A 224,071-nucleotide genomic window follows, 5' to 3' on the forward strand; every position below is an offset into this window, starting at 1 on the left:
ATATGCCACCATGTCTAGCTATTTTTATAAGTCTTAATACCTAATAGATAAAATACTTTCACCTTGTTTTCTTTAAGATTGTGTAAGCTATTTTTGACCTTTTACATTTCCATACAAAATTTAGGATCACCTTGTTCCATAAAAAGATATAGTTAGGATAGTGATTGAAACTTCATTGCATTGTTAGGTCTAGAATTTGAGTTATTGTCTCATTAATTCTAATAATCTGTGTGTGCATTCTTGCAACATGAATATTATTTTATAGGCACATATTTTATATTTATGTATTATATGTCTTATTCTGTTCCCTATGTATCTGGCACTTTTTTTTTTTGAGAAGATAGGGTCTTGCTCTGTCACCCAGGCTGTAGTACAGTGACGTGATTATAGCTCAGTGCAACCTCAAATGCCTAGGCTCAAGCAATCCTTCCTGCCTCAGCCTCCTGAGTAGCTAGGACTATAGGTGCACACAACCATGCCAAGCTAATTTTTAAAGTTTTTTGTAGATACACAGCCTCGCTGTGTTGCCCAGGCTGGCCTCAAGTAATCCTCATGCCTCAGCCTCCCAATGTGCTGGGATTACAGGAGTAAGCCACCATGCCCAGCCTGTTTTAACTATTTTTCAGTGTATAATTTAGTAGTGTTAAGTATATTCACAATATTTTGCAACCATCCCCACTATTCCATTCCCAGAAATTTCTCATCATCCTAAACTGAAACTCTGTACATATTAAACAATAATTCATTCCCCTACCTCTGTCCCTTAGTAACCTCTATTCTACTTTCTGTCTTTTATCTATTCTAGGTACCTTGTTTAAGTGGAATCATATAACATTTGTCCTTTTATGTCTGGCTGGTTTGACTTAGCATAATGTTTTCAAGGTTAATTTGTGTTATGCCATGTATCCTTTTTAAGATTGCATAGTGTTCCATTGCATGTATATGCTACATTTTGCTTTTCCATTCATCTGTTCATGGACACTTAGATTGTTTCCACCTTTTGCTGTTGTCAGTAATGCTGTTAAGAACATTAGTATACAAGTATCTGTTTGAGTCCCTGCTTTCAATTATTTGGGGTATATATACTCAGAAGTGTATTGCTGCATCATATGATAATTCTATATTAAACAGTTTGGAAATGCCAAACTTTTTCATTATGGCTGTATCATTTTACATTCCTACCAGCGATACACTAGTGTTCTAATTTCTCCACATCCTTGCCAACACTTCCTATTTTCTGTTTTTTTCTTTTTGTTTTTGTCTTGAATAGCCATCATAGTGGGTGTGAAGTGAGATCTCACTGTGGTTTTTTTTTTTTTTTTTTTTTTTTTTTGAGACAGAGTCTCGCTTTGTTGTCCAGGCTAGAGTGAGTGCCGTGGCGTCAGCCTAGCTCACAGCAACCTCAAACTCCTGGGCTCGAGTGATCCTTCTGCCTCAGCCTCCCGAGTAGCTGGGACTACAGGCATGCGCCACTATGCCCGGCTAATTTTATATATATATATCAGTTGGCCAATTAATTTCTTTCTATTTATAGTAGAGACGGGGTCTCGCTCTTGCTCAGGCTGGTTTTGAACTCCTGACCTTGAGCAATCCGCCCGCCTCGGCCTCCCAAGAGCTAGGATTACAGGCGTGAGCCACAGCGCCCAGCCCTCACTGTGGTTTTGATTTGCATTTTCCTGATGGCTAATGATCTTGAGCATCTTTTCATGTATTTATTGGCTATTTGTATATCTTTGGAGAAATGTTTATTCAGATCCTTTGCCCATTTGTGAAGCAATAAATAAATGGTTTATTTGTTGTTTTGTTATAGTGAAATTTTTTATATACCTTACATATTCTGGATATTAATCCCTAATCAGATATAAGACTTGCAAATATTCTCTCTCATTCTGTGGATTGTCATTTCACTTTCTGGATAGTGTCCTTTTTTTTTTTTTTTTTTGAGACAGAGTCTCACTCTGTTGCCCTGGCTAGAGTGCCGTGGAGTCAGCCTAGCTCCCAGCAACCTCAAACTCCTGGGCTCAAGCAATCCTTCTGCCTCAGCCTCCTGAGTAGCTGGGACTACAGGTATGCGCCACCATGTCCAGCTAATTTCTTCTATATATTTGTAGTCGGCCAATTAATTTCTTTCTGTTTTTAGTAGAGACAGGGTCTCACTCTTGCTCAGGCTGGTTTTGAATAGATAGTGTCTTTTGATTTATAAAAGGTTTTAATTTAGATGAAGTCCAATTTATTTTTCTTTTGTTGCCCATGCTTTTGGTGTCATATCTAAGAAGTCATTGCCAAATCCAATGTCATGAAACTTTTCTCCTGTTTTCTTCTAAAAGTTTTATAGTTTTAGCTCTTATCATTTAGTCTTTGATACTTTTGGAGTTAATTTTTATATACGGTATAAGGTAAGGATCCAGCTTCATTCATTTGCATGTGGATATCTAGTTTTCTCAGTACCATTTGTTGATAACACTATCTTTTCTTTATTGAAGGGTCTTGGCACCCTTGTTGAAAATCATTTTATCATATACGCTAAGGTTTATTTCTGGGCTCCCTATTCTATTCCATTGATCTATATGTCTGTCTTTATGGCAATACCATACCATTTTGATTACTATAGTTTTGTAATAAGTTTTGAAATCATGAAATCTGAGTTTTCCACCTTTGTTCTTCTTTTTCAAGTTTGTTTTGGCTCTTCAGAGTCCCTTGGGATTCCATATGAATTTTGAATAGATTTTTCTATTTCTGCAAAAAAGTCATTGGAATTTTGATAGGGATTGCATTGAATCTGTAGATCGCTATGGCTAGTATTGATATCTTAATAGTACTAAGTCTTCTAATCCATAAGAATAGATGCCTTCCTATTTATTTATGTCTTTTTAATTTCTTTCAGCTGTGTTTTATAGTTTTCAGTGTAGAAATTTTTTGCCTCCTTGGTTAAGTTTATTCTTAAGTATTTGAGTCTTGTTAATGCTATTGTAAATATTTTCTTAATTTCCTTTTCAGGTTATTCATTATTAATATATAGAAACACAATTGATTTTTACATGTTGGTTTTGTGTCCTGCAACTTTGCTGAATTTGCATATTAGTTCCAGTGGGGTTTTTTGTGAGTATATGCATGGAATCTTTAGGGCTTTCCTCATGTAAGATCATGTCATTTGTAAACAGATAACTTTACTTCTTTCTTTCCAATTTGGATGCTCTTATTTCTTTTTTCTTGCCTAATTTCACTGGCTCGAATTTCCAATAGTATATTGAATAGAAGTGGCAAAAGCAGGCATCCTTGTCTTGATCCTGATAGTAAAGGAAAAACAGTTCTTACATTTTATCATTGAGTCTGATGTTTGCTGTGGGTTTTTCATATATGATCTTTATTATGTTAAGGTAGTTTTTTTCTATTTCTACTTTGTTGAGTGTTTTTATCATGGAAAGGGTGTTAAATTCTGTCAAATGCTTTTTCTGCATCAATTGAGATGATCTTGTAGGTTTTTCCCCTTCATTCTGTTAATGTGGTATATTATGTTGATTGATTTTAATATGTTGAATCAACCTTGCATTCCAGGAATAAATCCCACTTGATCATGGTGTATAATCTCTTTAATACACTGCTGAATTTGGTTTGCTAGTATTTTGTTGAGGATTTTTGCATCAATATTTATGAGGGATATTGGTCCATAATTTTCTTTTCTTCTAATGTCTGGCATTGGTATCAGGGTAATAGTGGTCTCATAGAATGAGTTAGGAAATGTTCCCTTCTCTTGAATTTTTTGGAAAACTTTCAGAAGGATTGGTGTTCATTCTTATATAAATGTTTGGTAGAATTTACCAGTGAAGCCATTTGATCCAGGGCTTTTCTTTGTTGGGACATTTTGATTACTCATTCTGTCTCCCTACTCTAGTTATAGGTCTATTCATATTATCTGTTTCTTTATGATTCAGTTTTGGTAAATTGTATGTTTCTAAGAATTTATGTATCTGGCCTATATTTCTAAATTGCTGGCATATGGTTGTTTATAGCATTCTCGTATAGTCCTCTTATTTCTGCAAAATCTGTAGTAATGTTTCCACTTTATTTTCTGATTTTAGTAATTTAATTTTTCTTCTTTTTTTCTAGTCAATCTAGCTAAAATTTTATCAATTTTGTTGATCTTTTCAAGAACCAACTATTGGTATTATTGATCTCTCTATTTTTCTATTATCTTTATCTCTGCTCTAAACTTTATTATATCCTTCCTTCTGCTGCTAGCTTTGGATTGGGTTTGCTTATCTTTTTCAAGTTCCTCAGAGTGTAAAGCTAGGGCATTGATTTGCAATCTTTCTTTTTTTCAGTGTACAGCAGGTCCTTGAATAACATCCTTTTGATCAATGTTTCATTATAACACTGATGAGAAAAAAAAATCACTTCCCAGCTGGGGCCACTGTGTGTGTGGAGTTTGCATGTCTTCCCCATGTCTGCATGGGTTTTCTCTAGGTACTCCAGGTCATCCCAAAGATGTGCGCATTAGGTGAATTGGAGCGTCTAAACGGTCCCAATCTTGAGTGAGTATGGGAGTGTGTGTGAGTGCACCTTGCAAGGGAATAGCATCGTGTCCAGGATTGGTTCCTGCCTTTCTCCCTGAGCCACCAAGATAGGCTCTGGCCACCTGAAACCCTGGAATAAGCAGGTTGGAAAACGAATGAATGAATACAAATTATTGTTAAATAAAAATTTATAAAGTCAATGATGCACAACAATAAACAATGCTATCTGAAATTGCTCAGCGAGATTTGTGATTGTTTTTTAACTTTGTGGTGATAGAAGGTGCTCCTTACAACTTTTGCTTTGCAAACATTTATTCCTTGATTTAACCCACGATTACTACAACTGCCATCACTCACTGATTTACCAAAATTTGGGTAAATAATTACCTTACTTGTTTTTATTAATCTTTCTTAAATGTATATATTATATTTATTTCAGTGTTTAATATTAGAAGTGTTTTGGTCTTTATTTAGAACGTTTGGAATGTTTTAGGGACCAAAATGTGTTTTTCTTTATACCAACTGGTATAATCCAATTATACCAATGGTAAAATTTGTTTTGTTATATGTCATTTTATTTAAAGTTGCAGTTTCTAGGAACCTATCAACGACATCAAATGAGGACTTAGTGTATGTGTTTATAGCTGTAAACGTCCCGTTAGTACTGCTTTTGCTGCATCCTGTAAGTTTTGGTATGTTGTGTTCTTTTTAAAATTTGTTTCAAGATATTTTCTAATTTCCTTTGTAATTTCTTCTTTAATCTAGTAGTTAAGAGTATATGGTTTAATTTGTGAATTGTCCATTTTTCTTTCTATTGATTTGTAATTTTATTCATTTTGATCAGAAAAAATACTTTGTATGATTTCATTTTTTAAAAATGTATTAAAACTTGTTTTGGGAGGAGGGGATGGGTATATACATACATAATGAGTGCGATGTGCACCATCTGGAGGATAGACACACTTGAAGCTCTGGCTGAGGGTGGGGGCAAGGGCAGCATACATAACCTAAACATTTGTACCCCCATAATATGCAGAAATAAAAAAGAAAACTTATTTTGTCGCCTACCTTAGGGTCTGTCCTGTAGAAGGTTTCATGTGCACTGAGAAAAATATGTACTCTTGTTGGACAGAGTACTCTGCCAGCACATTTTAATTTACCTCTCACTCTCCACCGTCAAACAAAGCTGCATAGAACATCCTCATATGTGTCCCTTATGGACCTGTGTAAATACCCGTACACTGAATTGCTGGGTCATGAGATACTGCTCACAAAAATGGCTGTGCCTCTCAGATACCCATTAGCAAAGCCCGAGGCTTCCTGTGTTGCCATGTCTCTGCTAACACTTAACATTAACTAGCTTTCCCATTTTTTTGCCAGGCTATTAGGTGTAAAGCAGTGGTTCTCAAGCAGGGACAATTTTATCCCCCAGGAAATAACTGGCACTGTCTAGAGACATTTCTGATTTCACAACTGGAATGTCTACTGATGTCTAGAGACCAAGGATACTGCTAAACATCCTACTATGAACAGAAGAGCCCCACCACAAAGAATTGTCTGGCCCAAAATGTCAGTAATACCAATATTGAGAAACCATGTTGTAAAGAGATAGCTTACTGTTACTTTGATTTGCATTTCACTAATTACAGATGACTTTCAGCATTCATTTGTATGTGTGTTGGCTTTGGTTTCTGCTTGTATAAATTTCTTATGCGTAGCCTCTGTCTTTTTTTTCAGGTTGGAGTAGCTGTCCTTCTCTTGTTGATTTGCAGGAGTTCCTTGTATATGAGGGCTGTGCGGAAAGTATCCAGCCATGTAACTGTTATTGGGATGAGATTTATTTTCTTTTAATCTATTAATATAGTAAATTACATTGGGATATTTTCCAATATACCATCCTTGTATTCTTGAGATATTTTACTTTGAGTTATAACATAGCTAAAACTGTGCGTTACCAGCTATTTCTACTCCACCAGTACTTTGAAGCCATTGTTCATTGTGTTTTCATTTTTATTGATGCTAAGAAGTCTGCTGTCAATCTAATTGTAATTCATTTGTAGTTAATGCATCTTTTTGTCCTCATATCTTTTTTTTTTTTTGAGACAGAGTCTCACTTTGTTGCCCAGGCTAGAGTGAGTGCCATAGCATCAGCCTAGCTCACAGCAACCTCAATCTCCTGGGCTCAAGCAATCCTACTTGAGGGGCCTCAGCCTCCCAAGTAGCTGGGACTACAGGCATCCGCCACCATGCCCAGCTAATTATATATATATATATATATATATATATATATATATATATATATATATTAGTTGGCTAATTAATTTCTTTCTATTTATAGTAGAGATGGTGTCTCGCCCTTGCTCAGGCTGGTTTCAAACTCCTGACCTGGAGCAATCCACTCGCCTCGGCCTCCCAGAATGCTAGGATTACAGGCGTGAGCCACCACGCCCGGCCCTGTCCTTATATCTTTTAAGATTTTCTCATTTTCCTTATTCTGAATTTTAAGTCATTTTTAAGTGCTTTTTTTTTTTTTTGAGACAGAATCTCACTCTGTTGCCCCAGCTAGGCTAGCTCACAGCAACCTCAAACTCCTGGGCTCAGGCAATCCTCCTGCCTCAGCCTCTCTAGTAGCTGGGACTACAGGCATGCGCCACCATGCCCGGCTAATTTTTTCTATATATTTTTAGTTTGCCAATTAATTTCTTTCTATTTATAGTAGAGATGGGGTCTCGCTCTTGCTCAGGCTGGTTTTGAACTCCTGACCTTGAGCAATCTGCCCACCTCAGCCTCCCAGAGTGCTAGGATTACAGAGTGAGCCACCACGCCCGGCCTAAGGGCGTGTTTAGTCTTATTTATCCTGCCCAATATCTGACGACTCACACATTCAATTCTAGAAAATATCTTCAAATAATGCTTTATCATTTTCTCTATTAATTCTTCCAAAGCACCTACTTGGATACATATTGATATATCATTCTTCTATGTATGCTAACTGTTCTTATTTTTAAATATCTTTTCCCCCATTTGCTGAATTCTGAGTTAATTCCTCACCTATCTTTCAATTTGTCATTCTATAACTTGTCCCTTGCAGCATTTATAACATCGATTAATTTCTGATACATCTAAATGGTTCTTTTTTTTTTTTTTATTTTGAGACAGACTCTCACTTTGTTGTTCAGGCTAGAGTGGGTGCCATGGCATCAGCCTAGCTCACAGCAACCTCAATCTCCTGGGCTCAAGCGATCCTACTGCCTCAGGCTCCCAAGTAGCTGGGACTACAGGCATGCGCCGCCATGCCCAGCTAATTTTTTCTATATATATTAGTTGGCCAATTAATTTGTTTCTATTTATAGTAGAGACGGGGGTCTAGCTCTTGCTCAGGCTGGTTTCGAACTCCTGACCTCAAACAATCCGCCCGTCTCGGCCTCCCAGAGAGCTAGGATTACAGGCGTGAGCCACGGCACCCGGCCCTAAATGGTTCTTTCTCATGCCCATATGTTTTTAAATTTCTGCTTGTTTTTATTTAATATTTTTTCTTTTTAAATAAAGTTATTCTTTAATTTTTCTTTTTATTGATTTTATTATTGCCTATCTTAGTATCACATTTCTTTGTGTGTTTTGGAATTTTGGTTTTCTTTTGTTTTGTTGTTGGTTGTTGAGACAGTCTCCCTCCATTGCCTTGGGTAGAGTGCAGTGGCGTCACTGTAGCTCACTGCAACCTCCAACTCCTGGGCTCTGAGCCTTCTGCCTCAGCCTTCTAGGTAGCTGGAACTACAGGTGTGTGCCACACGCCAGGCCGGGGTTGTTTTGTGGATTTTTTTTTTTTTCTCCTTTTCTTTTTGGTAGAAACAGGGTCTCACTCTTGCTAAGACTGGTCTAGAATTCCTCAGCTCAAGCAATCATGCATTGGCTTCCCAGAGTGCTAGGATTACAGGTGAGAGCCACCATGCAAGGGCAGGACATTTGGTTTACAATGAGAGTTTATTTTGGTTTGCTTTTCCTTCTTCCTCTGCCTTTTCTACTCCCCAGTAGTTTTGCAGTTGCCTCCATTACACTTCTTACACCCCCTTCCTAGTTTTAAATGAGGTTTTATAATGATGAGTGGGGTTATTGTCCTGCTATCACTGAGCTATGGGATACCATATACAAATTCCTAATTATGAGGCGCCTTGGTCTTCCCACCTCACCAAGCCTAGAGTTTTTTATTCAACTCTTGCCCCAGAAGGCAGATGGATAGGATTTTTCTGGCTTTTTTTCATAAGTGGGAAAATCCCATTATAGCCACTGGCTATAAGCAATGAACCAATTCCTTCCATCTTGGCTTGAACACTTTTAGTCCCTTTCCCCAGTAGGAGTCAGACTCATCAGCTGCCATTACCTGCTACTAGACTTAGAGTCCAGTATGCCTGTTCTAAATTTTATTTATTTAAGGCTGGACTTAGTGGCTCACACCTGTAATCCCATCACTTTGGAAGGCCAAGGTGAGAGAAGTACTTGAGGCCAGGAGTCTGAAACCAGACTGGGCAATATGGTAAGATCCCATCTCTATGAAATATTTTTTTTAATTAGCTGGGCATAGTGATATGTGCATCTAGTCCCAGCTGCTTGGGAGGCTGAGGCAGGAGGATTGCTTGAGCCCAGGAGTCTAAGGTTTCAGTGAGCTATGATCAAGCCACTGCACTCTAGCCCAGGTGATGGAGCAACAGCCTATCTCAAAATAAATAAATAAATTTTATTTATTAAATATTCTATAATTCAAGTTTGTTCATATTGCCATTTATCTTTTCTGCTTAAAAAATTCTATCATTGCTATATGTTTAGAGCAGAGGGATTGTATCAAATATGAACTCACAGCTCTATCTTGTCAAGAAGTCTGTCCTTCATTTACTCTCTGGCCCACCACCTTCCTGAAAGGATATCTATGAAAGTAAAGCTTTCCACACTAATGGACACTTTGGCTCCCATAACTTTTATATTCTGTATTTGATAATCCACTTGACCACCCACCTCTTCCTTCTTGAAACTGTCTTCCCTTGCTTTCTCTAACATTGTGCTAAACATTATCTCTCCCATCTCTCTATTCACTTCTAGGTCTCTTTTATGAGCTCATCTTTCTCTGCTAATCCCTTAAGTTTGCCTTTCCAATTATTCTCTTGTTGGCTCTTTTTTCCATCTTTTTGATAACCCTAGGTGATACTATCCATTCCCATACCTTTAACTTCTACCCATAAGCTTCCAAATTCTAAATCTGTACATCTATCCCAGATGTGTCTCTAGAACACTGGCTTTAAATATCCAACTATTTAGTGAATATCTCCATTTGAATTTCCAAAGACCTCTCAAACTCAACATATCTAAACTGTATTCATAATCTTTTGTCTCAAAAATTTTTTCTCCTAGTGTATTCTGTATCTTGGTGTATTTCATAGCTCTTTTTTATGTATCTTTTTTTTTTTTTTGAGTCAGAGTCTCGCTTTGTTGCCCAGGGTAGAGTGAGTGCCATGGCGTCAGCCTAGCTCACAGCAACCTCAAACTCCTGGGCTCAAGGAATCCTGCTGCCTCAGCCTCCCGAGTAGCTGGGACTACAGGCATGCGCCACCATGCCCGGCTAATTTTTCCTATGTATTAGTTGGCCAATTAATTTGTTTCTATTTATAGTAGAGACGGGGTCTTGCTCTTGCTCAGGCTGGTTTTGAACTCCTGACCTCGAGCAATCTGCCCTCCTCGGCCTCCCAAAGTGCTAGGATTACAGGCGTGAGCCATTGTGCCCGGCCTCTTTTATGTATCTTAACCACTCTTTCTCACTCTGTTGCTGAGGCTGGAGTGAAGTGCACAGTCACAGTTCACTGCAGCCTTGAACTCCTGGGCTCAAGTGATCCTTTTGCCTCAGCCTTCCAAAGTGCTGGGATTATAGGCATGAGCCACTGCACCTGGCCTCTTTCTTATTTTTAATGTTATATGTTAGATAATAAGTTCACACACTTGTCAAAACAGAAACCAAGGAATTATTTTGGCTTCTCCTTTCTCATCCTACTCATCCAAATAGATACCAACCCCTAATGGCCAAAGCAACTCTAAGCAAAAAGAAATCCAGAGGACCATGTTACCCAACTTCAAATTATACTACAAGGTGATAGTAACCAAAACAGCATGGCACAGGTATAAAAGTTGACATATAGATCAGTGGAACAGAATAAAGAACCCATACATAAAGCTGAGTACCTACAAACAACTGATCTTGTGTGTATGTGTGTGTGTGTGTTTTATTTTTGCATATTATGGGGGTACAAATGCTTAGGTTATGTATGTTGCCCTTGCACTCCTCCCCCAACCCTCGTCAGAGCTTCGAGCATGTCCATCCCCCAGATGGTGCGCATTGCACTCATGTATGTATATACCCATCCCCTCCTCCCTCCTCCCATCTGCCCGATGCCTGATAAATGTTATTCCTATATGTGCACTTACGTGTGATCAGTGGTGAGTACATGTGGTGCTTATTTTTCCATTCTTGGGATACTTTACTTAGTAGAATGGCAAACAACTGATCTTTGATAAAGCAGGCAAAACATACACTGGGGAAAAGCACCCTATTCAATAAGTGGTGCTGGGAAAATTGGATAGCTACAAGCAGAAGAACTAAACTGGATCTCTTTCCCTTATAGTATGCAAAAATTGACTCAAGATGAATCAAAGACTTAAATGTAAGACCTTAAACAATAACAATTCTAGGAGAAAACCTAGGAAAAACTCCTCTGGACATTGGCCTAGGCAAAGAATTCTAAGACCCCAAAAGCAAGGGCAACAAAAACAAACAAAAAAATAGAACTTAATTAAACTAAAATGCTTCTGCACAGCAAAAGAAATAGTCAACAGAGTAGATAGACAACCTGAAGAGTGGGAAAAATGTTCATAAACTCTACATCTGACAAAGGATATTATTATATTATGTTATACCATATTAGTATGTTATATCCAGAATATGTAAGGAACTCAAGTCAGCAAGAAAAAAACAAATAATCCCATTAAAAAGTGAGCAAATGACATGAACATTTTTCGAAAGAAGATACACAAATGGCCTACAAATGTGAAAAAAATGCTCAACATCACTAATTATCAGAGAAATGCAAATTAAAACCACATTGAGGCCGGGCATGGTGGCTCACGCCTATAATCCTAGCACTCTGGGAGGCTAAGGTGGGCAGCTCGTTTGAGCTCAGGAGTTCAAGACCAGCCTGAGCAAGAGCCAGAACCCATCTCTACTAAAAAAAAAAAACAAAAACAAAAAAAAGAGAAAAATTAGCTGAACAACTAAATGTATATATAAAACATTAGCCAGGCACAGTGGCACATGCCTGTAGATCCAGTTACTTGGCAGGCTGAGGAAAGAGGATCACTTGAGCCCAGGAGTTTGAGGTTGCTGTGAGCTAGGCTGATGCCACACTCTAACCTGGGCAACAAAGTAAGACTGTGTCTCAAAAAAAACCAAAAAAAACAAAAACACCATGAGATACCACCTTACCCCCGTCAGAATGGCCATTTTTAAAAAGTCAAAAAACAATACATGTTGGCACGGATGTAGTAAAAGGGGAACACTTATACACTGTTGGTGGGAATGTAAATTAGTATGATCTCTATGGAAAACAGTATGGAGATTTCTCAAAGAACTAAAAATAGATCTACCATATGATCTAGCAATCCAACGACTAGGAATCTACCCAGAGGAAAATAAATCATTATATCAAAAAGACACTGGTACTCATGTTTTTCCCAGCACAACTCACAATTGTAAAGGTATGGAATCAACCTAAGTGCCCATGAACTGAGGAGTAGATAAAGAAAATGTGGTATAGGGCTGGGTGCAGTGGCTCATGTCTGTAATCCCAGTACTTTCAGAGGCTGAGGCTGGAGAATAGCTTGAGACCAGGAGTTCAAGACCAGCTGGGGCAACATAGTGAGACCCTGCCTCTGAAATAAGTAAATAAATATTTGTTTTTTTAAAAAGAAGAAAATATGGCACATATACACCATAGAATACTACTCAGCCATAGAAAAGGATGAAATAATGTCTTTTGCAGCAACTTGGATGGAACCATTATCCTAAGTGATGCAAGACTGGAAAACCAAACACTGCATATTCTCACTTATAAGTAGGAACTAAGCTACAGATACACAGGGGCATACAGAGGGTAAAATCGACATTTGAGATTCAGTAGGGGAGACAGGAGGGAATGAGAGAAGAAAAACTACTTATCGGGTGCAATGTACACTAATTAGGTGAAGGGTACCCTCAAAACCCAGGTATCACTACTCTACAATTCATCCTTGTAACCAAAAACCACTTGTACCACTAAATCTATCAAAATATAAATTTAAAAATAAATAAACAAAAAAGAGTGAAGCACTTAGCTCAGTGTCTACCACATAGTAAGTGCTCAAGAAATGTTAGCTAATATTAAAAAACAAATGCTGGTTAGAATTGCCTCAATGAAAGTCTAGTGTAATTCAGATATAGGAAATGAAGTAGAATCATGGATAAACTACCTATAAAGCTAAAAAAAAAAAAAAAAAGCCCTCAAATACACTGGACTAGAAAAGCCCTATACTAAAATCTGTAGCTGTAAACAGCCATAGCAAAGGGTATGATCTAGAAAAGAATACCACTAAGGAACTAGTCTAACTTAGGCATTTATGGTAACTTTAAACAAAAACATGACCCTGTACATTATGAACAAATTTGTTGAAAACATAAATATCATTATCGAATAGTCAAAGTTGTGGTTTATTTAAAATCAAATCATTGCTTGACAAATTTTCTGGCAATTCGGTAAGACAATTAAAGTTGATACATGACTTCTAGGGCATTCTTCAGTTTTTTACGCTATTAACTTCAGCCTCTATATCGGTTCAGATGTTTTTGCCTACCAGTAACAGAAAACCTATGTCAAAATAGATTAAACAGCCAGGCATGGTGGCATGTGCCTGAAGTCCCAGCAATATGGGAGGTTTGTTTGAGCCCAGGAGTTCAAGTCCAGCCTGGGCAACATGAGACCCTGTCTCTAAAAACTTTTTTAAAAATTAAAGTATTAATAAGATAGGCTAGGCAGGGTAGTTCACGCCTGTAAGTCCCAGCGCTTTGGGAGGCTGAGGCAGGAGGATCGCTTTAGGCCAGGTGTTCAAGACCAGCCTGAGCAACATAGCAAGATCCTTGTCTCTACAAAAAATTAAGGAAACATTAGCGAGGTGTGGTGGCACAGATATGTAGTCTCAGCTACTTGGGAGGCCGAGGCGAGAGGATTGCCTAAGCCCAGGATTTCAAGGTTGCAGTGATTTATGATCATGTCACTGCACCCTAGTCTGGGCAACAGGTGAGACTCTGTCTCAAAAAAAAAAAAAAAATTAAAATGTAATAGATTAAACAAAAACAAGTTATAATAAGACAGCCTGAAGTTGGGAAGCTCTAGAATGGCCAATTCAGCAATACATTGACCCATCAAGAGCTCAGGATCTTATTATCTTTGTGTTCATCTTCAGCATATCATGGATGCTGGATCATGTTTTCAAGATGGCTACAGTAATCACATTCTCGTGCTCCAACATTCAGAGGAAGAAAAAAAAGATTTCTTTCCCACTCTCTCTCTCGCTCTTTCTCTTGGTGAACCTTTTCAAAACCTTTTCATAGTTTAAAAACTTTTTCTAGAAGCATCTCTAGCAGGCTTCTCTCCTGTCTCATTTGCCATAATTGAGTCATAGACCTTTCAAGATCAATCACTAGAGAGGAAGGGAATTTCCCTGCTTGATTTGGACTAATCACAGTAAACCATTTGTGGCTGGAGCTTGGGTTCACTTCCCTGAAGCATATGGCTAGGAAGAAAATGGTGAATACCTAAGTCAATCTGGGGTACTACTGGCAAGACTGAGGGTGGTAAATAGTGGTTGGTTAAGTAGCCAACAGTGCTACACAGTCACAGAAATTGATTTTAAGGTTGGAAAAAAATGACTTCTGGCTAGATCACAGCATTCCAGACTATTAAGGAACTGTTTTCAAAGGGAAAGCATTTTGAACCTGTATAGATTTGCAATTTATATTGTCCTAGCTCCACACCCCTGCATCAGGAAAAATTTGGGCAACTGTTTCATGTAGAATATTTCAAAAGTTTGGTCAGTCCCCAAACTATAGGCTTTGTGAAGGCAAGAATCTCACTTTACCTTATAGTCAGATTTTACAAGAAATCAGAAATTAGCCAGAAGCCTTGAAAGAAAAATAAGAGTTGTCTCTAAACATTTATACCAGATAACCTACAACAGGGCAATTTTTCATTCCGTAAATTAGAATGAATTTGTCCAGAACCACCCCACAGAAGTGAAATGGGGGGTATTATTATTTTTTTTGGTAGACTATTAAGCTAAGCTTTGTTTAAGCTAAATAATAGAATCACTTATTGATCAGTTATTAACTATAATTCTAAAACCTAACTTTTTTGAATTGGATATTTCCAATCTTAGTTTAATAAGTGTTTGCTGAATAACTTAGATTCTATACCCCAGAGGCTTGTTTGGTGCTAGTCACCTGAGTCCTATTTATTGCCCTAGTGAATCAGCTGAAGTCACTGCTTATCAGTAGAAAAATGTCAAATATGCCAGGAATGGTAGCTCATACCTGTAATCCCAGCACTTTGGGAGGCTGAGGCAGGAGGATCACTTGAGTTTAAGACCAACCTGAGCAACAGCATGACCCTGTCTCTACAAAAAATAGAAAAATTATGCAGGCGCGGTGGCATATGCCTGTAGTACCAGCCACTTGGGAGGCTGAGGCAGAGGATCCCTTAAGCCCAGGAATTCCAGGCTGCAGTGAGCTATGGTGACACCACCTCACTCTAGCCTAGGTGACAGAGTGAGACCCTGTGTCAAACAAACAAACAAAAAGTCAAATAACATTAGAGTCACCATGTCTTCCCTGATGATGTAATTAATTTCAGAGCTGTAGTAAGACCTTTTACATGGTGTTATACAGAGTTCATTCAGATTTGTACCAGTTGTTGAAATTGAGGACTAAAATCAAAGAGGACAGAGAGGAACTGATATTCCGTGAACTCTGCCAGGCGTTTAGCCTACTTTTTCTCCTTAATTTACTTCTTTTTTTTTTTTTTTTTTGAGACAAAGTCTCACTTTGTTTCCTAGGCTAGAGTGAGTGTGGTGGCATCAGCCTAGCTCATAGCAACCTCAAACTCCTGGGCTCAAGCAATCCTACTGCCTCAGCCTCCCGAGTAGCTGGGACTACAGGCATGAGCCACCATGCCCGGCTAATTTTTTCTATATGTATTAGTTGGCCAATTAATTTCTTTCTATTTATAGTAGAGACGGGAGTCTCACTCTTGCTCAGGCTGGTTTCGAACTCCTGACCTCGAGCAATCCGCCCGCCTCGGCCTCCCAGAGTGCTAGGATTACAGGCGTGAGCCACCGCACCCGGCCCTTAATTGACTTCTTACAACAACTCTGTACTCCATGTTATAAATGAAACACCTGAAGACCAGAAACATTAAGTAACTTGCCCAAATTTATACCATTAGTAAGTGGTGGAACCAGTTATTCTAATGCTAAAATCCCTGGAGGCCCTTAAATCACAATGTGATGATTAAATGGATCTGCTGTATTTGTACATTTATTTAAGAGCATACTGAATATTCGAACACAAGACAGTTATCTGTTGCTGAATGATATTTTATTAGCTTGAAAATTTGGGCCTGCCCTTAGCATTAATAAGCTTCAGCACTAGTCACAAGATTTTCATTCACTGGTGGGGAAATGTTCTTGTTTTAAAAAATGCAATTAGAGAAAGGGCATCTACTTCTTGGGGGCTGCGGTGACAGCAGGCTTCTCTTCACGGGTGATGGGAATGGTGCGCTCAGAGCCGGGGGTCTGTTTCCTTGGTCCATTCACAGTGAGGACCCCATCAGATGACAGGGATGAAGTAATGGCCAGAGGGTCTACATCAGCTGGGACTCGGTATTTCCTGTGGAACTCCCTGGAGATGAAACCATGTTCATCCTAATCCAAGAGAATGAGGAAAGAGGCAGAGAGGTAAGGACAGGAAATAATATCACTTGCCCAGAACTCAGTATCTTCATCCCCTTTAGGGAAGACCAAATGCCAATGCAACATGAGGGAAAGGTAAATAGCTGTTCGTTTTAGGTTTGGGGTTAAGATGAAGTTGCCTAGGTGGTCATCCAACCAGTGAGAGTCTGAGAAGTGTGAAATAGCCCAAATCTTCATCGTTTTTCAAACTCAGAGGCATAGATACATTTAGGGGTATTCCCCAAAAGTTTAGATCGATGTTGGCTGGGCCTGTAGGATTTGGAATCTCATCCTGCCATTGAGGATCTGAGTCCCTTAAGGAAGCCCAGAAATTGTCCTGACTCTTCAGGACTGTCCCAGAATGTTCTAGACTAATAGGACTACTGCTTTAAAAAAAAAAGTGATTTCATCCAGGGAGATCCAAGTTTAAATCATATGAGCAAAACTCAAACAGCCTAAGGACATTTCTGAGGACACACTGTATTAGTTGTCCTACTACACAGGTTCTGAGTTATTCTAACTGGTGAGAAGCAATTGTAAAGCTCTCCCAGTCATGAGAAGCTGTTCCATTCATCAGAATTCCCCAAATAGTAGTTGACCCTTACGCCTGCTGAATCTCAAGCATTTATCCAAACAGGCTCTCAATTAACTTATTTCCACATGGGCTAAAGGGTATTAGAGCTGAATACAGGGTCTGAAACTTGGGCAAATCATGCAGCTCAGCATTAAGATGGGCTAAAGAGGGGAAGTGGATTCCTGGACATCTAAAAGAAAAGTCAGAAACTCAAGTGCCTTGAGGGTCTATGTAGTTAATGTAATTATGACACAGCAACCAGGTGTCTGACAACAGTATGCCTAAATCAGTGGTCTCCAACCTTAACTGTAGATTAGAATTACCTAGGGAACTTTAAAAAAATTCTGATGTCTGGAACTAGCCCTTAAATATTCTTATTTAATTGTTCTGGGGTATGCCTGAGCATTGGGATTTTTGAGAATTCTCCCAATGATTCTAATGTGGCCAAGTTGAAAAACACTGGCTTAAATAGAATGAATATCCCATCCATCCCATCTAAGGCAATCAAATCAAGACAAACAACAAAGGCCACTTCTCTGGCCATAACAACAATAACAACCACAACAGTTCTATTGTCTATCCCTAATATAATCTTCTAGCTATTGATTTGTAAGCCCTGATACAGACCCTTATGGCTTGGGACTGGAATGTTGCCAGTCTTGGAGGCTGATAATAGTACCTGTGTATTATAGTATGCACTGAATGAAAGATCAGAGAAAAAAGCAAGCTATGTACCTGGCGCTCTTCATGTTTGCCATGCACTTCAATCACATCTCCCAGCACCTTGACTTTGAGTTCCTCTGGGGAGAAGTGCTTCACATCCAGGTTGACAGAGAACCTGTCCTTGTCCACGCGCATCTAGAATTAACAAGGTGAAGGAGTGGGGTGGGAGGAAAAATGGTAGGAATATCTATTACTCTGGTGCAGTTTCATCATTCTGCAGACTTGCTCTCTGTCCAGGTAATTTATTCTCCTCTTTTCTGCTAAAAATCCCTTTTTGAAGAAGCATGGCTCTTTGGTTCAAGGGAGCTACCACAGTGGTACCCAAGGCCCAAACTTTATTTACAGGGAAGAGAAGAAGATAGATCACCCAGGGGGCCAATTGTAAGGATGGGTCTGGGTATGGCTTCTGCTGCCTCTCTAATCCCAATGCCTGGCTTTGTCATTTGTCTGTGAGACAAAGGCCCCTTCTTCTTGCTCAGATCGCTGCCATATTTTCCACCCACCCAATGTGGAATGTTATGCTGGTCCTGCTTGTCCTTCCAAAAGCCCTTGCCTGGTCAGCTCCTGTTTACTCATACTTGAATATTTTTAAATCAGAATGTTATCTGTGACAGCTTCTGTCAACCGTATCTGTTTACCCCATTCTCCCACCCTCTTAGGATAAGAGGGGTCCCAAGACCAGATCTATATTCTTTCCTCATAAGGCTTAGTCCCAGGCCAGTTCCTGATCACAGCCCTGAGGAACCCGGGAAATTATAGAAGAGGCAAAAGAAAGGAAGAAAATAGTGGTTGTTGTCTCCAGCTCCACCCAGTGGGGATGACAAGCTCAGTATGAGGTAGGATTCTCTTCTGGCTCTGAAACTTGAGATGATAAAATTTATCAGGAGTAGGAAATATTAGAAGAGGTGAGCAAAGGAGTCTGAATGCAGCTCCTTCCCTGCAGATTATTACGAACCAAACCAGTAAAGGGTATCCTGCTCATAAGTTAGGGGACTGAGGATGTCATAGTCATAGCACATGAAAAAATATAATAAATAGGATGCAGAGGACCATCAAATAGAAACAGGTAACTGGGGGAGGGAGGCACTAGTAACCTCATTTTTCTTCACTTATGGACACACATGTGCCTAAAATGCCTTAGGTAGAGAAGGAAATGAAAACAGATGGAGAAGTTCCCAGGAAGTTCTAGCAAGGACTCTCCTGTCTTGGCAGAGGGGAGACTCACCTCTGACAGTCCAGTGTCAATCCAGCTGGGTCCCCGCAGGAATGAGGGCAGCCGAAGGTAGAAGGGGCTCAGGGAAGTAGAAGTCGGGAAGAGATCAGACTCCAACAGGTGCTCTCCAAAGAACTGGTCAAAGAGGCGGCTGGGGGAGTGGAAAGGAAAGAAGGGGCGGCGAATCCAGGGGTGGTGGATGGCGATGTCCATGGTGGCTAGGTAAGTGTTGGGGGTCAGCTGGCTGGTCAGCTCCTTCAGCCGCAGCTACCGCCAGCCCCTTATATATGCAGTCTTGTGAAGCTTCTGGAATGGTGATGTCAGGGGTTTTATTATCCCGGCTCACCGCCGGTTCATGGAGACTTGTGATCGGGGATTTGGCAGTGTGACACATACCCAGTACTCACTGAGCTAAGAAAAGAGAAACACAAACACGTCTGAGCTGGCCAGTGACTTGTCATGGTCTTGTTTCACTTGCTTTCTGTCCACACCCAATGCACCCACCCCCACCCCCGTTCTCTGAAGCTGGAACAGAGTCAGGAATCCCAAGCAGGCGGATGGTGTGCCCTTTTTCCTCCTCTTCAGTCTTGCATGCCACGGAAATCTGGCCAGCAGCTATCTTGGGCCTGGGCAGTGACTGGAATATTCCTAGGCTGGGCCCCAGGGACATTAACTGTTTGTGGGTCCCTGGAGGAGAGCAGTGACCGTCAACATGTCAGCAGCAGCCATCTTCGTGGTGCCCTGGGTTGACCGGGGTTCAGGAGAGGACCCTGACATTAATCTGGGCAGAAAGACCCTAGTCCCCGCAAAAGGACAGAAAGGGTTTGTTTGTTCGTTTTGCATCTTTCATCCTATGTGGCTCGCAGAACATGAAATCCAGGAGTGCTTTATGAAGTAGGGGGCATCGTGCCTGCGACTTGGGAGGAGAAATGGTGGTGTGGAAATGTGCAAACTGTTAGCGAGGGTCTCAGCTAGGCTCCCTTTCGACCTCGGGCAGCAGCTCCCCTGCCCAGCTCGCTCCCCAGCCAGGACCTGCAGCTGTCCCTAAGGCCCCCTGCGACAGCTGAAGGGTGTGCAGGGAGGGGACTGGGGGTCCGGGCGGCGCTGGTCACACCCTCCCCGCTCACACTCAGCGCCCCCACTCCCCGCCCCTCCCCCCAGAGGCTCGGCACTATTTTGGGTGGTGTAGACCCCGCCCCCACCTCCGACCGAGCCCTGGCTCTCTGGGCAGCTGGAGGGGTCCCGCTGCGCCTCTTGGGGCTGCACCTCCGGCCAGGACCGCGGCCGCGTCTGCAGCCATGTCGGGCCGCTCGGTGCCACATGCCCACCCGGCCACCACCGAGTACGAATTTGCCAACCCGAGCCGCCTGGGTGAGCAGCGCTTCGGAGAAGGTACCGCACAGACGCCACCCCCTTGCCTCTCCCCCCACCTCCTGAAATTCTGGGCTGACCTCCCAACATTTCTGGCGTCCACCCCACTTCGGGCTTAACTGATATCCTGGGGCGAGCCATCCCCCACCCGAGAGTCCCCCGCAACCCCTCCAAGCGGGGCTCTTTCCCCTTCCTACTGACCTCAGGGCAGACGCGGAGCCTGCCGCGCTCTGGCACCTGCAGCTTGCCTGCCGGGGTGTGCCTTCTTGTTCCCCTCTACCAGTCCAGTCCCCGTGTGGTTTGCTTTTTTCTTGGACCATCTCACTTCCTTTCTCAGTCCCCTTCCGGGCTTCCTTCTCCTGCTCCTCCTGGCTGTGTCCCCCTCCCCGCTTCCCCATCTCCTCTCCTGTCACCCTGGGCCCACCTCATCCTCCCTCATCCTGCCTCTTGCCTTGTCTCTGCCCCTCAGGCCTCCTGCCAGAAGAGATCCTGACCCCCACGCTCTACCACGGCTACTATGTCCGGCCTCGGGCCGCCCGAGCCGGGGAGGGCAGCAGGGCAGGGGCCTCTGAGCTTAGGCTCAGCGAGGGCAAGTTCCAGGCATTTCTGGATGTGAGCCACTTTACCCCTGATGAGGTGACCGTGAGGACTGTGGACAACCTGCTGGAGGTGTCTGCCCGACACCCCCAGCGCCTGGACCGCCATGGCTTCGTATCCCGGGAGTTCTGCCGCACCTATGTCCTGCCTGCTGATGTCGACCCCTGGCGAGTCCGAGCTGCCCTCTCCCACGATGGCATCCTTAACCTGGAGGCGCCTCGGGGTGGCCGACATTTGGACACAGAGGTCAATGAGGTCTACATCTCCCTGCTCCCTCCACCTCCTGATCCAGAGGAAGAGGAGGAGGCAGCAGCCAGAGTTGAGGCTTGATGGCCACAGACCCAGCACCCAGCAAATCCCTTTCTACCTCCCATTTTGCTATGGGCAGCTGCCCACCACTCCAGAGGCAGCAGCAGCCTTGGAGGAAGGGAAGGGGGCATGGTCCACAATGTATGGTTTGGTCCCAAGGGACGTGTCATAGCCTTTGGTTTAGTTTTGGGTGGAGGTGAATAAACCCAAGTCTCAGGGCCTTGTTTGTTCTGCTCCCTATTCTGTGGCCGGGAGGATGGGATGGGCAGGGAGGGAGGAGGTCACAGCCAGCTAGACAGAAAGCTCCTCAGTTAGATGTGCACAACGTCACAGCACCCTGAGCTCGCACTTGGATGCTGAGATCACACCCGGAAGCTGATGCTGGCTCCTGATCAAATTCCTAGCCATAATTTTCTCACAATGCAACAAAAGAGAGAGTGATCCTGGGAGGGAAAAGGGATATGCCATCCAAACAGCCCAGAGGGCACTGTCTGAGCTGGTGATTAGAGACACAAAAACAAGGGTCTCCAGACTGTCTGGCCCTTTTTGGGTAGGGGTTGGGAAAATGGTTTTTGGCTGGAGAGAGTTGTCTAAAGCCCTGGAGTGAATACTTTGTTTCCTCATACTAAGGCCTGTCCACTGAAATGGTCACTGATTTTGCAGGACTGAGTATGCATACACAGGGGCACAGACATAGAAGCCACTACCATACTCACTGAACCCCATTACCTCCCATCCTCTGGGGGTGTGATACATTCAGGAAAGCCTGAGAGCCTGTCCCCTCAATTACTCTCTGCAGTCAAGACAGCATGCATATGTATGATTTGGGGAACATCCAGAAGACCTCCCTGCCCCCAAATATATTTTTTTTACCAGGCTGTGGTGGACACCTAAAATTCTTCCATTAAAGTGGTTGTTTCTTAACTTTGTTAGGGTTACAGATCCATCAGAAAATTCAACAAGAGAGATAGATGCTTACCAGAAAAATATACATGCTCCCAAATTTGGCAATACAATTTGAATAGGTTCCACAACTCTTGAGATGCATTCATATACCCCTCTTAGGGATCTGTGGACACCAGGATAATAACCCTCACTTGAGGAATTCAATCTTTGGTTAAAGGATTGCCATCTATTAAAAATGAAAGCACACCTCAGAGAAATAACTATTGATATATTCAAGTGTTCATTCACTCAATAAATATTTATCAAACCCCAAGCAATACACCATGGGGAATATACACTGTAAACACACATTATAAAAACTATGGGTTTGATTGTCTACTTTCAGGACTTTAAAAATCTAGTTGAGAAGAAAAAAATAGAACGATTCTACTCAAAATAAAATGATTCTCTACATCTCAGGAATCTTAACATCTAATCGATAAGAAAAAAATAAAACGATTCTCTACACTTCAACTGGAACAGCTTGACATTGATCTGTTTGTAACTGAGCTTCATTTAAAAGAAGGATTTCTCAGCTAGAAAAAATTTGAGAGCCTCTGATTTAGTCCAAATCCCCACCCATTAAAATGCTTTTAAAGTTGTCAGGAACCTTCTTCTGGGGCATTTTGAATGACAGAGAACTTAGAATTTTGTAAAGTAGCCCACTCCATTTTCTTTTTGGACATAACTGTTATAACTTCTTCCTTTTGTTGAATCAAAATCTTTATTTCAGTGAGTTCTTCCCATTGGTTCTGGTTATGTCCAGAAAACAAATGCAATCCTCCTTTCACTTAAAAGTCCTTCAGATATTTAAAGATAACTATCCTGTCCTCCTAAAGCTTCCCTTTCCCAGCTAAACATGCCTAGTTCTTTTAACTGTATCTTATACTTTCCACTTCTCTTATTATGCAGACAACTTTCTTTTGAACATACTGCCTTTTGGCAATGTAACTTGAAATTCAACACCTAGACCTAAAATTATTATTCCAGTCATGGACTGACTAGTACAGACTTCAATGAAATAATCAATACCTTTGTTTATCATTCTAGACATCTATTAATACTACTTAAGGGGTTCCCACAATGCACTATTGGTTTGGTTTCTTTGGAGTTGCTGGTCATCTAAGAATCTTTTAGGTGCTTTTTAAAAAAATTACAGATCATGTGGCTAAAAAGAAACCAGACTGTGAAGGGTTTTGGGTGCCAGGCTGAGAAGTTTGAACTCTATCCTACAGATAACAAGAAGAAATCACTAATAGCTTTTGAGCTGGTTTGGGGGTGGGTGGGTAACAGGACAAAAAGGAAACAGTTAATGATAGAGTACAGAATGGTTTGTAGGGGAGAGGCATGGCCCTGAAATAGCGCAATGATTGGGACATAAGATAAAACAAAATGCTTTGTGCCATCTGATAATTACCTCAGAACAGAAATAATAATAACAATAGCTAAGATGTACTGAGAGCTTTCCATGCGCCAGGCTCTGGACCAGAGCTTCACATACATATATCTCATTTAATCATCACCATAATCCTGCAAGGTTTGTCACTCTTATCCTCATTTTCCACAAGATGATGGGGAGGAGTTCAAAGTCCAGGGTACTCTGGAGTGCAGGGCTGAGCAGTGAGCCCCACACATCCATCAGGGACACACAAATAAACAAGCATCAGAGGAAGACACTAAAGATGGGATGAGAGAACTGAAGACAAGGATTATGCATTTCACAAATTTTCATAGGATCCATATTTCCTATAGTTGAATTTGCTCAGCTGCATCCTATTTACTGGTGAGTTGGAGTGAGTCTAACTTTGGGTCATTCGAAGGAGAAGCTGAATTGAGGGGTAAGTTGTGAGGTAAGTTCAGATTCTGTAATTCTGAACTGGGGATGGGGAAGTGAATGGCTAAGCGCTGAGGCCATTCCAATCAGAGTCATCTGATTTTACGCCAAAAAGGGAATTAGATGTCATGTTCAGTTTTTCGATTTCACAGTCTTAGAAACTTAAGCTGTAAAAGGTTGAGTGATCTGCCCACATTAATTTCAAAAGGCAAGGGAGAATATGCAAGGAATCCATTTCCCTAAATTTAAGGTTCTAAGAGACTCCAGTAACCAAACCCAGATTCTGGACAGGGATAATAAAAAATTGGTACCAATTACCTTGAAAGTGAAACTCAATTAAACCTGAGTGGTGCTGGGCAAACATAAGGTAAGATGCTAGTCCATTATAGAGGATATATTTCAAAGATAGTGTGATGTAGTGGAGACACATTTCCTAAAGAAACCCAGAGCCTTTTTCTATCTCAGGTTTCTTTTTATTGAAGGTTGAAACTCAAGTTCATGGCTTCATCAAAAGAAGCTTCAAATCCCGTAGGTGAGATACCTCTCACCTGGAATCCCTATGTATTGTTCTACCCTTTGGCTGGCAAAAGTCACCTGGGAATCATTCCAGCAGGTGGCTTCCAAAGTCCAACCTGCTAGGTTGAAATCTGACACTCACAGAGGCTCCCGGGAGCTGCCACAGAAAGCTAAACCGGGAACCAGGAAATGCACAACCCTGTTGCTGTAGGAAAACAGCTGGGCTCCCTCTGAGACAGAGCGCCATGGGGAACGGGTTCTGCTGTGGAGGAAGCTGGTGAGTGGGGCTTAAGGGCAGAGGGTAACATCTCTGTTGGTGAACGTGGAGGCCCTGAGAATCGGGAGCCTGGCGACAGTTGTCTGCCAGCTTCCCACTGCCACCTGCTTTTGCCTGGTTCCTCCTGGTTCCAACACCAGAGCAGCACCTCCGTCCATGCTTAACTCCTTTCAGGAGACAAGAAAACGGAGCCAAGCCAGTTGTCTGGAGAATGGCCAGGGCAGGGCTGGAATGGTGAATTGGCATTGTATCTCTGTGTCCTTCTCTTCTTTCCCTCCCCCAGATGCTAATAATTGTATCGTTCGAGAGTTTTCTATGTGCCAGACACTTCACAATCTCATTTAATTTTCCCAACGCTTCTGTGAGATAAATAGCCTTACCCCTTCTCTCATTTTACATCCAGCTGAGAAGCTGAGGATCAGAGAAGTTAACTAATTTGCCCAGGGACACAGGCTAGAAAGCAAGAAAACCAAGATTCCAACCCACGCCTGCCTGACTTCAGAGCCCACACTTTTAACCACTACATAATACTGCCTCCCAGACTGAGCAAATGAACTTGGGAGAAATGTTTATTTAAAAGGGCAGAAATAGGCTAGGCGTGGTGGCTCATGCCCGTAATCCTAGCACTCTGGGAGGCCGAGGTGGGCAGATTGCTTGAGGTCAGGAGTTAGAAACCAGCCTGAGCCAGATCCCATCTCTACTAAAAATAGAAAGAAATTAATTGGCCAACTAAAAATATATAGAAAAAAATTAGCCGAGCATGGTGGTGCATGCCTGTAGTCCCAGCTACGCGGGAGGCTGAGGCAGTAGGATCGCTTGAGCCCAGAAGATTGAGGTTGCTGTGAGCTAGGCTGATGCCACGGCACTCACTCTAGCCTAGGCAACAAAGTGAGACTGTGTCTCAAAAAGAAAAAAAAAGGGGCAGAAATAGGAAGAAGGAGAATATCTGTGAAATATCTGAATATACCTTTCACACTTATTTGCTATGTGACCTTAGGCAAGTCCCTTAATATCTCTGTATCTTTGCATGTAAAAATAAAGATAATATACCCCCATTATTTAGATGATAGGTTTGCTTTGAAGAGCAAGGGTATACTATATGTGAAAAACTCATAAGAAATTACCTATCATATTATTACTATTCTTTCTCAGAATTTTCATCACTGCCATAAACTCTTGGACCTGGCTTTATCTTGTCTACTGCCTTCTTAGCTGCATCATTCCATGCCTGAGTCAGATCTTGGGGATGTCTTATTTATATATAAATAAAGCATCGTTATATTTAGAGAGACAAATTGGGTACATTGGAAAGCACACAGGTTTTGGAGTCAGTACATTGGATTCAAGGCCTATCCCTACTACTAATTCATTTATCCATTCATTTCTTAAACAGATATTTATTGAACATATACTATGTATCAGGCATAGTGATAGACACAGAAGACAGTAATAAAAGGAAATTTGGTCCCTACCTTCTTGAGTAAGATACCAGTTCTATGGCCTTAGTTGAATTCATATGTAAAATGAGAACAAAAATATGTTTCCCAGAATGTTGTCAGGATTGAAAAAACAAATAAAGCACCCTTTAAACTTTGAGATGTTCTACAGACATAGAACATCTAGAAAAGCTTATAAAGAAGGAGATGTAACAGTTTCTTCGACTCCCTTTTGTCCCAAGTGTTTGTGTTCTTTCTTCATTACTGGTCAGTTCTCTGATAGGAATAGTCACTAGCAGTCAACTTTTACTGATGCTCATTATATGCTAGGAGCCATGCTAAATATCTTACATTTACTATTTTTTTAAAATCCTTACAGTAATCCCATGATTACTGATTAAAACCATGAGATTTGGATTCTATTATCATCCTCATCTTATTAATAAGAAAACAGAGGCCCAGAGAGGTTAAAAACTTGCTGAAGTCTTCACAGCTAGTCTGATATCATCAATCTGACTCTGGGGCCTATTCTAGAGACACTATGCCAGACATTCTAACCAAAATCTATTTTGTCTTCTTAAAAAATATGAATAAGACTAGATAAAATTGTTCTCCTCTATTTTTTGTTATCTCAGTAAATCTTCAGAGACTTAAAGATATTATGACCATTGAAGAGATTTTTATTTTAAAATATTCTTTGTTGTTTTTTCTGATTACAAAAGTAATAAACATTCACTGTAGAAAATTTGGAAAATACCAAAGGGCAAAAAATAAGAACCAAACATGTAAGCACCCAGAAGTGACAGGAAGATTTTAGTGTATTTTCATATCTTTTTCAAATATGCACAGTTTTTATCCCAAAACATATCTTATCATCTTTTTACCAAGTTGATAAAGAGTAAATTTTTCCATGCTGTTAGGTATTCTTCCAATATCCTTTATTAAGTGGCTACACAGTTTTCAATTAATTGGATATGTCATTTATTTAGTCAGTTACCAAATGTTGGACATTCGGGATATTTCCTATTTTTTGCAATAATAAATAATGCTACAATGAATATTCACATTTGGACATGTATAATTATTTCTTAGGATATGGAATTGCTACATCAGAGGATATATGCATTTATGTTTAGGGCTTTTTATACTTATTGCCAACTGCATTCTAGAAGGATTACACAAATTTTTATTTCTACTACCACTGTAGGAGAGTGCCCATTTAGTTTTCTTAATTCTGATCTAAAAATAAAATCCCGTCACCTATAAATCTAACTGAATATTCTATTTGGGTTATGTCTAGGCATTGTGCAATATCCAGCTGGGGAACAGGCTCTGTTCACTAACATTGGATGGCCCTAGTCTATGTATTTTAGAATTAATATTTTCCCTATCCCTTTAAATAGAAATAAGTAGGAAAACAGTAGAGACAAGGGGCAAGGAATTAGAAGATTCTCTAGTTCCTATAATAGGATAAGGTTTAGCAGTAGCAATGTAAAGCAAGAGCTGAAGTGGCAGGAGAGGAAGTAGAAAAACAGTAGTTTTTCTTCTGAACTACCTGTTGAGTTTGGGTGGAGACTCAACTGCTCTCAATTCAGCAAGCTGCAGCAAAACCAAAAAGCACGCCAAAACACAAACGTCTGTCAAATGTGTGTGGAAATTTTTGATTTTTTTCCCACAGTAATATAGTCAACATAATTTAGAACTGAGTTCCTGTTTTTCTTTCTTTCTTTAATAAAAGCAAAAGAAGGAAACTTCCCCAGGGAAAGGAGAAGTCAAACAGACGAATAGGGTTGGCTCTGGTAAGAGTTGGAAATATACAAGAAAAAGCATCCAGAATAAGCCCCAAACTATTCAGCTTATTTCCCCAGACAAGTGTTGTTTCTCTGGGCATCAAACAGATGACAATCACGTAGACAGACAGGCTCCAGCGGGGACCCCAAGGGCTCAGAAATGAATATATAAGGTATGTCCTGCAGTGTGGGCAGGATAGCTGAGTCACTCACCAAATTCAGCGCTCCCTGCTCTGCAGACAAAGTTCTCCAAAGGATTTTAAAGGTTAAACATCTCTCACTTTCCCTTTTAATTAAAAACAAGGACAAGGAAACAGGGAGAGAGGTCACTTGTTAGGAAAGGGCTTTGAGGGGCCCTAAACTAGTGAGCCTTGATTGTGGCAGCTTCTGTGACTCTCAGAATGAAAGTTCCAGGTTGGCAAAGACCCCAGAAAAAAAAAAAAAGCACTGAAGAAGCAGCAAGAGGGTCTCTGGATCCAGGAATATCCCCTTATTTGGCATGTTTCCCTTACCCTCTGCTGGGATTAGCATGCTAGACAATCTCAGAATAGCCCTCAAGCCAGCTATATCCCTGGCACGTAGTCCTGGTTGCCTGAGGCTGTATTTTGGGTTTGGTTATGTCAGTTGTACCACTCCACCTTCCAGAACCATCCATTTGGGAGAGGTGTGGTATCTGGGACAAATGCTTTGGGGCTAAACCTGGCTCAGGGTGAATCTTTGTTAGAGGGAGGTGGGGGAGGGTCATCCCAGGATGTTAAGAAGACCACAGAGCAGGTGACGAAAAAGGGAAGATAGAGGCCAGGGCTCTTGCACATGGATGATCTGTTTTTCCTATCTCAGGAGCTGCCCATCAACTTTCCAGAAGAAAAAGAAAACAGGTAACTTTGCGGGAGAGGGACTCTGGGAGAGGCAAATTAGAGAAGAAAAGACAATAGAACTGGCATCTTTGGAAAGGGTTTAAGAGTAGAGAAGAGGAGTGGACTTGGAAGGGATAAGTTCAGAACTGGTGTTGAACCCAGTAGCCTAAGGATTCTGTTTGATGTACTGTCTCCCTTGTAATATCATCTACTGGTTCTATAATAGATGTACACTCATGCTGTGCGAGAATGAAAGAAGACACTGATATCAAATGAATAACAGCAAGCTCACAAGTCAGCAGAGGAGGGAGGGAATGATGTTTTTAGGCAAAGGAATCAGCTCAGGAAAGAGAGAGAGAGAGAGAGAGAGAGAGAGAGAGAGAGAGAGAGAGAGAGAGAGAGAGAGAGAGAGAGAAAAGATATTTACTTGACTCAAAGTGGCCTATTGGTGTGGCTGAGCACTTCCACGTTGCATTAATAGTCTGTTTACTTATTTGTCTACCCTAGTAGGCTGCAATCTCCCCAAAGCAGAGGAAACGGCCTGCTTATCCTTCTACCCCCAGAACATGGCACAGAGGCTGGCATATAATGGCTATCAACATATGTTGATTGAACTATGTCAGGGGCAAGCGAAAAATGCAGATAGAAGATATTATGTCCAGACTGTGGAAGGGCCAGGTTGTATATCCTGCTAAGGAGTTTGGATGTAGGAATAGAAGTGAGAATGGAGGCAGGGAGATTAATTGGAAGCCTGCCATAATAGTTTAACAGTGATTTGATGAGGGTCATCTCAGTAGAGACAGGGAAGAGAGAATGGATTTAAATTGGATTTCTTCCCCTCAGAGAGCCAAGGAAAATGGACATTGAAGCCACAGCAGCAACAGCTGCAGCAGAATGGCACAAAGGTAATGACAGGCTACTGTCTCCTCTTTGGGGCTGCTCAGACATGGAATCCCCATACTCAGCTTCTTGCCCTGGAACAGATGTGGACACCTGTCACTCATCTGTAGAATTGGCTGGTTCTGCCCATCCTCCTCTTCCCCCTAAAGGAGCAAAGTGAGGGAACATCAGTCTAACTGGCCCGGCATTAGAGGTGAGGGGCAAACCCCAGCCACGAATCTCCCTTAATGTTGTCCATTCCTTACAGGGCCATGAAACAACACGACATACGTATGAGCGAGTGTTACAGCAGCACAAGTCACAAGAGAGGAGTCAAGGCCTCCCATTGGAGGAGAGCAGCTTACATTACGCAGACATTCAACTGTGCAGGGGCACCCAGCCACGGTCTGCCCACGAAGTGAAACACCTGCATTTAGAAAATGCTACAGAGTATGCGACCCTTCGATTCCCCCAGGCCAGACCTCGCTATGACAGCAAGAACGGGACCCTAGTGTGACCCTTGGGGAGGAGGGACCAGTCCATCATTTACCACTACTCCTGTGGGGAGAATCTACTGTTTTGGGGAATTGGGTGGCACCCAGGGATATTGGCCATATTTTATGTACGTTTAAAGAACTCCAGAGCCCCTGGAATTGTGGTTGTCCCCAGTCTCTCCTTTAGGCTTCTTACTTGCCACCATTAGCTTGGAGTTGTAGTTGGGTTAGCTATGGGAGGATGGAATTCCACAAAATGAGGTTAGGTCAGGTGTGCAGGGAGGTCTTTTTTTTTTTTTTCTAGTTTCTTCCTTCCTGGAATGCAGGGAGGTCTTTAAGCCCACCATTGCTCCTGCTCTTTAGGAAAGTGCAGGAAGAACTGGTGACTATAAGCACGCAGGCTGATCTTGTTGGACTTTATTTAATGGTATCCTTTTTACACACCTTAATCTCCAATGCTGAAGGGGAAGTGCTCTGGAAAAACATTGTGAGCTTTTGCACACAGCCCCCAGGGATGGCTTGGGCAATTTCCTCAGCAGCTCCGTGGGTCAAAGGTTCCAGATCTAAACAGACAAATGCCTCAGGGACTAAGGCTTGGAGGAAGCCGTTCTCCAACCGTTGGCTACAAGGACTTCCAGTCACTGGTCACTGATACAGCACCGAGAGGCCCGGAAACTTCCCTTGGGGAGACTGTTGGTTCTTGAGGGTGTGGGGCCGTTAGGATCAATAAATTGCTTGAGGAACATGCGTGGTGTGTTTTCTGGGGCAGAGGCCTGAGCTGTAGGTAACTGCAGCAAGTCCTGTCCAGCCTAAGGGCGGTTCGAAAGCCCAGCAAGTAGAGAAGCCTTCCGACCCCACCGCACAGAAGTGGTTCGGGCTAACAGGGCCCGGTTCCCACTGGCAGAAGGCGGGGCTACCTGGGCGGGGTCTGGACCAGCGTGGGGAGGCCTGGGATGCAGGGGCGGGGTCAATGCCGGCAGGGGGTGTGGCCTGGGCGGTTAGGAGGCGGGGCTGGAACGGCAGGGGCGGGGTCTGGGTTGGAAGGCGGCTGACCGCGGAAGGTAGGGGGCGAAGTCAAGGCCGGCGAGGGCCGGCTGGAGGCGGGCCGGGCCCGGGGCCGTCCTCCTCGTCACCATGGCAGCGGGAATGCAGCGGCAACGCGGGCGCCGGGGCAGGCCGAGCTCAGAAGGACTGGGGACGGAGATGCCGAACCAGACGGACCGATAGTATCAGAGGTAGGTGCTGAAAAGTGATGGGTAACTGGAAAAATATTGTTACCACCGGTTGAGTGTCCAGATCGGAACTGGGGACAAGCGGAGGGGGCGGGAATGGGGTGGGAAGAAGGGGGCTAAAGTTTCCGGGTCCAAACCCGCTCTGAGCCTCGCAGATAAGTGTGCAGTTTCCACTTCAGACTTCCAGAGCTTGGAGAGGATGGGTAACGTGCTTCCCTTTCTCAACCTGTACCCTATCCTCCCCAAATGCCACTGCCTCTCGGTTGGTCCCTAAAAGGGATGTTTCCCCGAAGATGGGTAGAGTACTGAAAATGGAATCGTAGAACAACAACAACAACAAAATAGTCGATAATAGTATCAACCTCATAGAGTGTTTGTGAGAATTTAAAGCACTTGGAACAGTACATAGTTTGTAGTCAAATGTTGGCTGCCACCCCACCATCATCACCATTTTTACAATTTTCCAGGCCTGTTCTCTGGCACAGGCCTACTACAAATAGATTTAGAAGAAGTGGGTTAGGAAGGACTGCCTCCACCTCTAATTGGCGGAGCAACTCCCTAACCTATTCTCTCTATATTACCGAGGGTAAGAAAATTAACTCTATTTCAAGGGTTATTTACTGTGAGGGTCAAATAAGATGATGTAAATGATAGCACCTTATAAAATTCAAGTGCCATATACAAATTTCTGTCTTAAAATTATAAATGCTGTCTTTCTGGGTTAAAACTGAATTCCCGCGGATAAAGGGAAGTAGGTGCCAGAAGCAGAGCTCCTGATATTTCTCCGGATTATCTTCACAATACTTCTTGTGGTTCTTGACTGATGAGATTAGGGGAGAGGGAAAATGCATCCTTGCTTGACTAAGGATAGGGAAGCATTGTTCTTTACTTTATTACTATTAAAACCTAAGTGACTGGGTCTTTCAATACCACTAGGATAACCCTGTTGTGCTTATAATATCTTAGGCTGAATTTCCTGCTAACTAGGGTCCTATTTCGGATACTACTTAAGTTGGTAGGTTTGGGAGAGGAGCCTGACCCCAGCTAGGTTGGTTTAGCTTTTAGAATTTTTTTATTTTTCTGTCCTGTACATTTTGCACATTTCTTATTCTTCCTGTTTTAAGGTGGCCCTGATTTGGCTCTTCTAGGGACTCTGAAGATGGGAACCCAAGTGGTTATGAGATTCTGTAACTCCTTGCTGCCAACAGAGCCCTCTGTAAGTTTCTGGTATATTGTTGACAGAAGTATGATGACGTTACTGGAATTTCAGTACAGTTAACATCTGAGGGATTTCTCCATGAGGACTCAGATCCTGGAACAGAATTGTAATATATTTGCTTTCTTCTTTTGCTTCTCCTTTTTGTGGAAATTCTAGCTCGCTTGGGCATTGATTCATCATCTTTTTCTGGAATTAATAAAATCAGGCAGGGGGAAAGGGCATTTATTGAAACCTTAAAATCTGTACCCCCATAATATGCCGAAATAAAAAAAATTTTTAAAAAAAGCAGAGAAAAGGGGGAATTGTAACTGGCTCCAAGAAAAAAAATAAAATAAAATCAGGCAGAGGTTGAAAAATTCTAGCAATTAATTAGAACATATGCACTGTTTATAAGAGTTAAAGTTTGTTATAGCAAAATGAATGTTAATTACAGAGCATTTGAGAAATATTGCAAATTATGGTTTAAAAAACCCATAATTCTCCTGCCCAGAAGCAACCACTGTTAATATTAATATTTTGGAATATATCCTTCTGGTCTTTTTTTATTTGTACATTTTTTATGTGAGATCATATTATGTGTGCATTTTTTTTACTTTGTTTTTTTCACTTAACATTTGTTAATATGAAATTGTTAAAATGTTTGTTTTACTGTTGGTACACGTTTGGTAAACATTATAATGGCTGTAATTTTCTTGACCTCCATTGTTAGACTTTTAGCTTCCCCCACCTCTGCCCCCACATTGTATATAATGAACTTATTTCCTCATTTAAGACTACATCAAATAATGTGAACATTTTAAGTAATAAGTTACCTTGTAAAAGAAGGATCATGGTGTCAGATTTTGTATACATCCTTCAGAAGGCAGCTAGACATCATTTGGGAGACAGAAAGGTCCCTAGTAGAAATCTGACTACCTCTTGCAATGATAACCTAGGTCCTGCAGAAAGATGATTTCCTGATAGTAACCTTAGTAATGTGGAGCCCTAACACATTATGATTGGCAGTCCAGAAGCAGGGAGGCGTTTTCATAGTGTTTTCATAGTAGAGAAATCCAAGGATCACTTCAAAAATATCCACCAGATGTCGCTAGTCTTAATCAAATTTTCACCCACACAGTAGCTGGCAGATAACTTTTGAAATGTGAATTTAAAAAATTCACGTAGAATATATTTGCATATGTGCTTTGGTACGGTTTATATTAAGCACTTGCATCTGGTGATTACTTTGGCAACATCCTACTCTAGTCTCTCACCATTCTGTCTTTTTTTCCCTTCTTCTACCCACTCAGTCTGTCACACTCACCCTATACACACTGTCCTCACGTAGTAATATTCAATTTTGTTTTACTAGTCCTCCTTTTACTCTTTTTCCTCCAGTATTATTTCTTCCCTCTGTGTTTTGTGTGTATATTTATGTATAACTGTCAGTTCTTCAAGTTTTTGCTAAAAAAATAGGACTTGGCATATAAGGACATATAATATCAATATGTTTTTTTTTGTTTTGTTTTGTTTTTGAGACAGAGTCTCACTTTGTTGCCCAGGCTAGAGTGAGTGCCGTGGCGTCAGCAACCTCAATCTCCGGGGCTCAGCGATCCTACTGCCTCAGCCTCCCGAGTAGCTGGGACTACAGGCATGCGCCACCATGCCCGGCTAATTTTTTGTATATATATTTTTAGTTGGTCAATTACTTTATTTCTATTTTTGGTAGAGATGGGGTCTTGCTCAGGCTGGTTTCGAACTCCTGACCTTGAGCAATCCGCCCGCCTCGGCCTCCCATAGTGCTAGGTCAATATGTATTTAATGAATATTTAATGAAAGAATGCATGAATGAAGAAGAGAATATAGAAGAATACTAACAGTTATTCATATTTTGCTTGAGAATACAGTAAAAGAGGCAAAGATTCATATTCCTAAATTACCTATAATTAAGTGCTAAATGATACAATATAGAATATGCTAAACCTTTAAATTTTAAAGATAGAAAGATTCATTCATGCCTTCAGCTAGTATTTATGGAGCATCTACTTTGTGCCAGGCAATATTCTTGGTTCTGTGGATAAACCAGTAACAAAACACAAAATTCCCTGCTCTCATGGAGCTTACATTCTGGGCAGGGGAAAGCTAATGATAAATAAATAAACAAGTAAATATAGAATATACAAGATGATGATGAATGCTATGAGGAAAACTAAAACTAAATTGGGCAAAGAGGTCTGGGAGTGCTGGTGTGAGGGGATGAACATCTGAGTGCTGAGAGAAGGCCATATGTATAAGGTGACATTTAAGCAGGGACCTGAAGAATTAGGAATGAGCCACGGGTTATTTGGGAGATAAGTGTTTCAGACAGATCAAAATCAACAGTGTTCAGGGGAGTTTCACAGAAGAGGTGGAATTTGAATTAGGTTTAGTAACGATTTGGGTAGCAGAAGGTTGGAGTGTGGGCATTCTAGGCAGAGGGACAGTCATAATGGCATGGAGGTGAAAATGAACATTGTAAATCTGTGAGAAGTGAGCTCCCTAACCTGAACAGAAGTGATTAGGGAGAAGGTTGTAAGAGCTGGACTCAAGATCTTTATATCTGACATGCTAGGATAAGGGAGTGTTTGAAAGTGTTTGAGCACTAGAGCAGCAAGCTGAATGTATTGCCTAAGGAAGATTAAGATGAGTAGATTGGCAGGTGGAAAAGTCTAGAAACAAAGAGAGCAGTTTAGAAGCCAGGACATTTTGGACCTTTGCTGGTAGTGGTAAGCCCTTTTGTTTATGTCTATGCTTACGTCTCTGAAGGTAATGTAATAGAAATTATAAATATATATTACCCTCAGGGAACTTGGCTAATGTGCAAAAACAGAAAAAAGATTAAGAAATTATATCACAGGGTCATTTAAAATATTTTCATTGAAAATTTTAATGATTTGACAATTTAGTTATTTGTTTATTCAAATGCCTGTTTCTTTATAGTCATAAACCATTGCCCATAATAGATGTGTTAAATTTTACATGGGTGTCGATTTCACACATCTTAGTTATACACAAGAGAAAAGTCACAGGTAATATTTTCACCAAATGACACAGTTTTGTTTAAGGTTCAAATTCTTACTTAGGGTAACGTGTTATTGTATCTATAAACAGAAGTGATAAATATTTCCTCCACTGGTTCATTCATTCATTCAAGTAAAAATGTTTACTGAGTATCTTCTATGTTGTAAACATCATATAAAAGTATTGCATAATGGGTAAGAACCTGAACTTTGGCTTCACCATTTAGTAGCTATTGGGTCTGGGACAGATTACTTCTCCAAACCTCTTTCTTTATACGTAAGAAACCTGTTTATGGTAATTGTGACAGTCAAATGAGCTAATGTAGTTAAGTGCTAAGTACAGGATTTGGTACATAGTAAAAGCTAAATTTTGCTATTATTATTGTTATATATAGATATTTGAGTAGCTTTTGGTTTGCAGAAGTGTCTGCCACTATTGCCAAAATAATGCAGGACTTAGGAGGCCAGATATAGGTTACAAAATCAGGCAGCAGGGCAGAGAAATGCAGAAAGCAGTTTGCTGGGATTCTTTGCTTCTCTTCCCTGGCAGAGTGAATGACACAGGCTTGCAGTGGTGGGAGTGGTTCCAGTTACCCAGATGGCTTGCAGTTTTCCCACATACAGACACTACAGGATGCTGATCATTGTCCCAGTTATTCCTAGTTCTTTTAGCTAACCCACTTAACTCTCCCAGCTCTTATGTTGATATTATAATAGAGTGAGATAGGGAGGATGGAAGGAATAGTATATGTTAGTGTTGTTTAGAGCTAAAGCTCAATTCTTCACGTGGGCTACTTTCTAAGGCAGACCATAATAAGTATGGTAAACACATCTGTGCCAAAAAAAAAAAAAAAAAAAAGACATGATATGGTCCAACAGGGATTTTGTGCTTTTTTCCAAATGTGAGAAGCGGACTATATGTAAAAGAGTATAATTTTTGGAACATCTCAATAGTTGTATGTGGACAATAGAGCAGAATATTTCAAAACTGTACTATTTAAACTAAAATTAAGTGCCACCAGGCGCAGTGGCTTGGGCCTATAATTCAGGAGTTCAAGACTGCAGTTAGCTATGATTGTACCACTGTACTTCAGCCTGGGTAACAGAGCAAAACCCTCTCTCTCAAAAAAAACCAAACAAAACAAAACAACAACAACAACAATTAAATGCCATTAAAATTTTAGTTTCACTGTTGCATTAGCCATAGTTCAAGTGCTCATTAGCCACATGTGGCTAGTGGCCACTGTATTGCATGGCATAGATATAGAACATTTCCATATTTACAGATAGTTCTAGTGGACACCACTGATCTAGAATATGTGGTTGGTGTAGTTACAGACTTTCAGGGAATAGTGCAGTCTTGGACCACATGCCCTATAATAAATCTTTTATCAATTCACCACAATTCTCTCTTAATTCCTCCAGTATGCTGTGAAAGGCAGTGCAAAAAGCATGGGGCCAGGCCTCAGAGGCCTTTGGTTCAGATCTTAGCTTCTATACTGACTTGCTGAGTGACCCCCTCCTAGCCTTGATCCCATCTTCTATAAAATAAGGGAGTTGGATCAAATGAGAACTTTTTTTGGAGCTTTAAAATTCAGTGATTTAAAATGTCTTTTCCCAGAAACATTAAGCTCACAGGTCGCACTTTGATCAAAGACTTGTTTGAGAAACAATGACCTCTTGGCATAGATAACTGTGAACAGGACCTCCCTCCGATGTCTCAGTGTTTTCTGCTCTGTGTCCAAAGCATGATGGGCTCTCAACCAATCAGGATCCTCTACACAAGTGTCCACCAACTTACTAGGTGTTTGTTTTTTTTTTGAGACAGAGTCTCACTTTGTTGCCCAGGCTAAAGTGAGTGCCGTGGCGTCAGCCTAGCTCACAGCAACCTCACACTCCTGGGCTCAAGTGATCCTTCTGCCTCAGCCTCCCGAGTGGCTGGGACTACAGGCATGTGCTACCATGCCCGGCTAATTTTTTCTATATATATTAGTTGGCCAATTACTTTCTTTCTATTTTTATAGTAGAGACGGGGTCTCGCTCTTGCTCAGGCTGGTTTCGAACTCCTGACCTCGAGCGATCCGCCCGTCTGGGCCTCCCAGAGTGCTAGGATTACAGGCTTGAGCCACCGCACCCGGCCTAGGTGTTTTTGTTTTGCATCATTATGCATGTAGATGTGCTGTATGCAATTCTGTGCTGTTGGAAATTTCATATTTCTCTTTCTAAAGGGCCTTGTTGCATTAACATGACTCTTCTGAGGGAGGGTGTTACACCATGAACTCTCCCTCAGGAGAGTTAGTATCTCTCCTGAGGGAGGGTGTTACACCATGAACTATGATAGTGCCAAGGGGAATTCTTGGCAGTTAAACTCCTCAGCTAGATTATGAAGCACAGTGGTCTTCTGACTTGTGGGCTGCTCAGGTCCAGTTTGATCTGGTGTCATAGCTTTTCCCCAGTCTTAGCCAGAATTGAACTCACAAGCATTCAACTGGCAGTAGCTGCTCAACACCTGTAATGGTCCTTTGCTTCCTGCCTGTTGTGGTTAGAGGGAGAGGTGTTCTTTTTCCAGAAGCATCTTTGTGTTTAGCATCTTTAGACATTCAGACAAGGTATTGCTAGCCTGGATGCTCTGGGTAAGGATTTTCTTTTTCTCTAGTGACCCAAGCAAGTCATTAAGTTGAATAAGAGCCATTACTGACATTTCTTGCTAAGGTACTAGTGGAATTTGAGGAGGGAATCTGGATCTTCTGGAAAATCATGAATGTAGAGTCCTAGCTCCTTGAGCTGCCTGTCACTGACCAGCTGTGTCCTTGGGGAAGGCCTTGACCTTCTCTGAGCCTTAATGCTCTGTAAACCCTTCCTCTCCATCTGGGATCAGGAGGAGGAATGTAATATGGGTGTTCTTTCAGGTTCTAGTTTTCCTATAGAAACAAGAGTTTGCACTGAGTGTGCAAATGACTAGTTTTCTTTAATAAATAATTGAGGCTATGATTTGAATAGCTAGAAACAGAGGGGAATAGCTTTCTGTTTCATTTGAGGAAGCTTTTATCTAGCTCTTTCAAATGCATCAGGGCATTTTCAGTTTTTATTTTAATTAAACCCATTTATTTAAAAAACCTGTTAAAAATACAGGTTTTACATTTTATCAGTTATCTTAAAAAGAATAAAAGAAGAAACACATTTTGGTAAAGCCTTAGTCATCCTTGATGTTTCTGCTGTGATCCTGTGTGATTTGTTTAGTACTATTCTATTAAATGTGTTCCAATACCAAACTTGTCTCTTTTTACCCTCTTTTCCCCCTCTCCCTCTGATCATTCTCCTCTTTCTTTTTGTTTCTTTCCCTTCTGCTTCCTCTTCTTTAGACTAACCTCACGGCCCAGGACCCATGTGGAAAAAGGTTGCTGTTTTCGGTTAGTCTTGGGGGAAAATTTTCAATGATTCATTCCCTTTCCCACCCACCTTGTGGTGGGGTGCTTTTGGCCTTAAATTAAGTGTGTGAGAGTGTGTATGTGTGTGTGTGTGTGTATGTGTGCGCGCGCGCTCCCGCGGGCACACCCGCCTGCAGGCCTGAGGGGTGTGTGTGTGTGCGCCTGTGTGTGACTACAAGCGCATGCACACGCCTCCCGCCCGCCTGTGTGTCAACGTGTGTGTGTGTGTGCGCATGTATGTGAGTACGCAGTGCGCACACAGGGGCCCGCCCGCAGTAATCCTGTTGTGTGTGTGTGAGTGTGAGAGAAAGAGTGAGAGCGTGTGTGTGTGTGTGTGTGTGTGTGTGTACGCGCGCGCGCGCACGCCAGCCCGCCCGCGGGGCTCTCCCGCACGCCAGCCGGGCCGGGGGCCGCCAGCCAGCGCGCTCCACCCTGTGCGCGCCCAGCTGTTTCTATAGGAACCGCGACCGCGCCGGGCCCCTCCTGCAGAGGCCCCCGTGCGAGCATGCCCAGTGCGAGCCGCTAGTTTGGCTCTGGTCAAGGTTTCCAGTAAGTGGCATGCGGGACTCAGGAGAGATCCTAATGAGCTGAACCGAGAGCCTTTGTGTGCAGAGGGAGGAGGAGGAGGCGGCGGCCACCTGGCTGGAGACCCTGCCCGGGGAGCCCCCCGCAGGAACAATGCTAGCCTGCCTGACCCGGGGGAACTTACTGGACGTCCTGCAGGAGGGCTTCAATGAGGTAACTGCCCTGCTCCTCCCACTACCCCCTCCCCTCCCCCAGCGCCTCCCGCCTAGTCTCCGGAAGGGGTCCTCTCCGTCCCCATCTTCTCCTAGACCCCAGAGCAAATCACCCGCAGAGCCGCAAGGGGGCTAAGGTGGTGGGTGCGGTGCAGACGAGTGAACCCGGAGAAATCCAGAGGGCCGCCTACCTCCAGCTAAGCTGGGCGACGACCTTCCCTGGTAGCTTTACCTGAGCCCAGAGGACAGGACCACAAATTCAGAAGTTGTCTCCTTCCAGAAGAGGTGGTCTCCACTCTCCCGGGGGATTCTCCCCTAGGAAATCCTCAAGGAATCCCGGATACTTGGCAAATGTGTCCTTTCTATTTCAGGAGCTAACCGGCTGAGCCAAGGGAGGGGCGGGGTGGCATTGCATTGGTAGAAAGTTTGAGAGGGCAGGAGACTGTAGGTGGTCCATATGAAGTGCCTTCTCCATGTTTGAATCTCCTTCTGAATCCGGGGCAATAGATTTCTCTGCAACCAAGGTTGTCTGAGAGGAACTACCCAGCGAGAGGGGCCCTGGGTTCTGGGCCCAATGCAGGGGAGCCAGCGTTTGCTCCCTTCTGCGTGAGAGCCGGGAACTGGGGCTTCAGTCTGACAGGCTGAATGGGCTAGGGCTGACTAGGGGTCGTTTTCTCTTAACTTGTTCTGTCTCATAATTCTGTTATTTATTCCATTTGCTTCTCTTGTGACCCAGGAAATGCTGGTTTGGGACCCTTCCCCTGGGGATTTGCTCCATCTGTCTTCCAGTGCTGCTGAGCCCCACCCCTGTGGGTTGCCTCAGCCCAACATCCAGGGAGACCTGGGCTATTAGTCGTGCCTTTCTTCATGTCTCTCTTTCTTCCCTCTACGACTCTCTTAAAGTTTTTTAAAAAATCGGTTTTTAGTCAAACAATGAACATATATGAATACGTTGTCTTCCTAAATATGAACATTGCAGGCAAGACTGACATGCCTTTGCCTTCCCCCTCTCACCCCATCCCAGCTTTTTCCCCAGAGGTAACCATTCTCATGAATTTGTGTGTAAGATTTTCTTTCTACAGCTGCACTACAGGCTCTTTCCTTAATTCCTGTTTCTAATTAAGAGGCTCTGCAGCCTGACCTGCCTGAGAACGTTCCTCAGTCCTGGCCCCTGTGCCCCAGCCTTGTTCCTGACACAGAGAGGAAAACTGTAGAAATCCTGTCCCAACCTAACCAACCGAGTCGGAATTTTCCCTTGGCTGAGGGGTGTCACAACCTTCATTGAAGGGCAGAGCTTGCATCCTGTCTGCACTGCAGGGCTCCTCATCTTTGCATCATTCCTGTCTGAACACATGTAAGGGCCTTGTTAACAAAGAGCTACAACCTGAGAGTTGAAACACAGAAGAGCCAGGAAGCCTACCTCTTTTGAGTGCTTCCAGTATTCCTGGTTCCTCTTTTCTCTCTCTCTCTGCCTTTGGGCCTCTCCTGGTCCTTAGTGAGAGAAGTATGACTCATCCACCAATTGTGGCAGAAGATCCTTTGGTCATCTTAGGGCCTTCCCTGCCCCCCACCCCGCTTTTTTTTTTTTTTTTTTTTGTAACCCAGCTCCCAGGTAGCAGGTCCCACTGTCTGTTTAGGAGGAGGACACCAGCACAGAAAAAGTTATAGTCTTCACTTTCTGCCCATTTTCATTTCCAAACCTTTCAACTGAAAAGTCATGTAAACCAAGAGTCTTTGCTATTTTTTTTTTCATGCTTTGTTGCTTCCACAAATATCCCCAGATCTCTAATTCTTGGAAAAATATAAGGGAAAAGGGGAGTGGGAGAATCATCTTTTTGTGGTGGTAATGGAATCTTCATAAAAACAACAGACACACAACTCTTTAATTGATTTCTAGAATATTGCCTCTAGAGTAATGCCTTTTTTTGCTTTCTGATATTTGATTTTTCTAGCCATCCAGTAAACTTCCCTCTACCCACTCCACAGGCTAATGTATGTACATCTGTTCCCCTCTGTTAGTAGATTTGAACTCTTGAGAGCCAATGAGAATTTTGGTTTCTCTGAAAAACTGACATCATCTAAATAATAATAATAGTAATATATTAAATTTAAATTGTACCTTACAGTTTAAATAATTATTTCATATACATAATAAATTGTATTAAAATAATTCTTTTTATATACAGTATCACATTTAGTGCTATTTTTTTTTTTTTTTTTATATATATATCAGTTGGCCAATTAATTTCTTTCTATTTATAGTAGAGACGGGGTCTCGCTCTTGCTCAGGCTGGTTTTGAACTCCTGACCTTGAGCAATCCACCCGCCTCGGCCTCCCAAGAGCTAGGATTACAGGCGTGAGCCACAGCGCCCGGCCCATTTAGTGCTATTGAATAATGGTATAATTGGTTATTTCAGAGTTGATGGGGCCCTGTTTGACTTACTCCAGCCTTTAGGGTTGCTTAATAAATCCACTAATATTTAATCTCTTTTTTTAGAGTCATACAATAAATATGTAAATAGGAACTTAAAAGCTAGTATCAGAGTACACTTTGATTCCTCTGAGAAACTCTTCCTACTGAGACTACAGATACTACACATGTATCCAGTCACCTCCTGGGAATGATCCAAGATATCTAAAGCAATTCTTCATCTCCCAGATGCTTTCTGTGTGGTTAGGACTGTGACCTCATTCTCTATGGCAGAGAAAAACTGCCACAGGAAATGGAGCTATGGCCCTAATTGGTTAATTATAAGGGAACCCTGCAGCAGAGAGAATCCCTGCCCTCTGAATCAAGGCTTCCCTCTACCCACTATAGGCCTGGGTTCTCAATCCGCATGCCACTGTGCATAACTATGCATGGCAGAATTTCCTTCTACCAGTTTCCTGCATAGAGCCCTGGCCTCCACATGCCTGGCAAATACTGACAGAATTGATCCTTGTCAGTGCTGTCAATGTAGTCCCTTTTATTGGCATGGCTAATTTGCCTTGTGATTTATTTACAGGTTTTGGCATCTGCCACATTCTGTAGCCTACCCTGGCTACATCCCCTGTTTCCTATGTTCTGGCCTTGGCCAGGCTCTCTGTAGTTCACAATTTCCCCATTCTGCATATGCCTTAAAGCTGTTTATTTGTTTACTCTGCCACTTGGTATTGGTGTTGTCATATGAGTGTTGTTTTTGGTTAATGTGCCAACATGAATTTCTGCAAGTGTTTTTCTGGGGACTGAACTTTCTTTAAAAAAGACTTTGAGGCCTGTATGAAAGCTTTTGATAAACCTGAGATTATAATATGGTTTGGCCAGTGAGCATTCATTTATTTAGTTATTCATGCCAGGCAAGGTGGCTCATGCCTGTAATCTTAGCACTATGTGGGAGGCCAAGTGGGAAGATTTCTTGAGCTCAGAAGTTCGAGACCAGCCTGAACAAGAGTGAGACCCTGTCTCTACTAAAAATAGAAAAATTAGCTGGGTATCATACGTGTGTAGTCCCAGCTACTTGGGAGGTGGAGACAGGAGGATTGCTTGAGCCCAGGAATTTGAGGTTGCTGTGAGCTAGGCTGACTCTATGGCACTTTACTAGGGCAAAGGAGTGAGACTCTGTCTCAAAAATAAAATAAAATAGAAATAGTTATTCATTAGTTATTCACAAATCAGTCATTTATTGATTAGGAGAGGGGATGGATAAAATAATTGAAAAACACCCAGTTCCTGCTTCCAAGGAATTTATAAGGAGAGACACAGCATACTGAAAAAACCTTAACAGGATGCTTAATGTGATAAATGTCATAAAAAGGTGGTGTTTATGGGAGAGCATAGCGATAACTTCTAGTTAATGATATTATAAAAAGCACCAAATATTTACCAACCCACCTGTTCATTGAGACCAGATTTTTTTTTTCTGCTAGTCTGGCATATGCATGCAAGCAGTCACTCACTAGACATTCTCTGAATTACTGTGTTTACCAGGCACTGTGCCAGGTTCTGGAAATATGTAGAAGTCAAATAACATAGAGTCTTTTCCCTACTGGAGCTCACAGACCAATGAAGATAAAGTAGGCAGGTGCAATGGCGTAAGCCGGTAGTCCCGGCTACTCCGGATACTAAGGCAGGAGGGTTGCTTAAGCCCAGGAAGTTAAGGTTGCAATACGCTATGACCATGCCTGAGTGATCACTGCACTTCAACCTGGGGAATATAGTGAGTCCCTCTCTCTTAAAAAAAAAAAAAAAAAAAAAAGATAAAGTAAATGTTCAGGCCAGGCGCGGTGGCCCACGCCTGTAATCCTAGCACTCTGGGATGCCGAGGCGGAAGGATGGCTCAAGGACGGGAGTTGGAGACCAGCCTGAGCAAGAGCAAGACCTCGTCTCTACTAAAAATAGAAAGAAATTAGTTGGCCAACTAAAAATATATAGAAAAAATTAGCTGGGCATGGTGGCACATGCCTGTAGTCCCAGCTACTCAGGAGGCTGAGACAGGAGGATTGCTTGAGCCCAGGGGTTTGAGGTTGCTGTGAGCTAGGCTGATGCTACGGCACTATGGTTCGGGCAACAGAGTGAGAATCTGTCTCAAAAAAAAAAAAAAAAAAAAAAAGGAGTGTTCAGCATATCAAACCTGGGAAAATTGTGATACAGAAATCTTACTTGTGGGGAAGAATGAGCCTATGTCTGGCTGTGGTATGAATGGCCTGAGAGGCTGAACGTTTGGGAATGATTTTTTAAAATATTGGTTGACAGGAAATCAGTTGTCTGAGTCTTAACCTTTTGAACATAAGATCTGGCAGACTTTCCCTCCCAGTTTCCCTCCAAGTAGAAAAGTAGAAATTGGAATCCCACATTAAGATCCATCTGTCTGGCAGTCCTGAGAAATACAGGAAGAGCCTTTGTCTGCTCTTATCCCCATAAGGTGGACATTGAGTGAGTGAGGAAGAGGATCGGCAGGTAGAACATCTCTCCTAAGTGTCTCTTGCCTTCTGTGGAATAGCATCAGCATCATTGGGCCAGCTAGAGGCTTTCAGACATTTCCACAATGAATTCCTCTGTGCTTTGCTGTAGAAATTAAAGGCCTGCTAAGTCCTTAATGTAACAAAGCACCAGATTTCTCAACCTTCTTTTTTCTATCCTGACTGATTTCTCTTCTCCCCACCCAGGCTCATTGGCTTTGTTCCCACAGGAGTCACTGCCAGCTAAACAGATGCTCCCTGGCAGCAAGCTATCGGGCAGCTTTATGTTCCCCGTGGTGAGTGATGGGCTGGCCAGGCGTGTGGAGCAGTGATAGGGCACTGTTTGCCAGGTGCCACTCCCCCAGGCAGCTCAGAGCATCTGCAGAGCACTAGAAATGCTTCATCTGCCATGAGTGGCCTTGCTGTCTAGGCTGTAAGGACCAAAGTCTCAATCTGACACTTTCCTGAATGCATTTGCTTGTTTTTGTTATCCCCAAACCAGGCCCCATTTAAGTGGTCGTGAACATAACCTTCAGTAGCCAGGTGTGGTAAAGGGGATATTCCAGAGGTTTTGAGGGTTGGCTCTGTGTCCTGTTTCTAGGATAGGGGACACACCTAGACTACAGAGTGATACCTCATTCATTCATTCATTCATTCATTCACATGTATTTATTGATCACTTACCTTGTAACATGTACTTGTGAAGGAACAGAGTGTTCGGGGAACTCCTAACTAGTGGAAATTTTAAAATAAGTTTAGGAGACGGTATCTTTCAGAAAATCTTTTTTTTTTTTTTTTTTTTTTTTTTTTTTTTTTTGAGACAGAGTCTCGCTTTGTTGCCCAGGCTAGAGTGAGTGCCGTGGCATCAGCCTAGCTCACAGCAACCTCAAACTCCTGGACTCAAGCAATCCTCCTGCCTCAGCCTCCCGAGTAGCTGGGACTACAGGCATGCGCCACCATGCCCGGTTAATTTTTTCTATATATATTAGTTGGCCAATTAATTTTTCTATTTATAGTAGAGACGGGGTCTCGCTCTTGCTCAGGTTGGTTTCGAACTCCTGAACTCAAACAATCCGCCCGGCTCGGCCTCCCAGAGAGCTAGGATTACAGGCGTGAGCCACCGCGCCCGGCCCTTTCAGAAAATCTTTAGCTCTACTTTCTGATATGTTATGCTATGACCACTGGGCCGAATGCTTAATACGGCAGTCCTCCCTTATCTTAGGGGGATATGTTCTAAGATCCCCAGTGGATGCCTGAAACCTCAAAAGGTACCGAACCTGATTGCTATTAGTCAGAACCTATTTCTGTTCATGTCTTCCACTCACAAATTTAATGTCTTAATGTATTTTCCACCTTAACTAAGCAATTATTATGCTCTGTGGCTGAAACTTTTACAGGTTGAGTTGTAACAGCAAAACTAACACACATTTCTTCTTCCTTCTCTACTATGTCACAGATAGAAGATTATTCGTTCTTACTGTAGATCTTAGCAACCTCATCATATGATTTTTTTTCTTTCTTTAATAAGTTGAGAACTTTCATTTTTCACTTAAAGGAAGCACTTTATGGCTTCTGTTTGGTATATCTGAATTGCCAGGATCACTATTCTAGCACTTTGGGGCCATTTATTAAGTAAAATAAGGATGACTTAAACAAAGCACTGTGACATTGTGACAGTCATTCTGATGACGAGATGGCTCTATGAAGTGAGTAACAGGCTGGTAGCCTAGGCAGTGTGGGTATACTGGACAAAGGGATGATTCATGTTCTAGGTGGGACAGAGTGGAATGGCATGCAATTTCATCATGCTACTCAGAACAGCACACTAATTTAAAACTTAGGAATTGTTTATTTCTGGAATTTTCTGTTAAATACTTTCAGACCATGGCTGACTGTGGGTAACAGAAACCATGAAAAGCAGAACCACAGATAAGGGGGACTACTGTATGAAGAAGAGCCTTGTCCATACAAGGAAGAAGAAATTTAGTAACATTTTTACTTGTCAACTTTATTTTTATCTAATTAGCCACCAAATTCAAGGAACAAATAGCTTTTCCAGATTCAGTAAAGGCCTAAAAGAATTAATAGAAAATAAACACAATATTTTGCTCTTTTACTGGCAGAATTTAGGCCAATAACTTAAGGTTTCCAAATCTCCGGCCTTGCTCTCAGTTTCTCAGTAACTTCCTCACCCCATCTCCTTACCTTCTATTGCTGGAGGGTCTTAGAGTTCTAAACAGGTATCTGGTTTCACTGTAAAATTAATTTCCTTCCCAAGCCATTCATGTCTCCTCCTGAACTGTCTCTCCAGCACACCACAAAAACTTCTGCTTTTCTTGTTTACTTTTCTTTCTTGCCAGCAGGGAGACATAGAGCAGACTTCTTTACTGTTTCTGTACTAGGAACAGTAGGTACCACAGACTTGCCTGGTGAAGCCCAGTAAGTGCTTTTGCAACTCTAAACAAGTCCCCTGTAGGAATTCTCTTTGACCTAGATGAGTCTTAGAAGACATAGAGAACAGAGGCTGGATTTAAAAACTTATATGGAAGGAAGGGCGGGTCCCAAAGAAAAACAGAAAGAAAGTTACATTTGGTGGCAAGAAAGCTTTCAAGGTCAAGATTTCCTGCACAAAGGAAGAATGTGGACAGAATTGTCCATACTAGAGGAGTTTTAACTCAAATTGTACAGTTACACGGAGTATCTTGGAGGAAGCTGATGTGGGTTATGGGATTGCTACAGCCCCTTCACACCAGCCACTACTTGGTACTACTATTGTTCTCACCACTTTAGTGGGGTCCAGTCTCATCAAGCTAAAATCCTGCTCAGATAGTTTTAACTGTTACGGTGTCTACTTTTCCTTCTCCTGAGGCCTGACTTATTTTTTAATTATAAAAACCCTCAGTTGTTTTAGACTTCTTGATTACACTGGCATCCTTCTAGCTTCTCCAGAACAAGTTAGTGATGAAACTCTAGACTAAGTTTAGTTCCACACTATTACTGATATACTATGCACCAACTGTCTTGCTTTTTCTTTTTTAATTAGTTTGGTTACAAGTGCTGAGAACCCAGCTTGAACTAGCACAGATAGGAGGTGGAATTTACTGACTCTTGGATTCCAAGGAAAGACTGAAAAGTTAAACCATGGAAAGGGCAGGGATGCAACAAAGTCTCAGAAACTATGAAAATCAGGAACTCAAACACTGGCAGGATGTCTCCCTCTGTTCTCTGCCTCTTATCTCTGCTTCTTTCTGTGGTTGCTTTATTCCCTTTCACTCTAGGTGGCTTCTCTCTCTCAGGTGAGCAACACAGCCTATGGCAACATCTAAGTTGTATATCTTACAATTTTGTCTGAAAGAGATAGGGGAGAGGGAAGAGGGACCATTTCTATTCCCAAATGCCAGTTCAGAAAATTACAGGGATTGGCTGGGCTTGACCAATCAAATCATCCAGATGAGTCAACTGTGGGCAGTGGTGGGGGTGATATAACACCACCCTGGTCATGGTCATGGGACCTCCCACTGTGTGTGCAGAGGAGGCATGTTCCTAAAGAAGGGGGAATCACTGTGAGCTGGGCAGCGACCCCAGGAGCTGTTCGCTACATCACCGCTGAGGGCCTGGTTGATCCTGGTCCTCCTGTGCCTCTCCAGCTGTTGGAAACAGACCAAGAACTAGGGGGGGGTGTATTCAAGATGTATTTGTTTTTTAGCCTATTGATCTTTTTCTTTTTTTTACTATTCAAAAAAGCTTCATTTTTTTGTTTAGCTTTCTGACTCTGTGCTTGTGCCTTCAACATTTTCTTAGTGATTTTCTGTTTCTCAATAAGAATAGTACGCTTGATCCTGTCACGGACACATTTAGCACACATGGAACCACTGTAGGCCCTGCTGACATGTTTTTTGTTTTAGACAACAATGTAAGGACTTTAGGTCTCACAGCATGAACCCCTTGAAGTCTGCCTGGGCACATGCCACATGCAGATTCTGGTGCTTTCCCAATCTTCTTGGAATAAAGGCAAACAATTCTATTACCAGGAATTTGGGCCAGTTTAGTTTTTTTTTTGAGACAGAGTCTCACTTTGTTGCCCAGGCTAGAGTGAGTGCTATGGCGTCAGCCTAGCTCACAGCAACCTCAAACTCCTGGGCTTAAGCGATCCTGCTGCCTCAGCCTTCCAAGTAGCCGGGACTACAGGCATGCACCACCATGCCCGGCTAATTTTTTTCTATATGTATTAGTTGGCCAATTAATATCTTTCTATTTATAGTAGAGACGGGGTCTCGCTCTTGCTCAGGCTGGTTTCGAACTCCTGACCTCGAGCAATCAGCCCGCCTCGGCCTCCCAGAGTGCTAGGATTATAGGCGTGAGCCACCACGCCCTGCCTAGTTTAGTTTTTTTTTTTTTTTTTTTTTTGAGACAGAGTCTCACTTTGTTGCCCGGGCTAGAGTGAGTGCCGTGGCGTCAGCCTAGCTCACAGCAACCTCAAACTCCTGGGCTTGAGCGATCCTTCTGCCTCAGCCTCCCGGGTAGCTGGGACTACAGGCATGCGCCACCATGCCCAGCTAATTTTTTTTTTATATATATATATATCAGTTGGCCAATTAATTTCTTTCTATTTTTAGTAGAGACGGGGTCTCGCTCAGGCTGGTTTTGAACTCCTGACCTTGAGCAATCCGCCCGCCTCGGCCTCCCAAGAGCTAGGATTACAGGCGTGAGCCACAGCGCCCGGCCTCCTAGTTTAGTTTTATTAGAGGCTATACTGTAGAAAATCCTACGATGTGTCAAATGCCACCCTTCTGAGTGCCTGTAGACACTGTCACCAGTAGAAGCAAGATACATTTCTTAATATCCCAGATATTTTTATTTTGCTGAACCTGTGCATCTTGTCTTCTCTGATTAATAGACTAATAAAATGATAATGCTTCTACAAAATGTAGTGGGTTTTGTTTTCATCCCTGAAGTAACTTTAGATGACTGAGGAGTTGGGGCAGAGGCTTGAGGGTGGAGAAAAACAGGGTGAGTGAGCTGGGCTCTGGATGCCCCCAACCTTGGCCCTAAGCAGAGAAGCTCTGCTCTTCCCTATTTTACATATTTGCCTTTCACACAAGTTATAATTTTAAAAAATATTATGAGGCCAAAAAAAAAAATCAGAAGAAGAAAACTACTAGTCTAACGTCAGGGATTAATATAGCCTCTTGCAAAAGGCATGTGGTATTTCACCTACTACAGAAGGAGAAGTCCTAATATATTGTTCAAACCAAGCAGCAGAGCTACCGAGGGCCGGGGTTTGCTCCATAGGCCTCTTTGAAGACAAACATCTTTGTGGGTGGTGTGGCTGGTTTTTATAAGTGTCTACTTTGTCCTCAGGTCACTTTGTTCAGAGCCAGCAGTGGACATTTATAGCAAGAACAGGGTTTCGCCTGCCCCTTGGGTGAGAAGTACAGATATCTTCAGGTCAAAGGGAGATAAACTAAGACTCGGTTTAGCTGTTAGCTCCCAAGATTAGACTCAAAGGGAGGAATCTAGGAAAGGCAGTATAGCCCTTCACCTGTGAGCAAGAATAGCCCCACTCATTTGTGAAGCTCTGATTACTCTGCTAGATGCCATTTAACAGATCCATGTCAGTATGCAGTCATATTAATGACATATCAAAGGCCTTTCTTAAATTTTTTAAATCAATAATTGACTTGAAGACATACTTACTGGTTTTTACATTTCTGTGAACCTCGACAGAAAAGGAAATAGCCTCAACACCTTAATCTCTACCACTCTCCTGGCAGGACTTCAGGATCCACAATGATGATAGTCTAGCCTCCCAGTTCCTGGGACAGTCCCCACTGCAATGATTATCCCCTTCCTTGCCACTTCAATAAAGCCACATACCAAGGCCACACCTAGAACTTACACCACAGAATTGCCCCACTCCTGAAATCTCGATCTCAAAATTTTATGTGAGTGCTCAAAACCCCAATTTTCACCCTCCTACATTCTCATTAAACTTACTTTTTCTTTCCATCAAGTTCTCCTCTTCTTCCTGGTCTCTAACCTCTCTCTCTCTCTCTCTCTCTCTCTCTCTCTCTCTCTCTCTTTTTAAGAGATGGGGTCTTACTCTGTCACCCAGGCTGGAATGCAGTGGTGTGATATTGCTCACTGCTGCCTCCAACTCCTGGGCTCAAGTGACCCTCCTGCCTCGGCCTCCCAGAGTGCTAGGATTACAGGCGTGAGCCAACGTGCCTGGCCTCCCCTCACTCCCTTTGCCCTGGTGATCACTGCCTCTCCTCTGACCATTTTCAGGCCCAGATTAGCTCATTTTTGGTTTCCTTTGCTCTTGGTCCAGGCCAGTGGAACACTTCTAGAACAAATCACATAACTTTGCTGATTGATTAAATTACAAAACGAGCATTTCCAGGCCTAGCTGAGTGCTTGGTGCTGCCAGGACATCTTTAGCAATCACTGTTCTTTCCAGCTTCCCACAGGGTCTGCTGCAAACCTCAGTCCCTTTCCTGAAGCCTCCTTCATTCTCCCTGTCCCTTTCACCCTAATAGATAAACTGGCCTACTTCATATGAATGGGTGACTTGAAGGGCAGCTGATTTTGAACTCCTTCACTTTTCCTTTTCCCACCTCCACATTCCCCCACATAGGTACTTGCTCCTGATCAAAGAAGTGACTCTGTTCTTCTCTGACACCTTGCTGCATCATTTACCCCCTTCTCTTAGATGTCTGTTTTTCCTCACTGACCCATTCATCTTAGCGTACAAGTTCTCTCATCCTAAAAAAACCCTCACTCCCTACTCCTCCTTCCTCTCCAGCTGATTCCCTTTCTCCTCCCCTCACAGCTTCTATTTCTGACTTCCTGCAGTCTTCTCAGTTCACTGCCATCTGACTTTCGCCATACCACTCTATACAGTATCTGTTCTCAAAAAATTACCAAAGCCTGTTAATTCTTTCCAGTCCTCAACCTGCATTTTCTATAGCCATCTAACTGTATCAACCACCCCTCTTAAAATTACTTTCCCTGGATTCTCACATAATACTCTCTCCTGAGTCTTCCTCTGAACCCCAAGAGCAAATTCTAAAATAATTTTTTTGTTGCTTATCTCACTTTACTTGTCATTTTATTGTTGATAAATCTTGACTCTTGTTCTGTGTCTTTTCTCTCATTTTTTGCTTTCTTTGGTATAGTAGAAATAATATATGTGTGGGTTCAAAATTCCAGTTTGACTACTTATCAGCACTATAATCTTTTTTTTTTCTTTGAGACAGAGTCTCACTTTGTTGCCCAGGCTAGAGTGAGTGCCATGGCGTCAGCCTAGCTCACAGCAACCTCAAACTCCTGGGCTTAAGCAATCCTACTGCCTCAGCCTCCCTAGTAGCTGGGACTACAGGCATGCGCCACCATGCCCAGCTAATTTTTTCTATGTATTTTTAGTTGGCCAATTAATTTCTTTATAGTAGAGATGGAGTCTTGCTCTTGCTCAGGCTGGTTTCAAACTCCTGACCTCGAGCAATCCGCCAGCCTTGGCCTCCCAGTTTGCTAGGCTTACAGGCGTGAGCCACCGTGCCCAGCCATCACTATAATCTTGAGCAAGTTTTCCCATTTGAAAAATGGAGCTAATAATATTGATTTTAAAGATTGGGTATGAGGATTAAACGAGATAATGGGGATAGATTGAATCATTTGAACTGAATTGAAGGATGCCTCCTTCAGTGCTGACAAGAATTGGCACTCAGGCCTCAGGCCGGGCGAGGTGGCTCACGCATGTAATCCTAGCACTCTGGGAGGCCGAGGCGGGCAGATTGCTCAAGGTCAGGAGTTCGAAACCAGCTTGAGTGAGACCCCATCTCTACTAAAAATATAAAAAGAAATTAATTGACCAACTAAAAATAAATATACAAAAAATTAGCCGGGCATGATGGCGCATGCATGTAGTCCCAGCTACTCGAGAGGCTGAGGCAGTAGGATCACTTGAGCTCAGGAGATTGAGGTTGCTGTGAGTGAAGCTGATGCTATGGCACTCACTCTAGCCTAGGCAACAAAGTGAGACTCTGTCTCAAAAAAAAAAAAAAAAAAGAATTGGCACTCAGTGTAGTCGGGTTGTCTTCTTTCACTTCGGTGCCCTCACTTCCCACTTCCAAGTGATTTCTGTTACAGATCACCTTACTTTTGCGGATGTGGTGGAGCTCAGGATTTGGAGTTTGCACTGAGTTCAGATGTTCTGCCATGTTCAGACCTGTGACTGTGGGCATGTTGTTACTCTCAACCTTGGTTTCCACAGCTGTAAGTGGGAATGATAGTTCCTCCCAGGATCAACGTTGAGGGAAAAAATATATTTGTAGGTAAATATGTGGTGAAGTGCTTAGTACAGTGCCTGGCATGTATTAAGTGCTTAGTAGCTATTATCTTGTTTGCAAACTTACACATAGATACTTTCATTTTGTATCTCCCAACCCAACCCCATCTCTTGTGCTCTAGTCCTGTGTTTTGCTAACTGGCTGTGGAACACATCCACCCTGATGTTTGACAGATAGCTCAGACTTTTGTTCAAAACTGAGCTGTTGTCTTTCCCTCATTACTTGCTCTTCACGTGTTCTCTATTAAAGCATCACCAGCCAGCCAGTCATTCAGGCATGACTTATTGGACCCTCTGTTTTGTCACTGCCTATGTATCCTATCGGTTCCCTCTGACTGGTTTCTGGAATTTTTCCTTTTTGTTTTTCTCTCTCCACCCCCTGCCCTGAATTTGTCCTTTTCTAACTGGTGCTGCTTCAGTTTAGGCTCTCATCTACCCTCGCCTGACTTACTCCTGGTCTCCCCATCGGCTTCTCCAGAGTTGCACGCTGCTATTTCTGTCCTACTCTCTACTGTGTCCAGAGTGACCCTTGTAAGATGCAGGAATAACAGTTTCACTCTCCTGTTTCAAGACCCCACGCTTTCCTGATGAAGATCTTTAAGCCCTAATCTAAGTGCTGGTGGTTTTGGGCTGACCTGTTTCTCCATATTCATCACATGCCACTGACAGCTCTGCCCACATGCTCCTTAACTGTCTGTTCTTCCAAGATGCCGTATGCTTCATGGCCCTTCCTCTTTCCAGCACCTCTGCCCTTGTCCCCTCTCCAACTGGCAGACATCCCTAAAGAACCAGCCAAATGTCTCCTCCCCTCTTGACCCTGCTCTGCTTCCCCCATCCTCCCCTCCTGTTGCTCTTTCTCTGCATAGATGGCATTTTTTAATGTTTCTCCATTTAGCACTACTCACTTTTTATCAGTTGTTTATGTGCCTGTAAGTGCTGGCCTTGGCACTATGCCTGGAAGATAGTAGGCACTCAAGAAACGTTGATTTGAATAAATGAATCCTTAGAATGCAGGATCTTGTAAGATGGACTCTAACAAGATGAAATTTATTAAAGGCAAACATGAATCAGGAAAACCAGTTTTATAAGCATAAAGATGGGAGGGATATGGTTTAATAGCAGAATGTATTAAAAATTACTTAGGGGTTTTGGCTGACAGCTCAGTGTGAGTTAACAGTGTGAGGCGGGGATAACAAAAAATAAGAAAAGAAGAAGAAAACAATGTGAAGTATCTTGAATGAGGAAGCTATCTGGTTTTATACCCAGAGTAATGTGTTTGGTTCTAGGTATCATGGTTTTAGAGGGACTTAGACAAGAATAGCAATAATTCTTGAAACCATTTTGTTTTGAAGGATTTTTTTTAAAAAAATTACTAAAATAGACAAACCATTAGCTAACATAAATAAGGAGAAAAAGGAGAAAGCACAAATATACAAAATAAGAAATAACAATGGAAAAGTAGCCATTGAAACAGAAAAAAATAATTACAAGATACTTTGTAGGACTTTATGCAAATACATTTAAAATTTTTGATGAAATAGATAACTTCCTAGGGGATTACCAAAATTGATAGAGATAGAAAGTTTATTTATTTTCTTTCTTTCTTTCTTTTTATTCTCTTTTTTTCTTTCTTTTTTTACATCAGCAAACAGTGAAAAAGGTAGAAAGTTTAAACAGAACAATTTCTGTAGAAGAAATACAGAACCTTATTAAGGAACTGTTCCTCAAAAAAAGTACCAGACCCAGATTATACCATAGGGGAATTCTATCAAACCTTCAAATATCAAATAGTCCCAATGTTCTATAAACTATTTCAGAGCATTGAAAATGAAGAGAAACTTCCCAAATGTTTTTATGAAGCAAGTATAATATTAATATCTATAATATTAATATTTTATACTGTATAATTAAACAGTACAAAAATTGTAGACTAATATTACTTATGCATATCCATGAAGAAGTATAAAATATAAGTCACTAATATAGCAGTAATAAATATTTTATTAATTAACAGAGTCTAACACCATGTTAAAAATATAATTCATTGTGATTAGGTGGGATTTATTCCAAGGATGCAAGGTAGGTTCATTACTAGGAAATACATTAATATCATATACCATATTAATAGGTTTCAGGGAAAATACTGATAGAATTATCTCCATAAATGCTCAAAAAACTTTTGTCAAAATTCAACATCCTCCCAGGTGATCTAGGGGTTAGGAAGAAAGAAAAAAAATAATTCAACATCCATTCCTCATAAAAATACTCAGAAAATAGTGCTTGATAGATACTTTCTTAACATGCAAAAATGTATTTATACACTAGTACTAAAATCAGTAACTTAGCAAATTGGACAACACTATTAGTATTTTCTCTAAATCTAGAAAAAAAGGAAGGATGCCCAATATCTCCACTATAATTCAACATTATATCAGTGGTATTAGGCAATGCATTTATACCAAGGAAATTGATAAGGAGCTCAAGGGTTAGTAGAGAAGTAAAACTATCTCTTTTTGTAGATGGTATAATAGTAATCCTGTAAACCATAGAGAAGCAATGATAAAACTTAATAATAAAATTTAAGATAATAGGAGTAAAATCTACATACTGAAATCAACAGGCTTCATATACACAAAACAGTAACCAGTTACAGAACATCATGGTAGAGAAGACCTCACTTATAATGCAGAAGATTAAATACTTAGAAATGTGCTTAATGGCTGAGCACAGTGGCTCACCTGTAATGCTAGCACTCTGGGAGGCCGAGGTGGGTGGATCGTTTGAGCTCAGGGTTCGAGACCAGCCTGAACAAGAGTGAGACTCCTGTCTCTACTAAAAATAGAAAGAAATTAATTGACCAACTAAAATATATAGAAAAAATTAGCTGGGCATCATGGCACATTACTGTAGTCCCAGCTACAAGGGAGGCTGAGGCAGAAGGATTGCTTGAGCCCAGGAGTTTGAGGTTACTGTGAGCTAGGCTGACGACAGGGCACTCTATCCTGGGCAACAGAGTGAGACTCTGTCTCAAAAAAAAAAAAAAAAAAAAAAAGTAATATGCTTAATAAGAAGTATATAAAACCTATAGGAGGGAACATTATAAATATTTCTGGAAGAGATACTTGAACAAATGGAAAGATATCCCCTGTTCTTGAGTAGGATGATTCAGCATGTAAAGATGTCAGTTCTCCCTAAGTTAATTTATAAGTTTAATATAATCACAGTATAAATTCTAACAAGCTTTTTTAGAAAGTTAGATGAACTGATGATAAGTTCATATGGAGAAATAAATACACAAGAAAAGTCAAGAACACACTAACAAAACAAAATTTTGGGGGGAGGGGAGAGGACCAGCTCTACCAGACATTAAAATATTCTATATAGTCTCTGTAAGTGAAACATGTTCTGGTGCATAAATAGACAAATAGGTGATATAGAATAGGATGCCCAGAAATAGACCCAAGAACTTATGGAAATTTAGTTTATGATAAAAGTGAAATTTCAAATCACTGAGGTAAAGAGAGAGACTTTTTAATAAATGGTGGTGGAACAACTGGTTAGCCATTTAGAAAAAGATAAATTGGATATTGTCCACAGGAATAAACTCCAAATGCATCAAAAATCTAAATGTAAAAAATGAAATCATACAAAAACTAGAAAAAAACAGGGATGAATTCTTCTCTGACTTGATGTCCAGAGGTAGTAAAATATCAATAAATTTGGTTATATAAAAATAAAAACCTTTTAATGGCCCAAAAAAACCCCACTGTAAACAAAGCGAAAATTGACAAACTGGGAAATATCTACAACATATTTCAAAGACAAAGGGCTAACATTTCTAATATATAAAGAATTCTTAAAAATGTAGGGACAACAGACCAAAAACTTTAATAGAAAAATGGGAAAAAGACATGAACAGACAAATCATGTAGATATAAAAAAGATAAAAGATATAAAGCAGATTCTTAAATCTCCAAAAAGAGGTTCAAACTCGTTATAATGAAAGGAAAATAAAATAACACTGAGATACCATTTCTCACATATCACATTGGCAAAAATTAATAAGTATGACTACATATTCTGTTAGAAAGACTATCCTAACATATTCTGTTAGGAAAACGTGTCTTCTAGTACATTGTTTTTGGGAACACAAAAGGGGTACAATATTTGTGGTAGGGAATTTGGCAATGTCTAATAAATCGCATACTTAATTGCCTTTTGACCCTGCTATCTCACTTCTTGGAATCTACCCTGGAGATAGACCTCTCTCACTATGAAAATATAATACATATGGAGGATACATATGTACAATGTTAACCTGTTACAGCATTGTTTGTAACTGGAAAATATTGGAGATAATCTAAATGTCCATTTATTGGAGAGTGGTTGAATAAACTATATATGTCCATTTATAGGAGAGTGGTTTTAAAAACTATATATGGTATATCTACATAACAGAGTACTATGTGGCTATAAAAATGAATAAAGAGGATCTCTGGAAACCAATATGGGGTAATTTTGGGGATATATCAAGTAAATATGAAGCAAAGAAAGGAAAGTGCAAAATAACTATCAGTGCGATCATATTTTTCACAAAAAAGAGAAATTAGAAAATATACATGTATCTGGTTTTTTTCTCCCTGTATAAACCGGAAATTTGGCTAGAAAGAATGATGTGGGAGTAATCATTTTACTGTACTTTAGTGTACAATCAAACACTTTAGTCAATACATGTTTTGTCTAGCTCTGACTTTTAGAATCATGTTAATGTTTCACCTACCCCCAAAATAAATAATTCAAATCACCCAGAATGTGGGGATAAGGGAAAATGAACTGCAGACAGTATCAAATAAATCTAACTATATTACAAATGAATAATGTAACCACATCAAAGGGGGTGGAAAAGGAAAGAACTAACCTAAGTAACTTTGGAAGCAGTATTTTGGTTATATACTATAAGGCTAAAGACAAAAAGAACTATACAGTTGGCCCTCTGTATTCATGGGTTCCATATTCATGGCTTCAGCATCCATGGATTCAACCAATTGCAAATCAAAAATATTTGGAAAAAAGTTTGCATCTGTACTGAACATGTATAGAGGGTTTTTTTTCTTGTCATTACTCCCTAAAAAATACAGCATAACCACTATTTATATAACATTACATTGTATTCGGTATTGTAAGTAATCTAGAGGTGATTTAAAGTATACAGGAGGATGTGCATGATTATATACAAATACTGCACCATTTTATATCAGGGACTTGAGCATCCTTATATTTTGGTATACAAGGGAAGTCCTGGAACCGATCCTCTATAGATACTGAGGGATGACTATATACAGATACTCTATTGTGGTTAGTAAATTTATTTTTCCCAAGGTATGGGTTAGCAATTCTGAAACTTTTATGTGTATTCTAGGATTGAACAAATAAGTAAATACATTATGGAGAGTGAGAGGTTTCTTAGGAGAAAGGAGTTACAAATAAGGACAAGGAAAAAGAAAGGATGAACCCTGTGGTGTTGGGTTGGAGGATATATCAGTATAATTTATGGCATATGTTACATAAATATATATACACATACACACCCTATGCATATGCCATATGTGTGTATGTGTATATATATATATCTATGAAGATAAGTGTAGATACAGATACGTGTGTACATGTGTAAACATACATATATTTCCTACTTTATCTGCTGAGAAGGCCTAGAATGTTACCCTACTAGCAATGAGCACAACTCTCACCCAAATTATAATTTCTGGAAACTATTCTCTAATAAAAGGAGCAAGAGTTCTTTTAAGAAATAGCTTAGTCTGCCCGAGTGCAGTGGCTCACGCCTATAATCCTAGCACTCTGGAAGGCCAAGGCGGGCGGATCACTCAAGGTCAAGAGTTGGAGATCAGCCTGAGCAAGAGCAAGACTCCATCTCTACTATAAATAAATTAATTGGCCAACTAAAAATATATAGAAAAAATTGGCCAAGCATGGTGGTGCGTGCCTGTAGTCCCAGCTACTCGGGAGGCTGAGGCAGGAGGATCGCTTGAGTCCAGGAGTTTGAGGTTGCTGTGAGCTATGCTGATGCCACGGCACTCTAGCCCAGGCAACAGAGTGAGACTCTGTCTCAAAAAGAAAGAAAGAAAGAGAGAAAGAGAGAAAGAGAGAAAGAGAGAGAAAAAGAAAGAGAGAAAGAAAGAGAGAAAGAAAGAGAAAGAAAGAAAGAAAGAAAGAAAGAAAGAAAGAAAGAAAGAAAGAAAGAAAGAAAGAAAGAAAGAAAGAAAGAAAGAAAGAAAGAAAGAAAGAAAGAGCTTATTCCTTTACTTGACAGGAGATTGTACTCTTGACTCAGCTGTTTTCATTGGTTGGACTAAATTCCAGCATCTGACACCAATTCTGTTAATCACAGATAAGCTGGAATGAGTGTAAAATAATAGAAAGACAAATATATCTGGTGAATGGTGAACATTGTGTATGTAGGCTATTCAGTAATATAGAAGTCTGAGATACTCTTTTGAATTCAAGATATATGAAACTGTCTATGAAAAGGATCAAGTCCTCCTACATGAAACACTTTAACCCAGGCAAATGGTTTATGAGCCAAGTAATATATTACTTGGCTCATACTAATACTCAATACTAATACTCTTAATGCCTCTACCCTGAAAAAATCTAGGTAAATTTCATTATGAAGCCATCTTTGTTGATTCCTTACTTGTTTGCAAGTGGTTGGCCACTTAGAATAAAAGATTTGGGGGACATTTCATGATTGTAGTATATCAATACAGTACAAAATTTGATTTCTAGAATTAAAATTCCTAATTAAAAATCACTTTCTCAATAAGTAAAATATATTTCAAAACAAAGTCTAACAATGTATAAGCCTGTTCTACATAATAAGCAGCTATAGAAAATGACTTTATATAGATATACACATACATTTGGGTTTTCATTGTGGATCACTAAAGGGACAGTTTAGATTAAAACCTGTGTGATGTTCTTTCTACTTCTAATTGAATGGTGTGTAGGGTTGCAATCACTTATTTACACACCATATGGTTTTTCAACCATTTCATTTTATTTTCAATTAGGACTTGAAAAATATACTGGGTCAAAGTTGGCTTCAACAATCAGGTTATTTTGAATCTTAGAATTAAAATGGCAATTCTAAATTTTATCAAAAAACAATATTGTGGCCGGGCGCGGTGGCTCACGCCTGTAATCCTAGCTCTCTGGGAGGCCGAGGCGGGCGGATTGCTCGAGGTCAGGAGTTCGAAACCAGCCTGAGCAAGAGCGAGACCCCGTCTCTACTATAAATAGAAAGAAATTAATTGGCCAACTAATATATACAAAAAATTAGCCGGGCATGGTGGCACATGCCTGTAGTCCCAGCTACTTGGGAGGCTGAGGCAGGAGGATCCCTTGAGCCCAGTAGTTTGAGGTTGCTGTGAGCTAGGCTGACGCCATGGCACTCACTCTAGCCTGGGCAACAAAGCGAGACTCTGTCTCAAAAAAAAAAAAAAAAAAAAAACAATATTGTGACTAAAATGTCATTTTAAATCTTAAACTTTGAAACACAATAGCATATAGAGATGGTATAACCAGAGACACTTTTATTCCATTACAATAGCTTTCATATCTTTATGCGTAAATTCAACAGAAATATGCCAAGTAACAGAACAAAACCCAATATGCATAAAACAAAATACAAGACTCCAGGCTTTAGCTGAAGGAAACAACTACTTGTATATCCTAGCACTCTGGGAGGCTGAGGTGGGCGGGTTGCTCAAGGTCAGGAGTTCGAAACCAGCCTGAGCAAGAGCAAGACTCCATCTCTACTATAAAGAAATTAATTGTCCAACTAAAAATACATAGAAAAAATTAGCTGGGCATGGTGGCACATGCCTGTAGTCTCAGCTACTCGGGAGGCTGAGGCAGAAGGATTGCTTGAGCCCAGGAGTTTGAGGTTGCTGTGAGCTAGGCTGATGCCACAGCACTTTGGGCAACAAAGCAAGACTCTGTCTCAAAAAAAAACCAAAAAAAACCTGGAGGAGCCAAAAGTGAAGGCTGCAGGAATGAGCCCTGGCCACAGGCAGAATTAAGAAATCTGGCGAACAGTAAACTGTTTTTGTACCTGAGGCGATGGTGACCCTTGATTCCATTCCATCTTTTGCCACATATAACTAAAATGAAATGTTGTCTTGGAGCCTCTTGTACATTTAAAAATAAACTTCTGTTTAAAAAAAGAAAGAGGCCGGGAGTGGTGGCTCACACCTGTAATCCTGGCACTCTAGGAGGCTGAGATGGGAGGATCACTTCAGCTCAGGAGTTCAAGACCAGCCTGAGCAAGAGTGAGACCCTGGATCTACTGAAAATAGAAAAAATTAGCCAGATGTGGTGGTACACGCTTGTAGTCCCAGCTATTCAGGAGGCTAAGGCAGTAGGATTGCTTGAACCCAAGAGTTTGAGGTTGCTGTGAGCTAGGCTGACGCCACAGTACTCTAGCCCCGGGGACAGAGCAAGACTCTGTCTCAAAAAAAAAAAAAAAAAAAAAAAAAAAGAGGGGAAGGGGGAAAAAGAAATAGTTGATTCCAGAGCTGGGGCAGGGAAAGTACAAGATGAGGAGTCTGGAAAATTTTATGCCAGAAAGTAGGGAAGTACTCAAAAAATGATCAGGCCATATGATTCAGCAGCAATCCCACTTCTGAATGTATATCCCAAAGAATTGGAATCAGGATCTTAAAGAGATATTTGCACACTCATGTAGCTGCATTATTCACAAAAACCAAGAAGTGGAAGAAACCCGTGTCCATCGATGAATGAATAGATAAAGAAAACGTGGCATATATTAATGCATACAATGTAATATTAATTTAGCCATAAAAAGGAAGGAAATCCTATCACATCATGGATGAACCTTGAGGACATTATGCTAAGCGAAATCCAGTCACAAAAGGACAAATACTGTATGATTCCACTTATATGAGGTATCTAAAGTAGTCAAATTCATGGAGACAGAAAGAATGGTGGTTGTCAGGGGTTGGGAAGAGGAGGAAATTTGAAGTTGTTTAATGGGTACAGAGTTTCAACCCTGCAAGATGAAAAGGTCTATAGATTTGTTTCACAACAATGTGAATATACTTAACACTACTGAACGTTACACTTAAAACCTAAGATGGTAAATTTTATGTTATTATTTTTTTAATCATAATTTTTAAAAATGTAGGCCGGGCATGCTGGCTCATCCCTGTAATCCTAGCACTCTTAGAGGCTGAGGCGGGAGGATCACTTGAGGTCAGGAGTTCAAGACTGGCCTGAGCAAGAGTGAGACCTCTGTTTCTACTAAAAATAGAAAAAATTAGCCAGGTGTGGGGGTGTGGAGGTGCCTGTAGTCCTAGCTACTTGGTAGGCTGAGGCAGGAGGATCGGTTTAGCTCAGGAGTTTGAGGTTGCAGTGCGCGAGGCTGACGTCATGGTACTCTAGCCAGGTGACTTAGGCATGTGATAATGATACAGGAACCAACCTGAAGGTATCCCAATGGCCAAATCGGGAACAATTTGAACAGCAGAATAAATTATGATAGTAATGGATTAATAGAAGTAATAAATAAAATATTCATGAGCCCATACTGAGATAAATAAATAAGAGGGGAAGATAGAACTCTTCTTCACAGTAAATATTCCAATTAGTAAGTGTAGAAGAAATGATAGAAAAAAATTTGGAAACCATAATAATAATAATAATAATAATAATAATAATTGTTGCAGGAAAGAAAAATCAATAGATGTTAAATGTAAAATGGATGGGAAAAGTGATGATGAGGGAAAGGATACTTTCATAGTCTCAGAGCATCTTCTCAGAAGATACTTATTAAGTTACAAAGCCCCCTGGATGTAAAATAGCAACTTTACAGTGGAGAAACCTGGCAGACACTACTTTAACCAAGTGATCAAAGTTAACTTCATTAATGAGATGTATTGGCATCATGTGCCTTTAGATATGATTCTCTGAGAAAAGCATGATACAACTGCTGTGGTATTCTTGCCATAACCTGACTTTAATTATAAGGAAAACTTCAGATAAGCCCCAATTGAAAGACACTGTACAACATAACTGGTCAGTACTCTTCAAATTTGTCTCAGTCATGAGAGACAAAGACTGAGCGACCATCCCAGATTGGAGGAGACTGAGAAGCATGGTAGCTAAATGCAGTTTGAGATCTTAGATTGGATCCTGGACCAGATAATGGACACTAGTGGAACAGTTGGTCAAATTTGAATAAGGTCTCTAGGTTAGTTCATGGTATTGTGTCAGTGTTAACTTCCTGTTTAGACCATTGTACTGTGGTTATGTAAGGTGTAAACATGTGGGTTAGCTGAGTAATGGGTGTAGGGGAACTCTTTGTACCATTTTTGCTGTCTTTGTGTAAGTCTGAAATTATTTTAAAATGAAAAGTAAATTAAAGAATAATACTTAGAGGTTTTGAATGACCCCTCCATGAGAATTAGAAGTGTGATCTGGTGGCCAATCAAGGAAGGAAGGAAAGAAAGAAAAGAAAAGAGAGAGAAATACAGTATTTCGAATGAGGAAGCTGCATGTCTATTTTACATCCAGGGGGCTTTTTTTTTTTTTTTGAGACAAGAGTCTTGCTCTGTTGCCCAGGCTAGAGTGCCGTGGCGTCAGCCTGGCTCACAGCAACCTCAAACTCCTGGGTCCAAGCTATCATCTTGCCTCAGCCTCCTGAGTAGCTGGGACTACAGGTGCGCACCACCACACCCGGCTAATTTTTTCTATTTTTAGCAGAGACTGGGGTCTCACTCTCACTCAGGCTGGTCTCAAACTTCTGAGCTCAAGTGATCCTCCTGCCTTGGCCTCCCAGAGTGGTAGGAATACAGGCGTAAGTCACCACACCCAGCCCAGTGTATTTATTGTATTAAGTTTTGGGCGTCATGGTTTCATAGAGAGTTAGACCAGAAAAGCAATAATACTTGTGACCATTTTATGTAAGGAGTGGTTAACCTTGACTCTCACCTCTGCACATACCTGGGAGCACTTGAGGAGTATTTGTTATAGTTGGGTCCCACCCTTAGAAATTCTGATTGATGTATGATAGGGTCCAGGTATTAGTATTTTTTTAAAGCTTTCCAGGTGATTTTGATGGGCAGTCAGAGCTGTGAACCCCTTGGTTGGTTAAGGGAACTGGAATATTTAGCTAGGAAAAGACTCAAGTCAGCTTTACAAGAATCCTATGAAGAAGCTTAGGAAAAATAAAGCTTTCTGAGTTTTTACCCTCTGGAGAGAATTTGCTGGATTTAGGGTGAGGTCTGCTTTTTAAAAGCTTCCGTTGTGACCTTGATGTACAGCCAGGTATGGGAACAGGGGGCTGGATCAGTGTTTCTCAAACTTTAATACGCGTATGAGTCACCAAGGGATCTTGTTAAAATACAGACTCTGATTCCACAGGTTGGGGAGGAGCCTAGGTGTCTGCATTTCTAACAGGTGATGCTGCTGCTGATATGGGAACCACACTCTGAGTAGTAGACAGCCACTTAGTGTAGATTATTACACAAGGGACTCAAGTATCAGATGTGGTTTAGACTCAAGAGCATCCTGAGAGTTTTAGTGACCTCATCTAAACCTCAGAGATGCATTTATTTAGGAAATAATGTGGTAGAGTGGAAACAGCATTGGTTTGGGAGTTATATCTGAATTCCACATTCCTAGTTTACTGTCGGGGTGACCTTGAACAAGTTATTTCACCATTTTGTGTCTCAGTTTCCAATGAGCAACATAGATATAGTAACATCTCCCTGGCAGATTAGCATTAGAGAAAATGTGTTTAAAGGACCTAGCATAGCTCTTGACACAGTGTAGGTGTCCAGAAAAGTAGTGACGATTATTATTGTTTATGCTGTGGAATCCTCTTTTTTGGAAGGCCAGAAATGTTATTAATGTGCATAAAAAGTACTGTTAGGAACCTAAGTAGTTTTGCTTCAGAGACAACTTGTTCTATTCTATAGCCAAAAAAAGCTATGGTTACTTAGGTAGAAATTATCTTGAGCTGATGAAAAATACTTGTTCTTGTTTGCTCCTGAATAATTAACTTTTGCAATTATCTTAGGTCTTGGCCTGATAAAATGTGACAAATGATTCACTGATTCAAATAAGTATTTGTTCAGCACCAATTAGAGTAATTCTGAACTATTGTGACTCTGTGCATAAAACATATCTCAGACCTTAGCTCCTTTGAGTTCACTGTCCTCTTTGCTTCCTTTTCTCTTTCAGGAGACCCCTCCCCCAGGAGCTTGGGCTTTGGGTTGGGCTAATACTCTATTAGCAGCCTGGGCATCCATATCATAGCCTTGTCTCTACTAGCCTGCAAGCTTCTCCTCTTCTCCTTTTTTCCTTCAAGCTTCTGAAGACATGGAGCTCTTTGTAGTCCCATAACTTGGTACAGTCCCTGCACCCAAATTATTGTTGAACACAGGATGTTTTTTTTTTTTTTTGAGACAGAGTCTTACTTTGTTGCCCAGGCTAGAGTGAGTGCCGTGGCATCAGCCTGGCTCACAGCAACCTCAAACTCCTGGGCTCAAGCGATCCTTCTGCCTCAGCCTCCCGAGTAGCTGGGACTACAGGCATGCGCCACCATGCCCGGCTAATTTTTTTATATATATATTAGTTGGCCAATTAATTTCTTTCTATTTATAGTAGAGACGGGTTTCGCTCTTGCTCAGGTTGGTTTCGAACTCCTGAGCTCAGCTCAAACGATCCACCCGCCTAGGCCTCCCAGAGAGCTAGGATTACAGGTGTGAGCCACCGCACCCGGTCTGAACACAGGATGTTTTAAGGAGATCAGAGTCTGAAGTGTATAATGAGTCAGGGAAGGCTTTCTAGAAAAGGTGATGCTTGGATTGAGACTTAAGAAGAAACAGCAGGTAGGAGGAGCTAGAATGACTGGAAAGCATGATGCATTTGGGGCACTGTACATGGTTTGAATGAACGAAGCATGCGGCGTATGGGGGAGTAGTGGGTGAAGCTGGAGAACAGGGAAGGGCTAGCATGTGATGGATTGAAATGGCAGCCGAAGAGATTGGATTTCATCTTGAGGATAATGGGAGACCAATGATAGGTTTTCAGCAGGAATGTGTGGAGGGTGGGTTGAGGGTGATATTAGATAAGGGGAAATTGTTAGGAGTTTTATACATAAGCCAGGTAATCAGATCCCAACTGTTATTCTTAATGCCTTTTCTGGTCTTAACTACTTTTCCTCAGACCAGAGTGGTTCATTCCAGAGGCTTCCTTTGCTTGGTCTGCCTCAGGCAGTGCTTTGACTGTGCAGTGGGAGCAGACCTTGTAACGTTACAATCTCAGCTGGTCCTGGGGATGAGCATCTGGCCCATGTTAGGCAGAAGGTGCAGCCATTTCTGTTCTATGGAGTGAGCTGGATCCTTGGTAAATGCTGGGACAACATTTACTGGGTTTCAGTACCAGGTCTGCTATGTCCTAGCTAGGGGGACATTGGAGAAGTGATATAACCTTTCTGAACCTCATCCATAAAATGGATATAAAACTGACTCTTCAGTGCTTTTTTTGAGAATCAAATTAGATGATGATGAAGAAAATAATAATGGCCATTTAGTATGCATCAGTGTGGGTCAGGCCCTATGCCAAAAGCATTCATTAACTAATTAAAACACACAGAACACCAAAAAGTGTTTAGTTAGTTCATGGTAGTACTCAATAAATAATAAATTCCTCCTCCCACCTTCTCCTGATCATTGTACTTCCTACAGTTTGTCAGCAGTTAATAGATTGTTAACCTAGTACTGTCTTCCAAAGGATTTTATTCATTCCCACAAATCAACAGAGAGGAAATAGTGAAGATTTAATTTTCTCTCAGGAAGCAGCCAATGAGTAATTTCCAACATCATTTCATTAAGGAAGTACTTGGAGCTTAGAAATCAACTGTACTTTAACCAAATTATAATTTACTATAATTAGCCCTTGAACTTAATTTTTAGGTTCAGAGTCTTGGACTGCTACAGAAACCAGACAGAGCTGCTGGCTGGACTATGACATTGTGTGCTATTTGGATATGAGTGCCCATCTTCTGACCAGATAATCAGAATAAACATCGAGTATAAGTTCTGTTTACTGGATAAAATGGAATATATAAGGTTGTCTGAGAGTTGGGATGAGTTATATGTCTTTTCCTAGATGACTGACAGATTTCTGATAATATTGGGCCCTAGCTTTGTCTAAAAGTAAATGCAAGTGCCTGTCAGTCTTCAGTAACACTGCTCACCATAGCCTTTCTTTTTCCTTCTTTGTGTAGGTTTTAGGTAACCAGATCCTCTTTGACAATATAAAGCATGGATTAAAACTAACTCTGTAGCAATCCTAGGATTATGGGCTCAGGAGAATAAATCTTGGGTTGACTGTGAGGTGATTTCACTTAAGTCTCATTTTGAAGAAAGCAGCTACGGGAGAGACAGCTCTGAGCATAGTTGATTGCTTATTTCTAGTTCCCCAAGAGCAATTGGTATGAGTATCACAGTCCATCGTGCATATGGCACATGACTGAGTGTTCAGAAAAGTGTGGTGGATTACTGGCAGCAGTGATTATACCCAAAAACTGGCTGTGGTTCTGGGCCCAGCCCTCATCTCTAGTCAACAGAGCAAAACTCAAGGAAAGCAGGAGTCAGTTCTGCTTATCTGTGTCAACGATGTCACCAAGTCTGAGGTTAGTTTATCCCTGAAGATTAGTGTAAAACTAGAGAATTTTAGAATATGCTCTGTGTCTGACCATGATACCATCTTTCTTCTTTCTTTCCTTAAAACCTCCTCCTCCCTCTGGATATAGGTTGCCCATCATACCCCAATCTCAGATGCTGCCTTAGGGAGTTCAGGGTAGGAGATAAGATTGCTATGTAACCTTTCCCTTTCACTTTTATTTTCCAGCAACAGCTGCAGGCTTATGTGGCCTGGGTGAATGCACAACTGAGGAAGAGGCCAGCAGTGAAGCCTGTGCAGGACCTGCGACAGGATCTGCGGGATGGGGTGATCCTGGCATATCTCATCGAGATTGTTGGTCAGTTGGCCCTGGACTCTGATGCTAGCATAGACCAGAACATGGCCTTCTTTATCCTCTGTGTGCTGCCCTTCAGAGCAGGTTGTTTCTTCTTTAGAACATGTGGCAATTGAAGTACAGAAGACTTAAATACTTGCCCAAGGTTAATTCATTCATTTATTAGTCAATAAACCCTGTGTGGGCTGGCCGCAGTGGCCGGGTGGCTCATGCCTGTAATCCTAGCACTCTGGGAGGCCAAGGCGGCCAGATTACTCAACGTCAGGAGTTTGAAACCAGCCTGAGCAAGAGCGAGACCCCGTCTTTACTATAAATAGAGAGAAATTAATTGGCCAACTAATATATATAGAAAAAATTATACTCTCCTCTGATGAATCCAAAATAAAAAAAAAAAATAGAAAAAATTAGCCGGGCATGGTGGCACATGCCTGTAGTCCCAGCTACTGGGGAGGCTGAGGCAGCAGGATTGCTTGAGCCCAGGAGTTTGAGGTTGTTGTGAGCTAGGCTGATGCCATGGCACTCACTCTAGCCTGGGCAACAAAGTAAGACTCTGTCTCAAAAAAAAAACAACACAAAAAAACCCCACTGTGTGCCAGGCACTATATTATGCTTTGGGAATATGATGGATGATGACCCCAGTCTATGCCCTCAAAAGTCTACCAATCCAGTTGGAAAGGCTGGAAAGTGAAGTCATTTCCATTTATGTACTCTGATGGGTAAATGCAGACTGGAGCGCATAGGAGGGACACCTAGCCCAGTCTTAGGGGCTCAGATGGCAGCACATTGGAGGGACGCTCAGCCCAGATGTGTTTCCCTTTTGAAGCCCTGGAGTTGTGGGCAGTCATTCTTACTAGATAGTGCCATAACCTTATTTCTATAGCATTTGTCCATAGCTCTGTTATTATTTTTCCCATCCAGTGGTAATTATTTGTGGTAATCATTTGTTTACCTATATCCCCTGTATAAACTGAGCTCTTTAAGAGCAGTATAACTTTTTTCTGTTTTCACAATCCCAAACCAAGCACACATAATAGGTACTCAGACATTGATTGTCAAATTAGTCAGCTGAACTTACTTAGAGTCCTTGAGGGATGTGGGGCTTGCAAGTGGTATGGAAGAAGACAGGTTTGCAGCCGGCAGTTTATTCATGAATACCTCAATGAGACAGCTCATTAGTGCATGAGACTATTCATTTGTAATGGCAATAACAGTGGTAATAGTAATAGCAACTGCCAGTATTGAACACTTTTTATCTTGTTTAATTTCATTTCATTTAAACATTACACTTTGGGCAACAGATAATATTATTCTCATTTTCAGGAAACAAGCTTAAAGAGAGGATTTATAAAAGTAAATAAATTCATTGAGCACTTAGTATGAGTCAAGCAAAGTAGCTACGCATGCTACTTTGTTTTATTTATGATATGTGGATAATACAAGTACTACTATTTTACTCATTTTATGAGATTTAGAGAGGCTGAACAACTTTACAAAGTCACTTAACTCTGAGTGCCAAAGCAGAGATAGAAACCTGGATCACTGTAATTCCAAAACCCATTTTAAACATTAAATATTTCATTTATTTGAATAGGTTATACATAGACTGGTAGGAAGCCCAGATGTTACAAAAGAATATAAAGTCAAAAGCCTTTTTTCCACTTATGTCCCTCTGCCAGCTGCACATTATTTTTTCTAGAGGCAACCAGTGTCAGCAGTTTCTTGCATTTCTTTCCAGAGAAGATATTCTATGCATATATAAGCAATATGAATATGTATTCTTATTTTTCCAAAATCTTTCTTTTTTTTTTTTTTTTTTTTTGAGACAGAGTCTCGCTTTGTTGCACAGGCTAGAGTGAGTGCGGTGGCATCAGCCTAGCTCACAGCAACCTCAAACTCCTGGGCTCAAGCAATCCTCCTGCCTTAGCCTCCTGAGTAGCTGGGACTATAGGCATGCACCACCATGCCCAGCTAATTTTTTTATATATATATTAGTTGGCCAATTAATTTCTTTCTATTTATAGTAGAGACAGGGTCTCAGTCTTGCTCAGGCTGGTTTCGAACTACTGACCTCAAGCAATCCGCCCGCCTCGGCCTCCCAGAGTGCTAGGATTACAGGTGTGAGCCACCGTGCCCAGCCGAAAAACCTTATTTCTTAAATACTACTTTCTATTGTGACTTTGCTGTATAGAAAAACTTTGCTATATAGAAAAAACTCCTCACAAGATTTTGTCTGTACTCACTGCAAATTGCCTATTCTTTCTTTTTTTTATTTGAGACAGAGTCTCGCTTTATTGCCCAGGCTAGAGTGAGTGCCATGGCGTCAGCCTAGCTCACAGCAACCTCAAACCCCTGGGCTCAAGAGATCCTCCTGTCTCAGCCTCCCGAGTAGCTGGGACTACAGGCATGAGCCACCATACCCGGCTAATTTTTTCTCTATATATTAGTTGGCCAATTAATTTCTCTCTATTTATGGTAGAGATGGGGTCTCGCTCTTGCTCAGGCTGGTTTCCATCTCCTGACCTCGAGTGATCCGCCCGCCTCGGCCTCCCAGAGTGCTAGCATTACAGGCGTGAGCCACCGCGCCTGGCTTCCTATTCTTTCTTGAACCTTCCTTTATCAGGCTTTTGATCCCACCACTCCACTGAAACTACTTTTCTAAGGTTGTAACTTCCACCTTGTTAGATCATTGGCTAGGCCCCCATCCTCAGTTTATCCAACTTAGCAGTACTTGACATAGTTAATGAATCACTTCCTCTTTCAAAAACTTTCTTTACTTGGCTTCCAGGATCCTATAGACTTCTAGGTTTCTTCCATATTCGCTGGCTGCTTCTGTTTGCTTTGCTGGCTTTTTTGTTTTTCCTTCCTAACCTCTGCATGTTGGAGTGGTCCAGGATCAGTCCTTAGCTCTTGTATACTCTCTACCCCTAAGTGATCTCTTCCCAAATTTGTATCTTTAGCCCTGAGCTTTTCCTTGAGTTCTAGACATGAATATCTAATGACACTACTTAGATGTCTAATATGCAAATCTAACTTCTTGTGTCCTAATCAGAACTTTGGATTGCCTTCCTCCCACCAATCCCTTTATCCTCCAGGTTTCTTTTTCTCAATAACTTATCACATTACCATTTTCCCACGTGTTAAAGCAAAACACTTAGGAGTCGTTCTTAATTATTATCTTTTTCTCGTCTATCTAATCCTTCACATGTACTGTCTGCTTTGTATACGTAATATAACCAAATCTGACTTCTCACCAGTCAGCGTCTTCCACTCTAGCCCAAACCATCATTATCTCTTGCCTTAACTATTTTCATTATCCTTCTGACTGATCTCTCCCTGTTTCCTCTCTGCATAGTCTATCTCCACAGTCTACTTTTAAAAACATAAACCAGATTATGTCACTCCCTGGTCTCAGACTCTCTGTTGGCTGCTCATTACATGTAAGATAAAATTCAGGCACTTTGGTCCACAAAGCCCAAAGCCCTATATGACCTGGCCTTGCCTACCTCTCAAGCCTCTGCTAGGACTCAACTCCTTGCTCACTCTACTCCAGCCACACTGGTCTTATTGCTATTCCTCAGGTAAGCTGAGCTCATTCCTATCTTGGGGTTTGTCTCTGTGATTCCTCAGTCTGGAATGCTACCGCCCTAAATCTTAACATACTTTACTTTTTTTCAAGCCTCTGCCCAAATGTATTAGGTCTTTAAATATTAAATGTCCGATTTCAAATCAAAAGTATAGTTTATTATATCTCAAACAAGAAGCAGTACAGGCCGGGCGCTGTGGCTCACGCCTGTAATCCTAGCTCTTGGGAGGCCGAGGCGGGCGGATTGCTCAAGGTCAGGAGTTCAAAACCAGCCTGAGCAAGAGCGAGACCCCGTCTCTACTATAAATAGAAAGAAATTAATTGGCCAACTGATATATATATAAAAAATTAGCCGGGCATGGTGGCTCATGCCTGTAGTCCCAGCTACTTGGGAGGCTGAGGCAGGAGGATCACTCAAGCCCAGGAGTTTGAGGTTGCTGTGAGCTAGGCTGATGCCACGGCACTCACTCTAGCCTGGGCAACAAAGCGAGACTCTGTCTCAAAAAAAAAAAAAAAAAAAAAAAAAAAAAAAAAAAACAAAAAGAAGCAGTACAATAAATCTAAGTATGTGCCCAAACTATCCACACAGTTTTGCCATCTCAATGGTCGCTTGTTTATGCCTCCAGCAAAGAAACCTGGAGAATGAGTGGTGATGAAATCGCAAAAGGCATTTTCCACAGCTTGTTGAGAATTGATTATTTTTCCTTGCAAGAAGTGGTCCAAAGCCTGGAAGAAATGATAGTCAGTTGGTGCAAGGTCTGGTGAATACGTTGAATGACAGAGTGTTTCCAAGTCCAGCTTCTATAGTTGTGTGACATGTGGTCAGGTGTTGTCTTGCAAGAGGATTGGCCTATCTCTAGTAACCGATCTCAGCTGCTTAGTTGCAGGCATCCTCATCATTTCATCCTATTGGTTGCAGTAGACATCCACTGTAATCGACTGGCCAGTTTCATGAAGCTGTAGTGGATAATACCAGCACTGCGCCACCAAACACACACCATTAGCTTTTTTCTACGAATATTAATTTTTGGACTGTGTTTCATCACTTCATCTTTATCCAACCATTGTGCCAAACGCTTGCAACTGTCAAAAAGAATCTATTTTTCATCACATGTAATAATATGGTGTAGAAATGGTTAGCCTTTATGTCGTGACAGCAAAGAAAGGCAAGCTTTGACATGATTTCTCTCCTGATGCTCATTTAATTCATGTGGAACCCATCTCTCCAGCTTCTTTACCTTGCCAATTTGTTTCAAATGGTCCAATATTGTTGGAATAGTAACGTCATACCTTGCTGCTAATTCACACGTAAGTTGAGATGGATTCACTTCTGCTGTAGCTTTCAGTTCATCATTATCTACCTTGGTCTCAGGTTGCCCATTTGGCTCATTTTCAAGATTAAAATCACCAGAATGGAACTTCTCAAACCATCAACATAGTATGTGCTCACTAGCCACATCCTTCCCATTAGCCACATCCTTCCCTTCCTTAGTTGATATCTCAAGCTGTCTACACAGCATTGGTTCCACAACGGTACTGAGTATTTGAAAATTACACGAATGTTTGACTTATCCATTGGTTTCACAAAAATAGCTCTAAAGAAAAAATTTGAAAAGTAATCACAAGCTAACACATGAGTTTGAAAGTCTGAGGATGTACCTTCACAATAAAAAGAAAACTAGAAGTATCAAAGTGAAATGTCAGAGCCATCAGCTGTCAAACTTAGTACTTAAGGAAATTGGACATTTCATACTTAATAACTTAAATAGTATTAGAGAGGCTATGATCATTATTTTTCCTCATAGCACGTATCACTACTATGAAATTTTATTAAACATTTGCATGTTAACTTACTTGTTATCTGCAACCTTTGCAGATATAAATTCTATGAAGGAAGGGACTTTGTCGTTCTTGTCTTTTGTCTCTTGTTGCCTAGAACAGTGCCTGACACAGAGTAGATGCTCAGTGAATATTTATTGGATGAATAAATGTACACACAGTAACTTCACAGACCCCTAAGTATAGATTTGAAAATTTGAAGGTCTTCCATTCATTTTCCTATTACCCATCTAAATTACAAACACCAGGACTTAACTCACTTGTATAGTTATGTGTAATTATAGTGTTCATATCAAATCTTCTTTTCTCCTGTGTCTGGCTGCTATGAAGCTTTGATAATCCTTCCAATAAATTCATACATTTTCTCTCTTCTAACAGCAGGAGAAAAGCTGAGTGGGGTACAGCTGAGTCCCAGTAACCAACAGGAGATGAAAAATAATGTGGAGAAAGTGCTACAGTTTGTGGCCTCCAAAAAGATTCGTATGCACCAGACTTCAGCTAAAGGTCAGTGTCTCCTCACATCCTGGTGGATGAACACACTCAGCGTTAACCAGTGAGTGCCAGCCTCAGGAAAGCCCTTGGTTGTATAGCCCTTGGTTGTAACTTGGGTGGAGTTAGTTCTCCATTCATTTTAATTGAATACAGATTTGCTTGAGTGTGTGTAAGAAAATTAATGGTTAGAGAAGAAATGAGAAAATGGGGATATTAATTTTAGAAGGTCTCATTTAAGTTATCAAAAATGAAGATAGATTACATTTTTTAAGTTCCCTTGGGTTTCATGACCAAGTATTATTTCAAATATTCATATCCTACATTTTTATTCATCTACTTTTCTAGAAGGAAAATACTTTGTAGCACTTTTTTTTTTTTTTTGTATATCATAGAACATTCTAGGCAGGATAAAAGGGGCTCTGTGACCTCTACATCTGCCATCTGGAATGCAGATGGCATGTGCATCTCCAGCGTGGTCCAGGTGGGTTTGCCAGTTCTTTCTGAGCCCAGGCTATAAGGAAAGAATGATACAGGTGTCCTTGGAGAGCACAGGCTCCATAGTTTTCTCACTGTTTCTCTGGAACTGACTGTAGATCTGGCTCTGTTTTAGTTCTTAGGAATGATTGCCTGTGGGTCTGATGAGAATGGGGGCAGGAGGGCTCATGTTGGATTATTGGTGTTCTCTGTGTTGGGGTCATTTAGGTGGGGCAGATACTGGCCATTGAGAGCACTGTGTAGAAGGTATCAAATAATCCTTTTTCAAGCCTTACATATTTAAAGGCTACAAAGCTAAAAAAAAAATAAAATTTTACCCATTTTCTTACATTGACTTTTTTTTTATAAGACTTATTGCATTATATTTTGCCTACATTCCTCTTTTTTTCTAGGGCAATATTTAGAATACTGTAATATCTCTCATTTGGTCCCCCTGTGGAGTGGGCTTGGGGATCTGGCCCATTAAAGTCAGCTATTTTGAGGGAATACTGCCATTCAGGACATCACTGTCTTTTACCTGGAGAAGTGTACCAGGCTCCTAATTAGTCTTGCTGCATTGATCTTTGTCCCCCTTTCATCTGCTCTCCACACAGCACCCAGAATGATCTAAGAGTACATATGTTCATGTCATTCCTCTGTATTTGAGGCCCCTTAGGATCAAATCCAAAGTCCCTCCTATGGCTTACTATGCCCTGTATGACCCACCCTCTGATTCATCCCCTGTGGCCTCACCTTTCCCTCGCTCCCCTTGCACCTCGGGCTGTGGCATTGCTGAACTTCTTTCAGTTCCTCCACCACAGTGCTGTGCCACAGAAGTATAATGCAAGTCACATAAGTAACTTAAAGGTTCCAATAGCCATGTTATAAAAAACAAACAGGTGAAATCAATTTTAATAATATATTTTATTTAACCCAGTATATCCAAAATATTATCACTTTACTATGAAACAATATAAAAAGCTATTGAGATATTTTGTATTCCTTTGTGTGTGTGTGTGTGTGTGCTAAGCAAGTACTACACTTACAGCACATTTCAATTCAGACTAGTGACATTTTAAGTGCTCAGTAGCCACAAGTGGCTAGTGGCTCCCATACTGGATAGCGTAGCTCTGATGTGTCATGCTCTCTCTCACCTCTAGACCTTCACACCTCTGTTCCCTCTTCCTGGAATACTTCTTTTCCTTCTCTTATTTAATGAACCACTCTTCTTCAGTCAAGTCTCAGTTTAGAACTCACTTCCTCTAGGAATCCTTTCCTTTTTTTAAATTTATTTTTATTTTTTTTAATTTATAATATTTTATTTTATTTTTTACTTTTTACCACTGAGCAAGTATGTGTACTGTGTGTAAGAAGCCTTTCCTGAACCCTCTACACTAGATAAGATGCCTCTACTCTGAGCTCCCAAAGAATCCTGTACTTCTCTTATCAAAATGCTTTATCATACTTTATTGTAATAGCGTTTAAATCTTCTGTCTCCCTTGTTCAACATAGTTTTGAGAGGACTGAGACCTTGACTGCCTTGCTTACCTATATCACTAGCCAATATGTATTACATGTATTAGTCCTCAGCCTTTGCCTCCCTCTCAGGACTTCTTGGTCTGTTTCATCCTTCAGATATTGTGGAAGGGAACCTGAAGTCTATCATGAGGCTGGTCCTTGCCTTGGCAGCTCATTTCAAACCTGGCTGTAGCAGGACAGTGAACCAAGGGCGGGACTCCAGAGCCCCACTACAGAGTCACCAACCACACTGTGCCACTGCTGTTGCCCAGGGAGCAGCTGCTGCTCTGGCCGATGTGTGTCATGACATGTCACGGTCAGGACGGGATGTCTTTCGATACAGACAGAGGTAAGAGTATGGGGATAGCAGCTGATACCGCTCTCTGATAGTTCTTCTCTTAGATGATGTAGTACAGTAGATGGAAATATTACCCAAACAGCCCCACATTGCAGAAAAGTACACAGAGTGGAGGTTAGGCAGGGCACTCAAAAGGGCACTTTTCTCGAGAAATTTATTTTGCGGTTAGCAGAAAGTAAAGGAATCATACGTGTAAATTTTTGCTCTGGTGCCCAGTTTTTAAATATTAAATATATGCCTTTGGCACAGTGTGTTTTCCTCACTGGGAGGTATGTGGCAACAGTGTTCCAGTTCATCTGGGGGAGGCTCTATCCTGGAACGGATCCAAAAGGCCAAGCTGTCTGGGAGAGTCATGGCAGGAAATGCTTTGCGGGTTGTGTATCCACTGAGGGAAAGCACGACCTGGAAGTGTTGCAATGATTGGCGAAATTACTTGTTTTTGTGTCTACCTTCCTTACTAGGTTTCAGGTGTCTTTGAGGTAGGGGTTTTGCGTATTGATCTTGTTACCTATAATGCTCAGAGTGGCAGTCTGTCAGTACTTGTTGAGTTGATCTGAACTGAAGGACCTTCTGACCGTAGGAACAGCAGCATGGATGAAGAGATTGAGAATCCATACTGGAGTGTGCGGGCCCTCGTGCAGCAGTATGAAGGGCAACAAAGGTCACCATCCGAATCCAGCTGCTCCAGGTAATTGTAGCCTCTGGAAGCCGAATTCTTGGGGACTCTCTCAGTTTCAAGTAGCAACAAAAAAGCAATAAGGCACCTAAGCCCTTTTTCTTTCCTCAGTTTGTTTGGCTTTACAGGGAGAGCCCTTATAAATGCTTTGTGGTTTTGTGCTGGCAGGAGGCTAGGGTGGTGCTGGTGAATTTCCCACAAATGGAAACTGCAGAGTCTCAGGGCCAGTGCTTCGCTGTGACCACATGGGGGCATGACTGGAACCTGTCAGGGCCCAGGCCAGTGGTTCTGACATTTGCATATTAGCAGCCAGTGTTTATGACAGCCAGTTCCATTGCACTGTCTTTGAGCCTAAGCGTAGCTCTAAGTTATGGCCTGAGAAGGCTATATAAAGCCCATAGCAAGGGAGGACATTGAGCAGAATTGTCTGAGAGCATTAGTATGTTTCCAGCTTTCATTTATAGGGCTGGGAATTGTGGCAGATTAGTATGCATTTGAGTGAGCTAATGATGCTTGTGACTCTAGCTGAAAGGCTGTCTATATCCCTTACAGCCAAGTGTAGAGAGCAAAACAGGACACAGTGCTCTAATAAAAACCTTATCAATGCCAACTATAGTGGCAGAAAAAGATTACTTTCCTGGCTCATGTAAATCATGCTCCTATAAATACTCCCCAGATTATGTTAGCTTATTTACTAACTTCATTTCATTGCTGAATCATATTTAATTTATGCTTTAATGACCTTTTCTCTCCTACCCCAATACAGGGTAGTCTGCTCTTTTTAAGCCTAATTGTTCCTTGACTTACATGTATTGTATATGTCTTTGTTTTCTTCCTCTTACTTCTTTTCCTCATAAAATTCCATCCTATTTTGGTGGACCATTTCCTAATTTATGGAGGACATATGGAACTCTTTCCAGCATTTTAATATACTCATAACCTTGCTTAACTTTTTACTTTTTACTTTTAATAGGCGTGCTTTATTTATAAAATTCACATAACATAAAATTAACCGTTAAACATTATAAAGTGTACATCAATGGCATTTAGCACGTTCATAATCTTGTACAACCATCACCTCCATCCAGTTGGAAGATATCTTCATCACCCAAAAGGAAACCCATACCCATTAAGTAGTAGGTGAGCTTTTAATCAGAATCCAAATCATTTCTTCCTTGCTTGCTGCTCAGACTATCACTTGGTACAGATTCAAAGGCTGTTTTGTTGTGTAATGAGATCTATTGCTTCCTGCGTGTCTACAGGCCTTTCCCTCTTAGTTTGATCGTGCCTGCCAGAGCTGGGATAGGGGGGAGAGTCTGGGTCTCTTCCTGAGAGCACCTGCTTCTCCCCTCCCTGGCAGGAAGGCTCAGACTAGGGGTGGAGGTGGGGAGCGTGAGACTGTGTGAATATGTGAAGGAGGAACCCAACGGAAATCAGCCCGCAGCAGCTAATGGTGACAGTTTTCTAGGAGAGGGGTCAGAGGATAGTTTGCTTTTCCCAATCCATTTTTCACTCCTTCCTGATTTTGCCATTTTCTTCTAATGCTGACTGCTCACCCACCTCTTTGGCATGCTCAGTCGTTCCTCTGCCTTTCCCTCACTTAACCCCCAGGGAAGGAGAGGGCTCCCAAAGCTATCTGGATTCCAGCAGGTTCTGGCACATTCCATGCCCCTGCCCCCCTAGGGAGTCCACCTAATAGCTCTGTGACCCATAAAGACGTGGGTCGCTCAGGATGGGGAGTGGCTCAGAAGATAGGAAAGACAGCCCCTGGTGTCTCATCCCCTCCCCCTGCACCTCAAGCAACGCCCCGGGGAAGCCCTGCCAGCCTGTTGCTCCATAAGCCTTAAACCTTGGGCCAGCCTCTCACTGTAGCCAAGCAAAATGTTCCTTAGTTGGGAAAAAAGAAGACACGAACCGCCGGAGGGGAAGGTGGGAGGCGATGGGCTGAACGCGGGTTGTCACCACGCCAGCCTCCCCCTCCTTCGAGGAGCCTGGCCGAGCCCCATCCGGGCTAGACCTGCCCGGACCTCCGCGGCCACGAGGGGAGGGGTCAGAGTAGAGAAGGCTGCGAGTCCAGCGCCGGGCTTCCAGCACCGGGACCACCAATTCTGCTGCCCCTGCCCTGCCTATCCTGGGCTCCCAGTCGCCCCTGGCCCTGGCCCGCGCCCCTTCCTCTGCCCAGAGCCGTCGGCCGGCGGAGGGTGGGAGCCCAGCGCTGCCTCGCCGCGAGTGACAGCCGGGGAGGGAGGGAGGGAGGGAGGGGAAGGGAAGGGAGGGGTCGGGAAGGCGGTGCGGAGCGGGATCGCCCGCAGGCTCGCCGCTCGCCGCGGGGGACTCGACGTGCAGCCAGAGCCGCCGGGAGCCTCCCTCCGGGTCGGAAGATGGGTTGAGATGCCTCGGTTAGGGGGGATGCCCGGAGCCGCGCGGCCGCGGGGACCAAGATGCAGCTGCCAGGGACCGGCAGCCTGCGAGGGGAGGCGGCTTCCGCCGAGGCAGGGCTGCGGCATAGTCTGAGCTGCCGGGACAGCGCGCTTCACACCCGGGAGCATCCTCTTCCCTGGGGCCGAGACGCCTGCCTCTGCCCTTCCTGCTCTCTCCCGCGATCGGGGCGAGCAGCTCCGCTCGTTGGCCTGCCGGTGGAGTCGTTCTTCGGGCCCCAGCGCGGGGAGTCATGCCCGAATTTGGGAGCGATGTGACTCTCAGCTTCCCGCTTCACCCAGGAACGCAGGCTTGCTGAAGCCGGAGCCAGGAGGGGGACCATGGGAGGGACGCAAGTCAAATGGTGAGCTGAAGCCACTCTGGCTTAGGAGTGGGGGGCACGGGTTGGTGCAGGGCCGGGACTGGAGGATGCTGTTGGCCTCTATGGACGGGGGGTGTGTTGGGGGTGCTGTACTGGGCGGCCAGGCTGCTGGCCTGGGATTCTCACTATAAAATATGTTGGTAGGAAGCTGGAGCCAGCACAGGGGAGGGAAGATTGGCCCCTTGCCCTGTCGGTGTCTCTACTAGGGGAGGGCAGTTGAGGAGGAGGATAAGGCTCTTCCTTATTGCCCATTAGCTATGTAAAAAAATTAATTTTGAGTCCAATTTGGTCTATCTTTGGTGGGGGATTGCTTGTCTTATAAGTTAAGATTGGAGTAGATAGTAAACCTGTGGGAATTAAGACATGTATTGGTGAGACCCGATTTGTAGTCAGTCATTCTCTGACTCCAGAGAGGATTATGATGGTAAATAGGAAATTGTTTGTTTATAAAATAGGACTTTTAAGCTAATGGGGGAGAAGCCTACATCATATACATAATTAATTAGCATTAAATTATTTTCCTGTGACCTGAGGTAGAGGATTGAATGCACCTTCCTCATCCATGAGGTACTTCTTAGGGAGCCAGCACCATATCTGCTCTGACATGTGCCTCAGGAGTTTCCTTCCTGGGATCTTTTATCTTTTGACTTGGCCACCTAGTTTCATGGTCTTACCTCTCTGTGGCCTCACATTGGCAGCCTCAATTCAAGAAGAGAAATGTTGTTTTCCTTTGGCTGCTCTGCCACTCCCCCAGTGGGGTTGGATATCCAGACATCCGCCTCCTTCTGCCCATATATGGGACACAGCTCACTTAGGAGGGAGAAGGTGGAGTTGAGCATGCGTCTGTGCTTCTAGGAAAGCAGTTTTCCAGCATCCTAGGTTCACATGACACTCTCCCCCCACCTTTGTCTCACACATTACCCACTGTGGTCCTGCAAATGCAGGCAGCGGAACATGTCGTCCATAACACCTTGTCATATGAGAAAGTAGTGTTTTGTTATTTCTCAAAGAGGAACAGCTGTCGCAGTCTTCTTTCTGCACTTAGATTCCCATTTCTTGTAACAAGTAAATGCTGAGGCCTAAGCACTCAAGTCTGTTTTCTTTATGAATGACATAGTACCCTTAGATGAGAGCTTTTCCAGCAACTAAGTCATGTTGGCCTGGAAGTCAGATTGTCTAAGTGGTGAAAGATGAATAAGAGAGTTCTAGAAAGCAGTCACCATCTGTGACTATCACTTCTTGTCACTCCCTGCCTCTCTTGCTTGATCTATAGATATGGTTAAGTGACTTTCTTTAATTTGAAGTAAAAAAAACTTTGAATATTTTTCTGTGGTTCTGATTGAGGTCATTCCCACCAAAGCTCTTAAATTCTGGACAGCAGGGAGGGTGAAACACTGATCCTCATGTTGTTTCACAGGTTTTGAAAACTCTGGCTATCTCCACTGTGCTTGAATCTTGTTTTTTACTGGTTTCTAGGAAGACAAAATGTTAACTCCTGATCGAGGTTGTGAGGATTAGCCTGGGAGGCTTTAGGGGCACATTAAGTGGGTCAGTGAATCCTCGACACTTTCACTGTTGTCTGGGTGATGGATTTGGAAAGAATTCCTGAGAGGGGGCTGGGCCTGGATACCCCACAGCCCCTGAGATTGTTTTGGTGCTGATGTTCTCAAGGTGCAGCACAAAGAGAAATGGTTCTTCAGACTCCTTTCTCTCTGTCAGATGGAAGCATCAGCCTCACATTCCCTTCTTGTCTTGTAGAGTTGCTATTGCCCTGGAAATTTAAAATTCCATTTCCCTGAACATCTGAATAGCACCTTCCAAGGCTAGTAGTTATATCAGAACTTAAGAATTGTTGAGAGGTTTTGAGGACAATTTGAAAATACTGTGGCAGAAATACAAATAGCTTTTTGATGGGAATAAATCAAGTAAACCTTTGCTCCACCATCTCGTAGTGAGTCTTTCCCGTTTTGACATATTACCCTTCTCTTTATCGTGTTCTAGCTCAATTGTTCATATATCACTGCCCCTCTGCCTAGCCTGGCACTGCACACACTCACAGCAGCTGTGTCCCCCTGAACCACCCCTTTTTGTCCCCTCCTTTGAGATCAGCTCAGAGCTGATCTGCCATCATCATTCTGCTGCTATTGCTTGTATCTGTGAGAGATCAATGTATTGGAAATAGAATTTCCTTCTAGCTCCAAAATCTGCTAAGACACATACTGGCATCAGTCTTTGAATATGAGCCCAGGGATGGTGGTGGTAGAGGTGATGGGAGGCAAAAAACGAAACGAACAAAACAAAACTTGGAATTTTTTGAATGCTGTATTACCCATCCTTCTGGTAAATCTCTTCTCAATGAATTAGGCTTAAAGGCATCCTTGTTGTGGAAAAGACTTAGGACTGGGTCATTTATTCATTCAACATTTATTTCATTCATTAGATAAGTTTATTAAACACATACTTTTTTCTCTCTGTGATCCAGGTAAGATGAATAAGAACATGTCCTTGTTCTCTGGGATAGATTATGAAAGTTGGCTTCCAAAAAATTCTTCATAATAATTGTTTTCCTTCATTTTTCTTCATTCACAGCCTGACTTCACCCAGTCCAATCCACAGTGCAAAGAGCGAATCCATTATAACCCAGTCAGAAGAGAAGGCGGATTTTGTGATTATTCCCTCTGAAGGAATAGAGAACAGAACAGGTACTATCTCTCTACCTGCCTGGGTTGACTCAAGGAACAGCCCTCAGCTTGAAGAGTTTAGTGGTCTTGAACCTATAAACTCCCTGGCCTTCTCACGCTCCATGGTCTGTGCATGCAGGGTCAGCACCAGAGGGCTATAATGAATTTGAGCCAGTTAGTCGGTTATCCTCTTGCAGAATGTCATTTCTAATGTCCTAGATGTCCTAGCTGTCAAAAATCTTGCAGTAGCATAGACAAGCCCTTGCTCAACTGGATACCTGTGAATTAGGAAGTGACTTTTGGACAGTCACAAGAAGCCTTACTTGAGTAAACAATCTTATTAGTCATGTCTTACAAATAACTTCAGTATTTCCCTACCTTAAATTGGATCCAGGAATAGATTGTATGAAGTGTCTGGGAGAACAGGTCTACATCAGGGTTGGTATGAGCCTACAGATAGGACCACAAAGAGCTCCCTTTGTTTAGCCTTCTCCCTATTCTCTTTCAATTGTTGTTTTTTCTTACATAACTTAGAGGGAAACATGGAAAAAGCAAAGCATAAGATTTAGCTAGAATTTTATTCACCCATAAGGGCTGTGATGAAATTAAAGAACTCAGAAGAAAAATTGGAATTTAATTCTTCCTTCCTTTGCCCTCTCTATCCCTGGCATTAGTATCAATGAGTCAGTCATGTTACTGAGTCAGAAACTTCTGGGGCCTTGGGGAGAGAGACGGGGAACATTTATTTAGTGCTACTCTGGGCCAGGAACCACTGGTCCCTGCACATAAGTTACTTAATTTAATCTTTTTTTTTTTTTTTTTTTTTTTTTTTTTGAGACAGAGTCTCACTTTGTTGTCCAGGCTAGAGTGAGTGCCGTGGCGTCAGCCTAGCTCACAGCAACCTCAAACTCCTGGGCTCGAGTGATCCTTCTGCCTCAGCCTCCCGAGTAGCTGGGACTACAGGCATGCGCCATCATGCCCGGCTCATTTTTTATATATATATATCAGTTGGCCAATTAATTTCTTTCTGTTTTTTTTTTATAGTAGAGACGGGGTCTCGCTCTTGCTCAGGCTGGTTTTGAACTCCTGACCTTGAGCAATCCGCCCGCCTCGGCCTCCCAAGAGCTAGGATTACAGGCGTGAGCCACAGCGCCCGGCCTTAATTTAATCTTCATAGTAACCCAGAGGGATTATTATCTTTGTCTTATGAAGAAAGAAACAAATATTTTGTACCTTTATGTATTATGTAATGCATTTTAAATGACTGTGCATGTATTAATAATTAGTATAAAATAGACAAGGAAACCAGAGTAAAGAGACCTCAAAGGTAGGATAATAAAACAAAACCTGAGACAGATATTACACAGTTTGTACAAGTATGCTTTTACTAGTTTGTTTCCTGTGTGACTCACACAATGTTTTATATGAAAGTGGTTCAATTATGACTGAATGGTCAAAGGAATATTGAATCAAGGTCTCCCCTATAAAGCTCCACAGTAACCGATAGGAATTTTGTTTTCTTTGCATCTGATAGCTCCTCTCTTTGTTACTGACAAAATCAGGCTCTGGGAATGCCAGTTCTAGTGAATTAAGAGTAAGATCCTTGTGCCCCATACCAAAACTCCCATGGAGGGAGTCTTACTGCTTCCTAAGGATTTTAAAGAGGTAGATTTTTCTAGTAGTAAGTGATGTTTCCTTGAGCAGGGAGTCAAACAACCTCACAACCCCACCTGGTGGAGAGTCCAGTTTGTGCTGTGAGGACAGGTTCAGAAGGCAGGTGACCTGAGCTTATGAGCACAAACTTTGGACGCTTTCTCCCAGAAATCAGTTTTCTTCAACATGAACTGTACTCCCTCCATCCACTTTGTAGAAGAGACAGATTCTCCATTATCTCGAGACTGGCGGCCAGGGAGCCCTGGAACCTATCTGGAGAGCTCATGGGAAGAGCAGCTGTTGGAACAACAAGAACATTTAGAAAAAGAAATGGAGGAAGCAAAGAAAATGATATCAGGACTACAGGTAGCTCTTTCTCTTGTAATTTGTCCTTGGTATACCAATTGGCGGTTATTTTTAAATCTCTAATATCAATTGAAAATAAACTGATTTTAGTTTTGTATGAGGTCAGAGTTGAATGGGGAGTTTAGATAGATGGAATTCCTTATATGTGAGTACTTTGAATGGACTTTATGAACTCTTGTTTGTGGCACAGCTGTTGGGATTTCAGCAAGCCCAGGAACTGTTACTGACCCCTATCAAACTCTTATTCTGACTGCTTCACAGGTGGATTTCTACCCTGTACACAATTGCAGCTTTCACCAAAGAATGGCACCGGGAATAGTCAGGGATTTTCTTCCAGGAATTGTCCAGCAGGAAAAGTGTAAGGGGCAGTAATGCCACCAGGCTTCCATTTGAGTCTACCTAAGGGATTTAGCTCACTCCTAATGCATTTGCAGGTGGATGCCAAGGCATAATGATCAGGTGGAAGAGGTTTTCCTTGAGCAACAAAGCCCTTCAGTTTTTCCTATACCTGCAGTACCAGCTCGGCAAATCTCTCCAGAGACTGACTGACCCACTTGACATAGTTCCCACCCCAGTGACCCCCTCGTTCCTCTATCTTTGTGCATCAATTTCTGTTTAGGGGAGCTCTTGTAGTGTGCTGATGACCCTGAAATTGCCTAGGAATATTCCTTTCTGTTTGTGCTGGGAACTGCACTGCCTCTGAATTGTCAAATATTTATGGACACGTAAACAAAGCCCACATTATGTGTGTGGCTCTGGCAGCCGGCAGGCGGTGGAGGGCGTGCTCCCAGCCAGCCAGCAACTGGGTGGGGACACAAAGGGTTCCTACAGAAAAAAGGAGATTGGTACTGCCTTAAAACAATTTGCATAATGTATGCCCCAGGAATTGAGAAGGGTTGGAGGAATGTTTCCTGCCTAAACATTCCCAAAGAAAGTTGTTGGTTTTCCCCTGTTTGCTTAATGGAATGTTTGTGTGTGTGTGTGTGTGTGTGTGTGTGTGTGTTGTGCTTGAATAGGAAGTATGGCCTTGGAGAACTTGGGGATTATACCCAACCAGGTTGTTCCCAGGAAATTTGCATTCTATGAACATAGATAACTAACCAGTTTGGCTCTCAGTTTGGCTTACATTTCTTATTCTGGAAGAAATTTGATGGCAGATTAGGCAGAAAAAGAAGAGAATTGATAGGCAGAAAGTCAGCATCTTAATATTCCCTGCAAACAGAGGAGTTTTAATTCACAGCCACATGATCACAATGAGAATTCAGTTCCATTGTAGAATACAAAGGGGCTCACAGCATCCACTAGGCTTCTTAACTCTTTCAGTGATCAACAAGTTGCATGCTAAGCCACATCCAGGATTTCTGACTTATTAGTATATTTTTGTTAGTCTGTTGAACAGTTTGCCATTACAGCAATGTTTATGTAATGTTGATTGCCCTTAGCTCCCTGCAGACGTGTGGCTTCTTGTACATGTCCAGACCTCTTGCCATGACTCCATGAAATAGCCAAATTCATTTGACTTACTAAAATTTTATTATTAGCATTTGGTAGATCAACCATTGGTTGGATTTTAAAATGTTCTCTACCAACATTTATGATGAATTTGTGTTGCATTTATTGAACAGGAATTAATCTCTGTTACTCTTCTCTTTTGAATTAAGACAGAATTGTGATATAAAATGACACATTTTTCAGTCTTTCAGTGATCTGATAGGTCTCATAATACCTACCCATAGGGGCTTATACAAGTTTTGTGCGTCCTAAAGTATATAATTTGGGGAGGGCACTTCTTTAAGAATAAAATTACAAAATTATGAATACAGTATTAGGTATAGGGCTTTGGGAGGGGCAGTGCACACTGTGGGCCTGAAGTTGGAGCTTCCTTAGCTTCAGGGTAAATCTGCTTTCTCTCCCCCCACCTACTAATATGCTAATGAAAACAGCCTGGTTTCTGAGCTGAAATGAATGAGGATATCTTCAAATATGTTTTCCTTTTTATTCTATACAAGTTGCCTTAGGGAGTAAAAATGCAGAATTACTAAAACAAACAAAACAAACCCAAGTCAGTGCTCTAAATGTATTCCAAATAATTCACTATAATATGCTTTTCTAAGCCAAGATAATCCTACACTGCTTTTAGATTACTTTCCAGCTGGTAAAATTCAGTTTGAGCAGCCCCAGTTTGGAACTGTGTTCTATTACTTCTGAAAGGAAGGTTTGTTTTTAAATTTTCTTCTGGGGCCAAGGAGCAGTGAAGCAGAGGAGTCAGATGTCCAGAGAGTTGAAAGAGGCCTAGAGCATGGGCCAGACAAAAGGACAAAAGGAACTAGTCTCAAGATGAACAATTGGAAGTATCTAGGGAACAAAAATAATCAAGGAGATTTCTTGAGGAAGCAGGGTTGTGATTTCAGTTTGGGGTGAGCTTACCAAGTCCAGCTCTAGACTAAGTCATCTTATGGGGAGTTAAGTTTCTTTCTGCCTTTGTGGTTATGCAGGCCTTACTACTCAATGGATCCTTGCCCGAAGATGAACAGGAGAGGCCTTTGGCCCTCTGTGAACCAGGAGTCAATCCGGAGGAACAACTGGTGAGCTACATCTTTTGTGACTACCCACTAAATTTTGTGTATGTATTTGACTTATTTTTAGCATTTGACACTGCTGTCCACGATGCCTTCTTGAGATGCTCTCTTCCCTGACTCCATTTCTCTTGGTTTTCCTCCTACATTTTTGACTACTGTTTCCCTCTTTCTTCCTTCATCAGTCAACAAATATTGAGTGCTAAATATATGCCAGGCACTGTTTCAATGTGCTGGAGATAGGGTACTAACAAAACATACCTAAGACCTCATGGAGTTTATGTTCAAGTCCTCATTTGAAGCTTCTCTTTCTCTGCCTATGCCTTTAGTATTGGTGCTTCTCAGTGGCCCACTCTGGGCCCTCATCTTTCTTATCCATTCACCTGGATAGTATTATCTGCCTCCATGTCTTCACTTGCTTCCCACCTGCTTCTCATCTATTTATTTCCAGCTCCGCTCTTTGTATGGAGTTCTGGATTTGTAAATGCAACATGCAACTGCCTGCTGATTATCTCCATTTATAAGTCCCATAAGCATCTCAATTTCACTGAGTCCTAAATTAAAGTCTTTCTGTCCTCTGCCAAACCACTAAAACTATTTGTTCTTTTGGATATCTGTTTTGGATACCCAGATGCCCCAAGCAGGAATCTGGGTATCATCCTTGAGTCCTTTCTGACCCTTCCCTCTACATCCAATCAGTCACTAAGTTTTATCAGTTTACATTTCTAATTTCTTTATCCAGTTTTCTCCATTTTCACAGCCACTTAATTCAGGCCTTCATTCTGTAGGCTAGCAGCCATCTAACTGGTTTTCCTAATTCCTCTCCTGTCCTCCTCTAATTCATTTTCTATAAAACAGCAAGAATAATTTACTTTAAAGACAAACCTCATTTATCACCCCTTCAAATAAAACTTTTCATTGATTCCCCATTGCCCTTACTGGCCTTTCTTGTGATCAGCCCTCTATTTTCTTCTTAATTATTTAATGACAGTGGGGGTAGGCATATTTTCATATGATCATATATTTCAATGATAGGGATTTAGATTATAATGATTAGGTTTTCCTGATGGAAGAGTGCTAAATATAGAAAAGAGAGCTTATAGGAATGTATGGGGTATCTTCTTTCTTGGCTCCAACTTCATCTCTTGCCATTTCTTCTTCCCTTTACCCCACCCCTTGCACCTAACCCACACATACTTATTATAAACTTTATCATGTAGATCTTTTTGCTGCACCCTGGACATATGCTTCCATCAGTGGGCAGGACATATTTCCTGTTCTTTGTAGCCATAGTACAGAGCTGGCATCTAGTAGGTGCTCAATAAATATCTGTTGAATGAGTAGCCTCTGAATTTTATAGCATGGGTACATAACCATCTCCTTTTGTTTCGTATTCAGATTATAATCCAGAGTCGTCTGGATCAGAGTATGGAGGAGAATCAGGACCTAAAGGTACGTACATTTTACTTTCTGAAAAAAATTATGGGAATGTTACACCTAACTTCAGGAGGGAAAGGGATTTCAGAATTGGAATGTTAACCTGTATCTATATCTTTAATTGAAAGAGAGATACATCTCAAATATGTCAAAAAGATAACACTTTTTTAATATTGGTGGTGGGTAATAGATATCTGTGTCACTATTGATCATTACTTTCTATATGTTTTAAATATTTCATAGTTTTTCTTTTTTAACTATAAGAAAAAATAGATCTGATATCAGTATCGTTTTTTTGTTTGTTTGTTTGTTTGTTTGTTTGTTTGAGACAGAGTCTTACTCTGTTGCCTGGGCTAGAGTGCCATAGTGTCAGCCTAGCTCACAGCAACCTCAAACTTCTGGCCTCAGGCAATCCTTCTGCCTCAGCCTCCTGAGTATCTGGGACTACAGGCATGCGCCACCATTTTTTCTATATATTTTTAGCTGGCCAATTAGTTTCTTTTTATTTTTAGTAGAGACGGTGTCTCACTCTTGCTCAGACTGGTTTCCAACTCCTGATCTTGAGCAATCCTCCTGCCTTGGCCTCCCAGAGTGCTAGGATTACAGGTGTGAGCCACCATGCCTGGCCCAGTGTGGTCTTTTTTTATGGAGACTTCCTAGAATTCTTTTAGGTCAGTGGTCAGAAGTATACTGCTGAAGGCATTCACCCTCTTTCTAGAAATATGTGAATGTGAATGCATTCACACTCACAGGCCTGAATTTTTAAGAGAGCAACTCTTGAGCCCATCTGTGAAGTCCAAGTTAAGATTCTCTATTTTAGATATGTTAATTACAAACTCTTGATGGGATGCAATAGGAAAAGAAGAGATAAGAGTCTGGGTTATAGGTATTTTAAAATCTAAAATCTTCTAAAATCTATTTCCTAGTGACAATCATATACATATATTTTACCATTTGTAAGTGAAGGGTAATTACTTAGTATTTCATTATTAGGCTAAAGGTGTTTTTGTTTGGTCTACAAAGAACAGTACCTCTTGGAGAATCAGAAGCATTCTAGCCCTTTAATGAACGTTAAGAACTGAGATAATTAAGCTGGGTGTGGTGGTGTGCCCCTGTAATCAATCCCAGTTACTTGGGAGGCTGAGGCAGGAGGATCACTTGAGCCCAGGAATTCCAGGCTGCAGTGAGCTATGGTCATGCCACTGTACTCTAGCCTGGGTGACAGAGCAAGACTCTGTCTCTAAAAGAAAAAAAAAATGAGATAATTATTTAATGACATTGGGGATAAGCATATTTACATATGATCATATATTTCAGTGATAGGGATTTAGATTATTGTGATTAGGTTTTCCTGATGGAGAAGATTGCTAAATACAGAAATGAGAGCATATGGGAATGTATGGGGTATCTTCTTTCTTGGCAAGACTCTTCTCTAACAGGGCAGTTGAGCCTGGGTGCCACAGAGCAGAATGGAATGGGTTCTGTTCTGGTTTGTACAGATCAGCCTTTATGGTTTACTGGACCAGACCTGCTTTCTGCCTTCGAGGGTTAATTTTCCATGGAATGATCAACTGGGTTTTGTCTTCTTGCTGACAGAATGAGGTAATGCTTTCTGAAGCAACCCAGATGCCACCATCTGATCTAACTATATTTGGTTGCAGAAGGAGCTGCTGAAATGTAAACAAGAAGCCAGAAACTTACAGGGGATAAAGGTAAAAAGGAAGAACATTTAATTCTTTAAATAAAGTCTCTACAAGATAAAGTCGATTGGCGAGTGAGGATTGAGTACTAGTATAGCTGGGATTTTCTGGGGGCCTTTAGCAGGCTTTGTGCTATTGGTAAAGAAAACTTTGTGGGAGGGAAGTGAGACATGTTGGGGAATACACCTTTGTTTTGCTGAGGCTTATTTCTAGTATTCATGACTCACAATGCTGCCACTTCCCTCTGTGCCAACTTGATTGTATTTGAAAAATATTCTTCTTCAGTTGGAATGTCCTTTTTAAAAAATTGTAATGTTTAGTTTTTGAATAGTTAGCAACATTCAAATGGTTTAAGGGCATGAAAGGATAAACTGTGAAAAGTCTGCCTGCTAGCCCTGTCCCCCAAGTCACCTCATTCTCTTTTCTGGGGGCAACTTATCAGTTATCAGCCAATATGTGTGTATGTCATTTTCTCCCACATTTTTACCCAAATAGTAGTATACTATAAATACAGTTTGACACCTTGTTTTTTTCTCTTAGCAGTGCATCTTGCAGATCACTCTATTTCAGTACATAAAGAACTTCCTAGGTCTTTTTTTTTAATGGCTGCATAGTATATGTATGTGTGTGTACACACACCCACACACATACACACAGGTTAAATAAATTATTATATATTAAATGTATATATTTGATGGTATTTTAGGTTATCTATAATCTTTTGCTAATATAAACGGTGCTCTAACTATAACAATAAACTTGAATATATGTTATTTTACCTAAGTGGGAGTGTATTTGTAAAATAAAATCTAGAAGTAGAATGTTCTTTTTTTTTTTTATGTTATTTATTTATTTATTTATTTATAGACAGAGTCTCACTTTGTTGCCGTGGTGTCAGCCTAGCTCACAGCAACCTCAAACTCCTGGGCTCAAGCAATCCTACTGCCTCAGCCTCCCGAGTAGCTGGGACTACAGGCATGCACCACCATGCCTGGCTAATTTTTTCTATATATATTATTGGCCAATTAATTTCTTACTATTTATAGTAGAGACGAGGTCTCGCTCTTGCTCAGGTTGGTTTCGAACTCCTGATCTTGAGCAATCCACCCACCTCGGCCTCCCAGATTGCTAGGATTACAGGCGTGAGCTACCGTGCCTGGCTGAAGTAGAATGTTCTTAAACTGCATTTTCTCCCTCTTCCCTCTATGCCCATTCGTGGGCTAGACTAGTATATAACTCAGCAGTGCTTTCCAAAATATATTCTGTAGGCTTAGTGCTTTTGAAATACTTCAAAAAACAAGAGTATCCCATGTTCAGATAAGTTTGAGAAGAGTCAGAGTGAATAACAACATTAAAGGATGAGAGAAGGTCTGTCATAAAGAGCTTGGCCTGAGAAAAGTTTGGAATTATTTACTATAGAAGTGTCTTTTTGCCCATGGAACTCATTAATGTCCATCCCATAGAGCACACCTTGGAAAATGTTCCTCTAAACTACTGATGCCACAGATATCTTAGACTGCCTGTGCCATGTGCTGTCATGGCAGACAGCATAATTAAGAATAGGCTCTCACATTCTCCAGAGCCTGCATTATTTCTCTGTAATCTGTAAAGAGAGAGAAATCAGAACAAATATTCTGGAATGCATCACCAGTCCATTAGTTCCATTTAAGTTTCCATGGTTGGTGGTAGTGTGTTATAGCTAACCCTCATAAGTAAGTATATCGAGCCCTCCTTTTTTTTTCTTTTTTTTTTGAGTAGAGTCTCGCTCTGTCACCCAGGCTAAAGTGCAATGGCGTCATCATAGCTCACTGTAACCTCAAACTCCTGAGCTCTCATGAGCTCTCATGAGCCACCCGAGTAGCTGGGACTATAGGCGCACACCACCACCCCTGGCTAATTTTTATATTTTTTGTAGAGACAGGGTCTTGCTCTTGCTCAGGCTGGTCTCAAACTCCTGACCTCAAGTGATCCCTACTGCCTCGGCCTCCCAGAATGATAGGATTACAGGTGTGAGCCACGGGCACCTGGCCCCAACCCTCCTTTTCTTAGGCCTGGTAGGAACCAAGAGGGTCCAAGCTGAGGGAAAGATAGTCTATTCAGTATGATGTTGGCTATGAAAAAAAAAAAAAAGAAAGATAGTCTAAAGCTGGCAAGATCCTAGAAAATTAGGAAGAGGAACGATCAGTCCAAGAACAGTTCAGAATAGTAGAAATAAAATCCCATCCCTGGTCCAGATTAGGCATTGGAAGCCAAAGGAAGCAGGACAGCAGCAAGGCTCTGGAAGCCAGAGAGGGACAGCTTCAGGGATTCTTTATGAACAGAGTGGTGGGCAGGAAGAGGGCCCATCCCTCTAGGAAATGGGAACTGAGCAGGGGTAGAAGGAAAAAGAGCTAGTCTAGATTGAGTATTTATATGCCCAAGATGCAGATGAGAAAGCCATGGAGGGAGGAAAGAGACTGCATTTTCCAAGGTCAATGTCATAAGAGTAGTAAGTGGTAAACTTGTAATTTGAATCTAGGTCTATCTGATCCCAAAAGCTGCTCATTCTCTCCCTAGGACATCATGCTTTTGGTAGTGAAGTGCAGAAGTGCAGGGTAGGGCTAAGTAGTAGGTGGAGGAAAAAGCAGGTTTCATTCATCTTTTCCTTGAGATGCTAGTGTCCTAGAGGGGGACAGAAAAACCCCTGCTCAGCAACTTGTGGCAAGACCCTTATACTCCTTTTGTCTCTCAGTTTGCCAGACCAAATGCTGGATACATAGTAAAAATTTTAATAATAACTGGCTGATTGATTAATCAGGACCATGAACTAGGCGTGGTGGCTCACACCTGAAATCCTAGCACTTTGGGAGGCTGAGCTCAGAGGATCACTTGAGACCAGGAGTTTAAAACCAACCTGAACAACATGGTGAGACCCCATGTCTACAAAATAGAAAAATTAGCCAGGCATGGTGGTGTACACCTGTAGCCCCAACTACTTGGGAGGTTGAGGCAGAAGGATTGCCTGAGCCCAGGAGTTTGAGGTTATGGGAAACTATGATGACACCAGTGCAATCTAGCCTGGACAACAGAATGAAACGTTTTTTTCTTAAAAAAAAATTGAGACCACAGTAATTACTATATATATTCTGCCAGGATGCCTTGCAGCAGAGATTGACTCAGCAGGACACATCTGTTCTTCAGCTCAAACAAGAACTACTAAGGGCAAACATGGACAAAGATGAGCTGCACAACCAGAATGTGAGTTAAATGAATGAACCCTGACCTCATGGAGCCCCATTAGCAGAATAGTAGGCAGTGCTATTAGATCTGCCATCCTAATCTCTTTTACCGTGCTCCTGGGATGCCTGCCCTAAGTATCTGCAGTTATTTTTATTCCATATTAGACTTATCTTTGTTCCTAGGTGAAAGCCCATACCATGCTGGGCAGAAAGGTCCTTGAACTCTTTTTCAGCTTTGAAGACACTAAGACACTGAGGCAAAATCATGGTTTACAATGATTATTTCACTAAAGACGTGGAGAGCAGTTGTATATTTTTATCATAACCATGCTCTCTCTGTGCTGTATACTATAACTGCCAACATTAACATGGGTACCAAGTAGCTGGGTTCCTTGAGAATTGGTAGACGATACTTCCGTGCCAGTGAATTTTCTTATCTTTGCAGGTGGATTTACAGCGGAAGCTAGATGAGAGGAACCAGCTCTTGGGAGAATATAAAGTAAGAATGAGTATCGGTTTGGAAATGACTTCCACCTGACCTTTTATGAATAGCCCATTGTTGCTGTTGCTCAAAGAATACTTAAGTATTCTTACCTTTGGTTTCTGGAAGGTGATCATTTTCTGTGTCCTTGATTCACTAGCCCTAAAGAATAAACAGCATAGCTAGGAGAAGGAACACAGAACTAGGAGTCTAGAAGCTTCAGTTCTAGTCTTACCTTTATCTGTAACTAGTATGGATGGCTCATAGTGGTCCTCCTACAAATGGTAGTTCCCTTCCTCCTTACCCTTCTGAAAATCCTTTGCACCATATAAGACTATTATGGTATGTAAAGTCTTCCTGGTATATCTTGAGGAAAGAACTGTTCCCTCTGGGGCTGTACTTTACTTGGGTGGAATTGCATTGCAGAGAGTGAACTTTTCAGTGTCCTTGGTTTTGCCACACATCTGGAAGCTGTGTCTCTATTGCAGAAAGAGCTGGGGCAGAAGGATCGCCTCCTTCAGCAGCACCAGGTCAAGCTAGAAGAAGCACTCCGGAAACTCTCGGAAGCCAGTTACCACCAGGTCGGAACATACTCACCCACTGACTTTCCTGCCCCTTTGGCCTGGAGAAATCCTTTTCTGATTCAGTCTCTGTTTTGCAGGTGGACCTAGAGCGGGAGCTAGAACACAAAGATGTCCTTTTGGCTCACTGTATGAAAAGAGAGGCAGATGAGGTAACCTAGAGCTCGGGTTCTCCCACACTTGTGGGGCAAACGGGGAAATTGTGTTTCTGACTTAGCTGAACCGAGGTCACAGGCTCGTCTGTTGGGAGACTATATTGTGAAGGAGTTAAAAGTACAGGTTCCAGGATAAGAAAATCTGGTTTCAATGTCCAGCTTTACCGCTGCTACATTGTATGACCTTAAGTTGCCTAGCCACTGAGTCTTAGAAATAAGGCTCATCTGGAAAATGGAAATATTAGTGACCCAGTCTGTTACTATGAAGAATATATAAGATAATCCACATAAGTAACTAAACTCTGCTCTGTTAGATCCCTTTGATACAGAGTCAGGCTATTATTTTTTTATTACTGAAGCAAAGGCAAGTGGTGGCAGAGCAGCATTCTGAGGCCCTCCTGTGGCCGTGGCAGAGGCTAGGTTGGGGCCTCCAGGCTAAAGTTATCATTTCATTTATCCCACATTCAATAATGCCTAATCCCCCATAATATGCTGGAAAAAAAAAAAGAGTATATAGATAAAAAAAAAAAAAATAATGCCTACTATGTGTCAAGTGCTGGAGATATAGCAGTGAACAAAATGGGGGAAAAACTACACTCATGAAGGATATATTTTAAGAGAGAGCCATTAAACAAATAAATAATCATATACTATGGCAGGAAGTGATAAACATAAAGAAGAAAAATAAGGCTGGGCACAGTGGCTCACGCCTGTAATCCTAGCACTCTGGGAGGCTGAGGTGGGAGGATCCCTTGAAGTTAGGAGTTTGAGACCAGCCTGAGCAAGAGCGACACCCTGTCTCTACAAAAAAATAGAAAAAAAAAAATTAGTTGGGCATGCTGGTGAGCTTGTAGTCTCATCTCTTCAGGAGGCTGAGGCAAGAGAATCACTTGAAGCCCGGGAGTTTGAGGTTGCTGTGAGCTATGATGATGCCACTGTACCTGGGGTGATAGAGCAAGACTCTGTCTTAAAAAAAAAGGAAGAAGAAGAAAAAAAGGGCATTTTGGTTTAGAATTCTTCCTTTAACATGCAATGTTTCTTTGTGCTGCTGCTATAGGTAACTAACTACAACAGTCACAGCTCTCAAAGCAATGGCTTTCTCCCTCCAATGGCAGGAAAAGGAGCTGCTTCAGTCACCCACAGAGGGGTAGGTGGCTGGATTTGAGTACAGACTTGTATCTTGCTGAAACCAGAAGAGTGCCAAAGCCATCACCAGTAGACTACACCTTTTATAGTTCAGTTTCTTAATTCTTGCATGTGTTGAGTGTGCAAAGATTATGAGGCATACTATCCAAAGTAGGTAAACAGACGTCTGCCTCTGTGGAGGAAAGTTTCCTATAGTTCACACCTATGGAAAAAAAGATGTATTATGGAAACCTCCATTCTATATCCTCTTAAGCCAAGCAGTTGGGATGTGTTTAATAGTATGGCCCTGCGCTATTCCAACAGCACCTTATTTTTGCCCACAGACCAGCGACCTGCAGCTTGTTCGAGATGCTCTGCGCAGCCTGCGAAACAGCTTCAGTGGCCATGATCCTCAGCACCACACCATTGACAGCTTGGAGCAGGGCATCTCCAGCCTCATGGAGCGCCTGCATGTCATGGAGATGCAGAAGAAACAAGAAAGAAAGGTAGTCCTATTGTTATGGTGTCTCTTAGGCAAGCTCCTGAGGAATCTGGGTTTTATGAGTTTATGAATTTGCATTTAGATGAAGGCAGTATTAGAAGATATAAGGCCCTGCTGAAGGATACATTTGCTTTTCTCTTTGGATTTCCTCTGAGTGGAGCTGACTATTCATTATGGTATGACAATACAGGGAAGGAGTTCATTGTCACTGTTGCTCCCAGCAGCTGTGTAGCTATGTTAGGAATTCTGGTTCTTTTTTTTTTTTTGAGACAGAATCTCGCTTCGTTGCCCAGGCTAGAGTGGGTGCCGTGGTGTCAGCCTAGCTCACAGCAACCTCACACTCCTGAGCTCAAGCAATCTTCCTGCCTCAGCCACCCGAGTAGCTGGGACTACAGGCATGCACCACCATGCCCGGCTAGTTTTTTTCTATATATATTAGTTGGCCAATTAATTTCTTTCTATTTATAGTAGAGACGGGGTCTCACTCTTGCTCAGGCTGGTTTCGAACTCCTGACCTCGAGCAATCTGCCTGCCTCCGTCTCCCAGAGTGCTGGGATTACAGGCGTGAGCCACTGCGCCTGGCCCTTTTTTTTTTTTGATAGAGGTTTGCTCTGTTACCCTGGCTGGAGTGCAGTAGCATCATCATAGCTCACTGCAACCTCAGACTCCTGGGCTCACGTGATCCTCCTGCCTCAACCTCTGGAGTAGCTGGGGTTAAACAGGCATGAGCTAGACACCTGGCTAATTTTTCTATTTTTAGTAGAGATGGGGTCTTGCTTTTGCTCAGGTTGGTCTCAAACTCCTGACCTCACAAGATCTTCCCACCTCGGCCTCCCAGAGTGCTGGTATTACAGGTGTGATCTGCCACGCCCAGCTCAGAATTGTGGTTCTTGACCCCACAGGGTCTCTCTTTACTCCTTATTCCCCTGTCTCTTACCTTCTGAATGAGCTTAGTACTGGATAAGAAAATATATGAAAAATGAATTGGAAATCAGAAAGCTTTTTCTATATGTATGTTATTATTAGGATAATGTATTCAATTTTATATACTATGTAAGAAATCATAGAAAAGTATATATTTTAGGTATATTTTTATGATTTAAATTTCTTAGTGAAGTTCTCATTGATTATAACTCTTGTGATTTTTGTGTGGCTCCCCAGGTTCGGGGCAAGTCACCCAGAACTCAAGCAGATAGTGAATACCAGGATTCCTGGCCCCCTAATTCAAGTAAGTACTCATTTTTGCTCAGTAGGGACTCCTAGCATATTAGACCAGAAGTTAATATTTTTCACACTACCAGTATTTGGGGATAAAATTTTCCTTTTAGTACTTCACTTTTATAATATTTTGTTTCTGTGGCAATACTGGAATTAAATTTGTTCAGGACTATAAAGACACGTACCATCATCACCACCACTGTCACCCCAAGTGCCATTTAGCCACATGTAGGCAGGATGCTGCTGACTCAGAGAGTCTAAAATATCTTTGGAAAATACACAAGCTCAAAACATTTATGCTGAACAAAGTAAAATATAAAACAACAAAAACATACACACATAGATACACATATCTTCCTACAGTTTCAAGTAGCACAAAAAATTTCCACTTCTTCCTAGAAATAAGAAGTTTAATTTCTTTGAGGATTTTCTTAAAAACTTTTGAGTGCTTAAGTCCTGTAAAATATTTGTACCATCTAGTGGCCATGGCTAGGAAGTGTGGTTTAATCTGCTCCTTCCCCCTTCTATGTTTTGTCCCCTGTTTATTACAATTTGTTAGAAATCTGTCCTTCCTGGTAATTTCTATTTTAGTTTGTATCTTACCCTTTGGTTTAATAATGTTCAGATTTTCTTATCTTTTATATTCTAATCAGGTCTAACCTAAAGATACCTAAACAATAATTTATAAAAACCAAATATTAAAAAGCTGGCCAGAATCAGTTTTATGTGTTATATATACAGTTTTTAAAACCACACTAATAAACAAAACCTAAAGTAAAACACTTAAAATATTTGTACAAGTACTAAATATAAATTTTTTTTGTAGAGTAAATAAAATAGCTCCTCAAACCTCTGATCCAGATGTCTTTTCTTCTTGGATTAGGTATCTCTGATGGGGATAAAACAAATTATTTTAATACAAAAATGAGTTTCAGTTTCTTTTCCTAGCAATGCTTTGAAATAGTCATTTTATTGTCTTGAGATGCTTTTTATTTTATTATTATCCTCTTCATTACTTTCTCCAGGTTAGTGTAAACTACCAAGGTAAATAGGTCTAAATATTTAGAAATTCTTTTCCAAAAGTCTAAAATAAAATCCTCCCTTTCTGTGCATATATTGTATTTATTTAAAATACTACAAACTCTGCTTGAAAATTATGTTGTTAATCTAACACTTTCAGTGATACCCATATTCACAAACAAGCTAAAATGTCTCTCATATGAAAATATAAAAACTTGTGTAAGTCTGTTAGCCCTCTAGTACTGACTCAATTTCTTTTATTCCTCTATATCAAGCTTCTCAAAAGCATAGTCTATCCTTGCTCTCTTTTCTTCCTCACCTCCCTTCACTACTCAACCCACTGCAGTCTGACTTTTACTCACTCCATTTACTGTTTTTTTTGTTGGATCTCTGTTGACTTTCTTGTTGCATAATCAAGTGGTTACTTTTCAAACCTTATCTTTCATTATTTTTTCAAAATCATTTGCTTTTCTTGAATAGTCCCCTGGAAGCGTTTTTCTCTGTCGCTTCAGTGCCACCCAGTTACTCATTTCACAGATGTTTACTGAGCATCCATTATGCACCATCAATGTTTGACACTGGAGATAGGGAGATGAACAAGATGGACTTGGTACTTGTCCTCACTACACTTGCAGTAGATTCCTCAGTTTTCCTTCTATCTCTCTGACTGCTAACTCTTTCTGAATTTTCTTTTCTTTTTCTTCTCTTCTAACCTGTGAATGTTGATGTGCCCTGGGATTCCATTTGAGGCCTAACCCTAAGCCTTTCCATAGTTTCTTTAGGTGATCTATTCCACTGCTGTGGCTTTGACTACTCTTGTATGCTGATAATTTGTATGCTTTATCCCTAATCCTAGACTTTTCTGAGCTTTAAGACTATATTTTTATTTTGTTTACTCATTCATTCATTTATTTATTCATTCATTCTGAGACAGAGTCTTGCTCTATTGCTCAGGCTAGAGTGCCATGGCATCAGCCTAGCTCACAGCAACCTCAAACTCCTGGGCTCAAGTAATCCTCCTGCTTCAGTCTCCCAAGTAGCTCTGACTACACATCTGTGCTACCATGCCTGGCTAATTTTTTCTATTTTTCGTAGAGATGGGGTCTCACTCTTGCTGAGGTTGGTCTCCAACTCCTGAGCTCAAGCAATCCTTCTGCCTTGGCCTCCCAGAGTTAAGACTACAGGTGTTTGGATTTGCTGAATACAGAAAAAAAAAAAAAAAAAAAGACTACAGGTGTGAGCCACCATGCCCAGCCAGGGCTATATTTTTAAATGCCAATTGGATCTCTCTCTCTCTAGGTCTGAAGGCGCTTCAGACTCATGTCACAATAGAGTGGTAAAAATACAGAATATAAAATCAAACAGATCTGGGGTACAGTTTTGGCTCTGCGCTCAGTAGAGTGTGTGACCATGAGCAAGAGTATTAATTAATGTCACTGAATCTTAGTTTGTGGATCTGTGAAGGATTTGATCATTAAGTGAAATATTTTATGGAAATCATCTAGTATAGTGTGGGGCATATGAGAGATGCAGGGCAAATAATAGTCTCAAAATACTTTCCTTTCATTTTCCTCTGGCTGTGCCCTTTCTTTTTCTTTTTCATCATATCCAAATTTTCTGAAAGAGTATTCTCTGAACCTACTTTCTTTCTGACTATTTCCTCTTAAGGGAAAACTATAATAATTATTTTAGATTTAAAAAGTAAAATAATAGATTAATGTAATTGAATTTAGAGTTCAGATAAAAACCCATATAACCAGAGAATCTTCTCTTCAGCAAATGGTGCTTGGACAACTGGATATCTACATGAAATGGGATCCCTACCTTGCACCATACACAAAAATTAACCCAGAATGGGTCAAAGACTTATTAAGAGCTAAAACTATAAAACTCAGAAGAAAACATAGAGGAAAACATTTATGATCTTAGACTTGGCAATGGATACTTAGATATGACATCAAAAGCATGCGCAACAAAAGAAAAAAATAGAAAAATTGGACTTCAAAGTTAAAAGTTTTTGTGTATAAAAGGACACTATTAAGAGAGTAAAAATATAATCCACAGAATAGGAAAAATATTTTCAAATCATATTATCTCATAAGGATCTAGGATCCAGAATATATATAACTCTTACAACTCAACAGCAAAAAGACAAACAGTCCCAATAAAAAATGGGCAAAGGACTGGAATAGACATTTCTCTAAAGAAGACAAACAAATTTCCAATAAACCTATGAAAAGATGCTCAAAACTATTAGTCATTAGGGAAATGAAAGTCAAAACCACAGTGAGATACCACTTTATACCTAGTAGATAGTTTCAAAAAATGGAAAATAACAAGTGTTGGCAGGGATGTGGAGACGTTGAAACCCTCATACATTGCTGTGGGAATGTAAAATGGCACAGCTGCTATGGAAAACTACTATGGTAATTGCTCAAAAAGTTAAGCATTGAAGACCCAGCAATTCCACTTGTAGATAGATAGATACCCAAAAGAATTGAAAACAGGTTAAAAAAAAACCAACCCCAAACTTTTACACCCACATTCATAACAGAGACATGACATGATAGGGCAACTAACTAGCCTGAAATTTAAACAGATACTTCCAAGGAAGATAAAATGCAAGTACTGGCTCATTTGTGACAGAGCCTGGGAGGAAGTTGGGGCCAGTATACTAACAGATAAGAATAATTCAGCTAAGATTTTTAATGATTTGCTAAGGGCTGAGAAGAGAGTATAGGAACCCTGGGGACCATAAAACAAGAGGAATTTGCACTTACTTGGAGACACTTTTCTGTGGACCTCTAGATGGTGCTCATGAAAAAGATTGGTTGTGACACTGAGATATCACCTCACCCCAGTTAAAATGGCTTTTATCAAAAAGACAAAAAGTAATGGATGCTGGTGAGAATGTAGAGAAAGAAGACTCTTTTATGCTGTTGGTGGGAGTATACAATAGTACAGCCACTATGGAAAACAATGGGGAGTTTCCTCAGAAAACTAAAATAGAAGTACTATGATCTAGCAATCCCACTGCTGGGTGTATATCCGAAAGAAAGGAAATCAGTATATTAAAGACATGTCTGCCTCCCCATGATTATTGGAACACTGTTCATAATAGCTAGTGCCTATCAATGGATGAATAGATAAAGAAAATACAGTACATATACACAGTGGAATATTATTCAGCCATAAAAAGAATGACATCCTATCATTTGCTGCAACATGGGTGGAATTAGAGGTCATTATGTTAAGTGAAATAAGCCAGACACAGAAAGACAAACACCATATGTTCTCACCTCATATGTGGGAGCTGAGAAAATGGATCTTATGGAAGTAGAGTGTTGATTATTGGTTACCAGAAGCTGGGATGGGTAAGAAGCAGGTGGGGGGATATAGTTAGATAGAAGGAGTAAGATCTAGTGTTCAGTAGTCTAGTAGGGTAACTATTGTTAACTATAGGGTAACTATAGTTAACTATTGTTAACTACTGTTAACTAGGTTAACAGTAATTTATTGTATATTGTTCAAAATAGCTAGAAGAGAAGAATTGGAATGTTCCCAACAAAAAGAAAAGATAAATGTTTGAGGGGATGTATACCTCAATTACCCTGATTTGATCATTACACATTGTTGCATATCTCAAAACATCACATGTACACCACCAAAATATGTATAATTATTATGTAAAAATAGTTATATTTAAATAGTTTATTTGAAAAATAAATGAAATACGCTTTTGGGGAAAAAAAGGATTGGTTGTGGTGATGGAGTCTAAAGAAAACCTTCCCTACTGGTGCAGACCCAGAGGAGGGGAGCAGCTGCCACTGCAGGAAAAGCATGAAGCCCCATCTAGACCATTCTTGCTGTGGAGCAAAAGCCTAAGTGACTAGGAGAGGGAAGCAAATCCTTTTTGCACCATCTGTCCCTGCTCCAGGCAGGTGAAGACTCATACTTAAGGGGGAGGGAAAAGGAACAAAGAACCCTCTACTCTGACAGAGGGGCAGGAAACTATTTTGGGTTCCAGTTATTAGAGATTGCCTACCACTAGGGTCAGGGGAGCAGGATCACTGAGGAAACCCTACTTCAAGGGCTGGATCAGGACAACAAAGAAACCTTCCTCATCTCCTGCCCCTTCCCACCAGCCGAGCAAGCACTGTTTAATTTGTGGCAGTGACCTGCTTCTGAGAGAGGGCACAAGAATAGGCTGACTTGGAGGCACAGGCACACAGGGCAAGTCTATAGCTGCACGTGGGGCAGGAACATCAGGGGAAAAACCCTCCAACAAACCAGGTGAGCCCCTTAAACATAACTAGAAGAGTTTGAAGACGGTGCTACACTGAAGGTGAACTTAATAATAAACTTAATAATAGTCCTGGCTCAGTGCCTGACTATGCTGATTCAGCTGTCCCACTAATGGCCTAGAAGAATAAGCAGTGTGCCCATTTCCAGACAAATATTTTTACCTCTGTCTCTACTGTCTTAACACATGATGTCTGGAATTCAATAAAAAAAATTATGAGGCACCCACAAAAGCAAGGAAGAAACAAGCTACTATCAAGAGCCAAAGCAATCAACAGAACCAGACTCAGATATGGCATGGATGTTGAACCATCAGACAAGGAACTTAAAATAACTGATTCATGTTAAAGGCTATAGTGAAAATGTTGATAGGATGCATGTACAAATGAAGAATTTTAGCAAAGAGATGGAATAAAAAATAATTTCCAAATTATAAGAAATAATAATAAATAATTTCCAAATTATAAGAAGGAGTCAAATGGAAATGCTAAAGATATAATGAAGACTACCTTCAAGAAATATTAAAAGAATTTCTTCAGGCAGAAGGAATACCCTACAAGAAAGAAACTGGGATTTACAGAAAGAAATTGTTAAAATGAAGGCAAATATAAAAAGATCTCTTTTTTTTTATTTTTGCTTAAAACATAACAAATTGTTTAAAAGAAAAATAGGGCCGGCTGCGGTGGCTCACACCTGTAACCCTAGCACTCTGGGAGGCCGGGGCGGATGGATTGCTCGAGGTCAGGAGTTTGAAACCAGCCTGAGCAAGACCCTGTCTCTACTAAAAATAGAAAGAAATTAATTGACCAACTAAAAATATATAAACAAAAAATTAGCCAGGCATGGTGGCACATGCCTGTAATCTCAGCTACTCGGGAGGCTGAGGCCCAAGGATCGCTTGAGCCCAGGAGATTGAGGTTGCTGTGAGCTAGGCTGATGCCACGGCACTCACTCTAGCCTGGGCAACAAAGTGAGACTCTGTCTCAAAAATAAATAAATAAATAAATAAATGAAAAATAGTATTGATGTATTATTTATGCCATATGTAAAAATAAAATGTATGACAACCATAGCACAAAGATTGGGACTATCCTGTTATAAGTTTCTTACACTACAGATGAAGTGCTATATTAGTATTTGAAAGTGGACAGTGACTAAATATATACATTGTAACCACTAAAATTTTTTCAAATTAAATAAGTCAGTAGTTCACCTCAGGAGCTAAATACTTCACTACTTCAACTTTTGTTCCTCATTGGTAAATGTGGGTGATGATACCCAGCTAATGGGGTTGCTGTGAAGAGTACAAGAGATACTATATTCTTGGTAGAGTGGATGGTCTGAGGACCACAGTTTGGAAACTACTTACCTAGAGAATATTACCATTGTATTTAGTGGAAGACAGTAGATGTTTGGTAGATCCAAACATATAATGATTATGTTAAATATGAATAGTCAAAGCATTTCAATTAAAAGATTAGAGATTGTGAATTTGGATGAAAAGACAAGGCAACTGTATGCTGTTGATAAAAAGCCTACTTTACATATAAAAATATAAATAGGTTTAAAAATAAAAGGATGGAAAAAGATATACCATAGAAACACTAATCAAAAAAAGCTGATATGATTATATTAGCATCAGATAAGGTAAAATTCAGAACAAGGAATACTTCCAAATACAAAGCAAGATGTTACATAATGATAAAGAGGTCACTTCACTAAGAAGACATAACAATCCTAAATGTGTGTATACCTACTAACAGCTTTAACATACATGAAGCAAAAATGATAGAAAGGAGAAATAGATAAATCCACAGTTACATTTGGAGTTTTTTGTTTTTGTTTATAAAAGAGATGAGATGTTGCTCTGTTGCCTAGGCTGGAGTGCAGTGGTGCAATCAGAGCTCACTATAGCCACAAATTCCTGGGCTCAAGCAATCTTCCTGCCTAAGCCTCCCATGTAGCTGGGTCTACAGGCACGCACCACCACACCCAGCTCGGGGACTTTTAAAATTCCTTTTTAAATTATGAATATAGAAGAGAAGTCAATAACAGAAATATCTGGAAAATCCCTAAATATCTGGAAAATTGAACAATACATGTGTAATATCCTGTAGGTCAAAGAGATTCATAAAGAAATTATAAAATATTTTGAATTGAATGAAAAAATGAAAATAATATATCAAACTTTGTGAGCTATAATAAAAGTAGTACCTAGAAGGAAATTCATAGCATTAAATACCTACACGAGAAAAGAAGAAAGGTCTTCAATCAGTGATCTCAATAATTGAAGCTTCCACCTTGAGACACATGAAAAAGAAGAGCTAACTAAATCTAAAGCAAGCAAAAAGAAGGAATAAAAATAATAATGGGGGCCGGGTGCTGTGGCTCACGCCTGTAATCCTAGCACTCTGGGAGGCTGAGGCAGATGGATTGCTCAAGGTCAGGAGTTCGAAACCAGCCTGAGCAAGAGTGAGACCCCGCCTCTACTATAAATAGAAAGAAATTAATTGGCCCACTAATATATATAGAAAAAATTAGCCAGGCATGGTGGCTCATGCCTGTAGTCCCAGCTACTCGGGAGGCTGAGGCAGGAGGATCTCTTGAGCCCAGAAGTTTGAGGTTGCTGTGAGCTAGGCTGATGCCACGGCACTCACCCTAGCCTGGGCAACAAAGCGAGACTCTGTCTCAAAAAAAAATAAAAAATAAATAATAATAATAATGGGGACCGGGAGTGGTGGCTCATGCTTGTAATCCCAGAATTCTGGGAGGCTGAAGTGGAAGGATCACTTGAGCCCAGGAGTTTGAGGTTGCAGTGAGCTATAAGGATGCTACTGCACTCGACTTGGGACAACAGAGTGAGACTGTCTCAAAAAATAATAATAATAAAAAAAAGTATATGTTATTTCTACATAACAGAAATAACATTGAAAATAAAAAATAGGAGAAAAATCAAACTATGAATTAGTTCTTGGGCCAGGTGTGGTGGCTCATACCTGTAATCCTAGCACTCTGGGAGGCCGAGGCAGGAGGATTGCTTGAGCTCAGGAGTTCGAAACCAGACAGAGCAAGAGTGAGACCCCATCTCTACTATAAATAGAAAGAAATTAGCCAGACAACTAAAAATAGAAAAAATTAGCTGGGCATGATGGCGCATGCCTATAGTCCCAGCTATCTGGGAGGCTAAGGCAAGAGGATGAGCCCGGGAATTTGAGGTTGCTGTGAGCTAGGCTGATGTCACAGCAGCCTAGGCAACAGAGCGAAACTCTGTCTCTATTTTTTTTTTTTTTCGAGACAGAGTCTCACTTTGTTGCCCAGGCTAGAGTGAGTGCCTCAGCCTAGCTCACAGCAACCTCAAACTCCTGGGCTCAAGCAATCCTACTGCCTCAGCCTCCTGAGTAGCTTGGACTACTACAGGCATGTGCCACCATGCCCGGCTAAGTTTTGCTATATGTAGTAGTTGGCCAGTTAATTTCTTTATAGTAGAGACGGGGTCTTGCTCTTGCTCAGGCTGAAGCCAAAGAGTTTTATAGTTACTAAAGAAATTGAATTTGCAGTTTAAAATCCCCCATCCAAGAAAACTCCAGGACCAGATGGGAGCACTTCAGGAAGAAATACAATTCTACACAAATTTGTCCAGAAAATAGAAGAGAATGGAACACTTCCTACCACATTTTATTTTACCCTTATACCAAAACCAGTATCTCTAATGAATGGAGATGCAAGAAAAAGAAAGAAAAGGCATAGAAATTGGAAAGGAAGGCACAGAACTGCCTGTTTGTAAATGACATGATTGTCTATACAGAATCCCAAGGAATCTACAATAAAGCTAATAAAACTAAGAAGTGAATTTAGCAAGGTTGCAGGACACAAGGTCAATATGCAAAAAAATTAGGGAACTGCACTTCTCTATTCAACAAGGAATATTTGTAAATGGAAAAATATTAAAGGAACCATTTATAGTAGCGCCCCCCCCAAAAAAAAACCCCATTGGAATCTTAGATGTAAACCTTATAAAATATGGGCAGTGACTATACTGAGAATGATAAAACATTGAAAAAATTAAGAAGATTTAAATAAATGGAGAGATATACCATATTTATGATTGGAGTATTCAATGTTATTAAGATGGCCTATTCATTCCCAGATGATCTATAGCTTCAAGACAATTCTAATGAAAATCTTATCAGATTTTATAGATACAAACAAGCTGATTCCAAAATTTATATGGAACAGTAAAGGGGTTAGAATTACCACCCACCAAATGTTGAAAAAGATGAATAAAGTAGTTGGAACTTTGTCGATTTCAAAACTAACCAAACACCTCCCACTAGGCCCCACCTCCAACATTGGGGATCAAATTTCAGTATGAAGCACCTCCAACATTGGGGATCAAATTTCAGTATGAAGTTTGAGGTGACAAACATCCAAACCTCCAACCTCCAAAGTTGGAACTTTGTCGATTTCAAAACTAACCAAACACCTCCCACTAGGCCCCACCTCCAACATTGGGGATCAAATTTCAGTATGAAGTTTGAGGTGACAAATATCCAAACTATAGCATACTTTCCAGAGTTTCACTCATCCAATCCATACTTACTTTGCTGCTAGGTTGACCTTTCTAAAACGCCAGTCTGATTATATAACTTCCTGTTAGTATTTTCCCATAGCATAAGACTTAAAAATCAAGACAGTGTAGTATTGACAAACAAATAGGCACATAGATGCGTGGAACAGAATAGAGGCACACATATTTGACCAGTTGATTTTCAACTACAGTGCAAAGGCAATTCAATGGAAGAAGGATGGGGTTTTCAAATATGGTGCTAGAACAATTAAAAACTAATTTTTTTTAAAGAAAAGTGAGTCTTGACTTATACTTCATACTGTATACAAAAATTAACTCTAAATAAATCGTAAACCTAAATTTATAAGCTAAAACTATTCATCAGTTGTTTTGTGGTACCTTTTAAAATCATGCCTTAAATTCGTACACACACATACATACACACACACAAGGGTATATTTCTGAGTCATTTATTCTTTATAAGTTTTTTGTACATATTTTTTATGGTAACGCCACATTGATGCAATAATCATTTTATTATGCGGCTTAATGTTGGATGAGATAATTTCTCCCTCATTATTATTCTTTCTCTTTTTTACTTGAAAACTGTGCATTCAAACTCATTCTTCACTGATCATCTGAATCTGCTTTCACTAGTATCATCAATGACCTCTTTACCAAACCAGTCTTTACCTTCTAGACCTCTGTGAGGCATTTGACATCATGATTATTCTTTCTTTGAAATTTTCCCCAAATGTGTACATAACATTTGTATTAGTCAGCTTGGGCTGCTTTATAACGAAGTACCAAAACTGGATTGCTTAAATAGCAGAAATTTATTTGCTCACAGTTCTGGAGGCTGGATATATAAGACCAGGGTGCCAGCATGGTTAGGTTCTAGTGAGAGCTCTCTTCCTGGCTTGCAGAAGGCCACTTTCTCTCTCTGTCCTGACACACCCTTCCTCTGTTTGTAAGGGCACCAGTTCTATTGGGTCAGGACTCCACCCTATGACCTCATTTAATCTTTTTTTTTTTTTTTTGAGACAGAGTCTTGCTCTTTTGCCCAGGCTGGAGTGCAGTGGTGCGATAATAGCTTACTATAGCATCAAACTCCTGGGCTCAAGCAATCCTCCCACCTCAGCCTCCCAACTAGCCAGGACTATAGGAATGTGCCACCACTCACTACATTGCTCAGGCTGGTTTTGAACTCCTGGCCTCAGGTGATCCACCTGCCTTGACTTCCCAAAGTGCTAAGATTACAGGAGTCACCATGCCTGGCTATCATTTAATCTTAATTACTTCCTTAAAGGCCTTATTTCCAATACGGGGAGTTAGGGCTTCAACATATGAATTTGGGAAGGACACAATTCAGTCTATACCAACATTATTTTCATATTTACTTTATTATAACTGTTTTTCTATCTCCACTAGACTTTGAGCTCCTTAAGGTAGGGGATTGTATCTGTTTGTGCATCTCTAATACTTGATGCATCACAGGCACCTAATAAACGTTGTAAATGAATAATTAGATGCTATAACTAACTTCTATTCTCCTAACTTAGGTAATAGTATTACCGTGTTTCCCCGAAAATAAGACAAGGTCTTATATTTATTTTTCCTCAAGAAGACACCCTAGGGCTTATTTTCAGGGGATGTGTTATTTTCCCCTCAAAGCCTCAGCTTGCAGCATGCACAGGATGGCCGGGAACTGACAGGGGGAGTTGACCTTGTTGGTGGGGCTGCCCGCACCTTTCTGGTCACCTCTAGGATAGTAGCTATCACGATGGGACAGATGAGAAGGGCTGCTCCTCTTCTTTACTGCTCCAAGACAAAATGCATGGGTTGTGCAGATATGGTGTGTAGTCACAGCCATCACTAGGTCTTATTTTCAGGGTAGGGCTTGTATTGTGCAAATGCTTAGAAATCCTGCTAGGGCTTATTTTATGGGTAGGTCTTCTTTTTGGAGAAATATAGTACCATGCATTTATCTTACCAGTTTATAAGTCTCAGTCATTTTTGAGTTTTACCTTTTCTACTCTATGTTCAACTGTATCCCTAGTACTAAGACTTTTACCTTCTAAAGATCTTTCAAATCCATCTCTTCTCTGGCTCCCCAGCTACATCTTGTTCTTTCTTCCTCATCTTTCAAATTATTTTAATTGCCTCTTAACAGGATGTTTTAGTGTGTTTTGTATTGTTTTAAAGGCTGGGTAATTGATAAAGAAAAGAGGTTTATTTGGCTCACTATTCTGGAAGACTGGGCATCTGGTGAAAGCTTTAGGCTGCTTCTACTCCTGGTGGAAGGTGAAGGAAAGCTGGCATGTGCAGAGATCACATGCAAAGAGAGGAAGCAAGAGAGAAAGGGGAGGGATGCGCCATGTTCTTTTTAACAACCAGCTCTCACTGGAACTAATAGTGAGAACTCAGTCACCACCCCCAGGGCATTAACCATTCATGAAGGATTCATGAAGGATTCATGGAGGATCTGACCTTGTGAGCCAAACACCTCCCACTAGGCCCCACCTCCAACATTGGGGATCGAATTTCAGTATGAGGTTTGAGGTGACAAATATCCAAACTATAGCACAGTTTCTAGAGTTTCACTCATTCAATTCATACTTTGCTGCTAGGTTGACCTTTCTAAAATGCCAGTCTGATTATATAACTCCCTGTTAGTATTTCCCCATAGCTTAAGACTTAAAAATCTTAGTCTGTCAATCAGAGTCCTTTGTGATCTGGCCTCTGGCTGTTTCATTACCATACAACTTCCAACCATATTCCTATACTTCAACCTTACTAATTTACTTACAGTTTTATAAATACATCATCCCATTTCATGTCTTTGCATGTGTCCTTCCCTATTACTGGAATGCCCTTTTCAACTTCTCTATCTCATATTTTAGAGGTGCTCATAAAAAGGATTCTCCAACTGTGGGGCCTTTCTGACCTCTTCCAGGTGGAATTAACCTATCTTCAGTTTTCCCATACAGTTTTTACAAGTTTGATTTTAGTGTACTGTAATTATGTGTAATTGTACCTATCATCCATACTAAACTATGAACTCGTGAAGGTCAGAGACCACATGTAGTTGATTTCTATACTGTCAAGATCTAGCACATAGTAGGTACTCAGTAAATGTTTGCTGAATGAGTGAATGAATGATATAACTTAATGCTAAAAGTGAATATTTTATAAATAAAATATTCAACCACTAGTGTGTGTTGGGCACTGTCTAGATGCTGGGGCAAAGGAGAATCATAGCATGTAGGTTACAATAATTGGCATTCTTTGAAGAAAAATTCTGAAAACTTACAGAATGTGATTTTTGTGCAAAGAGAAGAAGTTTCCTTGTCTTTGTCCTTTGTATTAATTCATCCCTCACACTCTTTCTTATATTTTTAAAGCTGTACCATATTTTATTTTTATTTTTGAAAATTTGTAACTTTTAATTATTATGGCTTGTAATGTTTAATTTTTTTATTTTTAATTATGAGGCCTCTCAGCTTTGTTACGTGGGTATTAATTATTATGGGTTACTCTTTCTTATTATAACCCCCCATCCCAAACTACTCTCCTGTGGCTGCCAATCTGATTGAGATCAATACCTAGAATAAGTTAAGAAGAAAATCTGTATAGGTAGAATTACAGGAGAGATTTTTTTTTTTTTAATTTGAAGAGGTTTATTCTGAGCCAAATGTGTGTGACCAGCCTAGAGCATGGTCTTAAGAGGTCCTAAGAAAAATGTGCCCCTGTAGGAGAGATTTTAATAAAAGTTTTTTTTTTTTTTTGAGACAGAGTCTCTCTCTGTTGCCCAGGCTACAGTGAGTGCCGTGACGTCAGCCTAGCTTACAGCAAACTCAAACTCCTGGGCTCAAGCAATCCTCCTGCCTCAGCCTCCCGAGTAGCTGGGACTACAGGCATGCACCACCACACCCGGCTAATTTTTTCTATATATATTAGTTGGCCAATTAATTTCTTTCTATTTATAGTAGAGACAGGGTCTTGCTCTTGCTCAGGCTGGTTTCAAACTCCTGACCTCAAGCCATTCGCCCGCCTGGGCCTCCCAGAGTGCTAGGATTACAGGCAGGCGTGAGCCACCGCACCCAGCCAATAAAAGTTTAATTATTGGTTTTTGGTCCTTATGATAAAAGTTTCTGATTGGTCTTTTCTCTTATTCTCTTAAAGTCATAATCACAAGTATTCATTAATTACAGTTTTCCAAAAGTACCTCTTTAAAGGATAGGAAAAGATGTGGATCAAGAAACCTGTGTTAAAAGATGATGGTACGAACATATATAGATCCTATAAGCTAGGAGTAAGGCAGGTCTTGTACCTTTTAGATTGGAAGTATAAGTCCCTTAGGGTCTGAGTTTCTAAGGTTACTTTACTCCTGTGGTTCTTGTTCCTATTATTTTTCTTTTCATGAATTAGATGAGTATTATCTGCTACTGACCTCCAAAATCTAAATGTTGGCAGAGTCTGCAGCTCCTGAACTCCGCCTTAGCTGAAATCTTGCTAAGGCTTCTCTGACTTCTTTTGATCTTTAGCAACAATAACTGTCAGATGTGTTGCTCTTCTATTGCTATGAGTTAGCAGTGATGGTCCTCATGACAGTGTCCATGTCTGAAGCACCTTTTGTCCTCGTGGTCCTAGTGGTGACTTGCTATGGATCACAGCCAACAGACCTTATGTTTGGCAAGGGTGTGAGAGCTGTGTACCGTGACCTCAGGCAGCTTCAGTCTCCTGGGACATTTTGAATAACTGGAAACGAGGAGTGGTTTGGAGCAAATTGAATGTTCTAACTACAAAGTCTCTCCGATTGCAGAGTTGCCTCACTCACAGAGCTCTCCAACTGTCAGCAGCACCTGCACTAAAGTGCTCTATTTCACTGACCGGTCACTTACACCCTTCATGGTCAATATACCAAAGAGGTAAGATTCTAGGATCATTATTTCTCCATAAAAAAGGAAAGGCAGGCAGAACGATTAGTTACTGCACTGCCCATATGAGCAGCAGATAGGTGTTTGAGAAGCAGCGTGGTATAGTGAGAAGAGCCCAACAGAGCTTCTATTTCCATCTCTGCCACCAACCAGTGGGATAAGGGACAAGTCATGATCTACTACTAGGCACAGGTACAATATTAGTACTTCCAATCTTTTTTTTTTTTTTTTTTTTTTTTTTTTTTTTTTTTTGAGACAGAGTCTCGCTTTGTTGCGCAGGCTAGAATGAGTGCCATGGCATCAGCCTAGCTCACAGCAACCTCAAACTCCTGGGCTCAAGCGATCATTCTGCCTCAGCCTCCCAAGTGGCTGGGACTACAGGCATGCGCCACCATGCCTGGCTAATTTTTTCTATATATATTATTTGGCCAATTAATTTCTTTCTATTTATAGTAGAGACGGGGTCTCACTCTTGCTCAGGCTGGTTTCGAACTCCTGACCTCGAGCAATCCGCCCGCCTCGGCCTCCCAGAGAGCTAGGATTACAGGCGTGAGCCACCGCGCCCGGCCTAGTACTTCCAATCTTGATAACTATGCGAATATGCTCCAGGATTGGGAAAATAGTATTTTAAGTGTTCAAACAGCTTTTGCCAATAGCCACAGACTGCAGCCTGGCACTCACACCAGGGCTGGGACTCACTGATCTCTGTTGCTATTTGATGACTGCAACTAATCCCTATTGAGAATTATGTTTAAAACTTTTCAAAAACCCAGTTAATATACTTCCTCTTAAGGGAAATGGTTTTGAAATGAAGATATTTTAGCTGTGTAACCAATTACTGAGAAAAGTTACGTTGAATTCTTTTCCTAGAGAGTTTGCTTACGTAGTTTGGGTTAGAAGCCAGTTTCCGAAAGTCCAAAGGATAAAGATGGTGGTACTGGATTTAATTCTGCCAAGGAAGTAAAGAGAACTTAGATGTATTTATGGCTGTTCAACAAATTTGATTTTAGGGGACCTTATGTCTTATTTCCAGAGAGAAACAGAGAAAAGTGATTTTTCTGCTGCTTAAGCAAGAAATCTATTTTTTTTTTTTGAGACAGAGTCTCGCTTGTTGCCCAGGCTAGAGTGAGTGCTCACAGCAACCTCAAACTCCTGGGCTCAAGCAATCCTTCTGCTTCAGCCTCCCCAGTAGCTGGGACTACAGGCATGCGCCACCATGCCCGGCTCATTTTATATATATATATATATATATATATATATATATATATATATTAGTTGGCCAATTAATTTCTTTATATTTATAGTAGAGACGGGGTCTTGCTCTTGCTCAGGCTGGTTTCGAACTCCTGACCTCGAGCAATCTGCCCGCCTGGGCCTCCCAGAGTGCTAGGATTACAGGCTTGGGCCACCACGCCCGGCCAAGAAATCTATTTTATTTTATTTTATTTTTTATTTTTATTTTATTTTATTTTTTATTTTTATTTTTTTGAGACAGAGTCTCGCTTTGTTGCCTAGGCTAGAGTGAGTGCCGTGGCGTCAGCCTAGCTCACAGCAACCTCAAACTCCTGGGCTCAAGCGATCCTTCTGTCTCAGCCTCCCAAGTAGCTGGGACTACAGGCATGAGCCACCATGCCCGGCTAATTTTTTCTATATATATTAGTTGGCCAATTAGTTTCTTTCTATTTATAGTAGAGACGGGGTCTCGCTCTTGCTCAGGCTGGTTTCGAACTCCCGACCTCGAGCAATCCGCCCGCCTCGGCCTCCCGGAGAGCTAGGATTACAGGCGTGAGCCACCGCGCCCGGCCTAAGAAATCTATTTTAAATATTCAGATCACCCCATATGTAATACTATTTGCACTCCCTAGTGGTGACTAGTTCCCCAACCTCTGCTGTTTTAGTCCCATTTATCAGGGACAGTGACCTAACCACGGGCTATTTCTGACTGTTGACTTTGGCTGGGTTTTGGGTTTAAGGCTAACATCTTATCTTTCCAACCTATTGATTAACAGTCTATTTTAGTGCTCTCTCCTTTTTTTGCAGGTTGGGGGAGGTGACACTGAAGGATTTTAAAGCAGCTATTGATCGGGAAGGGAATCACCGGTATCACTTCAAAGCCCTGGATCCTGAGTTTGGCACTGTCAAAGAAGAGGTGCAGAAACCATGGGGAGTCTGGGTGGTACTATAGGTCATTCCTGAGCCCCAAAGCCTCCTATTCAAGGACTAGTACCCATAAGTACATGGGTAACCAGGTCAGAGAAATTTGCCAGAGTCTCAGACCTAGAAGGTCACAGAATGGCCCAAAATGTTGATAGATTCTTAGTTTTAGGACTTTACTCACTTTGACAAAGAACTCGGATAGAATTTTTATTTTAAAAAGGAAAATGTTTTATTTTGTTAGGGAGCATAAAGAACCTAAGACACTGTTGGCATTCGATATCCATCTGTGTGAAAAGAATAAAAAAATAGCAAATAAAATATAAAGTATAAAAATATTTAAAATTATAAATTAAAAAAAAAGAACCTAAGACAATACAATAATTTTCTACCTGTAGCCAAATCTTAGAAAACTTGCTTCCTATGTAGAGCAAAATAAACGACCAGGCGTCAATATACGGAACTATATATCATGTGGTAATAGTTTCTCATTATGAAAACAAGGAACCTCTGGATGGTCACGTATGCTTAGTCCCAACTCCTTGAGTATCTTCTTAGCTTACATTTCCCTATATAATTCATTTGTTAAATACAGACTTTTTTAGGGGAAGAGAATTCTGGTTATGATATATTGCAAGTGCCTTCGCTATGGTTACAGAATGAGAAAAGTTGCAAAAGCTAAAATTTTATTTTGTAAACATTTCCTCAGTGGAATGTTTTAATGACCCTGTTTTTTTAGTGGCTTACGAAATGAATGGAACGAATGAAGATAATTGCATCTGAAAAATAAAGATTGGTCTTTTTTCCCACCTTTTTTAACTGGTACAAAAATCTTCCACTTTCTCATCTATTAAGTACTTAGGCTACTTTCTCCTAAGAAGGACAAATTACTTTGTGTGATTAGGAACTTATTAGTTCTTACAAATCTCTTTGAGCAGACAGAGTCTTGCTTTGTTGCCCAGACTGGAGTGAGTGCCATGGCGTCAGCCTAGCTCACAGTAACTTCAAACTCCTGGGCTCAAGCGATCCTGCTGCCTCAGCCTCCCAAGTAGCTGGGACTACAGGCATGCGCCACCATGCCCGGCTGATTTTTTCTACATATATTAGTTGGCCAATTAATTTCTTTCTATTTATAGTAGGGATGGGGTCTTGCTTTTGCTCAGGCTGGTTTTGAACTCCTGACCTCGAGCAATCCGCCTGCCTCGGCCTCCCAGAGTGCTAGGATTACAGGCATGAGCCACCACGCCCGGCCTATCCTTTATGTTTGAGATCTTAGCAGCAGTTGTTTGGTGAGACTCCCTACTTATTTATTCATTGTGGCTTTTTTGTTTGTTTGTTTCTCTAGGTTTTCCATGATGATGATGCCATCCCTGGATGGGAAGGAAAGATTGTAGCCTGGGTGGAAGAAGACCATGGAGAGAATTAATGCCAAGTATTAGACTGGGGGCTTTTGGAACCTGGTCACTCCCTGGCTGCTTCACTCAGGAAAGGGGACTCAAACCAGAATACACTAAGAAGTTTCTAGTTTGTGCTGCCAAACAGAAGCTTCTCCAAGTGTGATGGCCACAGGCCAGTTCTGTTTCTGTGCGTGGCATATCTGGTACTTAAAATCTCTGTCCAAATGTAGACCATGGTTTCATCTGGAGTTCCTTGTCCGTGGGAACACAGTGTTTTATTCTACTCTGAGGACAACAAACCGAAGGCCTTAACCAATGGGAATGGATGATCCCGCTCCTGTAGGGGCATGGCTGCTATTATCTGGAAACTAGGAATTGGATGCATCACTCCTATATTACAGTATTATTTTAATTGGCCTCAATGGTTGCATCAATCAGAGTCCCAGCATTTGTACTTACAGACAAGGCCAAGGTACCACCGTTCCTGTTTCTTTGCAGTTATTGCAAACCAAGAATAACTCATGAGGTGGTACCAAAGATGAAAGCCCACTCTTCAGTAATCTTTTGAACTGGACATGGATGGTGCTGAATTGTTGATTGGATGGAAAAAGTGCTGCCCATATTGTGCTATATACTATGCTAAAACTGTAATTAAGACCTTGGGCTGCCTCTTCTGTCTTAACTGGTTCTGCAGCTTATCCTTTAGCCCACATAGGGCTTATTTCATGTACTGCTAGTTTTCTCTGGGGACTCTTTAACTTTAGAGCCATTTCTTTTTCTTCAAATCGATGAACTTTGTGTTTGAAAGGAATAAGGAGTGAAAGTCTCCTTAAAAATCAAGGCGGGTATGGAAAGGTGCTGCTACCCACATCTTCTTGACTTTCTTTGTCTCATGACTTTAACTCATGGCATCTCCTTTGCAGCTAAAAGGAGACAGACTATTAATTTCAGTATTTCTTTGTGATTTACAAGTACTGAGCATGAATAACTGGTCTGCCCCTCCTCATTTCAAGGCTGGAGTTATTTTCTATTTATATAGTCTAGGCTGAGCCTTTAGGGCACAATAGAAACCATGGGGCATGGAGCATGAGTTACGATGGCAGGGTTGATTCTGGGTGAAAAAACTTAGAATCTTTTTTCATGTGTAACATTGTCAAGTGTAGAAGCTAAGAGTTCAACTCCAGAGATTACTTAATAACCTGGGTTTTCTCATTCACCTACCAACCACCATCAACCAACCAGCCATTATTTTATATATATATATATATATACACATATTCCCATAAGCAGTCTGCCTGTAATCTCCAATGTACACTGCCAAACACAAGAGTAGGACAGATCAATTCTGGGTTCTTGATCTGTCTGTCTCTAATTCATCTCTCCTTTTCAGCCATTTCAACAGACTACTCTTTGGAGCACTGAGAGGATGACATCTTGTTGTTTTATATAGATGTGTCTTTTAAAAATAGTTACGTTTGGAGACTTCTTTTGTACTCATTTGCTTTTTGTCTAAGAACCATGTCTATTTTTATAACTCGAGTGTGAGTTCTATATATTCTCACATTCTGTATACTGTTATCTATCCATTTTCTAGGGAACCCAGTAGCTTTTATACTGTCTCTTCCTACCACCCCTTGTGGTTTCAGAACAAGCTTTATTTTATTACAAGTATACTAATGACAACTAATTCCTGTTCCAATTCTACCTGCTGTTTAGTTGTGGTGGTAGTTTTATGTAATCCAATTGATTGCTCGTCTAGCAGAAAGAACTCAAAAGACACTTGATTTCTTTCATGTAAGTTTACCCAGTCTTCTCCTATTGAAGAATGATTTTTCATCAGGAATGACTAGGAAAGTTTGGGAAAGTCAACCAAAAGCAAGAATAAGTCATTATGAAAGCAAACAGAAGACAATAGTATATTCTAATTTTTTTCCTAGGAAGTCTGGAGAAAAAGTCCTCATGTCACCAATTTCTCTGTTGCATGAATTTTAGTGTTTTGCTATAAGACAGCATGAGGGCTATCAGGCCAAAATTCGTTATTGTATTTCCAGTACCATTTATCTTGAATGTCTGTCTCTTAAATCAGTTTTCTTTTAGCAAAGTCTTAACCATTATGTGGAATTCAACTTTTCAGAGAAAATTAAATCAGAAAAAAATTTTCCAAGTCCTCTCCTTTGTCTTTTGTCTCTGTATCTTTTGGAAAAGGAGCTGTGTGGCCTCAGTGCCTCCATAAAAAGCTGAAGTTGAGTATTTTTTCCCCCTTTAGCTCATGAATCTCATGTATCATGGGAAATGACTAAACATCCCTACTAAAGCATGTCACTCCAGTAACTCTTGTATAAAATGTGTTGGTGATCCTCATTCCAGTTTCTAAAGTGAGCAGAGCCTCTGAGCAAGAGTATGCAGTGATTCGTTCTGTTTCGAATAGTTTCCTATTTGGCTGCACTCTAGAAGGCCTCCTGACATGCTCACAGTATTGTCCCCTAGTAGCATTGGTGAGGGATAGTCCATCCTGAGACTGCTGAAGTTCACTTTCCTTGAGAAAACTAAGGAACTAGAATGCTTAGAGTGGATAAAATAAGCTCTAAACCATGTTAGGTTAAAGAAAATGACACTCATAAAAACAAGCCAAGAATTCAGTTCTTTAAAAAGCCTTCATGTAAAAACTGAAGACTCTTCTTGCTCAAGTCCCTAAATTAGCTGGGATTGGAACACTTTATGATCTGTACTTAAAGAATTTGGGTTAAATTCACTTGGTAATAGCAATCCTACTTACTGACCAACTTTTCAGCTTTTCTTGACCAAGATGGTTGCAAATTAGGGAAAATATCTTAGTCTCTGCATCCAATCCAAGAGGACTCTCTTAAAAGCATTTAGGTCATAATTAAAATTATTTTCATTTTTTTCCATAAAATGAGCATTATGATTGCACACTCCCTCTGTTGTCTGAATTTATGTAAGAGGTATAGCTTGCTTAAAATACATATATATGTAAAGTTATATTTTCTTAGAAACATGGATGTTTGCAGCCATCGCTTTCAAAGAGATTATTACTGTGTATTCTCCCTGTTTTACAATGTTTTCATGAAGACTGTACTATACCAGAGGCTTCTGATTATCAAAGTGATAACCAGTTTTAACTGCCTGTATGTACCAGATTTGTGAAATAATTAAAAAAAAATCCACAAACTATGAATAAAATGGAGTTTGCAAACTAAATACCATTAATCATTTTCACTTGTGTTTTATTGACTGAGACTAATCAATAAAGCCATTTACATTTAGTGAAAGTAAATTTCCTCAAGTGATCTCCTTGGTAGCATATTTACTCATTATGTGGAGAGTGGAGATAAAAGATTACTTTATTGCTACAGGTATTTTTTACTATTGGTATTTCCAATGTAAGTGCAAAATAGGCTATTATTACCAAGGACAATTAATTTTAGCACTTCTTGTGAAATTATATGCAAATGTGCAAACAAGAACCCCAGTGTAAACTCTGTGACAACAGTCTCTACTGCAAAAAAAGAAATGCACATTCCTTTCAGAAATGTGTATTTAAAAGAACCAGAATTCCCCAATTAATTTGAAAGCTACCTCCCCCAAACTTAAGCAGGCTTCATTTGTCACTTCAATTTAATGTTTGCTATATCTAATTGTTTAGCTCCGAATGTTTTGATTTGACTTCCAATTACACATTTTCAACTATTATTAATTGGCTATCCCACCATTATGTTAAAATTAGGTATGGACGGCCGGGCATGGTGGCTCACACCTGTAATCCTAGCACTCTGGGAAGCCGAGGAGGGAGGATAGCTCAAGGTCAGGAGTTCAAGACCAGCCTGAGCAAGAGCGAGACCCCTGTCTCTACTAAAAAAAAAAAAAAAAAAAAAAAATACAAATTAGCTGGACAACTAAAAATATATAGAAAAAATTAGCCAGGCATGGTGGTGCATACCTGTAGTCCCAGCTACTAGGGAGGCTGAGACAGGAGGATTGCTTGAAAGCCCAGGAGTTTGAGGTTGTTGTGAGCTAGGGTGACCCCATGGCACTTTAGCCCGGGCAACAGAGTGAGACTGTCTCAAAAAAAAAAAAAAAAAAAAAATTAGGTATGGACAAAATTTAACTCAAAATCTTTCACAGGCCGGGCGCGGTGGCTCACGCCTGTAATCCTAGCTCTCTGGGAGGCCGAGGCGGGCGGATTGCTCGAGGTCAGGAGTTCGAAACCAGCCTGAGCAAAAGCGAGACCCCGTCTCTACTATAAATAGAAAGAAATTAATTGGCCAACTAATATATATATACAAAAAATTAGCCGGGCATGGTGGCGAATGCCTGTAGTCCCAGCTACTTGGGAGGCTGAGGCAGGAGGATTGCTTGAGCCAGGAGTTTGAGGTTGCTGTGAGCTAGACTGACGCCACGGCACTCACTCTAGCCTGGGCAATAAAGTGAGACTCTGTCTTAAAAAAAAAAAAAAAAAAAAAAAAAAAAAAAAAAAAAACTTTCACTACCAACTAATTTCTCTTTCCATCAACCCACTTTATATCTCCACACTACAAGTCTGTCTGCTTCAAACCTTTGAGTCTTGAATTTTCCTTTTCCTTAATTTCCTTTATCCAATCTGTTCAGGGGTATTCAGGCTTATACTCTCAGGATTGATTTGACAAACCTAAGAATTCCTAGCCTAACTCTAGGGTAAACTTACCATACCTGGACTATTTTCAGCTATGCCTTCCTGTAATTTAGTTACACCTAAGTCAAACTTATATTCAAAGTCACTATTCTTCGAAAAATGCTAAACAAGGTTTAAGTAAGCCTACCTAAGTGAACAGCAGATCCTGCAGATCACCTCATACTTTATATCAAAGGCTAATTTAGATCGTTATTAAATTCAATTAAAACTGTAATAATTTATAAAGTTGTAATCTAAGCCCTTAAATCACAATTATTCTTCCATTGCTTCTTCCAATAGTTAATACATGAATTTTACATAATTATAACAATATAATTGCCCTTCTCTTCATATTATTTCAAATGTGCCTTTTCATTTAATCTGGAAATTTTATATTTCTCAATTACATTGCCTACATTATTGTTAGGCAGTTGTGCCTGCTTAAACATTTTAAGTAGGTATCACATAGTATCTCCAGGCTGTTTAATTTTCCAAATTAATTATTAGCAAAGTTAAGTGCTTTCAAATTTTGTTTTAATTTTTTTCCTCCAATTTCTTTGTTTTTGGTATTCTCTGGCCATCTCCAACCAGGACTGGGGGATGTATTATAAATACAGCACCTGCTTCCTCCTAATCTAATGTCACCTTCAACTCAGAAATGATGTTTTCCGGCTGGGCACCGGTGGCTCACGCCTGTAATCCTAGCACTCTGGGAGGCCGAGGTGGGCGGGATTGCTCCAGGTTAGGAGTTCAAGAGCAAGACCCTGTCTCTACTATAAATAGAAATTAATTGGCCAACTAATATATATAGAAAAAAAAATTAGCTGGGCATGGTGGCACATGCCTGCAGTCCCAGCTACTCGGGAGGCTGAGGCAGAAGGATCGCTTGAGCCCAGGAGTTTGAGGTTGCTGTGAGCTAGGCTGACGCCACGGCACTCACTCTAGCCTGGACAACAAAGCGAGACTCTGTCTCAAAAAAAAAAAAAAAAAAAAGAAATGATGTTTTAGATGATGGCCAAACAATAGAAGCGTTCCTAACAAATTGTGTAGGTAACTTTTCGCTCATTAGCTCAAAAGACGTACAATCAGCCCTCTCTATTTATCAGACACCGTACTAAACTCTGGGGATACAAAGAAGAACAATCCAGACATGCTTCCTGCCTTCACCGGCTTATAGTTCAGTTTTGGTAGGAAACATTTCACACCTAACAAAGCTTTTGGTTATTTAAAAGAATTCTATTGTAAATGAGAGGGTAACAAATCTCTTTTGCAAACCTGTTATTTTCATACAGAGTATAAATATGCTTAATCCTGCTACAGTAGACCAGGATGTGGGAATGGATCTTCCCCGCGGCCGCCCTTCGCACCATTTGGCTGGAACACCTGTTCACGTCACAGTCCGGTTGGGCTACAAACCCGAAATTAATCTTTGGTAACCCATTACAGCGTGGGCAGGGCCCCAAACCCGGTCACTCTGGGATCCCCAGAAGTAGAGGGCACTTCACCTGAACCCTTGGATTCCACCGCGGGTGGCTCCCGGCTCCGTTCTTCACCGGAGCGCTCCAAGACCCCACGCCTCGGCCCAAGGCTCCCAGTGCCCGCCAGTCCCCTGGCTCGCTTCCCCGCCGCTCCCGGACGCTCGGCCCCGCCCCTCGGCCCACTCTCAGCTCACTCAGCCGCTATTAGCCCCGGCTCTGCGCCTTCGCAGGCCCCGCCCTTTTCGGTCGAGCCCTTCACATCTCCGAGGCCCCGTTTTCACCCTTTGGAATGCCTTTCCTAGGACCCCCTCCCCCTTTCTTCCCCTTTCCGCCTCTTATTTCTCCCAGACTGGCGCCTGCGTCGGCTCTCCCGGGACGTCCCCGCTCCTCTGGCTGACCCCGTCCCTCCTCAGAAGAGGAAGAGCGCACTCGCAGCACAGTTCTAGCCTGGGGAGGGAGTAGAGTGAAGCTTCGGAGCCCGTTTTACGACAACGTGCGGCTGCGCGGCGTGGCTAACGGCTACGCCGCCGTGCTGCTCTTGGAGAGGTCACTCCGGAGACGGCGTTGGTTTTGGGGTGTGGGGGGTTGCTGGCAGTATGTGGCGCGTCTGTGCTCGAGGGGCCCAGAATGTAGCCCCGAGGACAGGACTTGGGGCTCGGTGGACGGCCTTGCGGGAGGGCCCGGAAGCTCCGTGTGTGACCCCGCGGTCTGTCCCGGCTCCGGCTCGTTGCAAGAGCATGAGCGCAGGGTATGGTGGGGTCCGGGCACTGTACGGCTGGACCCCCAGCTCTGGGATCACGTCGCGGAACCACTTACTGCTGCAGCTTTTGGGATCGACCAGCCGCCGCCGTTACAGTCTCCCCCCGCATCAGAAGGTGAGCCCCTGACCCGTCCTCGGGACCCTGTCGTCCTTCAGGGCAGACTTAGCCGCAGGATCCTCCTTTCAGAGGCCTCCGTGATCCTCCAGCCCCTCCTAGTGTCTGTCATTGCCCCTTGTCTGATACTCTGCTTTGCTGTAGTCCCTGAGCTTCCCGCTTACGATCTATTCCATTGAAAGAAGAGCTCCAGTCCTTCTTGGAAAGGCCGTTGGCAAAACATCTGAAGTTCGTGCTTTGTGAGACCCACAGGACTGTGGAGGAAGAAGCCTGTCACTGGAAATTATGGACTTTTCGTGGGCAGGAACTCCCTTTATATCCCCAGTGCCCAGTGTGTAGTGGGACTCAATAAACTCTTTGAATGAAATTGAATTGAATGAAATATTAAGACAGACTGAGAGAGTTAGGCAGCCCTTTTTTTTTTTTTTTTTTTTTTGAGACAGAGTCTCGCTTTGTTGCACAGGCTAGAGTGAGTGCCGTGGCGTCAGCCTAGCTCACAGCAACCTCAAACTCCTGGGCTCAAGCAATCCTGCTGTCTCAGCCTCCCGAGTAGCTGGGACTACAGGCATGTGCCACCACGCCCGGCTAATTTTATATATATATATTAGTTGGCCAATTAATTTCTTTCTATTTATAGTAGAGACGGGGTCTTGCTCTTGCTCAGGCTGGTTTCGAACTCCTGACCTCGAGCAATCCGCCCGCCTCGGCCTCCCAGAGTGCTAGGATTACAGGCTTGAGCCACCGCGCCCGGCCAGGCAGCCCTTTTAAAAGGGCTTCACCGTTTTTTCCTTTTTCTTCTCCAGGTTCCATTGCCTTCTCTTTCCCCCACAATGCAGGCAGGCACCATAGCCCGTTGGGAAAAAAAAGAGGGGGACAAAATCAACGAGGGTGACTTAATTGCAGAGGTAAGTTGTTTTATTAAAATGTGGAGATGAATTCAAAGGGACTGGCTTTGCTGAACTGAATGAACCTTAGCTTTCTGGATGGGAGTAGTTATCTCTTCACTTAAGAAATTTGAGATATTTTTCACAACTTGATATTAGAGAATATTGGTTAAGTAAATTGTCAGCAGAGGGCCAAACTGATAGTTTAAAATAATTCCTTCACTCAAATCTGTAATAGAGACTTCCTGTGACTGTTGAACTGTATAATTCTAGATACAGGCTAATCAACTACATACTGGCGGTACAAACCCAAGCTGCTGCTTTTTGTGTTAACAGGTTGAAACTGATAAAGCCACAGTTGGATTTGAGAGCCTGGAGGAGTGTTATATGGCAAAGATACTTGTTGCTGAAGGTACCAGAGATGTTCCAATTGGAGCAATCATCTGTATCACAGTTGGAAAGTGAGTAATATCCTCATAATTTGTGAAGTATTTTAACCTAGAATTGAGAATTAGCAGTTACAGACTTTTGAAGACTACTTTTGTGGGAATTGAATCTGCTTTATAACCCCTTTTGTTTATGCATTCTTTCCCTTCCTTAGACCTGAGGATATTGAGGCCTTTAAAAATTATACGTTGGATTCTTCGGCAGCACCTCCCACACAAGCAGCCCCAGCACCAACCCCTGCTGCTGCTTCGACGCCTACACCTTCTGCTCAGCCTCCTGGTAGCTCATATCCCACTCACATGCAGGTGAGTCTCAGCCTCTGAGTATTTGGTCTAGATGATTTATTATTTATTCATTTTTTTCATAGATGGCTATCACATCCTGGCAACTGGCTTAAATGTGGTTAGCTCTTGTCATTTGGGAGTATATAGAGATTTAAACATGAAAATTGACAGCTTTTACCCTAGTTGTTATTTCTAAGTATGTGAATTTGAACTGTTTCTTTACCCTTTCTGAGCCTCAGTTTAGTACACAGGGTAATGCTTGGCACTTCTCATTCTGGAACACTTTATTTCAGATTTTTTTTTTTGAGACAGAGTCTCACTCTGTTGCCCTGGCTAGAGTTCTGTGGTGTCAGCCTAGCTCACATCAACCTCAAAGTCCTAGGATCAAGCAATCTTTCTGCCTCAGCCTCCACAAGTAGCTGGGACTATAGGCACACACCACCATGCCCAGCTAATTTTTTCTATATATTTTTAGTTGGCCAATTAATTTCTTTCTATTTTTAGTAGAGATGGGGGTCTCACTCTTGCTCAGGCTGGTTTTGAACTCCTGACCTTGAGTGATCCTCCCACCTCAGGCTCCCAGAGTGCTAGGGTTACAGGTGTGAGCCACCGCTCCCGGCCTATTTCAAATTTTGAGAATGATTTTTATGTATATCTACTCACTGTGCAAGTAGAGTTTATGGTAAGCCTCAAATGTTGTCTGTTGAATGAAAGTCCCCAATTGGTGTTTTCCTTTGATATGTGATCTGTTTTTTAAAAGTGAGTGAAGTAGTCCAGTAGTATTAATAAATGAGAAAACTGACAATAAAGATTTAGTGTAGAATAGACATACATCATAGCATTGCAACAAGCTGAAGGCAGTGAATGTAATCACTGTTGATTCTACTAACTAAATCAGTTTCTAAGAAACTAAATCAGTTTATTAGATATTAGAGTTATCCTGTGTATATTTGTGTGTTTTAGATGTCAAAAGTGGATTAAAAAACCAGCTTTCCTTTAAATAATTCAGACTAGAACTTTTCCTTAATTTAGTTTATTTGTAGAAATTTTTGTATTGGAATCTTTTTCTACTTTGGAAATAATGTTCTACTCTGTAGTCTATTAGTAACAATCACTTATGATGAAGTTTTGCCTGGTGTTCAGTTCACATTTTTGTTTCATCCTGTTCAAATTCTGTTTCACTACATAAAACTTACTTCATTTCTTGCCACTTTATGTCTGTGGTTTTTGTGTTCATGTGTTAAGGTTGTACCTTAATTATTCCTTAAGATACTGACTGTATAGAGAATTGATTCTACTAATTCTTAACATGCAAATGAAGATAAATTCTGAACAAAATTTTTTTTTAGTTTCTAAGGCTTGTTTTACTTTTTGCTTCCCTTTTGGAAACATCTTTAATTGAAATGACTTTTCAGATACAAAAGAAGACAGCAAACTCAATCCATAATAACTGAATAACCAAATTCAGTGGAGACACAAGGCATAAATAGGAAAGCAATTTTTAATTTAGGTCAGCTGACCTGATGTTTAGATTTTGTTGGGATGGAAGTGACTATTATAAGAACAGGGTTTATTTTATTTTATTTTTTTAAATTAATTTTTTTTAACTTGTCAAAAATTGTATATTAAAAATTATCTGTATTGTGTACAACATATTGTTTTGAAATATGTATACATTGTGGAATGGCTAAATCAAGCTAATTAGCATATATATTACCTCACATATTTACCATTTTTTTTGTAGTGATTACCCTTATAATCTCTCCTAGCACCTTTTTTTTCCCTTTTATTTCATCGTATTATGGAGGTACAAATATTATTAGGGTTACATATATTGCCCCTGCCATCCCACCCCTTACCAAAACATCAAGCGTGTCCTATCCCCAGGTGGTGCGCATCACACCGATTATGTAAGTATACACTCTTCCCCTCCTCCCCCCTCCCATCTGCCCACCACCCAATTAAAGGTTTTTTTTCCTTTTTTTGACCTTTTGGTTACATTGTATATCTTTGCTGGGTTAGAGGTATTCCCTACCCCCCACAATGCTTGCCATAACCCTAAGATGTGTATCTCCCCCTCCCCCAAACACTACCACCATTTGAGCACCATAGTTTTAATCAGTCAGTACCAATTTGATGGCGAGTGATGTGGAGCCCATTTTCTTGATCTTGTGTCACCTCATTTTGGATAACAGGCTTACGCTTAATCCAGGATAGCATGAACGGTGCTAGCTCACTGTCATTTCTTAGAATTGAGTAGTATTCCATTGTGAGCATATACCAAATTTTAATTATCCATTCATGAATTGATGGACACTTGGGTTTCCATGATCTTGCAATAGTGAATTGTGCTGCCATAAACATTCGGGTGCAGATGTCTTTTTTTTTTTTTTTTTTTTGAGACAGAGTCTCACTTTGTTGCCCAGGCTGGAGTGAGTGCTGTGGCGTCAGCCTAGCTCACAGCAACCTCAAAGTCCTGGGCTCAAGCGATCCTGCTGCCTCAGCCTCCCAAGTAGCTGGGACTACAGGCATGTGCCACCATGCCCAGCTAATTTTTTCTATATATATATTACTTGGCCAATTAATTTCTTTCTATTTATAGTAGAGATGGGGTCTCACTCTTGCTCAGGCTGGTTTCGAACTCCTGACCTCGAGCAATCTGCCCGCCTTGGTCTCCCAGAATGCTCGGATTACAGGCATGAGCCACTATGCCCGGCCCAGATGTCTTTATAGTAGAATGTCTTATGCTTTTTTTGGGTAGATGCCCAACAATGCTATTGCTTTGTCGAATGGTATTTCTATATCTAGCTGTTTGAGGTATTTCCAAATTCTTTTCCACAGAGGTTGCACTAATTTGCAGTCCCACCAGCAGTGTAAGAGTGTTCCTGTATCTCCACATCCTTGCCAGCATTTGTTGTTTTGGGATTTCTTGATACAAGCCATTCTCACTGGTGTTAGATGGTATCTCATTGTGGTTTTGATTTGCATTTCTCTGATGATTAGAGATGTTGAGCATTTTTTTATATGTTTACAGGCCGTTATTCTGTCTTCTTTGGAGAAGTTTCTGTTCATTTCCATTTCCCATTTCTTGATAGGGTTGTTTGATTTTTTCTTGTTTATTCTTTTAAGTTCTAGATAGATTCTTTTTTTTTTTTTTTTTTTTTTTTTTTTTTGAGACAGAGTCTCACTTTGTTGCCCAGGCTAGAGTGAGTGCCGTGGCGTCAGCCTGGCTCACAGCAACCTCAATCTCCAGGGCTCAGCGATCCTACTGCCTCAGCCTCCTGAGTAGCTGGGACTACAGGCATGCACCACCATGCCCGGCTAATTTTTTGTATATATATTTTTTAGTTGGTCAATTAATTTCTTTCTATTTTTGGTAGAGACGGGGTCTCGCTCAGGCTGGTTTCGAACTCCTGACCTTGAGCAATCCGCCCGCCTTGGCCTCCCAAAGTGCTAGGATTACAGGCGTGAGCCACCACACCCGGCCTCTAGATAGATTCTTGTTATTAGACCTTTATCAGAAGTGTAGAGAGCAAATATTTTCTCCCACTCTGTGGGTTGTCTGTTTGCTCTAATGATGATTTCCTTAGCTGTGCAGAAACTGTTTAATTTGATGAGATCCCATTTGTTTATTTTTGATGCAATGGTGATTGCCTTGGGGCTCTTCCTCAAAAATTCTTTGCCTAGACCAGTGTCTGATAGGGTTTTCCCAACGTCGTCTTCTAGGATTCTTAAGGTTTCATGCCATAGGTTTAAGTCTGTTATCCATCTTGAGTGAATTTTTGTGAGAGGTGAGAGGTGAGAGGTAGGGATCCTGTTTCAGTCTCCTGCATGGAGCTAACCAGTTTTCCCAGCACCATTTATTAAAGAGGAATTCTTTTCCCCATTGTATATTTTTGTCTGCTTTATCAAATATTAGGTTGCCGTATACTGATGGTTTCATCTCTGGTATCCCAGATCTATTCCAAATATCGATGCTTCTGTTCTTGTGCCAGTACCAGGCTGATTTAACTATTAATGCTTTATAGTAAAGCTTGAAGTCAGGAAGACTGATGCCTCCCAGTTTGTTCTTTTTACTTAAGATTGCTTTGGCTATATGAGGTTTCTTCTGGTTCCATACAAAGTGCAGAATTATTTTTTCTAGATCTGTAAAGAATGCTGGTGATATTTTGATGGGGATTGCATTAATTCTGTAGATAACTTTAGGTAAATTAACATTTTAACGATATTGATTCTACCAATCCATGAACAAGGTAGATTTTTCCATCTGTTCAAATCATCTGCAATTTCTTTTTTTAGTGTTTCGTAGTTCTCCTTGTACAAATCTTTCGTATCTTTCGTTAAGTATACTCCTAGATATTTAATTTTCCTTGGGGCTATAGTAAAGGTTATTGCATATTTGATTAGAGTTTCTGCTTGATGGTTCTTGGCATATATGAATGCTTCTGATTTGTGTATATTGATTTTATAACCTGAGACTTTACCAAATTTATTTATTAAGTCTAGTAGTATCTTGGATGAATCCATGGGGTTTTCTAGGTATAATATCATATCATCGGTGAAGAGCGATAGTTTGATCTCGTCTGCCTCCACTTGGATGCCCTTAATATCCCTCTTTTGTCTGATTGCTATAGCTAGGACTTCGAGTACTATGTTGAATAGAAGGGGAGACAGTGGGTATCCTTGTCAGTTTCGGATCGAAGAGGGAATGATTTCAATTTTTCCCCATTTAGAATGATATTAGCAGTCTCCTAGCACCTTTTAAGAATACAGTACATTACATTGTTATTAACTACAATTGCCAAAGAGCAGTTCTTAATATTAGTTTTTTATCTGAGAAGTTTGAAACAAATGCAGTTTCCTCTGAGTAAAAAGAGAGATGCTAAGTACAGAGCACAGCAAAATTTTAACAGAATGGTTTGGACCAAGATTCTTTTGTGAAAATGAAAAATTTCTGGGTTTAAAAAAAAGATGAAAAGATGCCCTGTGATTTGTTTCTTTGTTTTTTTGAGACAGGGTCTTGTTCTTTTGCCTGGGCTAGTGTGCAGTGGCATCATCACTACAACCTCAAATTCCTGGGCTTAGTGATCTTCCTGCCTCAGCCTCCCAAGTGGCAGGAATTACAGGCATCCACCACTGCACCTAGCTAATTATATATATATATATATATACATATATATGTATATATATATGTATATATATATATATACACACACACATATATATATTTTTTATTTCAGCATATTATGGGGGTACAAATGTTAAGGTTACATATATTGCACATGCCCCCCTCCCCCCCTTGACTCAGAGCTTCAAACATGACCACCCCCCAAATGTTACACATCTCACTCATTATGTTTGTATATACCCATCCCCTCCTCCCCCCTTCTACCCGCCTGACACCCGATAAATGTTATTCCTATATGTCCACTTAGGTGTTGATCCATTAATACTAATTTGCTGGTGATAATTTTTAAATTTTTGGCCGGGCACGGTGGCTCACGCCTGTAATCCTAGCACTCTGGGAGGCCGAGGCGGGCGGATTCTCGAGGTCAGGAGTTTGAAACCAGCCTAAGCAAGAGCGAGACCCCGTCTCTACTATAAATAGAAATAAATTAATTGGCCAACTAATATATATATATAAAAATTAGCTGGGCATGGTGGCACATGCCTGTAGTCCCAGCTACTCGGGAGGCTGAGGCAGAAGGATTACTTGAGCCCAGGAGTTTGAGGTTGCTGTGAGCTAGGCTGACGCCACGGCACTCACTATAGCCTGGGGAACAAGCGAGACTCTGTCTCAAAAAAAAAAAAAAATTTTTTTTTTTTATAGGCACAGGGTCTTGAACTCCTGGGCTCAAGCAATCCTCCCACCTCGGCTTCCCAAAGTGCTAGAATTACAGGTGTGAGCCACCGTGCCCAGCCAGTGCTTAGCTATTTACTAAGGAGTTAATTTTGACTGAGAGATCTTTCCCACCTGCCCATTGCTTAACCTGGAGAGTTAGAGTATGGCTGATACTATACATACATGAGATCTGAAGGATGATTTAACTGGTGAGAAGCTATTGAGGCACTAAACTTTTGCTGTGGTGGGTATTTAGATTGTCATAGTAACTGTTATTCTGTGAAACTATATAGCCTACCTGAGTGCTGTCGTGTCCAAGTGTTCTGAATATTAAGCAATAATATGTATTTGCTTCTACAGATACTTCTTCCTGCCCTCTCTCCCACCATGACCATGGGCACAGTTCAGAGATGGGAAAAAAAAGTGGGTGAGAAGCTAAGTGAAGGAGACTTATTGGCAGAGATAGAGACTGACAAAGCCACTATAGGTGAGATTTCTTCAGTTCTTAATGGTTGAGGCACTGAGTTTTCCAATGAGGAAGAGGATTGCCATTCTTTCCTGTAAAGAGTGAGTGATAATATGAAAATTTTATAATTCTTAGGATTCATTTCCTGAAACAGATATTTTATAACAAAAATATGCATAGTCAGATTTTTTAGTTCCATACTACACTCATTGAATCAAGGATTTGTCATCTCACAGCCTATTCTAGGCCAGAGTTTGCTTCCTAGGCTTATTATGTTACTGAGAAGTTATATCAGAAGTGCCATCCGCTAAACTGGGCAAAGGAAGGAAAGATAAAATAGGAAAAAATCACCTACAAAGCAGGAAAATAGCAAAGAATTTAAGATGACTTTGAGGAAACACTGAAGCCAGGATTTAGATCGTTTTCATGGTTCCGAGAATGACTGATAGAATACGTATGTATATATATTCAGATATCATATCACATTGCCACGTACCCCATTTTTAATTCAATTTTACTCAATAATAAATCCTCATAGACAATCATATATCTATTTATGATACTTACTGATATTTGTAGGTATTATGAATTTCTTCCCTTTACTTCATAATCACTACTAAAGGGAGGGCTGTCTATTCCCCAGAAATGTAGTGAGAGATTCTGGGCATCCTCTGCATTATTTGTTTTTAGATTGTGCTCTTCAAACTCTATCATTCCTTGAAGGCACCTTGGGGTAATCAGGGATTTAAAGAGCAGGACCCTGCAGTGCTCCTCTTCCCCATTTCTGTCAGAGCATTTCCTTTTTATCTTTTGCATATTGTGTGTCCCCATAAGATTTTTTTTTTTTTTCTTTTTTTTTTTTTTTTAACCCTCGCCTTCTGCTGTGTACCCATAAGATTTTATTAGAAGGAAGGATTCTGTTTCTTAAAAAGAAAAAAACAAAAATTTTGGAAATAGATCTGTTTCCCTGTTTAACTTGAATAGCAGTGTCGCTGTAGGTACTGGTATTCTAGAGACTCTAGTCACTAGAGAAGTATTACCTTGATTAAACTCTTCAGACTCTATTGTGGCCCAGGAGCCTTTTCCTTTTAAACATGTATCTTATTGGATATTAATTCTCAATTGAGAAATGGAAAGATTCATCAAAAAGTGCTCATCAGAAAGAGGCACAACACCACAGAAAGCCAAGGTCTGCAAGGCAAAATTTGTCCTCTTTAACAACCGTTTCTTTGTTTTAGTTTGACTTTTACAACCCTGAGTTCCTTTCAAGGAAGGCAGTAACTGAATAAAATTTGTCAACACCATAAAAAACCCAGTAAAGCTGTATTTCTTCACATTGAAATATTTAGTATAATATCAAGCATAATTTCTTTGAAAACCTCCAAAGGTGCTTTTAGGGCTGAAATCTTATATCACTATCCAGCTTAGTAGCTTTCTGAATTTGACATCTATGTGGTTCTGATCTTCAGCGGTATATCTTACACCATCTTGGGGCCTTCTGAGTCTGCATGGGAGCTCCTGATGGTGATGTTTTTAATGACAACTTTCAGAACTAACCACTGTGATCGCTCACAGTTTTATTTTAACACATATTTATTTAGTACAGGGGTCGTCAGACTTTTTAAACGGGGCCGTCACACCATTGGAGGGCCGGACTATAGTTTAAAAGAAACTATGAACAAATTCCTATGCACACTGCACATGTCTTATTTTGAAGTAAAAGAAACAAACAGGCAAAAACACCCACATGTGGTCCGCGGGCCGTAGTTTGAGGACGCCTGATTTAGTATTTAATTTGTACCAGATACTGTTTCTGAGTACTTGAAAAATATTCATTTAAATTTATAACATCTTTATGAGGTTGGTACTATTATTATCTCCATTTTATAGGTAAAGAAACTGAGACACGGCCGGGCGTGGTGGCTCACGCCTGTAATCCTAGCACTCTAGGAGGCCGAGGCGGGTGGATTGCTCGAGGTCAGGAGTTTGAGACCAGCCTGAGCAAGAGCGAGACCCCTGTCTCTACTAAAAACAGAAAGAAATTAATTGGCCAACTAATATATATAGAAAAAATTAGCCAGGCATGGTGCGCATGCCTGTAGTCCCAGCCACTTGGGAGGCTGAGGCAGGAGGATCACTTGAGCCCAGGAATTTGAGGTTGCTGTGAGCTAGGCTGACGCCATAGCACTCTAGCCTGGGCAACAAAAGTGAGACTCTGTCTCAAAAAAAAAAAAAAAAACCAATTAAAAAAAACTGAAACACAGAGAAATTAAGTAGCTTGAAAAAAAATTATATAACTAGCTTGAATGAGAAAAATCCTTTTATTAATACTTAAAATTGTGCTGTGGTTTTAAAGGGATAGTAAAGTCTTTTAAGTCCCATAATGTTTTTTCTTTCTATTTAAGGTTTTGAAGTACAGGAAGAAGGTTATCTGGCAAAAATCTTGGTCCCTGAAGGCACAAGAGATGTCCCTCTAGGAACTCCACTTTGTATCATTGTAGAAAAAGAGGCAGATATAGCAGCATTTGCTGACTATAAGCCAACTGAAGTAAGAGGTTTAAAACCACAAGCACCGCCACCTACCACACCCCCAGTAAGTATGCTTCTAGAATTGAGGAAACACTTATCTTGTTCATCACTAATGGGTTTTGATTAGTTGGTATCCTAGTTCCTTTCATCTCTAAGATTCCATGAATCAGGAAGGAGATAGTTCATTAACATTTGGGGAGACCTATAGGGCATGTTGCACCACACCATTAACCTAATCATGGATAGTTTGATACTTGTAGCTTTTTTCCCTACTGCTGTCTTGAGTCCTGCTGAGAACAAAGCTGAGGTGACATGTTCTCTTTCTGCTTTAGGAAGGTAAGGCTTCATTCCCCATTTTATAATGAATTTACTATATTATGTCTTAATCCTCTTGGTATTTACAGTATTATAATAGGTCAAGCATATATTTGCAAAATTGGAACCTTAACATAACTTGTTTTGCATAGAATTTAGTATATTGCCATATACTTTATACTATACACTCTCTACCTATGACATGAACTTGCATTAACTCCAAGTATAGATAACAGTTACGTGAAGCTTCTGCAGATACTAGAATCATTTGAGTTTAAACTAGGTATGTGTTTCTATCAGAGAAAACTTGATTTCTGACTGTTCTACATTCATGGGGAGCTGGCAAGTAGCAGTGTTGGTTTATTTCCTGAGCTACTTTGCAACATGGGACCTTCCAGCATAATTTTAAATTTTGAAATTAAGTAAAAACCAAAACCATGTTGGTGATATAAGAGAATGAGAATAAAGAAGTAGCAAGAGATTAAAGTGAAGAAATTCTGTGAAGTTCCTATACACTGGTCAGAAGTATTAAATTCCCTGCCTCTCCATGTTATCATGAAATAAAATAACTTGACTTTGTTCTTTGACATTAAGTATTATTCTTGTTATTCATATTGCTATATTATATTGGTTAAGCAGGAAAAAAGTGCATTATGATATTTAGAAAAAAGACGAAAGCTATTTACTTAAAACAGCTTTAATTTCTTAATAAAATGTAAATGCAGTCTTCCAGAGCAATCTTTGAATTGATGAATTAACAATTTGTAATTTTTTTCAAAAGGTGGCCCCTGTTCCTCCATCTCCCCAACCTTTAACCCCTACTCCTTCAGCCGCCTGCCCAGCTTCTGCTGGACCAAAGGGAAGGGTGTTTGCTAGCCCTCTTGCAAAGAAGTTGGCAGCAGAGAAAGGGATTGACCTTAAACAAGTAAAAGGTAAATCTGTTTCTATGGAATGGGGTTGTGAAGTCAAAATTTAGTTGAATTTCTTCCTTGAGACCAGCTAGTGCAACTGTATATAGGATAGTAGGGGAAAGGGTTAATATGTCTTGTAGGATAGTAGGGGGAAGGGTTAATAATTTTATCTGAAGAGAGTGAAATATCTCCCTTGTTGCCACCACAGAGTAGGGAAACTTACTGTGCTTTATTTAGTCAGCCTAGGTTCTACCTATACAATTTAGACACCTTTTTTGTTCTCCTTTGTTTGCAGGAACTGCTTAATTGTTTGTAAAAATATACATGCTTGTTCAGCAAAGTTGGGTTATAGCACTTGATAGCATAATAAGAAATCTCTATTAGTGCTAGGCTGACGATAGCAATAAGCAAAGCAAAATGAAACGTGAAGTTGAGGTGATCTGAAATGACTTAAAATAACAAAATTCATATAAAACTGAACTAGAGTTCCCTGAAGGAAAGGGGAAATGCCTTGTCTTTTTCTCCCCAAAGAAAAGGCGTAGCTTAGTAGTAAGTGCATGGGGTCTGAAATCAGACCACCTAGAGTTTAATCCTGGCTTTACCATTTTCTGTGTGTTAATAATATGTCTTTAGGTGAATTATTTAAATTGTGTATGTCTGTAGATCAATTACTTAACTGTCTGTTTTTTCCATCTATAAAACTGAGATAATAGTGTGCATCATATAGAATTGTGAGAATTAAATGAGCTGTTAACAGGCAAAGTACTTAGAGCAGTATCTAGTATCTTTTGAATACATATAATAAGTACTCAATACATGTTGTCATTCATATTGTTATTGCATGGCACTTAGTGTTTTTGAACTAAACTTAAGCTAAAATTTAATGTAATTAAGATACTTATTTGGAAAAAGAGAGAAATTACTATTTTTTGAACTTGGTTTGATGGCCAGTACTGTAAGCTAGTCATTTTACTAACCACATTTAATATGCCCACCGCTTCTTGAAGTAAGAATTTCATGCTCTATTTTTTTGAATAAGAAAACAGACTTTTCAGGTCTTCCTTCCCGTTAAGTAGTAAAGTTGCAATTTGCATCTAGATTTAACTCTAAAGCCTGTTTTATTCCCACTACCTTTGCTGCCTTCTGTTTTGATGTTCTGCCAGCCATAAAGAAAAATACGGTTATTTGTCCAATTGTCCAACTATGGGCACTCAGTGCTGATTAACATCTGTCTGCAGCCTCCTCTTTTATGGTTAGAATGCAAGCTAAGCATAACATGCAAGACTAGAATGTTATAAATATTTTGGAATTCAGAGGGTTCTCGTAATATTGGAAGACCCTTTTTTTTCCATCTTAATGCGATTTTACCAGTATATTGTCATTCTTTTTTTTTTTTTTTTTTTTTTGAGACAGAGTCTCACTCTGTTGCCCGGTCTAGAGTGCTGTGGCATCAGCCTAGCTCACAGCAACCTCAAACTCCTGGGCTCAAGCAATCTTTCTGCCTCAGCCTCCCGAGTAGCTGGGACTACAGGCATGCACCACCATGTCCGGCTAGTTTTTTCTATATATTTTTAGTTGGCCAATTAATTTATTTCTATTTATAGTAGAGACAGGGTCTTGCTCTTGCTCAGGCTGGTTTTAAACTCCTGACCTTGAGCGATCCTCCTGCCTCTGCCTCCCAGAGAGCTAAGATTACAGGCGTGAGCCATCGCACCTGGCCTTGCCATTCTTTATGTGACTAGAATCAGGGACAGCAATGTAAGTTGGAGTAACTTTTAAAGGGAGGAGGGATTGGGTTAATAATTATGTCTGAAGAATTTAGACAAGTAAAGAAGGACCATTTATTGCATATTTAGCAAAACATTGGCTACCTTACTAAAGATACAAGAGGAAAAATCCCACTATTCTTACCATATAGGCAGTTAGGTAATTCATTTATTATTGCTTAAACACAGATATTCATTGAGTACTATCTCTTCGTCAGATACTTTTTCATCAGATGGGTAAGATTTCAGTTTCATTTGTTTATGTGACCAACAATAAAGAAGGAAATGAAAGGGAATATAGCATAGTCGTTAAGAGTGTGGGCTCTAGAGCTGGAATGCTTGAGTTTGAACCTCAGCTCTTCCATATACTAGCTGTATGACTTTTCATGTCTCAGTTTCTTCATTTATATATAAAAATAATATCTTAGAAGTTGTGAGGATTAAATAAGTTAATAAACAGTGCCTGCATAGAGTAAGCGTATCTAGGCATTAGCTATAAAGATAATAACTATTAAATAAGATGTTTTAGGTGGTAAGAAAGAAATAAACTCAGTGATACATTAGTGAGTGACAGGGTGAATGGATATATGTGCATTCGTGACTACTTTTAGACAGGGAGGTTGTCCAGTGAGGTGACATTCAATCTGAGAGATGAGAAGGAGTCAGCTTGAGCCAACCATGTGAAGAGCCAGGGAAAGAGCATTTTGGGCACAGAGACCAGCAGTACACAATGAAGTAAGAAAGAGCTTAGCGTTTGGGGAACATAAAGGAGGTCACTGTTAATGGAGCAGAGGATCTGAGGTAGGAGATGAGGTTAGAAGGAAACACAGGGATGTGAACATAAAGGACTTTATAGGTCATGATAAAGAGTTTTTTATTTAAAATACGGTAGGAAGCCATTGAAAAATTTAAGCAAGGAAGTGAAATAAAATGATTTATATTTTTAAAAGATCATTTTGGCTGCTCTGTGGAAATGGATTAAATAAAAGCCAAAGCATCTGTTAAAATGCTCTTGCTGGAGCTGATGGTGATGGCTTAGGCAAGAGTGCTGAAAGTAGAAATGGAAAGAAATAGACAGCTTCAAAATATATTTTTTACATAGAATCAACAGAATTTAGTCAAGGATTGGATGTGGGACTTAACAGTAATTTCGGAAGAAAGGTGGGGTGGAACCCATTTTGGATAGGTGGAAAAGTGGGTGAGGAGGTGGAGGTAGCATTGTGGACAACTCATTCAAGAAGCTTCCGTATGAAGAGAGGCATTGAAAAAGGTGTTGCTTAAGGGAGGGCTTTTGAATATGAGTTGTAGTAGAATGAATCTAGTGTAGAGTTTCTTAACCGTAGCACTTTGGACATTTTTGGTCAGATAATTATTTATTTATTTTTTTTGAGACAGAGTCTTGCTCTGTTGCCCAGGCTAGAGTGCTGTGGCGTCAGCCTAGCTCACAGCAACCTCAAACTCCTGGGCTCAAGCAATCTTTCTGCCTTAGCCTCCTGAGTAGCTGGGACTACAGGTATGTGCCATCATGCCTGGCTAATTTTCTATATATTTTTAGTTGGACAATTAATTTCTTTTTACTTTAAGTAGAGATGGGGGTCTCACTTTTGCTTAGGCTGGTCTCGAACTCCTGACCTTGAGAGATCCACCTGCCTTGGCCTCCCAGAGTGCTAGGATTATAGGCGTGAGCCACACTACACCCGGCCAGATAATTCTTTTTTGAGAGGTGTACGTATGTCCTGTGCATTAGAGGATGTTTAGCAAAGTTTTTCTCCTCTCTCCACTAGGTGGTAGTAGCAGTCCCCACTCATGACAACCAGAAATGTCTTCAGACATTGCCAGATGTCCCATGGGCCAAAATTGCCCTGGTTGAGTCAGTGGTCTCATAGAAAGGGATAAATTGATGATGCAGAAGAGGATTAAAGGCAGGATAATTTGGTAAGAAACCAAGTTCTTAAGAATCTAGGAAAGTATGGGATTGGCCTTTGATAGGAACTAGGGACATATTATCTATTTCTATAGGAACGAAGAGAATATAGGATGGGTTTATAGGTTTGGTGGTGAAAGACAAGGAGATGTCCTGTTATCTCTGATTACTATTGTTTGATCAATAAAGTTGGAAGTGAGGTTATTAGCTAGAGAGTTTGTGAAGAAATATTCCTAGAGATCGGGAAGGTGAATTGAGGGAAACAAATTTCTGGGCAATTTTTTGTGTCCACTTTAGTTTGTGGTTCTGAATTTTGTAGTACAGTCAGCCAGCCAGCTGACTGTACTTTTTTCCCCTAGCAACATTAAACTACTCTGGTGCATGCATTGAGAAGGTAAACATTTTTTAGAATTTTGCAAGGGAATTATTATAACAATAATCCATAGAGTATATGCTGGGGAAGGAGGGACTTGAAGACTAGAGGGAGATAATGGATAATTGGAATAGAGTAGTCCGTGGAGTAGAGGACTTGATGAGTTTTAGATTTTGCAGTGTGGGGAGGGAGTGGTCTAGACTAAGTGAGCTGAGAGAATCAGTGATCGCGTGGTATTTTCTGACAGCAAGTGTTCAGAGTTTTTTCCACATCAGCAATCAATTCTCAGACACCAACTAGGTGTCTAGCAATTCAGTTCAATTCTGACATTAGCTACCCAGGGTTAGCATCAGACTCCACAGGTGTAAGGGCTCAGTTCCATAAGAGTGTCCTTACTTCAGATGCCAGTTGCAAGTCCCAGGGACCACCTGTGCTTCTGACTCACTAGCTGTAAATCAGGAGTTGCCAAGATGCTGTCTTCAGGTTTGATGATTGGCTGTAGCAACTCACAGAACTCAAGAAAGTACTTTACTTACTATTACCAGTTTATTGTAAAGGATACAATTCAGGAACAGTCAGATGTAAGAGATGCATAGGGCAAGGTGTTGCAGGGGAGGGGGAGCGTACAGAGCTTACGTGCCTCTCTAGGCATGCCATCCTCCCAGCACATCAATGTGTTTGCCAACTTGGAAGCTCTCCAAATCTTGCTATTCAAGAATTTTTATTTTCAAAGACGTTTCATTACAAAGACATGATTGATTGACTCATTGGCCATTGAACTTAATTTTCAGTCTCCTCCTCTTCCCAGGAGCTAGGGGGTGGAATGGGAGAGAGGTGGGATAGGAGACTAAAAGTTTTCACCCTTAATTGACTGTTTGGTTTTTCTACTGACCCACATCCTGAAGCTTTCTAGGGGATTCACCTTGATACACCTCATAAGTATAAATTCTGGGCTGGCCAGGCACAATGGCTTATGCCTATAATCCCAGTGATTTGGGAGGCCGAGTTAGGAGGATTGCTTGAGCCCAGGAGTTGGAGACCAGCTTAGGCAGCATAGTGAGACCCCATCTCTTTAAAAAAAAAATAAGCCAGGTGTGGTAGTGCATGCCTGCAGTTTTAGCTATTCAGGAGGCTGAGGCAGCAGGATTGCTTGAGCCCAAGAGGCAGCAGGATTGCTCGAGCCCAAGAGTTCAAGGTTACAGTGAGCTGTGATGACACCACTGCTCTCCAACCTGACAATAGAGCAAGACCTTGTCTCTAGAAGAAATAATAAAAATTTAAAAATAAAATTTTGGTGTGGTGGAAAGGGGCTTGTTATGAATAACAATAGATACTCTTATCACTCAGGAAATTAATTCTAAGGGTTTTAGGAGCTCCATGCCAAGAAAATGGAACAAAGACCAAATATCTTCTATATTTCACCATGGTGATGGTAGTCAGAGAGGGTTGCTTGAATTCATGTTTTCAGAGATATGTAAGTACTAGTGATATTAAGGTCTAGGATTTGACCTTAGAAGTTGGGGTGCCCTTGTGGGTAGGAGAGAAAAGTTGAAGCTAAGCAGATGAAAGAACTTAGAAGTCTGGATATTGGGTAGATTTTAGTTCCCATGGAGACAGTGGGTCAGGATACAAATTAATCTGAATAAATGGAAGTAATTATGAATTGGTAGATGAGAGACAGTGAATAGGAATAGGTTATATAGCCAAATGGCATGACTTCGAAGGGAGTTGAGGTTTTTGAGAGGAGGAGGAGGATTTGGAAGTGGTTATGACTAGAGGAGACACTTATCCAACATCCTGACCTTGGGCAATTCGGATGAGAGAGAAAACAACCCTAATTAGAGGAGGACTAAGGGGAAAGTTGAATAGAGGGACAGATTGCTTAGCAAATTTGATCAGAATGTAATGATTTAGGGATTACCTGTGTTAAAGCCTAACCCTGATGTTTGATTTGTCTCAAGGCCACCCATATAACGTTTTATGGAAATATATTCTTTGGTGCAGAGCACTTTCACATCACTATCCCATTTTATCTTCACACCATTCCTATGAGCAGGGACTAGTATAATAAACTCCATCCTACAGATGAGACATCTATAGTCATCTATAGTCATCTATAGACATCTATAGTCATCTATAGACATCTATAGTCATCTATCTAGTTTATGTTTGACAACCCTACATTTTTTACTCCTGACTAGGAAGGAGTGTTCTTCCCTTTATACTATATTGCTTTATGATGCTCTGTTGTGCCTTCTTAGGGAGATAGGCAAAAGGGTTTAAAAAGTTTCAACCAACTCCTAAGAGGAAATTCTTGTGGGTGGCTGAAGATGAGAATAAGGAAAGTGGTACTGCAGGTTCCTCCTTTTGAGGGGGTTGTGTCTAGATCAGCCTTAGTTATAAGGGGAGGTTATGTTTTCTGTCTTATGTAAAAGAGGGGAATTTAATAGGGGCATTGCCACCTCTGGAGCTCCTGGAGAGGATAAACATAACCCTAGCCAACTCAGTTTTCATAATGAAGGAAAGGAGTTGGGAAGAACTGCACACAACTTTTAAAGTCTGCGTTGGGGGAAGATGAATCAATTTGACCAAATTTTTTCTAGAAGTGCACCAGTGTAAAAGGTATTCTAATAACTAAATTCTGAATCTCCTTAGAATTAAAGGTCAGGATTATCTATTTGTATCCAAAATTAAACCTAAGAGGTTGTAGATGAGAGGAGGGAGGAAATTGAGTAAAAATAAAATTAAACCTATTGAGAGAATGTTAAAGATCCTTTATCAGGTGTGACATCATACCTGTTTCCTTCATTGTCTCTAACACAGGCCAGTTTAGAGTGTTGGCTACTGTGAGAAGGCTGTGAATGATGCTAAAGATGGGATAATTGCAGTTGAGTTATTCATGCTCTTTTGGGGTGAAAAAACTGACTTGTCTGATTTGTCCAAAACAATTGTTGTCTAATCTATCAACCCCCTGTAAAAAGGCAATTCTTTATGGTCAAATGAATCCAGAACCCAAATGCGGTCTGTTTCATGGTTCAGAAAGGGGTTTTGGGAGCTAATCAGGAGGAGGAAGCTAGTTTTCTTTTTGGAGGTATAAACTGCTCAGCATTATCCTGATGCCATTATTTCCCAATTTAAAAGTAAAGAAGATGAAAAAAAATACAACTTAATTAGATAAAACTCCAAAAGAGAAATAGATAAAAAAATATTTGTGATAGTTAAAAAGTAGTTAAAAAGACAAGACCTACTACAGATCATGCAAGGGTACTCTGTGTGGATTAAAATTAATAATTGACAAAAGCTGGTATTCTCAGGGAGCACCGTGAGGGGCAGGGTCATGACTATGATCCCATCATAGTGCTTTTAGTAGTGAATGCTTAGGAACTTACACTTTAATGTCACATTATTGATCTCCCTGGGGAACCATTGGTATGATGTCATGTATGTAATATTTATGTATCTTTTCCAGGGACAGGGCCAGATGGTAGAATTATCAAGAAGGACATTGACTCTTTTGTGCCTACTAAAGCTGCTCCTGTAAGTTACGTTTGGCTCTTATTATTATTATTATTATTTTTGCAGTTTGTACCTGCACAGTGGTTTGTCCAGCCTGTTAGACAACTTTGTAACATTATCTGTGAATGAAATAGCTTAACCAGGCATATGTATTTTTCTAATTTTAGTGATTTAACAATACAGTCATCCCTTGGTATCTGTGGGGGATTGGTTCCAGGATTCCCTTCAGATACCAAAATCCATGGATGCTCAAGTCCTTTATATAAAATGGTATAGTATTTGCATATAACCTACCCTTGTTGTCATGAATACTTTCAATCATCTCTAAATTATTTTTAATACCTAAAACAATGTAAATGTTATGTAAGTAATTGTTGTATTATATTGTAAAGAGAATAATGATAAGGGAAAAAAGTCTACTTATTCAGTACAAGTGCAACCATTCCTTCCCCTATCCCCTATTTTCGATCTGTAGTTAGTTGAATCCATGGATACAGAACTCATGGATATGGAGAGCCAACTGTATTTATATATTTGTGTGTTATCATTTATATACAAAATCAAAGGTGATATACTATGTTGACATGCATTCTAAACTATGTTTTGAATAGTTATATTGAATTTTTCTTAATACATCCTCCTTTTTATTGAGCCCATGTTTTTAAAAGCATGTTTATAAGTTGGTTTATGTGGCTAATTAGTCCACACAGAGATTCAATTTATATATCTAACTTTTCTTTGATTGTTTAAGCTGCTAAGATAATCAGCTAAGGGTAAGGAAAATGATTTAGTTATTCAGATGTTTGCTTTGAAGTAAAAGATTTGTCCTTTTTTTCCCTTAACAGTTTAGGATAATGGATTAGCTTATTTGTATTTATTTCTTAATCCTTTCAATTTACGAATGCTTTGATTGCTTGTCATGAAGATAATTTTGCAAAAACAAAATTATTTTGAGATGAACTAGTCATTAAATGTACTTTGGCACAAAGAAAGATAACAAAACATGATTTCATAATTCTAAGTAAAAAATTTTTTTAAAAAACTTCTTAAACAAGCAGTCTAAATCAAACTCTTTTTTGCTCCCTGGGGATAGAAATAGCTTTTCATCTACCAAGTTTTTTTTTTTTTATTTTACTGTCTATAAAAGAGTTACTGGCAGTCTTTCCCAGGTGCTTATGCTAAGACTTAGCCATAGTTACTAAAAGCTTTTTCTTTCCTCCCATAGGCCCCAACAGCTGCTGTGCCTCCTCTGGGTCCAAGAGTGGCGCCAGTTCCTACAGGTGTCTTCACAGATATCCCAATTAGCAACATTCGTCGAGTAAGAGCATTACGATAATCTGGAACCAAGGCTGTTGGGGGGCATCTTTACTTTGGTTGTTTAATTGCACCTATAATTTAAAACACTAACAAAGGCTTTTACAGTTGGGAATATTAGATGATTAGTTTAAGGAAAGTTTGGTTTGGCTGACTAAATACTTGGGATAAAGAAATCACTTTGTTCTGGTTAAATCTATTGGCAAGTGCTAAGTTATGGTGTAGTCCTCCATCTTTCAATTCTAGTAATGCTTGAGCTAAGCATTACCAGGGAGGGAGGTAAAGAGACATAGCCCTGAATTAGGTAAGGTCTTAAGATAGTTGATTTTTGAATCTCTTTTGTTTCAGGTTATTGCACAGCGATTAATGCAATCGAAGCAAACCATACCTCATTATTACCTTTCTATTGATGTAAATATGGGAGAAGTTTTGTTGGTGCGGAAAGAACTTAATAAGGTAAAAGGTCTGGAAATTCCAAGTTTCTAAATCAAAAAATTTTGTCTTGCCCCACTGAACATTTACTTTTTTGCCCATATATTTTGATACAATATGCCAGCTGGTGATGGAAAATAAATGTAGAAATGTTTATTCATATCCTTTACTTTTCATTGGGGTTATTTATCTTTTTATTTTATACATAAAATTTCTTTTTTTTTTTTTTTAGACAGGGTCTCACTCTGTCACACAGGCTGGGGTGCAGTACAGTGGCACCATCATAGTTCGCTGTATCCTTGAACTCCTAGGCTCCAATGATCCTCCTGCCTCAGCCTCCCAAGTAGCTGGGAATACACACACATGCCACCATGCCCAGCTAATTTTTCTGTTTTTGTAGAGATGGGATCTTGCTATGTTGTTCAGGCTGGTCTTGAACTCCTGATCTTATTTTATTTTATTTTTTTTTTGAGACAGAGTCTCACTTCTGTTGCCCAGGCTAGAGTGCCGTATGTTGTATCAGCTTTAGCTCACAGCAACCTCAAACTCCTGGGCTCAAGCGATCTTCCTGCTTCAGCCTCCTGAGTAGCTGGGACCACAGGCATGCACCACCATGCCTGGCTAATTTTTATATATATATATTTTTAGTTAGCCAATTAATTTATTCCTATTTATAGTAGAGACGGGGTCTCGCTCTTGTTCAGACTGGTCTCGAACTCCTGACCTTGGGCAGTCCACCCGCCTTGGCCTCCCAGAGTGACAGGATTATAGGCCTGAACTCCTGATCTTAGTCCATCCTCCTGCCTTGGCCTCCCAAAGTGCCAGGATTATAGACATGAGCCACTGCATCTGGCCAAAGTACAAAATTTTTAATAATGATTATGTTTAGTTTTTTCCTTCATGCTTATGACCTTATATCTAAGAAACTATTACATAATCTAAAGTCATGAAGATTTATGCCTATGTTTCTGTGTAAGAGTTTTACAGTTTTAGCTCTTACATTTAGGTTTTTGCTCTATTTTGACTTAATTTTTGTATATGGTGTGAGATAGGAATCCAGTTTTATTCTTTTGCATATGGAAATTAATATACTTGCCCCGGCACTATATTTTGAAAAGAATATATTTTTCTTTCCCCATTTAATTGTCTTGCTATCCTTTTCAAAATCAATTGATCATTAGATGTGAGAGTTTATTTCTAGGTCCTTAATTGTATTACCCTTTTGCCAGACTATATAATCTTGATTACTGTAGCTGGGTAGGAAGTTTTATTTATTTATTTGAGACAGTTTCCCTCTCTCACCTGGCCTTAGAGTGCTGTGGCATCAGCCTAGCTCACAGCAACCTCAAACTCCTGGGCTCAAGCAATCCTGCTGCCTCAGCCTCCCGAGTAGCTGGGATTACAGGCACAAGCCACCATGCCCAGCTAATTTTTCTATTTTTAGTAGAGACGGGGTTTCACTTTTGCTCAGGCTGGTGTCGAACTTCTGAGCTCAAGCGATCCTCCTGCCTCAGCCTCCCAGAGTGTGAGGATTACAGGTGTGAGCCACCGTGCCCAGTCTGTAGGAAGTTTTAAAATCAGAAAATGTGAGTCTTTTTTTGCTTTTCTTTCTCAAGTTTGTTTTGTCTGAGTCCCTTGCAGTTTTAAATGAATTTTAGGATTAACTTGTAAATTTCTACAATGAAGCCAGTTGAGATTTTGCATTGAATATGTAGATCAGTGTGGAGAGTATTGCCATCCTAACAATAAAGTCTTCCCATTTATGAATATGGGTGTCCCTGCATTTAGTTAGGTCCTCTTTAGTTTCTTTCAACAATTTTTATAGTTTTTAGAGTGTAAGTTTTAGACTTCTTTTGTTAAATTTATTCCTAGATATTTTATCCTCTTTGATATTATTATAGAGTTGTTTTCTAAGTTTTATTTTCCAATTGTTCATTGGTACTGTATAGAAGCACAGTTTTTTTAAGATTAGTCAAGGCTGGTCTGAAGGTAGTTATCTCAATTGATTATTCACAGTCAGTTACAGATCGAACTCCTTGTTCTATTCTTTTTTCCCTTCTCACTACAGTACTTGTCTTTTTTTTTTTTTGACTAGTCAAGTGCTGCAGTGAGAAGGGGAGAAAGAGTAGAACAAGGAGTATGATCTGTGACTGAACAGTTAATTCAGATCAGTTGATTTTTCTGTATCCAGCAACCTTGTTGAACTTATTTATTAGTTCTAATAGTTTGCTAGCATATTTGTTAGGATTTTCTATAAAAAGGATCATATGGGCCAGGCGCTGTGGCTCACGCCTGTAATCCTAGCTCTTGGGAGGCCGAGGCGGGCGGATTGCTCAAGGCCAGGAGTTCAAAACCAGCCTGAGCAAGAGCGAGACCCCGTCTCTACTATAAATAGAAAGAAATTAATTGGCCAACTGATATATATATAAAAAATTAGCCGGGCATGGTGGCGCATGCCTGTAGTCCCAGCTACTCGGGAGGCTGAGGCAGAAGGATCACTCAAGCCCAGGAGTTTGAGGTTGCTGTGAGCTAGGCTGACGCCACGGCACTCACTCTAGCCTGGACAACAAAGTGAGACTCTGTCTCAAAAAAAAAAAAAAAAAAAAAGGATCATATCATCTGTAAATAGAGATAGTTGTACTTCTTCTATTTTTTTTTTATTTTGGCATATTATGGGGGTACAGATTTTAAGGTTTCAATAAATGCCCTTTCCCTCCCTCCCCCCACAAGTCTGAGTTTCCAGCATGACCATCCCCCAGATGGTGCACATCTCACTCATTATGTATGTATATACCCGTCCCCCTCCCCCTTGCCCAATACCCTATTACTGTAGTACCTATGTGTCCTACTTTTTCTATTTTGATCTGTATGCCTTGCCTAATTGCTCTGGCTAGCACCTCTAGTACAATGTTGAGTAGAAGTGGCAAGAATGGACATCCTTGTTTTGTTCTTGGTATTAGGTGGAGTAAGTCTTTGACCGTTAAATATGGGTTTTGCTAGACCTATTTTATCATCAGGTTGAAGAAGTTGCCTCATATTCCTACTTTGTAGAGTGTTTTTTTAAATCATGAATAGGGGTATTGAAGTTTGTCGAATGCTTTTTTGTATCTGTTGAGATGATCATATGTTTTTTGAACTGTATTCTATTAGGACATTAATAGGTTTTTTTTTTTTTTTTTGGAGACAGAGTCTTACTTTGTTGCCCAGGCTAGAGTGAGTGCTGTGGCGTCAGCCTAGCTCACAGCAACCTCAAACTCCTGGGCTCAAGCCATCCTGCTGCCTCAGCCTCCTGAGTAGCTGGGACTATAGGCATGCACCACCATGCCCGACTAATTTTTTCTCTATATATTAGTTGGCCAATTAATTTCTTTCTCTTTATAGTAGAGACGGGGTCTTGCTCTTGCTCAGGTTGGTTTCGAACTCCTGAACTCAAACGATCCGCCCGCCTCGGCCTCCCGAGAGCTAGGATTACAGGCGTGAGCCACCGCGCCCGGCCCATTAATAGATTTTTTTTTTTTTTTTTTTTTTTTTGAGACAGAGTCTCGCTTTGTTGTCCAGGCTAGAGTGAGTGCCATGGCGTCAGCCTAGCTCACAGCAACCTCAAACTCCTGGGCTCGAGCGATCCTTCTGCCTCAGCCTCCCGAGTAGCTGGGACTACAGGCATGCGCCACCATGCCCGGCTAGTTTTTTATATATATATCAGTTGGCCAATTAATTTCTTTCTATTTATAGTAGAGACGGGGTCTCGCTCTTGCTCAGGCTGGTTTTGAACTCCTGACCTTGAGCAATCCGCCCACCTCGGCCTCCCAAGAGCTAGGATTACAGGCGTGAGCCACCGCGCCCGGCCCCATTAATAGATTTTTACATGTTAAATAAACCTTGCATTCATGGGATCCCATTTGGTCATGGTGAATAATCCTTTTTATATGTTGCTGGATTTTTTTTTCTAGTATTTTGTTGAAGAATATTTATGTCTATATTCATAAAACGTATTAGTGTGTAGTTTTAATTGTTGTTGTTGTTGTTGTTTTTTGAGAGACATGGTCTCACTCTGTTACCCAGGCTAGAGTGCAGTGGTGCTATCACAGCTCACTGCAACCTCAAACTCCTGGGCCCAAGTGATCCTCCTGCCTCAGTCTCCTGAGTAGCTGGGACTAGAGGAGCACACCACCATACCCAGCTAATTTTATTTTTTGTAGAGACAGGTTCTCAATATGTTGCCCAGGCTGGTATTGAACTCATGGCTTCAAATGATCCTCGCACCTCAGCCTCCCTAAGTGCTGGGATTACAGGTGTGGGTCACCATTCCCACCTTGTGTAGTGTTTTTTTGTTTGTTTTTTTTTTAAGTGGTTTTGGTATCAAGCTAATACTGGCCTCATAGAATGTGCGGGGAATTGTTTTTTTCTTTTCTGTTTTTTGAAAGAATGTGTGAAGAATTGATATTCTTTAAATGTTTTTTGCAGTTCACCAGTGACACCGTTTGGGTCTAAGCTTTTACATGTAGGTAGTTTTTAAATTATCAATTCAACTGTCTTTACTAGTAGGTCAGTTGAGAGTTTTTGTTATTCCTGGTTCAGTTTTGGTAGTTTATATCTTCTAAGAATTTGTCCATTTCATCTGGGATACCTAATTTGTTAACAAATAGTTGTTCATAGTGTTCCCTATAATTTTATTTCTGTAAGGTAGATAGTAATATCTCCTATTTCATACTTCATTTTAGGAATTTGAGTCTTCTGTCTTTTTCTTGGTCAGTCTAACTAAACATTTGTTATTGTAGTTGTCATTTGGTTTATTGTTTCAAAGAACTAACTTTTGGTTTTGTTAAGATGAATGAAAATTATGACATAGTGAACTTACTATAACTTACGGGATACAGGTAAAGCAGTGCTTAGCAGAAAACTTACAGCTGTAAAAGCTTAAATTAAAAATGACGAACCACCATTTTTGTTTTATTTCATTCTTTCCATCTCAAACTATTTGTATATTCTCTTTCCCCTCTTTTTCTCAAGATTATTTCTCTTTGGGAAGAGAATTTAAGAAACTACAATGGTTTCTTGTCTTTACAGATGTTAGAAGGGAAAAGCAAAATTTCTGTCAATGACTTTATCATAAAAGCTTCAGCTTTGGCATGTTTAAAAGTTCCTGAAGCAAATTCTTCTTGGATGGACACAGTTATAAGACAGTAAGTATAACTGGGGAAGGTATATATCCATCAGTAATTTTCTTATGTCATCTAATGTGTAACTGGGAGTTTAGAGATTAAGGAGAAATGGAATACAGAGAGAGGGAAGATGACTTCCATAGGTTCAATAATTTGAAAACAACACAAAACTACTTATGAGATACTACTAAATTTAATTAGTAAAGGCCACAGATTCTTTGTATGAGTTCAGAAAAGGAAAATGAGCGTACAATATGTATCATTAAGCTGATAATGACTCTCACAAAGCAGGGTTAAATAAATTATTTGTGTTCACCAATGAGTTCTGCTGAACTTGTGGGGCAAAATTGAAAACAGTGTTTATTAATATTGTGGTATGACACTCTGTGTTTCCCATTTTCTTATTTAATCCTCATGACCATCTTTTTTTTTTTTTTTTTTTTTTTTTTGAGACAGAGTCTCACTTTGTTGTCCAGGCTAGAGTGAGTGCCGTGGTGTCAGCCTAGCTCACAGCAACCTCAAACTCCTGGGCTCGAGCGATCCTTCTGCCTCAGCCTCCCAAGTAGCTGGGACTACAGGCACGCGCCACCATGCCCGGCTAATTTTTTTTTTATATACATATCAGTTGGCCAATTAATTTCTTTCTATTTATAGTAGAGACAGGGTCTCGCTCTTGCTCAGGCTGGTTTTGAACTCCTGACCTTGAGCAATCTGCCCGCCTCGGCCTCCCAGAGAGCTAGGATTACAGGCGTGAGCCACCGCGCCCGGCCATGACCATCTTTTGAGTTAAGGAACTTGCCCTGAGTTAGTAAGTTAGGAAATGTCAGAACTGTGATTGGAACCAGGATTCTGACTGCTAAGCCTAGGCTTTTTCTACTATGTAATGCTTTTATGTTATTATTCTGAAAGGAAAAAGCAAACCTTTTTCTTTTCTACTCTACTCTTAAACACTGACAACACCAATTCTATGACCAGATGTGTGTGTGTGTGTGTGTATGTGTGTGGATTGGGCTGGGGTGAGATCCCCACACGCTAACTGCCAAATCAATTCTGCAATAAAATTCTATAATTTATTTCAATTCTGATGTTATCTACCTGGAGATCCCACAGATTGAAGGGTTAGTTCCACAAGACTGCCCCACTTCAGATGCCAATCAAAAGTCTAGGCCACCTGTACTTCTAACCTTCTGGCTACAAACTGTGGTTCCTGTGACTTCCAGAGTTAATTTGCTAGCACAGCTCACAGAACTCAGGGAAACATATTTACTGGTTTACTACAAAGGATATTACAAAGGATATAGATGAACATCAGATCAAGAGATGGATAGGATGAGGGGTAGCGTGGGGTGATGCGGAGCTTCCATGCCCTCTCTGGGTGGGTGCACCCCCCCTCTCAGCATTCCATGGTTCAGCAATTGGAAACTCATCAAATCATGTTTAAGAGTTTTTATGGAATTTGATCTCTAGGATCTCTAGCCTGTGTCCCCGTGCCCCTTTCCCTGTTTGTAGGTGGGGCTGACAGTTCCAATCCTCTACTCCTCTAATCACTTTGGCCTTTCTGGTAACAAGGCCCCATCCTGAGATTACTTAGTGACCTCACCCTAAATAACTTTATTAGCATAAACTTTGGAGTTATCAAAAGTGCTCATTTTTAATAACAGAAGATACGTCTATTGCTCAGAAATTCCAGGGGTTTTAGGGGTTCTATGACAGGAACTGGGGACAAAGACCAAATATATTTTATATTATATTACACTTTTGTTCTATGGTTAGAATATTGCTCCACAGTTTAGGGTGACCTGATCCCCAATCAGGTCTACTCCCATGGGACAAAATACAACTTTTAAACTGTTGTTTCTTCTGGTATTTACCTTTAGATTTCTAAATAACATTTTTCTTTTGCCTTTGGTGGATTTTTCATTTCTTTATTGACTGACTTCCTCTTAAAGAACATTAAGATTTAGCTTTGTTATACCCTCCCTACACTAACAAACGTCACTGTCCTCCCAAATTGATTATAGTACAAATTTGGATTAAATCTATATTTAGGGCTGGGTGCTGTGTCTTAAACCTGTAATCCTAGCACTTTGAGAGACTGAGGCAGAAGGATCACTTGAGTTCAGGAGTTCGAGACCAGCTTAAGCAATATAACAAGACCTTGTCTCTACAAAAAATAGAAAAATTAGCTGGCCATGGTGTCCTGTGCCTGTAGTCCCAGCTACTTGGGAGGCTGAAGCAAGAGGATCTCTTGAGCCCAGGAGTTTGAAGTTGTAATGAACTATGATGATGCCACTGAACTCTACCCCAAGCAATAGAGGCCCTGTCTCCCCCCAAAAAAGTGTATATATATATATATATATGTGTGTATATATATATATATATAAATAATTTTTTTAGTGTTAACTTTTTTAGAATGTGTTTGTGTCCAGTGTTAATAGTTTTATGCCTATGAAAATAATTGTGTATGACTAAGATATGTAGCATACCATGAATACTATAACCTAACTGATTTTAATGATTGCCTAAATGAGGAGCTAGTTTTCTATGTATACACATCAAGAATTCTTTCTGAAACTCCCCAAGAGAACTCTTAAACTATTTCTCAATCTGGCCAAATATATTGGGTAATCTTTTGGTTCTAACTTTTTCCTTGGTAACTCCCCTCCTGGAGAAGATCTGAGGGTCTAATATTCCTTATTAATGGTATTAGTTTCCTAGGGCTGCCATTATAAATTACCACAAAATTGATGGCTTAAAACAGAAATTTACTCTCTCACAGTTCTGTAGGCCAGAAATCCAAAACCAGCGTCGGCAGTGTTGTTGTGCTCCCTTCAGTGACTCTAGGAGATAATCCTGGCTTGCATTTCCCAGTTCTGGTGGCTCTAGGCATTTCTTGGTTTGTGGTTGTGTTATCTCCAATCTCTACCTCCTTCTTTATATGGCCGCCTTCTCCTTTGTGTCTGTCTTCTCTTATTTAGGACACTTGGCATTGGACTTAGGGTCATCCAGATAATACAGGATGATCTCATCTCAGGATCCTAATTATACCTCAAAGACCTTTTCCAAATAAGGTCACGTTGATAGGTTCCAGTGATTAAAACATAGACATATCTTTTGGAGGGCCACTGGTCAACCCACTAACCAAACTTTAAATCAGTCTTCCTAATTATAGCACTGTTCCTGTCACTGACTCATGGATAGTTTCTGGTGCTTGAGCAGAAGTGGCTTGCTTAAGGCATTTGAAGCCTTGCATAATTCTGCTTCTACTATTATTCCTCTATAAAACCCTCTTGTGCCAATCTGAGTTAGCCATTATTACTGAACATACCTTTCAGTTCTATCTTTCTAGGGTGCTATTTGGGCTTTCCCTTTCCTTGCTTTTAGATGCATTCCTTTCCCACGTGATTATCATCACAGCAGCTAACATTTAATGAGTGTTTAAGCAATTTATATGCATTATTTTATTTGATTCTCATGAGAGTCTTGTGAAGTTGGTACCAGTATTATCTCCATTTCTCAGATGAGGAAACTGAGGCACGGAGAAGTTAAGTAACTTGCCCAAGGTCACATAGCCAGTAAATGGCCAGCCAAGATTTGAATCCCAGCTGTTCTGAACCAAGACTAAAACCTAGTCTTAGATGACAGCATTATACTGCTACATCCTATTGAAATCATATCTATGATTAAAGCATAGCTCAAGTTCCATCTCTTTATAAATCTAAGGCAAAAGTAAGCTCTCCTTCCTAAATATGGTATGTATTGCTCATTTGGCACTTCCATTAATGCAACAAATATTATATACTGGTTTTGCTGCTTTATTCTTTTCTGTATTCAAGATGTTCATCTCCCTATCTAGATTGTAAGTATCCTGAAGGCAGGGATGGTTTTTTACATTCCTTTCAGGCCCCTCTGTGACAGCCTATATGTACCTCTTTTTTTAAATAGCTTTAATTTGGTATAATTTACATAGCATAAAATCCACCTGCCCTAAGTGTATAATTCCTTGATTTTTGTTAAATTTACAAAATTGTGCAGTCTTTACAACAGTCTAGTTTTAGAAATTTCTATCACTTTCATGAAGATCACTCATGGCCATTTGTAGTGATTTCCTGCTTCCTCTCATAGCTCCTAGGCATTTGTTGTGTCTGAATCTATAGATTTATATTTTCTAGACCTTATATAGGAATGGTATCATAAAAACAAAGAAACGGGGTCTCGCTCAGGCTGGTTTTGAACTCCCGACCTCGAGCAATCCGCCCACCTCGGCCTCCCAGAGTGCTAGGATTACAGGCATGAGCCACCGCGCCCCGCCAGTATACTACTTTTTGTTTATGCAATTGCCAGTTGGTTATATGATTGTTTCTAGGTTTTTTGCTATTATGAATAATGTTACTGTGAACATTTATGTACAAGTCTTTGTGTGGACATAAGTTTTCATTTCTCTTGGGTAGATTCCTAGACATGGAATTGCTGGGTCATAAGGCAAATTTTTAATTTTTTAAAAAACTTCCACAGTATTTTTCAAAGTGGTTGCACCATTTTACTTTCCCACCAATAGTGGGAAACGTCCATTCTGCAGCCTGTGGATCAAGGAGTAATTTCAACTTTTAAGTCTTATTACTTAAGAAATATATTTCATAAATCTGTAGCTGCCATAAATAATGATTCTTCTGATGAATCTAAGCAAAATATATTGAAAACCTTCTGGAAAGGATTCATCATTCTAAATGCCATTAAGAACATTTGTGGGCTGAGTGTGGTGGCTCACACCTCTAATCTTAGCACTCTGGGAGGCTGAGGTGGAAGGATCACTTGAGTTGAGCAGTTTAAGACTGGCCTGAGCAAGAGTGAGACCCTGTCTCTACCTAAAACAGAAAGAATAACCTGGGCGTGGTGGCATGCCTGTAGTCCCAGCTACTCGGAAGCCTGGGGCAGGAAAAATGGCTTAAGCCCAGGAGGTTGAGGTTGCAGTGAGCTATGATGACACTACTGCAGTCTAGCCAGGGTGACAAAGCAAGACTTTGTCTCAAAAAAAAAAGATTTGTAATTCAGGAGGAGGTCAAAATACCAGCATTACCCTAAGTCTGAAAGAAGTTGATTCTAGCCCTCATGGATGACTTTGAGGTTTTCAAAGACTTCAGTGGAGGATGTAATGGCAGATGTGGTATTATAGAAACAGCAAGAGAACTAGAATTAGAAGTGGAGCCTGGAGATGTGACTGAATTGCTGCAATCTCATGATAAAACTTGAACAGATAAGGAGTTGCTTCTTATGGATGAGCAAAGAAAGTATTGCTTTTTGTTTTTATTGTTTTTGGAGACAGGGTCTTGCTTTGTTGCCCAGGCTGGAGGGCTGGAGTGCAGTGGCACAATCATAGCTCACTGTAACCTCCAACCCCTGGGCTCAAGCAATCCTCCCTCCTCAGCCTCCTAAGTAGGAGGGACTATATGTGTGTGCCACCCCCAGCTAATTTTTAAATTTTCTTGTAGAGACAGGGTGGTCTTGCTATGTTGCCCAGCCTGGTTTCAAACTCCTGGCCTCAAGCAGTCCTCCCACCTCGGCCTCCTAAATTGCTGGGATTAGAGGCATAAGCCACTAATCCATGTTTCTTGAGATGGAATCTATTCTTGGTAAAGATGTGAACATTTTTGAAATGACAACAAGGGATTTAGAATATTCCATAAACTTGGTTGATAAAGCAGTGGCAGGGTTTGAAAGCACTGACTCCAGTTTTGAACAAAGTTCTATGGTTAAAATGCTGTCAAATAGCATCACATGCTACAGAGAAGTCTTTCTGAAAGGAAGAGTCAGTTGATGCATTGTTGTCTTATTTTAAGAAATTGCCACAGCCACTCCAGCCTTTGGCAATCACCTGTCTCAGATGATTGTTAGCATATTTTAGCAATAAAGTATTTTTTAATTAAGGTATGTACATTGTTTTTTTTTTAAAGACATAATGCTATTGCAGTTTTAATAGACTACAGTGTAGTGTAAACACAACTTTTATATGTCAAGTTTCTATGACTTGCTTTATTTTTATATTTACTTTATTTCAGTAGTCTAAAACTGAACCTGCATTATCTTTGACATATGCCTTTACCTAGATGAAAAAAATCAATGTTGCAGGGTAAATTCTATAAATTGTTTATTAATTCCCACCAAATGCCTTTCATTTATTTGTTCATACAGCTATTTAGCAAACATTTATTGAACATGAACTATTTGCTAGTTCAGTGGTGAACAAGATAGGAAACACCACCCCTATTCTCTCAAGATAAAGATCATTAACCATGCAATTTTTAAATATTTTTGTAGAGATGGATAATTTTAGCAAGAAAGCAGTATTTGCTTTGTGAGACCCTAGCTAGAGTCCTGCTACGGTAACTAAAAAGGATCACACTGTATTATTAGAGTCAGTCTCCCCATGTTTGCAAGTGACAAAAGCCTGCCTACAGCCAGCTTGGGCAAATTAGGGGATTTGGTACCTATGATCTTCAGGAGCTTGTGCCCAGGAAGAGCTGCAGTTCTTTGGAAGCAGAGCAGTACCTTTGTGTTAAGTTTTAACTTTTTCTCCATTGCAGAATACTTTAGCAGGGGCCCTTACACAAACCCCAAGGAGATTGTGGATAAAATTCAGGAATTTGTTTACTTGGATTTCTACTAAAACTTAGCATCTCTTCCTATTATATATGTAGAGAACAAATCAAATATTAATAGTACATGTGTCTGGAAAAAAATAAGTTATTTTCATTCACATTGTAGTTGCCATATATCTTAAAATATTGTTTTGCTCATCATTACAAAATAATAGCCATTATTAGATCTGTAGCAGTATCTTGTCAAGTTAATGAATACAGAAGCACATATGTTACAGTTTTGCTTTTTGAGTAGTTTTATAACTAAATTTCAGTGTAGTTTCTTTTTTTTTTTTTTTTGTAATTCAAGTATTTTCAGTGTTAAATATTCTGAGATGAGACCCAAATGTATAGGGATACCTGGTGTAGAAAAGATTGGCAATCCTGCTTTTATGTTCTTCTAAGACACTGACACCTGTACATCCTGAACACTCCTGTTTCTCCCCAAAATGTAGTTCTTTCCCTCCACTCTTCCCTTTATCTGCTCAGACTCTGTCTGTAGAGACTCAACTCCAGTCATTGTACTTCCACTCAAAACCAAAGTTCTGACTGTTTAATTCTTACTGAATGCTGAACTATTTTTTCACACCTACACCCATGTGTTAGTAAAGGCAGATGGCAGGGGAAGTTAGAGTGTGTGAAACCAATCATCTGGCACATTTCTCATTCATTTTTAAAAAGTGCAAGTCAAGGAGAGGGTACAGCAAAATGTAAAATCTAGGACAGATGTTTCTCTGGCTGAACAGTAACACAAGCTGGTTCTAGAATTTTTTTGAAGTAAATATCAATATTCTTGCTTGCCCTGATACATAGGCTCTTAATAAACATTGTCGTTGATTATTTAGATTTCTTTTTCTTTTTAAACAGAAATCACGTTGTTGATGTCAGTGTTGCAGTTAGTACTCCTGCAGGTCTCATCACACCTATTGTGTTTAATGCACATATAAAAGGACTGGAAACCATTGCTAATGATGTTGTTTCTTTAGCAACCAAAGCAAGAGAGGGTAAACTACAGCCACATGAGTTCCAGGTAAAGTATTAGTTACTCTCTGAATTTTAAAGATTATGTTATTTTTAATGTCAGCATCATACATTTATTGCATTTTTCACCTTTTAATTTGCCACTTATTCTTATGGACACAAGGTCCTAAAAATAAAGAAAAATTGAATCATGGTTCAAAAGCTGAAAACTAGTGTGCAAAAGCCAACATAACTGACTTCTGTTCATATTGTAATGGTTGTATCTTTTCAGTAATGTGTGTTCCATTCAGGTCTGTCTTAAAATAAGATAAACTTACAGTCTTTTCACAGAACATTTGTCATGTTTTCTGATTTATGTTGATAAGCAATTAATATGTTCTATTTTTAATCTTTTTTTCCTCTAGGGTGGTACTTTTACAATATCTAATTTAGGAATGTTTGGAATTAAGAATTTTTCTGCTATTATTAATCCACCTCAAGCATGTATTTTGGCAATTGGTGCTTCAGAGGATAAATTGGTTCCAGCAGATAATGAAAAAGGGTAAGCAAAAAGGGTGCCAAAATGGAGAGGGACATGTAAGCTCATTTTTATTACATCCCTTTGTATCCTTGGGGAACTGGCTCTAGGACCTCCGAGGATACCAAAATCCATGATTCTCAAGTTCCTGATATAAAATGGTATAGTATTTGGATAACCTACACACATCCTCCCACATACTTTAAATTATATCTAGATAAGTTATAATATCTAATACAGTGCCTGCGCATCATTTCATTTGCATGGATCCAATATAGTACCCAGTGTGTGGCAAATTCAAGTCCTGTTTTTTGGAACTTTGTGTCATTTTTCCCTCCAAATATTTCATTCCTCGGTTGGTTGACTCCAGAGATTCAGGATTCAGAACTCATAGATAAAGAGGGCCAACTCTACCTGATTTTTTACTTTTTTGAGACAGGATCTTGCTCTGTTACCTAGGGTAGAGTACAGTGACACTATCATAGCTCACTGCAGCCTCAAAACTCCTGAGCTCAAGCTATCCTCCTGCATCAGCTTCCCAAGTAGCTGGGTCTACAGGCGCATGCTGCCACGCCTGGCTAATTTTTCTATTTTTTGTAGAGATGGGGGTCTCACTATTGCCCAGGCTGGTCTCGAACTCCTGGGCTTAAATGATCCTCCTGCCTCACCCTCCCAATGTGCTAGGATTACAGGCATGAGCCACCACCGCTCTGGGCCTGTACCTGTTTTTTGAGTCTCAGTTTTGAAGATGGTTATTGGCATGGTATATTGGATCTTAAGGTAGAATCAGGCATGCATTCTATTATAGGCAGCAACTTTTAAATTTTACTAAATGCAATTAATCCTATTTGAAGTGGGAAGCCTTATTTATTTATTTATTTTAGATGAGAATCAGCATGCTTTTTCCTGAAGAGTCATATAGTATATATTTTAGGCTTTCTGGACCATATAGTATCTGTTGCAAATACTCTGCCTTTGTAGTGTGAATAAACAATACATAAATGAATTCTAATAAACCTTTGTTTATAAAAACAGGCTGTGGGCAGGATTTGGCCCTTTGCCAACCCATGCTCTAGGTATATGTTTGGTCTTCAGCCTATTAATTTGAACTAAAGGTATAGGGGACATGAAGAATAGGTAGCAAATATTAATATTACCTGGTTGGGATTATAAGGTAGGAGTCAGCATCTGGGTGGTTACTGGCTAAAATCCAGTGATTGCTTTCAGAATACCTAATAATGTTTTTATCTTTTTCTAGATTTGATGTGGCTAGCATGATGTCTGTTACACTCAGCTGTGATCATCGGGTTGTAGATGGAGCAGTTGGAGCCCAGTGGCTTGCTGAGTTTAGAAAGTACCTTGAAAAACCTATCACTATGTTGTTATAACTATCTCAAGAATTTCTAGACTCTCCCCGGTGACATTGATTCATTCTTATCTAGCTATTTATATGTTATGAAACAGTTGGTTCTTTTTGTTTTAAAGTTAACCAGTTATTTTTATTATTGAGTCTGTCCAGATAAGTTATTTGTAATGAGCATTACTGAATTTTTAAAATGCCAATTACACCCAAATAATGCACACATTTGATAATTACATACCTGATTTTAAGCTATGTACCCCTAGTCAAGGGACATGTGACCTACCCCTTTGGTGATAGGTACTTCCACTAGGAAATGTAGGATAAGTAGTATTGTGGTTCCCTAGAGACAGGTACGTAAAAGTAACCTGGATGAAACCTTGGAGTCCTGAAGTTTAATTGCATTAATTGCTTAGATGTGAGAGAAAGAGAAGCAAGGAAAATTAGTTATTTTGGAGGACAGGTTTCAATTGAAGCTTGAGTTTCAAATTTACCCCTGGTTTAAATTTTTCTGTTGCATAATCTTGGTTTATCATGGCTGGGAAGGGTAAAGAATTTAAAGGAAAGTAAGTGACATTTTAAAATTCAACATTTTCTTAGATTTCTTCAATTATTGTTTATTTTTCTATGAATCCCTAAATGGTTGTTTTCCCCTCTTGAGATGATATAAATATAAACCAGCTACTTGGTATAAATGAGAACTTGTGTGGGTATTTATTTAAACTTAAATGTGTAATTCTGAGTACAGAATTCTATAGTTACCTCCAAATAAAAGAACATGCTCATAGAATTTAATAGAAGTTGTGAAAGTAAAATTTCCCCTTTAAGATTAACTGGTAATTGATTGAAAATGAACCAAATTTTTAGAATTTATTACTCAAATAACTCTGGAAAACTCTTGTCAAATAACTATGGAATATATATGGAATAAGTGTACATATGTAAAATATAGTTACTAGAGTTGGATATGTGCCAAAGTCCATTTATCACCAAGTCCTATCAGAAAATAAGACAGGGAGAGATACAATGATAAACAGTTTAGAGTGCTAAAAAATGTTCAATACAAAAATGGTCATTTCTACTTGGATAAAGCAAAAAAAAGTTAAATGTACATTAAAAAAAATATTCTGTGGAAACTCCAGCATTCTCTCATGTAAAATAAAAAGGCCTGAAATCCTGTTGGAAAGAAAAAATTAAGTCATTACCATATCAGCCTAAATACTTATTTTCGTTTTTTTTTTTTTTTTTTTTTTTGCCTTTCTTTGGAGGGAAGGAGGAAGTGATATTCAGGAAATAAAATGAATTGGGAACATTATCACAATTCCAGACTTTCAACTGATGTGTTTTAATAAATGTTTGGAATTATTTATGAGTATTTAAAATAAATCTGACTAGTGCTTTCTTGTATATGTGATATATGGAGCTATCCCTTAAAATTTGCTTTAAGTGTTTCAGTGTTGAATCCATTTCTAAATGTTCATTATTACATGGTGCACAAGTGACACTCCATATAGTCCACATTTACCTTGCTGTTTTATTACAAAAATTCAATACATTAATCTGACTTTTCAGTAATTAGTAATTTCAGGTTGAATGAAGATTATGCAAAAGGAGCAAGCTTATCACAAGGGACCATCATCAGTATGAGCCACATCTGGTTCAAACATATGAAACTTCAAAGATAATTCATTCTTTGCTAATGCTTATGGCTCTTGTTCCCTTGAAAGAAAAATAAACAGTTGCCTTCTAATAAAAATTGTTTGAGTTAAAAATTAATCTGAGCTATATTCTAAATCTGGGTTCAGTCTATTGCTCTTACCAGAACTGAAAGAAAAAAGTTAGAAATAATACTTTTGGTTCAAATAAGACTGTTTAACAATTAAACTATATGTCTTCAATGTGTCTGGTTTAATTTTTGAACTGTTGGAATTATTTTCACATTAAATTATTTAGATCCAGGGCAAGCCATTTATAAGCTCTCAATACAGATAAATTTCATATTTACATAAAATATGGACTGGGTTGAAGAGGATATAATCTAACACTTTAAGCTCAAGGAGTTACTGAACTAGCCCATGTTTGGGTTTGGCACTTATTACCAAAATTGAAAGTATGGTCTGGCTCTGTTAGACACCTTACTCCCAATTCTGAGGCTTGTTGAGTATGAAGTTAGGGTATCCTAAGCATGGTCTACAAAAGGAACAGACCTATGTATGAAAGATGATAGGAATGTGTTGCAAGTAATAGTCTTCACCCAGTAATGCACAAGTCCTGGAATACATGAGGAAATCATAATCACTATTGGTAAGTGATCTAAAACCAAGTTTGTAGAAAAGTCTGTTCTCTAAATAAAGGATAATTAATGTACATCTCAATTTCTAATTTTGAGAGAAAAAAATTGTTAGATTCAAATTTAAAGCAGTTCATAGTTCATTATTAGTTAATGCCCTTCCTGGGCAACATTTTGCTTTTTGTAGGGAGGGGGAGGTAGAGATGCTTTTATTAATATGAAATCCTTTGAAATAATGAGTTAGAATATTTTGGAAAATAACTAGGATGTAAATTTAACACTTTATATTAGATCTTGATGTGCATTTTTTAAATGAGTATACAGATACAGATGCTGAGTATAAGATTTCAGTCAGTTTTATGTGGTAAGGGAGGGGCAGTTTCTAGGAAATATATTTTGGCTCTGATTTTGTAGAAGAAAAGATAGGGTGAAGGCATTCCAAGTTTTTTAGAGGTGAGAATATAATAAGTTTGCTAATAATTTTAGGACAATACAGTTCCAGAAATTTTTCAGAAGTTAAATTATCCTATTGCTAGTAGAATTCAAATCTAGACCAGACTTAAAAAAATTATATTTGGGCTGGGCGTGGTGGCTCACACCTGTAATCCTAGCACTCTGGGAGGCCGAGGCGGGAGGACCGCTCAAGGTCAGGAGTTCAAGACCAGCCTCAGTAAGAGCGAGACCCTGTCTCTACTAAAAATAGAAAGAAATTAATTGACCAATTAAAAATACATATAGAAAAAAATCAACCAGGCATGGCGGTGCATGCCTGTAGTCCCAGTTACTCGGGAGGCTGAGGCAGGAGGATTGCTTGAGCCCAGGAGTTTGAGGTTGTTGTGAGCTAGGCTGATGCCACGGCACTCACTCTAGCCTGGGCAACAGAGAGAGACTCTGTCTCAAAAAAAAAAAAAAATTATATTTGCTTCTAAATGCCACATACCAGTTATTTCTATTTACCACATTAGTTTCTAAAGTTAAAAAGTTCTAAAATTAGGACTTTGTAGACCTTATGTTGAATTAGAAGATAATAATTGCAAGGAAGCTGTTTTGTGTCTAGAAAAGATGATTAAGATATATGTAAAGTTTGTGCATATAGCCTACTTGGGATATAAATTGGATAATTGGTACCTTTGTATGTGACAGCTTAGAAGAGATGAATGGTAATTGAAACCTACGTCACTTTTGTACTTCTGTTCACTTCCTGAGGAGAAAAGCCCTTGTCTCAAATAAGAAATGGATATATTTTTATTATGATGTGCAATGCAATAACATCCACTTACTGTGTCACATCCAATTCACAGACAAGCCCATATGTGATATTAAAATTAGGTCTAGCTAGGTAGCCTCGACTCCTGGCAAAGCTGTTTTATCAAAGTACAGAGGTTCGTAGAAGCATAAGTTTGAATCTTATGTTTCATCCTGTATCTTTATTATTAGAGGAGACTTTCACTGCTACAGTCCATCTTGTTAATAAAAAACTTCTTACAGTGTGGGATTTTTTTCCTGATGCAAAGATTTACTAGAGACTTTTTATTTATTTATTTTGCCCCAAGCAGTAAACCAAGAATTCTCACATTACTTGGGAACAACTGGAATCTTCCCAAATGATAAATTACTTAAGATCACTATAAATATCTTTAAAACAATTACATCATGGCAATACTATTTTTAATAGTTTCTGGTTGATGTCAAGTCTTTCTGAAAACGAGAAAAGGAGTTTTAAAAATAGATGAAACATAACAGCTGAGTAGAAAATCTGATTCCATCAAAATAAACTCTTAGGAAATAATAGAATTAGTGTTTATGATAAATTACTACCTCTACCCATGATGAAGGTCCTATAATTCACATGACTTTATCACTAAAAACCCAAAACACATGATGCTCTTGTTTTATACCAATGGCATTGTGATGATTAGTGTAGATTTCTCTTTGATAAATTTTGCTGTAGTCATTTCAGTATCAATAGCTTCTGGAAGATTCAGATGTAATCTGTACTTCCTAGAGACTTCAATCAGTAAATCATCCTGAAAATAATAAAAAAGATTTTTAAAAGATGAAAATAGAGGCCAAGCATGGTGGCTCACACCTGTAATCCCAGAGTTTTGGGAGGCCAAGGCAGGAGGTTGCTTGAAGCCAGGAGTTCAAGCAACACAGTAAGACCCTGTCTCTACAAAACAAATTTTTTTTTTAATTGGCTGGCTGTGGTGGCACGCTTCCATAATCCCAGCTGCTCTGGAGGCTGAGGTGGGAGGATTGCTTGAGCCCAGGAGTTTGAGGCTGCAATGCACTATGGTCATGCTACTGTACTCCAGCCTGGCCTGGGTGACAGTAAGACCTTGTCTTTTACAAAAAGAAAAGAAAAGATGATACCAGTCTGTCTAAAAGAAACTTCAAAATTTAAAACTCTCTGGACCCCACCATTCCATGAGTGGGAAACATGCTGAGAAAGCTGCTCAGCATCTGAGAATGACACATTCTCCAATACTATTCAGATGTAGCTAAGGTAGACACTGGAAAAAAAAAAACCTCCCGAAGAATGGAGCTGAAGGTCATGAAAAACAATGGAACTGGGAGCTAGGTAATTAAGGAACCTAAGCAAGAACATTCTCTACCTCCAGAGAAGGGTCCCTCACAATGTCTGCCTACTAGGATTTCAGAATTGCTGTGTACTAGTGAATGCAACGTGCCTCTTATTTTTCCCTTTTCTGAATTAAGATGGTTAATTATGGTTATCCTCTCCCAATTTCACATTGTATAGTGGATGGGACTGGGGGAGTAGATAGCTTGTCTTTGTGTGTTATAGGTCCATGGTTCAAAAAAAGGAGAATGCAAAATCCTATACTTTGGAGTCTGATACTGGGATTGGAGGTATTTTCGTTGGGGAAAGAAGCAAATATTTGTGACCAAGAAGGTGGACTATGGTAGACTGATTGATCCCAACTATTTGGTCTTCTGTAAGATTATACATTGTGATTTCCTGTCACTATTTGTAAGAATATACTCTCCAATCGTATTCATGTAGGACTTGACCCTGTGACTTACTTTAGCCAATGGAATATAAGTAGAAGTGATATATGCCATGTTTGAGTGTAAGTTTTAGGATTCATTGCATGTCTTGACCAATTCTGTTTTCCCTCTGCCATGAGAATGGCATATCTCACATGGGAATTGCTCCTTTACATGGATCTTGAAATGTACAAGACTCATGGAGCAGAGTAGGCCTAGGTGATGTGTAACCTGAGCAAATGATTGAAAACTCCAGAAATTTTGCAGTTTGTTACTACAGCATAATACAGTGATGCTGACTGATAAGAAATTTACAGTAATACATATTCAACTTACCTCAGAAACATTAAGGTCACAGAGAGAGACTGAATTAATACCAGGTAATTCAACTTTCAACTCAATTTTCAGAGGTTTTTCATTCTGATCCTGCACAATTTTTAATTCATACACTGGTATCTTCATCTCAACTTGTATTTCACTGCTGGAAATCTCTTCTATTAGACATTTTGCTTTGCCTGAAACTTGGTCTTTTGGCAGTAAGAGCTGAGAAAAATGATCTGGATTGTTCACAGTAGTGCTTTTTATCTGTTCAAGAGTTAGTTCTTTATTAAAGAAGGGGGGAGAGATAAAATCACAAAATTAATCCACAACATTAAAATTATCAAGCTATGAGCTATAATATATATGGTGTCAGTGGTAACACTATATATATGTATACATATATATATAGGTGGATATATATAAAACACTGGTTAGCAGTAGCAGGTAAAGCTGCAGTTAAATTAGGTTGGGAATCTTAAAGAATCTTAAGCCAAAGAATTTGATTGAAAAGCTTTCAGGATTTGAAAAATTTTTTAAGGATGTTCTAATGTTTTTAGTATCTAATATTTACATTTTTCAATCTTAGGTTTATCATTCTTTAAAATCAAGACTTCGTTTGCAAAATGTACATAGGATGCAAAAAATCTTAGATTGGTTTAATTTTTCATTTACATTCATCTACTTACCCCCCCTTTTTTTTTTTTTGAGACAGAGTCTCATTTTGTTGCCCAGGCTAGACTGAGTGCCATGGCATCAGCCTAGCTCACAGCAACCTCAATCTCCTGGACTCAAGCAATCCTCCTGCCTCAGCCTCCCAAGTAGCTAGGACTACAGGCATGTGCCACCATGCCTGGCTAATTTTTTTTCTATATATATTAGTTGGCCAATTAATTTCTTTCTATATATAGTAGAGACGGGGTCTCACTCTTGCTCAGGCTTGTTTCAAACTCCTGACCTCAAGCAATCCTCCCAGAGAGCTAGGATTACAGGCGTGAGCCACTGTGCCCGGCCTTACTTACCCTTTTTCATTTTCTCTCTTAAATCTGTGGAATCAGCTTGGATTCCCATCAGATTTTGTTTCATTCTTTGAATGCTTCCTTTTATTCTAAAGTTGGTAATATGGTAAGAGTGTGAGAGAGTAAACTGGAGTTGCTCTTCAATGCATTTCATGGTCATCTGTATTAACTGACTTTTTTTCATTTGGTCCTTTTCTGCTACCTGAAGAACGTCAGGATTGTAGGCAACATCGATGATTGTGTAAGCATCTGTGTGTATGATTCAGAGGGTATGTAATCAAGACAAGTTGCACTGATGATACTGTCAGGTAATATATTAAAGCATATTCCTGATAATGCTAGAAAATATAAATTTTATTCCTGTATTTTTCAGAGGTAATCACAATGGTGCTACAGCAATTAAGACCTTTCTTAGCATTTTTTTAAATAAACAATTCTTGCTCTAGAATTGGCATTTTTATATAAGTTAAAAACAGCTCGTTTTATTAGAAAAATTAAACAGTATTAAACTTGCATAAAGGTATATTTATGTGTCATTAACTATTAAGATGTATTATTACCAAATAAATTTATTTTACATGAAATGTTTTTACCAAGTAAAATCTGGTCTCTGCTTATTCCCAATAACATTTTAAAATATGATTTCTATCCCTTAATTCTTTGTACCTGATGTTTCAGTCATATCTTCTGGTTTGCCAACACTTAGAGGTACTGGATGAGCAGTTGATTGGGGAGCTGGGATTCTTTTCCATTTACATAAGTTGATAAAAAGTATTTTTTCTTTTGGTTTCTAGAAAGCAAATAATTTTGCATATCTCAAAACCTAAAAAATTTCCAATGCCGTAGAAACAACTCAGCACAGAGTTGGGAAGGGGGAGAATTTTAGGTTCTAAATAAGTCATTCCACATATTAAAACTGTTTGATAAATTATACTTTTGTTACTCAATTTACCCAAGGCTGCTGGCTTTTCATCAAGAATCCAGTTGGTGCTCTCAGAGGAAGTGGAAAAAAGTAGGGAGAACTGATCTTAGCAATTGGTCCAGGTAAATACAACCGTATTTCATTACTTCCTTATCTCCCTAACTTCTTTATTTGAAAAAGCTCCAACTCTATGATTCTCTATTAAATCAGTACATTACTTCTTCTCATTCTAGCAGAAAAAATGGCTCATTATGAGATCTCCAAAATCTATCAAGTTTAAATTTCCAATTTTTACTTCAACACAACCACATTATGTTTCATTTTCTATTTAGAGAGGCAATTTCCCTTAAGTTTTCCTGTATTGATTTAGCATTAGGTAAGGGTAAGTAAGGTATTCTCTGGTTATTCCAGCATCATTTCATTCAAGACCTTTCCCTTCCTGGCACCAACTCTACATACCAGGATCTTGGTCTGTAGACAAAGCTGTGGTTCTGGGGCAGCATAGAGTTGTTTTCCCTCTTTCAGCTGCTGTTGAATGAATTTCTCATAGCCCTCAGGGTCACTTTCAGCCAGATCATCTAGGAGGTTCCAGAACTGAGTAACTTGGGTGAGCAGAACCTTTGAAGACATCTCCATGATTGACAGTGAATAGGCTTCTTAAGCCTGTGGAAAGACATGACTTAAGGGGGGGAAAAGTCTGTATAACTACTGATTCATTTCCTCTTTTGGGAGAGGAGGAATGGGCCAGAAATTGTTTTGGTGAAGTTAGCAGCTATTCTTAACACCTGTGTCTAAAAGACTGTAGATCAGCATCACTTTATCATTTCCTTATTCTCTAATTATCTAGTACCCTTTCCTAAATTCTCAAGTTGTCCTCTCAGATAAAGTCTTACTTCTCCTTGGACCTTCTACAAGCCAGAGTAGTTATTTTAAGTCTGAGTTTCCTGATCTTGTTCCAACACCTGGCTGGCTGGTGCCTCCCCAGTTCAGAACCTTCTAGAGTTGTTTGTGGGGTGAGGGCCACATGAGACTTCCTTAAACCACTCAGTATAGCTTAGTACTGAAAAGCATGGACTCTGGGGCCAGAATGCCTAGATTCCAATCTTAGTTCTCTCTCTTACTGGCAGTGTAACCTTAAGCAATTAATGTATATATGTGCTTCAGTTTGTTCTGCTCAAAATTAAGACGATAATACCTATCTCACAGGGTTATCGTGAGGATTAAGTTAGCTAATACACAGAGGCTGGAACACTTGGTAAACACTATATGAAAGTAATTATATCCTCTCTGTATCTTCGGATAAGCCTAATCACTCCCTCTCCCATTGGACAGTTGTCCCGCCAAAGCATCTTTTTTTTTTTTTTTTTTTTTTTGAGGCAGTTTCACTCTGTCACCTGTGCTAGAGTGCAGTGGCGTCATCATAGCTCACTGCAACCTCAAACTCCTGGGCTGAAGGGATCCTCCGTCCCTAGTCTCCGGACTACCTAGGACTACAGGCGCGTGCCACTGCGCCCAGCTAATTTTTTATATTTTTAGTAGAGACGGAGTCTTGGTCTTGCTCAGGCTGGTCTGGAACTCCTGACTTCAAGCGATCCTCCTGCCTCAGCCTCCCAGAGTGCTAGGATTACAGGCGTGAGCCACAGTGCGGCCCTCGGCATCTTTTGAATGAGGAACGCAGGTTTAGAGTACTATGCTGGGGTTACTAAATAGAAAACTTAAACTAACAGATAATCACTCCGGCAAACCCACCTCTTCTGTCGCTTCCCTGACAAACCGCGACGCCTGTTACCAGGGTAACCAGATTGGGTACAACCTCTAATTGAGTCCGGGAAGCCACAGGCAAAAAGGTCTCTTCACATCCAGTTCCCGGATCTCCCACTTCTGGTGTCGGGCTTGCATTTTTCAAGTGGGCTCACCCAGGAGAGCGCCTGCCTGCCTTCTGCACCCGTTAACTTGTCCTGGAAACCCTCTTTATGGGTCTCTGGGACTCCTGTTGGTGGGAAGAATTTCTCAGGAGCACGACTTCCGGCCTGAAGGGGAAGCCGCCTCCTATTTCTCCCAGACCGCCTCCTCCCCCCACCCCCGCCACGCGAGGCTGCGGCGCACGGTATGGGTGTGTTTGTGTGTATTTGTGTGGGGAGGGCGTTTATAGGGAAGGTTACCGGGAGCTCCGAGGCCGCTGGGGGGCAGGGATCCCGGTGACAAAGATGAGGACATTTTCTCTGTCTTATACTAGGAAACCTCAGTCCCCCTTTCAGGCACCCTAGGCACTTCCTGGGGCCCAACCGAAGGTCTTACCCATCCAAAGCGTCCCGATCCTTTCTGGGGAGTGAAACCCAACCCCCGGGGTCCATCCCAGCGGAGCGTGAGCGAGGAATGCCCGGGTCAACCGGGCCGTCCGAATTCCGCGCCGGCGCAGCCTCCGGGCCTCAGTCCGGGAGAGTGATCTGCCTGTCGATCTGGGCTGGGGGAAAGGCAGCCGTGGCCTGGGCCACGGGTGAGGGCAGAATAACCGGTGGGAAGGCTGCGTTTTCACGAAGGACTCGGGTGAAGCTGCAGAGCTGCCTTTAAGCCCTGACTCCTTGGCTTCCTGGGTCGGAGGAGATCTTGTAATGGAATGGTTCTTCGTCTCACACTAACAAGATGCCTGATTTCCTCAGGATCGAGGGGTGAGTGAGCGTTGGGGTGGTTGCATAAAGTCCCTGCTAGCTACACACATGTGAATATTTTTGTTATCTAGTTTTTAGAGGCTTCTGTACAAAGTAGGAAATAAAATGCCCCTGCATGGAGAAATTTAGGACATGTTTGCATTTGTTCTTAGGCGTCAGTTTTTGCTACTGTTGACATTTGTGATTCCTGACACTTTCAAATCTAGGTATCTGCTTCATTGCAAACTAATTTTGGGATTTGAGATTTGATTTCTAATTTAGACATTGACATACATCATTTGCCTAGGATTATGTAGCCTGGGGCAAGTTACAGCTTTAAGGGAACTTTATCTATAAAATAGGGATGGAAATACTTACCTCATATAAAACATAGAATAACTGTGAGGGTTAAATAAAATGGTGCTTATGAAAGCACTTAACTTTGTGCAGTCTTGTGCATTTGTAAAGAACTTCAATATATATTATCTCCATCCTCAAGTTAGTGTGATCAGGCATTTCCCCTTTTTAATGGTGAAAGAAAAGCTATTCCTCAGGAATCTGACTTTTAGTTCATTGATCTTTTCTTTACCTTATACTGCTTTATAAAATTTAAGAAAAGATAAGATAATAAGGGAAATTATTATCAAATGTTATTTGTTGATTCATTTCAGATTGAAGAATGTCCCGGGTTCCACTGGGGAAAGTCCTCCTGAGGAATGTCATCCGGCACACAGATGCTCACAATAAGGTGTGAAGTACAACCCATTCATTCCTCAACATTCATTGAAGGCATACAGTGTGCCAAGCAAACATGAATAAAATAAATAATTGCAATACAGGTTGACAAATACTATGATAAAGATATTTATAAAGTGCTTTAGAGCACTGAGAAGGGAATGATGAAATCTGCCCTGGAGAATTAGAAAAGATTTTAAAGAATGGGTGGTATTTGAACTGCTGGTAAAAGATCATTCTGGATAGAGAGAACATCATGCACTCATGTGGCAACAAGAAAAAGCATGAATCACTTGGTGCATGGCAAGAAATTTACGTATCTAGAAAGTGGAGAATGTTGGGGATAATGGCAGAAGATAAGGCCTGAGTGGTAAATTAGAGTGGGCTTGTGATTCTTGGAGATGAGACTTCTTCCTTTAGACAATAAAGAAGCCATCAAATGTTTTTAAGTAGGGTGTGACATGATCATATTTGTTGAAAGACATATTGAAAGATGGTTTCTCAACTGGATAGGGAATAAATCAGATGGGGAGAAACAGTAGGGAGACCAATTAGGAGGCAATTATAGTGTTCCAGGTGACAGATGAGGCAATGACAGTAGGGATGAAGAAGAGGAACTGGAGACAGAATCCAAAGAACTTGGTGACTGACTAGATTGTAGGAATGAGAATGGGATCAAATAAAGCTGACCCTTGAACAACTTGGGAGTTAAGGGCACTGACACCTGTGCAGTCTAAAATCCACATCTAAAAACTAATAGCCTACTTTTGAGTGGAAACCTTCCAATAACATAACCAGTGGATTAACACATACTTTGTATGTTATATGTATTACAAAATGTATTCTTACAATAAAGTAGCTAGAGCAAAAAAAAATGTTATTAAGAAAATCACATTGAGTAGGCTGAGGAGGAAGAAGACCAATTGGTCTTGCTGTTTTGGGGGTGGCAAAGGCAGAAGAAAATCTGCATGCAAGTGGACCCATGAATTTCAAACCCGTTTTGTTCAAGGGTCAACTGTATAACCAACTGTGTGACTGGGTGGATGATGATCCCATTAATTGAGACAGGGAACAAAAAAGGGGACAAGTTTGATAGGAAAGATAATTAGTTTGGTTTTGGACATGTTGATGGTGAGGTGCATATAGGAGATCCAACGATTGAAAATTCAAACTTGGAGGGAGAACACTTGGGTCTGGACATAAAGGTTTGGGAATTATTAATATATAGGTAGATGATAGAGGTCATGGGAGTAGATGAGGGCACTTGGGAGAGCACATACAATGAAAAGAGGGCCAAGGCCCCTTTTAAGTTTTCTTTAGTGAACTCTACTATTTTTTTGTGTGTGTGTGACAGAGTCTCACTTTGTTGCCCAGGCTAGAGTGAGTGCCATGGTGTCAGCCTAGCTCACAGCAACCTCAAACTCTTGGGCTCAAGCGATCCTCCTGCCCCAGCCTCCCCAAGTAGCTGGGACTACAGGCATGCGCCACCATGCTCGGCTAATTTTTTCTATATATAGTAGTTGGCCAATTAATTTCTTTCTATTTATAGTAGAGATGGGGTCTCGCTCTTGCTCAGGCTGGTTTCGAACTCCTGACCTCGAGCAATCTGCCCGCCTCAGCCTCCCAGAGAGCTAGGATTACAGGCGTGAGCCACCGCGCCCGGCTCTACTACTCTTTGTTTGATCATATTATTATCATATCCTCTGATATTTTAATTATAGATGAGGGTATAACTGTTACTTAAGCTGTGTATGCAGTTGCATTAACCTAGCCCTAGTTGTATGGTAAGCTTAGATTTGAAATGGTAGCTAAAAAAGATAAATCTGGCCAGGCGTGGTGGCTCACGCCTGTAATCCTAGCTCTCTGGGAGGCCGAGGCGGGCGGATTGCTCGAGGTCGGAAGTTCAAAACCAGCCTGAGCAAGAGCGAGAGCCCGTCTCTACTATAAATAGAAAGAAATTAATTGGCCAACTAATATATATATATAAAAAATTAGCCAGGCATGGTGGTGCATGCCTGTAGTCCCAGCTACTTGGGAGGCTGAGGCAGAAGGATTGCTTGAGCCAGGAGATTGAGGTTGCTGTGAGCTAGGCTGACGCCATGGCACTCACTCTAGCCTGGGCAACAAAGCGAGACTCTGTCTCAAAAAAAAAAAAAAAAAGATTAAGAAAAAAATAAAATAAAAAAAAAATAAAAAAGATAAATCTAGCACAGCTTTAATGAAATTAGGCAAGAGGACTTAGCAATAAAATGTGTTCTTGTTCTTTGGGTATTTGTAGTCTACTTTTCAGGAAATTATATAGCAACCAAACTGTTTATTTTGTTTTTGACAAGAATTATGATGTTGTGAAAAGAAAGCTTAGGGAGTTTAAAGACCTATCCTTACTAGTTTTTTGACTTTGGTAAAATCTCTGATCTTTTATTTCTTTGCAGTAAAATATAGTGGCTCCTGATTTGTTTTCCTCATAAGATTGCTTAACATTCAGTTGAGATGATACAATTAAAATCACATTGCATTTTAGAAATGGATTATCATTTGCTAATTGCAGCAAAATTGATAAGGTGAAAAGTGTTTCTGTGCAGGGGTTAAAAAGTTCTAATGGGGCAGAATTCTATGTTTTTGAGATGTACTGGATTGGATTGTTTATCATTTTCTAGAGAAACCAAAATTTGTTTTCCAGGTCCCTAATCATAGCCCAGTCTGTAGCTGAATGGTCAGACTGTATTTCCAGTTAGTTACTTTTCTGTAATGTAAAGTGTTGTTTTTAGTAACTTATTTTTATTTCATTTTAAAAACTCTAGATTCAGGAGGAATCAGATATGTGGAAAATAAGAGAACTGGAGAAACAGATGGAAGATGATTACCATGGGACTAAAAGGAAAATGTTACCCAGCAGTTCAAGGTGAAATTGCAGCTCTGAGTATCAAAATAATTCTCATATTTTTCAGAATTATCAACTTTTGTTTAAAAACACTTTGGTATTTTAAGGAGAGATGAATTCAGTTCTGTGAGATCTTAAGCCTTTCCTCTGTCATAAATCTAGACCCAAGTGTAAAGATAATGGCTATGGTACATATGGCCCCATTCTTTGTACTTATTTGCATTGGAGAGTTTTTAAATTCTACCTGAACAAGTATAAATGTGTAGGGTTCTGTGGATTTTGACCTTGCCTGATAGCTTTTAACTTAAGATTTTCTAACTGGAATCTTATGGTCACTTAGCCAATCAATCATTCCTTCTTCCTATTAATCTTTCATTCTTTCAGCCTTTTCTTTATCCCATCTACTCACTATCTTCACCAGGTCAACAGCCTTTCATATTACCTTCTTCCTCTTATTTTTTTTTTTTTCTTAGAGATGGGGTTTCACTTTGTTGTCCAGGCTGGTCTCAAACTCCTGGCTTCAATCGATCCTCCTGCCACAGCCTCCCAAAGTGCTGGGATTACAGGTGTGAGCCACCACATCTGGCCCCATATTACCTTCTTAATAATTTCAGTATGGAAAAAAAAAAAAAAAGAAGAAGAAAAAAAATAATTTGTGAATGTGAAGGATTATGTAGGCTTAGTTGTCTTTCACCTTTGGAGGTATAGGAATGTCCGAGTAATTGGGAACATATCTTGGGCCTCATATGCCCATACATGTAAGAGCTACATGTATAAGAAATGACTATAAAGTAATAATCTTGATTTCTAAAGCCACCTAGGGTGATCACTAGTTAAGAGTGAGGTATTTAAGGGAGAGTGAGTGTGCCTGTGTGGACTTTGGTGTGTGAATGGCTTCGGACAAGAAGTATGTAAGGTATCCCTCATGAAGAAGGCAGAATCTCAACATAAAAATAAATATCTTCTAGTTTTTTTCTCTCCGAAGGTGGTCCTATGCGAATTTATAAGTGTAGATGCTGATTTGTATTGGTTAATTCCAAGTGGCATTTCCAGAAATAAGGTGATTGCTATTTTAGAATAGACTCTATTAATTCCTGTCATGGTGAATAAATATTTTAAAAAATGAATTAAATTTTTAAAAATTGACAAAAAATGAATAATCTTTAAAACTTAATCTTTTTAGGAGCAGGGATTCTGATAGTCTCAAAAGCTGTTACATTCCTACCAGTTCAACTAGAACAATGCCTGGCACCTAGGAAGCCCTTAAAAATTTTTGATAACTGATTAGTTGACTTACTGGCTGATTAGTCGACACTGTAAACAGAGGCTGGAGCAGTGGTTCTGGGTTAGGGCTTGTTCTCACTTGACTTCACTAATAGCACGTTGCTGGTTTGCGAGAAGGGAAGTGTATTTTAGAATCTAGGGTAGTTTGAAGTGTCCCCAGCTGTGATTATGCTCTGCTTCCCTCTTTGTATACCCTCCTAGTTGAATCAGTGAGTGAACTATAGTTCAGAAGTGAGTTTGTCTATACTCTGCAATAGCAAGGGTAGTAATGGTTAGATTTTTTTCCCCCCACTGGACTGTAGAAACGTATAGAGAGGAACAGATAATATCTTTCACATTTTTTTTAACAGTATCAGGTTTTTTGGTTCCCCTCAGCTTGTTCCATGAGTTTTGTGCATGATGTTCCATAAACTCACAGATTGCTTTTAAATCTAAAAGTTCCGCTTTCTCTTGTAGCCGGATGCGTAGTGATGGTTTTGATGAAGAAAGTCAAAGAGGCTATTGGAGGCCAAAGAATGACATTTCTGGGACACTGGAAGATGATTTTCTTAAGGCTAAATCCTGGAACAAGAAGTTTTATGATTATGAAGCTAATATGCCAGACAGGTTTGTGACTAATTCCTATGACCATTAATAATTAGCCTTAGAATATGTACTTGTCAAAATTGTCCCTACAAAAATTTGTACACAAGTATTCATAGCAGCATTATTCATAATGGCCAAACAGTAGAAATTCAAATGTCTATCAGCCAATGAATGGATAAACATAATGTGGTATATCTGTACAATATTATTTTGCAGTAAAAGGAATGAAGTAGTGATATGTGGTTCAGCATGGATGAACCTTGAAAACATTATACTAAGTGAAAGAAGTCAAGTCACAAAAGACCACATATTGTATGATTCCATTTATGTGATATATCCATACACATTTTATGGTTCTATTTATGTGATAGGCAAATCCATAGAGACAGAAAGTAAATGAATGGTTGTCATGGGCTAGAAGCACTACACTTTAAAGGTGAATTTTATGTTATGTGAATATACTTCAATAAAGTTATTTAAAAACAATTGTCCCAATATAGACGGCATTATATTATGTTTTTGGAAAAGTGCTTCACAGCTAACAGTGTGAGAATTCCTCAGTGTTTCTTAAGGAAGACAATGGCAAGTTCTATTACAGATGGACAAAAGAATCTTATATCTGCGATGGTAATATATAGTACATAAAATCTAGCTGTTACTGAGCTATATGGGCTTGGGTCTACCATATCTCTATTTTCTTCATTTTATGTGTATTTCTATGTATGCATGTACTCCAAAATCTAATTTTCTTTTAATTTCCAGAAATGTATGCATTGCTTTAACAGTACATGTAATGTATCATCTTACAGATGGGGCCACAGTGGTTATAAAGAGTTATACCCTGAAGAATTTGAAACAGACAGGTAAGACAAATGAGCTTACTAAAAGAAAGAAACAGATTATTACAAAGTCTGTACTATAAGTTGATTTCCTAAACTTTTACAAAGGATATAATATTTGCCACTGAAACTGTAGCTAGAGAAGAAAAAAGGTGATTTAGTTGGTAGGCAGTCACTATTTTGCCATTCTCTGGTTGATGTTTGGCCATGTCTATAAGCATTTTGGTTTTTATATGTAGTATTCCACACAGTAACTCACTATGGCAGCTTAGAATTTTATATATATATATATATATATGTAATTTTGAGACACAGTCTTACTCTGTTGCTGAGGCTAGAGTGCATTGGTGTCATCATAGCTCACTGCAGCCTCCAACTCCTGGGCTCGAGTGATCCTTCTGCCTCAGCCTCCCCAGGTCTTGCTGTTGCCCAGGCTGGTAGCTTAGAATGTGTATCTTCATTTTAAAGATGAGGAAACAAAAACTTAGTGCGAATAATAAAGTCTTATAGTATATGTCACGGTTCTGATTTAAAATTCAGATGTTAACCCCAGTTTCTTATCTAGAATAATAGAAATATAAATACACTATTTCTTTTTTTACATAAAAGTTTCTCTTTTATACTTTTTTATTAGTAGTGATCAGCAAGACATTACCAATGGGAAAAAAACATCTCCCCAGGTAAAGTCATCTACCCATGAATCCCGCAAACACAAGAAGTCAAAGAAATCCCATAAAAAAAAGCAGAAAAAAAGGTCACACAAAAAACAGAAGAAAAGCAAAAAGGAAGCCACGGATATAACAGCAGATTCTTCAAGCGAGTTCTCAGAAGAAACTGGGGCTTCGAATAGCAGGAAAAGGAAACAACCACATAAGCGCAAGAAAAAATCCAGGAAAAAGTCTCTCAAAAAATCTGCTTCATTCTTAGAGGCAGAAAATGATGCTTCCCAGTCAGATGATTCAGCATCCAGCAGTTCTGAGGAAAGTGAGGAAAGAGACACTAAGAAAACCAAAAGGAAAAAGAGAGATAAAAAAGTCCATATCCCTGTAGCTAACAATGAAATACAGGAGAGGACAAATAAACGCACAAATTGGAAAGTGGCTACAGATGAAAGGTCTGCTGAGAGCTCAGAGGATGACTAAATGAGAAAGGAACATTCTTGTTTCCCATGTGACTGGTTATTTATACAGCTCTTACTCCTTGGGGTTTTGCCAGGGACTCCCTTTCAACACGGGGCCTGAGGTCAGAGCTGTCTGGTGCCATCTACATATGTTCTGACAGACTTCTTGTCTTCTATTTTGGCCTGTTAAACTTGATCCCCTTTTCTTGTTAATAGGGAATCTGGTATTTTGTTATGAAGGTTTCTTGAAGAGATTATTTTTTGCAATGAATCACATTTAGTGTAGAGTACATATACAGCAAATTAAAGGATCCAGAAAGCTGAATCCAATAATGACCTGGGTATACCAATTGGAATATTGAATTTGGGGAAATCTAGGGCTGGGATCAAGAGGTAGATTGGAACCAGTGCTGTGTAGAAAGGTATGACAAGGGAACACTATGTTGCTCTCTGTTTATAGAGCAGGTGTCACAACTGGCTTGTCTTTAGCCTTGGTGCTTTGATCCTTCTGTATTTTGACCCCACAGGTGTGGTCCAATTTACTTAATAAGGAAATGGGCTTAAAGAACAAACCTTTCCCCTTCATGGTAGCATCCACAGACAAATGTTATTAGAAGGGACTAGGGTTTTCTCAAATTTCCCTGCTGGACAGGGCCTCAAGCTACACTTTGTATGCCTCCAAACATAGTAATTGGTTAGTAAATGGTTTTTCAGTTCCATTGCTATATATTGCCTAAACAGACTTGTGTTCAAAATTATTTCTTCAGATGACCCTCTAGCAAATGGGGAAGAATTAGGAATTAGTCATGCTGTCAATGGTGCTCTGAACAGGATTCAGGGCAACAACTGCCATTTAAATCTTGTCTTCCTTGTTAATTTCTCAATCTGTTAATGAACTTTTAGTTTTCCCTGAAACTAAGTTGCATCATTTCCAAAATGAAACAGGCTTCTCAGGGACATATCCACTTCTGTCTTTGGATTAAAGCACCAAGCAGAGACCACGTTATTTCCCTTTGCTATACTGTGATCCCTACTATGTTAATTCTTAAGCAACCAAAATATAACTGAAAGAAGGCTGGCAGAACACAAGTGAATTTCTTCACTATGGGAGAAAAGATCAAGTGACACATTGTCATTTTTTTCTGGTTGTCACTTTGTGGGCTAAGTAAAAAGCTTGAAAACTCACACTTTTGGTCTTGGTTCTGCCACCAATGGGTTATGAGGAGGTCCAGAGCAGGTAAGTTAACCTCCCTGGCCTTACTTTCCCCATATGTTAATAAAGAATTACTTCATGGTAGCATGACAGTATAAGACACCAGCAATAGAATACAACCATGATGAAATTCCATTAAGTGGTATTTTATACTTCTAACTATTAAATTTGTTCTTTTTACAGAACAGATTTCTAATAAAGTACTTGGTCTTATGTGGTTGGCCAGAGGTGCCCTATCCTTTGACTACAAGCTGGTGCTCCCTATTGGGATATTTATTTGAAATATCAATACTTTGGTACTCAACTGTCAATGTCATGGTGTATATTTTTATCTTTGGGACTGGTAGGGGCTTAAAGGAGGCAGAACAGTCTATAATTACTACCTCTTAACCTAAAACAACTGTTTTGTTCCTGGAGCAAGTAAAATCTTTGCTAGAAGGAGTCTTTAGCATATATTTTTTAGCATTGTTTCTGTACTCTGAAAGTACTGACTACAAGCAGAGACTCAGGAACCAGAGAAATAAGGCATTCCAGAAATTTGTCTCTGTTTGGGTCTTGACCTTCCCCTCCTCCCTTACTAGCAGGTTTACTGCTTTCCCAAGGAATACACATCTTGCCTGTTTTGGGGGTTTTTTTGGCCAGGTTTAACCTTTTCTTGGTCATGTATAAGCAATAAAGCTGTTTTCTGTTCTTCACTTTTCTCAACCCCAATTTCTTTTCTATACCTTAGGCTTTGATGGTTTTTCCAACTCCCTTAATTATGGCTTGGGGTGGCTCTTAAAAACCTACCACCTCCCATTTGCACTACTGGCTGTGAACATTTATTTCTAGTGTTCCTGCCAATCAGAGGCTATATAAAATCCTACAATGGGATTAAAAAAGAGTTGGAGAATTCACATTTATTGAATAACTGATGTGATACAACCTGGAATTTCTGAATTCCAAATAAATAAATTTCACTTTTGGGACATATGATCTGTTATTTTTAGCACCAACAGACCTCACAATGGGTTAACAACCTTCCCCTGCTGGCCCTTCAATCTGCTTTAATAACAAGTCCTTTGCTGCTTCAGTCATTCTCCCAGGGGATGGCCTACTGTCCTCCTTTCTGCACAATTTGGGCAAACCGACTGGTGATGGCAAGAGTGGTGTCAATGAAGCGGTCCACACAGCTGGAGAGACAATTTTCAGTGCGAGAGTCTAGGCGATTCCCTGGCTTCTCCACACATTTATCCCAGCATAGCTCCATGAAATGATGCACCTAAGAGAAAAGAAAAATAGTAATCACTGGGGTCTGCAGATGGGCCTAAAAAAAACTGTTCATTTTAAAATTTTCTTTTCATTTTCATCACCTGACAAAACCATTCTTTCAATCAACAAACCATGGAGTCACTTTGGGCTCTTTTCATTTCCTAATTTGTCACCAATATTGGCCCAGATCCTCATCCCTACAGATTATATATAAATTCCCAGGTGGGACTAATACCCTCTTTTATATTCCCCAAAGCAGCCAGCACCAGTGTAAACTAGGAAGGGAGGGTGCCAATTCATTCCCCCAAACAATTGCACTCATTGCATTCCCAACTTACCTTCTAGAGAAGGTAATTCTTAAGTTCTTAGCCTTTTGGGGTCATGGACACATTTGAGAATCTGATGAAGCTTATCAAATATAACAAAGTTACAGAACTCGCGTCCACTTGCAAAAGAATGTTCAAGACCTGAGGATTTCTAACCAGGGTTCTTGCTACTCACCCTCCCTGCACCCACCCCTCCCCTCCAAAAAGGGAGAAAACCATCTTACCAAGAGCTTCCTCTTTGGGAGACTGGGTACTAAACAATTCTCCATAAGGATGGCTATGATTACCTCCATTTAAGAGGCGTGATTAAGTAATCACTGCAAAGTCAAATATTCAGCAAGGGGCCACATCAGATTCGAACAATTTCTAAGGAGCTCCAAATCCTTGTTCCAAATCAACAGTCTACACTGAATACTTCAGAGCACCCCCCTTTATTCAATGTTCTAGTGCTCGTTTTGTTCTAGTACTCGTTTTCAAGTACATTATCGCATATGATCTTAACAGTCCAGTGAAACAGTGGGCGACAGCAAAACCAAAACCCACAGTGGATGGGTGTCTTGTCTTGAGGCACGTGGCCCGCAAGTGGCCGAGGGAGGATTCGAACCCAGATCTTACGAATGCCAGCCCAGACAGGTCGCTAACGAGGCTCCGGTGCTCTGGAGTCGGCCAAACCTCTCTCCCTGCTTTACACCTTCTCTTTTCTCCACGCCGCTCTTGCTTAGCTGGCACCTAAACGCTACTAGTCACCAGCTGCAGGAGGGCCATCACTAGTGTTTTTGTGAGGTGAATGGGAAGCAGCCGAGATCGAGCGGCCTCACTGAGCCGCCAGTATACAGAGGCCCGCGGGTGTACTTCACCCTGCTTTCCCCTCACCCTCCAGGGCTGGTACCGGTCCCCGCACCTGTGCAGTGAACTGCGCCTTCTGCTGTTCGGCCGCCACCAGGCGCTGCAACTCTGCCTCGTCCGCTTCACCCAGCTCCGCCATTGTAAGCAAAAGGATCCTGACCTTCCGACGAGTGTGTCTGCGCATGCGCTGTGGGCGCGCACCGCCTACTTGCTTCCGGTTCACTTAGTGTTTTCCTCCCCCTGGTTTTATTTCTTCATCGGTTGTCGGAGTTATCGCGTAAGTGCTTCCGGGTTGATGCATGACCTTGAACCGTCTGAAGCAACATGGCGGTTCTTTGGAGGCTGAGTGTCCTCCGCGGTGTCCAAGGAGGCAGAGGTGAGGGATCTTGGCAGCCTGAGGTGCTTAGCGCAGCATCCAGCCGGGAAGGGGGTGGGGGTGAAGACTTGTCTGCCAGGTGATGAGACCTTTTAAGAAGGGAATCCCTTTCAGGTATCTGCCGAAATCACAGCAATGACCACCACTAACGGGCTCAAATGTTTACCAGAGCTCGTGTCTCCCTGCTGTGTACTGACGTGGTGATGGGGTAATCTGAAAGAGATCTCCCTCTGGAAGTTGCAGTTTTGTTGAGACTATTCCACATAGTTCTCTTCTCGCCGTTCACTATCCTTAGAATGCTCCCACCCTGAATCGGGACAAAGGGTTAAGAGTCTGAGCTCCGGTGCCTGGTCTTGCCCATTTCCCCTGGAATTGGTGGTTGAGTGTGAAGGTGAAGGGGGATCAGTTCGAAAATCATTTAACTGGGCATTTGTGTTACGGCGGGCACGGTGGTAAGGCTGTAATACAAATGTGAATAAACATTCACAGGGAAGTTCCTGCCCTCGAAGAGCTTTTGTTCTTATAAGTAAAAACACATGCAAGCATAATTTAACATAAAGCATAAACTGTTGTGCTGTACATAAATTGCTATGCAAGTACAGAGAAAGTATTTTTAACTGTGTTTTGAAAGGATTACCCTGTCTAGGTTCCTGAAGGAGGTGTGTCTGATTTAAGTCTTGAGGATAAAAAAGGCCAAGGAAAGAAGGGCCTTACGGTTAGAACTTCTGAATGACTAAAAGCAATAATGAAGACATAGAAACTGCATTATATGTGAGAAAACAAAACAAATTGGATATGATTCGAGCATGAAGATGAAAGTGAGATGAGTCTGGAAAGGTGAACTGGTACCAAATCACAGAAGAACTTGCCTTGTAAGGAGTGTGTATTTTATCTGTAAAGGGTAACCATTGATTGAAAGGTTTGACATAGATTTGCAGTTTACACTGACCACTTTGGTAACAATGTGGTAGATGGCTATGATGGGAGATGGGGCAAGCTAAGACAGAAGTCAGGGAGACAAGATAGGACACTGTTGTAAGTAGTTCAGGCAAGGTGGCGTCTTGAACTTGAAAAGTAGTACTACAAAGAAAAATTTTCTCAGGAAATGTTAAAGAGACATATCAATAGGATTTGAAAACTGAATTTAGGGGGAAAGTCCTTCATGACTTTCAGATTATGGAGTTCAATTAAAAATGCCTGGTCTATCATTAAATAAACTGGGGAACATACAAATGGGAAACAAGTTTGGACAAGAAGGTCAGTTGAAGGATGATTTCAGTTTTTGGCATAGTGTGGAGAGGCCTTGCAGGCAGTTTAACTTCTGAAGCTCTGAAGAGATATTAAGACTGGAGATTTGTGTGTCATCAGCATATAGGCAATAGGTGAAACCATGAGAGTGGAAGAAATGGCCTGGGGTGAGGAGAGGAATGGGCTCTCCTCCCTCCTTGGAAAATCAACATTTAAGAATGAATGCAGGGCCAGGCGCGGTGGCTCACGCCTGTAATCCTAGCACTTTGGGAGGCCGAGGCGGGCGGATTGCTCAAGGTCAGGAGTTCGAAACCAGCCTGAGCGAGACCCCGTCTCTACCAAAAATAGAAATAAATTAATTGACCAACTAAAAATATATATACAAAAACTTAGCTGGGCATGGTGGCGCATGCCTGTAGTCCCAGCTACTCGGGAGGCTGAGGCAGTAGGATCACTGAGCCCCGGAGATTGAGGTTGCTGTGAGCCAGGCTGACGCCATGGCACTCACTCTAGCCTGGGCAACAAAGTGAGACTCTGTCTCAAAAAAAAAAAAAAAAAGAATGAATGCAGCCTGACGCGGTGGCACGCGCCTGTAGTCCCAGCTACTCGGGAGGCTGAGATGGGAGGATCGCTTGAGCCCAGGAGTTCTGGGCTGTAGTGCGCTATGCGGATCGGGTGTCCGCACTAAGTTGGGCATCAATATGGTGACTCCCGGGAGCGAGGGACCATCTGGTTGCCTAAGGAGGGGTGAACCGGCCCAGGTCGGAAACGGAGCAGGTCAAAACTCCCGTGCTGATCAGTAGTGGGATTGCGCCTGTGAATAGCCACTGCACTCCAGCCTGGGCAACATAGCGAGACCCCGTCTCTTAAAAAAATAAAATAAAAAGAATGAATGCAGGAGAATACTGATACGAGATGGTCAGATAATCAGAAGGAGAACTAGAAGAGAGTTCTGTCAGAAAAAAGAAGGGAAGAGAGGCTACTAAAGCTAGGTAATGCTGAAAGACCTACTAAGATTAAAACTGAACAGTACCTGTTGGATGTGGCCACATAGAGATCACTGGTGACCTAAGTAAGGATACAAACAAGTCTTAGAGTTGATGAATGATTGGGAAGTAAGAAAGTAGAAATGATTTGGACAGTGCTTTAAAGAAGCAAGGTTGGAAAGGAAGGAAGGAAGACAACAGGGGAAAGAGTGCATGGGCATTAGTTAGAGGACATGAGATTAAGAGAAGCTTTGAATATATTATATCAGTTGAGGAAAAATGGCCAAAGAGAAGGAAGGAGAAATTAAAGGCACAGGAGAAAAAAATAATAATAAGTTACCTCCTTCCACCCCGAACCCCTCCTCTACATCTGAAGATAGTGACATTGTGGATTATCTCCACTGATTGCTCACAGTCAGTTACATACCAAACTCCTCGTTATACTGTTTACCCCCTTCTCCCTACACTTGACTAGTCAAAAGTAATGATAATAATAAAAAGAAATTACCTTTTTTTGATTACTTATAACATTCTGGGAATTGTGCCAAGCCTCTTGCATACATTATTTTATGCAATTTTCAACAGAGTAGTGGGAAGTATTTCCATTTTACAAATGAGGAAATTGAGGCTTAGAGAGCCTACTTAACTTAATTGCTCATCATCCCACAGCTAGTAAGATGTGTAGCTGGGTGCACTTAGGTCTGTCTATTTTGTAACTAAGAGGCAGGATCTAAAAGAGGACAGAAAGAGATGGATTCAAAAGTACAAGTGGAGATGGAAGAAGTTAATAGATGAACTTTTCCAAACTAGATTGAAGTCCTTGAGGGCAAAGAGTATGTCTTTTATCTCTCTTGTTCCAGTGCAGAGCACAATACTGAATGTAGGCCGGGCGGGGTGGCTCACGCCTGTAATTCTAGCACTCTGGGAGGCCGAGGCTGGAGGATCGCTCTCAAGGTTAGGAGTTTGAAACCAGCCTGAGTAAGAGTGAGACCCCGTCTCTACTAAAAATAGAAAGAAATTAATTGGCCAACTAACATATATATGTAGAAAAAATTAGCCGGGCATGGTGGCGCATGTCTGTAGTCCCAGCTACTCAGGAGGCTAAGGCAGAAGGATCGCTTGAGCCCAGGAGTTTGAGGTTGCTGTGAGCTAGGCTGACGCCATGGCACTCTAGCCCAGGCAACAGAGTGAGACTGTCTCAAAAAAAGAAAAAAAAAAAAAATACTGCATATAGTAAATATTTGTTGGGTGAATAAGTGGAAGGAGGAAAAATGCTACCATTTTTTTTAAAATTAAAAGTGAGGTTCTTTTACATAAGTGATTTATTGATTCTCCAGTCTTTTGATGGCTACTTAGTCTGACTTCACAGTAACACGGTGAAATATATGGTATTTTCATTTTGCAAATAAAATGTTACTCCTATTTAGGGTTAAGTGGCTTGCCTATGGACATTTAGAAAGTCTGTTAATCCTGTTAAAGAAGAGGTTCTTATGATCCCCCTAATGTTTCTTTCCTCAGCTCTGTTTCTCCAAACTCCAGTGGTAAGACCTGCTCTTGTCTCAGCATTTCTCCAGGACCAACCTGCCCCAGGATGGTGTGGAGCGCAGCACATACACCTGTCACCGATCCGCCATTGTATGTTCTCTCCATCACTGCTGCTTCCTGGGCTCTGGCCATCCTCACCTGGCCTAATTGTCATGCCTTTAACAGGACTTGCTTTTTGTTGGGGGGACTCTTGTGTCCAACTCTGTCAGATGAAGACCTAGTTAACGCCTTTTGGGCAGACAGTGCCAGCATGGTTGAATGATGCCATTTATATTTGTAGAGGACCTTGTGGCCCAAGTTTTTTTAAAAATGTTTATGTTTCTTAAAAAGAAAATATCTCTGTAAGAAGAGTCTGCTCAATATAATTCTGTTGCTCTTATTTATTTAGCTAATGGAGAGTAGCCAGATATGGGTAATTGAGAATAATGGATAATTTAAAAAGTCATGTCTTGTGGACTATATCATGTATGTTTATAGCTATAATTGACTTATTTTTTTAGGTTGATTTTAAACCATATGGCATTTCCTAGATAAATGCTGTTTAGATATTCTTAAAATTAGTCTTAGAAAATCTGTTGTTGAATAATGAGTTAACTATATTTCCATTTTTAAAGTCTGGAGAGATCATATGTTATAGAGATAAAGATTTCTTTTCATTCTTGAGTCAGCCACTTAGAAAGAGTTGCATTTGAGTTTTGAGAGATTAGGCAAGTATAGTTTTTTTATAACTTTTTTACCTTTGAAAAGTTTGTTTCTAGATTCTGTGGCTTACTTTAATTACATTTAGCAGAGCACTTTTAACTTGTGGTTCATAGGAAGTTGTATATATAGATTTTTATGTATGTACTCATGTACATTTTTCTGGGAATAAGCTACATCCTTTTATCAGATTTTCAAAAGGGGTCTGTAATCAAAAGAAGATAGAGCCTCTTGAAGAAATGTTTAAAGCTCAGATTGTTTTTTACTTGCTTAATAGAAGTTTTCACATCCATACTGTATTGGGTTATTTATAAATAATGGGGCAGAAGAAGGGCTATGATCCTCAAAGTTGACATTAGAACTTTTCTTCTCTTTGAATTATCTGGTTCAACTTTGTTTGGGGGGACAATATTCCATTATACCCAAAGATTAGAAGATGTAAGTTAATATGTAATATTTTAAAGGAATTCAGCAGGCATCAGTAACATACTCATAAGGTATCTATCCACCTCATTGAAGTCCAAGACTGGCTTAATCCTGCAAAAATATTTTGTCCATCTTGCCTATAAGCAAAGTGGATATGTCTTCTACTCAATATATATGCATTGAGATTTCCTTCTGCTAAAAGACTTCAAAGAAGGGAGGTAGCATCTCTCTCAATTACCTCTTTTTTTTCTTTTTTGGGAGGTAGCATCTCTCTCAATTACCTCTTTTTTTCTTTTTTTGAGACAGGGTCTTGCTGTGTTGTCCAGGCTGGTTCATTGACCTGTTTTTATACTTTATTCTCTTTATGCTCAGAGTTAAATCTTCTATATACTATTTGTCAGTTTGAATTACTTTTTGGCAAATGTTGAACATGAGAGATATGTTTTCCCCCCTCAACCCTTATGAATTTTTGAATTCATAAGGGTTTATGAATTCCTTTATGAATTCCTTTTTGTAGCTGCATCCAAGGCTGCATCTCTCCACTGGACTAGTGAGAGGGTTGTCAGTGTTTTGCTCCTGGGCCTGCTTCCAGCTGCTTATTTGAATCCTTGTTCTGCGATGGACTACTCCCTGGCTGCAGCCATTACTCTCCATAGTCACTGGCAAGTATAGCAACTCCTTCTGTATTATGTTTGCTTAGTTTGTATGCTGTGAGTTTGTCTCTGTATTGCATATGAGGGAGAAGTTGATTGAGATGTTTAAGATGTGTAGAAAACTTTAAAATATATGTAAAATATTTATATGCCTAGGTTGATACAGCCATCTGCCTATTTGATATCTTCATTTCCATATCTAATAGCATTTTGTTTTGTTTTATTTTGTTTTTTTGAGACAGAGTCTCACTTTGTTGCCCAGGCTAGAGTGAGTGCCATGGTCAGCCTAGCTCACAGCAACCTCAAACTCCTGGGCTCAAGCAATCCTACTGCCTCAGCCTCCCAAGTAGCTGGGACTACAGGCATGTGCCACCATGCCCGGCTAATTTTTTCTATATATGTATTAGTTGGCAAATTATCCCAACACAGTAGACCCAGTGATCCGCTAAAATGTTGAGTCAGAACAGTACATTCCCCTTCTCAAAACCTTTCTTTGTCTCCTCATGTTAAACTAAAGATCAGAATTCTCAGCATGGTCTGTGTACTCTATATGACCTAACCCCATTTCTTCCCTCATCTTTAACTGCTCTCTCTCTCATTCATACTGGCTTTCTTGAGATTCCTTGAACATGCCAGGGACACCCCAGGCCTCAGAGCTTTACTTGAACTGTTTCTTATGCTTGAAACTTTTTCTATTTACATATTTGGTTTATTCCTTCATCTTCTTCAGATCATGTTACCCTCTCAACAAAGCCTTCCCTAACCACTTACTCAAAATTACGATATCTGTCTCAACGTTCTTTATCTCTCTCTCTCTCTCTCTCTCTCTCTCTCTCTCTCTCTCTCTCTCTCTCTCTCTCCCCCTCCCCTGTTTTGTTTTTCTTAGTAATACTTACCACTTTCTAATGTATATTATTTTGCATATTATTTGTCATTCCCCCCCTCCCCTAAGAATGAAAGCACAAATATAGAATCAAATCTATGGCTTAACGAATTATTATGAAGGTAATATGACCACTACCCCTACTAGGAACCATTATAGAGACTTTTATAAGAATCATTTCCTTGTATTTTGTCATAGTTTTATCATTGAAATGTGTATCCCTAGATATAGTTCAGACTTGCCTCCTTAAAAAAAAGATATATGGGTTTTTTTGTTTTGTTTTGTTTTCTGTCTTTGTTTGCTGTTACATCTATTATGCCTAGAATAGTACCTGACACATAGCACTCAGTAAATATTTGCCGAATGAATGAATATCCAGCTTCTATTTATTTTGTCTGGTATATTTATAAGACTTTCTGAGTTAACGAACCTAAGGAGTGTAAATGGCAGATTAGGTTCCTTGAGTTGTTCCTTTTATGTTGTTTTGCAAGGAGAATACATTGTCATTACAGGGCTGGGGAAAGTGTTTTTGGATTGCTACAACTGGAAGAACTTTGAAGAGTATCTTAACCAGTCCTTTGATTTTACAGATGTGGAAACTAAACCTTGGAGAGGTTAAGTGACTTGTCAGAATCATTTTCTAGCTAGTATGAAAAGGGGTTTTAATTACCTAGTTTTCTAGGGCTGGTTATAAGAATTAGCCTTTTTACCAGATAGACTTTTCAAAGTAAAAGATTCTAGTTGCATGTTAAATATTAGATCATAACTATAATACGTAATATTTCTCTAATGTGTGATCCATCTTGAAGGAGTTGAGCTTCAGTTCCTGACCACCCAGTCTCTTTTAACCTGTGTTAATTCTCAGGCTTTTATCCCAACTGTTTAACATAAATTGTTATTACTAAGGTCACCAAATACCTTCATCTTTCCAAATTTAGTTGTTCTCTGTCCTCTGCTTACTTGAACTCTCAGCAGCCTTCAACTCAATTGATCATCCTCTCCTTAAGTCACTTTTCTTTGGCTTTCCAGATGCCATGGATGTCTCCTCTGCCAGATCCTTCTCCTCTTGTCTGACCTTTGAATGACAGTTTACAGGGTTCCGTCTTGGCCTTCTTAATTTCTCTATCTATACACTTTCCCTAGGTGAGCTCAGATCTGACCTCTTTTACTGAGCTGTAGGACTTGTATATCCAGTTGTCTAATTGACATATCCACTTGGGTGTTTGATAGTCATCCCAAATTTAACATTGCCCAAATCTTTTTTTTTTCCCCAAAATCTCTCTGGATTCCCCCTTAAAACCTCTTCCTCAATTAAAGATCACATATTGTCTGGTTTATGTGAAATGTCCAGAATAGGCAAATCCATGGAGACAGGAAGAAAATTAGTGATTTTCTACCCATTAGAATAGGCTAATGGGTAAAGGGTGTCTTTTTGGGGTGATAAAAATATTCTGGAATTAAACGGTGATGGTTACACAACTCCATGATTACTAAAACCCATTGGATTGTGCACTTAAAAGTGAACTTTAGACTGGGCTCAGTGGCTAACTACTATAATCCTAACACTCTGCAAGGCTGAGGTGGGCGGATTGCTCAAACTAAGGAGTTCAAGACCAGCCTCAGCAAGAGCAAGACTCCATCTCAGGAAAAATTAGCTGGGCGTGCTGGTGTGCACCTGTAGTGAATTTTATAGTATGTGAATTATATCTCAATAAAACTATTATAAAAAATAGTTAAATTAGGTCACTCCTTGCTTAGGGCCTTCTCTGCTTAAAACATTATCAGTGGTTTCCTATTGCATTTCAAATAAAATTCAGACTCTTCATCATGACCTTCAAGTCCCAGTGCAATCTGCCCATGCCTCCCTCTGACCTCTGCTTTACTCATGTGCTCCAGCCACACCAGCCTCCTTACTATTCATCAGAGATGCTGATGGAATAGTAATGTTTGGAATGTTCTTATTCAGGTCATTCTTTCTAAAATATTTCTTCATAATACATAAATATTTACTTTTCCTTTCTCATTCACGAGAATGTTTGTTTAAGGGCAGGCATGCTGTCTTATTTACTATACTCCCAACATTTATGACAGGTTCTGGTACATAATTTGCTTAGTAAATTCTTTTTGAATTAATAAACTATGTAGATCTTTTGCTTTAGTTAACAAAAAGATTTTATAAATAGAGTAGCGATTAGTTACTGTCTCTGATATAAATGACTCGGGAAAATTGAATCAGAAGAGTAGAAAGATGACTTTATTACATTATTAGGAAGCTCTTGATTCCTACATTTTGATTTATGATTCTTATTATGAGTTGGCTTTGGTTTAGCATCTCAAAGTATGAACTAATTCCACCTATAAAAATGGCTACACAGAATCCCCCAAGAATCGAACAATTATTAGAATGGCAAATAGGGACGCTGCATTTTGAACTTAACTGATTTTTTTTTTTTTTTGCAGCCAAGTCATCTGTATAGTTTGTAACTTCATTTGTGATTTTTCATTTGTGCTATTATTTTTTTCTTTAGGGGCCTTGGACAAGTTGTTACTGACTATATTCATGGGGATGCATCGCAGAAAGCTGCCAACGCAGGCCTTTTGGCACTTTCGGCTTTAACCTTTGCTGGGCTTTGTTATTTCAACTATCATGACGTGGGCATCTGCAAAGCTGTTGCCATGCTGTGGAAGCTCTGACCTTTTTTACTTAATACCTTAAGAATTGATTGTGTGCCTCTTTGCCTCTGCTTTGTCATGCCATTCAACTCATAATAAGGAGGAAATAGCAGCTAAGTCCATTGGTGGACGAATAATAACATGGTAATTTTCAAAATTTAATCTTTGAGGAAAAGATTTGAGAGGTATTGATTGTGTCCAAGAAGTTGTGAGACTGTGTTCTATATTCTGGTGAGTTAATGGAGTTGTCTTTCAACTTCTCACGAGACTCACAGTATAACTAAACATTATATATGAGCTTTTGCCTTTTAATTATCAATCTCTTAAAGAGAATTCAGCTTTATTACTATCAGTACATGAACAAACTTCTATATTTGTTCTGGGGATCATGGACAAAGGGAAAGACTGTTAATTCATGAATAAAGACTTTGCAGAAAAATAGATAGTGTTTAATTTTTGAAAACTTCCCTGTCTTGTTGATACCAGCTCCTGATGGTCACATACCCTAGGGAAACTTTAAAATTAGGTAATAGTGATATCTTACATTATGAATTTCTAAATCCTAGGAAGAAAAGCTTAGAGAGCTTCTAAATATAGAAAATTCCATTTAAAGACTAGGTCCCCCTTGTAGATGCATCAAAATATTACAAATTCTAAACTGACACTTAATCCTCTAATGCGTTTTACTTGTTCTAAAATAATCTGTCCACAAATATAAAACTATAAGTAATAAATTGTTATTTTACCACTGTGGAGATCTAATGTGAAAATGTATTCTATGAAAAGAAATTTAAAAAAATGTTGTGTAATAAAAATATATTCTACTCTTTATGTATTAGATGTCCCTGGTTTTATTAATTAGAACTATGTGTCTGTTGCATCTATGGCACTAAAACAGAACTGAGTATTTAAATTTCCTTCTAGGTCTTAGCAATTAGGTAAATCAGACACAAAGTACTGTAATATAAAAAGGACTTACATGTAATAGGCACAAATATATTAAGTATAAGTAGTTTGGTATGAGTAGACTATTAAGATTTATTAATAGGAATTAAAACTATGCCCAGATTATCATGTTCTGTGAATACCAGCCTTTGGAATTCAAATTATATTCTGTGTACATTTCGTCTCATCTAAGAGTTGAGTGTAAGACATAAGGGTTTTCTCTAGCAATATAGAGTAATTGGTATTTAGCACATTTCACTCACCCAGGACCTTACTGGGCAGAGGAGGCTAACAAAGGGTAGCTAGCTAGAAGCTAGTCTGTCATGAATGTCTGCGTAGTAGGGGTTAAAGACAAGCTGTCCTTAATGTGCCTGTGGACTTGTAGGAGATTCAGATGTGCATTAAGGGTTTAGGTAGAGATGATTAATTCTCTTTTGGGGTAGGTAAAAGGTTTCAAATGGCAGTGGCTCACCTGTGGGTGGTGGTGGTGAAACCAGTCCTCCCTGGCAGGAAAGAATACTTTATTACTGACATTGTTTAGAATTTCTGGTGCTTGATGATGATAAAAAGCAGGTTGGCTTTTAGTCACTTCTATTATTTTTAAATTCTCTATAGATGATGGACTCCCCCATATCCCTACCCCACTCCTTAGTGTCATTCCTCCCTTCCTCCAGCCCCCAGTATACCACTGCTGTTTCATGGAGTTTAAAGTCAAAATGGGGAGAGCAGAGACTCTGGATAATAGGGGAATCCTGTAGCCACCAGTACTATGAGATCCTAGTTTGGATCTGGAAGGATGTCTAGTGCTAGTGTTTCATTAGATGGTGAATGGAGAGGTTCAAGTAGAGGATGGCGAGGTACTGGCTTGCCCTTGGTCACACTTGGTTTGGTAATTAGTATGGAGCTGAGCTGTCTCTGGGAAATCAGTCAGTTGCTGTGAACTGCTGGAGCAGCAGAGAAAATGAGGGAAGGGCTAACAGGAGTAGGAGATCTCTGAGGGTAAGCAGATCAGACTGCTTTAGAAAGAATTTAGGTGACATTAGGCAGGTTGACAAGCTAGAGGCAAAAGGACATGCAAGGGGATAGAAGTAGAGGAAAGGGCCTAAACTTTGACAGTGGTAGTGGAAGTAGGAATTAATTTCAGAAGGTATTGTAGCAGTGAAAAACATTCCATTCTTCATTTGAAAGACACTAAGTACCTCATGTCATTGGCACTGTGCCAGGTACTGTGGATAAAGAGAAAATTTTATCTGCCCTTTAAAGGAATTCATAGTCTAATTGTGGCAACAGATAAATCATTGCAATACAGTGTGATAAGTGTAATAATAGTGAAGCACATTATTATGCAGTAATATAACAAAAGGTACAGTAAGAATTTGCAAGTTTCCTGGAAGAGAAGATTCTTGAAAGATAAGGAGCTGACAATGGCCAAGAAAGCTGGGGTGAGGTGTAAGATTTCCTGGAAGATGGTAGACCAAGCAGAAGATTACATGTAATTCAGCTGGGCGTGGTGGCTCATCCTTGTAATCCTAGCACTTGGTAGGCCAAGGTAAGAGGATTGCTTGAGGTCCGGAGTTTGAGAAGATTGTAATTTGGTATGACTGTAGCAGAAAGGGACTGTTTGTAGAGAACCTTTTATGCTACGGTAAGTAATTGAGACTTTGTCTTGCTGGCAGTAAGGAATCACTGAAGACTGTTAATTATGCAAATGACATGGTCAGATTTTTATTTTAAGTAGGTTATGCCGGCAGCTGGGTAAACTATGGATTTGAGGGAGGTAAGCATGGAAACGGAGATTATTTCAGTGGCTCAGAAAAGAAACGATGAGTTCTGAAGGCAGTAGTAGCCAGAATGAAGGAGAGTGCAAACTCTAGAGATGTTTAGAACTTAGAATTAATGAGTTATACCAGGTGTGAAATATTTAGTGAGGAAGGAGTCTATGCTCAGTTTTTTTTTTTTTTTGTCATAATTAGATGGATGAGAAGTGGTATCATAGAGAAAATTTTTGAAGGAAAATGAGATATGGTAGTGGAGGGATAGATAACTACTAAAGTTTTGAATTTGTGAGATCCAGTAATAGATAGAATTTGTAGATTTCTATTTCTGGCAATATGGAAGACTGAATTTCAGAAAATATTTTGATATGAAGCCTGTAAGAATGTTAAACAGGAACACTTTTTTTTTTTTTTTTTTTTTTTTTGAGACAGACCCTCACTGTGTTGACCGGGCTAGAGTGCCATGGCATCAGCATAGCTCACAGCAACCACTAACTCCTGGGCTCAAGCGATCCTTCTGTCTCAGCCTCCCGAGTAGCTGGGACTACAGGCATGTGCCACCATGCCCAGCTAAACAAGAACACCTTTAAAAACATATTGAGTTTGCAAAAGAAAATCCTCCTGAAGCCAGAACAAAATGAGCATGCATTGAGGGAGGTAAGCAGATGCTGAGGGAATTTGCCCCGGGAGCATCTACCAATCCTAGGTGGCCTAGAGTTCTGGCCTTAAAAAGGTGATGGAAAGCTTTGGGCTCAAATCAGGGAGTTAGAGTGATGACTCCCTAAAACTACAAAGAGTTTTATCTCAGAGAAAGGGTAAATTAGAAAAAGTAATTTATACCTGAAAAATCAGAGTGCAGAGAAACTTACCTGTCTTGCCTTGGTTCTGGTTGGAGGAAAGAAAGTCTCTGAAGGCCAGTCCTTATGCCATGTTGGGGCCTGAGTTCCTATTACCTGTATGCCTAAAAAGATGACATGATGTGAATTTAACATTTACCTAAGTTGGTAGGACCTGACAGAAGTAAACACAAATCCTCCCTTTAAGGTGTCCCTAATACAAGCCTCAAAAATCCCCACAAAGTTCCAGCGAACATGAACTTCCAGTAAAAAATCACAGTGTAGGTACACCCTGAATGACAGCACAAATAACAAGTGGAACCATACCCACAAAGAATTCAGACCCTGGAATTTTGAGATACAGATCATAAAGAGAAAATGAGATCTAAGTCTAAATATAAATCAGTTATCAAAAGGTCTTTAGAGACAATGGTCTATACCTGGCATTATCTTCTCAGTCCATAGAAGCTTGGAAAGTGGATGTCTACTTAGAAAAGTTGTTAGTTTCTCTGGAGACTTAGGAGTGTCAGGGTCAGTTCTCAGTGGGACTGGATATCCAGGTTCTAGGATCCTAAGCAAGTTTACACTACACTGGGAAGCAGGTATGGATACCAAGGCTGTCAGCCTGGAGCTTAAGAACTGTATATAAGGTTAAAATGCCCAAAATGTTCATTTCCAGTGTGCTTCTAAGGCTAACATTTATTGGTGTGTCTTCTAATAAATCTAGTCTCCCAGTTGTATATTATACTGGTGATGAGGGGAATCACAATATATCTGATGATATCCCTTTAAGAAATATAGTTGGCCATAAGACCATGTATATGAAACTCATTTTTGAAAAAAATACAAGAAGATTGCTACATACCAAGAATGAGTCAAACCCAACCTCATGGATGAGTCAAGCCCAACCTCATGGAGTCTTCCTATAATAGTTGAATATCAGTGCTTATGAAGATTTTAAGAAGTAAATTGCAATATCTTTAGGCCTAAGGTATAAAACTTTTAAAACTAAGGGGGGAAAAGCTCTAGTCTATCAGAAAGTTATAAGCTATTATTAAAAAGTATTTAAAGGATTATGATTTGGTTAACTGAATTAAATCTATTTGTAAATGTTCAGATGGTCTTTGGGCATTTCTTCATGTATTTATTTCTGCAGTATGATTATTAAAATGAGTAATATTTTGTTACCTGTTGAGTCTCTTATGTAAACATTTTTTGACTAATATTTTATAAAATTTGGACCAATTTATCCCTGTAATTTGGGTTATTTTTATTAAAAAAAAGTTTTTTGAGACAGTATCTCACTCTGTTGCCTGGGCTGGAGTATAGTGGCATGTTCATAGCTCACTGCCACTTTAAACACCTGGGCTCAAGCAATCCTCCTGCATCAGCCTCCTAAGTAGCTCCTATAAGTGCATGCCATGACACCTGGCCAATTTTTCTATTTTTTGTAGAGATGGGGTCTTGCTCAGGCTGATCTTGAACTTAAGTAATCCTCCTGCATTGGCCTCCCAAAGTGCTAGGATTATAGGCGTAAGCCACCACATTCAGAAACTCCTCATTTCTTAAAAAAGCTTCCAGTTGTGTGTATTGTCACTTTAAAACAAGGTGTTTTCTTGGGCAGAAAGCATTATTAAAGATAGAATCATTACATTATGATAAAGTTCAAAATTCACTGATATGTTACAACTATCCTGAACCTGTGTGCACCTGTTATTCATAGCCTCAAAATTTCTAAAACAAAAATTAACAAAATTCCAAAAGAAAGTGTGGAAAGTGTCAAGTGTGTTTCAGAGATAGATTAATTAGACAAAAATGAATAATGACTTAGAAGATTTAAACAATAAAATTAACAAGCTTATTTAGTAGCGATACATAGAACTTTGAACCCAGCCATTAGAGAATATATATTCTTTTCAAGAAAATTTCTGGCCATATATAGAGAGACTACCAAAAAGCTTCAACAAATACTGAAGAATGATAATATAATACAAAATGACTTGAGAAGGGGCTTTAAGATGGCTGGCTAGATGCATCTGGTACCCTCCTCTTCCATAAAGAAGAACCAAAATAGCAAGTACACGATCACAGTTTCAATAGATCATCTAAGAGAGCACTGGAATTCAACAGAGAAGTGATAGGAAACACTGAAAGCAAGGAAGGAGAGGGACGAGAGGCAGCCTGCTCAGCTGGGATCGGCTGGGAGCCTGAAGAAGCTCCTTAATATGGTGAAAGGATAAGTGAGCAACCTCCAACAGTTCACATTCCCACCACGGACACCTGCAATCTTAGCCATGGGACAGTTCCTCGACCCTCATGGGACCTGAGATTAACATAGGGACCTTCCTGGAGACCAAGCAACAGCACTGCTCCAGGGAGGGAGCTCACATTGAGTCCCTCAAACCCCCATGTCCTAAGCGGCTACAGTACTGTGCCATTTTTAGAGCTCAGCCTCCACCAGAACTGTGTTCTGCTCTGGGGCCCAACATCCCCTGCATCTCCTTGTCCCCAGGGCCCCAATGACATTCCCTCCCTGCAACCACTGCTGCCAGGGCTGAGTGTGGAGCAATTGACAGCAACCTTGCCCCCAAGCCCCCAGCAGAGGGGAAGCTGTGCATTTTCACATGCCCTGAGGACAAATTCCACTGTCCACAATGCTGTGGGGTGCTGCAGAGCTGACATAGGAGTGAAGTGAGCACTCCCCAGCCACCTGCCTAGGGCTGCTCTCAATGAAAACAACCCCACCCTCCCCAGTAGCACCACATCTGGATCTGTCTGTCCTGCAAGCACCACCTACTGGCAGGAGATTCAATCATACAGGGCTTGGCTGACTCTTACCCACAAGTACCACCTACTGACCTGGAGATTAAACTGGATACCTGAATATAATTCACACTGTTAAGAAATCCACAGGGTTGGGGAAAGAGAAACATTTCAAATACCTCCATCTTCCCTCCTTGACAAGAGGCAGGGAATCTACCCACACCTATAGTATACCACCACTACAGTCTACAAATAACCAGCAATTAGGAAAACCCCCACACCAAGGCTATCTGTAACCAAGGTATTCATTCAGAACCTAGGTCCCCCTGAAAGTACCCACAAGCAAAGCCAAAGTTCCTTACCCATCATAGGCTGCTGTCAAACCTTTAAGAAGGAGGGGGAAAAGCCCCATTTAAACAAAAGATGATTCAAAAACAAGAAGTAACAGCTGCTCCAGCTGAAAAAGAATTTAAATCACAGTGAAAGGACTCCCCCTACTGCTAAAAGCATCACACTAGCTCTTTGGCAATGGATCTCAAGCAAAATAAAAATACTGAAATGACAGATAAAGAATTCCATATATGGATTATAAGGAAGCTTAATGAGACCCAAGAGAAAAATGGAAAACCAACTCAGAGAAACCAGAAAAGGGCTGGCTTTATAAAAACAACAACAACAACAAAGAAACCAGAAAACCAGAAAAGTAATTTAGGAAATGAATAAAAAATTTACTAAAGAGATAGATGTATTATTAAAAAAACAAACAGAACTTCAGGAAATGAAAGATTCATTTAGGGAAATTCAAAACACAGTGGAAAGTTTTAAGAATAGAATAGACTAAGCAGAAAAAAGAATTGCAGAGTTTGAAGACAATTCTTTCCAATTAACCCAGGCAGTCAAAAATAAAGAACAAAGAATCACGAGAAACAAAGTTTCCAGGAAATATGAGATTATGTAAAGTACCCAAATAAAGAATCATAGATATCCATGAGGGAGAAGAAAAAGCAAAAGGTCTGGAAAACCTATTTGAGGGAATAATTGAATTTAAACATCCAGATACAAGAAGCTCAATGAACATCTGGAAGATTCATTGCAAAAAGGACATCGCCAAGGTGCATAGTCATGAGCCTGGCCAAAAGTCAACATGATGGAGGAATTCTTATAAGCTGGGAGGCAAAAACATCAAATAGCTTACAAAGGTAAACCCATCAAACTTACTGCAGAATTCTCAATAGAAACCTTACAAGCCACAAGGGATTGGGATCCTATCCTTAGCCAGAATAACAGAATAACTGTCAGCCAAGAATTTTGTATTTTGCAAAACTAAGTTTCGTAAATGAAAGAGAAATAGTGTTTTTTCCAGACAAACGCTAAATGAATTTACCACTACTAGATCCGCCCTACAAGAGATGTTCAAAAGTCTTAAAAAGTCTAAAAGAACAGTTGGTAGTCACCAGCATAAAAACACCCAAAAGGAAAAACTCACAGTTTTTATAAAACAGTAACACAAGGGAGAATACAAAGCAACTGGTGACCAACATGATGACGAGAAGAGTATCTCATTTATTGATATTAACATTAATTGTAAATGGCCTAAATGCTTCATGTAAACGACATAGATTGGCAGAGGATTTTTGAAAAACACAACTCAAATATCTGCTGTCTCCAAGAAACCCATTTAACTCAAAGATTCTCAGAGACTCAAGGTAAAGGGGTGGAAAAAATATTCCTGGTAAGTGGAAATCAAAAGTGAGCAGGAATAGCTATTATCATATTAGATAAAACAGACTTTAAATCAATAATAGTAAAAAAAAAAAAAAGGCAAAGGGATCCATTTAACAAGAAGATATAACAATCCTAAATATATGCACCTAACACCAGAGCCCCCAGATTCATAGAACAAATACTACTAGGCCTAAGGAAAGAAAGAAATGACAACAAAATATAACAGTAGTGGCGGACTTCAGTGCTCCACTGACATAACTAGATAGATCATTGAAGCAGAAAATCAACAAAGAAATACTGAACTTAAATGAGACACTAGAACAAATGGACCTAACAGACATTTATGGAACGTTCTGCCCCCAAACTGCAGAGTATACATTCTTCTTATCAGCAAGAGACATTTTTCAAAAGAAAAGAAACAAAAATGGTCAACAAACATGAAAAATGCTCAGTATCACTAATCATTACAGAAATGCAAATTAAAACCACAATGAGACACCACCTTACCCCTATCAGATTGGCCATTTTTTTTTTTTTTTGAGACAGAGTCTCACTCTTTGCTCCAGGTAGAGTGCCATGGCATCAGCCTAGCTCATAGCAACCTCAAACTCCTGGGCTCAAGCAATCCTGCTGCCTCAGCCTCCTAAGTAGCTGGGACTACAGGTATGTGCCACCATGCCCGGCTAATTGTTTCTATATATTTTTAGTTTGCCAATTAATTTATTTCTATTTATAGTAGAGACGGGGTCTCGCCCTTGCTCAGGTTGGTTTTGAACTCCTGACCTTGAGCTATCCTCCCGCCTCAGCCTCCCAGAGTGCTAGGATTACAGGCGTGTGCCACCACTCCCAGTCTGATTGGCCATTATTAAAAAGTTTAAAAAAAAAAGATGCTGGTGCAGATGCAGTGAAAAGGGAATTCTTATACACTGTTGATGAGAATGTAAAATAGTACAACCTCTATGAAAAACAGTATGGAGATTTCTCAAGGACCTAAAAGTAGATCTACTATTTGATGCAGCAATCCCACTACTGGGGATCTACCAAAGGAAAAGAAGTCATTTTATAAAAAACACACCAGTACCCATTTGTTTATTGCAGCACAATTCACAATCTCAAAGATATGAAACCAACCTAAGGTTCCATTGATGAGTGAATAAAGAAAATGTGCTATCTATATACCATGGAATACTATTCAGCCATAACACTCAGAATGAAATAATGTCTTTTGCAGCAACTTGGAACTGGAGGCCATTATTCTAAGTGAAGTAGCCTTGAAACAAAAAACCAAATACGTGTTACCCCAAAAATAAGACGGGGTCTTATATTTATTTTTCCTCAAGAAGACACCTTAGGTCTTATTTTCAGGGAATGTGTTATTTTTTTAAGTATGGTACAACAATCTACATTTATTCAAATATAGTTAAGTCATCTTCTTCTGAAATATCATCATAACTCTCCAAACCCCCAATTCCATCCTGAATTTCTTGCAACTCGATTTCCTTTAGAACCATTGGCCCCAATCTCTCATGTGGAGCAATAGAGCTCTCATGAGGCAGATGAGAAGGGCTGCTTGTCTTCTTACTGCTCCAAAATGCATGGGTTGTGCAGATATGCTGCGTATCCACGCCCATCACTGGGTCTTATTTTCAGGGTAGGGCTTATGTTGCACAAATGCTTAGAAATCCTGGTAGGGCTTATTTTATGGGTAGGTCTTATTTTCGGGGAAACACAGTACTGTTATGTTCTCACTTATAAGTGGGAGCTATGTAATGGGTCATTCAGAGTGACTTAATGGACACTGGAGACTCGGAAGGGGGAAGGTGGGAGGGGAGTACAGGATGCAAATTTACCTATTGGGTACAATGTATACTATTCAGGTGACAGGTAAATGATTCATCCATGTAACAAAAAACACTTGTACCCTCTGAATCTATTTAAATTAAAAAAGATTGATGTACATAATTTTTAATAGCAATAGAGGCCGGGCGCGGTGGCTCACGCCTGTAATCCTAGCACTCTGGGAGGCCAAGGTGGGAGGATTGCTCGAGGTCAGGAGTTGGAAACCAGCCTGAGCAAGAGTGAGACCCCGTCTCTACTATAAATAGAAAGAAATTAATTGACCAACTAATATATATAGAAAAAATTAGCCAGGCATGGTGGCGCACGCCTGTAGTCCCAGCTCCTCAGGAGGCTGAGGCAGCAGGATCACTTGAGCCAGGAGTTTGAGGTTGCTGTGAGCTAGGCTGACGCCATGGCACTCACTCTAGCCTGCGCAACAAAGCGAGACTCTGTTTCAAAAAAAAAAAAAAAATAGCAATAGAGTACTCCATATTGTATTTTTGGCCACCCAAAAGTCAAAAATACAGCCCCGTTCTCCCTTGTTAATGCTCATTGTAGAGGCTGAAAACAGTAGACATTCTTTTTTCTAAACCTCCCTTGCAGCAAGAAGTGGCTGTATGTGCCAGTTCTGATTAAGGAACGGTAAAGAGAAGTCTGCAGAGAACTCTGGCAAAGATGTACCCCAAACTGAGGCTTTTTCTGCCTTACCTGCAGCTCTGCCTCCTGCCTCTCAGTTCAGTCAAATGAGAACATGATACTTGATGCTGCTCCAGCCATATTGTGACCACAAGCTGGCAAGCCTAAAAGTGACAAGCCGCCATGCTGAGGATGAGAACAGAAAGGCAGAAAGAACCTGGGACTGGGATGACATCCTTAAACTGCTACCCCAAACCTGGATCTGCCTGCCTCCAGACAGCTTTTTCTGAGATATTCTGCGGTAGTGCTGGCTTTAGGTGAGATAGTAGGCGGCTATTCTGTTGCTTGCAGTCAAAAGGAAACCTACCTAATATGTATGAATACTCCATAATCTATTTAACTGGCCCTCTAGCTACATATTTAGCTTGATTCTATTTTCTTTTCTATCATAGATAATATTGTGATCAACATTTTTGAATACACATCACTGTCTTTTGGTGAGCCTATTTTTTTGGGTTTTGTCCTTATCTTTTACATCTGAGAAATTTATTCAAATTTGTCTTCTGTTGCTAATTTTATTTCGAAAGAATGAATTTTGTTTTTTTACTCCTTATCCTGTGTCTTTCATTCCTTTTCAATTCGTCCTTTTCTTTCTCCCCTTTCATCACATCTACTTTATCTTTCATCTTAGCCTATATTTATCTTTTTCTGTTGCGGCGTTCATGCCTTCCTTATTTCTACTTAGCATGCTCAACAATTTCTGAGAATTTTTTTCTGGCTCCTGCAAAAAATCATTCAGATATATTAATATGGAGAGCTTTTGAACCTCTGGAATATTTTTTCCTTTCTCTTGTTTAATAGTTTTGGTTTTTAATAGGTCTCATGCTGATTTTTGTCTCCATACTCATTTTTTTTTTTTTGAGACACAGTCTCACTCTGTTACCCAGGTTAGAGTGCCGTGGCATCAGCCTAGCTCACAGCAACCTCAATTTCCTGGGTTCAGGAGATCCTTCTGCCTCAGTCTCCCAAGTAGCTGGGACTACAGGCAATGTGCCACCATGCCCGGCTAATTTTTTCTATATATATTAGTTGGCCAATTAATTTCTTTCTATTTTTAGTAGAGACGAGGTCTTGCTCTTGCTCAGGCTGGTTTCGAACTCCTGACCTTGAGCAATCCTCCTGCCTCGGCCTCTCAGAGTGCTAGGATTACAGGCATGAGCCACTGCGCCCAGCCCATACTCAATTTTGAACAAGGTGATATCAGTTGAGATTGGGTGTTTGTTACCAGGCAGAGTGAGTGAGAATACCCTTTGGCTCTGCTTTCTGTCACATAGCTGGATGGTCACATCCTCCTTTAATACCTGGAGGGCAGGGTAATGTGTGTGGGTCCCAGCCTCATTTCCAGTTTCTAGCAATTTTTCTACTCTGTTGAAGTTGCATCTCCTTCTTAATCCTATTGCCTGGCTTTCTATTACTCTCAGCTAATCTAGTATATGAGAATTGTGATTTTTAAAAAATGTGGTACTAGTATGGTTTTTCCTGCTCCCTCCCCCAACATTAAATCACACCAGGGTATACTCAAATTCTGCTTAGTTTCCCCAAACTTTCTGCCTAGTTGTTTTTTGAGATTCATGTGATTGAAAGAAAGAAAAAAAGACAATTCAAACTAGCTACAGTAGGTATGATTTTCTTTTTTGTGTGTGTCGGTGGGGGGAATGCAATCTGTGATGGAGGGGAGACTGCTTCCCCTAGTGGACAGAAAGCGGTATTGTTGTGAAAGGACTTCAGGACTAGTTTATCCAAATCTTCCCTGGTTTATCTCAATATTTTTACCAATACAAAGTTTTTAAAAATACCCCCTACACTTAAAATGAAAGGAAATTAGTTTTGGGGTTTTTTTCTTCTCTCTTTGCATCAATTCATTTTTATACTTTGGTCATCTAAAATGCTTTTAAAATCTTATTTTCTGTACTTCATATCTCTCACAATGTTATCTACAACATTAATTGGCATTATGACATTAAACTTGCTTGTATACATGTGCATCTTCATCTGCTTCCTAGTGTTTGCTTTCATACTTGCATGACTCCTACTGTAAAGATGGGTACCTTCATCTGTCCCAGCTTAATGACATCATTCCTTATTCATAATCATAATTTTTTGTTTATATAGTACCTTACAATTTCATCTTATTATTCATTCACATTATCACATACAGCATCTTATTATTCAATCGTATTAAAAATATTTAAGTGTCTACTATGTATCAGGCACTGCACCAGGCCCTGGGATACAAAGATGAAAAAGACAACAGGGGCTTGCAGGCTCCATGGGGAGGCAAGTAAGAATAGACAGGTACTATGTTCAAAAGTAAACTTCTGATAATAGCTTGGTTTCTAAATATATTTTCTTTTTTTTTTTCTTTCAGCATATTATGGGGGTACAAATGTTAAGGTTATGTATATTGCCCATGCCCCCCCCACCCCGTGCCCCTCTAAATATATTTTTAAAAACCAAGGCCGGGCGCGGTGGCTCACGTCTGTAATCCTAGCTCTCTGGGAGGCCGAGGCGGGCGGATTGCTCAAGGTCAGGAGTTCAAAACCAGCCTGAGCAAGAGCGAGACCCTGTCTCTACTATAAATAGAAAGAAATTAATTGGCCAACTGATATGTATATAAAAAATTAGCTGGGCATGGTGGCGCATGCCTGTAGTCCCAGCTACTCGGGAGGCTGAGGCAGAAGGATCGCTCGAGCCCAGGAGATTGAGGTTGCTGTGAGCTAGGCTGACGCCACGGCACTCACTCTAGCCTGGACAACAAAGCGAGACTCTGTCTCAAAAAAATAAAATAAAATAAAAATAAAAAATAAAAACCAGGAGGTCAGTATATTGACTAATGGATGCAGGAATTTTGTTTTATTTATTTATAGGCAGGGTGTCACTCTGTCACCCAGGCTGGGGTGCAGTGGCACAATCGTAGCTCATTATAAGCTTAAACTCCTGGGCTCAAGTGATCCTTCTGCCTCAGCTTTCAGAGTAGCTAGTCCCAGCTGGTGGCTAAAAAAATTAGCCACCATGCCTGGCTAATTTTTAAGTTTTTGTGGAAATGGGCTGGTCTTGAACTCCTGGCCTTAAGTGGGAGTTCTTGGATAGGACGTCCAAGATCGTCCTATCTTGGATGATAGGCCAAGATCCTATCGTCTTGGCCTCCCAAAGTACCAGATGTGAGCCACTGTGCCTGGCCAATTTTGTTCATTTAACAGTTTGTGTGTGTGTGTGTGTGTGCATGCATGCGCAGAAAAAAATGAATAAATTGACTTTTTGGCTTATAAACTATCTTTTAAGAGCATGGCCAGAACTTACTCCCTAATGGGTAACTAGACACACATATAGATCCTGCCCTCAAACCTGAATCCCGCATCCCTACCCCCTGCCAATCCCACCAGGGCTCAGACACTCAGGGCAGAGTCTACTCTGGTCAGCCAACTGTCCTCTTCTCTTTCTCAACATTTAGAACATCCCATTGGGAGACAATGCTGAATAAATGAAAATTCCTGCAAAAGCTCAAATTTCTTTCTCCTTTGCTCGCATTTATGTTGTAACCGATACGTAGGAGTTGAGCTTTTTCCTATGCTGCTTTGTAATTTTGGCATCGTTCAAAGAGGAAATGGACTCTAATGGCACGAGTGTTATATCCTGGGCAATAAATATTTTAAATAGAGAAGTGAATCAGCAGAGCCCACAAAACTTCTGAACCAAGACTAGTCACATGAGTAGTGGAGCTGTTCAATATGAATTTAACTTTCTCTTTGGGTCATTTCCCTTGAAATTGGGTGGAAATCCCCACTCCTATTGCTCAACTTGGTAGTTGCAAGGATGAGCTAAGGCCATAGTGCTCTGGCAATACTGTAGTGATAGCTTTAGCTGTCTGAATGGCCGCAGTAGTTAGTCCATTCTGTTTTGAACTTTTCTTCTATATGCTTTTTAAAAGTATGAATTATTAGAAATATTATTAATACAATATCCAATTAAGAGGACAGATGTTAAGAAAAAAAGGACTCAACACCATAGCAAAAACTATTTTATTTGGGGGGGGTATTTTGAAATGAATTTAATTCTAAGCAGTCCTGTGATCTCAAAAAAAAAAAAAAAAAGGTAGTGTGATGTGAGGTGCTCTTGAATGTCAGTAGGACTAGTTAGCAATCTGATTACCTATCCCAAGATTTCGAAGTCTGCTTCTAAAACTTACCTCATTTCCCCCCTCATTGCAAAGGAGATGTAAACTTTAATTTCAAACCTGAATTTTGGCATTGAGAAGACAGATATTATTTCTCAAGTTCTTAGTTAACTAATTGTGTATGTAGCTGAATGCCTGTTAAGGCAGAACTTGAAGATTATGCTGATTCTTGACTTTCAGGTGGAGGCAGCAAATCACTTAGAGTAGAAATTACCCAAAGAAATCACTTGATTGGCCTTTCCTTGCTATGAAATTATGACTTTTTCCCTCCATTGCTCTAGGGAAAGAATATAACTGTATGCCCTACCCTGCTTCCAGTTTCTTCAGTGTGCATCATAGCTTTAAGGAGAGGTGGAAAATTTATATAAGGGACTCAAGAACATCTTGAAAGGACAGGCTGCAAGAGTCCAATCTCTTTTCTCAGCATCAAGTTTAGGGAGCCTTGGTTGGAGGAAAACTGCATGGTCCAGTTCTAGACTTGGTGGCAGGTGAGGCCAGGATTTCAGTTTCCTGCCGTAAAATTACCACAATGGCTAGAGATGGAACCGAGGAGCTGGCCTCTGCACTGGCGAAGTGGGGATAAGGGAAGAGTTCTTGGCCTGCGAGGTGGCCATTTGGTTGGAATTTGGCCTCACCCAGCTTTCTTGGTGCTGACCCATCTGCTTGCAGAAGAGCTGACAAAAGAGCTGCCCTCTTGAGAACCCCACTGAACCGTGGGGCACGTGCTTGTCCTCTTTCAAGGAACTCTTTAGTCGAAACTGTTGCAGCAAGTGGAAAGTCCCCCAGGACACCTGTGACACTAGAATGACAGGAAGTGCCCCCATCTGGTGGTGATAGGGCATCCTTCGGCCTCAACTGCTGAGCAAGCTTGAGCCCCTCTTTCCCCTCTTCCGTTGCTGATGCTCACAAAGGGCTTTCTGTGCACTAACGGGGTTGGAGGGCTTTAGGAGATGGAACTGGACTTGCATGTGGGGCTGAGCATTACAGTTGGGGAGGGCATTGTTGACACCTCCCACCGTGCAGGTGACACTACAGTTACCTGAGTAATCATGTGCACATGGAAGGCAAATTAAAGTTTAAAATAAGAGCCTTAATTCTCCCTGTTAAAAATAAGGGGAGAGATGTGACCTGGTCCCTTTTCTTAGATTATTTACTTTGGAAAACTTGTAAGTTCTCTTCGAAATATATAAAATCGGCTGGGCGCGGTGGCTCACGCCTGTAATCCTAGCACTCTGGGAGTCCGAGGCGGGTGGATCGCTCAAGATCAGGAGTTGGAAACCAGCCTGAGCAAGGGCGAGACCCCGTCTCTACTATAAATAGAAAGAAATTAATTGGCCAACTAATATATATAGAAAAAACTAGCCGGGCATGGTGGCGCATGCCTGTAGTCCCAGCTACTCGGGAGGCTGAGGCAGGAGGATCGCTCGAGCCCAGGAGTTTGAGGTTGCTGTGAGCTAGGCTGACGCCACAGCACTCACTCTAGCCTGGGCAACAAAGCGAGACTCTGTCTCAAAAAAAAAAAAAAAAAAAAAAAGAAAAAGAAAAAGAAAAAAAGAGAAATATATGAAATCTTTTAAAAAATTTTTAAAAGCCTTTTGCCAGCTTTAGGACCCAAAAATGTCTTTCTCAAGGACCTGGGAGCCATGTCTTTAGCATGTGAACATCCAGGGAAGATAGTGTCCCTGTAGCCTCACTTATATGGGAACCTAACTTTAGCATGTGCCAGGACCCAGTGACAAAACTACTTCTTGTCAAAAAAGATAGAAGTTTATTTTCCTTTATATAAAACCAATGAACTAACACAGGTGGTCACTCCACTTACCAGGTGAATTTAGAATGAACTATGTCTAATAAATGGTGCTGTCAAGTTCTAGGTGCAAGGCTGAGCTTTCTGTCTCTGTAATCTCTTGGTGGATCGTTTGGCATGTACGTCACTTTCTGGTTTGATGATTATTCAATAGTAAAAGTGTTTTCTTTCTCTTCCTTTGTGGTGAGGTTTTCTGGGTTGGGAGAAGACTTTCCCCAACACACACCAATGCCACAACTCACACTGATTTCCCCACCACCCACTGAGGCCACAACTCAGAAGAAAACGTATGTGAAAAAAGAAAAATTTCAGTCTACTTGACTCCCTCAAAAGACCTGACTTTCTAACTAATTTATTTCCTCAAGACGTAACAAGAAAACGGCCTTATCTTTTCTCCCTTTGTCTCTTCCTCTTCCCCTCAGTTTCTCTGTCTTTCTTATGTTGTCCATCTCTCTTTCACCCTGTTAAAATACAGCTTTTAAAATAAGGTGAAGTCATGACCTTTATACTGACATCAAAATGAGCACATGTTAAAGATTTTATTCTCCTCATTAATCTATGAAGGGACTAGGAAGATGTTGCAACTGGTTCAAAAGAGAATCTGAAGAACGGATACATTTATAGGTGAGAAATATTGAAACAAATGTGGAAATGGAAGCAAAACTGGTTTTCTAGAAGAGAGGAGGGAAGTCGGTGGCTCTTCTACAAGATGGGACAGAACTTGTATGTCCACAGACAAGAACTCTTTTGCATTGCTATCAGTTATCCACAACTTACAGATGGTAAAATAGCTTCTCTAGGAATGGAATTAGACGACTAGCGGGGCTTCCTCAAGGCAAGGCATAGTTTTCTATAAATTGTTTCCTACAGTCTTATTCTGCTTACTATAAAAAAAAAAATTAAGATACTTTTGAGAAGTCGACAGTAGTTAGTAATTATTTCTTTTTTTCTCTACCCAAACAAGCCTCTTAAGGTATGTCTGATTTAAAATCAGTTGTTCTAGGAAGAATTCACTGGTTAACCCAGCCTGGCTTGCGTCCTGTATTATCTCCATCATCACTAATAAATGCTTTTTGTGTTTAATGTGCGGTTGCTGCTTCTGGCATGCGTTGTCAGCATAATTATAACTCTGTAAATCCATGCATAACTGCAATAGTTATTACGATACCGGCCTAGACAAAAATAATTAAGCAATTGCTTTACTTCAATTGCAAGATGCCAGAAAAACCAGTATGACTAATTAAAAACATAAAACAACCAATTAAAAAAACCCAATTTAATTGACAAATAAAAATTGTATTTATTCAAGGTGTGATGATTTGATAAATGTAAACATGTGTAACGTTTACCACGATCAAATTAACGCATCCATCAAGACATCCATACAAGACAGTATTATTAACTATAGTCACCATATGTACATTTGATCCCCAGAACTTATATAGAAAACCCTAAAGAATCCACCAAAAAAACCCCCCAAAACTGTTAGAACTAATAAATGAATTCACTAAATTTGCAGGATATATTAATACAAGGTGAGTTTGTTAACTTGATAGATGATTTCGGTGTAGTATAGACCCAGTCTATGGTTTTAACATTTTCAAATATGTGTATATTTTCTATCTCTTATAGACAGTCAACTTCTGTAAAAGTAGGTACCCTGTCTGGTTCATCTTTGCATGCCCAGCACCTAGTACAACGCCTGGTACCCTTTGACTCTAAATTTCTTTTTTATTTTGAGACAGAGTCTCGCTCTGTTGCCCAGGCTAGAGTGAGTGCCGTGGCATCAGCCTCGCTCACAGCAACCTCAAACTCCTGGGCTCAAGCAATCTTGCTGCCTCAGCCTCCCGAGTAGCTGGGACTACAGGCATGCGCCACCATGCCCGGCTAATTTTTTCTATATATATTAGTTGGCCAATTAATTTCTTTCTATTTATAGTAGAGATAGGGTCTCACTCTTGCTCAAGCTGATTTCAAACTCCTGACCTTGAGCAATCCGCCCTCCTCGGCCTCTCAGAGTGCTAGGATTACAGGCGTGAGCCACCGCGCCAGACCAACTCTAAATTTCTTAGGGCAGGGATCTTGCCTGCTCTGTGCCTAGCATGCTCCACAGATGCTGGCTTCAAGCTTCTACCAAGGTCTCAGTTAGTCTCTTTCTTTTTTTTTTTTTTTATTATTTTTATTTATTTTTTTTTTTTGAGACAGAGTCTCACTTTGTTGCCCAGGCTAGAGTGAGTGCCATGGCATCAGCCTCGCTCACAGCAACCTCAATCTCCTGGGCTCAAGCGATCCTCCTGCCTCAGCCTCCCAAGTAGCTGGGACTACAGGCATGTGCCACCATGCCCGGCCAATTTTTTGTATATATATTTTTAGTTGGTCAATTAATATCTTTCTATTTTTGGTAGAGACGGGGTCTCGCTCAGGCTGGTTTCGAACTCCTGACCTTGAGCAATCCGCCCGCCTCGGCCTCCCAAAGTGCTAGGATTACAGGCGTGAGCCACCGCGCCCGGCCTAGTCTCTTTCTTTTGAGCTTCATTTTTGTTCTCTCCTTGGGGCCCACAGATAGCCAATAGTGTAGTAGTTTATTGGAAAACCGTGCGTCTTGGTAGAAAGAACATGGATTGACTAAGTAGCTGGGAGGTCTGGTACTACAGGGATGAGCTGTGTGAGCTTGGGACCAAGCATTTCACTCCTGAGCCCCTGCTTATTTTTTCACCTGCATCTCAGTTTCCCCTTCTGTATAATGAGGACAACAGCCTCTGTCTTTGTTTTTTATCATAGTATTTTGATTATGAACAAGACCTATTCTGTATGTTGAATTCTATGGCAGCGACGAAAGGAGCTGGGAAACTATGTGTTGCAATTTAATTTTTCATCTCAACTCATTTTAAAGTCACAAGCATGTGTGTGGGTTGTGTATGTTATTACGCATATGCACACAGCGGATTTCTCTCTCAATTGCTTTAGGAATTGAAGATACACTGCTTTTGCTTTATTCATTGCTTTATTTATTTATTTTAGTAGTACTAAATTTATAAATTTATTCCAATTTTGAAATGATAGCCCCAAACCCACCTGATTGGTACTCGATTCTGTTTACTAAATTACATCTTGAGTTTGGACGGAAATAATGCAGCTTCCAGGCCTTAAAATGACTAAATTTAAACTGCTAAGAGTCGTGATGTTGTCTTCCATAATTTTAGAAAGTTTCCATCATTTACAGAAAGTTACATTTGGCATGTCAAGACAAAAAACAACAACAACAACAAAAAAACCCCACAGCAGCAGCCATTTAAAATAAAAGAAGACAGCCATGATGATTCGTGCAGCATATTTTAAATATTTCTTTTCTTTCTTTTTTTTTTATTTCAGCATATTATGGGGGTACAGATTTTAAGATTTCAATAAATGCCCTTTTCCCCCCTCCTCCCACAAGTCTGAGTCTCCAGCATGACCATCCCCCAGATGGTGCACATCTCACTCATTATGTATGTATATACCCGCCCCCCTCCCTCCTCCCACCTGCCCAATACCCTATTACTGTAGCACCTATGTGTCCACTTAGGTGCTGCTCAGTTAATACCAGTTTGCTGGTGAGTACATGTGGTGCTTGTTTTTCCATTCTTGGGATACTTCACTTAGTAGTATGGGTTCCAGCTCTAACCAGGAAAATATAAGATGTGCTATATCACCATTGTTTCTTAGAGCTGAATAGTACTCCATGGTATACATATACCACATTTTATTAATCCATTCTTGGATTGATGGGCACTTGGGCTGTTTCCACAGCCTTGCAATTATGAATTGTGCTGCTATAAACATTCGAGTGCAGGAGTCTTTTTTGTAGAGTGTCATTGGATCTTTTGGGTAGATGCCCAGCAATGGGATTGCTGGATCAAATAAATATTTCTGTTGAACAAAATGACTTAACTGATTTTTCTTCAAGGATGATGCTCCCAAATATCCTATATGCATCCTTTGGAAATGTAAAGATCCTGGAATAGCATCTTCCTGTGAGACATCTGGAAAGATAGGATTTTGGCTTCAGAGAGTGACTTGAATGAATTTTCCAGTCCTTGTTTAATTTACAGGGTCTGTTTACAGAATGAGGTAATTTCTTTAGATTTGCTGGATTTACAGAGAAAGAAGATTGCAGCCTGCACACTTTGTACCTGATGTGGGTGGGACCTGCGGTGGAAATTGTAGAGGAGGAAGGCAGAGTTGTGGTTTCAGCTGTGGGATTGGCTGACGCTGGAGCGGTAGTGGGCATGGAACAGAAGTCTGTCCTAGTCATCATATGACAATGACTAATTGTTGAATCAAATGATCAGTAGCTCTCATCCTTACATTCTATGCAAAAGCAGGCAGTATTAGCAGTGCTAGTGTTAAAACAGGAAACACAGCTGTTTGGGCTTTCACAGGCTTCTGGGACTGGAGTCGTGACCGGTGGGAGGGACATCACCAGGGTCAGGGTTATCTTGGTGGCAAAATCCATGCACTTTTCCTGAGTCCACAAAAGCTCTGACCAAGCCCCAGCTACCTCTCCCACCTCATCCGTGCCCACTCTTCCTTCTGTCAACTCTCCTCTGGCCACGGTAGCCTCTTTCTCTGCCTCACGCACCCCAAGCTTATTCTGGCCTCAGGACCTTTGCACTAGCTCCTCTCTTTGCCTTGAATGCTCTCCCTCATCATCCCGGCATGTGCACTTTTGTCTTGGCCTTCATCTCTTAGTTTAACCGTCACCTCTTCATAGAGGCTCTTTTTATTTCATTTTATTTTATTATTATTATTATTTTGAGACAGAGTCTCACTCTGTTGCCCGGGCTAGAGTGAGTGCCATGGCGTCAGCCTAGCTCACAGCAACCTCAAACTCCTGGGCTCAAGCAATTAACTGGGACTACAGGCCTGCGCCACCATGCCTGGCCAATTTTTTCTATATGTTTTTAGTTGTCCAGCTAATTTACTTCTATTTTTTTTATTTTTATTTTTTTAAATTAAAAAAAATTTTTTTTTTGAGACAGAGTCTCACTTTGTTGCCCAGGCTAGAGTGAGTGCCATGGCGTCAGCCTAGCTCACAGCAACCTCAAACTCCTGGGCTCAAGCAATCCTGCTGCCTCAGCCTCCTGAGTAGCTGGGACTACAGGCATGTGCCACCATGCCTGGCTGATTTTTTTCTATATATATTAGTTGGTCAATTAATTTCTTTCTATTTATAGTAGAGACGGGATCTCACTCTTGCTCAGGGTTGTTTGGAACTCCTGACCTGGAGCAATCCGCCCGCCTCGGCCTCCCAGAGTGCTAGGATTACAGGTGTGAGCCACTGCGCCTGGCCTTCATAGAGGCTCCTAATTTTAGCATTTTCTGTCATCTAATATTTTGATCTTTAAAAAAATCTTGGCCGGGTGCGGTGGCTCACGCCTGTAATCCTAGCACTCTGGGAGGCCGAGGAGGATGGATTGCTCCAGGTCAGGAGTTTGAAACCAGCCTGAGCAAGAGCGAGACCCCGTCTCTACTATAAATAGAAAGAAATTAATTGGCCAACTAATATATATAGAAAAAATTATCTGGGTATGGTGGCACATGCCTGTAATCCCAGCTACTCGGGAGGCTGAGGCAGCAGGATTGCTTGAGCCTAGCAGTTTGAGGTTGCTGTGAGCGAGGCTGATGCCATGGCACTCTAGCCCAGGCAACAGAGTGAGACTCTGTCTCAAAAAAAAAAAAAAAAAAATCTTTGGTTAGGTCTCATTTTCCCTCTACTATAATAGAAAGTAGGCTCCATGGGAACATTGATCTGTCTCTCATATTTGTTGAATCCTTAGTGCCTATTGGTATAAAAGAGCTTGACTTATAGTGGGCACACAATGAATATTTGTGAGATGCATGAAAGCCACTTTAATACTTCTTGTTAAATTGATTTATCTTCCTCTACTTGTGGGTGAAAATAACCTGTGAGCTTCAGGGATGAAACACACGGCTTCCATGGGTTGCTGGAGAGCAGTGGAGTGAGGAGGGAAGGAGGCAGGTTAAAGACTGATTGTCAGACGGCAAAGATGGGGAGATACCAGGACACCAGACTCGTACCCTCATGGAACCACCAACCGACAAAGCTTGTGACTTTGGCAGGACAAAGCTTGTGACTTTGGCAGGAAGCCCAGACTTAATCACCACTTAGAGGAGTGGTGAGACTCTGTCCTGACCCTAACACTTCAGGTTGTTATTGCTTCCATAAGCAATTTGTGAGCACCTCCCATAGGCTCTTGTAGCCTTTGGAACCTCTGCACTAGGAACTTGATTTATGGATATCTGTGTAATTGAACGAAATAGTGTCTAGCACATTACAGCCATCAATAAGGAAGAGTTTCATGACCCCGTGCCTGGGTATAACCATTGCTGTGAGGGCGCCAGGAGGGAAGGGTGGAGCCTTTCTGGCTACTGGAAAGTGAGGGTGTGAAGTGTCATCCAGGTGGAAAAGGAATGCTGATCAGGCAGAGTCACAGTGTTGGCTGTGAACATCGTGGGCCACCTGCCCAGTGCTCCTCAGGGGCCCTGGGGCCAGCAGGTGCTGGTGTTCTCTCTTCTATTGTAAATGTTTAACCATGTAAGATGCCAAGGCTACCAATCACTGCCAAGTGACAGGCAAAATCCTAAGCCACATATATTGTCCTCTGCCCCTCAGCTCAGGGAGAGCTGGGGCTATTAACGGGGATCCTTGAGACTTCAGAGGGCTTGGAAGTTTGTACATTTCACTGACTGACTTGCTTTGTCTGTAACAAAGTATTCAGCCTCGGAATTTATACTTCCCCTGCTTCATTCACTCATATATATTCATTCACTGAGTATCTGCTATGGTCCAGGTTCTGTACTAGGTGCTTGAGATATATCAGTGGATTAAACAGACAGAGACCCCTGTCTTGTGGAGCCAACATTCTACCAGGAAATAAAGACAATAAACAATAAGCATAGTATATATGTTAATTATACATGTAATATGTGCTATATATGGTATTAATATGCATCATATTTTATATATATAAAACATGCATTATATTTTAGATATGCCTATATAATGGGTCATAAATTATATATGTATATAATGTATGTTATATATTATATATACACATATATAAATATATATATATATACACACATACACACACATCTATATAAAAGAAGGTGATGGGCCCATAGATGAAAAGCAATGGGTTGTAAGGGGGACAGGAGTGTGTGGAGTTGGGATAAGCAGGTTGTGGTATGAAACAGAGAAGGCAGGTTAAGCCCCATTGAAAAAGTCAGCTTTCATCAGCGTATTGAAGGAGGTGGGGAATCAGTCAAATGGGCATCTGAAGGGAGAGAAGTGCAGGCAGAGTAAGCAAGCAGGCCCGAGGTGGAAGTGCACCTAGGGTGTTGGAGAAATAGAAATACCAGTGTGGCTGGAGCACCATGAATGAAGAAGAAAGAAGTAGGAGACAAAGTGGGAGCAGTGGCCGGGAGCTAGCTGATGCAGGGACTGGTTAGCCATTATAAGGACTTCGGTATTCACTCTGATAAAATGGGGAACCTGTGCAGAATTCTCAGCATAAATGTCTCGTGATTTGACTTCTGTTTTTAAAAGTACCACTGCAGCTGCTATGTTGAGAACAGATTGTAGGGACTAGGTGCAGTGGCTCACACCTGTAATCCCAGGGCTTTCTTTGGGAAGCCAGGACAAAAAGGATCTCTTGAGGCCAGGAGTTCCAGACCAGCCTGGGCAACATGGTGAGACCCATAGTTATACCCAGGCAAGAGGTCACGAAATTCCTCCTTATTGACAGCTGTAATGTGCTAGACACTATTCATTCAATTACACAGATATCCATAATCAAGTGCCTAGTGCAGAGGTTTCAAAGGCTAGGACAGTCTATGGGAGGTGCTCACAAATTGCTTATGGAAGCAATAACAACCTGAAGTGTTAGGGTCAGGACAGAGTCTCACCACTCCTCTAAGAGGAAAGAGCCAGTCCAAAATGCTTACATAGTGTTTGATTCCACTTGTATGACATTCTGGAAAAGGTTAAAACCATATAGATCATGTTTCCCAGAGGTTAGGGTTAAAAGGTGGCTTTGACTACAAAGGGACATTATGAGGGAATTTGGGTGTGAGGAACTGTTTTGTATCTCAGTTATGTTAGTAGTTACATGAATCTGCATCTGTTAAAATTCATGTAGCATACACCAAATCAATGTTACAGCATATCAATTTAAGAATTGATAAAAATTTAAAAATATATAAAAAAAGAAAAAATTTAAAAATATTATGTTGGTGTTTTAGGAAAATAATATGGTAATATAATATTTTGGCATTTGTCAGCTTTTAAAAATAATGATTTAATTTCTTTTCTTATTCTATCTATTCTTTTTTTTTTTTTTTGAGGAGAAGAAGGAAAGAGGAGTTTATTAATTTGCTGGCAAATGAGGAGGTCGGCAGACTTCCTCTCAAAGTACCAACATCCTGCTTCTGAGCAGAACTACAGAGCTTTTAAAGGTTCTGATTTATCCTGTCTTCGGTTAAGACGATCTTGTGACTTCCGCCCAGACAATTCCCTTGAGCCATCTCCTGTGGGACAAAGGACACTCCCTTTCATCCCAACTGGCCTGAGGCAGGGATGTAGGTTTTAGTTCTCAAAAAGGGTGAGGGGGTTTTGAAGAGACAGAAAACATTTTTACCCTTTTTCAGCCCATTTTCTCTGTTACATATTCCACACTGTCAGTTTTACCCCTCCATATCTATGGGAGGAGGGGCAACGCAGTCATCAAGCTACTTCCTGCTGAACTGGGACGATGTTTTAGATGGGGGGCACAGATTATCAGGTGAAAAGGGCATAGGCAATAACTACAACCGTGAGGACTGACAAGGTGACATGGACTGTCGCCTTGCACACAATGTCCGACACAGGGCTGGGTTAGAAAAGAAACATGGGACCTCTGAGTGCAGAGCTATTAGTTGTACACTGTATGTGATCTGAAATATTTGCACCAAATGAGGTTTAGGATAACACACCCAGCAGCAAGACGGATCAAAAGAAGAGGCGATAACCTGGGGAAATCCTCCCCAAGGAGTTGTCCCTCTATCCTACAGAAAGAACAAATAACCAAAGAAAGATTAGGGAAAATGTCATCAATTTCATTTTTTTATTTTTCTCAATGTATACTTTAGATCATCTAAAGGCTAGTCTTTCCACTGGGGGCTGTACCTCTTTACTTTGGTTTGATGAACTCAAGTTTAACTTCTGACAATTTCAATGAGGTGTGGGCTGTTACAGGCACATCATAGGGTTCCTTTCACTTTTCTGTTTCCAACTGGGGCAGGGACCTGAAAGAGGCAAACTCATGTATAGTGGTTAGCACCTCACCCACTCATCTGACATGCTGTTTTATTCTTTTCTTTTTTTCTTTCCACTTGTGGTTACATTACCATACCTGCCTCGGGGTGTTAGGAAGGATCTCTTGCAAACTATTTTTTTAAGGGGCTTAACTTAAGTCTGCATCTAAAGGGGTACCCTTATCCAGAGTAGGGCAAGTGGCAGCACCCTGTCTCACTGTAGATGGGTTTCTTGTGTCAATTCCAGGACGTATGCAATGTCTAGTCTAGAGGGCTTCACCTACTTGCTGGATCACCTTTGCTTCAAACGAAGGTCCATCATAACTCTTATGAAACGTCCAGGGCTCTGCGGAGCGTGCTCCTGAGTCCTGTTGACAATGGGGTGCCTGTCGCCATCCTCCCTGCAGGAGGAGGAGTTGCCAAGCCGTCTCTGTAGCTGTCTGTCCACAGCGTCCTTCACCAGCATGCCATTCTCTATCTGCTCAGCCTCCCTCCCCGGACCGTTGATGTCCATTATCCTGTCATCCTCCGAGGCCTGCTGCTGCTCTGTGCTGGTGTATGTGTGCAGGAACCTGGTGATGGTACTGTCTCAGGCCAGCAGCCCCTGGTAGGAGCCCATCTTGGAACCCCAGACATTCTCTCTGTTCAGGTAGGACAAACCTCCACCCAGCCTGAAAAGGTATCTACCGATACAAGTCCAGGCATATGGGTGAAACTGTCAATTGTCAGAAAGGTGAACCCCCAAATATTGGGCTCCCTCTGCAGTGGGTGTCCTGCCTGTCCCTGGACTACCCCAAGCACAGAAACAGTTGGCTGTAAATGGGGTCCTCTCAAATGAGGCCCCACTAAATCCCTCAAGGCATCACGCTCCCAATGTGTGTATTCATGTAGGTGCCTCATACAAGGCCAAACCAAAGCTTTGGGTAGGAGAATTAGTCTATGAGAATTCTGTCTCCATTTACTTGTGTCATCCCAAGTGCCCGAACCCCTGTCTTTAGTTTTAAAGGGGATCTAAATTTACCCTGAGGAACAGATCACCTCCAGTACCTCCTTAGCAGCTCTGCCAGTGTCCTGATTTCTTTTTGTCATGACACTGAGGCCCAGTGGGCAGAGCCCTGCAGGGCCCAGTGCAATGAGAGCCCAGGCAGGAAGGCGGGTTTAGTGGCGACAGAGCAGCAGAGAAGCCTCAAGGGCGCCCACTGCACCAATTTCTAGGAGAACTCTTCCCTGGCCATGCCCCAGAAGATGCCTCTAAAAGGCTTCAACCAGAAAGCATAGCCTCGGGGAACTTCAGGGCTTTGGTGGCAATTATGGATGGAAGAAACTGCTAGGATGAGTTCCATTTTAGACAAGTTAAGTGTGAGATATCTGTTAGTCATCCAAGTGAAATTACTGAGGAGGGAGTTGAATACATGAGTCTGTAATTCAGGAGTGAGGTCTGGGCTTCAAACATCAACGTGGGAGTCACATTAATATGGTCTTTATTTCTGGTGCAGACCTCGCTCTGACCAGGGAGCTCTTCCCTGTGATGTCTCCCTGTCCTTCCTGGTTTTTTTTTTTTTTTCTTTTATTATTTGGCCTTCACTCCCCACCCCACTGACAGTTTAGCCAAGGAGAGGGAAAGGACCCAGAAGAGAGACCACGTCTTTAGAGGTAGAGGATGAGCAGGCTGCCCTCCTACGGTTAGTGCCCACTCTTCCTCCCCGAGTAGGAGGGAGGAAGCCTCAGGGCAGGGGGAGGCAGAGATGGGAGGCGACCAGTGAGAGCTTTCTTGCTGAGTGGGTCACGGAGACCTGATTTTCCACGAAGCTGGGTTCTAGGGATGAGGTGTAGGTTGGTAATCCCCCCCAGAGAAGTTTGTGAGGTATAAAAATAGAGGGACTCTATGCCCCCTTTTCTGGGTAGAGGCCTAGGAGGCAGCAAGAAATGGTGTGTGGTATGTCCAGCAGATAAGGCGTGGACAACCTCATAGTTCCCTGAGCCCCAGAGAAGTCCAGAAAAACCAGATTATGCTCAGTGCTCCCAAGAATGTCACTGAAGTAGACTCGATTAGTTAGATGCTTTTGAGTGGAAGTAATAGAAAATCCAATTCATGCCTGTAATCCTAGCACTCTGGGAGGCTGAGGCGGGTGGATCATTGGAGCTCAGGAGTTCGAGACCAGCCTGAGCAAGAGCGAGACCCCGTCTCTACTAAAAATAGAAAGAAATTAATTGGCCAACTAAAAGTATATAGAAAAAATTAGCCAGGCATGGTAGCACATGCCTGTAGTCCCAGCTACTAGGGAGGCTGAGTCAGAAAGATTGCTTGCTTGAGCCCAGGAGTTTGAGGTTGCTGTGAGCTAGGCTGACGCCACGGCACTCTAGCCCAGGCAACAGAGTGAGACTGTGTCTCAAAACAAAAAAAAGAAAATCCAATTCAAATGGATTTAAACAATAAGCAGATTGTACTTGGTCAGTAATGAAAGCTCAGAGATGGGAGTGATTTGGTCAGGCTCTGGCGCCACGGCTGTTCTCTTCCAGGCGTCTGCTTTGTCCTCAGGCTGTCTTCCCTTCCAACAGCAAAACAGTTGTATCCGTTCCAGGACTCACATCTGCCTACTCAGAAAGAGAACGTCTCTTCTTCCAACCATGTTAAAATACTCCCGGGCTTCAGTTGGGACCAACCTCGGTGACACACTCACCCCCAAAGGAATCACTGTGACTAAGGAAATGCCATCAGGGAAAGGATGATGGGATTATGCCTGAGCAAACCAGGATCCACCAGTGGAATTGGTAGGCAGGGGTGGTGGTTTATGGCAATCCCACTCTGATCACCTGTCTGCTGTATGATGGAGAGTGGGGAAATGGATCCTGGACCAGCAACTGTGTAGATGGAGAGGTCCATACTCCTAAGTGGGCATTGGAGACAGGAGTGAGGGACCACAAGCAGATGATGGATATCTCAGCAGGTTCAGAGTCTGTCCATAATGACCAGTGACTAGCTTCCCTACTCATCCCATCCCTGACACCTTGGTACTATCTATTTACGCTATAGAGCTTAGATATAAATGACAGAGAAAGAGGGGGCACCCAGCAATGACTAAAACTAAGTTTCCACTACCCTCAGCATAGTGAGAAGTGGGAGAAGAAATTAAAATATAGAAAATAAAGTTGCATTTCTTACCCTTCAGCTTTTGTGGAATAAGACTCATACCTGCTACATCCATTAGAACTCTGACCTACAGAGATAACTTCCAACAAATATGTGTTCATGTGCTAGAAGGAAAGAGGTCTTCCTCACGTTTGTCTCTTGAAATTCTTTTTATCCTTCAAGGTTTGGCTTGAATGACACTTTCTCTGTTAAGGCTTCCCCAACCAGCCAACCAGAAGTCCTCCTCTCCTTCTCCCATCCAAGTGCTAACCAGGCCCGACCCTGCTTAGCTTCTGAGATCAGACAAGATTGGGTGCGTTCAGGGTGGTATGGCCATAGACAACTTCTTCTCCTTCTGTGTTTGCTTTTCTCTCTCTTGCTGCAAGGCATCTTTGGAAGGCCCACGGCTCTGCCCTGTGCGCCTCTGGTCTTAAAAGACATTGTGTTCAGAATATGGTATCTGAGAACTTCCTGGAAATATCTCTAGCTGTGGTTGTGATTTTTAATCAAAAGTGTTCAAAAAAGTGAGTTAGTGATTCAGAACAGGTTTTGCAGTCTGAGAGCCAGAAAGAGAAAGTGCTTTCTCTGCTGGTCAGTTGAGGAGCTCTCTGGGTGTAATCTCATAGCATCTTGCCCCAAATTTTGATTGGTTTCCAATACTGATACCTTTGGCTGTTTTTACTTTCTAGTTCTCTGAACTGAGCTCTGTGAGACACACTGAACATAGGTGCTACTAAGTGAAGTATCTCAAGAATGGAAAAACAAGCACCACAAGTACTCACCAGCAAATTGGTATTAACGGATCAACACCTAAGTGGACATATAGGAGTAACATTTATTGGGTGTTGGGTGGGTGGGAGGGGGGAAGAGGGGATGGGTATATACAACCACAACGAGTAAGATGTGCAATGTTTCAAGGATAGACACGCTTGAAGCTCTTACTCGAGGAGGGAGGGGGGCATGGGCAATATATGTAACCTTAACACTTATACCCCCGTAATATACTAAAAAAAAAATTTAGGTGCTAGACAAAAGACAGGCTCCACTCATAAGGGTGAGGGCCCATCTATGAGCAAACCTATCATCAATGGAGAAAAAAAATTGAAGGCGAAATTTTGAGCATGACTGCAGATGTGAGTAGAAAATTTCGTTCGATTATATGAGTTTTGTGAGTCCAGAGACAATTTTAAGTAGATTTAGCAAAATTCCAAACTGTGGATTGCTATTTTCTGAGGACTAGGTTAAATGGGATTTTTTTTTGTCATGCAACAAAATCAACGATGCAAAATTTCGAAAACAAACAAGCAAAACAAAACAGGCTTTTATGTCCTGACATTTTCTCATTCAATTATAAAGCTCATGTGTTGAAAGAAGACAGGGCAAAAGCAACATGTCTATGAGCTGGAAAGAATGGTGGGAAAGCAGCCATGTTTTTATTCCTTTAGGGTGAGAAATGAGTGTACACACTGCAGAATAAGAAACGACAGAAAGCAGGGTGGGGTTGGTTCTTGTGGGGAGGAAGGGCCCTGTTTCTCTCTGACAGGTGACGTGTGTGTGCATGAATTCAGGTGGAAGTGGGTGGTGAGTGCATGGAGAAGGGTACAAAGGGAAACAGTACTCCTAAGCTACTGGGTTGCAGTGCCAGAGGCTACTGAAATATTCATCTCATTTAATCTGTACAACTACCCTAGGAGGTAGCTGTTCTTGTCATTCCCATTTTACATGTGCGAAAATCAAGCTTCAGAGAGAGATTGTGTCCAAAGTACACAGCTCTTTTGTACTTTGATTCTGGGACAAGTCTTGGATTTTAAGACAAGATTCAAAACCAGGTTGTATGACTCCGAAACCCATTCTCCTCATACCATGCCTTTACATATCCACATTATATTAACATACGGGAAAATATAAGGAAGTAAGATATAAGGAAGCCCAAAGGGGCTTAGAAAACAAACAGGCATGATGCAGTCCTTCAGTTTCTTAAACCGAGGCAGAGACAACTGGTCAGGGATAATAAAACAAAGCTACTTTCATACATTATGTGCTTTCTTAATCATTATTTTTTATTTTGTAGCAAAAAGTTTAAGAATGTTAATTTTATTGAAACAAAGCTTACAAATAAGATAGCAACCCATTATTGGATTTAATTTTCTAAGACCTAAATAGGCAAAGACTGGTTTCATATTCTAGCCAATTAAAAAAGGTGATCAAACTACATGTAATTAAGAGGAAAAGAATCTAAAACAGTCTGTTTTAATATGATCCTTATTTTGTATTTTTTTTCTTAAAGTACTCTTCCTTCCTGTCTATTAAGATCTTGTTAAGATTGGCTCAAACTCCCAGTGGAGCAAAGTCCAATGTTGTTCTCAAAGTTTCTGCAGATTCCTGAGACTCGGGGCCACCTTTGGTCCTAAGCACTTGCTGCCTCCGATAGCGATTATTTTGATATTCAAACATGCTACTCTTTTGTTCACACTGATTCAGATGTGAAATTCAGCTATTCCCCCTAATTTCCACAAAGAATGAGTCGTACCAAGTGAAATGTATTTAGCAGATTTTATTAAAGGTTTACAGAGATGTAGGCATGCACTTTAGATTAGTGCAAATAGTTTGAAATTGTATATTGAATTGCATCAATTCTAAGATAGCAACTTTTCATATTTTAGTATCTCTGAAATAAGAATGCACCTTACCATTGAAGGCATGCCATAGTTTAGTTGGCAGTGTCTTTTCTTTCTTAGAGGCATGAGAAAAGAACTGAGGAACGTGAGTCCTTTTAAGTTATCAGATCTAGAGAGATATTAAAATGAGGCAGTGATCACATTCTAGTCCCTTCTTTGAGCTGCCTATTCATCTGTTGAAACCACTTGCTATTGCCACAAGTAGCTGTGAATTGAACTAAGAATGCCCCAGGTGACACTGTAACCCACACCCTATAGCTTACCAATGTATACCCAAACTCATCGATGTTATTTCTGTAAGCCAACCAGAATTCCTGGCAAACTTTGTGTCAACCCACTCTCTGTCCCACGTTTTTTTTCTTTTTTTTTTTTATTGTTGTTGCCTTTAAAAACCTGCTTGTAACAAAGGCTGAATTCAGCTCATATCCAAGGTTACTTGGGGCCAAGTCTCCTGGGCAGCTGTCCTCACTTGGGCTCAAGTAAACTCTTTAAATTATATTTTGTGCCTCAGCGTCTTCCTCTTAGGTTGACGAGAATGTAAAATAATGTAAAATATGTAAAATAATAATAATGGTGTGTCTTACAGCTAACAGCATCTTAGATCCGATGGAAAAGGGCACCCAGAGGTAACCGCAGTGGACAGTTCCCTGCCAGCTCACTCTCACAATATTGCCTCCAGTGTGTTGCGAGTCTTCTCACTTTCTGCCGAAAATAAGTCTGCCTGGATAAGCACAGCACAGCTTGGCAGTGTGGGGGTTAACAGCCCCAGGGACAGCCTTCAGCTACCAGTGGGTAAATGCCCCTGCCTTGCTTTCTGAATTCAGGTGGATCATTTTAGGCAGCATTCCGAATGTTTCTCAGGAGGGTCTGAACAAATCAGGCCCACAATGACGACCTTGATACCACATCACCTACCCACGTTTGCACCTTCCCTCTCTACTCTCCTAGCTTTCTCACTCCTGCTCCCTGGGATCACCTCTAAAATATAGTCACCTGCACACAAAACCTTGTGTCAGGCTCTGTTTTTTAAAACTCCAGCTAGGGCTGGGTGTGGTGGCTCACTCCTGTAATCCCAGCACTCTGTGAGGCTGAGGCAGGAGGATTGCTTTAGGTCTGGAGTTCGAGACCAGCTTGAGCAAGAGCCAGACCTCTTTCTCTACTAAAAATAGAAAGAAATTAATTGGCCAACTAATATATATAGAAAAAACTATCTGGGCATGGTGGCGCATGCCTATAGTCCCAGCTACTCGGGAGGCTGAAGCAGGAGGATTGCTTGAGCCCAGGAGTTTGAGGTTGCTGTGAGCTAGTCTGATGCCATGGCACTCTAGCCTGGGCAGTAGAGTGAGACTCTGTCTCAAAAAATTGTCTGTTCTGGGTCTTTTGTATTTCCATATACATTTTAGGTTCAGCTTGTCAATTTCTTGCTGGAATTTTGATGGAGATTGAGTTCAATCTATAGATCAATTTGGGGATAACTGCCATCTTAACAATACTGAATGAGGTTTTTCAATCAATGAACATGACTGTCTCTCCAATTATTTAGATCATCTTTTTTGTTGTTGTTGTTGTTGTTGAGAGAGAGTCTCACTTCGTTGCACAGGCTAGAGTGAGTGCCATGGCATCAGCCTAGCTCACAGCAACCTCAAACTCCTGGGCTCAGGCGATCCTACTGCCTCAGCCTCCCGAGTAGCTGGGACTACAGGCATGCGCCACCATGCCCAGCTAATATTTTCTATATATATTAGTTGGTCAATTAATTTCTTTCTATTTATAGTAGAGACAGGGTCTCACTGTTGCTCAGGCTGGTTTCGAACTCCTGACCTCCAGCAATCCGCCTGCCTTGGCCTCCCAGAGTGCTAGGATTACAGGCGTGAGCCACCGCGCCCGGCCTAGATCATCTTTAATTTCCCTCAGCAATGCTTTGAAATTTTCAGTGTATAAATATTATGCTTCTGCTAAATTTGTGTTTTATTCTTTTGAAATACTACTGTGAATGGAATTGTTTTCTTAATTTTATTTTCAGATTGTTCATTGCTCATAAATAGAAATACAATGTAATTTTTTTTTCTTTTGAGATAGGGCCTTGCTAAGTTGCCCAGGCTGGAATGTAGTGTCTATTCGCAGGCATGATCATAATCGGCCTCAAGTGATCCTCTTGCCTCAGCTTCCCAGGTAGCTATGACTATAGGCACATGCCACTACCACTTCATGTGGCTGTCAATGCAGTTTTGCATATTGATTTTATAATCTGCAACCTTGCTGAACTTGTTTATTAGTTCTAATGTGTGTGTTCCTTAGGATTTTCTACATAAAGAACCATGTTGTCTGCAAATAACGACTTCCTTTCTAATCTGGATGCCTTTTATTTCTCTTTCTTGTCTGCTTGCACTGGCTAGAACTTCCAGTATGATGTTGAATAGAAGTTACAAAAACTGGCATGCTTGATTATTCCTGATCTTAGGGGAAAAGAAGTTTCCCTGTTTTTCACTATTAACTATGACGTTAGCCGTAGGTTTTTCATAGATGCCTTTATCATGTTGAGGAAGTTTTTTTTTTTTTTGAAACGGACTCTCACTTTGTTTCCCAGGCTAGAGTGAGTGCCATGGCATCAGCCTAGCTCACAGCAACCTCAAACTCCTGGGCTCAAGC

General features: G+C 40.5%; 9 protein-coding genes across 19 annotated transcripts; 6 read left to right on the forward strand and 3 right to left on the reverse strand.

Moving 5' to 3' along the window:
* Window positions 1-16,211: 16,211 nt before the first annotated feature.
* CRYAB (crystallin alpha B) lies at window positions 16,212-19,508 on the reverse strand. The gene is made up of 3 exons (XM_012749592.3): window positions 19,109-19,508; window positions 17,896-18,018; window positions 16,212-16,559 (listed from the first exon to the last, which is right to left on the reverse strand). Exons 1-3 carry the CDS (start codon window positions 19,307-19,309, stop codon window positions 16,356-16,358), a joined length of 528 nt encoding a protein of 175 aa, XP_012605046.1. The 5' UTR covers window positions 19,310-19,508; the 3' UTR covers window positions 16,212-16,355.
* On the forward strand, window positions 18,547-21,593 carry HSPB2 (heat shock protein family B (small) member 2). Its single transcript, XM_012749591.2, has 3 exons — window positions 18,547-18,719; window positions 20,258-20,488; window positions 20,937-21,593. Exons 2-3 carry the CDS (start codon window positions 20,395-20,397, stop codon window positions 21,392-21,394), a joined length of 552 nt encoding a protein of 183 aa, XP_012605045.1. The 5' UTR covers window positions 18,547-18,719; window positions 20,258-20,394; the 3' UTR covers window positions 21,395-21,593.
* Window positions 21,594-24,656: 3,063 nt separating this feature from the next.
* C4H11orf52 (chromosome 4 C11orf52 homolog) lies at window positions 24,657-31,146 on the forward strand. The gene is made up of 4 exons (XM_012749595.3): window positions 24,657-24,945; window positions 29,012-29,049; window positions 29,872-29,933; window positions 30,176-31,146. Exons 1-4 carry the CDS (start codon window positions 24,914-24,916, stop codon window positions 30,422-30,424), a joined length of 381 nt encoding a protein of 126 aa, XP_012605049.1. The 5' UTR covers window positions 24,657-24,913; the 3' UTR covers window positions 30,425-31,146.
* Window positions 31,147-31,554: 408 nt separating this feature from the next.
* Window positions 31,555-117,514, forward strand: DIXDC1 (DIX domain containing 1). 4 transcript variants are annotated; one of them, XM_012749577.2, is made up of 21 exons: window positions 31,555-31,636; window positions 32,758-32,849; window positions 68,303-68,432; window positions 74,230-74,355; window positions 76,453-76,684; window positions 77,274-77,381; window positions 82,759-82,871; window positions 84,721-84,869; window positions 87,365-87,454; window positions 88,844-88,897; window positions 90,544-90,594; window positions 93,715-93,819; window positions 94,246-94,299; window positions 94,770-94,862; window positions 94,943-95,014; window positions 96,075-96,164; window positions 96,487-96,648; window positions 97,806-97,872; window positions 112,577-112,682; window positions 114,732-114,840; window positions 116,191-117,514. In XM_012749577.2, the coding sequence occupies exons 2-21, from the start codon at window positions 32,793-32,795 to the stop codon at window positions 116,269-116,271; spliced, it is 2,049 nt and encodes a 682-aa protein (XP_012605031.1). In that variant the 5' UTR covers window positions 31,555-31,636; window positions 32,758-32,792; the 3' UTR covers window positions 116,272-117,514. The 4 variants fall into 4 exon arrangements, with proteins under 4 accessions (XP_012605031.1, XP_012605030.1, XP_075858622.1 ...); XM_012749576.2 differs by lacking the exons at window positions 31,555-31,636; window positions 32,758-32,849 and adding an exon at window positions 39,539-40,056; XM_076002507.1 differs by lacking the exons at window positions 31,555-31,636; window positions 32,758-32,849; window positions 90,544-90,594 and adding an exon at window positions 39,539-40,056.
* A 5,152-nt stretch (window positions 117,515-122,666) lies between these two features.
* DLAT (dihydrolipoamide S-acetyltransferase) lies at window positions 122,667-160,289 on the forward strand. Of its 2 annotated transcripts, none has more exons than XM_012749582.3 (14): window positions 122,667-123,264; window positions 124,068-124,169; window positions 124,485-124,609; window positions 124,750-124,900; window positions 131,082-131,208; window positions 133,593-133,780; window positions 134,813-134,963; window positions 142,475-142,542; window positions 143,747-143,839; window positions 144,184-144,291; window positions 149,335-149,450; window positions 156,932-157,094; window positions 157,450-157,586; window positions 158,821-160,289. In XM_012749582.3, the coding sequence occupies exons 1-14, from the start codon at window positions 122,986-122,988 to the stop codon at window positions 158,948-158,950; spliced, it is 1,938 nt and encodes a 645-aa protein (XP_012605036.1). In that variant the 5' UTR covers window positions 122,667-122,985; the 3' UTR covers window positions 158,951-160,289. The 2 variants fall into 2 exon arrangements, with proteins under 2 accessions (XP_012605036.1, XP_075858624.1); XM_076002509.1 differs by having other exon boundaries at window positions 122,805-123,137.
* Window positions 160,290-162,727: 2,438 nt separating this feature from the next.
* Window positions 162,728-168,361, reverse strand: PIH1D2 (PIH1 domain containing 2). Its single transcript, XM_012749583.3, has 6 exons — window positions 168,230-168,361; window positions 166,940-167,143; window positions 166,225-166,348; window positions 165,562-165,807; window positions 164,558-164,823; window positions 162,728-163,239 (listed from the first exon to the last, which is right to left on the reverse strand). Exons 2-6 carry the CDS (start codon window positions 167,114-167,116, stop codon window positions 163,105-163,107), a joined length of 948 nt encoding a protein of 315 aa, XP_012605037.1. The 5' UTR covers window positions 167,117-167,143; window positions 168,230-168,361; the 3' UTR covers window positions 162,728-163,104.
* A 100-nt stretch (window positions 168,362-168,461) lies between these two features.
* On the forward strand, window positions 168,462-180,358 carry NKAPD1 (NKAP domain containing 1). 5 transcript variants are annotated; one of them, XM_012749584.3, is made up of 7 exons: window positions 168,462-168,587; window positions 168,717-169,149; window positions 169,800-169,876; window positions 172,665-172,765; window positions 174,485-174,634; window positions 175,423-175,476; window positions 176,087-180,358. In XM_012749584.3, the coding sequence occupies exons 3-7, from the start codon at window positions 169,808-169,810 to the stop codon at window positions 176,592-176,594; spliced, it is 882 nt and encodes a 293-aa protein (XP_012605038.1). In that variant the 5' UTR covers window positions 168,462-168,587; window positions 168,717-169,149; window positions 169,800-169,807; the 3' UTR covers window positions 176,595-180,358. The 5 variants fall into 5 exon arrangements, with proteins under 5 accessions (XP_012605038.1, XP_075858625.1, XP_012605043.1 ...); XM_076002510.1 differs by having other exon boundaries at window positions 168,462-169,149; XM_012749589.2 differs by having other exon boundaries at window positions 168,462-169,149; window positions 176,090-180,358.
* TIMM8B (translocase of inner mitochondrial membrane 8 homolog B) lies at window positions 176,042-180,418 on the reverse strand. 2 transcript variants are annotated; one of them, XR_001150290.3, is made up of 3 exons: window positions 180,264-180,418; window positions 178,786-179,046; window positions 176,042-176,427 (listed from the first exon to the last, which is right to left on the reverse strand). XR_001150290.3 is itself a non-coding variant. In XM_012749596.3 (2 exons), the coding sequence occupies exons 1-2, from the start codon at window positions 180,390-180,392 to the stop codon at window positions 178,879-178,881; spliced, it is 297 nt and encodes a 98-aa protein (XP_012605050.1). In that variant the 5' UTR covers window positions 180,393-180,418; the 3' UTR covers window positions 178,670-178,878. The 2 variants fall into 2 exon arrangements, 1 of the variants encoding a protein (XP_012605050.1); XM_012749596.3 differs by lacking the exon at window positions 176,042-176,427 and having other exon boundaries at window positions 178,670-179,046.
* Window positions 180,419-180,440: 22 nt separating this feature from the next.
* Window positions 180,441-190,526, forward strand: SDHD (succinate dehydrogenase complex subunit D). 2 transcript variants are annotated; one of them, XM_012749593.3, is made up of 4 exons: window positions 180,442-180,584; window positions 184,337-184,453; window positions 186,006-186,150; window positions 189,553-190,526. In XM_012749593.3, the coding sequence occupies exons 1-4, from the start codon at window positions 180,533-180,535 to the stop codon at window positions 189,716-189,718; spliced, it is 480 nt and encodes a 159-aa protein (XP_012605047.1). In that variant the 5' UTR covers window positions 180,442-180,532; the 3' UTR covers window positions 189,719-190,526. The 2 variants fall into 2 exon arrangements, with proteins under 2 accessions (XP_012605048.1, XP_012605047.1); XM_012749594.3 differs by lacking the exon at window positions 186,006-186,150 and having other exon boundaries at window positions 180,441-180,584.
* Window positions 190,527-224,071: the final 33,545 nt, after the last annotated feature.

This window comes from Microcebus murinus, chromosome 4, assembly GCF_040939455.1.
Source record: "Microcebus murinus isolate Inina chromosome 4, M.murinus_Inina_mat1.0, whole genome shotgun sequence".
Taxonomy (NCBI): Eukaryota; Metazoa; Chordata; class Mammalia; order Primates; family Cheirogaleidae; genus Microcebus; species Microcebus murinus.

Coding starts and splice junctions, on each gene's coding strand:
- CRYAB (XM_012749592.3), bottom strand. CDS start 19,309: ATGGACATCGCCATCCACCACCCCTGGATTCGCCGCCCCTTCTTTCCT. Junction 18,019..19,108: donor TTGACACTGGACTGTCAGAG/GTGAGTCTCCCC, acceptor TGTTAATTCTAG/ATGCGCGTGGACAAGGACAG. Junction 16,560..17,895: donor GCAAACATGAAGAGCGCCAG/GTACATAGCTTG, acceptor CTCTTGGATTAG/GATGAACATGGTTTCATCTC.
- HSPB2 (XM_012749591.2), top strand. CDS start 20,395: ATGTCGGGCCGCTCGGTGCCACATGCCCACCCGGCCACCACCGAGTAC. Junction 20,489..20,936: donor TGAGCAGCGCTTCGGAGAAG/GTACCGCACAGA, acceptor TCTGCCCCTCAG/GCCTCCTGCCAGAAGAGATC.
- C4H11orf52 (XM_012749595.3), top strand. CDS start 24,914: ATGGGGAACGGGTTCTGCTGTGGAGGAAGCTG. Junction 29,050..29,871: donor CCAGAAGAAAAAGAAAACAG/GTAACTTTGCGG, acceptor TCTTCCCCTCAG/AGAGCCAAGGAAAATGGACA. Junction 29,934..30,175: donor TGCAGCAGAATGGCACAAAG/GTAATGACAGGC, acceptor CATTCCTTACAG/GGCCATGAAACAACACGACA.
- DIXDC1 (XM_012749576.2), top strand. CDS start 39,997: ATGCTAGCCTGCCTGACCCGGGGGAACTTACTGGACGTCCTGCAGGAG. Junction 40,057..68,302: donor TGCAGGAGGGCTTCAATGAG/GTAACTGCCCTG, acceptor TTTATTTTCCAG/CAACAGCTGCAGGCTTATGT. Junction 112,683..114,731: donor ATGGTCAATATACCAAAGAG/GTAAGATTCTAG, acceptor CTTTTTTTGCAG/GTTGGGGGAGGTGACACTGA.
- DLAT (XM_012749582.3), top strand. CDS start 122,986: ATGTGGCGCGTCTGTGCTCGAGGGGCCCAGAATGTAGCCCCGAGGACA. Junction 133,781..134,812: donor CGCCACCTACCACACCCCCA/GTAAGTATGCTT, acceptor TTTTTTCAAAAG/GTGGCCCCTGTTCCTCCATC. Junction 157,095..157,449: donor TACAGCCACATGAGTTCCAG/GTAAAGTATTAG, acceptor TTTTTCCTCTAG/GGTGGTACTTTTACAATATC.
- PIH1D2 (XM_012749583.3), bottom strand. CDS start 167,116: ATGGAGATGTCTTCAAAGGTTCTGCTCACCCAAGTTACTCAGTTCTGG. Junction 166,349..166,939: donor GTCTACAGACCAAGATCCTG/GTATGTAGAGTT, acceptor TTTGCTTTCTAG/AAACCAAAAGAAAAAATACT. Junction 163,240..164,557: donor GTGACCTTAATGTTTCTGAG/GTAAGTTGAATA, acceptor TATTATTTTCAG/GATGATTTACTGATTGAAGT.
- NKAPD1 (XM_076002510.1), top strand. CDS start 169,808: ATGTCCCGGGTTCCACTGGGGAAAGTCCTCCTGAGGAATGTCATCCGG. Junction 169,877..172,664: donor ACACAGATGCTCACAATAAG/GTGTGAAGTACA, acceptor TAAAAACTCTAG/ATTCAGGAGGAATCAGATAT. Junction 174,635..175,422: donor GAAGCTAATATGCCAGACAG/GTTTGTGACTAA, acceptor ATCATCTTACAG/ATGGGGCCACAGTGGTTATA.
- TIMM8B (XM_012749596.3), bottom strand. CDS start 180,392: ATGCGCAGACACACTCGTCGGAAGGTCAGGATCCTTTTGCTTACAATG. Junction 179,047..180,263: donor AGGCGCAGTTCACTGCACAG/GTGCGGGGACCG, acceptor CTTTTCTCTTAG/GTGCATCATTTCATGGAGCT.
- SDHD (XM_012749593.3), top strand. CDS start 180,533: ATGGCGGTTCTTTGGAGGCTGAGTGTCCTCCGCGGTGTCCAAGGAGGC. Junction 180,585..184,336: donor CGGTGTCCAAGGAGGCAGAG/GTGAGGGATCTT, acceptor TTCTTTCCTCAG/CTCTGTTTCTCCAAACTCCA. Junction 186,151..189,552: donor ATTACTCTCCATAGTCACTG/GCAAGTATAGCA, acceptor TTTTTTCTTTAG/GGGCCTTGGACAAGTTGTTA.